The sequence below is a fragment of the Aquarana catesbeiana genome, linkage group LG05 (genome assembly GCF_042186555.1).
Source record: "Aquarana catesbeiana isolate 2022-GZ linkage group LG05, ASM4218655v1, whole genome shotgun sequence".
Classification (NCBI taxonomy): Eukaryota; Metazoa; Chordata; class Amphibia; order Anura; family Ranidae; genus Aquarana; species Aquarana catesbeiana.
Window position 1 is genome coordinate 84,024,872 of NC_133328.1, and position 259,253 is coordinate 84,284,124.

The 259,253-nt window shown below is 42.8% G+C and overlaps 1 protein-coding gene across 2 annotated transcripts; it reads left to right on the plus strand.

The window, feature by feature from the left end:
• Positions 1 to 11,432: 11,432 nt before the first annotated feature.
• On the plus strand, positions 11,433 to 231,593 carry ESYT2 (extended synaptotagmin 2). Of its 2 annotated transcripts, XM_073629929.1 has the most exons (23): positions 11,433 to 12,331; positions 107,658 to 107,699; positions 113,397 to 113,531; positions 119,201 to 119,277; positions 126,993 to 127,065; positions 130,466 to 130,555; positions 158,777 to 158,832; positions 172,093 to 172,213; positions 175,066 to 175,242; positions 175,873 to 175,955; positions 176,737 to 176,785; positions 177,631 to 177,720; positions 179,916 to 180,011; positions 185,560 to 185,622; positions 190,014 to 190,088; positions 200,054 to 200,140; positions 211,804 to 211,953; positions 214,532 to 214,908; positions 221,034 to 221,132; positions 224,363 to 224,494; positions 226,182 to 226,287; positions 227,092 to 227,141; positions 228,795 to 231,593. In XM_073629929.1, the coding sequence occupies exons 1-23, from the start codon at positions 12,008 to 12,010 to the stop codon at positions 228,838 to 228,840; spliced, it is 2,598 nt and encodes an 865-aa protein (XP_073486030.1). In that variant the 5' UTR covers positions 11,433 to 12,007; the 3' UTR covers positions 228,841 to 231,593. The 2 variants fall into 2 exon arrangements, with proteins under 2 accessions (XP_073486030.1, XP_073486031.1); XM_073629930.1 differs by lacking the exon at positions 185,560 to 185,622.
• The last annotated feature ends 27,660 nt before the right edge of the window (positions 231,594 to 259,253 follow it).

Consider the following 259,253-nt stretch of genomic DNA (forward strand, 5'->3'; position numbering starts at 1 on the left):
GTATCCTTCTATTAGTTAAGGTTCAATTTGGCCCGAGCCAAGTGATAAAAATCCTAAAATATGGCACCTTGACAGCCATACATTTCAATGGGAAATTCTGAATTAGGAACCAAGATATTCCTATATGAAAACCACTTTGGCTCACCCAAATTCCACTTGTTTTATACTCATTGGGCATCTTACCATATAGGAAAGTTCAATTTGGCCCGAGCCAAGTGATCTAAATCCTAAAATATGGCACCAAACGTGGCACCATGACAGCCATGCATTTCAATGGGAAATTCTGAATAAGAAGCCAAGCCCTGAATAAGAAGCCCTATAGAACGAAATAGTTTTCATGTGCATTCTTATGCCTGAAGAACTTCTCTACTCCTATAGAACTGCTCTCCTCCCCTTGACCATCTGAGGAAACAAACACCTGAAGTTTGATACCCATGCAAAAAAATTGTAAAAGGCATGAAAAAAAAGTTTCAAAAACACCAGAAATACACTCTGCTTAGGTGTGTAGAATGCAGGCCAAAGAAGATTGTACAATCAGATTGTATAGAGTATAGTCAGCTTAAGGTAGAACTACAGGCAAAACGTTTTTGGTGTCTTAATGGCAGCATACATGTGATAGTAGCCCCGCCTACTTCCACCCACAGGACCAGTGCATAGCTATAAAGTGTTAAAGGGGTTGTAAAGGTTCACGTTTTTTCACCTTAATGCATCTTATGCGGGGCCGACTGATACACTATAGCCGCCGGCTGTATACCAGGAGCGCGCCCGCAAGAACTAAACACCATGCGAGGGAGCTCGCATGAAGGTGTTTAGTTCTTGCGGGGAGGAGCTGAGACAGCCGCCGAGGGATCCCAGAAGACCAGGTTCGGGGCCACTCTGTGCAAAACAAGCTGCACAGTGGAGGTAAGTATAACATGTTTGTTATTTAAAAAAAAAAATACCTTTACAACCCCTTTAAAGCCCACACAACAGCCCATTCCCTTTTTTTGTTTTGTCCCATAGCCAAACAGGATGTGAGAGGAAAATCCTGCAAATTAAGGGAATTTTTTGGGGACTCCCAAGTCACTAGAACTAGTGTCCCCATTGGAATATTTCCCGTCTATTACTTTTCTGGGGACAACCCAAAATGTGCGATTTGTGGGGGGGTGAATCAGGGGCAGCACGGTGGTGTAGTGGTTAGCACTTTCACCTAGCATGAAAAAGGGTCGCTGGTTCAAATCCTGACCACGGCACCATCTGCCTGCAGTTTGCATGTTCTCCCTGTGCCTGTGTGGGTTTCCTCCGGGTACTCCAGTTTCCTCCCACACTCTAAAGACATGCTGGTAAGTTAATCAGATCCTGTCTAAATTGGCCCTAGTACTGTATGTGTGAATGTGTGTTAGGGACCTTAGATTGTAAGCTCCTTGAGGGTAGGGACTGATGTGAATGTACAATGTATATGTAAAGCGCTGTGTAAAATTGATGGCGCTATATAAGTACCTGAAATAAATAAAATGGGGACACAGACAGCTATACAAACTGACAAAACAGTTACATGTCAGGAATGCTGTCACATTTGCTTGTGCTCTCAACCAAACTATCAAGCCATCAAATGGCTGATGTCAAATCTATTCACATGTGTAGCACCATGGCAGTTGCAGATCAAATGGAGATGGAAGCTTCCATGATCATAAAGAATAGGAGGCTTTAGTTCCAATTAAAAAATTACATTTGCATGTTTTATTGTAAAGCAAGAAATGCTCCAATCATTTAAAAGGAAATTGGTAAGAGAAAAACCACGCTAAGTCAGAAAATAATATACATTGAAATATATGTGAAAATAATTGTGAAGTTCACATTACTGTAAACCAAAAAAACATAAATAAAAAATAGAGTCCAAAAAGCAGCAGCTCACAATGTGATAACACAAATAAACTGTATAAAGGGAAAAAAAGGCCGCGCTACAAATGGAAAGTCCATACAGTAGTTCTTGGATGGACGATAATAATTCAATCTAGTGCCGATCACCCAGGTGAATCAGAAATTAAATCAACTGTGCCACCACCTGAAGGAAAACCTGCTTACCAGCTGGCAGGTAAGTTGGGCAGTTGGCTTATACCCAGCCAGGGCCTTTCCTCATAGGGGAGATCCACTGACGGACCGGAGGTTGGATATAGGATGAAATGGATTGGATATTCAAACTCCTCCTGGCAGCACGAGACCTTATACAGACCACGAAAACCCAGCCACATATATATATATATATATATATATATATATATATAAATCAGAGCCGGCTGGCTGCAAACAAACTCCCGTCCTCCTAAGCCTCGGTTCACACCAGAGGCGGCACGACTTGCAGGTCGCCTCACTGAGGCGACCTGCACACGACTGCCCGGGCGACTTGCAAAACGACTTCTGTATAGAAGTCTATGCAAGTCGCCCCAAGTCGCCCCCAAAGTCGTACAGGAACCTTTTTCTAAGTCGGAGCGACTTGCGTCGCTCCCCTTAGAACGGTTCCATAGCACAGAACGGGAGGCGACTTGTCAGGCGACTAGGTCGCCTGACAAGTCGTCCCTGTGTGAACCGAGCCTAACGTAGGAGCGTGGTGACGTCAACACGTGTCCTACGTTAGGAGGACGGGAGTTTGTTTGCAGCCGGCCGGCTCTGATTTTATCTGTGATATTTTAACTTCATGTAAGTGCATTACTTTTTATTAAACTAGCAATTGTGACAGTATTAAGCTATGGATGGTCTTTGTTCCTCTATATGTGGCTGGGTTTTCGTGGTCTGTATAAGGTCTCGTGCTGCCAGGAGGAGTTTGAATATCCAATCCATTTCATCCTATATCCAACCTCTGGTCCGTCAGTGGATCTCCCCTATGAGGAAAAGCCCTGGCTGGGTATAAGCCAACTGCCCAACTTACCTGCCAGCTGGTAAGCAGGTTTTCCTTCAGGTGGTGGCACAGTTGATTTAATTTCTGATTCATCTGGGTGATCGGCACTAGATTGAATTATTATCGTCCATCCAAGAACTACTGTATGGATTTTCCATTTGTAGCGCGGCCTTTTTTTCCCTTTATACATTTAAAAGGAAAGTAAACCGCCACAAGAAATGGTTCCCAGGAGTTGTTTGCTATCTTGTGTTAGTAAACACCGCATATACTCATGTGACCAAATTGTGCTCCTATTACAGAGTCTGACGCATGATCCAGAGAACACTCCACTAGACATTGCACCTCGCCCTGGAGATAAGTGGAAGGAAATCTCTACAAAGTGTGTGGATTTTTCCTCTTAACCTCTTGCTGCCCACACTATAGCAAAAAGATGGCTACAGTGCGGGCCTAAATTGCCGGGAGGGCGTCCATGTACGTCCTCCCGTGCATGTGAAGCCTGAGCGCCCCGATCCTGGCCCCTTATTATGTGATTAGCTGTCAGCCAAATGACAGCTGATCACGTGAAGTAAACAGAGCCGGTAATAGTCTTTTTTTTTCCTCATGCTAGCAGCGCAAGGAGAAAAACAAAAAGCCGATTACTGTCTGGAGTAAATGGGACATCGGTCCTGCACACTCCAGAACCACTGCTGCTAAGCAGTGCCCACCAGTGCCACCTACCAGTGCCCACCTGTGCCACCTATAAATGCCTATCAATGCTGCCAATTATTGCCCATCAGTGCCTAATCATCAGTGCCACCTATCAGTGCTGCCTATCAGTGTCATATACCAGTATCTATCAGTGCCCATCAATGCCACCTATCAGTGCCCTTCAGTGCCGCCTTTCAGTGCCCATCAGTGCAGCCTCATCAGTGCCCACCAGTGCCGCCCACCTCATCGGTGCCCATAAGTGCAGCCTATCGGTGCCCATTGGTGCTGCCTCATCAGCGCACATCAACGAAGGAGAAAAATTACCTGTTTGCAAGATTTTACAACAAACTATGAAAAATGTTTTGGTTTTCTTTTCAAAATTTTCTGTCTTTTTTTGTTTGTTTAGCAAAAAATTAAAACCCCAGTAGTGATTAAATACCACTAAAAGAAAGCTCTATGTGTGCGAAAAAAATTATACAAATTTTATATGGTTACAGTGTAGCATGACCGCGCAATTGTCATTCAAAGAGTGACAGCGCTGAAAGCTGAAAATTGGCCTGGGCAGGAAGGGGGTGAAAGTACCCAGTAAGCAAGTGGTTAAAGTTTACCTATAGGCTTTTAGCTTTGGACAGAGGGCCCATTCACACCATTTGCAGTGAGATGTGCTGGGCAGCATTGTGCAGTGCAGTGCAGTGTGATACAATCCACCGCCTTGCACTACACTGTACTTCTGTCCATTATGCGCCGAGAGAGCGAGGCAGAATCTGACGATGCTGTACAGTGTCATCATTATTGTACTGCAATGATACTGTATGCTATATGATGGCACTGTATGGCATGTAATGGCACTGTACAGCATGTGATGACACTGTACGGCATGTGATGACACTGTACGGCATGTGATGTCACTGTACGGCATGCAATGACACTTTACACCATGTGATGACTCTGTACGGCATGTGATGACACTGTACTGCATCTGATGTCACTGTACGGCATGCAATGACACTTTACACCATGTGATGACACTGTACAGCATGTGATGACACTGTACAGCATGTGATGACACTGTACAGCATGTGATGGCACTTTATGGCATGCAATAAAACTTTACGGCATGCAATGACACTATACGGCATGTGATGGCACTGTACAGCATGTGATGGCACTTTACGGCATGCAATTACACTTTATGGCATGCAATTACACTATACGGCTTGCAATGACACTATATGGCATGTGATGGCTCTGTACAGCATGTGATGGTGCTGTACGGCATGCAATGGCACTTTACGGCATGCGATGACACTATACGGCATGCGATGACACTATACAGTATGTGATGGCTCTGTACCGCATGTGATGGCACAGAACACGGGCGAGGAGTATGTCTCCTCATAGTGTGCACATTGTATATTCTGCCCTCTCCCCCTGCAAAACTTCTTTCTTTATGTGTGAGGTCAATTGTCGCTTCAGTTCATTGGTCTCTGAGATTTTAAATCGGAGGTCCGCCCACCGCTGCAAAAATTAAAAGCCAGCAGCTACACATACTGCAGCTGCTGACTTTTAGTAATCGGACACTTACCTGTCCTGGAGCTCAGCCATGTCGGCCCTATGTGTGAGGCGTGAAGAAAAGCGCAATGTGATTTCACAGAGACACAAAATATAAATGTAAAATGAAGCTGAAGTTATCTTCTTATTCGGCCAGCTTCTTATTCAGGTTGGATCTTTATTCACAAAAGTGATTATTTACTAAACAATCATCTGCAATATTTAGAATAAAATCATGAACTTTAACAACAATTCTATCTCCCTAAATGCCATGTATTTAAAGGGGTAATTCTGAATAAATATCTGAAAACCATCTTGGCTCACCCAAATTTCACGTTTTATACTCACTGGGCATCCTACTATTAGTTAAAGTTCAATTTGGCCTGAGCCAAGTGATATATAAATCATAAAATATGGCACCAAACATGGCACCATGACAGCCATGCATTTCAATGGGAAATTCCGAATAAGAAGCCAAGCTATTCCTATATGAAATCCATCTTGACTCAACAAAATTCCACATGTTTTATACTCATTGGGCATCCTACTATATAGGAAAGTTCAATTTGGTCCGAGCCAAGTGATGGAAATCATAAAATATGGCACCAAACTTGTCACCCTGTCACCCATGCATTTCAATGGGAAATTCCGAATAAGAAGCCAAGCTATTCCTATATGAAAACCATTTTGGCTCACCCAAATTCCACTTGTTTTATACTCATTGGTATCCTTCTATTAGTTAAAGTTCAATTTGGCCCGAGCCAAGTGATAGAAATCCTAAAATATGGCATCTTGACAGCCATACATATCAATGGGAAATTGTGAATTAGGTACCAAGATATTCCTATATGAAAACCACTTTGGCTCATCCAAATTCCACTTGTTTTATACTCATTGGGCACCCTACTATATAGGAAAGATCAATTTGGCCCGAGCCAAGTGATAGAAATCCTAAAATATGGCACCAAACTTGTCAGTCTGTCACCCATGCATTTCAATGGGAAATTCCAAATAAGAAGTCAAGCTATTCCTATGTGAAATCCATCTTGGCGCACACAAATTCCACTTGTTTTATAATCATTGGGCACCCCACTATACAGGAAAGTTCAATTTGGCCTGAGTCAAGTGATCTAAATCCTAAAATATGGTACCAAACGTGGCACCATGACAGCCATGCATTTCAATGGGAAATTCTGAATAAGAAGCCAAGAAATCCGATATGAAAAACAACTTGGCTCACCCAAATTCCACTAGTTTTATTCTCATTGGGAATCCTACTATACAGGAAAGTCCAATTTGGCACTGTGATCCCAAATGCAAGGCTATCAGGGTGTCAGGTGTAGTTCATTATTTTGTTAGTAATGTTATTTGGCTACAGCCCAATTTAATTTTTCTATATAGTAGAATACCCAATGAGTATAAAACAAGTGGAATTTGGGTGAGCCATGGTGGATTTCATATAGGAATAGCTTGGCTTCTTATGCCCCGTACACACGGTCGGACTTTGTTCGGACATTCCGACAACAAAATCCTCGGATTTTTTCCGACGGATGTTGGCTCAAACTTGTTTTGCCTACACACCGTCGCACAAAGTTGTCGGAATTTCCGATCGCCAAGAACGCGGTGGCGTCAAGCACGTACGACGAGACTAGAAAAGGCCAGTTCAGAACCAAGCGCGGCACCCTTTGGGCTCCTTTTGCTAATCTCGTGTTAGTAAAAGTTTGGTGAGAGACGATTCGCGCTTTTTCAGACTCGTGGCTTTCAGATCGTTTTCTGACGTTCAGTTTGTGCTTGTGGGTTTGTATCTGCTCTTCAGTGCGTGCAGTCAGTTCGTATTGGAGTTTTCTGTGCGATCTTGCCCGCTCGTTGCTGTTTTTCAGGTCGCTCTTCACAGGCCTTGCTGTTCTTCAGTGCGTTCTGTTACTTCGTTCTGAGCAGCCGACCGTTTTGTAGCCATGTTTCGTATGCGTACTCCTCGTAGAGTTCGTGCTCTGCGGGGGCTTGGTGTTGGGGTCCTGACCTTGACACAAGTCCAGTCCATGAACAGGGTGGGGAGGAGTTCATGGACCAAGAATTGGTTGCTTCAGCGTGACCAGTTCTGTCATATGCCTTTGCTCTGTGAGATCCGTGAGAATAATCCTGATGATTTCAGGAACTTTCTCAGGATGACGGACCCCGTATTTCACCGTTTGTTGGCTTCGCTGACCCCCTATATCAGCAGGCTGGATACCTGCATGAGGCAAGCCATCACTCCGGAGCAGAGGCTGGTCGCTACCTTGCGGTATTTGGCCACAGGGAGAAGTCTGCAGGACTTGAAGTTCTCGACAGGCATCTCCCCCCAGGCTCTGGGGATCATTATCCCAGAGACCTGTTCTGCCATCATACAGGTCCTACAGAAGGAGTATATGAAGGTAAGATTTTTATCCTTTTATATCACATTTTATTGTATTGAATGTTTGATAATATATTGTATTTCTTCCCTCATTCCATAATTACCATGATTGTAATATGCTGTGAATGTCCCCTTTGTTCTCATGCATGCTGGATTTTTATGTAATTATTATTTTAGGTCCTTCATACATATTTGCCCTTCAATAACCTCCCCAGCATGGTGTCTCCTGCCCTATATTCACCTCATGTAGTCACTTAACAATGTATTTTAGCAGCTCCATAGTAGTGCTTTAACCCAAACACCCCCTAAAATGTTTTGAAATGTTATTTTTTATTTAAATTCAGGCAGAGTGGCAGAGGCTTTTTTTTGTGGTGTCCCCAAATTTTTTGTAACCCTCCCTCCCCCAACTGCTAAGTCAGCTGATCCCAATTCTCTATCTTCAATCATCTATCTGCTGACTTTGCCAAACCCATACACACTATACCCATCTCTTTAGTGCTCAGATTTATGGATGAATTCCCCAAAGCATGTAGTGCAAGGGCCTGCCTGTATACTTTCCAATGGTACTGTTTAAAGTTCTTGTATCCTATTATGATCTTGATAGGTAATAGCAGAATGTCCAAATGTGCTCAAATGTGTACAGTGTGTATTTATATCTTTGTATTATGACACTTCTTACCTGTCCAGTGGGCTGCCAATAGTGTAACTAAGGAGGGGCTGTTCCAAGTAATACCCTGTATTTAGGCATTCATCTCTCAATGAAGTGAAGAGGGTTACCTGTCCAAGAGTCCCCCCCCCCCCATAATGTTAGAAATGGCCCATGAGAGGGGGGGAGGGGGAATATGATAGGTGTACCTTATACTTTGTTGTTGTTAAATTCCCCTTAATAAATGCTATCTGGAGGTTGACCCATAATGTTTGTGTCTAATCTGCTTGCCAGGTTTCTGTGAAAAAATAGTAATGTTTATTGTTTTTTCCTCAACAGTTTCCTTCCACGCCACAGGAATGGCAGACTGTGGCCTCCCACTTTGCCCAGCGGTGGGACTTTCCTAACTGCGGAGGGGCAATTGATGGGAAACACGTCCACATCGTCCCACCACCCAACTCGGGGTCGTACTATTATAATTACAAGGGGTTTAATAGTATAGTGATGTTGGCGGTGGTGTCGGCTAATTACGACTTCTTGTATGTGGACGTGGGGAAGAATGGCCGGATGTCCGATGGTGGAGTCATCGCCCAGACGGAGTTCTACAGGCGTCTCCAGAATGGCAGCTTGGACTTGCCACCTCCAGAGGACAATGTTGAAGGTCTCCCATTTGTGTTCGTTGCTGATGAAGCATTTGCGCTGGGGGACCACCTGATGCGGCCATTCCCGATGAGGACCCTCACCCCGGAACAGAGGGTTTTTAATTACCGGCTGGCCAGAGCCCGAAGAGTGGTGGAGAACACATTTGGAATCCTGGCCAGCCGGTTCTGATTATTTATGACACCCATCCATATGGCGGAGTATAAACTGAACCATATAATACTTGCCTGCTGTGTTCTCCATAATTTTCTACAAAAACATTCAGCCAACTATGCTGGCTCAGTTGGGCCTGAGGCCGGAATCCCAAATACATCAACAATGACGGCACTTGAAAGCGGCCGTCCTGGCTTGCCCTCCCTGAATGCCCGTGATGTCCGGTTACGATACCTGGAGTTCTTTGCGGGTAGGGGGGCTATCAATATGCCAGACAATCTGTGACACCTTTTTCAAATAAAAAACAACCAAAAGAAATTCTTGGTGGACATTTACTGCTTGTGTTTGTTTTAGCTGACCCTGACAGAAATGTGTTGAGTGCAGAAAATGTCGTGATTGGGTAACCTTATAAAAAACAGTGTTGGCTGGTACTTCCTAAATGCAAAAACACATTTCACTACAAGTGCACTTGCAACTGCACTGAACCTGCACTTGTAGTGCAAAGAGGATTTGCCCTTAGGAAATAACCCCCATTTGTGCATAAAACAACAATTACATCACCCCAAAAGTGTGGTAGTGTTGAGAGAATAATCCACACATTCTTGAGTAAGGCACTTTTTTATAGCTGCACAATCACATGCGCATTTACCAAAGGTTTTTAAAACAAACCAACATGTTTGTTGTATAACAATGTTTGCAGTAGCATTATGAAAAATCAAAATATCCATTTCAGATAAAACAGGCCTGTGTAAAACCAACAAGAAAGCCAAAAAACTTGAACTTACAAAGTTCACATTAGGTAAAACCTGAAGGCTAGATCAGACATCAGTATTTAGGAACTGGGTTTGATCTAGCGTTCAGATGGGGGGAAATCACCCCTGGAAAAGCCAAATTTGGAAGATGCACACCAATTTACGAATGGCAACATGTGCTATCTGCCATCAGGGGGGATCAAGGGACGTGTTTTGGGGGAGAAAGCCCTTCCTCAATGCGACTTTATAATTGAGGAAGGTGTTGCACCCCCAAAACGCGTCCATTGATCTCCCGTGATGGCAGATAGCACATGTTGGCACACTGTGTGCATCCTCCAAATTTGGCTTTTCTAAACATTTTAAAAATTTTTTGAAGATTGGACCACATTAATAAAACAGGTGATTTTGTGGGGTTTAAATTCGCCCCAAAACATCAATGATGTTATTATTTTTTTTAATAACATCACTGATTTGGTTCTGGATGTTTTGCAATTGGAGATTACACCCCATGATCTCCCCGATAAGTATCTGGGCACTTTCTGAAGTAAAGCGTTCAGGATCCCTCACATCACGATCACCTAAAAAGAGATAAAGAACAAAAAAAAGGTCTCAAAAATCTGCCACCATCCATCTCTTTTACCTGAGCCTGTGGTCGCAGACACTCACCTGTTGTGGTGCCAATCTCCACCACGTCTTCTTCTTCCTCCTGCTCTTCTTCTTCGTTTGGGGGTATTTCACCTTCTTCCATAGGTGGGGGGTCTGTGGTCTCCTCGGATGAGGGGTGTCCTCCGAGTCTTTTCTCCCCTATGTAAAACAAAAATGGTATAATTAGCACACAGATATTTGAGGTCAGAACTATAAAGATGAAACATTGCTTGGAAGTGGGGTACAATTGTCTATTTTAGCAGAGTTCCAAGATGTATATTTTTTTTATTGCCCTTTGTCAAGCTGCAATACTTTACCTGTTTGGTACAAGCTTCACAGATGTAGCCCCCCCTATATAAATAAAAAAAACATAAAAAATATAAAACTGTCAGATGTGACAACTAATAACAATATATTGAGGGAATCCCACTAAAAAAACACAAATAAAAGTTTGTGAGAAGTGTGTGTGAATATGAGCAGCAAAACTACTTAATTCTTGTCACATTATAAAGAAGAAGAGAGTGCGCTGTATTAAACCATTTTTTACATTGCAGCGTGACGAAAGTGCTGTATCCATTGCGAACGCTAAGTTTACCAGAACGAGCTGTCCCGTCTTGGAATTTCTTCTGAGCATGCGTGGCACTTTGTGCGTCGGAATAGGCCACACACGGTCGGAATTGACGCGATCGGATTTTGTTGTCGGAAAATTTTATCTCCTGCTGTCCAACTTTGTGTGTCGGAAAATCCGATGGAAAATGTCCGATGGCGCCCACACACGGTCGGAATTTCCGACAACACGCTCCGATCGGACATTGTCCATCGGAAAATCCGACCGTGTGTACGGGGCATTATTCGGAATTTCCTATTGAAATGTATGGCTGTCAAGGTGCCATATTTTATGATTTCCATCACTTGGCTCGGGCCAAATTGAACTTTCCTATATAAAAGGATGCCCAATGAGTATAAAACATGGAATTTGGGTGAGCCAAGATGGTTTTCAGATATTTATTCAGAATTACCCCTTTAAATACATGGCATTTAGGGAGATAGAATTGTTGTTAAAGTTCATGATTTTATTCTAAACATTGCAGATGATTGTTTAGTAAATAATCACTTTTGTGAATAAAGATCCAACCTGAATAAGAAGCTGGCCGAATAAGAAGATAACTTCAGCTTCATAAATGTAAAAAGGACAGTTTCTGTTTGCAGTTTTGTGTGGTGAGCTCCACATGACATATACAGCTGTATGGATCGGATCTCGGATCTCGGATCTAGGATCGTAGAAGTGCTACTGCCAGGAACTAAGGTGTTGTCTACAAATAAAGCTGGTTGATGTGCAAAAAGAAAAAGAAAAAAAAAAAGCCTCGCCCATGCCTGCACATCCTGTCGCTGTGGCTGGCCGGTGGGCGGGGCGTAGCGCAGCGGGGGCGTCCTGTGAGTGGCTGGAGGTGTGTGGGGCGGGCTGTAGGGAGTGTGTGTGATGTGTATGGCAGTGTCAGGGGGTAGCTGAGCAGTGTGTGTACGGAGGAGGAGGACGGCAGTGGAGGGGCCCGGAGCGGACTGATGGTGGCGGTTCTCTGTGTTCTGTATTCTTCCTAGGAGAGCGGACTGTCTCCTGCCTTAGCCGGATCACTGAGCGGAGCGGGATGAGCCAATCAGACGGACAGGAGGGCTCTGAGAGCCCCGCGGCGGCCCCGGCGGCGCCCCCGGAGGAGCCCGGGATGATCAGTGTGGACTTCGGGGGACTCTTCTATCAGTTCGCTAAGACTTTGGTGCTGATCTTCCCGGTGTATGTCCTCGGCTACTTCGGGCTGAGCTTCAGCTGGCTGCTGGTGGCCCTTCTCTTCCTGAGCTGGTGGAAGAAGAATCGGGGCAGCAAGACTTCCAGGTGGCACCGGGCGCTGGCCTTCCTGGAGAACGAGGAGAAGACGGTCCAGCAGAAGATTGGCACCGCCGACCTACCTGCCTGGGTGAGTGACTACGATCTGCGCCAACGCAAAATCTGCGCCAGTGCAAAACCTGCGCCGCGTCCCAGGAAAGGCAACGCCATCAGGCTTCACTCATAATAAAGGCAATTCAATATAAAATAAGGAAAGATGTGCTGCTTCCAATATTGCACAGAGCGCTCCCTTATCGCCAATGGGAGGTGTTCTCCCAAGCGGGGCTGTGTGCATCCATAGACACACACAGCACCTTCAAGCCACGCCCCCCCACCGCTCCCTCTGCACCGGGTCTGCACATTCTGAAAAAGGACTGCTTGCATCGTTTTTTTCTGCGTTGCATTTTGCAGCCCATTCAAACAAATGAGATGTTAGAACCAGAATGTGCATGCTCCAGTGTGACCCAGTGCTGACAGCGGGGACCCTATGGCTCCTATTGCCTGCAGTGTCTCCTAAGAGGAGAGTGGTGCTGCACCCAGGAGAGGTGTCCGGCAGGGGAGCAGTTAGTGGGGTGGTTTGATACCCTTTTAAAAGAGAAGTTTGGGGTTTTTGCAGATTTATACTTCCCTAGGTGGATGCTGCATCTGTACCCTGGCACCTCTAACACTGAGAACTGAGCGACTGAACACTGCAGATTGCTCAGTTCTCAGGGCTCCCCGAGCAGAGAGCTGTTGACTATAATTTACAGCTCTCTGCTTCCCCCTCCCCCCACTGGAGCGCTGAGCTGTAGAGGGGGCGGGAGCAGCCAGCTCAGGCTCTCTGAGAGGCTGAGCCAGGTGTCAGTCCAGGCACGTGGGTGGATCACGACCCAAGTGTCAGTCCAGGCATGTGGGCGGATCACGACCCAAGTGTCAGTCCAGGCACGTGGGCGGATCACGACCCAAGTGTCAGTCCAGGCACGTGGGCGGATCACGACCCAAGTGTCAGTCCAGGCACGTGGGCGGATCACGACCCAAGTGTCAGTCCAGGCACGTGGGCGGATCACGACCCAAGTGTCAGTCCAGGCACGTGGGCGGATCACGACCCAAGTGTCAGTCCAGGCACGTGGGCGGATCACGACCCAAGTGTCAGTCCAGGCACGTGCACGTGGACCTGAAATGGTGAATGGAGACGCACCGGACCCCCCTGCTGTGAGCCGCTCCAAGCTCTAGTGTGAACCCAGCCTAGGAAGTTTCTGATGCAGGCAGGGTTCTTTTTATGTGACCAGCTGTCAGAGGTCAAATGATCGGAAAGCTTCCGATCGAAAGTAGAGATCAGGAGCTTTCCATTAGTGGCTGGTAACTGTCGATGAGCGCTCTCAGTACAGCTCTGTTTACATTCTGGAATGCATATATGCGGCCTCCCAACATTAAGGCCCACCCACCGAGAGGCCGCGTGTATGCATACCGCCGGCGTAAAGAGGTTAATGCTGGGAATCCATTAAAGTATGACTAAAGGCAAAGTTAGTTTTGGAGAGTGGAGAGGGATTAGACACTTGTCAGTTTTTATTGCGGTCTGTGTCCCTATTAAGGAGATTCACCCTCTATTTGTCCTGTTTATCGTTATCATTGAAAGTAAAAGAAAATCCCAAATTTTGGGTTGTCCCCAGAAAAGTAATAGAGGAGAAATCTTCCAATGGGGACACTAGTTCTGGTGACCAGGGGGTCCCCAAGGAATTCCCTGAATTTGAAGGATTTCCTCTCACTTCCTGTTTGGCTATGGGAAAGGAAGTGAAGGGAAATCTCCCCAATGGGACATAAATGACAAAATAAAATTTGACAGGGGTTATAACCCCCCTTGCGCTATCCAAAGTTTTGTCTATAGTTCTACTTTAAAGGGGTTGTAAACCCTCGGTGTTTGTTTTTAAAAAAAAAAAAAAAAAACATATCATACTTACCTCCACTGTGCAGTTTGTTTTGCACAGAGTGGTGCATCGGTAAACCCCCTAGGAGAAGCGCTGTCCCTGGGGGTTACCGTGCGGGCACGCTCCCGAGTCCAGCATTTGCAGCCATAGATGGGGGCGGTCAGTTTCAGAAGTTTTTTCACCTTAATGCATAGGATGCATTAAGTTAAAAAAAAAAGGTTTACAACCCCTTCAGGCTAGGTTCACACTGCTGCGAATTTTATTGCGAATTTGAGCCGCTGCGATCGCTCAAATTCACAAGTCATTTTAATAACATTGTTTTCCATGAGTGCTGTTCACATCAATGCGTTGCGAATTTAACCTGCGTAAAAAAAGGGTCCTGTCCGAGTTTGATCCGTGTGCAATGCGAATTCAGCTCCATAGATTGCAAAATTTGCAGTAGAATCGCAAGAACACACAAAGAATTCGCAATGCAAATTTGCAACGCAATCGGATCAAAATCGCGCTAAATTCGCACTGCAGCAGTGTGAACCTAGCCTTAAGGTAAGAAACATTTTGACTTTAGAACCACTTTAGTTCACACAGCTGGCTGGAGAGCGGTAAAAATGTGGTTGTTCATGTTTTTGCCGCCTCCATGACCACCTACCTCCAAATTTGCATGACAGCCAGAGGGGTGAGTTCACATTGGTGCAGCAATTTCAACGCGGTATGTCGAGTTTGTACCGGTATCGCTACCTATCATAGGGCCACACTGGCAGTTAAGGTGATTGGAATTCAATGTAAGATCTCTGTTGGTGTAGAACAAAAGAAACCAGCATTCAGGAGGTGACCGCATCACCTGCTGAAGTGTGATCTGCACAAAATACTTTTCAGAAGGCGGTTACATCTGTCATTTGTGTGCTAGAAGCTTTGTAGTCAGTGCTGACCTGTGTTTGAGATACATTCCAAACTTTCCTTAAAGGCCGGGGTCACCTTTTCCAGAAAATAGTCCTATGCAGTCAAGGATCCCAGTAGATATTAAAAAAAGCAACTGTGCAGCTTTGTAAAATGATCATTGATGTTATCATACTTATAGGCAGGGTGGATTTGATTTAAATCACTAGTAAAAAGGCTTGATTTACATCATAATTAAAGAGCAACTGTCATCTCTGTCCCGCAGTGGCTCTTCCACCTCCTCCTCTGACCCGCTGTTGACTCACCGACAGTCCCATTCACTTTAATGGGACGGCTGGTGATGCGGCAGTGACACGACAAGGTGAGGGACGTGGCGGCAGCAGGTGAGTGGATGCCCATTAACAGGCGCTGCCATGATGGATCTGAAATGACAGGTGCTCTTTAAATGTAAGGACTTGTTCTTGTTGGTAGTTAGAATCTTTAATATTTGTAAACAAAATGAAGGTTTCCTATTTAGAATAATAAACTGTCAGGTTAGTTAAACAGCGATATCCGAACAGATTCAATCATACAGTTTTGTAGTGTATATAGATTTGCCAAACAATGGGATAAAGGAATATTCCTGAACTTTGTTTTATCTCATGGCAATATATGCAAAACCAGCGGGTTTCGGGGTGTTTAGGCACTTTCACTTCATCAGGGATTGCTAGGAGGGCATTGTCCAAGTGGACTTGGAAAGCAGTGTCTTCTCTATATCAATATATATATGTGTGTGTATGTATGTATATACTTATTTTGTTACTACCTTTTTATTGTGTTGCCCTTTCACACCTCCCGCAGCTAATGTTGTTCGGCTCCGCTGCCTCCTGGGTTCCTCTACATTTTCGTAGGGGTTGCAAGATTTCACATGTGCTTAGATGTACCCGCAGGTCTTTAGTATATGGCAGAGACATCTACCATAGCGCAGGGTTTTTCTGTGCAGGTGCATACAGGTCGAAAAGCACCCACAAAGTTTGCTGGCAGAAACCATCGTTTAGTGTGTGCGCATGCACAGATGTACTGCAGCTCTCTAGAGACCTACTACACAACCGCGCATGCATCAATGAAAGAGAAACCAGGGAAGAACTATATCCCTGGGCGATGTTCTGCTTTATAGGTGGTGTGTTGATTGGCACAAATGGTGACGGGACCACATCTGGCTGTCATGACATTCTGGGACTTCTATTTCTACAACACCTGAGCAGCCATACTGCGTGTGGGTAGTGCCAACAAGTGAGGTGGCATGTTTTTCCTGCTGGTCTAGGAATGGGCTTTGTCATTGTCTTACCCATAAAAGAGAGAGCTGAAATTAAGTAGAGCAGGGGACTGGCACATGGAAATACAGGGCAGTTTTTAATGCTAACCAATAGGATGCTAGTTTTTATTTTGCAAAATTGATATCAGAATTGGATGCTTTGCTGTAGGTAACAGCACCTCTTTTCTTTCAGTTTAGTTTCTTATTTATAGAGCCCAGTGATTGACAGCTTTCGAAACGAGGTAGGAGTTGTCGTATTATTGTAGACGTGAGCGTCCATGGTAGCCCAAAATAACCCCTGCAGGCTAGCCTGGCCTTTATTTACAAGCTTGCTCTGCAGGTCTGTCCTTTTCGGAGGATTAGGGTTTGTCTGTGGCTGATCTCCTTCTAGCTGAGTATTGCGAGGGTTAAATTGCAGCATTCCTTGGTGATCCTATGATAGCATATGGGTTGTGTTGGAGGAGAGGGCACATAACTGCACTGCTGGGCTTGTAGGGGGTTGTGTACCCCCCATAGGAGGTTGTCATTAGTGTGAAATAGAGCATTCGGTTATATCACGTGATTACAACCCATGGGCAAGGAGACATTTACTTTATGAGGCCGATCAATATCTGAATGCAGACTCTGCTTCTGTTACAGTGCTGAGCTGTCTGTCCAGCCCCTTCCATTGTGGAAACGTCTCCTCTGATGGGGAGGAATGGAGGGAGTTGTGCTTCGGGATATCTCAAGAATTACTCACTCACTTGAAATTGTTTTGGATTCTTCCCAATTCTTTCCTTGCACACTTCTACACCAGGCTCTTCCTGTCAAATGTCTCCACCAGAGAATTGACTTCAATATCTGAAAAGCAAATAGAAAGTTTTGAAACAGGCCGTAAGAAATGATGATGGTCATTTGGAATTCAGTTTATTCATTTCTTATTACTACCATATGGTATAATGTGTATTGCGTCATTTGGCAGCTGGCGGGTATGTGATGGTAGTTGGTGAGTCGCGCAGCATGGGGGGGGGGGGGGGCAGGGGGGTTGTGGTTTGGGGTCCTCTTTAGATGGATGCTGTGCTGGTACGGTGCTCAGGGATTGTCAGCTAAATATCTAGATTGTAAGGCCTAATATACACGGGACGCCGAGGCAACCTCTTCCGAACGATTTCTTTGACAGCTTAGAACCGGTGTTTAAAAACGCCCGTTTAGTGGCGTTTTGCCACATTTGCGTCTAGGAGCGTTTATTTAAGATAACATCATAAGACCCTCCCAAAGCACAAAATACAGTATTATTTAACTATTTCAACCATTCTATAAGACCAGAGTGAGTAGCAGCAGCTGAGAGAGTAGCAGTGTACTTGTATCTACCTCAATTTTGGTGCATTTACTATGGATCCCATAATGAGCATATATGAGGAAATTAAAAAAGCCAGATATTAAATTTCATGCAACTACAGTGGAACCTCGGATTACGAGCAGGCGAGTTTTCCCATTGAAGTCAATGGAAACGAAAATAATTTTGTTCCGCATTGACTTCAATAGGATACAATACCGCATGCGGCCGGAGGCACGGGGGGGCGCCGGAGAGCCTCGTAAACGGCCAAAAAGGCCCAAGGACACTTTGGCGGACCTCGGCAAACCTCAGAAAGACTTCCTACCCGAGATTTGCCGAGGCCAGCCGAAGTGTCCTCGGGACTTTCCGTGCATGTTCCGGCTGTGATTCGGCTCCGGTGCCCCCCCACCTCAGGCCAAAAGTGGGACTGCACACCACTTTGTCCTGAATCATGCTCATTTTGCGAGACAACACTCGCAAACCGAGTTATGATTTTTAAAAATACAGTGCTCGTATTGCGAAACGCTTGTTAAGCGTGTTACTCGCAATCTGAGGTTCCACTGTATGTTTGATCAAGTCGCGGGTCAAGCTCAATGGTGGGGTCATCTGGGTCAAATTCCAATTCTACTTTGGCTAACAGCAATGCTAGTGGTGTATTGGATTGGATCATGGGCTCATTACAAGTATGTAAATGGACTATGAAGCATTGCAAGCAATTACAAGTTTTTAAAATATTTTTTTTTTAGTGCTTTTTTTCATCATTTGCTATAATTTTTAAGTTTTGGAATGTAAAAAAAATAGGGCACCTTTTAAAAACGCTTCTAAACGAAAACATGGCTAAACGCCGTTACCCGCGTTTACATGCGTTTGGTGTCGGAAACGTCGGCGCCTGAACTAATTTTTTTTTTGCCTTCAAAGAAAAACCTTTAAACGCAACTGCCTAAAAATGACATGTACACATAAGATAACACTGGATGAGTTGAGGGGCAGCTGAAAAAAGCATCCAACTGCCTCTGAACGTCCGTTTACCAGCAGCAATGTACATGAGAAGTTTCCGACGTTTCAAACACGGCAACTCGCATTTAGCCGCGTTTCGTTTACAGGCGTTTTTCATTTTTGGCTATTTTGAAAAAAAAAAAAATTGCTTCTAAACCTAAACGCGGCATGTTAATATGGCAAAACAGACGTTTAAAACGTGGGTTACTATCTGTCAAGTTAAATCGTTCAGGAGAGGTTAATGTTAATGTAAAACGTCCCGTATACATTAAGCCTAAGGGGTGTGACACTGCCACATTAGATGAGCTCATTGGAGACAGCGAGGTATTGGAGCCTGGCAGCTGCCAAGTAGAACGTGATATTCTGTAGTTTCACTTTTATCTGTGCCCCTGTACACCACACAGGACTTCTTTTAATCCATGATGTGGTGATGACATACTTTACAGACCGCACTTTGCAGAACGAACAAAACCTGCCCTTTAGCTTCAGGCTGGCTAACCTCCTGCAGTTACACCCACATACTTACCTTCTGGTATGCTATCAAACAGGAAGGAAGTCCACTCCAAAACCAAGACATCTCTCCGAGCACATACAGATGTTGCTGGGGTGGAAGTTAGATCCAAGACCCCTCACACATGCAATGCAGTATACTAGGGATATGCAATTAGCGGACCTCCAGCTGTTGCAAAACTACTACCTGCTGGCAAGTACAGACGTTAATCTACTGATTGATTTCTTTACACCCACCCTGCCAGATTTTCCCCACTTGATCGATGCAGCTGGTAGCACTGGTCAGGGAATTCTGACCAGAGAGCTCTCCCCACTGTCCTAATACAGAGATACAGTGAAGAGGATTCCCCCATCCACATCAAGTTTGTGGCTGGGGCAATAGTTTTTTTTTTTTTTTTTGTTTTTTTTTTTGCGTTCAACCCTCTGGTCGAATAATAAAAAAAAAAAAAAAAAAAAGAATCTTCTGTGCTCTGATTTAGACTGTAAGTTGTATTTTAATATACACTATATTACCAAAATTATTGGGACGCCTGCCTTTACAAGCACATGGACTTTAATGGCGTCTTAGTCCGTAGGGTTCAATATTGAGTTAGCCCACCCTTTGCAGCCATAACAGCTTCAACTCTTCTGGGAAGACTGTCCACAAGGTTTAGGAGTGTGTCTATGGGAATGTTTGACCATTCTTCCAGAAGAGTATTTGTGAGGTCAATCACTGATGTTGGACGAGAAGGCCTGGTGCCTTTCTGGTGCAATCAGCAAAATGGAGGAACTACAACCTAGTTTAACCCGTTAAAAGTAGAAAAACTCTTTAGCTTTATTTTATATACTATGAAAAGTAATATACATTGGTCTTCAGCATCCTTTATGGCTGATCGTCAGTCGGCTCCTCCATCGTCAGAAGCTGCCCGCAGAGCCTATGCTCCCCTGTCTTGGAGCAAAGCTTTTCCTCCATTCTGGATTTCCCATTTTTAATGAGATAAGAGGGACGGGGTCTCCTTCAAAATGAAGGAATGATGGTGTTGAGTGTTCTCAGCATTCTTCATCCTGTCATTTTTCTGAGAACAATGGTGGATAGTGTGCACTTCTAGGAGCAGTCTGTAGAAGCAGCTTTTCCTCCTTTATCTTTCACAACCAAGGAGATATTTACAGTTTTTGGCAGGCTTATTAGAATGTTTTGTCTTTTAATAGATAAAATAATTTTGAGTATGTCTATTTGGGTAAGGGGGGGGTGCGTAGGGCCTCTTGGATTGGAAGCTGATTTAACCTGCCCATGTGTTTTGTATAGTGGGAGAAAACTAGAAGACCAGGAGTAAACCCAAACACAGATAGTATCCTCTGAGGAAACCACACTGAGCATCTAGAGATGCAAGGCCACATAGTGTCTAAAGCTGGCTATAGATGGATAGTATTCAAGCAAAAATTCTTAGGAAAAAGCATATGAACGTTCTCAGAACCTTCTCAAAACATTTGTTTGTCATTTGAAAGATTTTGTTTGCTTTTTAACATTTGATTTTAGAATGACTGGACTTTACTGAACGTAAACCACATTCACTGTTTGAAATGTGTTCGATTGAGGAAAATATTCCATCCCGCTCCTTCAAATGTTCTTGTCAGTGCGGTGGAAAACTAACGTGGATTTGACCCAATCATGATTAGCAAAGCAAACAATTATAGAACCTTTTTTTTTCCATGAATTTTCGTTCAAAATTCTACCCATCTATGGCCAAATTTACTCATTTTGCTTCCACAGATTTAGGAACGTTTTAGAGTGTTGGCTTTACAAAGCAGAAAATAGACTGCAATGTGCTACTAAAATACCTAAAGTTCTTTCAGAGAATGGAAACATTCAGATGTTCCTTAATGACAAAATTTCCTTTCATGCATGAAGCCGAACTTCAATGATCCCATTTTATGTTCCGGGGACATTTCCCACATACTTCTGTAAAGAAATTAAGAGGAAAAATAAATGGTTCAGCATATTTCTTTAGAGCGGAGATCCACCCAGAAGTGGAACTTCTGCTTATCTGATTCCTCCACTCCCCCCCCCCCCCCAATCCCCCACCCCCGGTGCTACGTTTGGCACCTTTCAAGGGGAGCGGGTACCTGCTTTTGACAGGTACCCTGTCCCCACTTCCATCGGACCTTGGTGCGGCGAGGTACATCACAGGTTCGGCTCCTCCTCCCTTCTCCTTTCCCTGCTGCCGGACCAGTAAGAGAGCGCAGTGTGATTTGCGCATGCTCAGTAGGGACCCCGGGTGTGAAACCACAAGGCTTCACTGCTGGGTTTCCTTACTGGCAATGGTGGGGGCGGCATCTGACAGCCGATGGAAACATCGGTTTGGGTGCTGACATCACTGGATTCCAGGACAGGCAAGTGTCCTATTAAAAGTCAGCAGCTACAGTATATGTAGCTGTTGACTTTTAATTTTTAGAGAGAGGGGGGCGGAACACCGCTTTAACTTGTTGAATTGTCATAATTCTTATATGGCCAACTATGTTCTGCTTTGTCAACTCTGAACCGATGATTGTCACATGCTACAGACTGCTATTCCTGTTTTCCAGTCATCTGATTTTAAGATCATCTGGCAAGATGGAAAAGCAGCTTTTATTGTTGACTTGATTTTACAGGTGCAGGCTCCAGGGCCTTATGCTTGCTTTTCCAGCTTGGTGATTTATTCACCCGAAACAAGCATGTAAAACAGGTGTCTGGTTAAAAGCTCAAAACTCATGGGTAAGAGCTAGGTTTATTAGATTTTATTTGCAGTCTTTGACCACATTGGACAGATATCCCTGCACTTCCGATCATTCCATCGGGGAAGGAAGTGATGGAGAAAACCCCCAACAGGAACGCAGTCAGTAACAAAAACCCAGCAGAGCGTCTGACTTTTCTCTACTCTGTTCAAAAATTTAAATTCCAATTTAACCCCTTCCCAACCAGCCACCACAGTTATACTTCGGCAGGATGGCTCTCCTGGGCGAGCGTCGTAGCTGTACTTCGGCACTTTAAGACGCTCCAGCAGGCGCGTGCGCCCACAGCGTGTCCCCGCATACATTGTGTGTGCCTGGTGGGCGCGATGACCGCCGGGCACCCATGATCGCTCGTGACAGAGCGAAAACCGGGATCTGTGTGTGTAAACTGTCAGGGGAGAGGAGACAGATCGTGTGCTCCTAGTAGGAACAACGATCTGTCTCCTCCTCTAGTCAGCCGCATTCCCCTCACAGTTAGCACACATCTAGGGAACACATTTAACCCCTTGATCTCCCCCTAGTGTTAACCCCTTCCCTGCCAGTGACAAACAGTAATCAGTGGCTATTTTTAGCTCTGATCGCTGTATAATTGTCAATGGTCCCAAAAAATATCTGATCTGTCCGCTCCAATCAATGTACGCTTATTGCGATTTTTTTTTTTTTTTTTATACCAAAAATATGTAGAAGAAAACATATCGGCCTAAAGTGAGGATGAATTTTTTCTTTTTAATTTGAGGGATATTAATTATAGCAAAAAAAAAAAAAAAAAAAAAAAATATATATATATATATATATATATATATATATATATATATATATATATATATATATATATATATATATATATATATATATATATATATATATATATATATATATATATATATATATATTTTATTCAAAATTGTTGCTCTTTTTTGTTTTATAGTGCAAAAAAATAAAAATCGCAGAGATGATCAAATACCACCAAAAGAGAGTGCTATTTGTGGCAAAAAAACCCGTCAATTTTGTTTTTGTACAACGTAGCACGACCGCGCAATTGTCAGTTAAAACAAAGCAGTGCCGTATCGCAAAAAATGGCCAAATCTTCTGGGGTGGGAGTGGTTAAAGTGCATCTATGATAATTTAAATTGTTTGTAAAGTCTTGTGTTGTTTGTTATTTTTATATAAAAAAAAAAATTTATACTTACCTGCTCTGTGCAGTGATTTTGCAGAGAGCAGCCCAGATCCACCTCTTCTCGGGTCCCTTTTCGGCTCTCCTGGCCCCTGGCAGGCAGCTTGTTATGGGGGCACCCGAGCAGAGCTAGAGCTCTGTGCATCCATTCAGACAAGGAGCCACGGTTCAGCCTCACCCCCTCTTTCTCCTCATTGGCTAACTGACAGACAGCAGCGGGAGCAAATAGCGCCGCTGCTATGTCTCAGCCAGTCAGAAGGGAGATTCCCGGACGGCCGAGGCACTTGTGGGCATCGCTGGATCTAGATCTAGATCGGGCTCAGGTAAGTATTAATGGGGCTGCTGCATAGAATGCATTAAGATAAAAAAAAAAAAACCTTCTGCCTTTACAACCACTTTAAAGCCAATAAACCTAGTACAGGTTTACATTGTTTAAGCCTGTCAAGTCCTAATATGTAAACAATAACACTCTCGCTTTCTATTTGTGCCACTATTATACAGGTAGGCATTGCCCAGTGGGTAGGTGTAGGAAGCAGAGAGAATTGGGCTATGTACCCGCACTCTGTCCAGAACTGTGCTGCCCCTCACTCTCTCCTGAGGATGAGATCGGCAGAAGCTGGGAGGAAATGCCAGCACCTAAGTGGCGCGACCGCGGCGGCCAGGGTGGGACCGTTACCCAGGCCACGGTCTGCTATTTAGCGATCCCTGGACTAGAGGGTAGGCAAAGCAGGACCGTGTTCCCAATCTGCCTGCTGTCTGGTAGACAAGTAGATCGTGATTCATGGGTTGCCAACCCCTGGTGTATGTAAACAGAAAAATCAATTTTTCAGTATGTTTGGCATGTCTCGGCGCATATCATTTTTTGGGAATCGGTAGAGGAGCATTTTTAAAATGTTTTGCATGTGTATGCAAACTCATGTGTTTGTGGTTGGGCAAATGGAAAGTAGTATAATCGGTGATATAATATTTAGTCCTCTTCCAGTATCTTCTGCCTGGTATGAGGTGTAATGTTGTCATCTACTTTTAGGGCTCTTGATCTATGGCTATGATGCATGTTTCATGGCAGCAACTGCTGCATTCATAAAGATTGCGATGTGCCTGCACGCTTCTGTAAAATGCTTGCGTATTTACAGACGCTCCTATTGAAGTCTGTTTTAGAGCTGTGCGATTAATCGTTAAAAAATCGCTACCTCCATTCAACCCCCCCCCCCCTCCCCCCCCCCCCACTATCTTAATCTGGCATGTCCACTAATCTATGTAAACAGTGCAGAGCCGTTCTCTGCTAACCCACAGCTGTCAAAAAAAAAAAAAAGAGAGCCTCCAGCAAATGTTTATCAACATTTCTCAGTGCTAAGAGATGACTATAAACATTGTATCATTTTGGTTCTTTTAGATCAGTGGTTCTCAACCTGGGGGTCAAATGACGATTTGCCAGGGGTCACCCAATCCTGGGCTGTTCCTGAAGCCCGCGCTGCTCTACCAGCCTTTTAAAGCGGAGTTCCACCCAAATTTTGAACAATATCTGTATGTATTCTCTTCCTTGCCTAGATGCTGACATGCCGTTTAAAAAAATTTAAATCGCCGTAATTACCTTTTATTTTTCTATTCTTCTTTGCACTTCCTGGTTCTCCTCCCGTGGGAGTAGGCGTGTTTCTAGCCTCTCCCAGACTCCTGGGAGCTAGTCTCAGGCTTCCCAGGATGCCACTGAGCATGTCCGGGAACAAGCGGTGAATGCTGGGAGCACAGCATTCACCACATCCAGGAAATAAATGCTTGTGGGCTTCAAATGCCCACAATGAAGATGAAAACCGCCTGCAGTGAATAATAAGTTATTCTGTCTGACGAAATCTGACACAGGCGGACATATTACACACAATATGTGAGTATGTAATGCTGAGAAGAAAAGTTTGTGAATGAACTAAAAAAAAAAACGATAGACAGGTGGACCCCCGCTTTAAGCGGCCGCCCAGCTGGGATGTTCCTGGAGCCTGTGGCGCAGCACTCAGCCTCTCTGCAGCCGCCCATTCAGTTCACAGCGTAGCTGGGGAGCAGAGACTAGAGGTCAGCTGACTGGTGAGGAATGAAGTGAGTGGGGCTGGAGGAGACCCTATCTCCTGATTTCGGCATAGGTGTCACTGCTGCCACAAAGTCGGAGACACGGAGAGTAACACTACCTGTGATTATAGTTGCCATTAAAAGTCCCCACTACAGTTCTCAGATCAGCAGATGACCTTGATCAAGAGCACCTAAGTTGGCTGATCAGAACTCCCCCCAGCATTGCCACTGATCCCACCCCCTACCAGCACTGCCACTCATCCCAACTCCCCCCACCAAGGCGTAAGAGAGGGAATAAAAATAGAGAATACATGGAAGGGAGAGGAAAAGAGGGGGAGGAACAAAGAAAAAAGGGAGAGAAAGAATAAGAGAAATAACAAGACAGACAGCTAGAGAGAGGGATTGGGGGGGGGGGGGGGGGGGGGGGTCTGCAAATTAGGTCAGTTTAACCACTTGAAGACCAGGCCTTATTCTGACACTTTTTGCTTTACAAGGTACAATAACTATTTTTTGCTAGAAAATTACTTCGAACTCCCAAACATTATATTAATTTTTTTAGCAGAGACTCCAGAGAATAAAATGGTGGTTGTTGCATTATGTTTATGTCATACTGTATTTGCGCAGTGGTCTTTCAAATGCAATTTTTGGGGAAAAAATACACTTCAATGAATAAAAAAAAAAACGGCAAAGTTAGCCCAATTTTTTTGTATAATGTGAAAGATTTTACGCCCAGAATCGTGATCTTTATTCTAAGCAAAATAAATTGTGATTCTCATTTTTTCGTGAATCGTGTAGCTCTAGTCTGTATCTAAAAACAGTCAACAGTGTGCACTGCTCAAAAAACAAAAGCTGATTCACCTTTTTGAGATTCAAGCCACTGATTGTAGAGATGTGAACCACCATAGTAAAAAAAAGAAGAAATTTGATGTTTTTTTTTTTTTTTACAATATCTGAGCGTTTTGTGCATTTCCCTACAAAAACATGCAACAAAACGCTCAGATGTGAATGGGGGGCTAAGGCTGGCCATAGCCGAAGCGAATGTTATTTTCCAGCAGCTATGGGTTGCAAGAAAGACAATTGTTCTCCCATTAACATAGACAGTGTTGATTGGGGAATCCCTCCTGCAGAGCCGCTGTGTTAGCGGAACCTTCCACGGCGGGAGAGCACAGTGATAATTGCCAGCGGCTATAAGAGCTGCTAGTAATAATGGCATGTAAAATCCGACAGGCTGGTTGTACCCACGTTGATTTGATCAATTTCGGTACATTCAGCCTGCCCATACATAGTTTGAATCTCGCCCGGTCCAGCAGGAACCAGCTATTGCTGGCTTAAGCCAATTGGCAGCAGCATTGTCAGCCTGTTGTGTGTGTTTCTTCAGTCACTATGTTGCCTATTATGTCTATCAGGCAGCCCAATGGCCGACTGAAGGGTCATACATGGCAGGCTGACAATACTGCTACTAATTGAGAAGCAATGGCTTAGGCTTGGTTTACACTGCCGTGACTTGGGATTTGACTTGTGAGACCCCAAGTCGCATGACATGCGAAATCCCAAGTTAGTCAATGAGAGCTGTCTTGGCACTACTGAAATCTCTCCAACTTTAGAAAAGGTTCCTGTACTGCTTCAAGGTGACTTCTATCCAACTTGTGCCCATAGACTTTCATGGAAGTTGCCTCTAAGTCCTATCCTCATCTATGTCGATGTGATTTGGATCCGACATTACAAGAAGGTTACCCGGGCATTCCCTGAAAGTCACTTATAAAGTTTCGTCAAAGTAGTACTCGAGTCGCCAGCAAGTCACCAGTGTTTTTTCACCTTAATGCATAGGATGTATTAAGGTGAAAAAACACAAACCTTTACAACCCCTTTAAATAAACTTGAAATTCCTTGGAAGCTGTACATAAGGGAGTGGTGGCCAGGTTTTGGATTTTCAGATGATAGCCTTACTGCAGACAAAATATGTGGTGTATGCAAAAAAAAAATGAAGGAAATATATCTAGCAGCATTGGAGAGATCTCCATGGAAGTGTGATAAGACTTCTGTTGGTTTACAGTTTTATTAGCATCCCCCCCCTTAATTTTTAAACCGATCGCCATGAGCGAGGAGAGCGAAGTCATGCTGGACAGAGAAATAATAATAGGCTGCTGCAGAAATGACAGTGATTGGAAATAGAAGTGCCTGTGCTGAGCATTCTGCCTTTCTGCTTACAAAGCTCCTCTCCATCATAATGATGACCTGCTTATCTCCCGTGTGCTTCCTATGTTGTCCTAAATGAAGTCAATACATTTTTAATGACCGCCAAAATCCACTCCTTCAGCTTTTGTCTTTGGGTGTATTTTGGAGCAGGAATTAAGCTTCTTTAGTGCATATCAGACTCAGAGCTCCAAATGCGATGAATAGATGTTACAACACATCACTTCTAAAAATACTTTACAATAAATAGCAAGAATTCTCCAGATTCCACAATTCCACAATAACTGATGCACATTTGCTTGAAAACTGATTCTGTAAACATTCACAAAATGTATTCAAAAATTGCTTTATCAATACATTAAAGGAGAATTACAGCCAAAGCCTGGTTTGGCTGTACTTCTATGGATCACAGGAGTATAGTTCGTTTTGCACTCCTGTGACCCGTTTTCCGTTGACAGCGGGCTGAAGTCCGCTCTCTGTTGACATCAAGAAGTCGGTCCAGGCACCTCGCCATCTGGACACTGGGGTCGGGGTCTGCCAGGTGCCCGGACTGACACCCGGCTTAGCCTCTCAGTGAGCCGCTAAGAGTCTGAGTCAGCTGCTCTGCCCCCTCCACAGCTCAGCGCTCCAGTGAGCGAGGAGGGGGCAGAGCCGAGAGCTGTGACTGACAGTCTGCAGCTCTCTGCTCAGGGAGCTGTCAGAAGCGAGCGATCAGCAGTGTTTGATCACTCGGTTCTCAATGTAGAGGTGCCGGGGACAGATGCAGCATCCACCTAGCTAAGTATATTGGGGGGGGCTGAGAGTCCTTTTACTTCTCTTTTAATGGAAAGGTGTTGAACAATAATTACGTTTACTGTACTGCTAACAGGAAATTGGCTGCACAAAGGAAAATATCTCTCCATAGGAGTAGTACTGTATCCTCAGTGCTCCCGAGACTCAGATTTTCTAAATTGTTGGCAATCAGGGATGGAAGTATCGGCCCATCTGGTGCCCCAACCTTGTTGGGCAAGTCACAAGATGTCCACCATGGCCCTCCACACTGGTACAGACAATGCAAGCCTTGGACATTTAAATGCTTCTACACAATACATTTGTCTTAGTTAAAGTGATTATAAAGGTTCAACTTTTTTTTAAATTAAAATAGCTATACATACCTGCTCTGTGTAATTTGTTTTGCAAAGAGCAGCTCCGTTCCTCCTCTTCTCAGGTTCCCCACTGGCGCTCTTGGCTCCTAGAATGCAGTAAGGTGTTAAAAAAAAAAAAAAAAAAAAAAAAAGTACGGCTTTAGAACCATTTTACTGTAAGACTTCCTTCATGTTCATTTTATGGAAAATAAATATTTTATTATAGTCTCTATATGTATATATACAGTATCTCACAAAAGTGAGTACACCCATAAGTGAAAATGTCCAAATTAGGCCTAAAGTGTGTCAGTATTTTGTGTGGCTACCATTATTTTCCAGCACTGCCTTAACCCTCTTGGGCATGGAGTTCACCAGAGCTTTACAGGTTGCCACTGGAGTCCTCTTCCACTCCTCCATGATGACATCACAGAGCTGGTGGATGTTAGAGACCTTGCGCTCCTCCACCTTCCATTTGAGGATGCCCCACAAATGCTCAATAGGGTTTAGGTCTGGAGACATGCTCAGCCAGTCCATCACCTTTACCCTCAGCTTCTTTAGCAAGGCAGTGGTTGTCTTGGAGGTGTGCTTGGGGTTGTTATCATGTTGAAATACTGCCCTGCGTCCCAGTCTCCGAAGGGAGGGGATCATGTTCTGCTTCAGTATGTCACAGTACATGTTGGCATTCATGGTTCCCTCAATGAACTGTAGCTCCCCAGTGCAGGCAGCACTCATGCAGCCCCAGACCATGACACTCCCACCACCATGCTTGACTGTAGGCAAGACACACTTGTCTTTGTACTCCTTACCTGGTTGCCGCCACCCGCGCTTGACACCATCTGAACCAAGTAAGTTCATCTTAGTCTCATCAGACCACAGGACATGGTTCCAGTAATCCAAGTCCTTAGTCTGCTTGTCTTCAGCAAACTGTTTGCGGGCTTTCTTGTGCATCATCTTTAGAAGAGATTTCCTTCTGAGACAACAGCCATGCAGACCAATTTGATGCAGTGTGCGGCGTATGGTCTGGGCACTGACTGGCTAACCTCCCACCTGTTCAACCTCTGCAGAAATGCTGACAGCACTCGTACGTCTATTTCTCAAAGACAACATCTGGATGTAACGCGGAGCACGTGCACTTAGCTTCTTTGGTCGACCATGGCGAGGCCTGTTCTGAGTGGAACCTGTCCTGTTAAACAACTAACGAATCAAATCACTCCGGGGAGGGAAAATGGCTAATTGGGCCCAATTTGGACATTTTCACTTAGGGGTGTACTCACTTTTGTTGCCAGTGGTTTGGACATTAATGGCTGTGTGTTGAGTTATTTTGAGGGGACAGCAAATTTATACTGTTATACAAGCTGTACACTCACTACTTTACATTGTAGCAAAGTGTCATTTCTTCAGTGTTGTCACATGAAAAGATATAATAAAATATTTACACAAATGTGAGGGGTGTACTCACTTTTTTATTTTATTTATTTATTTTTTTTTGTATGTGTATATATAATATTATCATTTTAGTGTTCCTTTTGAAACATGTTGGCTAAAAGACCTTACCTTTTCCCTGAAGGGTTAAGCGTTATTTGTTTGTGACTGAAGGCTGAGCTATTTATACAGTCTCTATACTGTGACCTTACGTCTACTGTTACAGCATTTGAAAGGGCTCTGCATAGAAAGTCCATCCATTCATCAGTCCTGACCTTGAGACTATTGTTTTGGGCAATTTGTGCAACTTGAAGTAATGAAAGTTTTATCACATCCACAATATGCTGCTTTTATTATCCCCCTTCAAGTGAAGAGGTGGACTGAATGCATGGCTATGTTGGAAGCCATTGCTGTGTGGAAGTTCTGCTTCTAGTAGTCTTGTAGCATCATCATGTGTGCTTTGCATGCAACATTATAGAGTATACCCGTCATCCAGTACAACCGGGTGATGATGATTTCATGCAATGTTTTACAACTTGTTACCTGATTTCTTTGACAAAAGTCAATAAAAAAAAAATCAACTTTTGTCCAGCCTAATTATGTCGACTGGGCCACCCACAGCTTGAATTTCATCAGAATCGGCTGAAATTTGTGCCGTGTATGGCGAACTTAAAGAGGAGGTCCAGCCACCCCCCCCCCCCCCCCATTAAAAAAATAATTTGGCAGCTATAAATACTGTGGCTGCTAACTTTTAATATTACGTATCCCAGAATTATTATTATTTCAGGTACTTATATAGCGCTGTCAATTTACGCAGCATTTTACATATATATTGTACATTCACATCAGTCCCTACCCTGAAGGAGCTTACAATCTAAGGTCCCTAACTCACATTCATACATACTAGGGACAATTTAGACAGGATCCAGTTAACCTACCAGCATATCTTTGGAGTGTGGGAGGAAACCCACGCAGGCACAGGGAGAACATGCAAACTCCAGGCAGGTAGTGTTGTGGTTGGGATTCGAACCAGCAACCCTTCTTACTGCTAGGTGAGAGTTCTACACACTACACCACTGTGCCGCCCGGAATCCAGCGATGTCGGCACCCCAGCCGATGTGTCCAGTGGCTCTGGGGTGCCTGCACCGCCATAGCCTGCAAGAAAAACCAGCAGTGAAATCTTGCGGCTTCACAGCTGGTTCCCTACTGCACATGCACAAGGCGCGATGCCTTCGGTGAATGGCCCGGCGGTGGCAGGGGATGGAGGAGGGGGGCAGAACTTCTGTGGGATCTCGCTGCAGTCAGGTCTCCCGGAAGTGGGTACCCCCCCCCCCCCCCAAAAAAAAAGGTGCCAAATGAGGGGGGGAGGAAGCAGATAAGCAGAGCTTCCCCTTTTTGGGTGGTGCAGCTCCACTTTAAGTCTGCCCAGATACAATGACAACATCCCTCCGAATTTGCGATTCCGAATTTGCTGGCATTTTTTTTTTAATTATTTTATTTTTATGCCGACCACAGCTGCTATCTGGTTGTTAGAGAGCTGTGACATGAGAGAGAGCAAGGAAGAGTTTTCAACAATGTTATGCACAGGTACTAGTAGGATAGCAAAAGGAATAACATGGGCCACTTTATGTAGACATTGCTTTCAGCAACATCTGCATGTCAACATTATCAGTCAATCCAGAGATGAATATAATAGGCACAATCTTCACTATTCCTGTTGGTCTGTAAATCAGTCCATCGTTTTAAGGAACCAATTGGAAAGCTTGAAAGGCGGGGAGGCGGGTACAAGGTTGAATTTTGAAAGGCCTCATGCACATTGGACGTTTTTGGATGTTTTACAGCTGCTGTTTTTGGCTTCAGAATTTTTTTTTTTTTTTTTACAGTCAGTAAACTCCCCATTATGTTACCCTATGTGTCCATGCACACATAGTCTGTTAGCAACTGTTTTTGTCAGGGGCTTCTTTTGGCTGTTAAAAAAACAAAAAAAAACACAAAACTAGTAGGTTCTGAGAGGAGTTTCAGCTGTAAAAATGCTCTAAAGTCAAATGCAGATAAACGCTCAAATACACGGTTCACTGGCGGTTCTTAATTTTTTTAATACCATTGATTAAAAATAAAACGTAAAAACGCTATTGCAACACTGAAAGGTTGAAAAACTCACTGTAAAGCTACCAGCGTTTTTATAACATTATTATAACGTCCAGTGTGAATGAGGCCTAAAACTTGGAGCTTCTGCTCATTTGTCTCTTCTCACCCTCTGGTGCCATAATTGGCACCTTTTGGTGGAGAGGGTGCCAGGATAGGATACCTGTCTTTGACAGGTATCCTATTTCCACTTCTGGGAGTCCACGCCGTGGCCCATGACGTCACTGTGGGGCTCCCTCCTCCTCCTCCTCCTCCCCCCTGTCACCGGGCCAGTAGGAGAGAGGAGCTGGGCCTTGCACATGCGCAGTAGGGTTCCCGGCATGAAGCTGTAAGGCTACACTGCCGTGTTCCCTTACCCTCAATGGCGGTGACAGGGCCCGACAACTGATGGAAAAAATCAGCTGCGGTGCCGACATCGCTGGACTCCAGGACAGGTAAGTGTCCTATTGTTAAAAGCCAGCAGCTGCAGTATGTGTAGCTGCTGGCTTTTAAATTTTTTATCTGCTCTGCTTTTTTTTTTTCTGCTTTTCTGGGCTAGTATGCATCGCATACTAGCCCATTATATGTCACTTACCTGCAAACGAAGCCTGCAATGTCCCCGCTGGTGGCCGCACCCATCTTCGCTGCTCTTCCTTCCGGGGCCACGGACTCCGGCTCTGTGAGTGGCCGGAGCCGCATGACATCACTCGCGCGGGAGCTGTGAGTCACGGCACTTGCGTGTAGAAGAAACGGCACGGAGGCCCGTTTCTTCACCCCAAGGTAAATATCTCCTAAATGGTGCACATTTAGGAGATATTTCCACTACCTATAGGTAAGCCTTATTCTAGACTTCACTATGGGTAAAACTCAAAATCGGAGGTTTACAACCACTTTAAAGCGGAACTTCACTCTCTCTGTCAACACTGACTATTTTTAATCCTCATGTTTCTAGCATTAGTAAATTTAATAGGAAAGTATATCATATTTACGTTAAATCTTTTTACATTTCTACAGTTACTTCCTGGTTTCCAGGTCTAGGAAAATTATATCCTACATCCCAGCAGTCTTCAGGAGGGGTTTTCTCAGCTAGGCACACCCTCCTGGATACATGCCTGAGCTAAGGGCAGCCAAATCGGCGGCTATTGCCAGCAATGGCACCGCTGCACTGATTTCCAAAATTTGTGACTTTTGGTGACTTTGGGGTGTTTGAATAGACATCCGTGCATGAACCCAAAGTCGGACTGCATTGCCGGTTTGAAATCGTGCGAGTTCAGCTGAAGTCGTACGATTTCAAACCCGCATCAGTGTGAAGCTGGGCTCAAAGTGATTTCTCAAAAAAATAAAACATGGAGACATGGATGGATGGGGGAGTTTGCTTTGAATATTAAAAACCAATTTAAATAGTGTTTTTGGTTTGTGACACTCAGATGCCGTGAAGTTCTGTTTTAACTTCTTATACACCTTCATAATCTCTGTTTGCATTACCCAGGAACAGTTTTTTTCCCCTTAAAGATTTTTATTGAATTTTCAAAAGTAAAACGAGTATATTTCAGTTACATAATGAAACAGTGTTGTTACAGAAATACATATGATTTCAAAATAAAGAAGTGCTTTAAATACCCAGGAACATTTTAATCCATTACATTTGGGTTATTTATCTTTTAACTGCTATAGTAGAAATCCTTTCTAAACTGTTTTGGAATGGATAGAGAGATTTTATTGTGGAAGCTTTTCTGCCATGGAGCTTACTTCTGTTAAAGCAGAACTCTGGGATTTTCAAAAAATCCCCCATAAGTACACCCCCCACACAAAACACTAAACAGTTATTACATTTGTAAAAATGTCTTACCGTTTAAGAGAGATGTGTGATTTTAATTCTCAGGAAGTCAGCTTTGTGATTCAAAAAAGTAAAGGAAAGTAAGGAGAAGGAAAAGAAAAAAAAAAGGGAAAAGGGGTGGGGGGTGATGGGAAAACTTGAAAAACTCACCTATAAATTCCCAATCCTATTATCTCGGTGCAAATCAGTGCAAACCAGTGCAACGTGTCGGGGGCCACCAGTGCTGCATGTCGGGGGCCACCAGTGCTGCATGTCGGGGACCACCAGTGCTGCATGTCGGGGGCCACCAGTGCTGCATGTCGGGGGCCACCAGTGCTGCATGTCGGGGGCCACCAGTGCTGCATGTCGGGGGCCACCAGTGCTGCATGTCGGGGGCCACCAGTGCTGCATGTCGGGGGCCACCAGTTCTGCATGTCGGGGGCCACCAGTGCAGGTTATCAGTGCCCATCATTGCAGAGCTGGGATAGTTACAGATAATCCAAAGACAGAGCGGGTCTCGGGCTGATGGATCTGTATGTGAGAACACTGCTTGTGGTTCAGCCCCGCCTATGCAGAGAGGTGGGGCTGTACGACGAGCGGTGTTCCCACATACAGACCTATCAGCCCGAGACCCGCTCTGTCATCCTGATGATCTGTAACTCTCCCCGCATTGTGGAGAGATGGTGGGTGGTGGTGGCTGGGGGGAAGGGCGGTGCTCGTAGGGAGGAAGAGGGAGCAGAGGAGGAGGACACCACTTCTATGGGTGCCACAGATCGGGGGCTGTGATACCCCCTCCATCCACTACATGGAGCCAAGTACAGGTCCCTTCTCGCTTTCAGCGGACTACAGGGGGGCGTGTCAGACCGCTGGCTGAGGTTATTGGAGGACTAGCAGCCAGCGGTCTTGCAAACAGGAAATCACCAGGCAAAAAATGTTTTTTATGCAGGTTATTGCAGAGGAACTACAGAGCTCAGAAGAACATGGCTGACATAGTTGGTGAAGGTAGGAGATCAGCAACGAGAACATGGAAAGTTTTTGTCCAGAATACTGCTTTAAAGAAGAGCAGCGACTTCTCTGCCCGTTGTGTCCATGTTCTCCCCGACACTACGGTACTCCAGGATCAGGACTGTCTATAATGTTCTGGACAAGCTGTATCACTCCGTCCCTTTCCCCTTGTCAGTGTGGAGTTACCAAGACCTTCTGTTCCTGCTAAAATAGTATCTCATCCACTCTAACTAAACTCAATACAACTTACCAAAGGTAGTTTTCATTTTTATTTAAAAAGCAGGCCTTTTTTGTTTCCTGTTCAGCTACAAACATGGCGAATTGATAAATACATAATTAATTCTACAAGTGGAAACTTTATTGATAAATTATGTGTGTATATATATATATTTGTAAAGCAAAAGCTAAAGTCAAAAATGACAGGCTCACTGGTTCCCCTAGAACTGCCATTTTTGAATTGACCCTTGAGCCGGGTGGTGCGTGCACTTTTGCTCACAGCTCGAATTTTGAGTGATTCAGTAAAAATTGACCGTAGATCGAACCATCTATGACCAGCTTTACCAACCAGGTTCTGTGTAAAACAGAGACTCTGGCTATTTAGGCAGAGGAGGTGAGCAGAAAGATAAGATTAAGCCTAGGTTCATACTGATGTGATGCAGGAAATGCTGCGTTTCCCCGCATCGTACTGCATAACAATCACATTGCGTTTATGCGATCTGCTGGGTTTGTCAATAGTTAACGACACCCCAAACGCAGGTCGCAGAATGCAGTGCATTTGCATGAATCGGAACACCCATGCTATCCGATTCCAGTGTGCCTAAAAAAAAAAAAAAAAAAAAAAAAGGTCATGCACCTTTTTGTGCGATTGGAGCCATACAAAATTAATTTGTACCGCACAGACATATGTAATTTGCACAGGAATGCGGTGCAAATCACATGCAATGTGCCGCATCGCATTAGTGTGAACCCAAGCTCAATTTTGACTTTAGTTTTAAAGCAAACAAGCTAATTTATTTATATTTATATATATATATATATATATATATATAATATAGGACAGGCAGGGGAGAGAAGGGAGGGTTTGGGTGGCCACGTCGCTGGATTGTGGGACAGGTGAGTGTCTATTAAAAGTCAGAAGATGCACTTTTTTTGTAGCTGCTGACTTCTTTTTATATATTCCTCCTTCTCTTCTATGTGATAGTTACTGTTATTGTTAATATTGTTATTATTGCAAGCTCCTGTATTATTGTTCATGATCTCAATGCCCTAGAAATGAAGCAGATCCAGAATTTTGCTGACTAGTCCCCTATTAAATGGCTCCATAAAACAAGCAATGAGCTTGATTTTGAGCATTCCTTATATTTACTAGATCCTTGCTTTTCTCCTCAAGGCCTGAAATTCAGCGACTGAATCTCTTCCTATTAAACAATCCCCCCCCCCCCAGTTTAGCACCCCCAAAATTATGAAAAAAAAGTCTGCAGCACTTCTTTTGGAAGTGAAGAGCAAATCTTCTCTCTTGGACTGTGAGAGGGTCCTCACAATTTCCCAATGGAAATTTTCCATTGGGTTTGTCAGTGGGGTCCTCACAGGATCCTGAAGACTCCAGCGGTGGTGTGACCTGTGGATCAGTGGCCCTCACTTTGAAAGTGGTGCTTCGGAAAGGTCATGTGACAGTAAGGCTACTTTCTTACTGAAGGCCTTCCCACCCCAGTGTTAAATGCTTGAGTGCTTGCACACTGGGAAGGTGCACTTGTGGGACGTTACAAAAAGTGCTGCAAGCAGCATTTGTGGGGCGCTGTATACAGTGCTCCTAAACCGCCCCTGCCCATTGGAATGCATGGGCAGAGCTTCTGAAGCACCACAACACGGGCAGTTTTAACCCTTTTTTTGGCCGCTAGTGGGGTTTAAAGGCTCCGCACTAGCGGCCGAAAAGTGCCGCTAAAACTACTCGTTTTAGCGCTGCTCTAACGTGGCGTGGCCCCAGTGTGAAAGTAGCCTTAAAATGGCTTAGGAGAGGAAATCTTCCAATGGTGACCCTGGTGACACCCATTGATCCCCTCACTTTGGGGGGGGGGGGATTTCCTCCCAATTCCTGTTTTGGATCTGAGACGGGAAAAGAAGGGAAATCTCCCTAATAGGATACAGATGGCAAAAAAAGGTTCCTAACTATATCCAAAATGGGGAAAAAAATAGCTTTTATTTCTATTTTAAGCAAAAACGCATAAGGTTTTAATCTATCCCAAAGCTAAAGTGATGGTGAAATGGCTGCTAGTTTGTCAGACATACTATTCCTACTATGGCCTGTACACTATATTTGGTAATCTGTTTGGACATTCCTGAAGCTGTTTATAAACAAGGTTTTCCCTGTGATGACTGATGTGGTTAGAATGTTACAACTGTTACATAGTTCTATGACATTTTATGGATTTCATGTGTTTAAAATTTCTTCAATCTGCTGAACACCCAATGTTCATTGTTTGGTTATGGTTGCTTTGCAACAGTGTCCGATGCTAATTCGTTTCAACAATGGGAAATCTTCTGCTTTGATTTCAGCCTCTTTATTTTAAACATGGAAGTCACATAGACTACACTATGGATGGTTGTGACTAGCGGTGCGCATCTTCACTGGTCTCACGATTCGATTACGATTATCTGGTCAACGATTCGATTCCGAGATGCATCGCGATTAAGACGAGCTCCCACTTCCGCTTGGGCCGCCTAGGCGGCCCTTCCACCCTGCAATCTTCTGGGACACATCACAGTTCCCAAAAGATTGCCCGGCTATGCAGGACAGCGCAGTGAGACATGCGCACCCGGCTGTGAAGCTGCGAGCTGTCACAGCCGGATGCCCACCGTAGTATTGCCAGCGTTGTGGACAGGCAGGGGAGGGAAAGGGAGGGTTTGGGTGGCCACGTTGCTGGATTGTGGGACAGGTGAGTGTCTATTAAAAGTCAGAAGATGCACTTTTTTTGTAGCTGCTGACTTCTAATAAACTAATAAAGAAATTGACTGGAACTCCGCTTTGAATTAAAAATAACCTCACTCCCTTAAAAAGTGCACTAATCTGGTGCACTACAAGTTACAGAGATTCACACACACACGGCTGCTGGGAGGTCAGAAGGGATTACAATCCACAGATTACAAACAGCCCTGTGAAGTTCCCTGTACTGCCTCTGTGCTGACCAGTGGCAGCTGGTGCTCAAAATTTATTTTGGGGGGCGCAAACAAACTGAAAAATACTGAACCTCCCCCATCAAACGCAGCCACCTGTGCCCGTCAAACGCAGCCACCTGTGCCCGTCAAACGCAGCCACCTGTACCCATGCAGCCATTACTAACCCCCGCCCCACAATGACTTTCTTTTAATAAATGTTGTATTACAATGTCCCCGCTGTATGTGCTTTTTAAAAAACTTTGTCACTTCATACCGAATTTCGCCGTAGTACGATCCCGCTCATGTGGCTCCCGGCTCGTCCCGCCCCTCTCCGCTCTCCTCCTCTCCTCTGACGTGTCTCCTGAGTCCTGACATCAGCGGGGAATTCTCAGTCCCACCCGCTGACTATAGTTATCGCATCAGAAGAGAGGCGGGCGGGACTGAATTCCCCGCTGATGTCAGGACTCGGGAGACGGAAGAGGAGACCGGAGAGGGGCGGGACGGGCCGGGAGTCACATGAATCGTATCGTACTACAGCGAAATTCTGTATGAAGTGACAAAGTTTTTTAAAAAGCACATACAGCGGGGGCACAGCATCCATAGTAACACAACATTAATTAAAATAAAGTAATTTTAAAAATATGCTCGGAGCGCTTTCCCGGGAGGGGCGGGGCTAGTAGTAATGACATCACCCGACATCGATTTTCTGGTCCTTATGCATCGATGCTGCATCGGGGACACCCGAATCGCGATGCAACGATTTATTTCAGCACCCCTAGTTGTGACCCCAAAACTAATACCAGGCTCATGAAAGTTGAATTCAACATTGTTATTTTTACACTGAATTAAGCTGGCCATACACGCTTTGAACTTCCCGCAGGACAGAAGGAGAGAAATCCATTGATTGCCCCATCCACGCTAAGCAGGGCAGGTAGAAGAATGTCATTTGCCAGCTGGAGCAGAATACTGACTACCTAAACTGTGCTTGTGTCTTATTGGATGCCGGCATTGGTCGTCCTAGAACTTTTGGACTGGATCCTGGCAAAAGTTATTACCGTATTTTTCAGTGTATGATGACCTTTTATATTTAAAAATATTCCCCAAAAATTGGGGGTCGTCTTATACGCTGGTATTAAATGCTGCCCGCTGGATATCAGCCTGCTAGATGTACCGTAATGCTGTATGTAGCTTCGGCTACAAACACTATACCACGTTGAGCCAATCACGGCGAGCGATGTATTCTATTAATGAATACAAAGCCTGTTCGGATTGGCAGAGGTTGTAACATCAGCCCGCGCCTCTCTGACTCTCAAAGCCAATCCGAGCAGGCTTTGTATTCATTAATAGTAGAGCTGCACAATTCTGGCCAAAATGAGAATCACGATTTTTTTGCTTAGAATAAAAATATCACAAATCTCTCACGATTCTCGCGACGTAAAATCTTTCACATTATACAAAAAAATGGGCTAACTTTACTGTTTTTTTTTTTTTTTTTTTTTTATTCATTAAAGTAATTTTTTTAAATAAAAATTGCATTTGAAAGACCGCTGCGCAAATACAGTGTGACATAAAATATTGCAACAACCACCATTTTATTCTCTAGGGTGTCTAATAAAAAAATATATATAATGTTTGGGGGTTCTAAGTAATTTTCTAGCAAAAAAAAATGATTTTAACTTGAAACCAACAAATGTCAGAAAAAGGTTGTTTAAGTGGTTAAACTTTTTCACTTACACAGGAAGTCTATTCCATTGACAAATTGTTACAATGTTTATACTTAAGTTCAACTGATAAAGAATGTTTTGATTCTTGGCAGACTGCCCAGTTTTTCTCTTCCTTTCTTTTGAGGGCTGTGGCTTCAGAAGAGCAGAGAGAATTCTTTGCATAGAAAGAATTGTGAAACACTTTAGTCAAGATCAGGATAACGATTCTTGGCGATTAATTGTGCAGCTCTAATTAATAGAATACATTGCTCACCATGATCAGCTCAGCGCGGTATACTGTATACAGTATGTTACCGAATGCGCTGATCAGAACCATCTCATTTGGACAAAATCATGCCTGTTCCGGCTACCCCTTGGCTCCTCTTCTTTCCACGGCCATTTCGCTATCCACCAACGGAGCTTTGGTTTGAAGCACCTGACCCTCTATCTGGCGCTACAGACATTGGTTCCCCCCCTTCAGTGGATTTTGCCGGGCACATGAGGTATTTACAACCGCAGCATTGCTTCACAAAGCTGGTGATCAAGTTGCACAGGCTTATTATTGCTGTTTCAGTATGTTACCAAAGCTACTAGACAGACTAGTCGGAAGGGGGTCGTCTTATACGGCGAGTATATCCCAAAACCAGTGTTTTAGCTGGAAAATAAGGGGGTCGTCCTATACGCCCGGTCGCCTTATACGCCGACGAATACGGTACTGGCAAACGTTATTTAAAAAAACAAAGTAGTGCCTTCAGGGACAAGCATCAGTTGAAATTCGAGCAGTGTATGGACAGCTTTATAAGTTACTTTTAATCTGTTTTTATATCCAACTTTTACTGTTGGTCTCAAACAGGGTAGTTAGTGATTACATGTAGGAGATCTCTGCAATTAGCTGCTGGCAAAAGCCCCATTGAAAGCAATAGGAGGCGCGGCCTTTGCTCGTAATCGTTCATTAAGCGGTTACCTGCAATTGATCAGCTCTGGATGCAGACAAGCTGCATACAGGGCCAATCCTTTGCAGCTAATTGCTGATTGATTACAAGCAAGAGACCACACCACCCATTGCTTTCAATGGGGCTTCCAGCAGCTAATTGCCGTGAACCCTTGCTGGATCTCCTACACGTAATCCTGAATGGCATCATGTGTGATTGGGGCCTAAACACAGAAAGTTGGATCAGCTGGAATGCAGATGTTGCTCCATATACTTCCTTCTACCAAGAACCTTTCTCTTTTAAGCTAGCCATACATGGATTGAAATTTTGGCTGGTTCAGCAGGGACCAGCAGATATTCGATCAATGAAAGGGCTGGCTGATTGTACTTCCATCAATCAACTTGGGGACAACCAGCCTGTCGGATTTTTTTTACATAAGCTTACTGCTGGCACTACAGGAGGCACTTCCCATCAACTAATCGAATGATCTATGGGCTGCTTTAATCAAGACAATGAATTTGATGAAATTAGAAATAAATGAGAAATCCCCTTTTCAAAGAGGATCCGTGTGCTCACCTGCTCTAATCATTTTAGCAAGGGTGGCCTACTGTACATTACACCCTTTACAATGGATTCCTGAAATAAACTTGATTGAACTTGAGATAGCAAGGGTAATCCAGTTTATTAGAGGCACCTATAGTCTGTACTATACTGTACACACCAGCAGACTGGTGAAAGTTCATCCGTGCAGAGATCAACAACAGAGACTCGTGTTCCTAATACTGCATTCCTCCCGTTGACAAGAATGATAAAATACATTAAGGCCTCATGTACACTGCTGCTGCTAAACGGTCGTTTAGGAGCAGTTGGGCATTTTTTTCAACTGCTCCTGAACTCTCCTCTATGTTATCTTACCAGTACATGTACACAGGGTCATTTACAGTTGCTTCTAGGCAGTTGACTTTAGAGGCTTTTTTTGGAACGCAAAAAAATGAGTTCAGACACTGAATTTAGAGGCATTTCAAGTGCCAAACGCTTCTAAATGTGGTAACTCGTGTTTAGCCGAGTTTTTTCATTTTTGGCTATTTTGAAGAAAAAATTAATTTTCTTTAGAAAAAAAGAAAGGCTTAGAATCAGACTTTTTTATGAAGACCTTATGTTTGCTGAAAAGGAGGGAGGAGTGGGAATTGCCTTCCATGCATGACTTGCCTATAAAAGGCTTACCTATAGGTAGTGTAAATATCTCCTAAACGTCCACCGTATAGGAGATATTTACATTACATGTAGCTAGTGACATTACTGGCGCATGCGCTCTAAAGGGATGGCCACCCGTGCCGTTTCTTCAGAGCGCCGTGTCGTGCCTGGTAGCTCCCGCACGCAGGCTGGGGAGTAACCTCATCGCGGCTCCAGCCATTCACAGAGCTGGGGTCCGTGAACCCGGAAGCAAAATGGGTGAAGACGGAAGCGGCCTCCAGATCTGACATCTCCTTGCGGGAGGGCTTAGTTTTAAGGCAAGTTTGACATAATGTCCTATCTGTGCGATACATACTAGCACATTATGCCTTTACCTTGCAGGGTGAAAAAAAAAACGCTTTAAAGCTGAACTCCAAGTAAATTACAGATGAAATTCATATTAATTTTACATGCTGGAGGATTTGTATTTCTGGCCGTTTAGTTGTGATTTACTATACACAGCACAGCCTTGTCTCGCAGGACAGGAGACCTGATTTTTTTTCTTTTTTTTTTCCTATTGCACATATTTCTGGAAAAGGCTCTAGGATGCTGAGTGCTGCAGCAACCTCCAGCTGGAGACTGGATCTTGCATGACACTTTAAATATTTGCCAGCACACCACAGATATTTAAATTGAGTCCAAACTGCTTTATTGAAGTACGATCACATCACAAACAAGGAAAACCAGTGTTTCGGAGTCACAGGACTTCTTCATCAGTCATGCCACATACTTGCCTGCTCTGTGCAATGATATGTCACAGAGTGGTCCCTCACGTTCTCGCTCTCTTTCATTCCCCCATATAAAATGCTGACTTTACATATATGTGAGAAATGTTCTGGGCAGCAGGTGGTTTATTTTATTTTTTTCAGGTCTTTTCATAGCTCCATCAATTTACACAGCACTTTACATACAGTTAGGTCCATATATATTTGGACACAGGCACAAATTTAGTTTGTTTTTTCTGGTATTTTACAAAACATATTCAAGCTATAGTTATATAATGGATATGGACTAAAAGTGCACACTCTCAGGTTTAATTTGAGGGTATGTACATCCAAATCGGAGGAAGGGTTTGGGAATTGCAGCTCTTAAGAAAAGCCACCCCCCCTTTTTCAAGGGTCCAAAGTTAATTGGACAATTGAATCAAAAGCTGTTTCATGGCCAGGTGGGCTACTCCTTTTGGTTAAGCAGGTAAAAGGTCTGGAGTTGATTCTAAGTGTGGTATTTGCATTTGGAATCTATTGCTGTGAACCTACAGGTGTGCTCATAAGTTTACATACTCTGGCAGAATTTATGATTTCTTATGCCGCATACACACGGTCGGACTTTTCGGCTACAAAAGTCCGACGGCCCGTCCAACAGACTTTTGGCGGACTTGCGGCGGACTTTCTAACGAACGGACTTGCCTACATACGATCACACAAAAGTCCGACGGATTCGTACGTGATGACGTACATCGGACTAAAATAAGGAAGTTGATAGCCAGTAGCCAATAGCTGCCCTAGCGTGGGTTGGGTCCGTGGACACTAGCATACAGACGAGCGGATTTCTGGGTCCGGCGGAGTTACGATGTAAAGATTTGAAGCAAGTTCCAAATCTAAAGTCCGTCAGATTTGCGACTGGAAAAGTCTGCTGAAAGTCTGGGGAAGCCCACACATGATCGGATTGTCCGCCGGATTTGGTCCATCGGACTTTTGTAGCCAAAAAGTCTGACCGTGTGTACGCCCCATAAGCCATTTTTCAGAGAATTTGAATGATAACACAAACTTTTCTTTCACTCATGGTTAGTGTTTGACTGAAGCCATTTATTGTCAGTCAACTGTGTTTACTCTTTTTAAATCATAATCGCATCAAACTACCCAAATGACCCTGATCAAAAGTTTACATACCCCAGTTCTTAATAATGTGTATTGCCCCCTTTAACCACTTAAGGACCGCCTAACGCCGATTTACGTCGGCAAGGCGGCACGGGCAGGCAAAATCACGTACATGTACGTGATTTGCCTCCCGCGGGTGGGGGGTCCGATCGGACCCCCCCCCGGTGCCCGAGGCGGTCCCGTTTTGTCCCCCGGCGATCGGAGGTGAGGGGGAGGCCGTCCGTTCGTGGCCCCCCCCTCGCGATCGCCGCCGGCCAATCAGATTACTTCCTTTGCTGCTGTATGCTAAACAGCAGCAAAGGAAATGATGTCATCTCTCCTCGGCTCGGTATTCCGTTGCAGCGCCGAGGAGAGAAGACATCAATGTAAGTGCACCAACACTACACAACACAGTAGAACATGCCAGGCACACAAAACACCCCGATCCCCCCCCCGATCGCCCCCCGATCCCCCCCCCAATCACCCCCCCCCCCTGTCACAAACTGACACCAGCAGTTTTTTGTTTTGTTTTTTTTTTTTTTCTGATTACTGCATTGGTGTCAGTTTGTGACAGTTACAGTGTTGGGACAGTTAGTATTACCCCCCTTTAGGTCTAGGGTACCCCCCTAACCCCCCCTAATAAAGTTTTAACCCCTTGATCACCCCCTGTCACCAGTGTCACTAAGCGATCATTTTTCTGATTGCTGTATTAGTGTCGCTGGTGACGCTAGTTAGTGAGGTAAATATTTAGGTTCGCCGTCAGCGTTTTATAGCGACAGGGACCCCCATATACTATCTAATAAATGTTTTAACCCCTTGATTGCCCCCTAGTTAACCCTTTCACCACTGATCACCGTATAACTGTTACGGGTGACGCTGGTTAGTTTGTTTATTTTTTATAGTGTCAGGGCACCCGCCGTTTATTACCGAATAAAGGTTTAGCCCCCCGGTCGCCCGGCGGTGATATGCGTCGCCCCAGGCAGCGTCAGATTAGCGCCAGTACCGCTAACACCCACGCACGCAGCATACGCCTCCCTTAGTGGTATAGTATCTGTACAGATCAATATCTGATCCGATCAGATCTATACTAGCGTCCCCAGCAGTTTAGGGTTCCCAAAAACGCAGTGTTAGCGGGATCAGCCCAGATACCTGCTAGCACCTGGGTTGTGCCCCTCCGCCCGGCCCAGCCCAGCCCACCCAAGTGCAGTATCGATCGATCACTGTCACTTACAAGGCACTAAACGCATAACTGCAGCATTCGCAGAGTCAGGCCTGATCCCTGCGATCGCTAACAGTTTTTTTGGTAGCATTTTGGTGAACTAGCAAGCACCGTCCCCAGGCAGCGTCAGGTTAGCGCCAGTACCACTAACACCCACGCACGCAGCATACGCCTCCTTTAGTGGTATAGTATCTGAACGGATCAACATCTGATCCGATCAGATCTATACTAGCGTCCCCAGCAGTTTAGGGTTCCCAAAAACGCAGTGTTAGCGGGATTAGCCCAGATATTTGCTAGCACCTGCGTTTTGCCCTCCGCCCGGCCCAGCCCAGCCCACCCAAGTGCAGTATCGATCGATCACTGTCACTTACAAAACACTAAACGCATAACTGCAGCGTTTGCAGAGTCAGGCCTGATCCCTGCGATCGCTAACAGTTTTTTTGGAAGCTTTTTATTGAACTGGCAAGCACCAGCGGCCTAGTACACCCCGGTCGTAGTCAAACCAGCGCTGCAGTAACACTTGGTGATGTGGCGAGTCCCATAAGTGCAGTTCAAGCTGGTGAGGTGGCAAGCACAAGTAGTGTCCCGCTGCCACCAAGAAGACAAACACAGGCCCGTCGTGCCCATAGTGCCCTTCCTGCTGCATTCGCCAATCCTAATTGGGAACACACCGCTTCTGCAGCGCCCGTACTTCCCCCATTCACATCCCCAACCAAATGCAGTCAGCTGCATGAGAGGCATTTTCTTTATGTCCTCCCGGGTACCGCTACCCAACGAACCCCCCCAAAAAAGATGTTGTGTCTGCAGCAAGCGCGGATATAGGCGTGACACCCGGTATTATTGTCCCTCCTGTCCTGACAATCCTGGTCTTTGCATTGGTGAATGTTTTGAACGCTACCATGCACTAGTTGAGTATTAGCGTAGGGTACAGCATTCCACAGACTAGGCACACTTTCACAGGGTCTCCCAAGATGCCATCGCATTTTGAGAGACCCGAACCTGGAACCGTTACAGTTATAAAAGTTAGTTACAAAAAAAGTGTAAAAAAAAAATATATATATATATATAAAATAAAAAAAAATAGTTGTCGTTTTATTGTTCTCTCTCTCTATTCTCTCTCTCTATTGTTCTGCTCTTTTTTTACTGTATTCTATTCTGCAGTGTTTTATTGTTATTGTTATTATGTTTTATCATGTTTGTTTTTCAGGTATGTAATTATTTATACTTTACTGTTTACTGTGCTTTATTGTTAACCATTTTTTTGTCTTCAGGTACGCCATTCACAACTTTGAGTGGTTATACCAGAATGATGCCTGCAGGTTTAGGTATCATCTTGGTATCATTCTTTTCAGCCAGCGGTCGGCTTTCATGTAAAAGCAATCCTAGCGGCTAATTAGCCTCTAGACTGCCTTTACAAGCCGTGGGAGGGAATGCCCCCCCCCCCCCCCCACCGTCTTCCGTGTTTTTCTCTGGCTCTCCTGTCTCAACAGGGAACCTGAGAATGCAGCCGGTGATTCAGCCAGCTGACCATAGAGCTGATCAGAGACAAGAGTGGCTCCAAACATCTCTATGGCCTAAGAAACCGGAAGCTACGAGCATTTTATGACTTAGATTTCGCCGGATGTAAATAGCGCCATTGGGAAATTGGGGAAGCATTTTATCACACCGATCTTGGTGTGGTCAGATGCTTTGAGGGCAGAGGAGAGATCTAGGGTCTAATAGACCCCAATTTTTTCAAAAAAGAGTACCTGTCACTACCTATTGCTATCATAGGGGATATTTACATTCCCCGAGATAACAATAAAAATGATTTAAAAAAAAAAAAAAATGAAAGGAACAGTTTAAAAATAAGATAAAAAAGCAAAAAAATAATAAAGAAAAAAAAAAAAAAAAAAAGCACCCCTGTCGCCCCCTGCTCTTGCGCTAAGGCGAACGCAAGCGGCGGTCTGTCGTCAAACGTAAACAGCAATTGCACCATGCATGTGAGGTATCGCCGCGAAGGTCAGATCGAGGGCAGTAATTTTTGCAGTAGACCTCCTCTGCAAATCTAAAGTGGTAACCTGTAAAGGCTTTTAAAGGCTTTTAAAAATGTATTTATTTTGTTGCCACTGCACGTTTGTGCGCAATTGTAAAGCATGTCAAGTTTGGTATCCATGTACTCGGCCTAAGATCATCTTTTTTATTTCATCAAACATTTGGGCAATATAGTGTGTTTTAGTGCATTAAAATTTTAAAAAGTGTGTTTTTTCCCCAAAAAATGCGTTTGAAAAATCGCTGCGCAAATACTGTGTGGAAAAAAAAAATGAAACACCCACCATTTTAATCTGTAGGGCATTTGCTTTAAAAAAATATATAATGTTTGGGGGTTCAAAGTAATTTTCTTGCAAAAAAAAAAAACTTTTTCATGTAAAAAATAAGTGTCAGAAAGGGCTTTGTCTTCAAGTGGTTAGAAGAGTGGGTGATGTGTGACATAAGCTTCTAAATGTTGTGCATAAAATGCCAGGACAGTTCAAAACCCCCCCAAATGACCCCATTTTGGAAAGTAGACACCCCAAGCTATTTGCTGAGAGGCATGTCGAGTCCATGGAATATTTTATATTGCGACACAAGTTGCGGGAAAGAGACAAATTTTTTTTTTTTTTTTTTGCACAAAGTTGTCACTAAATGATATATTGCTCAAACATGCCATGGGAATATGTGAAATTACACCCCAAAATACATTCTGCTGCTTCTCCTGAGTACAGGGATACCACATGTGTGGGACTTTTTGGGAGCCTAGCCGCGTACGGGACCCCGAAAACCAAGCACCGCCTTCAGGCTTTCTAAGGGCGTGAATTTTTGATTTCACTCTTCACTGCCTATCACAGTTTCGGAGGCCATGGAATGCCCAGGTGGCACAAACCCCCCCAAATGACCCCATTTTGGAAAGTAGACACCCCAAGCTATTTGCTGAGAGGTATAGTGAGTATTTTGCAGACCTCACTTTTTGTCACAAAGTTTTGAAATTTGAAAAAAGAAAAAAAAAAAAAGTTTTTTCTTGTCTTTCTTCATTTTCAAAAACAAATGAGAGCTGCAAAATACTCACCATGCCTCTCAGCAAATAGCTTGGGGTGTCTACTTTCCAAAATGGGGTCATTTGGGGGGGTTTTGTGCCACCTGGGCATTCCATGGCCTCCGAAACGGTGATAGGCAGTGAAGAGTAAAATCAAAAATTCACGCCCTTAAAAACGCTGAAGGCGGTGATTGGTTTTCGGGGCCCCGTACGCGGCTAGGCTCCCAAAAAGTCCCACACATGTGGTATCCCCATACTCAGGAGAAGCAGCAGAATGTATTTTGGGGTGCAATTCCACATATGCCCATGGCCTGTGTGAGCAATATATCATTTAGTGACAACTTTGTGCAAAAAAAAAAAAAAAAAAAAAAAAAAAAAGTGTCACTTTCCCGCAACTTGTGTCAAAATATAAAATATTCCATGGACTCAATATGCCTCTCATCAAATAGCTTGGGGTGTCTACTTTCCAAAATGGGGTCATTTGGGGGGGGGTTGTGCCACCTGGGCATTCCATGGCCTCCGAAACTGTGATAGGCAGTGAAGAGTGAAATCAAAAAGTTACACCCTTAGAAATCCTGAAGGCGGTGATTGGTTTTCGGGGTCCCATATGCGGCTAGGCTCCCAAAAAGTCCCACACATGTGGTATCCCCGTACTCAGGAGAAGTAGCTGAATATATTTTGGGGTGCAATTCCACATAGGCCCATGGCCTGTGTGAGCAATATATCATTTAGTGACAACTTTTTGTAAATATTTTTTTTTTTTTTGTCATTATTCAATCACTTGGGACAAAAAAAATAAATATTCAATGGGTTCAACATGCCTATCAGCAATTTCCTTGGGGTGTCTACTTTCCAAAATGGGGTCATTTGGGGGGGTTTTGTACTGCCCTGCCATTTTAGCACCTCAAGAAATGACATAGGCAGTCATAAACTAAAAGCTGTGTAAATTCCAGAAAATGTACCCTAGTTTGTAGACGCTATAACTTTTGCGCAAACCAATAAATATACGCTTATTGACATTTTTTTTTACCAAAGACATGTGGCCGAATACATTTTGGCCTAAATGTATGACTAAAATTGAGTTTATTGGATTTTTTTTATAACAAAAAGTAGAAAATATCATTTTTTTTCAAAATTTTCGGTCTTTTTCCGTTTATAGCGCAAAAAATAAAAACTGCAGAGGTGATCAAATACCATCAAAAGAAAGCTCTATTTGTGGGAAGAAAAGGACGCAAATTTCGTTTGGGTACAGCATTGCATAACCGCGCAATTAGCAGTTAAAGCGACGCAGTGCCAAATTGGAAAAAGACCTCTGGTCCTTAGGCAGCATAATGGTCCGGGGCTCAAGTGGTTAATATCAATGACAGCTTGAAGTCTTTTGTGGTATTTGTAGATGAGGCTCTTTATCTTCTCAGATGGTAAAGCTGCCCATTCCTCTTGGCAAAAAGCCTCCAGTTCCTGTAAATTCCTTGGCTGTCTTGCATGAACTGCACGTTTGAGATTTCCCCAGAGTGGCTCAATGATATTGAGATCAGGAGACTGAAATGGCCACTCCAGAACCTTCACTTTATTTTGCTGTAGCCAGTGACAGGTCGACTTGGCCTTGGTTTTTTTTTTTTTTTTGGATCATTGTCATGTTGGAATGCCTAAGTATGTCCCATGCGCAGCTTCCTGGCTGATGAATGCAAATGTTCCTCCAGTATTTTTTGATAACATACTGCATTCATCTTGCCACCAATTTTGACCAAATTTCCTGTGCCTTTGTAGCTCACACATCCCAAAACATCAGTGATCCACCTCCGTGTTTCACAGTAGGAATGGTGTACCTTTCATCATAGGCCTTGTTGACTCCTCTCCAAATGTAGTGTTTATGGTTGTGGCAAAAAGCTCAATTTTGGTCTCATTACTCCAAATGACTTTGTGCCAGAAGGTTTGAGGCTTATCTCTGTGCTGTATGGCGTATTGTAAGCGGGATACTTTGTGGCATTTGCATAGCAATGGCTTTCTTCTGGCGACTCGACCATGCAGCCCATCTTTCTTCAAGTGCCTCCTTATTGTGCATTTTGAAACGGCCACACCACATGTTTGCAGAGAGTCCTGTATTGCACCTGAAGTTATTTGTGGGTTTTTCGTTGCATAGTACAGATGGACAATGATCCAAAACACACTGCAAAAGCAACCCAGGAGCTTTTGAAGTAAAAGAAGTGGCATATTCTGCAATGGCTGAGTCAATCACCTGATCTCAACCCAATTGAGCATGCATTTCACTTGCTGAAATCAAAACTAAAGGCAGTAAGACCCACAAACGGGGGAGGGGGGGGGGGCTGTGTATAAAAAGGGTTGCAGTTCCTAAAATTTGTACTCCTTGAATTAAAGCTGTTCATTCATTTGGATTGTTCTGTTTTAATTTTATTCTGGTGGCATACAGCGCTAAAAGTATGAAAATTGTGCCTGTATCCAAATATATATGGACCTAGCTGTATGTGTATTGTACATTTTACATCAGTCCCTGCCATTAAGGAGCTTGCAGTCTAAGGTCCCTAACTCATATATTAATACATACCCATACTAGGGCCAATTTAGATAGGAGCCAATTACCCTACCAGCATGTTTTTGGAGTGTGGGAGGAAACTGCTGATTAGGGGCTTTTGCGCATGGATGCCAAGTTTTTAGGTGCTCAGGTGTTTTGGGTATGGTGTGTGTGTTTTTATTATTTATTATTTTTTTTAATCAAGCAAAAAAACATTATTTAAGAGGTGATTACAAAAAAGCAGTATAAAATTCCAGAGCATTACAACAGCAACACAGCTAACACCCTTACAAAGAAAGGGGGGGGGTGTATATCTAAATAAACTGGGACTTTGAGGTGCAGTTTTTTTTTTATTTATTAAAATTATTTTTTTGTATTTTTTTTGTATAGATAACACCCATGCACACATCCCCCTCATGGAACTCAAATTCTACATTAAGCATCAAAGCCTAAATCAACAAATAAACAATGAAATCCAGTGTATAAAACCCACACAACGGATTACCATACCATTCTTACCATAGGCGGTCCATGATTAGATCTACCGGAGCTAAGCCAGGAACATTCAGCCATGGTGCCCAAATTTTTTCGAATTTTCTACCACTGCCCATGTGTTGTAGATACATTTTTCCAACCTAAAAGTGTCACCTATCTCATCAGTCCAGCTTATTACTTTTAATTGGCCTGCACACACTGGTGCAATAAATATCAGTAAACCAAAAAAAAAAATACTAACATCTGCGTTACTGATCAGTATTTAGCACAAATACACACAAGTAGAAGCATAAATCGCACCTTGACTTGAATAGTGGATTAAGGCTCTTGCACAACGGTGCCACAAACGCCACATTTTTAGGTATTTAGGCTCTGTGGTCTTTGCACAGTAACCTTCTATCAGTAAGATCCGGTGTTCATGCATCAGTACCGTGTACAAGGACCCTACTTGTGGTGGTTTTGTTTGAATGTGTCATGATATAAACGGGAACTCTCCTGTCACAAAGGGACACAAAGAGCCTTGCCCCAGGCCCGGAAGAAGCTAGCAAGTAATGGAGCTTAATGGCGAGGATGTAAAGCCTTGATATGAGACTGTAGTATCGTTTTTCAGGTTATCATTCAGGCTGATTTAAAAAGACTTTGGTCAGGTAAAAGTATTTAAAAGTGTATCTTATTCTAAAAAAAAAGCTGACATCTTCCCCACTAAAATGTGTTAATTAGAGTAAATTGTGTTGATTAAATCTTTCTACTTTAGTCTGGAGCTCTGCCAAAGCCCATTGATGTGAGTTGGCATACACTGAGAATACGAGTACTCATTCTGAATATTCAATTAGAGCAATTTTTAATAAAACTGAATTCCAGCCTTACCCCCAGTCTTGTACAGTTTTGCAGGCTCATCTTCTGTAATGAAATCACCTAGTCAGATAAAGCCCGCCCCACTTCCTGGCTGCGTGATGTCCGGTGTCATCTAACATGCGCTTCCCCATTTTGACTGTCCCTGGGTCACCCCCTTTCATTTATTGGATTTCAGCTCTTTCAATCATGAAGGCTCAGCATTACCTAGGGCAGTCTGCATGATAATGTAGCTTGACCAGGAATGCCCACTTCCGCCCATCAAGGCATTTTGTGATTTGCATAACTCCTCCTCTTGGGAGGGACCATTGCTTTCATCAGAACTGAGGGCTCTTGAGAAGAGTAGTGTGGCAGGATGCTGTGATGTTTTCAGGAAGCTATGTACAGCACCCTACCAGCCATGATCTGCCTGTATAATAAAGAAATTCCATATTTCCTTACTATTATGGCTCACCAATACAAAAGAGTGCATCCTAAACCTGGTTACCTTGGATTACTTCATTCTATAGGAATGTTCTTACGAACTGACCAAATAACAAGGCCCCTTCTGGAATGTGTACTATCTTCCTTAAAAGGTAATACTGTTTTTTCCAAGATTACGATTGGTTACTACTACCAATTGGTCCTGTATATACCACAGCCAAAATTGGATAGAGGTAGTCTCTGATCAGGGCTGCATTATGCATGCATCCGGTTTAAATAATCTTGCCAAACTTTAAAGATGGGGGTACTCCTTGGTGAAAGGCATTTATAGCTAAGTATATTGTTAAATTTCTCCAATATTATTACATTTGTACATCTGTCATTACTTAAATGTTATATCCAGTTTTTCACCTTCGAGTGTGCTCTCTTTGCACATCTCTTAAACAAAAAAAAAAAAAAAAAAAAATAAAATCATGGCCGGATAAAACACTGCGTTGCATAGAAAGGCACAGAGTCCCAGTGATAAAGTCACAGGGTCTGAAATAAGGTATGCAATGAAAAATGGAATATGATCTAAAAATGTGATTGCCATATTGATGAATGGGGGGGGGGGGAGAGAATGACCAGAGAATTCCAAACATAAGACCATTAATTTCAGCTTTAAAGTACAACTAACAATTCCTGTATGGCAGTTTATCCAGTTACTGATGCATAAGCTATAAAAAGTAAAAAAAAAAAAAAAAAAAAAAAAATCGAATAAACTAACCAGTTCCATCTGTGTCTCACGCATTCCTCCTTGTCGACACTGCAACTCCCAGTGGGGTTGCTGCCAATCCAGAAAGCAGTGGACAGGAGTGGGTGTGGCCAGATGATTGACAAGCTACATGAGCAGTGCAGCATCATTGCCACTCAGAAATCTACAATATAAAATCATTTTTGTATACCACACAGATTTAAGGTGTTCTGCAACTTTCATAACATTAAAGATTATCCTTGGTGATTATACATATTTACATAGTAGGTGAGGTTGAAAAGGGACACCAGTCCATCAAGTCCAACCTGCGTGATTATATTTTAGTATTACATTGTATATCCCTGTATGTTGCGGTCGTTCAGGTGCTTATCTAATAGTTTCTTGAAACTATCAATGCCCCCCACTGAGACTATCGCCTGTGGAAGGGAATTCCACATCCTTGCCGCTCTTACAGTAAAGAACCCTCTACGTAGTTTAAGGTTAAACCTCTTTTCTTCTAATTTTAATGAGTGGCCACGAGTCTTGTTAAACTCCCTTCTGTGAAAAAGTTTTTATTTCTATTGTGGGGTCACCAGTACGGTATTTGTATATTGAAATCATATCCCCTCTCAAGCGTCTCTTCTCCAGAGAGAATAAGTTCAGTGCTTGCAACCTTTCCTCATAACTAATATCCTCCAGACCCTTTATTAGCTTTGTTGCCCTTCTTTGTACTCGCTCCATTTCCAGTACATCCTTCCTGAGGACTGGTGCCCAGAACTGGACAGCATACTCTAGGTGCGGCCGGACCAGAGTCTTGTAGAGCGGGAGAATTATCGTTTTATCTCTGGAATGAATCCCCTTTTTAATGCATGCCAATATTCTGTTTGCTTTGTTAGCAGCAGCTTGGCATTGCAAGCCATTGCTGAACCTATCATCTACTAGGACACCCAGGTCCTTTTCCATCTTAGATTCCCCCAGAGGTTCTCCCCCCAGTGTATAGATTGCATTCATATTTTTTGCCACCCAAATGCATTATTTTATATTTTTCTATATTGAACCTCATTTGCCATGTAGTTGCCCACCCCATTAATTTGTTCATATCTTTTTGAAAGGTTTCCACATCCTGTGGAGAAGTTATTGCCCTGCTTAGCTTAGTATCGTTCGCAAATACAGAGATTGAACTGTTTATCCCATCCTCCAGGTCATTTATGAACAAATTAAATAGGATTGGTCCCAGAACAGAATCTTGGGGGGCTCCACTACCCACCCCTGACCATTCCGAGTACTCCCCATTTATCACCACCCTCTGAACTCGCCTTTTTGTAGCCAGTTTTCAATCCATGTACTCACCCTGTGGTCCATGCCAACGGACCTTATTTTGTACAGTAAACGTTTGAGGAACTGTGTAAAATGCTTTTGCAAAATCCAGATACACCACGTCTACGGGCCTTCCTTTATCTAAATGGCAACTCACCTCCTCATAGAAGGTTAATAGATTGGTTTGGCAAGAAGGATTCTTCATGAATCCATTCTGATTACTGCTAATGATACCGTTCTCATTACTAAAATCTTGTATATAGTCCCTTATGATCCCCTCCAAGAGTTTACATACTATTGATGTTAGGCTAACTGGTCTGTAATTCCCAGGGATGTATTTTGGGCCCTTTTAAATATTGGTGCTACATTGTCTTTTCTCCAAATTAGGAACAATGGTCTGGCAATTATGTCATCTTAAGAGTCCCACCCTTTCTTAGAAGTTCGCTTCTTTGACTCCTGAAGTGCGTTGGTTGTTTTTTTTTGTTTTTTTGTTTTCCTGCTGTTTTTTTTATCATTAAAGACTCTGGATGTTTGGTGCCTTCATTGTGTATTCTTAACTCTGGGCTACCCCCCCTCCAAGGGATGCCCTTGTTTTTTGTAGAGCAGCCAAATGGGAGCTATTGTGATTAGTGATGACTCAACTGACCTAATGCAAAACATGTATCAATGAGTTTTTTTTTTTTTTCTGTGTCTTTCTTTTTACTTTCCAATATGGCAGCTGGAAGTAGAGAGGTGACATAGGAAGCTGAATTGCTGACCTTGCAAAATGGCTGCCCTAATCTTTTTTTTAATAACAAATATGTTATACTTCCCTGCTCTGTGCTAGACTTTTGCACAGAGCGGCCCTGATCCTCCTTTTTTCTGGTGTCCCCCGGCAGCGCTCCTTCCCCTTCGAGTAGTCCCTACGAAGAGCTGCATTCCATGGGGGGGCACTGCTGCGTCCATTGACAGACAGCAGGACCCACCCCCCGTGTCATTGGATTTGATTGACAGCAGCGGGAGCCAATGTTCAATCTATCCAATGAGGACCCGAGACAGCGGCTGGAGCTGCTGTGCTCGTCCCCGTCTCTGGATTGATTGGGTTCAGGTAAGTAAAAGGGGGGACTCTGGGGGGGCTGCTGCAGCATAGGTTTTTCACCTTAATGCATAGAGACTTTACAACTCCTTTAAACCTAAACCAAAAATGTAATATATTGCAGCTTACCAATCATTAGATGTTTTGTTAATTAAATGAAATTAAATGTTTAAATATCAAATTAAACATTTGTTTATTTTTTTAGGCTTTCTTGCCTGTTGTTCACCTAGTGATCTGGCTAGTAACACGCCTTCTGTATTGTATGTAACGCCATGTGGCTCGTTGTAGCAAGATTAAAAAAAAAATAAGGGTCTGGGACTTCTTTCCCTGCGTTTCCTATGGGTAAAATGAATGGGCTGCCCTCTACCTGTGATGTGCACGAGCAAACACGATTGCATATATCTGAACGGAGCCTCGCTGCTTTCCTGGAATTCTTTAATTCATTTAATGTTTGCATTTTACATTGCACAAGCAGAACATTGACTACCAAATTTAGTACATTCCCAGGATAGCTGGACAGAAATATGAATGCCTAGACACACATTACATAAATACATTCAGGTTGACTAGAAACCAAAGGCCATTGATAATTTACTCTCTGGAGATCTTCGGTATTTTTACCACAAGGTTAGTGGGTCTGTGGTGGAAAGGGCACAGCTGGTATGTATGACGTTTCTGACATAGAACTGCCAGCCACAGCTCATTTTTTCCATCTTCAATGTCTACTATTCTCATCAGGACTATCTCTCAATGCTAAATACTCACTATACCTCTCAGCAAATAGCTTGGGGTGTCTACTTTCCAAAATGGGGTCATTTGGGGGGGGGGGGTTTGTGCCACCTGGGCATTCCATTGCCTCCGAAACTGTGATAGGCAGTGAAGAGTGAAATCAAAAATTTACGCCCTTAGAAAGCCTGAAGGCGGTGCTTGGTTTTCGGGGGGTCCTGTACGCGGCTAGGCTCCCAAAAAGTCTCACACGTGGTATCCCCGTACTCAGGAGAAGCAGCAGAATGTATTTTGGGGTGTAATTTCACATATTCCCATGGCATGTTTGAGCAATATATCATTTAGTGACAACTTTGTGCAAAAAAAACTAAAACATTTGTCTCTTTCCCGCAACTTGTGTCACAATATAAAATATTCCATGGACTCGACATGCCTCTCAGCAAATAGCTTGGGGTGTCTACTTTCCAAAATGGGGTCATTTGGGGGGGTTTTGAACTGTCCTGGCATTTTATGCACAACATTTAGAAGCTTATGTCACACATCACCAACTCTTCTAACCACTTGAAGACAAAGCCCTTTCTGACACTTTTTGTTTACATGAAAAAATTATTTTTTTTTGCAAGAAAACTACTTTGAACCCCCAAACATTATATATTTTTTTAAAGCAAATGCCCTACAGATTAAAATGGTGGGTGTTTCATTTTTTTTTTTTCACACAGTATTTGCGCAGCGATTTTTCAAACGCATTTTTTGGGGGAAAAACACACTTTTTTAAATTTTAATGCACTAAAACACACTATATTGCCCAAATGTTTGATGCAATAAAAAAGATGATCTTAGGCCGAGTACATGGATACCAAACATGACATGCTTTAAAATTGCGCACAAACGTGCAGTGGCAACAAAATACATTTTTAAAAGCCTTTAAAAGCCTTTACAGGTTACCACTATAGATTTACAGAGGAGGTCTACTGCTAAAATTACTGCCCTCGATCTGACCTTCGCGGTGATACCTCACAAGCATGGTGCAATTGCTGTTTACATTTGATGCCAAACCAACGCTTGCGTTCGCCTTAGCGCAAGAGCAGGGGGGGACAGGGGTGCTTATTATTTTTATTTTTTTATCCTATTTTTAAACTGTTCCTTTCATTTTTTTTTTTTTTTTTTTTTTAAATCATTTTTATTGTTATCTCAGGGAATGTAAATATCCCCTATGATAGCAATAGGTAGTGACAGGTACTGTCTTTTGAAAAAATTGGGGTCTATTAGACCTTAGATCTCTCCTCTGCCCTCAAAGCATCTGACCACACCAAGATCGGTGTGATAAAATGCTTTCCCAATTTCCCAATGGCGCTGTTTACATCCGGCGAAATCTAAGTAATGAAATGCTCGTAGCTTCCGGTTTCTTAGGCCATAGAGATGTTTGGAGCCACTCTGGTCTCTGATCAGCTCTATGGTCAGCTGGCTGAATCACCGGCTGCATGCTCAGGTTCCCTGTTGAGACAGGAGAGCCAGAGAAAAACACGGAAGACGGTGGGGGGGACATTCCCTCCCACTGCTTGTAAAAGCAGTCTAGAGGCTAATTAGCCGCTAGGACTGCTTTTACATGAAAGCCGACCGCTGGCTGAAAAGAATGATACCAAGATGATACCTAAACCTGCAGACATCATTCTGGTATAACCACTCAAAGTCGTGAATGGCGTACCTGAAGACAAAAAAATGGTTAACAATAAAACACAGTAAACGGTAACGTATAAAAAATTGCATACCTGAAAAGCAAACATGATAAAACATAATAACAATAAAACATTGCAGAATAGAATACAGTAAAAAAGAGCAGAACAATAGAGAGAGAACAATAAAACGACAAATATTTTTTTATATATATATATATATATATATATATATATATATATATATATATATATATATATATATATATATATATATATATATATAAAATATTTTTACACTTTTTTTTTGTAACTAACTTTTATAACTGTAACCCGTTCCAGGTTCGGGTCTCTCAAAATGCGATGGCATCTTGGGAGACCCTGTGAAAGTGTGCCTAGTCTGTGCAATGCTGTACCCTATGCTAATACTCAACTAGTAAATGGTAGCGTTCAAAACGTTCACCAATGCAAAGACCAGGATTGTCAGGACAGGAGGGACAATAATAGCGGGTGTCATGCCTATATCCGCGCTTGCTGCAGACACAACATCTTTTTTGGGGGGGGTTCGTTGGGTAGGGGTACTCGGGAGGACATAAAGAAAATGCCTCTCATGCAGCCAACTGCATTTGGTTGGGGATGTGAATGGGGGAAGTACGGGCGCTGCAGAAGTGGTGGGTTCCCAATTAGGATTGGCGAATGCAGCAGGAAGGGCACTATGGGCACAACGGGCCTGTTTGTCTTCTTCTTGGTGGCAGCGGGACACTACTTGTGCTTGCCACCTCACCAGCTTGAACTGCACATATGGGACTCGCCACGTCCCCAAGTGTTACTGCAGTGCTGGTTTGACTACGACCGGGGTGTACTAGGCCGCTGGTGCTTGCCAGTTCACCAAAACGCTACCAAAAAAACTGTTAGCGATCGCAGGGATCAGGCCTGACTCTGCGAACGCTGCAGTTATGTGTTTAGTGTTTTGTAAGTGACAGTAATCGATCGATACTGCACTTGGGTGGGCTGGGCCGGGCGAAGGGGCAAAACGCAGGTGCTAGCAGGTATCTGGGCTGATCCCCCTAACACTGCGTTTTTGGGAACCCTAAACTGCTGGGGATGTTAGTATAGATCTGATCGAATCAGATATTGATCCAATCAGATACTATACTACTAAGGGAGGTACGGTGCGTGTGTGGGTGTTATCGGTACTGGCACTAACCTGACGCTGCCTGGGGCTGGTGCTTGCCAGTTCACCAAAACGCTACCAGAAAAACTGTTAGCGATCGCAGGGATCAGGCCTGATTCTGCGAACGCTGCAGTTATGCGTTTAGTGTTTTGTAAGTGACAGAGTGATCGATCGATACTGCACTTGGGTGGGCTGGGATGGGCGGAGGGGCAAAACGCAGGTGCTAGGGGGTATCTGGGCTGATCCCGCTAACACTGCGTTTTTGGAAACCCTAAACTGCTGGGGACGCTAGTATAGATCTGATCAGATCAGATATTGATCCGTTCAGATACTATACCACTAAGGGAGGCGTATGCTGCGTGCGTGGGTGTTGGCGGTACTGGCGCTAATCTGACGCTGCCTGGGGCGACGCATATCACCGCTGGGCGATCAGGGGGCTAAACCTTTATTCGGTAATAAACGGCGGGTTCCCTGACACTATAAAAAAATAAACTAACCAGCGTCACCCGTAACAGTTATATGGTGATCAGTGGTGAAAGGGTTAACTAGGGGGCAATCAAGGGGTTAAAACATTTATTAGATAGTATATGGGGGTCCCTGTCGCTATAAAATGCTGACGGCGAACCTAAATATTTACCTCCCTAACTAGCGTCACCAGTGACACTAATACACTTAGCGACACTGGCGACGGGGGGTGATCAAGGGGTTAAAACTTTATTGGGGGGGGTCAAGGGGGTATCCTAGACCTAAAAGGGGGCTAACAGTAACTGCCCTACCACACTAACTGTCATAAACTGACACCAATGCAGTAATCAGAAAAAAAAACTGCTTGGTGTCAGTGTGACGGGGGGGAGGGTGATCGGGGGTGTAATGTATGCCTGGCATGTTCTACTGTGTGTGTGTTGTGCACTCACATTACAGTCTTCTCTCCTCAGTGCTGGAATGGAAAATGCTGAGCCGAGGAGAGATGACATCATTTCCTCTGCCTCTGTGTACAATACAGAGGCAGGGAAATGATCCCATTGGCTGGGGGCGATCGCGAGGGGGGGGCCACGAATGGATGGGCTCCCCATCACCTCCAATCGCTGGGGAAGATTTGCCGACCGCCGCAGGCACCGGGGGGGGGGGTCCCCCTCCCACGGGAGGGCAATGACGTACCTGTAAGTCCTTTTGCCCGCTCGTGCCATTCTGCCGATGTACATTGTCGTGCAGCGGTCGGCAACTGGTTAATGGGCCTCAACAACGGCTGATTTTCGTGCGGCAATCAAATTTGAGGAATCGGACATGTTGGAAATGTTTTGAAAAACGAACGATTTTCTAATCAATGATGGGAGAATCGTGCCAGAAATGTAATAAGAAAAGAAAATTTACAGAGAGAAAAGAAGTTTCCCGCCCACAAAAATTCTTTTCTGTAGCAACATGAGGTGAAATTGAAGGCTTGGTCGGCCGAATTTCAAAAATCAATGGTGGCATCATCGGATCACAAAAAAAACAAACTTTCTGATTTTGAAAAGAAAATTTGTTCGAAATTCGACAGTGTATGGCCTGCTTAACAGTCCTATGTTGTAAGTTAGAATACGGAGACCCCTTCCACACCTAAAAACTTCAGAGAGAATGGTACTCTGGGGGGGGGGGGTTTGTTGGTTAATGAATCCAATTAAATTTGAAGGTGCTTACATATTTATTTTTTGGTGGTTTAGTTGTTCGCACTTTTGCCTTGCAGCATTGGGGGTTCTCCATGTGAGAGCCGATTTACACCAGATGTGGTGGGACTGCGTTGGGCGGCTATTCCAGTGCAGGACCAGGCACAATACATTGTCTCCTATGTGCCCGGTTGTGTGTGGGCACAGTATGCTATGATCCACTGAGCTCAGCGCATCATCTCTGTGCTAAGCTCATCGAATTGCACTGCACACCAGTTTAGCAAAAAGTGAAAACCCTGCGCAATTGTCGTTCAAAATGTGACAGCACTGAAAGCTGAAAATTGTGGCCTGGGCAGGAAGAGGGTTTAAGAGCCCAGTTAGCAAATGGTTAATTCATTTTTACTTTGTGCTTTCATGTGCAACGCAAAGTGCTGAGTCTTGCCCTGCCATGGAGTATTCCTGAAATTGCAAGAGAATAAAGAACGCTCAAAGTGGAGTTCCTTTTCTTCCATATAGAATTTCTATTGTAAAGAGACCTTTCAAAGACAGCAACTACTGCTGTGTGTTTTCTTTGGATAACTTGGGATGCTCTACAAACCTAGTATCATGAGTGTACATTCAGGCCGGTTTATCTGTAAAATGATAGTTTCATATAAATAAAGTGTAAACAAATTTATGTTACAAATAACATGACAAAAAAACACAATTGTATGTGTTGGTGTAGAAATAAAGCGGGTGGTTTCTCAGTGGATATCATGTTGTGCTAGTTTATACAATAGGGGTTTTTCCATGATAAGTCTGTGTAAATCTCCTGCTTATCAGCTTCATGCAGTTGTTCATTCATCAGCCAGCTAGGACAACATAAGAACTCGCAGGATAGGGTTCCTTATAACACTGCTTAACCTACATGTGTCCCAAGTGATCGGAGTCCATAGAACAGAAGCCTATCTGCATCTATTACTTTGCAGGAGTTTTCTGGAATTGCAGAAAGTTCAGGTTGTGACCTGCAGGTGAAGGTCTGTCAGAACTCTGTAGCTAATAGTGTTTCACTTATAATTCCTATATAATAAGCTGGCTTATTTTACTGCTAGTAAATCATATAGGACAGATTGTATTGGTATATGATTTACTCATTTTGTTTGTTACCAAATACTGCGGTTTCCTGGTAATACATGCTATAATAATCACCATTTCAGTCTTTACTTCATAAGATTTCTGTTATTATTGGTTAAAGGCCTGAGCTCGTTTGGCTGTACTTCTGCGGGCTCCTTCCACAGCTCCCGGTACAGACAATTGGGACAGCCTCTGATTCTTCATCCCCCATTTTCCAGACGTATCATGATGCAAGTACTCAGAGGGATGATTAACTCTCTCCCTTTTCTCTTGTACACATCCTCCCCGTTGAGGGGTATAACCTTTGATCATACTGGTCTACTCATGTTTTGTTTTTTATAGAGTTGCATGCATCTGCCCCTGAAGAGTGGTATTGACGAAACGCGCCGGGCTTATAGGATGCATTCTCATGCCTACTGATAGGAACCTACTTAGACTCAATATCTACAACCAAATGATTATACTGTGTTTTTTACCATTGATTACACTGCATAATGCCATTTAGATGATATGTACACATATGAATTTGCAATTAATTCATTTTATCCATATTAAATCTCTTTTCAATTTTATATGTTTATATGACGTCCCTTTGATATGTATATGTAATGTATTCATGAGGTCAACACCGTGTGTGTGTGTATGTATGTATGTATGTATGTATGTATGTGTGTATATATATATATATATATATATATATATATATATATATATATATATATATATATATATATATATATGTATATGTGTGTGTGTGTATACTAGAGCTGCACGATTCTGGCCAAAATGAGAATCACAATTTTTTTTCTTAGAATAAAAAGATCACGATTCTTTCACGATTCTCGTGACATAAAATATTTCACATTATACAAAAAAAAAAGGCTAACTTTACTGGTTAGATTTTTTTTTTTAATTCATTAAAGTAATTTATTCCAAAAAAATTGCATTTGAAAGACCGCTGCGCAAATACAGTGTGACATAAAATATTGCAACAACCACCATTTTTATTCTGTAGGGTGTCTACTAAAAAAATATATATGTTTGGGGGTTCTAAGTAATTTTCTAGCAAAAAAAAAATTATTTTAACTTGAAACCAACAAATGTCAGGAAAAGGTTTAGTGTTTTAAGTGGTTAAACTTTTTTCACTTACACAGGAAGTCTATTCCATTGACAAACTGTTACAATGTTTATACTTAAGTTCAACTGATAAAGAATGTTTTGTTTCTTGGCAGACTGCCAGGTTTTTCTCTTCCTTTCTTTTGAGGGCTGTGGCTTCAGAAGAGCAGAGAGAATTCTTTGCATAGAAAGAATTGTGAAACACTTTAGTCAAGATCGTGATAACGATTATTGACGATTAATTGTGCAGCTCTAGTGTATACATATTAAACCTTTCTACTATGTGCATCATTGTTATGTATTGTCAGACTCAATATGCCAATTAAATATATTTTCTAATTATCTCACCCCCACAAATCAGCCTCATTTAAAGTCCCACCTTCCTGTTTCTTATGCGGGTCACAGGAGTGCAGTTTGTTCTGCACTCTTGTGACCCGTTTTCAGGTGATATCACAGAGCCGGTCCAGGATCAGGAAAGATCGCAGCCATATGGTTGGGATCCGCCCACATGCCTAGACCGACACCCGGCTCAGTAAGCCGCTGAGATCCTGAGCCAGCGCCCCTCCGCAGCCCAGCACTCCAGTGAGTTGGGGGGGGGGGGGGAGAGGGGCAGAGCAGAAACCGTTGACTGACAGCTCTCTGAGAACTGAGCGATCTGTGGTGTTTGATCGCTCGGTTCTCAGCCTAGACCTGGCGGGGGACAGATGCAGCATCCACCTAGGTAAGTATGATTCCAAAAAAAAAAAACTATCTCCATACTTCTCTTTTAAAGCTGTGTTCCCGGAATGGATATTTTTGCATAATTACATTGGCCCAGCTTGGAAGAATGTAAGTATGCATGTTCTATACCTAGGCTATCCTCGTGGAAGCTGGAAATCACTTTAGTAGATGCCTCACTGCTTAGTGAACACAGGAGGTTGCTCACTTGGCATTGACGCCATTCAGAAAACAATTGGTATGGCCTCAATTCCATGCAAAGCGTTCTCGGATTGGACCAGGTGAGGATTGCGACATCAGCACCCTACCTCTCCATCTCGTCCAATCAGAGAATGCTTTGCATTCACTGAGAAAACGCAGTGTGTTCCCTGAATGGCGTCTGTGGTGAGCAAGCAACTTCCTTTGGTTACTAAAAAGCAGGGCAGCCCCATGGACCCAGAAACTAGCTGCAGTCACTGTAGTAGTGGTGTCTACTACTGCAATTTCCATTTTACAAAAGTTGGATCAATAGCTACGCAAAAATATCTATACTTGGAATTCAAATTTAATAATCTTTGATTTGCTGGTTTTAAGAATTTCGTTTAGAGTGTTTTTTTTTTTTTTTTATCTAAGATCAGGCTCTCCTAAATTTTATATTGCTTTCAATTACCCAGTTTAATTGTCCATGTTATTACTGTGTGTAATTGAAACTGCATTTTTATACTATACCACTTGGCAGTAAGAACAGAGAGAAGGGTTGAAAAAAAAAAATCTTTATTCCATTCAAAATCCCAGACAAAGAAGTGAATGTAATTTGTAATATAAAATATGAAGAGGATGGGAGAGATGGGAGATGATTGTCCCGGAGTTGTCGGAGGAACTGTGGCAGGAGGTATTGGGCACATACTTGGTGTCTGTTATCTCCTCTACGGATAGAATGATTCAGTATCGATATCTACACCAACAGTATTATACACCAGCTAGAGGACTGCATCGCATGCACAGGAGGGATTCTGCTACTTGCCATAAATGTGGGAAAGAGGAGGGCACTTTTGTACATATGGTGTGGGAGTGCATAAAGGTGAGACCGCTATGGTCTCAGGTCACTGAATTTATATCAGATAAATTTGCTTTACCAAATATTTGCTCTCCCATACGTTGTTTGCTTGGGATTTTTGATCAGGAGGAGATGAATGCACACACTAAATTGTTCCTACGGATCCTGTATTTTGGAGTAAAAAAGCTCATTGCGAGAAGATGGATACATGAGGAACAACTGACGCTGGGGATGTGGATAAAAATAATAAATGCAGATTTGATGATGTATAAAATGACTTCTGAAGCTAGAGGGGCTACCAAAAAGTTTAGGAAGGTGCGGTTCCGGTGGGTAGACTATGAGAATACCTTGGATGAGGAAGGGCCCTGGTTTATTAGATGAGTGGGATCTAGTGCTATTGAAAAAACATGGCCGATAGATATTGCTTGCTCTGCTCCCTCTCTGATGGACAGGCCAGGTATTACCGTCTCATGATTGGGTTGTTTCTTTCTTTGCTGTTATGCACCAATATGTTATAACAAATTTCTAAATAAAATAAAAAAAATACACATGTCTATTCTAACATAGGGCAGGCTCGGTGATCGGAGCGCCATATTCTAGTTACAGATCTATTTGCACTATTGCTGCTGTGTATCTGGTGATATGTATGTTGATGTACTATATATACTATGTGGTATGTATATTTCTGCTGTGCACAATAAAAACTTAAAAAAAAAAAATATGAAGAGCATAACGTGAAAATGTGAGGCATGAACAGCTAACGTGCAGTTACTTTCTTCTATTCCAGATGCATACTGTATATCGGTTATTTCTTTACAGTACTGATGTAGAATACGTAAAGAGTAACTCCACTTTTGTGGGGAAAAAAAATAGCAAGTAAAGAAAAAACAATATAGCGTAAACAATTGTGACAAAAGTCATATTGTAATTGAATGTTATTAAAAATTACCTTTTCTTTTCAATCTGCAGCCACTGTAATATCCTGAATACAAAATGCCCCCCAGAAACATAATTTCCTGCTTGTGTGATTGGCTCACTGATTTTCCCAGAAATCTGCACTAAGATACAAGTCAGATTTTAGGCATCCCCTGCAACAAAAATCACAATTTTAGTGAGATACTTCCAATAGGAACACGTCTAAAGGGATGCTTTCCTCATTAGTGCTCTGCAGGTTCACAGCTGATTGATAATTATGAAACCACTCCCATTAGATCCACTTTCCCACTTGGGCACAAAGAAACACACAGGGATTTCTTCAGAATAACAAAAGGTAGGAATCTGCAACAAATTTTGTTAAAATCCTTGCAAGGTACATAGATCACCCAGAGGAGAATTTTTTTTTTTTTTCTCAACAAAAGTGGAGTTACGCTTTAAAGCTTTTAAAACTCACCTAAAGTTAACGTTTTGGTCAACTGAGCAACTTGGAAGCCATTAGGTTCCATAGCATGCAACATCTCTGCATTGTAGGTTCCGACATCAGTAGAACCTCCGGTCACTCTTATTGAAGATCGCAACTCCCCAGTGCACAATGGTCACTGCTTTTGGTCACATGACCAGGAACTGGTCTTAAGACCCTTGCTCCCTGCGTTTAAGTGTGTATTTTCGTAGATAATTATGAATTCAAATGTTGCATATGGAGGAAATATTGCCCTTTGCCCAATCAGACAACACCACATCATTTGTTACTGGAATCTTATAGATGTTATCTTCTCCTGAAGGTCTTTTGCATGACTCAGTTGTAATTACTGAAAAAAAGCCTGTCAAGGTATATAAAACTCCTTATAACCGCTGAAAGGATTTTAAAGAATTATTACAATACAGCTAAGCAAATTGTAAAATCCCTTGTTTACAGAAGGCAAGTCCTCCCAGCTCCAGCCGCTGTCTCTGTACTCGTTGGATAGATTGATAGCAGCGGGAGCCATTGGCTTCCGCTGCTGTCAATCAAATCCAGTGACACAAGAGCAGGGGGGTGGGGCCGAGTCCTGCTATCTGTATTAATGGATGCAGCAGCCGAACTCGGGAGTTTGCCCGCACAAGTGCCACCATGGATCACCCGATGAAGAGGAGGGGCCTGGAGCACCGCCGTGGCACCCCAGAAGAGGAAGATCATGGCTGCTCTGTGCAAAACCCTTGCACAGAGCAGGTAAGTATAATATGTAGCGCAAACCTTTATAAAACTACATAAAAATAATTAAAACTAAGCAAGCTGAACACCTGGGAATTTCTAATGCCGCGTACACAAGCAGACTTTTCGACCGGACTGGTCCGACGGACAATTCGACCGTGTGTGGGCTTCATTGGACCTGCAGCGGACTTATTGGGTCGAAAATCTGACGGACTTTAGATTTGGAACATGTTTCAAATCTTTCCGACGGACTTGAGTCCGGTTGAAAAGTCCGCTCATCTGTATGCTAGTCCGACGGACAAAAACCGACACTAGGGCAGCTAATGACTACTGGCTATCAACTTCCTTGTTTTAGTCCGGTGTACGTCATCACGTATGAATCCGCCGGACCTTGGTGTGATCGTGTGTAGGCAAGTCCGTTCGTTGGTAAAGTCCGTTGGAAGTCCGTCGGATAGACCGTTGGACCAGTCCGGTCGAAAAGTCCGCCCGCGTGTTCGCTGCATAAGGCCCCAGTAACAATGTATTAATAAATGGTGCAGCGCATAAACTACAGAATGTCCATATTGTGATGAAAGCGACAAATAAGAAGAAATAAAGACTCCTTTGTGCTAAGACTCCCAAGACAGACAGGACACACCAGATTGGGTGGGATTGGATGAAGATGGAAGGCGGTCGATTTTTATCTGCTCTCCCCATAGAGGAGAGCGTGACTCTGACAGGTCCGTCTCAGCACAGTGAGGGGAGACGGACCTCTCATCCGTCTCCTCTGCAGGGATCAGTGGACCGATCCCCCCCGCTGAGCAAGCGGATCCCACAGAACGGTGGCGCCCCTGTGAAAGTGGCCTAACTGTCAGCCCTAAAAACGGTGAAATGTAAGCCCTTAAAAGGGCGAGTTCTCTGCAGGTGGAGAACAGGAGCTGAAGCCGTCTTTTACCCATCTCATTCATATTTATGCAACAGGGAGTCGTTGTCTGTGTGCAGATGGTCACCATTTTGTATGAGTAATTGATGTCATATGGATTTCACTATCAGATACCAGCCAGGCTCGCAGCCCTGCACTTTCTTGAAGAATTTCACCAGAAGTAAGTATTGATTTAGTTAACAATACTTTAATTCTTGTCTACAAGAAGTGACCAGGAGGGAGGGACCCCTAGATCTTAGACTTTGTATGTTTCACAAAGTTTTTAGTATCTGCTGCTTGATTTTAGATGGAAAAACTGAATATACTCGGGCACACAGCATGACTCAGAGCAGACGAGCAGGATTTGGTTAGCCGTGGCTTTTTGTTGACTCGTGAGCATGATAAATTGAGAATTTGTGTTTCCAAATTAGGTTTCAGTAATTTGGATCGTTGGAGGCACGTGGTTCTCCTTGGATTGCGCTCTCTGAAATAGATCCTGGGTTTGTGTTGTAGACTGGAGGGCGAGTATTTATGGCACTTATACTGTACATCCTGTGATGGCAGCTGCTGCCAGTTAACCAGCTGTAATTGATTACTTAAAGCCACAGTCCATAATGTTATATTTGTTAGATAATATTGTCCTAGTTTACCAGCATTGTCAGGAATTAATATTACATAGTTACATAGTTGAAAAAAGACACAAGTCCATCAAGTCCAACCTATGTGTGTGATTATATGTCAGTATTACATTGTATATCCCTGTATGTTGTTGTCGTTCAGGTCAGTGGTCATCAACCCTGTCCTCAGGGCCCACTAACAGGCCAGGTTTGCAAGATAACTGAAATACATCACAGGTGATATCATTTGCTGATCAGTGATTGCAGTATTCTAGTCTGCATCTCCCCAAGGTAATACATAAAACCTGGCCTGTTAGTGGGCCCTGAGGACAGGGTTGATGACCATTGGTTTAGGTGCTTATCTAATAGTTTTTTGAAACTATCTATGCCCCCCGCAGAGACCACCGCCCGTGGAAGGGAATTCCTCATCCTTGCTGCTCATACAGTAAAGAACTCTCTACGTAGTATAAGGTTAAACCGCTTCTCTTCTAATTTTAATGAGTGGCCACATGTCTTATTAACCAGTTGCCGCACGCCGATATACGTCGGCACAATGGCAGCGGTGGGCAAATGGGCGTAACTGTACGTCCCCTTTAAGAGCCGGGGATAGCAATCGCGTGTGACCGTGTCACGGAGCCTCAGATCGGGGAAGTGCCTATGTATGTCATCGAGAGCAGTGATCGCTGTCATGTGACTTAAAGCCCATCCCCCCCCACAGTTAGAATAACTCCTTAGGACAAACTTAACCCCTTGATTGCCCCTAGTGGTTAACCCCTTCACTGCCAGGGTAATTTACACAATAATCAAGCACTGATCGCTGTATAAATGACAATGGTCCCAAAATAGTGTTAAAAATGTCCGATGTGTCCGCCGTAATGTCGCAGTCCCGATAAAAATCGCAGATCGCCGCCGTTACTAATAAAAAAAAAAAAATGTAAAATGCCATAAAACTATACCCTATTTTATAGACGCTATAACTTTTGCGCAAACCAATTAATATACGCTTATTGCAATTTTTTTTTGTTTTTTTTTTTTCCCAAAAATATGTAGAATACATAACGGCCTAAACTGAGGAAAAAATAGTTTTTTTTATATATATTTTTGGGGATATATATTATAGCAAAAAGTAAAAAATAATGCGTTTTTTTTTTCAAAACTCACTCTTTTGTTTATAGTGCAAAAAATAAAAAACGCAGAGGTGATCAAATACCACCAAAAGAAAGCTCTATTTGTGGGGAAAAAAAAGACATCAATTTTGTTTGGGTGCAATGTCGCACAACCACGCAATTTGTCAGTTAAAGCGATGCAGTGCCAAATTGCAAAAAGTGCTCTGGTCAGGAAGGGGATAAAATCTTCCGGGGCTGAAGCAGTTAAACTCCCTTCCGCAAAAAAGTTTTATCCCTATTGTGGGGTCACCAGTACGGTATTTGAAAATTTAAATCATATCCCCTCTCAAGTGTCTCTTCTCCAGAGAGAATAAGTTCAGTGCTCGCAACCTTTCCTCATGACTAATATCCTCCAGACCCTTTATTAGCTTTGTTGCCCTTCTTTGTACTCTCTCCGTTTCCAGTACATCCTTCCTGAGGACTGGTGAAATATGTATTTTGGAACCTTTAAAATAAAAATGGTATGCATTTTATTTTATTTTATTTTTTGCCATGAATATTAAGCTTTGTGATCATTTACGATTCTTCTGAGTCTTGGGCCCTGAAGGGATGGCGCTTGGTGAAACTGATGTGGCTTTTAGACCCCTTTCACACCAAGGTGCTTCAAAAACGCCCTAAAACGCCTTAGCGTTATGAACGTTTTTACAGCGTTTTAGGGGCGTTAGCGTTAAAATTAACGCAACGCTGCAGGTGTTTTAACAGCGTTTTTCAAGCGTTATTGAAGCATGTGTTATTGATGCTATCTTTCTGCTTGCATGTTTATCCTTTGTGATATCATGTAAAATAAGCAGTGTCTTGTAAAGTAACAAGCAGTGTCTTGTTTTACTTCAAATCTTCATTTTTCTGGGATTAATTCTTTTTTTTGGCACTTTAATTTTGTTTTTTTGGCACTTTGATGATCTGTTTAATCATTCTGACCTTCCCACAAGTTCAGTCCTGTTGTTGTAGATCTCTCTTTTCTGCTTGCAGGTTTACCTTTTTGTGAGATCATGTGAATTTTCTACAGCTCAGGGTGGATTATAGGCGTTATTCAGGCGTTTTTACAGCGTTTTCAATTCATTTCAATGGAGAGGGGCGTTTTTAAAGCGCTTTTTTTCAACGCCCAAAAGCTGCTCCAAAGATGCTGCTTGCAGGACTTTTCTCAACGCCCCGATAGTGCAACGCCTCAGTGTGAAAGGGTCCATTGAGATGCATGGGGAGCGTTTTATGAGCGTTTTATGAGCGTTATTTTTAGCGCTAAAATGCTGCAAAAACGCCTTGGTGTGAAAGGGGTCTAAGGTTTAGCGCTGCTTTACCGTCGTTTTTCGTCAAATTCGGCCGCTAGCGGTGCGGTTTTAACCCCCGCTGGTGGCCGTAAAACCGCTCGCATAGCATCGCTATAGCCACGCTGCCCCATTGATTTCAATGGGCAGGAGCGGTTTAGGAGCGGTGAATGCACCGCTCCAAAGATGCGGTTTGCAGGAGTTTTTTTTTTTTTCTCCTGCCAGCACACCGCTTCAGTGTGAAAGCCCTCAGGCTTTCACACTGGAGAAACAGTAGAGGCAGTTTTAGGTCGGTTTGCAATAACGCCTGCAAACCGCCCCAGTGTGAAAGGGCTCTAAGACAAACCTCTTATGCCGCGTACACACGGTCGGATTTTCCGACGGAAAATGTGTGATAGGATCTTGTTGTCGGAAATTCCGTGTGTAGGCTCCATCCCACATTTTCCATCGGAATTTCCGACACCCAAAGTTTGAGAGCTTGCTATAAAATTTTCCGACAACAAAATCCGTTGTCGGAAATTCCGATCGTGTGTACACAAATCCGACGCACAAAGTGCCACGCATGCTCAGAATAAATTAAGAGACGAAAGCTATTGGCTACTGCCCCGTTTATAGTCCCGACGTACGTGTTTTACGTCACTGCGTTCAGAATGATCGGATTTTCCGACAACTTTGTGTGACCGTGTGTATGCAAGACAAGTTTGAGCCAACATCCGTCGGAAAAAATCCATGGATTTTGTTGTTGGAATGTCTGATCCATGTCCGACCCGTGTGTACGGGGCATTAGAATTAGACCGGGAACACTGGGTTCTTACCAAGGTGTCCGTTTATTAAGCAGTGAAGAGCGGTGATCCCAAGGATCGCCGCTGATCACAGTCCATAAACGCTTTATGAAACAGAGATAATTGGAGGAGAAGCATTTGAACATGTTCTCCCGCCGATGATCTCCGCACACCGAGCATCCTCATTGACACAGAAACGGCCGGTTTATGAAGCTGCGATCTCAGCAATTCACTGGCGATCTGTATCAGAATTCACCCTCCCCGATTCACCAGATCAGAGGTGGAGAATCGGGGAGTGAAGAGGAAATCTCGGGGGATCTGAGTAGGAAAGGGGAAGATTTTTTAACTTCCTTATACCTCGTTCAGACCCCCCAACACTGTAACCATGTTTACCTGTCATATTTATGTGTATACATATAAATACTGTGTGTGTATATGTATGTATATGTGTGTGTATATAATATATTTATGCATATACATGTGTATATATAATGTGTGTGTGTGTGTGTGTGTGTGTGTGTGTGTGTGTGTGTGTGTGTATATATATATATATATATATATATATATATATATATATATATATATATATATATAATGTAGGGGGACTCGTTATTTTTTTAACATTAACCACGCCGTCTGTCTGTGTACTGAGCGTTAGACTGACATCTCTGTGTTTCGGTGAATTTCTGATACTGTAAAGTCTCACTAGATTCCAGTATCAGGGGCCGTTCTCCACTGTTGGAAGCGTTTGTAGATCACTTCACTCTTCCGAAGGTGAAGCGATCTACAAAGCTTCATAAACAGGCACAGTGGAGAAAGATCTCTGTGAATGCCGGAGAATGAAGCAGTGAATAGATTTCACTGCTTTATAAACGGACACCTAGGTACATTGTGAGATGCAATGCCAAATGCAAAGCAATGAGCAGATTCTAAGTTGGATGACTGAGTGTAGTCACTGTAGCCTGCTCTGCTGAATTGATGTAAGGATACGTCAAGTTCACATTTTTGTTTCCCATGTATCATTCCATTTTGCTGATGCAATACAACAACTTGTGCTAGTGAAAGATGGGACCTCTGTAAGAATTGTGAGCCCATGACTAGTTATCACCAGGGAATAAAAAAAGGCTGAAGGACACATGTCTGACTTTTGTGGAGGAACTCCGCTCAGAAGTGAGGATTTATGACCTGGATAAGAATTAGTGGTGGGCTCTTCTGTGAGTGTGTGAGAGGCCTATAGAATCTTAGTAGGAACAGACATAGTAAAGTTCTGTTGCTTGATGTGAGAATACAGAGATGGTTGGCATAGTCCATCATATATTTCTGTACATCTGTGCTACATTTCACATTTGCTGTTCATCCTTTGTAGATTAAATACCCAACAAGAAAAGCCCACTCTCCATGAGGATGCTGTGCAGAACTGGGAATTCAGATACAAAGGTCTGACCACTATAGACTCACCATAATATATTGGAAACCGTCACATCAGATGAGATTAAATAGTTTTTTTTTCATATCATGACAATGCAATTACCTGTTTATGTAAAACTTTAGACAAAACTTTTTTCATTTTGGCTAGAGTAAGGGAGGGTTTTTTTTTTTCGCAATCTGTGTTTCATTGCGGAGATTTCCCTTCACTTCCTGTCCCATAGCCAAACAGGAAATCCCTGCAAAATAAGGGAATTCCTTGGGCATCCTGAAATCAAGCACTAGTGTCCCCATTGTTAGATTCCCCTTTATTAGTTTTCTGGGGACAAACCAAAACAGGGGTTTTTCTTATTTCAACTTTCAGTGATAAAGGTAAACAGGAAAAAATGGAGAGAGTGAATCTCCTTAACAGGGGGCACAGACACAAAACTGACAAGTGTTCTAATCCCCCACCACTCTATTCAAAACTTAAAGGGGTTGTAAACCCTCGTGTTTTTTCCCCTTATTGTATCCTATGCATTAAGGTGAAAAAACTTCTGACAGTGAACCCCCCCCCCATATTTTACTCACCTGAGCCCGTTCGTTCCCTCGGTGGAGACGCGCTGTACCTCTCTGCCCGGGGTTCTCTGCTCCTGATTGGATAGATTGATAGCAGCGCAGCCATTGGCTCCCGCTGCTGTCAATTAAATCCAATGACGTGGGGGGCGGGGTCAAGTCTGGCATTCTGTGTCTATGCACGCAAATGCTGGACTCGAGAACGTGCCCACACGATAACCCCCAGAGAGATCGCTTCTCCTAGGGGGTTTACCGATGCGAGGAGGAGCTGCAAGCGCCATTGGGGGACCCCAGAAGACAAGGATTGGGGCCACACTGTGCAAAACGAACTGCACAGTGGAGGTGAGTACGATATGCTTGTTGTTTTAAAAAAAAACAAGGGTTTACGATTACTTTAAATGTTTTGCCTGTTAGTTATACTTTAAAATGAAGGATTATAAATAGGAACAGTTCACACTTTTGCATTGTTCTAAATTAATGGTGGGGGAAAAAACCCACCTTCCATCAACACAGGAGAAACAGTAGGCCAACACCAGTGTTCCAGCTTTCAGGAAATGACCAGAAAAGTGTATGTTAAAATGTGGCACAGCATGCCAATGCAGGTCAGCACACATGTTTCAGTGTAAATAGAACCTTTTAGAGGTTTTACTCGCCAACATCCACCAAAAGCTGAAATTTAAAGTGTTACCGGGGCGGGGCGGATCTGTTTTGGCGGACGTGATGGGCCTGCTCTGTAAGCTGCTTTATATTTTCAGCTGCAAATACCTCTCAATATCTTCTACAAATTTTAAATAAACTGACTTGGTGACAATATGTCTCATGACATGTACAACACACAATGTCATTGTTGGCACATTTTTTGGGGATTGAAAATTAAAATTTTTGAGTTCCTAAGTTTCAATTTCCGAAGTTCCTAATTCCGAAGTAGGAAGGTGTCACATAGGCTGGAGAAGTTGGATGAATTGGTGGTAAAGGAAAAAAGAAAGCTGCTTAATAAAGCATTTGACCAACTTAGAGAAGAATTTATTCGGACTTTTAAAGCGGAGTTTCACTCATTTGTGTGTTTATTGAGCCCAAGTTCACATTTAGGGCAGGATTGAAATCGTTCAGCTGAACTCGCATGATCTCAAACTAGCAATGCAGTCAGACTTCGGGGGCGATTTGACAGACATCTCTGTGGGTTCGTGCACAGATGTCCATTCAAATCGCCCCCCGAAGTCGCCAAAAGTAGTACAGGAACTGCTTTTGGGAATCTATCGGCGTTGCACTGATTTGGACGCTGTCATTGCTGGCAATAGCCGGCGATTTGACATGTCAAAGCGGTCCAGTGTGAACGTGGACACTTTTTGTAGCTGCTGACTTTTAATAAACACACACTCACCTGTCCCACAGGCCAGCGATGCGGCCGCCCGAACCGTCGCTTCTCTCCCTCGCACCTCTCTCTCTCGCCTCTCCACGGCGCCGGCATTGCAAGTGTGGGCACCCAACTGTGACAGCTTGTGGCTGCACTGCGCATGCGCAAGTAGCGCAGTGTCTCTCCATTGGTTGGGCAATCTTCTGGGACCTGTGACGTGTCCCAGAAGATTGCAAGGAGGGAGGGGGAGAGGAGACTGTCCGCTCGAGCTGCCTAGGCAAAACTAGGTACCTGCCCCCTCCACCCCAAAAATGACATGCCAAATGTGACATATTTGGGGGTGAAGAGTGGAAAGAAAATAAAGTAGATATGGCGCTGTTCTATATCTGTTTTTAAAACTAACTAAATAAATAAATTGGTTGGTGGTCCATGAGGTACAAAATACAAAGGAGACATTGCTGGAAGAAGTAGCAGAGGAGAGTGGAAACCATTAATACATTGGGGATTATCCATCCCCCAGAGTGCTGCACAGTGGTAGATACTGTGAATGCTCCATACCCCAAAAGGGGGGGGGGGGGGGGTTCTGGTGAGTGCAGCCACAATAAGAGCACGGATAAAACACGCATGCTATAATCACCTTTGCAAAGTGAAAATACCAACACAATTATTGTTTTCACCAGCACAGAAGCACTTTAATATTTTTTGGATATTTTTTGGATATTTAAAGTTGGGACTACACACATTAGGTTTTTAATTTTTAATGCTTAAAGTTTTTGCACAGAAGCACTTTAAAGCACTAATGGGAATATTCATATTTTAAACACATTTTTTGTGGAGGATTTATTGGTCTAGCACTTGGCATATTTGCACAGAGGTTATTTAACCAATTGGCACTGTATTTATATTTGTTTGATTATTATATTTTCCTTCTCTTTGTGAAAGGACACATGTAAAGCTATGTAGTGTATACGCTAGTTGCACCTTCACGTGTATATTCACCAACCAATTTATTTATTTAGTTAATTTTAAACACAGATATAGAACAGCGCCATATCTACTTTATTTTCTTTCCAATCACATACTCCACCTAGTGGTAGTAATTAGTAGGGGCAGCAGTTCTTTTATTTTTTTGTTTTGTTAGTATTCACTTCCTTTGCATGGAATCATTCACATTTCCTGCATTTTGGGGGTGAAGAGTGCATCGGCGGTGTGGTGTGTCAGTCTGACACACTCTCGGTAAAGAGCCTCCGATGGACGCGAGTAGAGGAGAGCTGATCGGCTGCTCTCCTGACAGGGGGGGTCTGTGCTGATTGTTTAGCAGCCCCCCCTCGGATCCCGCCCAGGACCACCAGGATGGCCATCCACACTGGACCACCAGGTATGCCCCCCCTAGACCACCAGGGAAATGCAAAACAGTGCCAAGGCAGCTGCCAATCAATGCCCAGGCAGCTGCCAGTTAGTGCCCACTCACAATGCCTACCACTGTCAGTGCCACCAGGGATGCCCATCAGTGCCGCCTATCAGTGCCACCCATAAGTACCCATCTTTGCAGCCTTTCAGTGCCCAGCAGTGTCGCCTATCAGTTCCACACATGAGTGCCCATCAGTGCCGCCTATCAATGCCCATCAGTGCTACATATCAGTGCCTGCTCATTGGTGCCGCCTTATCAGTGCCCATCAGTAAAGGAGAAAACTTATTTACAAAATTTTATAACCGAAACAAAAACAAAACTTTTTTTTTTTTTCGAAATTTTCCAAAAAATTTTTATTTGTTTAGCAAAAAATACAAAACCGCAGAGGTGATCAAATACCACCAAAAGAAAGCTCGCTCTATGGGAACAAAATTATAAAAATTCTGTTTGGGTACAGTGTAGCATGACTGCACAATTGTAATTTAAACAGCGACAGCGCTGAAAGCTGAAAATTGGCCTGGCCAGGAAGGGGGGTAAGTGCCTGGTATTGAAGTGGTTAAAGCGGAACTTCCCCTTTTGGATGGAGCTCCACTTTAAGTTTCCGGCATTGAAGAGTTACAATGTTTAATGCAGTTAGGGAAGGAAAGATGACGACTCCTGTCGAGTGGCACAATTTTTTTGGGCTCTAATCAAGTAAGAGGGAGATGAGATGTAATTTGTATTATTAAAACAATTGATGCCAAATGATGTAATAACATTGCTCCAGTGCCAATGGGTTGAGAATGCCTGATGCATTACTGTTTTAAATGACACTTAAGCAAAAACCCAGAACCAGCTGTACTGTATGCAGTTTGGATAAACGTGTGTTTTTCAGCACCCGTCTCTGCAGGGGCACATAGAAAACAATAGGTCAGCGCACTGACCTGTAAGAACAGTTTGCAAATGCTTTTCTTTAGAAATTACAGCAGTTCTGCAACAGATTTTCATAATTGTTCAAAGAGAACCTGTATAGACCTAAATATAGCATGTTCTTTTAAAAGTGGAGACTCCAAAGCTAGTTTTTAAATTATTTGTATCAATGCCTATCCTAGAGGAACTTGTAGTAATTTCCCGGCTGCAGTCATACAAACTGTAACACTATAGCTAGTTTATATTCTGGAGCAAATGTATGCAAAACAATGCAGCCTGTGGTCAGGACAGAACCTCAGAGAAAGCGGAGGTGCTAACCACTAGTTTACTGTGCTGCCAATTGGTTCATAAGTAAATACCAGTCCGTAGTCCAGTATGTCTGCAATGACTAAGGCCCCATTCACACCTTTGCATTTACCATGTGTATTGTAAAGCAAAACAAAGCATGCGTTATTCAAAGAGGCTGTTCATATTTTTGCAGTTTGGAAATTATTAAAACAAATAAAATCTATGCAGTTTGTTGCACTGGGGTTTGAAAAACGACGTATATCAATTTTCCATGCACTGTGATGCCCTAGAAAACAATCAAAATGCTTGTAAAAAGCAACAAAACATGTAAAAAAAATACATTCAAAACAAACAAAAGGGGACACTGATAGATGTCAGCCTGGTCTTCGTTCTTGACATGTCACAATATACAGCAACAGTTTAATTTTTCAAAACAGTTGTACCTTTTATCAGTAAAGGGGTTGTAAAGGCAGAAGGTTTTGTATCCTAATGCATTCTATGCATTAAGATAAAAAAAACCTTTGTGCAGCAGCCCCCCTAATGCTTACCTGAGTCCCCCCTCGATCCCGCAATGTCCACGACTGCCTCAGCCGCATAGGACTCCCCATTGGCTTCCACTGCTGTCAATCAAAGTCAGTCGGCCAATGAGGAGAGAGAGGGGATGGGACCGAACCGCAGCTCTGTGTCTGAATGGATACATGGAGCTGTGCCTCGGCTCAGGTGCACTCATAGTAAGCTGCGTGCTGTGGGGGCACTCGGAGCGGAGGGACCCGAGAAGGGGAGGACCCAGGCTGCTCTGTGCAAAACCAACTGCAAAGAGCAGTAAGTATGACATGCTTGTTATTTTTATTGAAATAAAAAAGAAAACTTTACAATCCCTTTTAAAAGCCGTCTTTAAGCTCCAGTCAAGTGAATTTTCTTATGCCAAGATGATGTCATCAGTCTGTTGCAAGCAAAAGTATGCATTTCCTCAGTCTCCCTTCCCCTAGTGATCAGACTGTAGCAGTTCTGAAGGTTATATAGAGACCAGCCATTCTCAACCCACAGTTCCATGAAACCCTAGGGTTCCTCCAAGCCTTCCTCTAAGCTTTCATGTACACATAGCCTACTTTAACCGATGGCCGTGGGAAAACGCGACAAAATTGTGCCACTATTCTATTTCAGTTTTGCCACGATTTGCGACTGGCGTCCAAAACTTTCCTATCCTGAACGCGATTCTTCCGCGTTCAGAAGAGGGAGGTTGAAGTTCCCCTAACCGCAGCAGCTCCTAAACGATCCGAAAAGCCTATGTGTACATGGGCTTTTGTGAAGTTGTTTAGGAGCTTTGGCAAAAAAAAAACGCCAAAAGCTCCTAAACTCAAGTTTAGAAGCTGTAGTGTACATCAAGCCTAATGCCGCGTACACACGATCGCACATTCCGACAACAAAATCCCATGTTTTTTTTCCAATGGATGTTGGCTCAAACTTGTCTTGCACACACAGTGTCACATAAATCTTGTCGGAAATACCGATCGCCAAGAACGCGGTGACGTACAACACGTACGACGAGCCGAGAAAAATGAAGTTCAATAGCCAGTGCGGCTCTTCTGCTTAATTCCGAGCATGCGTGGAGCTTTGTGCGTCGGAATTGTGTACACATGCTCGGAATTTACGACATTTACATTTACGACGGATTTTGTTGTCGGAAAATTTGAGATCCAGATCTCAAATTTTGTGCGACGGAAATTCTGATGGAAAATGTCCGATGGAGCCTACACACAGTCGCAATTTCGGATAACGAGCTCCCATCGAACATTTCCCGTTGGAAAATCCGACCGTGTATACGGGGCATAAGAGTGGCTAATGCTGCGTACTTCCGGCAGAAAAGGTCAGACGGAATCATTCCGTCGGACATTCCGATCGTGTGTGGGCTTTCATCTGACTTTTTCTTTCTAAAATTCTGACGGACCTAGAAATAGAACATGTTTCAAATCTTTCCGACAGAGTCAGTTCTTATCTGGAAAACCGTTCGTCTGTATGCTAGTCCGACAGACCAAAAACTACGCAAGGGCAGCTATTGGCTACTGGCTATTGAACTTCCTTTTTCTAGTCCCGTCGTACGTCATCGCGTTCTAAAGGATCGGACTTTGGTGTCCAATGTCATTTGACTGAGCCAGCGGCATGACTGCAAGTGTGTAATTCTGGCCACCCTTGTAAGGGGGGGGGGGGGGGCATTCTTCCCATTTGCCCATGTAAAGGCCATTATTCCAATGATCCCCTGATGGGCTAATCTTACCAGGGGTTCTCTGAGACCTGAAAGTGATTTCAAGGGTTCCTCTGGGGTAAAAAACACATTGAGAAAGGCTGCTATAGACTATAGCTGTGGGACATTTGTAAACCAAGAAGCTCTTACTCCAGGATTTACATGAAAGTGTCATTTCTGAGGAGGCATCTTGGTCCGGATAGACGCTAAGATCGCGTTCACACTGGTGTGCTGTGGTTTCAGTGCAGCATGATTTATCAGCGGTTTACATGCAATTTTAGGTGCGCTTCTATTGACTTTTGTTAGACTGTTCGTTTTCACGAAAGCGAGTCAAAGTCCTGCATGCTGTATCTTTGATACGCTTTTAGAAAACACAGTTTATTGAAGTCAATAGGAACTGAGTGTAAAATGCATATACAATCATGCTGCAGCAAAACCACAGCGCACTGGTGTGAACCCTGCCTAACTCTGGGTTCTGGGTTTTTGGATGATGCCTGGACAAAGCTGGCACCTTCATTCTGGAGAAATAATCAGATTAATGCATCATCAGAAGAGTACACTATGATCTTTTGGGATGTAATACATACATGGAAGTGTTACACATTCCTCAGTATGCTTGCTGTTTATATGAAAAATATATATTTGATGCTAGGTCCATTTTAACCAGCCAGATGACAACAAAAATATCAGGCAAAAAAAATCCTTTGAGAGTCTCTGGGCTTGTGCTGAAGATGCGTAGTACTTTATGTATTCATAGAGACCGGTAATGAGCATCTGCTGTGGGGCAGTCATTAACAATTCCACAAGGAGCTATGAATTGTGACAGTCATGAACAAAAATGCATGGCGCTGAAGGCCAAAACTGTCATAGAAACTAATACAAGGTGTTACTGAGCCATGGGCTGGGGACCACCGCTATAGAGCACTGCCTATGAAACACACAGCTACTTTTCCCACGAGTTTCATTATTTTCATTTTTCCTTCTGAAATAGTGACAGTGCTTTCACATAACAATTGAGAAAGAACATTGCGGAAATCGATCAGCTAGTTAGATACAACATTTGTCTGAGGAAAGGATTCGTCTTCTGCTGGGAACCGGGATAGCAGTTTCCAGAAAGCAGTCGGCCTGGCTGGGGAATCTGAGTGCGCAGTGCTGCAATGAATCTCCGGCTTCATACTCCATTTCCTTTTATAAGTGTTTAATGATTTATGATTGCAAACTACTTTGTGCTTAAGGGGAATTAATATACATAAAGATACCAGAAAGCCATGTAGTGATAATGTACAATGGGCAGTAACTCAGGGCAACAAATTAAAGTGGAACTTTATGCTAGGAAATAAAAATGGGTGGACAGGCAGGATTTTTAATGCAGAAGAGACATGCTTTGTCTCTTCTGCATTAAAGCTACTTACATGTCTGTCTGTCCCTGTACAGTGAGCTGCACAAATTCGACAATGCCAACACTGACGAAACTCCTGCCCATGCACGGCAGTGACATAATCTCAGCCCAGCCAATGACAGCGGCCGGCGCTAAAAACCCAGAAGCCCTCCACCTGAAAATATCAGTGGCCAGCGAGGAGTTCCGGGACAACACATCCCTGGATTGCAGGGAGTATACTTCAGCTTAAAATTTTTGATAAAAGTCTTCAGAGAAGTAACCTGTAAATTTTTAATGGCTTCCTAAAGTGCACCTTTAAAGGACCGATTGTATGAGTGCGTACACAGAGTGTAGGGTTCAGGAGTGCGCCACGCCCAGAGTGTAGGGTTCAGGAGTGCGCCACGCCCAGAGTGTAGGGTTCAGGAGTGCGCCACGCCCAGAGTGTAGGGTTCAGGAGTGCGCCACGCCCAGAGTGTAGGGTTCAGGAGTGCGCCACGCCCAGAGTGTAGGGTTCAGGAGTGCGCCATGCCCAGAGTGTAGGGTTCAGGAGTGCGCCACGCCCAGAGTGTAGGGTTCAGGAGTGCGCCACGCCCAGAGTGTAGGGTTCAGGAGTGCGCCACGCCCAGAGTGTAGGGTTCAGGAGTGCGCCACGCCCAGAGTGTAGGGTTCAGGAGTGCGCCACGCCCAGAGTGTAGGGTTCAGGAGTGCGCCACGCCCAGAGTGTAGGGTTCAGGAGTGCGCCACGCCCAGAGTGTAGGGTTCCGGAGTGCGCCACGCCCAGAGTGTAGGGTTCAGGAGTGCCCCACGCCCAGAGTGTAGGGTTCAGGAGTGCCCCACGCCCAGAGTGTAGGGTTCAGGAGTGCCCCACGCCCAGAGTGTAGGGTTCATGGGTGCACTATGTACAGAGTACATATTTCAGGAGTATGCTACGTACAGAGTGCAGGGCTTTGGTGGGGAATAATGTTTTACTTTCATTTTGTTAGCAATACTTGACATTGATAGTTTGCTTGTCAGTGCAAATTCCATTTTCTGCTTCATGCTCTCCTGCACCTCAAGATTCTAATGGCCTGTGTGAAGAGGCTTTGGGCTTGTGTTTTTGGCTTTAGTTTGGCATCAGTTTGTGTTGCTTCTGAGATCATTCAGAATTTATCGACTGTTCACTTTTACTATCAATTCCTATGGGCTTAAAAATGTTTCTACACCCAAAAATGTTGCACAATGAAAAATACGCTTTACTACAATACAGTGGTATGACCAGATTTCAAAGAAAGAATGTTTTCTTAAAAGTAAAAAATTATTTATTTTTTTTCTTGCAGAAAACCGAATAGATATAAACAGACTTTGACGTGCTGTTGTTCTACTTACTGCATTGTAGATTGCTCTGTAAAATGAGATGATGATGAAAGCGTTGCTGTGCTGGCATTCATTTTATGATAACAATTTAAATTGCACCAAGAGTGCTGCACATCTTCAGCAATCAGTGCTGCTCTATCTGATTTAAGAGTTCTGTATTCCAGATGATGAGTTAATATAGAAAAGTTAAGCACTTGTTCACGTAAATTGAAGGTATTGCCTTGAACTAATGGTCCATGAGATTGCATTCTATAAATTGATTTTTTTTTTAAATCTTTTTTGCTTTACTCATCCCCTAAGCCCTGAGGATCCAAGAAGAAAGACTGACCTTGTGATGGTGTTCTAATACTGTATACAGTATTTATAGTGCAAAGAAAAGGCATTTTGTCTATGTCCCATTGTGCGTCAGAAAAAAGATATGTTATTGCAAATGCATCTTCATACTTGGTGTTTTTGATGCTATTAAAGGATGAGTGGACTTTCATAAATAATGTACACACATCCTACCGATCTAGCCACCCTGATCAAAAATATCCCAACTCCACCTTTCATTCTGGCTGGATGATTCTTAAAATTTTCGATAAGTCTTCAGAGAAATAACCTGTAAATTTTTAATGGCTTCCTAAAGTGCACCTTTAAAGGACCGGTTGTATGAGTGCGCCACGTACAGAGTGTAGGGTTCAGGAGTACGCCACGTACAGAGTGTAGGGTTCAGGAGTGCGCCACGTACAGAGTGTAGGGTTCAGGAGTGCGCCACGTACAGAGTGTAGGGTTCAGGAGTGCGCCACGTACAGAGTGTAGGGTTCAGGAGTGCGCCACGTACAGAGTGTAGGGTTCAGGAGTGCGCCACGTACAGAGTGTAGGGTTCAGGAGTGCGCCACGTACAGAGTGTAGGGTTCAGGAGTACGCCACGTACAGAGTGTAGGGTTCAAGAGTACGCCACGTACAGAGTGTAGGGCCCATTGAAACATATGATGATCCACTTGGAGGCACAGCCAGTGATAAAAAAGATTGCAACCCTGCATCTGATTGGCTCATACTACTGTCCCCCCCCCCCCCCCTTCCTCTTCCTGTATCAGTGCTGCTCAGTAGTTGGCTATCAGGACAGCTGTATATGTAATCATGGATAAAATGGAAACCAGTAAAGCCAACCTCTTATGAGAATGCTAGTTGCCTGACTGTCATACTGATCCAATGGTTTCATTACTTGTATTGTCACTCATTTGAGCAGAGTATTCAGATCATGAGTTCTGAAGACTGATTAATCTGCAGGTTTGTTCCAGGTTAGTGATTTAAAAAGACAGGCAACTAGACTTCTTAGGACATGCTCCATAATTGAACCCCCCTCCCTCTTGTATCTCCTAACACAGGTGTAATACCTGGATGTGTCATTTGTAAAGCATGTGGATTCTTTTTCTGTGATGTTTGCATAGTTGCATCAAAAGAACAGGCCTTCCCATGAATAGGTGTGTGCTCATTTACAGCCTGAAATGGTATCTTGCTGAATTTTTTACCTATTTTTAGACCAGAAAGTTCCTTTTTGTGTTTAATACATTTCTTGCCATACTTTTTTCTTTTTAAACTCTGTATTAGGGATTGCACTCAAAATAACAATAACATATGGTGGCTATTTAACCATCCCACTATGTTCATGCTTGGACTTCTTACCAGAGTAACCAATCTGTCCAGTACTCACCATTAGACCTCTGATCCATCCTCGTCACGGCTTATGACACCTACACCTTCATGTGATCATTTCTTTTACATGAAACCTTTATCGATTCATACTGAGGTCATTTCTACCTCTGGTATTTGTTTTGTACTATTATGCATTTTATTGTGTTTATTTCGGTTGACATATATGATGTACTTGGATGTCTTGCTGATGACTTATGTATGTATATGTATATGTATATGTGTATATATATATATATATATATATATATATATATATATATATATATATATATATATATATATATATATGTATGTGTATATATATATATTTAATATTATGCTGAGCCGGCTGCAAGTCCAGTCTTCTGGGTGGATCTTGCCTATAAAGTCGGGATCTTCCCCCAGCCTAGACTGGCTGAGTGACGTCCGCTGACAGCGGGCATTAGCTAAAAATGGGTCACAGTAGTGCAGAATGAACTGTGATCCAGAAGTACAGCCAAAAAAGCTTTATCCCTGGTTCATCCTATTGCGAAGCGCGAACCAATGCGATTCCAGGGTTCCCGCATCGTATCTCCCTCGCAGGCAGTAAACACTGCACTCTGCTATCTGATGTGGGTATCAATACAAAGTTATTAACACCCCCATATCGGTTCGCAGATCGCAGTGCAAACTGTAAATTCAGACAGGAATTGGATCACATGTGATCCGATTCCAGTGCGGGATAAAAAAGGTTCCTGCAGCATTTTCGTGCAAATGGAATGCAAGTTCAGCCATATATTAATAATTGGAACACTATTTTACTCAGAAATATTAATGTTGATTTTTTTTTTGGGAGATTCTTGTGGATTTTAAGGCTAGGTTCACACTTGTGTGGGTATGTGAATCACAGCTTTCCCGCACTGTTCTTTTTATAGACGCATTCTAAATGGCACCCCCACAAATCTAAACACGCTGTGCGTTTTGTATGTGCAGGAAATCGCATGGTGCAAAAGCGGCTGTAGTTTTTTAGAAGGTGCAGGGATCTTTTTCGTGCATTTTATGCAGGTAGAGCAAACACGGGCCACACCACCTGCATATAGGTGTGAAGCAAGCCTTATGAGATCTACATTGTATCTAAGAAAAAGAGAAAAAAAACACAATTTTAGCGAATGCAGCACAAAACGCAGGATGTTTATTTAAGGAGTGAATCTAAACCTGGCCTTATGTATTGTACTTTGTAATGAGCCTACTCCTAGAACAAATATACTTCTTATTATTAGTGTTATAGATGAAATGTATTCCACAGGGCTGTACAGACGATGAATAAAAAAAAAAAAAAAAAAAAAAAAAAAGTGGGGGCGTTCTTTTTTAACCTTGATTTCATCTGCAATGTTCTATTACCTGGAAGCTCGATCCTTTTTGTTCAGACCTGTCTGTAAGAGCACATTATTATATTAAGGAGATAAACCAAGGGTGCCCTTATAAATGTGAAATTTGGTCATCACAAGTATAATCATAGAACATCTTTATTTTTTTATAATCAAAGTATTTTCATATGCAATTTGAATCATGTTTTGCATGCGTTTTGGCATGTTCTAAAAAGCATCCAAATGCTACAGGGAGAATTTGGCCCCTTTCACATGTGGTGGACTCCGCTTAGATCAGCGGGGGATCTGTCCGGTGATCAGAGCAGAGGGCGGATGACGGGTCCGCGTCTGCTTTGTTTATGCAGAGTGGACACAGACAGACCCCGCTCTGCTCTATGGGCTGCCGGGAGTAAATGGACTTCACTGTCTATTTATACCCAACTGCTCTCCGATCCGCCTAGACAGAAGAGAACAAATCCCCTTCTGTGCTTTTTTTTTTTTTTTTTTTTTTTTTTTATGCGGATTGGAGGTAAGCATGTATAAATGGACATTTACACCCACCAGTCCATAGGGCTGAATGAATTGTCTGATCTGTCATGTGAAAGAGGGCCTTAGAGTGTATGTCTGGGAAAAATAAAAAATAAGAATCACAATTGGCCATGATTTATCCTTTTAAAAACTCTGCAAGTACAAAATACCTGTTGAACGGCCAAAAAAATCCTACCTTATTATTTACAGTGCTCAAACGGTCTTGTCTGCTTTGTCCAGTACAGTACACATCCTGTTCCCTACTGCGCATGCGCAAAGCACACTGCACACTCTAGTTGGGCTGGCTGCGGGGGAAGGAGGAGAGGGGCTGAAATTTGGGCTGAGTTCGCTGCGGCAAACTCAGCCAGAAGTGGGAGCGGGTACCTGTCAAAACTAGGTGTCTGCTCCCCCCCCCCCCCCCCCAAAAGGTGCAAAATGTGGCAGCAGAGTTTCCCCTTTTGGGTGGAGCTCCGCTTTAATTGCTTAAGCTGTCAACATGAAGTTAGGAGCTCAATGAACATCTCACAGTATCCACATGTATTTTTCTTTACTTAGAGTGGTTATAAAGCTTTGTTTTGTAAAAAATAAAAATAACAAACATGCCTAAACTTACCTGCTCTGTGCAATGGTTTTGCACAGAGCAGCCCTGATCCTCCTCTTCTGGGGTCCCTCACCGGCGCTCCTGGCTCCTCCTCATCACCTGTGCGTGCTCGCTCCTGAGTCCTGCTGCTGCATCCATTGACACAGACAGCAGGACTTGGCCCCGCCCCCTGCTCCTGTGTCATCGGATTTGATTGTGAATAGTGAATGACTTTGTGCCAGTGAATTAAATGATCTACTAACTGAAGCTGCTCCCCAAATACTGTAGGTGACCTACTGTCCATAGTGAAAAGATATTATTATTATTAATATATATATATATATATATATATATATACACACACAAAATGTCTATTATAACATATAAGAGACACTTTTAAAATATATATATATATATATATATATATATATATATATATATATATATATATATATATATAATATAAATTTATTTCACAGCTCCCCCTACCACACACTTTTGAACTGGATTTGATTGACAGCAGTGGGAGCCAAATGCTTCCTCTGCTATCAATTTGTCCAGTGGGGAGTGACACTGCGGCAAGAGCCACTGCGCTTGTGCACATCACTGGATTGGATCAGGCTCAGGTAAGGAAAAATGGCGGGGTCAGGGGGGCAGCTGCAGCACATAAGGTCTTTCACCTCAATGCTTTAAAGTGAAAAAGCTTTAGAGCAACTCTGAGCTGGCCAGACATTGGTCACAATTTGTCCGGTTCAGCAGGGACCATCCGAATTTTGATCCATGTATGGACAGGCTGGTTGTATACAAGCTGATCTCTCAATCGGTGCTACCAGCTATAGCCAGCAGTGCTGATCAGTGCATTCTGACGGCAGGAAAGTCTCCCCTCTGCCATAGTACAAAGGCTCAGCATCAGGGATTCCCCCCGTCCACCTTGAATGTCTGGATGGGGGAACCAGATCCTTTTCTTTCATTCAACCTGCTGATTGAACAAAAAAGAAAACGATTTTTGCATGACCAGCTTTACAGTGTTTTTAACACGTGGGGAAATGTGCATGTATTGCAGAGATGTACTGAACATATCTCTCTTTATTTTCTGCCCACACATAGACTTTACAAAGCTTTGGAAAGCCCATGGCACTGGCTATTTGTGATGTTTGCTATAAATGAAATATATAGAAGTGATATGTAGAACAACTGCCCATTTTCTCCAGAGATTAATCTGTAGCATGCCCCAGTTATTATGTGAGTCTCATGTTTTTCAAATGATAAATGCCAGAGCCTGGGATTTGTGTGTTCAGGACACAGTTAATCCCTTGTCCTTGATTAAGGCTCTGTTCTCACACCTCTGGAGTGGCACGTTCAATCTGTTCTGCATCCTAGCAGGAGAACAGAAAACTAGTTTCCTTTTATATCTTTTTAGAAAAACAACATTCTGCAGCCAACATCTAGAATAAAACTGGTGTATGACTGAAGGCTATCTACTGAAAACAAAGCTTTGGTGTAATTAGGCTTAGCACTTAAAGTGGTTGTAAACCCCGTTACACCACTTTACCTACAGGTAAGACTAGAATGAGGCTTACCTGTAGGTACCGTGAGTTTCTACTAAACTTGCACACACAATGACGTCGGCACATGCGCACTGAAGAAACAGCCCGCTCGAGCCGTTTCTTCAGTAGCCGTGCCCTGACTGGCAGCTCCCGCGTGCATGCCCGGGAGTGATGTCATGGCGGTTCCAGCCAATCGCAGTGCCGGAGCCCGTGAACCTGGAAAAAAACTACGGAAGACATGTCGCCGGTCACAGCGGTGGTGGGCGGGGACCGCTGCAACAGCTTCGATCTAAGGTATTTCAGAATGACCTACAAACAAATAAAATTACATGGCACACTCTGGATAAGTGTCAGAGACCATGAAATTGGGCCGGGACAGAAGTACATTTAAATCACACTTGTTTAATAATAAAAGTAAAAAGAACAAACTTAGTCAAAACATAGCCAAAGTTCAGTAACCGGAACAGATAGTCAGCCAAGCCAGAAGTCAGGTATCAATGTAGTGGAACAGCAAGCAGGATCTGGAGCCAGAAGGGATGTCAGCAAAGCAAGTCTTGAACAGGATTACAGGACATGGTTTCTGTGATATAGACCAAGGTGAAGGCAGAGCTCCTCTGGACTGGACAGCTTAGGTAGGTAGGCAGGACTGACGAGCAGGATACCATCAACAGCTGAGTAACTGTGGAGCGATAGGAGCTGGCAATTAGCCGACAGCTGAGCGGCCAGCTCAGAGAAGGAAGGGCTGAGCCCAGCCCTCACAGTAAGGCTATGAAATGATATGGTTAAAGTTGTGACTAATGGCCCATACACACGATCCGAATATCGTACGACCGATTTTGCTTAATAGTCGCAAATAGAAATTGAATAGCTACATAAAGTCACGAAAATTCTCGTACGACAGAAAAAAAAATCGGAAGTGATGTCATGTGTTGTAATGTATTTGTATTGAATTTTCAGACAACAACTATACTGACTAACCGAAAAGCGTACGATCTGGAATCGTACGAGGAAAATTTTCGTGCATGCCCGACCGGATGAACGGTCGTGATCGGCTGTCGAAAGTAGTGTACACACAATCCGAAAATCGGACGATCCTTCCTCGGACGATCGTTTTCGTACGATATTCGGATCGTGTGTACAGGTCATAAGCCACTCAATAGGTCAATGTTATCAAGTCCATTATAATAAGTTCGTGTAAGGATGACAAAGAAGCTGTCCTTCGAGGCTGCCGGCTGAGAAAAACTAGAAGAGACTCTGAAACATGAAAGGAACAGGAAGCAGCGCCTTCTAAGTGTAGCAGTAATTACAATTTAATCTGTAAAAAAATCAATCTGGCCGCACTGGTGCTGGTGATGGTACTCAGCGATACACGTAGACACTCGGAGATGATGTCACTACCGGGAACAGGACCCTCATTCTGAGTGATGTCATTGCCTAGTGTCTCCGTGCATCGCTGAGTACCATCACCTGCACCAATGAGTACCATCAAGCCCTCTGGAAGTGCTGGGAACCACCAGTGTGGTCAGATTGTGGGCAGCTTCAGCAAGCCACTGACACCTGACACCAACCATCCTGGGACAGAGCGGATGCTCCACTATACAATGCTGCTTTTAATCGCACGTTTGTGAGTGTTCTATATATATTTTTACAGATTAAATTGTAATTACTGTTACACTTAGAAGGCACTGCTTCCTGTTCCTTTCAAGTATTTCATAATAAGCTAGTATGTGATGCATACTAGCTCATTATACTAGCTCATTATAACTTTTGTCTTGCAGGTTTTTTTTGTTTTTTTTGGGGGGGGGAGTTCGGAGTTTACAACCACTTTAAAGCCCAATTTTTAAAGCTTTATTTTTCATTACTTTAATGCAGTCAGGCTGTAGCAACAGTAATAAATTCAATCGTCTTTTTAAGATATTTTCTACTAAAGCACCTGTTGCAGCGAGAGTTAAAATACCCTCTGCTGGAGAGCGGGACCACAGAGCCGAAGCACAGCAATCCAGGCCCCAAGCCCTCCGACACTTCTCCTCCACATTCCAGTTGTTACTGAAATAGGTGTCTTAAACAAAGGATTTATCCCCCCCCCCCCCCCCGTTAAAGGACATCTTATTCTAATGATTCTAATGCCTAGTACCTACTATCAGAAGGAGTTTGCTGTACTAACTAATCCGATGTTAGTACAGTGATCTCGCTGAGCTATTTTATTCTGATAGGGTCGACTGCCAACGCTGATTGGATGCTGGTTTTCCAGTATTCCCATTCTACAGAAGCCGGCCAGGCTGCAGTACACAGGGGCCGAATGTTGGCTGGTTTCTATTGAACCGGCCGATATTAGCCCCAGGCTTGAAGTAATCGTAAAGTCTTGTGTTTAAAAAAAACAAAAAAAAAACAAACATTTTATACTTACCTCTTCTGTGCAGTTGTTTTGCACAGAGCAGCCCAGATCCTCCTCAGGTCCCTCTTTGCTGCTCCTGGCCCCTCCCTCTTATGGAGTGCCCCCACAGCCAGCAGCTTCCTATGGGGGCACTGGAGCCAAGTCACAGCTCCATGGTTCCATTCAGACACGAAGCCCTGGCCCAGCCCTGCCCCCTCTCTCCCCTGATTGGCTGACCGACTTTGACAGCCAATGGCGCCACTGCTGTGTCTCCGCCAATCAGGAGGAGTGTCTCGGACAGCTTAGACATCCATGGACATCACTGGAGAGAGAGGGGGCTAAGGTAAGTAATTGGGGGGTGCTGGGGTGGCTGCTACACGCACAAGGTTTTTTGTCTTAATGCATAGATTGCATTAAGATAAAAAACCTTCTGCTTTTACAACTCTTTTCAGACCTCGTTCATGGTAGCTTTGAGAGGTGGTGAGGAGGCGCCATATCGCCTTCCCACCGCTTGCTTTAACACCTTGAACCTCGCACTAGCACTCTGCAACCATATGCATTGCACGCGGTTGCAGAGCAGCTTCATTCACTTAAATTGGACACGTTCAGCGATCGGAAATGCCCACCGAAAGTGACGGGGTATAATTCCTGCTGTGGCCAGGGGGGAGAGGGGGCATTGTGTGTGAACCAGCCTTAAAATTGCTGATTTCCCATCCCTTTACCCTGATTGTCCCATAACATTACCAATCCTGCGTTATGAAATGCATACAAGTACTAAAAGAGCTATATGGACATTTACAGCATTTATAAGCCCTGATGATGGGGGAGTGTATGACCGCGCCCCCCCCCCCCCCCAAAAAAAAAACTCGTTGGCTGTTCCATGTTGTCTTATTAAGAGCAAACACTAATTTTGGACTCCTAGGTCTTTAGAAAAATTTACAGGCAGCCATAAAAACCTGGCAGAGGTTCAAATCCTTCTCAGCTCTATACAAAAAAAAAGTTTTGGCTACATCTAAACTTTAATACAAATAGAATATATCTCGATACAGGCCGGTTGCAAAAAATAGAACAGCCTGGGACTATCATCATTTTTCAGCAGTTAAAAATTGGATTATATGTACCATGGAATTAGTTTACAGAAGATTAGTAGATGCAACACATATTTATGTAATTGCTTTCAGGAAAAGATGATATTCCAGTCATACTAATTACTTCAAGAACATTACACTGACTTTTTTGAAACGGGAAACATCAAATGCTGTGTTTGAAGATAGAATTCTCACATTTGTTTTATTAATACCCCCTACCCTATGAATTTACTTTTTAATTTATTATTTATGGCATTGGCAGTTGGACATCTCCAAACCAACAACTTGTATTATGGCTAGAGATGGGCCGAACACCCCCTTGTTCGGTTCGCAGCAAAACTACCAAACGGGGGAAAAGTTCGGCCCCGGAACCACGAACTCCATTGAAATGTATGGGAGCCGAACTTGAGAAATCAAAAATCCCCATTTTGAAGGCTTATATCCAAGTAATTGGCAATAAAAAGGGTATGGGGGCCAGGATACTGCCCTGGGGGACATGTATCAATGCAAAAAAAAAAAAAAAAAAACACTTGCCGACCGCCTTCCGCATATATACTGCGGCAAGGCGGCCCGGCTGCACAAACCAACGTACCTGTGTCGTGAAGAGAGGCAGAACGGGGATCTGCCTATGTAAACGAGGTGGATCCCTGTTCTGACAGGGGAGGAGAGAGAGATCAGCTGTGATCCTAGTGATCAGGAACAGTGATCGCTCTCTACTCCCAGTCAGGTGACCCCCCCCCACAGTTAGAAACACCTCCCTAGGACACACTTACCCCCTTGATCGCCACCTAGTGTTAACCCCTCCTCTACCAGTGCCATTTATACAGTGATCCGTGCATTTTTATAGCACCGATCACTGTATTGGTGTCAATGGTCACCAAAAAGTGTCCCTTAGGGTCAGATTTGTCCCAGTCCCGCTAAAAATCACTGATCCCCGCCATTACTAGTAAATCTTTCCCCTATTTTGTAGACGCTATAACTTTTGCGCAAACCAATCAATATACGCTTATTGTGATTTTGGTAAAAAAAAAAAAAAAACAATATGTAGCAGAGTACATACTGGCCTAAACTGATGAATATATATATACATTTTTTTAATAAGTATTATTGCAGAAATAGTGAAGTCACTATAGTCTGGTCATTAAGGGGATAAATCCTTCCGGGGCTGAAGTGGTTAAAGGAACAGTGATTTTAATAATGCTTAAAGGTAAACAATGAAAAATTCCTTTAAATGTAGTGCCTGGGGGGTCCCATTAGTCTGCCTGTAAAGTGGTGAATCTTTAGCATGTATAGAACCTGCTGCAGCAAAAATTTCTAAATTAAGTCGCAGTTGCAATTGCCGGCGCCCGGCTATTTAAAAAAAAAACTAATAAAAAATGTTGGGTCTGGTATGGATTTTATGGGGAACCCCACGCCAAAATTTAAAAAAAAAACGGTGTGGGTTCCCCCTAAAATCTATACTAGACTCTTATCCGAGCACGCAGCCTGGCAGGCCAGGAAAGAGGAGGGATGAGCTAGCGCCCCCCCCCCCCCGAACCATACCAAGCTGCATGCCATCAACATGGGGGGGTGTATGCTTTGGGGTAGGGGGGACTCTGCTCCCCCCACCCCAAAGCACCTCATCTCCATGTTGATGGGGACAGTCTTCCCCACAACCCTGGGCTGTGGTTGTGGGGATTCGCGGGTGGGGGTTTATCGGAATCTGAAACCCCTAGATCCTGGCTCCTCCCCCCTGTGTGAATGAGTATGGGGTACATTGTACCCCTACCCATTAACCAAAAAAAGTGTCAAAAATAAACAAAAACAGTAGACTCCTACTGCAGGCTCCACTGTTTGACAGTTCTTATATAGGTAAGGGGCAGAGCCACCTAGTGACATCACTGGCCGGTGCATGCCAGAGTCTTACCAGTCAATATACGTTTTTTGGGATTTAAAAAAAAGAAAAAATTGTAGTAGCATACATTGTGGCCATAAATTTATAAAGAAATTAGATTGTTTTTTAGACTTGGTTCTTTTTTTCAGGTTTTAGGCCCCTTTCATACGATCAGACCGTTCAGGTCCGCCTGTCAGTTTTGACGGCGGACCTGAACGGGCACTCCATGTTAGCCTATGGAGCGACGGATGTCAGCGGAGACATGTCCGCTGACATCCGACCCGGTCCGATCCGATCCGCAAAGAGCAGACGGATGGCCCTATGTCCAGATCCGTCGCTATCGGATCGGGTGAGATCTGATGAAAACGGACATGCTGTCCGTTTCCATCCGATCCCTCCATAGGCGGCAGCGGCGCCTGACAAGCCCCTCCCCGCTCAGTGAGCAGAGAGGGACCTGTCATCCGCCGGACTGATCTCCCGCTGAGCCGGAAGACCGAGGCGGGCTCCGTGGAAACGGAGTCCGCCTCGTGTGAATGAGGGCTTATAGCAGAAAGTTAAAAAAAAAAAATAAATATATATATATATATTACAAACTTGTCTGCCTTTTTTGTTTATAGCGCAAAAAAAAAAAAAAAAACGCGTGCTCAAATACCACCAAAAGGAAGCTCTATTTGTGGAAAAAAATTACATAAATTGTATTTATGTACAGCGTTGTTACATGACTGCCCAATTGTGAGTTAAAGTAACACAGTGCTGTATCGCAAACCATGGCCTTGTCATGAAGGGGGGTAAATCTGGAGGTCAAGTTGTTAATGACACATATATTATGAGGTATATTCAGTAGCTCAGGCCACAAATCATCTTTAAAATGTGGTGATAAGGTTTTTACTATATGAACCACTTCTCTATGTGGTCACTGTTTACCAAATATTTCTGTGACTAATCACTGACATTTCATGGGTAGAAGTGACGATGGATAACCATGCGGTTCTGCAGCCCAACTCTGTTTTCTAGCAAGTCGCACACAATCCTGTTTTCTACAAAGCTTGTGATCCTGATAGGAAATGGCAGATCTTTATGGCACAGTAGCAGCGTAATACAATCTTCATTGAATTGGTATTGGTCTTGCAGAATGTGAAGAATTCCTTTAAGAATGTCAGGAGCTTTTGACTTTAGCTAGGAATGTAGAGAAGCTAGGTTTGTAGTTATCATAGCTTAGGCCCCTTTCACACTTGTGCGACTTTTCCTGCGATTTGGGACTACGAGTCAAGTCGTACCCCATGATTTCCAATGAGTACCATTCATATCTGCGTGACTTCAAAGTAGTCCCTGCACTACTTTTGGTTTGACTTTGATGCAACTAAAGATTACACAAGCATTGCTTCAAGTCGCGGCAAAATTGCGTGACTTTCAGGTCGCACACGTGTGAAAGGGGCCTTGGGCTACAAAATGATCGCTCAGGTGATTTCTTTATTATGGTGATAGACTACCTACTGTTCAGATGTAGGTAGTGGGGTGGATTTACTAAAGGCAAATAGACTGTGTACTTTGCAAGTGCAGTTACTCATTTTTCTCAGAGCTTAGTAAATGGGGTGGAGCGCTGCTGACTTCCATCATCCAGTTTTGCCACATTACGTTTACTAAGTAAATAAATATATGCAGCTGCACCTGCACCTGCAAAGTGCACAGTCTAATTGTACTTTTTAATTGGGCAGCACACTGGCTAAGTGGTTAGCACTTCCGCCTAACTGCACTAGGGTCGTCGGTTCAAATCCCAACCACGGCACTACCTATCTGAAGTTTGCATGTTCTCCCTGTGCTTGCGTGGGTTTCCTCCGAGTACTCCAGTTTCCTCCCGCACTCCAAAGACATGCTGTTAGGTTAATTGTTTTCTGTCTAAATTGGCCCTAGTATGTATATGTATGGATGTGAGTTAGGGACCTTAGATTGTAAGCTCCTTGAGGGCAGGGACTGATGTGAATGCATAATATATGTAAAGCGCTGCATAAATTGATGGTGCTATATAAATACTTTCAAAAATTTTTCCGAACACAGCACCATAACATGATGTAAATGGTCCTATTGTTGGCTCACTAACTATTACTATGGAGAAGGTTCTGACCACTGTCATTTCATGCCACCTTCTGAATGCCCATTTCACTTGATTGGCTTGCCCACTGAACTTGACAAGTGGTATACATTTTGCTACACCACAAAGCACCATGGCCGTGGCATGTGTACAACCCCATCCAGCTGCCTTACTTATACCCAGTGAAGTGACTGGCCTCAGGTGGTAACACAGAGATGAAACAATCCTCCCACACAAGTCGTACCTGTTTATCTGCAATCTTCTCTACATCCATTCAAAGTCCAGAATTTTTTAAAGCTTGTCTTGGAGGGAAGCGACACCCCCCCACCACCACCACCACCTTAACACAGGAACAGAGCTGAGACTGTCAATCAGCTGGAGGTCCCTCCCCTGTCACCTTGAGTCAGAAGTGACTATAGCAGAGGAATGAAGCAGCAGACGCAGATTACCCCTAGAGCTCTGGATTGAGACAAGTACACGCTCTACAGGGATATGCTTTGTTCATATTTCATGTCTGAGGTTTACAATCCCTTTAAGCTGTGTTGGGGATTGGGAACTGCAGCTGAATTTCCTTTTTTTACACCCCGCTGACTTCGAGTGTAAACAAGCCCTGAGTAAGGGAATTCTCTAAGACGGAAGGTGAGAAGGTCACAGAGGATTAGCACCTTGTCATAAATAGAGCTTTGTGAAGGATTCGCACTTCACAGCTCTTCATAAGCATTGATAAAACCATTTAGTACTGGCTACTGCTCTGATGTCATAGCTTCAAACTGTTCTTCATTTAAAAAGACCGTCTTTCTTTTGGATCGAATACCCCCTTTCCCCGTTTTGATCTGCTGTATAGGCCAGTGTAACAGAGAAGTGCACTATTTACACCAAACACCAATTTTTAAACTAAAGCTGGATACGCACTATACAATTTTCACTGCTGCAGTGACTAGAACTGTATAGAAATGGCACTGTACCAGTGGCGGCTGGTGCTCGATTTTCTTGGGGGAGGCGGCCCCCCAGCCTGCCAGCCATCCCCCGCCCACCCCCGGCGCTTGCTCAATCAATCTGCGCTCCCCTTCGCATTGCTCGCCAGGCCCCTTCCCCCCTGCATCTCCTCCTGAGTCCTGGCGGTCGGTTCTCCTCCTGGCCAATCAGGACTTAGGACTAGCGGCCTGATTGGCCGGAAGGAGAAACAGGTAGACATTAGCTAATATTAAAGCATTTGTTAACCCAAAAAATAAAGATTGTGTTCCCTTAAGGCATATTATACAGCGCAGTGCTTGTGCTATGTCGTTTGCCCCCCCCCCCACATATCACCTGAAATACCTGGCTGATCCTGCCTGGCTATACCCTCCCCTCTGCAAACTGACCACGATAATCGTGGCTGCTGAGCCCTGAGCCCGGGTTCACACCTATGCGAATTAGATGCGGCTTACACCGCATCTAATTCGCAGGACATTTTAAAATACATTCATATGAATGCATCTGGTTCACATATGTGCGTTGCATTCGCACTGCGCATTGCACAAAAAACGTGTGCGTTTTTTGGGCATTGCGGTGCGAACTACAAGCCTATTATCTCCTATGGGAACGCATCTGATTCGCAGATGCATTGCGTTCTGAACAAGGATTTTCTCTTTCTCCTCACTACACCTCCCCCTCTCCCCCCCCCCTCCCTCCCCCTCTCCCTGCTCTCTAATCCTGAGCAAAAACGCAATGAATCCGTTGAACAGGAGATTGTTATCTCCCCAGTGAAACCTGAGCTTCAATTCGCACCGCACATGTGTGAAACCAGGCTGACACCGTGATCAGTTTGTGTGATTCCGTCATCCGCAGCCCTATCTGTCTCCTGTGTCCTCCTACCCCCTCCCTACTCTGCCTGTCTCTGCTCGTACCAGTGACCACCCCCCTCCCCACGCTCCTGCTGCTCTCATATCTGCTATTAAATACTCCCATCCGCTCTGTACCATTATAATTGTCCCTGTGCCTGTGTTCTGTAAAAGATTTGCCCGATTGTACCTATATGAGTACGGCTCCTGGCGCTCAGCTCATTGTTGGCTCTCTCTCGGCTGAAGTCAGCGCAAGGGCTCGGCCCCGCCCACTTCAGCCGTGAGACGGGGGGAGAAGAGAGAGCCGACAGTCAGCGGAGCTCGTATAGGTACAATTGGGCAGATATTTTACAGAACACAGGAACAATTATTATAATGGTACAGAGTGGCGGCCCTCCAGCTGTTGTGTAACTACAAGTCCCATGACGCATTGCAAGGCTGACTGTTACAAGCATGACTCCCACAGGCAGAGGCATGATGGGACTTGTAGTTTTGCAACAGCTGTAGGGCTGCCAGTTTGAGACCCTTGATTTAATAGAATTGGGTTAACAACCACTTCAATCCGCTAATGTCACACAACTAGGTGAATTCCGGGTGCAGTGCTCTGCGCCTGGAGCTCACTCTTTTTGAAGCCAATTAGAGCCTCAGGCAATAATCTTACTTTGAAAAAAAAAAAAAACCTTATTGGAATCCGGCGCCCTGCATGTAGATTTTAGGGGCCAAACGCATGGATTGGGGGGAGGCGTGCATTTGCCACGCTTTTCTGGTGTTATCGGATCAATACATTGTCACGGCGTCTTCCAGCGCACGCCTGCAGCTGTGTGTTCAGCGCAGCTTGTCGGTGTAAACAAGCCGTTTATGAATTCCATGGAATGTCTTTATTAGATATTCCTTCTAGCAGCATAATTTGCAAAGCAGGTAATTCTATTATCCCACAATCAGTTGTCCTTCACACTTGTATGCAAAACGTGAGGTCACCGCTATTGCCTTCTCCTAGGTTACCACTATAGTATGTGCTGTGTATCTCCTTCCTGTGCTCTGTTTACAATAATGGTGTGCTAGGAGACCTGGGCTGGTGTAACTTGCCAGGCTGAAGTGTAGCAATGAGTATGAGTCACACTAAGGAAACTGGCTGTGCGGCCTGTCTGGGTGTGGCGGTTGGTTTTCACATAACTCTTCATGATTCACAGTGTTATGTCAGTGAGCTGCATCAATGTTACATCAGGCCTAAGGTTACCTGCAGAGAAACCAGCCGTATGCAGGCCGATGGATGTAAATTGGATGCAGGCCTGGGTTATAGGAGTGTTTGCATTATGACGGATTCTGTTTATTTTTAAAGTGGCCCTACGCATACCTATAAAACTGGTATGACTGAGGTGAGCATCACCTGCAATGATCAGGGCATGCAGTGGTTAAATTGCATGTCCGGGCAAACCGCTAATTGCAGTTGAAATGCATGTATGGTTTGGCGTTACCTTCTAAAATATTTAATTCTGGTCAGCCGGTCTTGTGATTTCCACCCCCTTGTACACTTCCCAGCCAGTGACAAGCTTATTTCCTGGTTCAGCCCGGACACTTCCTCTCCAGCTATCACTGGACAGTGAATCAGCAATATTATCTCTGTGCAGTGAGCAGAAAGCTGAAGTATTAAAGTAGAACTCAAACCACATTTTTTGTACATATTGGATCGTTTTTTGCATTTTGTTAAAGCCCAGCTATGGACTGGTAGAAAAAAAAAAAAACTGCAGTGGGGCCCCCTGCACTGGAAGGGTTAAATGCTTGTTAAAGTGTTCACCTTTTATAGAAAAAAAATGTAAAGGTGAACGGACACCAGAAACCCATCCTCCCGTCAATGTGATGGCGCTGACCAATCAGAATCCATTTGGTCCATCCTGGAAGTGCTGACAGAGAAGAGAGAGAACAATGGGGATTTCAGATCCTCGGACCACTGGCTACCCTGGAGGTAAGTACAGGTACAGTGGAGAACCGGGGGTGTTAAAGGGTGGGGAGAGTGCCCGGTGTTCATATTAAATATTTTCCATGAAGGTGGACTAACCCTTTAACCACTTAAATACAGGGCATGTTCACCCCCTTCCTGCCCAGGCCAATTTTTATTTTTCAGCACTGTGGCATTTTGAATGACAATTGCGCGGTCATGCAACACTGTACCCAAATTAAATTTTTATCATTTTTTTCCCACAAATAGAGCTTTCTTTTGGTGATATTTGATAATCTCTGCGGTTTTTATTTCTTGCGCTATAAACAAAAGAAGAGTGACAAGTTTGAAAAAAACACAATATTTTTTACTTTTTGCTATAATAAATATCCCAATTTAAAAAAAAAAAAAAAAATTCCTCAGTTTAGACCGATATGTATTCTTCTACATATTTTTGGTAAGAAAAATCGCAATAAATATTGATTGGTTTGCGCAGAAGTTATAGTGTTTACAAAATAGGGGGTAGATTTATGGCATTTTTATAATTAATATATTTTTTTTGTTATTAGTAATGGTGGCGATCTGCGATTTTTATCGTGACTGTGACATTGCGGTGGACGCATCTGACGCTTTTGACACTATTTCATGACCATTCACATTTATACAGCGATCAGTGCTATAAAAATGCACTGATTACTGTATAAATGTCACTGGCATTTAAGGGGTTAACACTAGGGAGCGATCAAGGGGTTAAATGTGTTACCTAGGGAGCCTTTCTTACTGTAGGGGAGGGGACTCACAAGGGGAGGAGACCGATCAGCGTTCCTCTGTACTGGGAACACATGATCGGTCTCCTCTCCCCTGACAGGACGTGGATCTGTGTGTTTACTCTGGCATGCGCACCGGCTCCCAAGTGACGTGACATGGCGGGCGTGCGCGCCCCCTAGACGGCCAGGAAGCCCAGGACGTCATATGACACCAGCCCAGGATGGGAGATCCCTCCTGCGGATGTCATTTGACAATAGTCGGGATGTAAAGTGGTTAAGTCTAGGGAGAAATGAAGAGGATGTATACTTACCTTACACCCTGCTCCGGCAATTGCAGCACGTTAGTGTGGCATTTTAAATTAGGCGGTGAGGAGGCAACATATTACCGTCTCTCAGTCTTCTCAATCCACTGCGGATCGCTCTTCAGAGGGGAGTACTCTGGTAAATGAGCCCTAAAAAGGTTGTGTGTTTAGATACACTTTAAAGGGTAACTAAAGGCAAAACTTTTTTCTATAACTTTGGAATGAGTAATGGAGGGTTAGAACCCCTAACCCTTTCATTTTTGCCATCTGTGTCCCATTGAGGAGATTTCCCTTCACTTCCTGTCCAATAGCCAAAACAGGAAGTGTGAGGGAATCCCAGCATGTCACCAGAACTAGTGTCCCCATTGGAAGATTTCCCCTCTATTGCTGTTCCGATGTCAACCCAAAATTTGGGTTTTCCTTTTGCTTTCACTTTCTTTTATAACAGTAAACAGGACAAATAGGCTTGGTTCATATACGCAAATCTAATGCATTTTTAACTGCATCCAATTTGCATAACATGTAAATCGAACCGGCTTTCAATGGAGCCAGTTCACGTGTCCGGGGGGGCCACGGTCCATTTCTGAAAAGGGTCCTGTGTGATTTTGGGTTTGGTTTATATGCCTATTCAAGTAAGAATTCACACCTGAATCGCACCTGAGCCTGTGAACAATACCGCACCGGACTGCAAACCGCAGCCAGACGTGAGAACCCAGCCATAGGATGAATCTCCCTAATGGGGGTACTGACAAATAAAACATGACAGGTGCCAGTATACTTATTTGATGCTTTGTATACACAAAAATCTTTCAATAAAAATGATCTGAGCTAAAAAAACAAAAAACTGTCAGTTCTAATCTCTCTTCATTCTATTCAAAACAATATAAAAAAAAGGTTTTGTCTTTAGTTACACTTTAATGCTAAACCATAAAGAAGCAGAGTGATGGGCCTGAATAGGAGAGATGTGTCATCAGAGATGTGTGGGCACAATAACTAATCCTTTGGCAGGTAGGACAGTAATGCAATGTATTTCATCCGGATATTTAGCTGTTTGGCATTCCATTTTAAAGCGGAGTTCCAACCTAAAAAAATTAAAAGTCAGCAGCTACAAATATTGTAGCTACTGACTTAATATTAGGACACTTTCTCTGTCCATGGATCCTGCGATGTCGGCACCCCAAGCCGATCTGTCCATCGGCTTTGTGTGCATGCCCCGGCATTGCAAGTAAGGGAAACCGGCACTGAAGCTTTCACAGCCAATTTCCTGCTGCGCATGTGCGAGTCGCATACAGGTCCCAGAAGGCAGCGGGGGGGAAGGAGGAGGGGCTAGACATGACACAGATTGCCGTGCGGCCATCTTACCAGGGAGTGGGAGCGGGTACCTGTTAGAGCTGCAGGATTAATTGTTAAAAAAAATCGCGACTTTGGATTTGATTAACAGCAACGGGAGCCAATGGCTGCACTGCTATCAATCTATCCAATCAGGACCTGAGAGACTGGCTGGAGCTGGTGTGCTCATCCCCTGAAGATCGGGTTCAGGTAAGTAAAAGGGGAGCTCTGAGGGGGTTGCTGCATCACAGCAGGTTTTTTACCTTAGTGCACTCTATGCATTAAGGTGAAAAACCTTGAGGGTTTACAACCTCTTTAAATGGTATAGGCACTTATTTTTAATTCTATATATACAGTAGATATATCTGCAGAAGGGGCAGCCAGAGATGATCTAGCAGCACTTAGACCTCTTTCACACTGAGATGCTTTACAGGCTCTATAGTGCTAAACATAGCGCCTGTAAAGCGCCTCTCCTGCCACTCCAATGTGAAGGCTCGAGTGCTTCCACACCTGCGCTGGCAGGTCATCAAAAAAAGTCCTGCTAGCAGCATCTTTTGAGGCGCTTTAGGAGTGCTGTATACACCGCTCCTAAAGCGCCCCTGCCCATTGAAATCAATGGGCAGCGTGGGCAAAGCACAGCGGCGCTTTGCGGGAGCTTTTAACCCTTTTTCGTCCGAAAAGCACAGCTAAAACGACACACGCACTGTGATTGGCCAGAGCTGCAATGACGTCACTCCTGCACATGTGTGTGGGAGCCGCCTATAGCGACACACTCACTGAAGCAAACGGCACGTACGTGCCATTGGTTCAGTGCGCATGTGCCGATTATGTTGGCACATGCTGATACAGGGGATATCTCCTAAACTATGCAAAAAGTGGAATGTAATGGTTTACAACCACTTTGAAAACTGGTTAAAATATTATCTTTAGCTAAAACACACACATGTAGAGAAGGTAAATATAGTTTTGAGACATTTTTGCCAGCCCTGTCTATGTCCCTGCACAGGGGGATTGTTTAGGCACAAAAATCAGCACAAGGGATTTAGTAAGATGAATTCCTTTTTCTGATTTTTAGAAGAAATTTTCGTCATTCCTAGCTGGTAGGGGTTAATACAACTGAGGGGCTGCCAGGAGCTCTGATCAAGAGAAGGTTGGTTATGCCCACCCTTTCTTTCCAGATTCGCCCTTCATGGAAGTCATACAACAACTTCTATGGATGACACAGGTTCCCCGAATGCAGGGGACGGAGCTATCCATTACCTGCCTGCCCTCAGTTCATAGATCCCGTCTCATTCATAGACGCAGTAGTACGGCTATCATGAATGGCAAAGTGGGATGGAAAGGGCAGGTATGGTTGAGCTATCTTGACAAGAGCTTAGTTACATTACCCCCATCTCATCAGAAGATTGCCGGGGCAGAGGTACGAAAGATGATTTCTCTTAATCCAAGAACCCACACAAAGGACCCATCGTCGTAAATGTAAGTTCTGTCCCTTGTGCTGATTTTTATATTTGTAATTTAGACTAAACTTCTTTAAAGCGCAAATAAACCCATTGATTTTGATTGTTTCAAAAACGTTATGTTCCTTGCACAGGGCAGGAATGTAACTGGGACATTGGTTGTGCTGTAAACCTAACCGCCAAACCATCAAATGGGTGATAACTAGGGATGCACCGAAATTTTGGCCGCCGAAACATATCGGCCGAAAATGGCCCTTTCGGCAAAAAGCCGAAAGAGAATTTTTGCTGATACCGAACGGGGCGGGTGCCGCCTATCAGGGGGGCCGCTGCCTGTTTGATTACAGCGCCGGGAACATCACAACTCCTCCCCCTATCAAAGTGCCCGGACAACGGGGAGGGGCTGTATGTGACTGCCCACAGCGGGGAACACACAGCTATTGAAATGAAAGCTGTGATGTTCCCGGCGCTGTAATAAAACAGGCGGAGGCTCTCTCCCTTCACTTGCTGCAATGGGGACACAGGCTGCACTACTGGGGACACAGGCTGCACTACTGGGGACACAGGCTGCACTACTGGGGACACAGGCTGCACTACTGGGGACACTGGCTGCACTACTGGGGACACTGGCTGCACTACTGGGGACACTGGCTGCACTACTGGGGACACTGGCTGCAATGGGGACACTGGCTGCACTACCGGGGACACAGACTGGCTGCATCTGACGGGCACTGGTGAGGCTGCAATGATCTCTTGTACCATGTCCTCAGTCTCTGACCATCTCCTGTACCATATCCTCAGTCTGACCATCTCCTGTACCATGTCCTCAGTCTCTGACCATCTCCTGTACCATGTCCTCAGTCTCTGACCATCTCCTGTACCATGTCCTCAATCTCTGACCATCTCTGAAGTCTCTGACCATCTCCTGTACCATGTCCTCAGTATCTGGCCATCTCCTGTACCATGTCTGCAGTCCCTGATCATCTCCTGTACCATGTCTGCAGTCCCTGATCATCTCCTGTACCATGTCTGCAGTCCCTGATCATCTCCTGTACCATGTCTGCAGTCCCTGATCATCTCCTGTACAATGTCCTCAGTCTCTGACCATCTCCTGTACCATGTCTGCAGTCCCTGATCATCTCCTGTACCATGTCTGCAGTCCCTGATCATCTCCTGTACCATGTCCTCAGTCTCTGACCATCTCCTGTACCATCTCTGCAGTCTCTGATCATCTCCTGTACCATCTCTGCAGTCGCTGACCATCTCCTGTATAAAAATATTTTTAAAAACAGTCACTTTCTGTATCGGTGTTGTTTCAGTTTCGGTTTTCGGGATCAAGGAAGCTTTATTTTCGGTATCGGTTTCGGCACCAAAAAACCCATTCGGTGCATCCCTACTGATAACATGTTGCAGCACCATGGCATGGCAGGTCAATTCGAGGCCAAGATGGCAGCTTCCTTGGCTAAAATGATTATTTTGTTTGCTTATCAACTGTATTGAGATATACACTGACAACTGTTTAATGAAATCTGTATACCAAGGTTAAACTGGCCATACATTATACAACTTCATTATACAACATCTTGTTCAATTTCCTTTAGATTTACCTTCAACTATGTAGTATAAGGGCCTGCCTGATTGCATACAAAGTGAAAGTGTTTAGGTTTAACTCATATATTTTATTTTTTTGGTAAATCTAAAGGAAAATTGTACAAGAAAATTGTATATTGTATGGCCAACCTTGGACTTGCCTGTCCTCAGTCCAGTGAGATATCATCCAGGAGGCCACAGAGCTGCTTGTGGAAATCATCTAAGCTTGTCCTGCACATGTGCAGTATACTCTATTCAATCCTATGGAGTGCAACCTCTCCATTTATTTTATTTATTTATTTCAGGTACTTGTATAGCGCCGTCAGTTTACGCAGCGCTTTACATATACATTGTACATTCACATCAGTCCCTACCCTCAAGGAGCTTACAATCTAATGTCCCTAACTCACATTCATACATACTAGGGACAATTTAGACAGGATCCAATTAACCTACCAGCATGTCTTTGGAGTGTGGGAGGAAACCGGAGTACCCGGAGGAAACCCAAGCAGGCAGAGGGAGAACATGCAAACTCCAGGCAGGTAGTGTCGTGGTTGGGATTCGAACCAGTGAGCCTTCTTACTGCTAGGCGAGTGTGCTACCCACTACACCACTGGGCCGCCCACCATAGGATTTTATGATGAATACACAGCCCAACATTCTGGACCTCTTCTTTATGCAATGCACATTCCCCTCTCAATCTTGGATCTGTTATCCTGTTCTCTGTCTCTCCATGCCATCGGTTTCACTCTCTCTTATCTTATCTCTTATCATTTTTTTATGCATTTCACTTTGTTGGCATTGTTTTTCGTTTATTTGTGGATTAAGGATAGTTTCACTTTGTGGGCCTCGGCTTTGAGAAGTAATAGGTTTATTGCATGCTATAAAGCAGACCTTGGTGGCGGCTTCATTTTAAGAGGATTACAGAACAAACTGCAAATTATAAATGTTTATTATTATCCTTAGACTAATTTGTCCTGTAATCTCATTAAACCTGATCACACTGATAAAACGACATCTGCTCTTCAAGTAACCAGCCTGTCCTGTGAATACTTCAGTGGTTTGTCTTGGTCCATGTCGCAGAAGTATCCCATCACCAGGTCACCAAACCAGTGCATGGTTTCTGTCACTGCATAGGTTCCCCATCCTATATGAGCACTAGATGAAGATAATATCACACATTCCAGATAGAGGTTGGGCACTTCTAAAAGGTAGTAGCCACCTCATTGAATTTTTGGCTGGGAAGGCAGGTGTATTAGTGGAAATTTTTTTTCTCAGCTAAGCACACCCTCCTGCATGCATGCCTGAGCTAAGGGCGGAAGGATTCCAGGAAGTAAATGCTACATGAATCATCTGCCCTTACTCAAGATGGCTATGGTCAAAAATGCTAAGGGGGTGTTTTTAAAGTGATTTCTCTGCACAATAAAACATGGAGACATGGATCGATGGGGGTGTTTGCTTTGAATATTAAACATGAATTAAATAGCATTTTCGGTTTATGGTGCTCAGATACAGTGTAGTTCCACTTTAAAGTGAAAAACCAGCAAAACATCGAAATACCTAGTCGAGATAAATATATGTGATCTGTTTTACCTGCCAAAAGATTTCTAATTCTACCCTGCCTTTAATCAAGGAAGTTTAGCCGGGTCAGTGACTCCATTTTTTTTTTACCTGCTGTTGAAGCGGAGTTCCACTTAAAAAAAAAAAATTAAAAGTCAGCAGCTACAAATACTGCAGCTGCTGACTTTTAATAATCGGACACTTACCTGTCCCAGGGCCCAGCGATGCGGGAAAACGAAGCCCCGCTCGTCTCCCCCGCCTCTCTGCGGCGCCGGCATTGTTACTGTGGGCTTTACAGCTGGGCACACACTGTGCATGCGCGAGCTGCGCCCTGACTGGCCGGGCAATCATCTGGGACCTGTGACATGTCCCAGATGATTGCCAGGAGAGAGGGGGGAGAGGCGATCTCCCTTCCGGTGCCGTGGTGCGCCGGGAGGAAGTGGGAGCTAGGACCCTCTAAAAAGAGGGTACCGGTCCCCCCCCCCCCAAAAAAAAAAATGACATGCCAAATGTGGCATGTCAGGGTGTCACCTTCCCTTAAAGCAGAAGTTCCATTTTTGGGTGGAACTGCGCTTTAAAGGATAGCTTGTTGCGGGGGGGGGTGTCATGACAAAGTGACCTGGTCTGTGTAAAGCCCAACTCAAATCTCGATATAATTATTTCCCCAGAAGCAATTGTTCTGCTGTTCCTTTCTATATCACAGCAAGGTACTGATTGTCGGATGGGGTCAGAGCTTAGAGGGAGTGGTGACATCATTTATTCTATCATGTGACCGTCCTCTTACCTACTGATTGTATGGTGGGAGGATGTCACCTGCGTCCTCATAGTTGGTGGTAGGGGCGGCCACAGAAGGAGGAGTGGTGGGGAGCATTGGAGACTATAAAGTGGTTGGGTGGTGAGCTTTCACTTTGCCCTGAATAGGCAAGGCGACGGTGTCACTTTAAGGCTCTTTTCACACTGCTGGGACCTGCGGTGCAACTTTGCCAGGTGACTTTGAGTACTACTCGATGTGACTTTGAAGAGACTTTTGGGATCCAAATCACATCAATATACTGTAGATGAGAATCTGACTTGGAGGTGACTTCCATTAAAGTCTATGGGCACAAGCCGAATAGAAGTCACCTTGAAGTAGCACAGGAACTTTTTCTAAAGTCAAAGTGACTTCAGTAGTGGTAATTAAGACTGTTTTCATTGACTAACATGGGGTTTCACATGTCGCGCAACTTGGACTTCCACAAGACGGCTCTCAAGTTGCGGCAGTGTGAACTGAGCCTAAAAGGAGCCTGTTGCTTTGTAACATGGGCAAAGCACTGGCTTGTTTTATCAGCCATGTTTTTGTACAGGTGGGCAAGCGTGAAAAGTAAATCGCACTTCTATGTATATATTATTAGTGCATGTGTTTGTTTTGACACACCTGTAACCTCTTTCTTGTCTTTTACAGGTCCATTTCCCAGATATTGAAAGGGCAGAATGGCTAAACAAGGTATGGTGTCTCCAGTTTTAACTATCATTCACATGTCAAGCATTGTACACAAGACATTGCAACATTCTGGCTGCAACACCCGAAATAGATGGTTTTTAACACCTGAAAACCAGTTTAGCCACATCAAATAGTAATGCAATAATAGCTACAAAAATGTGTTTACTAGAAATATTTTTCTCTTGTAAGTCTTCTGTCTGGTTTCTTGCAACGTGTGGTGATGCAAATATGTATTTGTTTAGTTTGCCACAGGAATAAGATCATCCAGATAAAGTATTTCCGTGAAGTTTTACATTCAGATTGCCTATCTCTGATTTATTGGCAGAATCCTTTCCTCATAAAATTAAAAAGGCTCCTTTTACATGGGCATGTCTGTGCGGTATATCCAGGCAGTGAAGGTGGATTTTTAACGTGCCTCAGCCACCTCTCAAAACCTAGCAATGGCCACAGGACAGCCATGTCTACACTGTTAGTGCTGTAAAGCCACGCTGCACAGCACGGCAAAAAAAAGTAGGACATTCCCCTTGGAAGTGAATGGGGCAGCGATGCAGCCACAACCAGTGGTCGCGATTGCGGTGCACTGAAGTGCTGGTCAGCTCCTGCTGCCAAAGCAATCCACTATGGATTGCAAGTGAGCAGTTATGCCCCTGTGAAGGGGGCCAGGGTCAAATACCTTTTAATACTTCCCTAAGGTGACTTGTACCCAATTCTGATGTACCTTCATATGGTCCTCAATAGGAAGGCTTTAGTTCTCCTCAACCTTAGGTTTTAGACTGATCTCCAGGATTTAAGTTCTTGTATAATCCCAAACTATTGACCATTCAAGTGTTAACCCCCCAAAAAATAAATACAGATCCTAGTCCCTTAAAGCAGATTACACAGCACAGTGCTTGTGCTTTGTAATCTGCCCCCCTCTAAACTGTAAAAAAAACCTCCCTGAATCTGCCACTTCCTGTATGCCCTCTCTGCGCGGATCATGAAAATCAGGGCTGCTGAGCCCTGACCACGGTGGTCAGAGTGTGTCTCTGCATCATATGCTACTGTCTCCTCTCTCCCCCTCAACCCCTCCTTCCTGCCTGTCAGCTCCCTCTCTGTGTCTGTCTCCGCCCAGATCCCCCCCCCCCCACCGCTATTTTTGTAAAAAAAAAAAAAAAAAAAAACTGTAAAATTGTCACTGCCAGCCCCTCTATTAGAGGCTAGCATAGCACAATAGCACACTATGTAAGTTGATTTAAAAACGAGCATTCTAAATATCGAATTTGAGCTGTCTTCAGACCGGTCACGTGACTCGCGGCCACTTTACAGCTACAAGACAGAGCTTCTGCGGGAGGAGACGAGCGGCCACGTGATCTCCCTGGCTGACGTCAGAGGAAGATCATGGCTCCTCCTGCAGAAGCCATCCATCTTAGCTGGAAAGTGCCTGCAAGTCACGTAACCAGCCTGAAGACATCTCAAATTCGGTATTTAGAATGCTCGTTTTTTAAAACAACTTACATAGTGTGCTATGCCAGCCTCTAATAGACAGACTGGCAGTGACTTATAAAAACGGGTTAACAAATACTTCAAGTTTGCACATTTGCTCCAGAAATGAGCAACAGCCGATAATGCACTGCTCAACTTTTGCTTTTGGTCAGCTGAATCACAAGTGCCAATATATGTGATCCGCTTAAAGTTGAACTGTGGCCAGGCTATGAACATTCAAATATTTACATATAATTGAAATGTAGTAAATAAGCCTTTTAACAAGCTCCTTGCTGACCAATGTAGCTGCAGGCATTGTGGCACAGTTCATCTTTAGTGTTTACATAAACACTTTCAACCTTTATGTGCACTCTGTAGCTTATTTGCGGCTGCTGCCCATTGCCTGTGTAACGACATATTCGGCGACCCATCGCAGTTTGCTATGGAAGTGACGTTCTGTCGTCGCCATCTTGCTACACCCCACACTCATCCACAGTAAGGATACACTAAGAAAGGGGAAAGTGGACATGTTGTTACACCCACCGGAGTTTTGCATTTTACATGTATTTATAACACTAAAGTGAGTTTTTATATAGTGAAATACAGTACTTGCAACTCCGTCTGACTACTTAGAGACTACTTACCCTGCTCATCTCACAGGTTTGCTAATCTGACAGAAGTTCGCTGCTTTTTAAAATTCAACATGTAAGCAGTCAGACGGAGTTCTAAGTACTGTATTTCACTATATAAACTCACTTTACTGTTATAAATACGTATACAATGAAAAACTCCGGTGGGTGTAACAACATGTCCACTTTCCCCCTTCTTAGTGTATCCTTACTGTGGACGAGTGTAGGGTGTAGCAAGATGGCGGCGACGGAACGTCACTTCTGTAGCAAACTGCGATGGGTCGCCGAATATGTCCTTAAACCTGCAGCTATGAATGTTGGTTAGGGATTGTTGTAAAGCTTCTTTTTCAGAGTATTTATAAAATTTGAATGTCCATAGTCTGGGCATTGTTTTGCTTTAATGTCAAAAACCATATTCGTGTTTTATGTCTTAAAAACGTTGTTTCTAGGTATGCCAAGTCTCTAAAGTGCAACTAAAGGCTTCTGTATGTCTGTGTAAACAAGTACCATATCTACATAGTTACTACGTGATGCACAAGCGTTATAAAGTAAAGAAAGTACATCCTTTACCTTCACTGAGCCAAATCCTCCTTTATTTGTGCCTCACATGCTCCCCCTCACTGCAGCTCACAGTGGGAGGGTTTCTCCAACAAAGGCAATGCTGACTGACAACCTACAGCAAGGATAGGCAACCTAGTGATTAGGAACAGCGATCTCTCTCCTCCAGTGAGTCCCATCCCCCCACAGTTAGAAACATCTCCCAGGGAACACATTTAACCCCTTGATAAATGCGAATGGTCCCAAAAATCTGTCAAGAGTGTCTGATGTGTCTGCCATAATGTTGCAGTCCCGATAAAAATCGCAGATCACTGGCATTACTAGTAAAAAAAAAAAAAAAATAATCATATAAATGCCATAAATCTTTCCCCTATTTTGTAGACACTATAACTTTTGCACAAACCAATTTACGTTTATTGTGATTTTTATTACCAAAAATGTGTAGAAGAATACATGTCGGCCTAAACTGAGAAAAAGTTAGCTTTTTTAAAAAACAATTGGGGATATTTATTATAGCAAAATTGTCGCTCTTTTTTTGTTTATAGCGCAAAAAATAAAAACCGCAAAGATGATCAAATACCACCAAATGAAAGCTCTATTTGTGGGGAAAAAAAAGGACGTCAATTTTGTTTGGGTACAATATCACACGATTGCGCAATTGTCAGTTAAAGCGCTGCAGTGCCGTATCGCAAAAAATGGCCTGGTCATTGAGCAGCCGAATCTTCCGGGGCTTAAGTGGTTAAACAGTTTACTATGCTTCATTTATGAATAGACACAGGAGTGATTGGTACCGATCACTGACTGTGTTCATTCAGGAAAGGAAGGGGCTGGAAAATATATTCTGGAAAATATATTCTTACCGGCCCCTTCATCTGCTCTCCATTCTGAAAGCAGCAGCTGGTGGGAGAGAAAAGGAGGGAAGCTGGCAATGCTGCAGGGGGATAGGGGAGCACACAGGAGGCCTGGGCAGCACAAATAAAAGTACCTGGACAGGAAGGGCGGGGGGGGGGGGCGGCATGTACAGTTACGATTTCCTGTATTTTGCTTATGTAGACGCTGAATGCTGGCGAGAAGGGAAAGGAGGAGAAGCCAGCTTTCAGCAGCTGCAGGAGGAAAATACAGGAAATTGGTTCCTTTTATATGCCACTCCTGCTGCCCCTCCTGTCCAAGTGTAAAACCAAATGTGACAGGCAGCACGGGTCAATGGAACATGGATAGGGCCACTATTGCCACCCCTGACATTACACCTGTTCCTCTGCTTGCACACTACAAGTCCCAGCATGTCCAGGACTCGCCCCCTTCCCAATGCTTGCTTCTGCCACTTACCCACATATGGGATGTCCTCAGTCCCCCTCAATGTGTAGAGAGGGGGGGAGGGGAGGTCTCAGTCCCCCTCAATGTGTAGAAGTCCCCCAGCCCTGTGTCCCAGACTGTAGAATGTTCTCAGCATCTTTCACATTTCGCTCCTCCCCCATGTTCTGCCCTCACCTCCTCTCTCTGGAGGTAGAGGTGAGGGGAGGCTACTAGAGAGGAGGAGTGCTGGACAAGCTCACAGAGGACCATGGGCAGGGAGGACATGGGGTTGGGAGGCAGAGGGGAGATGATTATCCCTGCTCGCTATTCTGCAGTAGTCGTGCATCATTGGTCCTCTACTGAGCAGCCCCGTCCCGACTGGCACCTGTGTGGCGGGGCGGGCCATGGTCTGTCCAATTACATTCCTCTCATGCTGACCCCTGCCCTACAGGCATGTGAACCAGTAGTGATATTGCTGATTGCTATGCCCCCTGCATTATTTTTGGATCCCACTGTACTGGAGAGTGGCTATTCCGCTCTGAGTTCAGGAGCAGTGCAGCATCGTTGTCACACCATCACAAGAAGCTGCATTCTGCGGATCTCACTGGCAGGACCAGCTTTGCATGTTACTAAAGCTGGCATACACTAGTAAACTTCATTTAAAATTTTATATATTTAGGAACATTTGTTCGATCTTCTAATCACTAGTGGGGTGAAAATGATGTTTGTTTTTGACAGCAGTGACAAGAAAATGCAAAGGAAGAGTATAAAAAATCCTTCTCAAATACATTTTTAACACTGTTTACATAGTTTCTGTTCAGGAAAATCCATTTATTCCAGGATCGAATGTTAAAAGCAAAAAAATTTTAAATAACATTGGTCAAGTCTTCAGATGTACTGATACTTTTCGTATTAATTTTTGTACAAACGTTTGTTTGAAAGTCTACTATTGTATGGCCAGCTTAGGAGAAAACTGTAATTGCAGATGCACTTTTATTTAATTACCGTAGCACATTTTTTTTGTTCTTTCAATGGGAAGTCATATTTCTGCTTTCGTTAAACCTGACCTGACTTTACAGTTTTTATCCAGGTGAGATGAAAAAGTGTAGAAATGGAAAACGGGGTAATAGAAATAACATAAAGAAGTGAAGGAATGTTCCCGGATTGTGTGTCCAGATTTTCCGCATATTAGAAAATAGCTCTTTGTTAGTCCACAGTACAATGCACCGTTCCCGGTCAGTTCATTGGTAGATTGCCCCAATCTAATACAGGTGCTGGTCCAGCTTGTGACTAAAGAGTACTAATAGAAGCAAATGGATGACTGCACACCACTGTCAGTAAAAAGGCAACTTCTGTATTGTACAAATTGAGACAACATCACAGTGATGTGAGAAAAAAGGACTTTCTAACACGCTTCACACACAAATACTAAGCGTCTTCGTGCTTGAAACGCATCGGCGGGTCCTTTTCTCTCATATCACTGTGATGTTTTCATTTGTACAATAAAGAAGTAGTTGGCTTTTTACTTACAATGGTGTGCAGTCATCCATTTGCTTCTATTAGTAGCTCCTTGTTCGTGCTGGTGGTACTCTCCTGGTCATCCTTAGCAGGGACTTGAAATACAACCCTCTTTTATAGTACCAATTTTAAGGACTAATGTGCAACTTTCATTTACTAACCTTTGATATAAACATAACAGTGGTTTTAGCCAGTGTTTCTAAGAACATTGTTTTTCCCCCTTTTTTTTTTTTTTCCACAGACAGTCAAGCACATGTGGCCGTACATCTGCCAGTTCATAGACAAGCTGTTCAGAGAGACCATAGAGCCAGCAGTGAGGGGTGCAAATGCCCATTTGAGTACCTTTAGCTTTACTAAAATTGATATGGGCTCTCAGGTAAGTGTCTGGGGGTAGGTGTGTTCTGTTACTTCTGTATAAGTGGATATAAATAATTGCTACTTCTAATACTGATATGGGGGTCTTTAAAATGGTTGTAAACCCTAGCAAAAAAAAAAACCTGCAAGACAAAGGCATAATGAGCTAGTATGCATAACATACTAGCTCATTATGTATTACTTACCTTAGATTGAAGCCCTTGCAGCGGTCCTCGTTCACCGCTCTGGCCAGTGACATCGCTCCCGGAGTTACTTGCATGCGGGAGCCGCCGGTAACGGCACATACGTACGTGCTGTTGCTTCAGTGCGCATGTGCCGATGACGTTGGCACGTGCAAATACAGGGATATCTCCTAAACCGTGCAGGTTTAGGAGATATCCAGGGTAGCTACAGGTAAGCCTTATTATAGGCCTACCTGTAGCAAAAAGTGTGTTGTAAGGGTTTACAACCACTTTAACTTTGTACAGTTTAAACATATTTTCTTTTTTTTGGCTAGATAAGCAAACAGTTTATCTGTTTCCTATTACATCACCAACACAAAGATATTTTTTTTTTTTACTTTATTGAAAAAACTTCATTAATAAAATGCCATCATTTGTCCAGTCATTATATTTACACCATTTATACACAAGGCCAAAACATTAGTAAGCAATAATATACTAATTTTTATTTATCCCCCCCCCTTTTTTCCCTTTCCCCCCTTCCCCCCCTAGTTCTCACCTCACTACCCCCCCCCCAACTCCCCACGCCCCTCCTCCACCCACACACACCCACCATCCATCCATCCCTCCCACTGCCACCAACATCCTACCCAACTTCCATTCTGGCCTCATCCAAATTCATCCATAACTTCCATATTTTTACAAATTTCTTGTAGTTGGCCCTCTTCTTATAAATATATTTCTCTCTACTAATCACCTCCCTTACTTCTTTCACCCATTCAGCTACTCTCGGGGGATCTTTTATCTGCCATTTCCGTGCAATAAATTTTTTACCTTGAAACAAACACCTAATTATTGCAGTCTGTGTATCCCTTAATATCCCTTTTTCCTCCATCAAGCCCATTAGACAAGTCCTGACCTCCATGCCCAGCGATGTCCCAAACACAGAGTTTATTTTGTCCACAATACCCCTCCAGTACCTATACAGCTTGGGGCATCGCCAGAACATATGTACCAAGTCCCCTCTCCCTTCCCCGCATCTTTGACACTTCGCATCAGGCTTCTTTCCAAACCTAAATCATTTCAGTGGTGTATAATATGTCCTGTATATCAAATACAGATGAGAGACAGTCTGTGAAGGAGAAAGGGAGATCCTGGGCCTAGTGCCAGAACATACTCCCATTGGCTATCCGTCAATGGCCCAACATCTCCTTCCCATTTAATCCTATTTTTATTTTCCACCGTTCCCTCCTGACCCGTCACATTCAGACTTCCATACAAATCAGAAATGAGTCCTTTTGTAGAGTTGGCATTAACCAGCTTCCTCAGTCATTTCACACCACACTGGTTCCTTCCCGCTGAATTGTGCTTCTAGGGCATGCCTAATTTGCAGGTACCTGTAGAATGATCGGTTAGGAAACATACTCTTCCACTAACTCCTGGAATGACTTTAATCACCCAGCCTTATATAGCTGCGCCAAACAATGAATACCCTGACGATCCCATTCTTCTATTATCCCCATTTTTAAAAATTCGTTTAGATTATTATTATCCCATAATGGGGAAAACTCCGAAAAGCCAGTATAGCCCAGTATTTTCTTGACATATACCCAACTTTTGACCATCATCTGAGTGGTAGGACACTTGGTACCAAAGGAGTCTGCCTCCATCGCCTCTACTATTGTGTCATGGCTGGTGTCATTCAATAATACATTACACCCTGCTTCCTTGTCCCCTGGTCTATTACTGCATCCCACATGTTGCATTTGGGATGCTAGGAAATAGCATCTTGGATCCGGCACTCCCATACCTCCCATCTCTCCCGGCCTCCGCAGCACCTGCAAGCTAATCCTTGCCACCCAGCTTTTCCAAATGAACTCTCTGAAGACGCTGTCCATTTTTTTAAATCGGTGCTTAGGAATCCACACTGGAGAGTTATGTATTCCATATAAGATTTGTGGCAACCAAACCATCTTAATTAAGTTGCAGTGCCCGGTGACCGAGAGAGGCAAACGGCCCCACACCCGGCATTTCTGTTTTAATTTTTTCATAAGTGGAACCAGGTTTCCAGTTATGTACTGCCCTGGATCTCTTGTTAGTGTAGTATAGTATAGTAATACCCAGATATTTCGTTTGACTTACTACTTTAATTTGGGATATTTGTTGTGGAAGTTGCTCTATGAGAGGGTCTATTGGCAAAATTACAGATTTTTCCCAGTTAATTGTTAGCCCAGAAAAATAACCAAATTCCTTAACTATACCCATAGCTATCTTCAAGGAAGCCTGTGTATCCCCCAAGAACAACAAGATATCATCCCCATACATAGCGACTTTCTCCTCCCCCCTCCTTCTTTTAAAACCATGTATCCCTTGGGCAGACCTCAAAGCGATAGCCAATGGCTCCATTGCCAGGGCAAAGAGCAGGGGCGACAAAGGACACCCCTGTCTCGTTCCCCTTTTTAATTGAACTTTGGCCCTTGGACTATCATATAGTAGGCTAAGCCAGTGGACAAAGTTAGGGCCAAATTGAAATTCAGCTAGTACCTTCCACATATAATGCCACTCCAGACAATCAAATGCTTTAGCTGCATCTAAAGAGAGGACGGCTCTCTTACCACTGTTCTCTATTGGTAATTGCATATTTAAATACACTCGCCTTATGTTCGTACTTGTAGATCTATCCGGGATGAACCCGGACAAAGATCATTTTAGTATTGTTATTTAAAGGGCTGTATGCTTCCAGGTTGCTCCCTTCTGTAACTGGAAGTATGTAGTGTTCACTGGGGCAATGATATAAGGCCTGGTGTGGCAGACATTCCATTGTAAAACTTTGTTGGAACATTAAGCTGACTATGCATACATTTTTTTTTTGTTCTCAGCCTGCACGCTGAACAAAAAAAAGCTAACGGATTCTTCCATCCATGCTAAACCGTGTGGATGGCCGAACCTCACAATGCAAGTATTGCATTCTGATAACAAAATCCAAAGACAGTGCCTGCATCTGGGTGCAGTTTTGTGTACACCAAATGCCTTAGCAAATCCAGATATTACCTTGTAAACAGAACTGTGGCGTTATCACTGTGCTGCAAATTGCTTTTTCATAGAACATATATGGGGGGGCGGCACCATCGGATATTTCCACTACAGGCTGCCTGTAGATAACCACATGGGGATACAAGACCAATCGTCCTCCAAAAGGGAGAGCTGCAGTGTCCAGTCTTTATAATGGGAAACTCGTGAACAGACACAAAGTGCAGGAGTTGTTTTCATGCTGGACTACTGCATAGCTCTGGAAGGAATATATAAAGGACAACAAGATTGACATTAGAATACACATGGTTCTTGTTTTTAGACATCATTCTGGTTAAGCCTGCATTTCAATTTTAAAGGCGGATTCCTGACAATGGTGATTATACCCAGTGTACCCCATTAGAGCACTTTAAATCAGACCTTTACAGTAAAGTTACAGTTTTCACCACTGTACCCCCCCCCCCCAAATCTGTACAGAACGCCTTCAGGTTGCCATATTTTATTGTATTTTACAGAAAATTACAGCGCTGCAGATTGAAAAGGAAAGGTCTTTTTTTAAAAACATTCAATTACAATATGACGTGTCACAAATGTACGAGGGGTATTCAGGTCAAACCCGGACTTTTAATTTTACAGGTATAAAAAGGGATGCTAGCATGGTGATACTACACGCAGTAGTAAGTAGCAAGTGTGTCCTATTACTGATAGGTGGCACACATGTTGTGGGCCAGTCCAGAGACCGTTAAGTTGTCCGACAACCGTGTTAGTGCGTGCATGAAACAGCGTGTGTGGTGATGAAGTTTCTTGTGAATGAAGGTATAAAATCCACAGATAGCTACAGAAGTCTTTAAAGCGGAGTTCCACTCAAAAGTGGAACTTCCGCTGACTTGTCCCCCCCCCCCAGGTGCCACATTTGGCACATTTCGGTGGGAGGAGGAAGCGGATACCTGTCTTTGTCCCTCCCCCTCCCCCTCCCCCTGCCGCCGGGCCAGTAGGAGAGAGGAGCGGAGCCTCGCGCATGCACAGTAGGGTTCCCAGCGTGAAGCCGTAAGGCTACACTGCCGAGTTCCATTACCCGCAATGGCGGCGGCATGCACCCGACAGCTGATGGAAACATCAGCTGCGGTGCCAACATCGCTGGACTCCAGGACAGGTGTCCTATTATTAAATGCCAGCAGCTGCAGTATGTGTAGCTGCTGGCTTTTCATTTTTGCAGCGGTGGGCGGAACACGGCTTTAAGCACAGTACAGTGATGACAAGCTCAGCTGTAGTAAGACATTTGAATGAGGTATGTTTTAAAGATGGCCATGCGTCTGTCAGTGATGATCCCAGCCACAGTTTTTGCGGCACCTTTCAGCCGCTATCTGGGTGGTATTAACTCCCACTAACGGCTGAAAAAGGGTTCAAAGCGGCGCTTTGCCAGCACTGCCCATTGATTTCAGTGGACAGGGGTGCTGTAGGAGTGGTGTATACACCGCTCTTACAGCGCCTCAAAGATGCTGCTTGCAGGACTTTTTTGAGCGTCCTGCCAGCGCACCGCTCCAGTGTGAAAGCAGAGGCGCTATTTTTAGCGCTATAGCGCCTGTAAAGCGACTCAGTGTGAAAGGGTCAAGGGGCGTCCTGTTTCTCCAGGACAACGCACAAGCTCATACTGCTCACCGCACTACATTTACATTAGAGCAACTCAGCTGGGAGGTATTGCCACTTCCCCCTTACACCCCGGACCTCGCTCCAAGTGATTTCCACCTGTTTGGACCCCTAAAAGATTTCCTCGGAGGTCAGCATTTCAGCACTGATGATGAAGTGAAGCAGGCTGTCCTAGGATGGTTCAGGCGTACTGACAAATCTTTCTATGCCGAAGCTTTCCAGGCATTAGTTAAACACTATATTGAAAAATAAATCCAGTTTCCACTACTTGAAATGTATTCTTTTATTATATAAACTCAAAAGTCCCAGTTTGACTTGAACGCCCCTCGCATATGCTAGATTTATTTTTTATTTGCAAATTTTTTTTTTCCCCACGTGCCGTTTTCCTTGTTTAGTGTTTTTTTCAGAGAATGGTTTTCCTATGCTTGGCACTTTATGGGCCCATATACAAGCTCCCCACTGTTAATAGAAATCCATGGAATTCCCCATGTACACCTTTAGTTGTTGTTTGGATGGACTCTCTTGTCCTTTTTATGTTCCCTGCACTAACGCAAAAAATCTCTTACGCCGAACATTGTTGGGTGACATGTTGAGAAAGTGTGATTACCTAATGTGTTCTCATATGTTGAAGAATCTCTACCACTTTATGTAGCAGAGTTCCTATATACGGTATTTGTCGCAGAGGTTACCTAGCAATTGAAAGATGTGCAGATTTTGAACAAAATCTGATCAATCGCTATAAAACATGGATTAAAAGTATATTCTAGGCAATTATGATTTATGTGAAATATTTATTCTAAATATGCTTTCTTTCTCGTCCTTCTTCCTGCAGCCATTAAGAGTGAATGGGGTTAAAGTGTATACAGAAAATGTGGATAAGAGACAGATCATCTTGGATCTTAAGATAAGGTAAACATTCCTAAAATCTGAATATTTCTCTCATTTGTCTAAATAAAGATCTTGGTTTGTTAAAAATTTTGAAATGACATGCTTTTCTTTGTTGTGGTGTTTTCATTGTGGGGCTGTTGAAGTCAGAATTGAAATGATGGCTAGCCATTAAAGGACAAGTTCACCTTTGGAACATGTTCCACCCATTTTTAGGGTGAAACATGTAACATGTCCCAGCATATGCAGCTCTCCCCCCACCTCCTCTCGATCCCTGGGACAGCAAGCAGGGAAACCTCTCCCCACACCCGCTGTCACAATTTGAAAACAGCGTGTCCATTTATTTTAATTTCTTTTAAAAGGTGAACTTATCTTTTAAACATCTTTTAAACATCTCTATACAGTACACAAGTATCTAGCCCAAATTGTAATAGTCTTCTAATTACTCCTTTTTCTTTAGTGGTAGCTTTTATGGAAAGTGCTATCTGCATTACTTAATGTGATAATGGAAGAAAATGGCACACAGGAAATATTTATTAGTTTCTGAATTCAGTAAAACATGTCACTTGACCACCTTCTAATTGGATAAAACCCCACAACAGTCTGCTTCTGTTGAATGAAATATAAGGCTCGGTAAACACCAGTGCTCTATGCGACCTTGCATGTGATTCGCACTGTACCGCAGTGCAAATCACATGCGATGTCTGTGTAATGCGAATTCAGCCATACAGATTGTATGGCTGAATTCGCATTACATTCAGACCAAAGTCGTGCAGGATTCTTTTTTTGGTCCGCACTAGAATTTGATCACCCATCCGATCCGATTCATGTCCAAACTGACAGTTCGCACTGCGATATGCGAACCCATCTGGGGGTGTCATTAACTTTGTATTCACACTGCCCTATGTGAACCGCTGCGGGTGTCAACTGCCTGCGAGTCAGGTGCAATGCGGTAACCCTTGCTGGATTCACACGAGTTCTTGAACCGAGCCTTAGCGCTTATCAGCTTTACTGCTATGTAATTTTCACATTCTTGATGAAAAATAGCAGTGTTTCCATTTAGCTTGGGTTTTTTATTTGCCCTTTAATAATCTGGCTTAACTGGGACATCAGTACCCGCACTGTGTGTTTACTAACACACATACCCTGATTTTATAAATCGATAACAATTTGACCCAGGGCTCCTGTCACATCCATGACAAGAGCTATTGCACTAAACTGTACATGACAGATCATAGCCCGTCAGAAGTCTGTGCAGCATGCTAGGAAATTATTACAGTGTTTGGAATATTAGGAAGAGGAAAAATGTATGTATTGGATTGATGGGCCCACGAGGCATCACATCCCTTTATAGCTTAAATGCTGGAAAAGTATGAACATTTGGTTTGGAACTTTCAAGGTGCCATTTTATTACATAGAGAAGTATGTACAGTGCCTTGAAAAAGTATTCATGCCCCTTGAAATTTTACACATTTTGTCATGTTACAACCAAAAAACGTAAATATATATTTTATTGGGATTTTATGTGATAGACCAACACAAAGTGGCACATAATTGTGATGTGGAAAGAAAATGATAAATGATTTTCAATTTTTTTTTACAAATATGTGAAAAGTGTGGCGTGCATTTGTATTCAGCCCCCTTTACTCTGCAACCTCTATCCAACATCTAGTGGAACCAATTACCTTCAGAAGTCACCTAATTTAGTAAATAGAGTGCACCTGTGTGTAATTTAGTCTCAGTATAAATACAGCTATTCTGTGAAACAATCAGAGGTTTGTTAGAGAACCTTAGTGGACAAACTGCATCATGAAGGCCAAGGAACACACCAGACAGGTCAGGGATAACGTTGTGGAGAAGTTTAAAGCAGGTTTGGGTTATAAAAAAAAATATCCTAAGCTTTGAACATTTCACGAAGCACTGTTCAACCCATCATCTGAAAATGAAAAGAGTATGGCACAACTGCAAACCTACCAAAACACGGCCATCCACCTAAACCAGGGATCCTCAAACTGCGGCCCTCCAGCTGTTGCAGAACTACACATCCCATGAGGCATTGTAAAACTCTGACATTCACAGACATGACTAGGCATGATGGGAATTGTAGTTCCTGAACACCTGGAGGGCCCAGTTTGAAGACCCCTGACCTAAACTGTCAGGCCGGGCAAGGAGAACATTAATCAGAGAAGCAGCCAAGACGCCCATGGTAACTCTGGAGGAGCTACAGAGATCCACAGCTCAGGTGGGAGAATCTGTCCACAGGACAACTATTAGTTGTGCATTCCACATATCTGGCCTTTATGGAAGAGTGGCAAGATGAAAGCCATTGTTGAAAGAAAGCCAAAAAAGTCCTGTTTGTAGTTTGTGAGAAGACACAGCAAACATGTGAAAGAAGGTGCTCTGGTCAGATGAGACCAAAATTTAACTTTTTGTCCTAAAAGCAAAACGCTATGTGTGGCAGAAAACTAACACTGTACATCACCCTGAACACACCATCCCCACCGTGAAACATGGTGGTGGCAGCATCATGTTGTGGGGATGCTTTTATTCAGTAGGAACAGGGGGGCTGTTCAGAATTGATGGGAAGATGTATGGAGCCAAATACAGGGCAATCTTAGAGCAAAATCTGTTATGCCGCGTACACACGGTCGGACTTTCCGGCATACTTGGTCCGGCGGACCAGAGTGTGCCGGACAATCCGCCCGTGTGTGGGCGGCGGCGGACTTTTCCGGCGGACTTCTTCCCAAAAGCCCGCCGGACCTAGATTTGAAGAAAGTTTCAAATCTTTCCGTCGGACTCAGTTTCGGGCGGAAAGTCCGCTCGTGTGTGTGCTGGTCCGACAGAAAGCCCGCTCGTGTGTAGGCTGGTCCGACGGACCAAATACGACACGAGGGGATGGTATTGCATCTCGCGCTCGCTGCAATAGGAAAAACAAATCTTCCTATTGCGGCGAGCGCGGGGCATACCAGGCCCTTAGGTCTGGTATGGATTATAAAGGGGAACCCCGCTACGCCGAAAAAACGGCGTGGGGCCCCCCCTAAAATCCATACCAGACCCCGATCCGAGCACGCAGCCTGGCCGGTCAGGAAAGGGGGTGGGGACGAGCGAGCGCCCCCCCCCCTCCTGAACCGTACCAGGCCGCATGCCCTCAACATGGGGGGTGGGTGCTTTGGGGGAGGGGGGCGCCCTGCGCCCCCCCCCCCCCCCCAAAGCACCTTGTCCCCATGTTGATGAGGACAAGGGCCTCTTCCCGACAACCCTGGCCGTTGGTTGTCGGGGTCTGCGGGCGGGGGCTTATCGGAATCTGGGAGCCCCCTTTAATAAGGGGGCCCCCAGATCCCGGCCCCCCACCCTATGTAAATGAGTATGGGGTACATGGTACCCCTACCCATTTACCTAGGAAAAAATTGTAAGTAATAAAACACACTACACAGGTTTTTAAAATATTTTATTAAACAGCTCCGGGGGGGGGGATCTTCCTCCGGCTTCGGGGGTCTTCTTCCGGCTTCGGGGGTCCCTCCGCTTCATCTTCTCCCGGCGTCCGGTTGGTTCTTCTCCGCTCTCCGGCCTCTTCTCCCGGTGTCGCAGGTCTTCGGCCGGCCCCTCCGCTCTCTTCATGTAGCTCTATTGCGAGCGGAGGTCCGGACTTCTGGGCTTCTTGGCTTCTTGGCTTCTTGGCTTCTTGGCTTGGCTTGGCTTCTCTTCTCTTCCCCCAGATGTTGACACGACGCTCTCTCCGGCTGGACTGGTTTCTGAGGGCTGCGTTGTGACTTATATAGGCGGAGACCCCGCCCCCATATGATGTCACAGTCCCTGGGCATGCTGGGACTGTGACGTTTTAGGGGGCGTGGTCGACCACGCCCCCTAAAACGTCACAGTCCCAGCATGCCCAGGGACTGTGACATCATATGGGGGCGGGGTCTCCGCCTATATAAGTCACAACGCAGCCCTCAGAAACCAGTCCAGCCGGAGAGAGCGTCGTGTCAACATCTGGGGGAAGAGAAGAGAAGCCAAGCCAAGCCAAGAAGCCAAGAAGCCCAGAAGTCCGGACCTCCGCTCGCAATAGAGCTACATGAAGAGAGCGGAGGGGCCGGCCGAAGACCTGCGACACCGGGAGAAGAGGCCGGAGAGCGGAGAAGAACCAACCGGACGCCGGGAGAAGATGAAGCGGAGGGACCCCCGAAGCCGGAAGAAGACCCCCGAAGCCGGAGGAAGATCCCCCCCCCGGAGCTGTTTAATAAAATATTTTAAAAACCTGTGTAGTGTGTTTTATTACTTACAATTTTTTCCTAGGTAAATGGGTAGGGGTACCATGTACCCCATACTCATTTACATAGGGTGGGGGGCCGGGATCTGGGGGCCCCCTTATTAAAGGGGGCTCCCAGATTCCGATAAGCCCCCGCCCGCAGACCCCGACAACCAACGGGCAGGGTTGTCGGGAAGAGGCCCTTGTCCTCATCAACATGGGGACAAGGTGCTTTGGGGGGGGGGCGCAGGGCGCCCCCCTCCCCCAAAGCACCCACCCCCCATGTTGAGGGCATGCGGCCTGGTACGGTTCAGGGGGGGGGGGGGCGCTCGCTCGTCCCCACCCCCTTTCCTGACCGGCCAGGCTGCGTGCTCGGATCGGGGTCTGGTATGGATTTTAGGGGGGGCCCCACGCCGTTTTTTCGGCGTAGCGGGGTTCCCCTTTATAATCCATACCAGACCTAAGGGCCTGGTATGCCCCGCGACGGGGCTCGCAAGATGTCAATCTAGCCGATAAAAGCGGCAAGATTGACATCCTTTTCTAGTCCCGTCGCACCTGAGTCACGTTCAAAATGAACGGACTTGTCCGTGTGTGGGCAAGTCCGTTCATTCTGAAAGTCCGCCGGAACTCCGGCGAAAGTCCGTCGGAAAGACGGGCGGACTTAGCCCGCCGGAAAATCCCGGCGTGTGTGGGCAAGTCCGTTCGTTTTAAAGTCCGGCGCACCTGGCGGACAAAGTCCGTCGGAAAGTGTGCCGGACCAAGTAGGATAGAAAGTCCGCTCGTGTGTACGCGGCATTAGAGTCTGCAAAAGACTTGGGGCTGAGGTTTACTTTCCAGCAGGACAACGACCCTAAACATACAGCCAGAGCTACAATGGTATGGTTTAGATCAAAGCATATTTATGTGTTAGAATAGCCCAAAGTCCAGACCTAAATCCAATTGAGAATCTGTGGCAAGACTTGAAAATTGCTGATCACAGACGCTCTCCATCCAATCTGACAGAGCTTGAGCTATTTTGCAGAAAAATGGGCAAAAAAATACAAATGCACGCCACACTTTTCAGATATTTATTTGTAAAAAATTTGAAATCCATTTATCATTTTCCTTCCACTTGACAATTATGTGCCACTTTGTGTTGGTCTATCCCATAAAATCCCAATAAAATATATTTATGTTTTTGGTTGTTACATGACAAAATGTGGAAAATTTCAAGGGGTATGAATATTTTTTCAGGGCACTGTAAAACCATATAATTGGTACAAAATATTTGGCTCAATACAGCATGATATACAGCATACGGGTTAAAATTCCCATGATACCTCTGTACCCATCCTAAGTGCCTGCTTAGCTTCAGATAGTAACTGTATCACAAACATGTATAAGAAACACCATTGACAAAGGTGGCAAATGATCTTTAGAAAGAGCTGATTCATGCAGAAGACAGGATTGACTTAACTCTATGCGTTTCTCAGATCTAATTATCAGCTTCGTCAGGAAAATATTTGGCTCAATACAGCATGACATACAGCATGTGGCAAATTCTTTGCAGGACCTCTCAAGCTCCAACAGGTTGGATGGGGAGCGTCGGTGCACAGACATTTTTAGATCTCTCCAGTGATGTTCAATCGGGTTCAAGTCTGGGCTATGGCTTGGCCACTTGGGGACATTCAGAGTTGTCCCATAGCCACGCCTTTGTTTTCTTGGCTGCGTGCTTAGGGTCGTTGTCCTGTTGGGAGATGAACCTTCGCCTCAGTTTAAGATCCAGAGTGCTCTGGAGCAGGTTTTCATCAAGGATGTCTCTGTACATTGCTGCATTCATGTTTCCCCCTATAAAGTTATAAAGGGATGTGATGCCTTGTGGGCCCATCAATCCAATACATCATTTTTCCTCTTCCTAATATTGCAAACACTGTAATAATTTCCTAGCATGCTGCACAGACTTCTGACGGGCTATGATCTGTCATGTACAGTTTAGTGCAATAGCTCTTGTCATGGATGTGACAGGAGCCCTGGGTCACAATGTTATCAATTATAAAATCAGGGTATGTGTGTTAGTAAACACACATTGCAGGTACTGATGTCCCAGTTAAGCCAGATTATTAAAGGGCAGAAAAAACACAAGCTAAATGGAAACACTGCTTTTTTTCATCCATAATGTGAAAATTACATACCAGTAAAGCTGATAAGCTCTTAGGCTCGGTTCAAGAACCCATGCAAATCCAGCACGGGTTACCGCATTGTACCTGACTCGCAGGCAGTTCACACTGCCCTATGCGAACCGCAAAGAATGAGCTAAGGTTCGTGCCAAACTCCAGTCTGCCCAAACCCTGTGTGTCTATGATGTCCCCGGCATACCTGCCCTTTTTTTACGTGTGGCTGTGGGATGCGGAATTCTATGGCTGCAGCTGATTGGGATGGCAGCTTCCTGTCATGTGACAGTTTCCTGCTGGTTAAGGCTGAATTTGGTTTGGTGTGAACCTCAGATCATTCTTCGAAAAAAAAAAAAAAAAAAGACACTCGGCCTGTTTTCTTAGGCTCCTCCAAGTGGAACTAAAGTCCCCTATATATCTATATTAGTGCTCCAACTGTGTATTAAGCCCTTTTCCTTTGTGATGCATGCAATGTGGAGCACCTTCAGAGTAGGTAAGTTTTTATGCTGGATAGTCCATGAGCTCATCAGCTTGGCAAGTGTATGTGTAGACTCCTCTCCATGTCTGACCTTAACACGGCTTTTTATATTTAAGGCTACTTTCACACTGAAGGCGTTTTTTCGGGCGTTTTAGCACTAAAAATAGCGCCTGTAAAGCACCTGAAAACCGCCTCCCATACCACCCCAGTGTGAAGGTCCGAGTGCTTTCACACTGGGTCAGTGCACTTGTGGGACGTTACAAAAAGTACTGCAAGCAGCATCTTTGGGTCATTGGGAGCACTGTATACATCACTCATAAACCGCCCCTGGCCATTGGAATACATTGGCAGCGCTTACGAAGCATCTGAAAAGTGCTTTGGAAATGCTGCAACACGGGCAGTTTTAACCCTCTCTTCGACCGCTAGCAGGGATTAAAAGCATCCCGCTAGCGGCTCAAAAGTGCTTCTAGAACTAAGGTAAATTGCCGCTGAAACGAGCGGGGATTTACCACTAATGCGGCGTCTCTACAGTGTGAAAGTAGCCTTAGAAGTAATGTTGATAATATAAATTCAGCATATAGGATGACCATAGAACATAGAATAGAACATGTTGAATACTAAAGCACATCAGCATATTTTTGTTTACAGGTATAAACACCATTACAAGGAGTAATACAACTTGAATCACTACAGAAAACAAAATAGTTTTGGCTTGTAAAGATTTTTTTTTTCCTAGCAAAACTAAAATATATACTAAAACCATTCATTTACTATTCAGTCTAGCAGCTAATTGATGTTGCATGTGAGTAATTATGTTTATGGTAAAATCAACTGAGCTAGTATGAATCGGTTCTTTGTTTCTCAGTTTTGTAGGAAACACGGAGATTGATTTGGAAATAAAGAGATATTTCTGCCGAGCTGGAATAAAGAGTATCCAGGTAAATATTCATTAAGAAATTAGGCTAGACTTGCATTGTGATGTAAAGACATGTTTAATTAAGAAATTTTTTTAAATTCATGGTTGATTTTAACAAGTTCCTGACCAGCTCACGTAGTTTTACTGCGGGTGCAGGGTTCCCTTTAAAAGCCGCTAAAGTGTGCACGACCCGGCGGTACGGCAGGGGGCGCGATGCGCGTGGCCGGCGGGCGCGATCGCGTGCACGAGAGCCAGCCCGGGGATTTGTGTGTGTGTGTCAGGGGAGAGGAGACATATCGTTTGTTCCTCCCCCAAAACGTTGTCTCCTCCCCCAGTCAGTATATCCCCTCACAGTTAACACATTTAGGGAACAGACATTTAACCCCTTGATCGCCCCCTAGTGTTAACCCCTTTTCTACCAGTGACATTTACACAATATTCAGTGCATATTTATAGCACTGATCGCTGTATAGATGTCAGTGGTCCCAAAAACATGTCAAGTGTCCAATCTGAATGTTGCAGTACCGCTAAAAATCACAGATCACTGCCATTACTAGTTAAAAAAAAAGAAAAAGTTATAAAAATGCTATAAATCTTTCCCATAGTTTGTAGACGCTATAACTTTTGCGCAAACCAATTAATATTCACTTATTGCGATTTTTTTTTTTTTTTTTTTTTTACCAAAAATATGTAGAATATATATTAGTCTAAACTGATGAAGAAAATTTTTTTTTTTTTTAAGTTGGGGATATTTATTAAAACAAAGAGTAAAAAAAATGTTTTTTTTCAAATTGTTGCTCTTTTTTTGTTTAAAGAGCAAAAAATAAAAACCACAGAGGTGATCAAATACCATCAAAAGAAAGCTCTATTTGTGGGAAGAAAAGGACGCAAATTTAGTTTGGGTACAACTTTGCATGACTGCGCAATTGACAGATAAAGTGACGCAGTGCCAAATTGTAAAAAGTGCTCTGGTCAGGAAGGGGGTAAAATCTTCTGGGGCTGAAGTGGTTAAAACTACTACTAGTTTAGTGAGGTAATCCAAAACTGATATTTCATGTACGCTTGGACACCAGAAGACCATTGGCTCTTTATAAATCCAGAGTCACTGGCTCTGCCCCCCACATGCCATAGATGGAGTGATTTTTGGTTGCAGGAAAGAAAATCACTTGATTCCCCCATCAACATAGTCAGTGTTAATGGGGAAATCCCTCAGGCAGAGCTATTGTGTGTGTGGGGGGGGGGGACACAGGGAACTGTCCCTTCTGGGAGAACACAGTGATTATTGCTAGTGGCTATAGCTGCTGGCAATAATTGCATGGAAAATCTGACATGCTGGTTGTACCAAAGCTGATTGATCTATCAACTTGGGTACAGTCAGCCTGTCCATACATGGGTTGAACGGTCTATGGCTGGCTTTACTTTTCCTGCTCCAATGTAATAAATAATCCATTCTTTTGAAACCACCTCATCTATTTTATGCAGGCTTATCCCAAAGTAGGACTACACTGTTCTGGACCGGACTATAGCTGGGTATACACAGACTGAAAATCGTCTGGTTCAGCAGGAACCGGGCAACTTTTGGTCCGTGTGTAGTGCTGTCTGTTCAATAGAAGCCGATATAGCGATTAGCTTCTGTCAATCGTTCATGCTGGAAAACCATCATTCAATCAGCTCTTGCAGCCATTGACTGGTGTATTCTGATGGGGGGGGGGGTAACCCCTGTCAGAATACAATAGCATGACAGGGGAGATCCCTGCTTTACACATCATATGTGTTGATGCAAGTATCCTTCTTTTTTTTACTGGTTGAATGAAAAATAATTGAACATATTATTATTATTATTATTATTATTATTATTATTGATATTTATTTTATTTTTTTTTAATTATTATTATATATTATTATACCCTGCTTAAGTCTAAAAGCCAAACTAAACTATAAAAAACAAAAAAACAAAACACTGACAGGTAGGATTTTTTTTTTTTTTTTTTTTTTTTTTTTAAATTCCTTTATTTTGACACTGAGCAAGTTCAGACAGTTACATATTCTGTTATAAAACAATGTAAGAGACAAGCAAGCGTGATACAGATGAAAGGTTGCAAACAGTAATGTCGAAAAACAACAAGGTTGACAGTTCTGGATATTTAAACAAGCACCACTTCTAAGGTTTGTGGGGATAGCTCCCCGATATATCAATACTGCCAGAAAATGAGACCTGGGAGGTGCTCTGGGATCTGAGTTGTTTGGCTTATTACTGACTTCCTTGTCTATTTATCGTTGTCACTCAGTAAAATGCAGTGTTTTCCAAATAATTGGTAAAATGGGGGTTTGAAAGACTGTATAACCCATATATGGGCCACATTTAACAGGTAGTGATTAACAAGATTTTCTTTATATCTGGACCATGAAGGAACCCAAGTATGAGGATCCATGTTATAAAGACTAGCGTCCCCCGGGGTATGAGGGGGGAAGGCGGGATAGGAGGGGGCGGAGAGGTACAGACGAAAGGGGGAACAGGAGGGGAAGCAGAAGTGAATAAGGGTGAAGTGGTACAGAGGAAAGGTAAAGACAGAATGCAAAAGTACAATATAACAAGGTAGAGGGGAATGCCCTCTGCCTGGGATATGATGCTAGTCCGTTGAGTTAGCTAGATTGTGCCATTTCCTGAACAGGTAGGATTTTTTGACAGAAGAGACCCTATTGATCATAAGCCCTTGTCACTGCCTGTCAGTATTTATTTACACTGAGCCACGCATACTCAGCTCGGGGTACATTTACGGCACCACTCTGTACTGTGATGATGGGATTCCTGTGTGCACAGGAGTGACCTCATAGCGGCCTGGCCAATCAAGCTTTGTTCACAACTTGGCTTTGCTGCATCATTGGCATCATACATTGGATTTGTCCTTGCCCCATACCCTTATATGACCCTTTTGATTCTGCATTTCTGGCTTTTTGTTTGCGATTATCTGGGAATTTGATTTCCACCACATATTTTTACATATGAATAATACAACTACCTAGCAGGTTTAACTGGGAGGAATTGTAATTCATGTAACAAGAATCGAACTAGACTTGCCTTGTGACTTTTAGTACTGATTACTGGAAATAAGCCAAGGAGGGGATGTTAGTAGAGTATGTTGAGCCCTAAGGATAGGGTGTCTTGCAGTGCATGTAGCCTCTTGGCATTCACCATGTATTGGGAGCAACAAGCCAGGAGAATACAGAAAAAGATAAAAATGTACAAAAAGTCTTCTAGAGTTTAACTTTTTTTTTTTCCTTTTAATAAACTGTATCAAAACATTTTCTTATTGCATTTGAGCAGGCTTTTTTTTTTTTTATAAAAGTACATAGCACGTCTTTTCATATGGGCCTGTTTAGGCCAGAAAGCACAAATGTAATGTTATTTGCTCATTTTTCAGCTTCATGGTACAATGAGAGTCATTCTGGAACCGTTGATTGGAGACATCCCAATAATTGGAGCATTGTCCATATTTTTCTTGAAGAAACCGGTGAGTCAGAAGTGGATTCTATTACATTACCATCCAGCTATTCCCTCTTGTTCCATAAAGGCTCCTCCAGACAGGAGATCACATATCATCGCACCTCCTCCTAGTGGTAGCTGACCTGTACTCTTATGTTCTGCACTTATAGATGCTAATGTCTTCACATGACTACAGTGCAGAAAACAGAAATTCACATTATTTTACTACAGGAAGTAAGCAGAGGATTTATACAAGTACCACCTTTTCTAATTCACTGAATCTCAGTATGATGCTTTGTGTTTTCTCTTACCTCATGCAACATACACTACATGTTTGCTTACCTTTTCATAGCTGCATTTCAATAGAGAGCGAGCAAATATTTCTCTCCGTAGCAAATTGTTACTACTCTGCTCTGCCCAAATTTGAAATGCAAATTTGGTGACAGAATGGTGTTTGTTTCTTCACTATTGAGCTGATGTAAGAACAATTTGCTGCCAACAGCAACCATCAACACCCAACTGTCATTTCTGCAGTGCAGGTTTTAAAGAAACAAGAAAAAAACATATTTCCTATGGAAGACTTTTCATATATCAGACCTATACATATGTATCCATATGTACAGTTGTGCTCATAAGTTTACATACCCTGGCAGAATTTTGATTTCTTGGCCATTTTCAGAGAATATGAATGATAACAAAAACTTTTCTTTCACTCATGGTTAGTGTTTGGCTGAAGCCATTTATTATCAATCAACTGTGTTTACTCTTTTTAAATCATAATGGCAACAGAAACTACCCAAATGACCCTGAAAAAAAGTTTACATACCCTGGTGATTTTGGCCTGATAACATGCACACAATTTGACACAAAGGGATTTGAATGGCTATTATAGGTAACCATCCTCACCTGTCATCTGTTTGCTTGTAATTAGTGTGTATAAAAGGTCAATGTGTTTCTGGACCTCTGACAGACCCTTGCATCTTTCATCCAGTGCTGCACTGATGTTTCTGGATTCTGAGTCCTGGGGAAATCAAAAGAATTGTCAAAGGATCTGCGGGAAAAGGTAGTTGAACTGTATAAAACAGGAAATGGATATGAAAGGATATCCAAGGAATTGAGAATGCCAATCAGCAGTGTTCAAACTCTAATCAAGAAGTGGAAAATTGAGGGGTTCTGTTGAAACCAAACCACGGTCAGGTAGACCAACTAAAATTTCAGTCACAACTGCCATGAAAATTGTTTGGGATGCAAAGAAAAACCCACAAATAACTTCAGGTGAAATACAGGACTCTCTGAAAACGTGATGTGGCTGTTTCAAGATGCACAATAAGCAGGCACTTGAAGAAAGATGGGCTGCATGGTCGAGTCGCCAGAAGAAAGCCATTACTACGCAAATGCCACAAAGTATCCCGCTTACAATACGCCAAACAGCACAGAGACTTGCCTCAAACCTTCTGGCACAAAGTCATTTAGAGTGATGAGACCAAAATTGAGCTTTTTGGCCACAACCATAAATGCTACATTTGGAGAGGAGTCAACAAGGCCTATGATGAAAGGTATGGAGGTTGATCGCTGATGTTTTGGGGATGTGTGAGCTACAAAGGCACAGGAAATTTGGTCAAAATTGTTGGCAAGATGAATGCATAATGTTATCAAAAAATACTGGAGGAACATTTGTATTCATCAGCCAGAAAGCTGCGCATGGAACGTACTTGGACATTCCAACATGACAATGATCCAAAACACAAGGCCAAGTCGACCTGTCATTGGCTACAGCAGAATAAAGTGAAGGTTCTGGAGTTGCCATCTCAGTCTCCTGACCTCAATATCAATGAGCCACTCTGAGGAGATCTCAAACATGCAGTTCATGCAAGACAATCCAAGAATTTACAGGAACTGGAGGCTTTTTGCCAAGAGGAATGGGCAGCTTTACCATCTGAGAAGATAAAGAGCCTCATCCACAAATACCACAAAAGACTTCAAGCTGTCATTGATGTTAAAGGGGGCAATACACAGTATTAAGAACTGGGGTATGTAAACTTTTGATCAGAGTCATTTGGGTAGTTTCTGTTGCCATGATGTTTTAAAAAGAGTAAGACCCCTTTCACACTGAGCCTCCCCGGGCGTCGGCGGTAAATCGGTGCTATTTTAGGGCCGCTTTACCGTCGCTTTAGCGGTGCTATTCAGCCGCTAGTGGGGCAGTTTTAACCCCCACTAGTGGCCGAAGAAGGGTTAAATCTGCCCACAAAACGCCGCTGCAGCGGCGCTTTGCCGGCAGTATGGCGGCGCTGCCCCATTGTTTTAAATGGCCAGGAGCGGTGTATTCACCGCTCCTCCACTGCTGCAAAGAAGCTGCTGGCAGGACTTTTTGTGACGCCCTGCCAGCGCAGCGCATCGGTGTGAAAGCACTCGGGCTTTCACACTGGGTTTACAGCTGAGGCTTTTTTCAGGCGCTATGCAGGCACTATTTTTAGCGCTGTAACGCCTGAAAAACATCTCCAGTGTGAAAGGGGTCTAAACACAGTTGATTGATAATAAATGGCTTTAGCCAAACACCAACCATGAGTGAAAAAAGTTTTTGTTATCATTCATATTCTCTGAAAATGGCCAAGAAATCATAAATTCTGCCAGGGTATGTGTATGGATTTCCTGGCTTTCATATACGCAAGTGTGTATGTGATAGATGTTTTTTAGCTCCTAAAGGTATTTTCCAATCACAGTTGAAAATCAAGTCTTAAAATGCAGGCAACAGAACGTACCTGCTCCTTGATTTTTGCCCCTATCATGAATGTAATGCAGCATTTCTTTTGTTAGATCTGATGATCAGGAACCATTTTTGTTTACGTGTTTGTAATACAGGATGAGTGTAATTAAATGCACCCACCATAGTCTTTATGCTAGTTCTCATTGAGGCCTAATCTAACAATGTTCTAGTAATAAGATGTTTCTCATAGCCGTCAGTCACATTGAGAGATGCTTTTGAAATCTGAAGTAGATTGCTGATACAACAAGCAGAGAGATTGAAAGGTAATTGCCTAGTACAGAATTCAGAAAGAAGTCCCATACCTATCATGCAAGACACAGAGCAGTGTCAGCAGCTCTCAACTCTGCAGTGCTTTCTGCTACAGATATTTAAAGGAAACTTCACTTGGAATAATTTGTCCTTTGTGGATACCCCTCTGCAACCTTGCGTTAAAATTGTTTAGCAAGCTGTTAAATACTGCTTTTTTTTCTTTTAGATTTTAGAGTAAGGGAAGGTTTTAAAACCTCTCAGTTTTTTGCAATATGTGTCCCATTGGGGAGATTTCCCTTCACTTCCTGTCCCATAGCCAAAGCAGGAAGTGGGAAGAAATCCCTCCAGTGAGGCAATCACTGGTTGTCCCCAAGGTCATGAAACCTATTGTCCCCATTGGAAGATTTCCCCTCTATTCCTATTTTGGTAACAATCCAAGATGTGGGATTTTCTTTCAATTTCATACTTGGTGATAATTATAAACAGATCAAATAGAGAGGGTGGATCTCCCTAAACAGGGCACAGACAGCAACAAAAACCCGAAAGGTGTTCTAGTCTCTCTCCACTCTATCCAAAACTGAAGAAAAAAATGTTTGCCTTTAGTTATACTTTAAAACATATCTAAACCCAAAAACAAAATGTTATTTATTGTAGCTTACCAGTCCTCAGATGTGGTGGCTACATTTGTTTTCTTTCTTTGGGCTTTTGCGTTGCAGGAAAGGAATTTGCACGATTCCCTCATCAACACCGACAGTGCTAATGGGAATCAGTCATTGTCTTCTCCCAGCGGAGGAAGCCGGTCCCACAGGGAGATGACGGTGATTACTGCTATAGCAGCCGCTTGCATTCATCGGAAGCAAATCTGGCAGGCTGGTTATACCAAAGTTAATCAACTTGGTACATTCAGCCTGCCCATTAACAGTCTCTCGAATCTCGGCCGGTTCCTGCTGAACCGGGCCGAGACTCGAACGGTGTATGACCGGCCTTAAGCTCACTTAATCTTAGTATCAAGGTAACAGAAACAAGATAGGACCACAGAACCCCACCCTCTCCTTTTTTTTCTCTTTCAGTCTTTATATTTTATTTTACTAGAAATAGTTACAATACAAAAAGTGCATAAACAGATACCCATCGAATGTGCAAAAATTGTGGGTTAGAAGTAACAATAGTTCATTATACAGACTATGTGTTAGTATTCAGTTAGTGATAGCAATTGTAGAGAGGACTCCGCAAGATGTTGAGGAATGTACCTACAATATATTACCAAAAGTATCGGGACGCCTGCCTTTACTGAACTTTAATAGCATCCCAGTCTTAGTCTGTAGGGTATATTATTGACTTGGCCCACCCTTTGCAGCTATAACAGCTTCAACTCTTCTGGGAAGGTTGTTCACAAGGTTTAGGAGTGTGTCTATGGGAATGTTTGACCATTCTTCCAGAAGCGCATTTGTGAGATCAGGCACTGATGTGGACGAGAAGGCCTGGCTCTCGCAGTCCCTGCTCTAATTTATCCCAAAGGTGTTCTATCGGTTTGAGTTCAGGACTCTGCGCAGGCCAGTCCAGTTCCTCCACCCCAAACTCTCTCATCCATGTCTTTGGCCCCTTTCACACTGGGGTGGTGAGGGCGTCGGCGGTAAAACGTTTTAGCGGCGGTATTCGGCCGCTAGCGGTGTGGTTTTAACCCCCGCTGGCGGCCGAAAAAGGGTTAAAACTGCTCACATAGCGCCGCTACAGCGGCGGTATAGCCGCGGTATTGCCGCGCTGCCCCATTGATTTCAATGGGCAGGAGCGGTTTAAGAGCGGTGAATACACCGCTCCAAAGATGCTGTTCGCAGGAGTTTTTTTCTCTCATGTCAGTGCACCGCTTCAGTGTGAAACCCCCCGGGCTTTCACACTGGGGAAACAGCAGCGGCAGTTTTAGGTCAGTTTGCAGGCGCTATTTTTAGCACAATAACTCCTGCAAACCGCCCCAGTGTGAAAGGGGCCTTTAAGTACCTTGCTTTGTGCACTGGTCAAAATCATTTGGTGGAGGGGGGATTATGGTGTGGGGTTGTTTTTTCAGGGGTTGGGTTTGGCCCCTTAGTTCCTGTGAAGGGAACACTTAAGGCGTCAGCATACCAAGACATTTTGGACAAATTCATGGTAACAACTTTGCAGGAACAGTTTGGGGATGGCCCCTTCCTCTCCTAACATGACTGCACACCAGTGCACAAAGCAAGGTCCATAAAGACATGCATGAGCGAGTTTGAAGTTTAGATGAATTGAAGCTGTTATAGCTGCAAAGGGTGGGCCAACTCAATATTGAACCCTATGGACTAAGACTGGGATGACATTTAAGTTCATGTGTCGTGTACTAGACCCCCCCCCCCTTATGTCACTATAAAGATTACGTGTCACCTGCACAACACTATCACATGGGAGGTTTTCAGCACATTGCACAATTTTAGTGTATGTTTTGGCAAACTAAATAAAAATTTTAAAAATGTATAGCGCATCTCCTCCCCTCCCTCACCTCTACAGCATAGAAGGAATGTGTTCTGTAGTCTAGGAGGTAGTATTGGACAGGCTAACTACACTTCTTGGGATTTTGATGCTGCAAACGAACTGTTGTAAGCTCCTTGGGAGCTCACTGATTTCTGCCATGTTAAGCATTTTTTAGAAACCGAAAATGTGCATGTATGTCAGAAGTCCTTTATTTATTTATTTTGCTCAGATATACATTTTGAAATTATTTTTTTTGTCTGGTAAAACTACCAATAACATTTCACATAAATGCAATGCCTGGAAAGCCTGTTAGGCCATAAATTTTAAACAGGATTAAAATATAAAGCTTGTCCTTTCTTGTGCACGGCAGTGGAATCCTCTGGCTTCACGGATAGGATGGGATTTTTGTCCTTCTCATATTTTCCAGAGCAGAATAATTGGCAGTCGTCCTACTTGTTGTCCCTGGAGTGTTTGCAGGACCACTCCAGCCATTTAAGGCAATGTTGACTAATTTAATAATTATGTACATTCTTATCAAATGCGTCTGAGTAAGCCCAGTGACTTGGTGTTTAGAAGTATCGTAGTGACCGTTAAGAGTCATTTGGCATCTGGTTGCATTGTGTAGCGCTGTACTGGGAGAGAGGAGAGATATTAGTTACTAGTGTAGATTAAAAGCTTAATTTCTTAGGAAAGCATGGCTTTGTATGGAGATGGGTTTGTGCTCCTTAGCAGAAGAGGGTTACAGCCAGTTCATTCAGGAGATTTGAGTTGCAGTGAAAATTTGAGTAACTCTTACAAAACTTAGAGGAATCAATAGGGATATTCAGTACATGTTTCTGGTACATATAGAAAGCGCTGATCTTTTAATGGTAACGAAAGCAAGAAAAAGAAAACAGTAATGCAGTAAAGAATTTATTAACAATTTCATGTATGTAGCACCCTCCTAGGTAGGTGCTAGAAGAGTGTAGTTTTTGGTCTTTCTGCTTACCGGGAAGATGGTCAGGTAAAGAGTGCTCTCTGCCTACCAGGGAGCAGGATCTAATGGTTAGGTCTGCTCATTGTACTCAGGTGCAGCTCAGCTTGTTTGACTGTCCCTCACTGGTCAATTAAGGCTGGATTCACACCTGTGCATTTTTAGTGCTTTTTGCATTTTGCAGATTTGCACTACAGAACGTGTTCCATAGGAAACCATGGTAAATGGACTGCAGTGCAAATCTGCAAAATGCAAAAAGCACTAAAAATGCATAGGTGTGAATCCAGCCTAAGGAGGCATATTGAACAGTGGGAGGGGACCTGACAGGTGGGTGCACAGGCTTTGTTACCGTCCTGTCAATTGGCAGAGGAAAAGTGCTGCATTGCATGTTGGGATACTGTATAAAAGCCCAGGGTACATGTGCTCAGAGTTGGTTGAGTCAGGGAACAGAGTCCATGAGGGAGGGGGCAGCTGCCCTCTCCTCCGTGGAGGTGGTCGTGCGGCCTTGGGTTGTCAACCCAAGGGCCAAGAGAGAGAGAGAGAAGCTGAACCCAAAGGTCCTGCTGAGCTGACTGGAAGTGAGACACCAGGAGGGATCTGATTCTGCCTACAGTGAGTACAGATCTGTGTCTCTGGGACCTGTCGAGTGAGGGCCACCCCCTTTAGCTAGAAGAGTCAGTGGACGGGTGTCAGTAAAGGGGATGCTAGAGAGTATCCTGAAGATAATGTAGTGCATCAAGTCTGCTGCTAATGAGAGCAAGAAGACTTATTTCCTCCATACATGTGGCTATATATTTAAAGTAGTGTGATTGCTTCCACAAATAATCTGGTGAGGCCAAGTGAGAGTTGTCCTTATCCACTGTGAATAGTTCAAGTTGGAGTATCCCATTAATTCCTTCTCCCATCCAACTTTCAAATAAAATACAAAAACATAAAATACCCTGGACTGGTCATTGAGTAACAAGCAAGCGGGAGTAAGGGTGGGACAAATGGAAACGCCTAGCAACCAAATGGAAACCCTTAGCAACCAGCTGTAGGTAACCAAGAAGAGGCCTATGAAGTCAACACTCCGCAAGCCCTATGGGGACAGTGTTACATGTATTTTTAAATACTTCTTCAGTCTTGATTTTTGCAATGCCTTCTGTAAAACCCCATATACCAGCGTTCAGCTTTGGAAAGGAGGGGCAGCGCTATCTTTGTCATTGGAAGGGAGAGCCCAGAAATTACCTCAGTATTCAGTAGCTGCTCTTTCACTATCCAATCATAGCTTGAATAAACTATACTACTCTGATGCAAGTGGAGAAACTAATTAAATGTCCTGGACCTGGCTAAAATGTCTTTCAGGGTTGTCTGAATTTAAAAAAAGCTGGCTTAATGGCTTAATAATCTTTTAGAGTGTTAGGCCAATTTTACACGTGCGGACCGTTTGTTTGATCAGATAAGCAAGTTTTTTTTAAAGAAAAAAACGGATGAAGTTTTCATTAGTTCTTCATCAGTTTATCATACGTTTACCATCAGTTTTTCATCAGTTTTTACATCAGTTTTTTACATCCACTGCCAATGCAAAAACGGACCATTTGCCAGTTTACATCCGTTTTTCAACCGTTCAGTTTTTTTTAACAGAACAAAATACAGCTTTGATCCTTTTCAAAAAAAGGATGTTGACGGATGCAGGTGTAAATGAATGATCATCTGTTTACATCCATTTTTCCATAGAGATGCATTGATGTCAGTTTTTCAACCATCAATGGATGGATGAAAAACGGACAAACGGTCCGCATGTGTGAAAGGGGCTTATGGCAGTTCATAAACATGCTTTTCACTTGTGTATTATGCTTTGAAGTACAGCTGTACTTTTGGACTAAAGCTACATGCAGGTCCTCTGACTATGTATAATACCTAAACAGCCTTTGGACTGTGACCTGAGACATCGTACAGCTGTCTTCTGCAGTGTTTAGGTCTGTTGTCTCCCTGAGAACCTATTCTGCAGTGCCAGCGTGTGCCTACAATCCCTGTAAAGATGAAAAAAAGAGCTCAACAAAGCAAGTGTGTACCTCTGTCATGTAGATACAGAATATTTATACATATATATGCACATTTATTTTAGTTCTCATTCATCCAAGTCATGGTATAGCTAAAAGAAGTTAGTCAAATTCAATAATGGGGCATGTTCTGCAATGATGCTTTTTCATGCCACTTCTTAGTCCGGCCATACATGGTTCAAACAGTTAATGGGCAGGCTGAATGTGTCAAGTCAATTGCTCAACCAACTTGAGTACAACCAGCCTGCCAGATTTTTTTTTTTAATTAGTTTTTATTGAGAAAAGAGACATACAGCACAAAATGCAACAAATAACAACCGATATATATTGCAGGAAAAAGTTGAATACACGGATCGTATAGGTTGAAAAAATAAAGGCATAATAACCTTTGATAACTTATGTATCCCTAAATATCAAAGAGTGAAGAAAGAGTAAAGATAGAAGTGAGATAGGAGAAGGGGGGGTGGAGGGGTTGGGGGGGGGGGGGGATTTGTGGATCTGCCTCGATCCGACCACATCTATGCGATATTCTTAACCATAAGCCTATTACATAGGTTGAGACATAATTTCTGCATACGCCTTAGTGTATTTAAAGGCAAACCAGCAGGACCATATCTTTTTTGCAAGATCAGATTTATTTCTAAGAGAGAGAGTCAGGTCCTCCATATGGTAAGTGTCATCTACTTTCAGTAGCCATTGACGTAGTGACAGAATGTTCTGCTTTTTCCAATATTGGGGTATAAGTGTTTTCGCTGCGTTTAGAAGGTGTGGTGTTATGGATTTTTTGTATGATCCTACTGGTTTACCTGAACAATGAAACAAGACGAACCACGGGTCATTGGGAACCTCCCATCCCTGGATCTCCCTGATCCAATGTAAGATAGTCAGCCAGAATGGGCGTATCCGTGGGCAATACCACCAAATATGCACGTGTGTTGCTCTTTCCCCGCAATCTCCAGCACAAGAGAGATATCTGAGGGAAGGTTTTATGTAGTACTACAGGTGTATAATGCCATCTTGACAACAATTTGTAGTTTACTTCCGCCAGTTTGGATGCCCCAGAGGAGGTGTTGGCCAATGTGAGAATTGTCGATTTTTTGGGTTGGTGACAGTTCTGTTTGTAAGTCTCGTTCCCAATTATGAATGAAGGAAGGAGTTCCAGTGGAGGCCAGTGTTAGTAGAATGTGATAAAAGTGGGAAATGGGTTTCTCCACCGGTTGATCCTCGGAAAATGCAGCTTCCAATGGGGTTAGGTCTGAGAAAGATCTCAAAGGTTTCAGAAGTGAATGTACAAAAGCTGCTAATTGACGATATTTCCACTGGTCCATGATTGAAACGTGTACGTTGGGTAATAATGTAGTCAGAGGCATTATACCTGAGGGGTTGGTCACTTGATGAAGTAGGGCATTGGCGCCCAGGTGCCAGGTTTGGGTTCCAGGATCAACGTTTCTAGGGGGGAAATAGTTATGTCCAGCAAGAGGCAGTAAAGGAGAGTTATGTAGCCAGTTGTATGTCTTACAAAGAGAGTCCCATGTCATAAGTGATGAGCGTGTCAATGGTGAAGTGGTAGGGGACAAATTTCTGCATCTCCGAGGTATCCATATTTGTGTAGACAGATCTGTGCCACTGAGTTCCATTTCCAAGGCTACCCACAACTTGGTAGTTCTGTGGTATTTCCAGTCAGATATTCTGTTCAGTATGATTGATCTGAAGTATGTCCTAAAGTCTGGAAGGGCTAGGCCTCCTTCTCTCTTGGGTCTGATAAGAAGGGATCGGGGAAGTCTAGGTCTTTTTCTATGCCATACATATTTACCAATTAGAGAGCTTAAGATTGTAAAAAAGCCGGTATGCCATATGGTATCATTTGCAATAAAAACAGCACCCTGGGCAGTATATTCATCTTAACGACTCCAATCCTTCCCAACCATGAGTGAGCCAGTTGAGACCATTTGTGTAGGTCAGATCTTATTGTGTTTAAGAGTGGCATAAAGTTCGTGCGAAATAATGAGGCTGGGTTGGGTGTAAGGAAAATGCCTAGATATTTCATTTTTCTCGCCTGCCAGCTAAAAGGAAAGGTTTGTTTTAAATGTGCCGCGTTGGAAGTGGGGACAGTCAGGTTCAGTATTTCAGATTTTGTCATGTTGATTTTGAAATTAGAAATGGTGCTGTATATTGAAAGTTCTGACATGAGGTTAGGGAGAGTTATCAGGGGTTGTTGTACATAAAACAAGATGTCATCTGCATAAGCAGCGTATTTGTGTTCAGATTTACCTACTACTATCCCGTGGATACTTGGGTTATGTCTAACTATAGAAAGGAACGGTTCTAAAGATAAGGCAAATAAAATTGGTGACAGAGGGCAGCCCTGACGTGTTCCGTTGTGTAGGGTAAAGGGGCCACTTAGCGTGCCATTGATACGTAGTTGCGCCGTAGGGTGGTGGTATAACGCGGAGATTTGGGATATGAGAGAAGTGCCAATGCCTAGATGGGCCAAGGTTGCCATGAGAAACTCCCAGTCCACCCTATCAAATGCCTTTTCAGCATCGGTCAAAAGCAGTAGGGTGGGCTGGGAGGTTCCGCGGACGTGCGACATCAGAGAAAGTGTGCGGAGGGAGTTGTCCCTTGCTTCTCTACCCGGGATGAAGCCTGTTTGATCTTTTGAAATCCATTGCGGAATCAGAGGGAGGAGTCTATTTGCAATAGCTTTGGCGTATATTTTAGTGTCAATATTCAGTAGCGAAATAGGTTGGTAGCTACCGCAGTCACTGGGATCCTTACTGGGTTTGGGAATGATTGTAATAGGAGCATGAGTAGTCTCAGGTCGGAGGTAGCTACCCCTAGAGGTCACATTGGCATAGTCGGTCAGTCTGGGTAGCAATATATCTGCAAAGGAACGGTAATATGCCACCGTGAAACCGTCTGGTCCTGGTGCTTTACCCTTAGCCATGGCCTTTAAGGCAATGCGTAACTCCGCAGTGGTAAAGTCTTCCTCCAGCGAGGCTAGGGTGTCAGGTGATAGTCTGGGTAAGTTTGCTCGTTCTAGATAGTCATTAATGAGTTTTGCCTTTACCCCTTGATCCTTAATTGAATGTTGGACATGATATAAGCGTTGATAAAATTCCCTAAATTCCTTGGCTATACTAGGTGTGTCGTGTACCACACTAGCTGATGAGTTTTTAATTTTTACTATGAAAGAAGCAGTCTTCTTCTGCTGAAGGGAGAGGGCAAGCAGTCTACTGGGCTTTTTACCTCCTTCATAGTAGCTTTGGGCTACTATTCGGAACTGCTGTTTGGTAGCTATGTGTAGGAGGGATTTCAGTTCTTCTCTCTTCTCTGTCAGGGTGTGGAATGTTGCCTGTAACTGGTTAGCTTTATGTTGGCGCTCGAGCAGTTTAATTTCATCAAGTAATTTATGTTGATGAAACATAAGTTCTCTTTTTTTTCCTAGCTCTCAATTCTATTAATTTGCCTTGAATATGGGCCTTGTGTGCTTCCCATAATATCCCTGGTGAAATATCAGGCTGTGAGTTCTCTTTGAAATAAAGAGACAATTCTTCCATCAATTGCTTCCTATCAATTTCATCAGTGATAAGTTCCTCATTCAGTTTCCAGTTGGTGGATTTAAGGGGCAAGGACGGGATTTTAACAATAATCAAGACCGGTGCATGGTCCGATATATGAGAGGTTTCAATAACAGATTTCTCTAATAGTGGAAGGTGGTGATGGTCGATAAGAAATAGCTCAATTCTACAGTAGGAATGGTGAACCTGAGAATAATAGGTGAAATCTCTCTCCCGTGGGAGCATAATCCTCCAAGCATCCACTAACTGGGATTCGTGCAGTTGTTTTCGAATGTACCTTAAGTGCTTATGAGACAGACTAGAGCGCCCCTTGGATGTGTCTAAAACAGGTTCCAGGGATGTGTTAAAATCACCTGCAAGGAGAATGCACCCACGGGAGAAGTCCCTCAATTTTGAAAGCGTGCGGGCTATAAATCCTGCCTGGTCACGGTTGGGAGAATAGAGTGTCGCCAAAGTACAGGGCATACTACCCAGGGTGCCCCTCAAAAACAAAAATCGACCAGACGGGTCACTTAACATTGACTCTAGTGTAAACGCGGTCCCCCTGCGGAACCCAATGGCCACACCCTTTGCTTTGTGAACATCAGACAAACTATAGTACCACGTGGGGTATTGTTGGGAGTAAAGTTTTACTGAAGTAGTGTGTGTGAGGTGGGTCTCTTGCAGAAAAACCACGTCACTCCGCAAGCGACCCAGCTCTCTATACAGACTGTGTCTTTTACCAGGGGCATAAAGACCCCGTACAGTAAATGAGAGTAAAGTTAACGTAGCCATGGGGGCCAGCAGAGGAGGTCCGCAAACATCATTTTGCTGATGAGACAGAACCGAGGCAGAGGGGGAAGGGTCAACAGGAGGGGGGGGGATTAAGATGAAGAACAGGGAGTAGAGAAAGGTAGAAAAAACAAAGTAGAGAGAGAGCAGATTAGCACAATTCAATAAAAGCAGCATAGAACACATGGGGGGTGCAGCTGCAAGTGCACGCATATAACTGCGGTGCAGAAACAGGATGCTGATGAGATCCAGCACACCCACATCCACAGCTCAAAGAGGGGCAGGAACATGAGAGCACCGGATCCCAGAGCTCCCGCTAGAGGGGGGGTGAAGGACCCTGGGGATCCAGACACGGACTCCAAGAGGGAATATACACAGTGTCCCGAAGCCCCGGCACCGGCACATACATATAGGAACAAAAATTTCAAATTTTAGTGAACTAAACCAAACATGAAACATAGACCATGATACCTGATGGCATTACCGAATGACTACCTATATATAACAAGTAACAGAGAGCAGTAAACCTTGGATTTAATCCATTAACTGGAACCAGTCTAGAACACACTCATGGTAGATTCAGTTAAAGAAGGAACGTCATGCATACCTGATCTAATAGAGTAAATGACTGGGAACGGCATTAAATCTGGTATACTTGCTTAAAGAAATGTTCCACCACTGTCCGGCGGTGGGTGGGCAGGTTGGGTGGCAGGTACTCCGGCTCGTGGTTCAGCTTGGCTGAGGCGGTGTTCCAATTACAGGGGAGCGATGTTTGCGGTCCACCTTCTGCCATTTCGGATCAGCATTATCCAGTAAGGGCGGGATGACATCCTGCCACCCTGGAAGCTCCGGTGGGAATATGCTCATGTCCATGCAGAATTTCTCCAGGTCCTCTGGGAACCGAAGAACAGCCGTTTTGCCATCTCTATTTGCTATTAAGGCCGCAGGGAAGCCCCACCTGTAGTTGGCAGAGCGTAGTTTTTCTGTGAGAGGACGTAGAGCCCTACGTCTGTCCAGCGTCTCCCTTGCCAGGTCTGGGAAAAAGGAAAGGGTAGCCCCATCAAAGTCCAGTGAAGTTGATTCCCTGGCCTTTTTCATGATAAGCTCCTTTTCAGGGTAATGATGCACCCTGCAAATAACATCCCGTGGAGTGTCAGAGGTGAGGTTGCGGGGGCGAAGGGCCCTGTGGACTCTATCAATTTTTAAGGGGTTGTCTGCGGCTAGCCCCAAAAGGCCATTGAAAATACCTCGGATAGAGGGGAGGAGGTCATCATCTCTCGTAGCCTCCGGGAGGCCTCTAATCCTGATGCTATTACGCCTGTTGCAATTTTCCTGATCCTCCATTCTGTATAGAGCCATCCTGTGGGCTATGGCAAGTTGGCGTGTGGAGGATTGCAGGGTCCTAATGGCGGCCGCGTGGCGATCTAAGCGCTGTTCAGATTCCTCCACTCGTTCCAGGACATGGGATAGATCCGAGCGTACCGCTGATACCTCTTTCTTAATGACCCGTTCGAGATTCAGCAACATAGAGGCTATGTCTGACTTGGTGTGGAGGTCGTTTACTAGAGCCGTGACTCCCGAGTGTCTGAGCATGCTCTCCTCACCTTCCGATCCGGCCGAGGAATCCGGAGAGTGGCGCCTGAGATCTGGCCTGTTGCGGGAGGCGAAGCTTGTCCCAGAATGTACGCCATGCGGTGATCGGCCTAGGCCATCAGTGTCTTCCATATCCTCAGGTTCTGTGGATAGGAACCGCTTTATCGAGCCTGCTGAGGTGCCTTTTTTAGGCAGGGGCTTGCCTGACCTTTTCCTCATCGCTGTCTGGGGTAGTTGCTGCGATAATGTGTCGGTATAGGCTGATTTTCTTGTGCCGGCGCCGGAGCTCAGAGAGAACACGTCCGCTCTACAGCATGCCTAAGCCACGCCCCCCAGCCTGCCAGATTTTCTTGTGATTATCGCTAGTGGCTGCTAGCAACAATCACAGTCTTCTCCCGGTGTCCCCCCCCCCCCCCCCCCCCTGTGTTGATGGGGAATCTTGCGTATTTCTTTCCTGCAACCTTTGCAGTAAAGAAATCTGCACCATGTATGGGATGCCTTACGTTCTAATGGGTGTCAGGAACATACCACAGAATTTATATCCACACGGGTAGTACAGTCACCCTAATGCAGCCCCCATGAAATGTGTCAAGGCAGATGTTGATTGTCCAAAATAGGATGGAAGTTATGAAACCATTCTACTTTAGTTACATAATCCCATCCATGACATCAGAAAGTCTGCATAGGTGGTAAGTCTGCATGTCGTGAACTCTTGTTGCATATAACACTTCTATATAGATAGGTCGCCCTTAGTTGGCAACACAGCATACCATATTCAAAACTCTAAAAATTTTGACAACGAGGTACATGAATTGACATTTGAGCCAGAACATACAGTGGTATCCAGTGATCTGAAATTCCTTTTCACTTGTATACAGACTGCTGTGGCTATTGAAACTGTAAGGAAACATCTGAAATGCAATAAGACTCTTGACAAATGGAATTTAAAGTATAACTAAAAGCAAAACTTTTTAGTTTTGGATAGTGCAAGGGGATTAAAACACCTGTTAATTTTTATTGCTTTCTGTGCCCCCTGTTAGGTAGATTCACCCTCTCTATTTGTCCTGTTTATCATCAAAAGTGAAAGTAGGTGAAAATCCCAAATTTTGGTTTGTCCCCTGAAAAGTAATAGAGGGGAAATCTTCCAATGGGAACACTAGTTCTGGTGACCCGGAGGTCCCCAAGGAATCTCCTTAATTTGCAGCGATTTCCTCTCACTTTCTATTTTGGCTATGGGACAGGAAGTGAAGGGAAATCTCCACAGTGGGACACAGATCTGACAGAGGCTATAACCCTTCCTTACTCTATCCAAAATAAAATAAAAAGTTTTGCCTATAGTTTTACTTTAAGCCAGACCAAAGTATGTTAATTTCTGGACCGTTATCTCAACACTACCCATTTCATAATGGCTGTGCTATGGAATCACCAGTATCTCCTGTTGTAGATAACCTGTACATGGAGAATTATAGAAATGAGTCTTGATCCCTTTTAGGAACTCAGCGGTGAGGACATGTCCTGGATCCACGGGAAGCCAGGATTTTGGGGACACTTCCATGGTATCCAGGACAGTTAGGGCTAGGTATGTATCCCCAATATAGGCAGTGAGTGCAAATTGAACCTCATCCCCCTTGGGGCCCATGTGCACCACATGCATGATACACCGCCAATTCACCATCGGCAACTGGGCTGCAGATGTCTAGTCAATGTAACTTCAGCCAACGTACAAGGAAAGGGTACTGGGCAAATGACCGGAGAACCCATTGTTTGCTGCTTTATAATTAAGCCCGTAAAGCAGACCATACACATTAGAATCTCATTGTACAGTCTTGTGTACACTGTCTGTGTAAGTGCAAAAGCCATAGCTGAATGGATACCGATTGAACTAGTTAGCTTGCCTCTCTCCCTATTTAGCAGTTAGACATTTTAGCCTTCCAGCTCATATATTAACGTGAGGGAATCCTCAACACGACCTCAGTCTGTGCCCCCGATATATCATGTATTAAAGTACATTTCTAGCTTGCTGTAGAGTCTAAAACTGTGTATGTAGACTGCCAGCCCTTTGTAGATTTATCAACAGGAAAACATGACAGTTAGTGAGGGTGGCAGTGTGCCATGAAAGGGTTTCAGGCCACAGCATGCTGTACACAAACCTACAAGAGCGTTATCAGTGATAGTCGCGTGCTGGTCTTGTTGGTAGAACGGATGTGACTTCTCTTATATGACCACAGATGTTTCTTATTATATGAATGAGTTGGCATATGAAAGATTAGGGTGTGTGCTGACACATCGAAGTATCTTGCAGGACTTAATTCTCATAAAAGGACATGATGTAGAACAAGCTCCGATCGAAGCTAGTTTATGTTTTACATTTCTAAGAAAGGATTGACTTATACTTCCTGATGAAATGGTCTTCCAGTATCTGGGGAATTTCTGAATGTTTCATTTTGCTCAAAATTATTGTCCCATAAAGTAAACACGGCTTAAAAAAATGTTTTCTGTGAAAGAAAGCTCTTACTGTTGTACACATGTGGAAGAATGAAAACAACAATAGGTCCTCTATAGTTATTCCTCCCCAGCATGTTATAGGCATCAAACATTAACCAATCGAATTTTCATGTGTCAGCCATGATGATGTATTGGGCCCTTTCAGACGGGGTGGATCAGTGGGATATCGCTCCGTTGATCTCCGCTGAGCCGGCGGATGACAGGTTCGTCTCTGCTCACTGAGCGGGAAGGAACCTGTCAAAGCCCCACTGATCTCTATGGGGAGATCAGACAAAAGCGGACAGCATGTGCGTTTTTATAAGATCTCATCCGGTCCACCAAGAAGGATGGCAGACGTATCGCCATACGTCTGTCTTGAGCGGTTCAGATGGAGGACACATCTCTGCTGACATCTGCCTGCCCATAGGAGTCAATGGATGGCCCCCTCGGAATCTGCCTGAAAAACGGACAGGATGATCCGACTTATCATGTGAAGGGACCTTAAGGTCCGAAAAAGACTCAACATGTCCTTCAATAACCTCAAAGCAAGTTCAGTGCAAACAAGGGTTTAACGCCACAATCCCTGCGTTCATTGTGCAGTTCCGCATGTGAGTTTACGCGCTTTTGTAATTTGTTTCCAGTACATTTTTAGGCCTTATTTTTTTATTTTGTTTTTTAATTGCATTTACATGCTTTTGCGGTGCGTTCTGGTATGTATACATGTGTAAAAAATGCACCATGTGCTACATTTTTAAAATGCACAGGAAAGCACCACAATGGTGTAAACTTAGCTCATTGAAGTGCATTCATGTTTTTTGCATAGGCATTCACACTGCATTTACAAATGGGGTTAAACCAGCCCTTAAGCCTTTCTAAGCCCACCTAATAAGCCTGCAAATAACACACTTCCCACCCCTTGATATATTGATTTCTCCACTGTATCTCTAGAAGGAGCCATGATTATCACACATGCTGGATTTCAAGCATTTCTTCCTTTGTTCTTCATTACATTAAAAGGAGAAAAGGTTGTGGGACTTTTTCTCCTTTTAATACATTACCAGGGATGGAGGCAGACGAACTTACCCACTCATTGCCTGTGGTGGGCGCTTCACTCAGAGGCAGAACTGGGATCTAAACAAGGTTCTGACGGGAGGAGAGAGAGATCGGCTGTTCCTAGTGATCAGGAACAGTCATCTCTCTCTCTACTCCCTGTTGGTCCACTCCCCCCCCCACAGTTAGAAACACCTTCTCCCCCCTTCTTCATTACATGATGGATTGATGGGACTAGTAGTTTACATGAGAAAGATCAGGAGGTTTGTGCTTTCTTTAAAGGTTCTCGGGAAATGATGAGGACACTATTTCTGGCAAGATCAACTGGTATTCCACCCCCCCCCCCCCCCCCCCCCCCCCCACAGTTAGAAGCACCTCCCTAGGGAACACTTGACCCTTTGATCGCCCCCTAGTGTTAATCCCTTTCCTACCAGTGTCATTTATACAGTGATCAGTGCATTTTTATAGCACTGGTCACCTGGACTTAGGGTCAGATTTCTCCACCGCAATGTCAGTCCCGCTAAAAATTGTAGAAGTCCCTAAATCGATCCCCTTTGGCGCAAACCAATCAATATACGTTTATTGGGATTTTTTACCGAATACATATTGGCCTAAACTGATGAATAAATTTGTTTTTTACACTTTTGTTTGGTATATGTATTATAGCAAAAAGTAAAAAATTATGTGTTTTTTTTTCAAAATTGTCACTCTTTTTTTGTTTATAGCGCAAAAAATAAAAACCGCTGAGGTGATCAAATACCACCAAAAGAAGGCTCTATGGGGGGGAAAAAAAAGGACGTCAATTTTATTTGGGTACAGCGTCGCATGGCCGCGCAATTGTCAGTTAAAGCGACGCAGTGCCATATCGCAAAAAATGGCCTGGTCATTAAGGGGGTAAAACCTTCCGGGGCTGAAGTGATTAAATATGCTGTATTCAGGGGATTTTGGTTTAGAGACTAATGAGCGTTGAATCTTTTATTAGAAACTCTTGACTGTTATTGATCTGTTTAGATCTCTGTTCTTTAGTTGAATGAAACCTTTCCTAATAGAAACAGTAATGCTTGATAGGTTTACTTCTCATTCTGCAAATGCTGACCATCCTGCTTTCCCTTATGGTTACTCATGCAATACTTTGTCACTTATCTGGAACAAGAATGCATATAAGGTTGCCTGGCTTTAGATATGTATATACTGCATGTTTCAGGTCAGTGACTCAAACCTTACTGAACCCAGCCGGTCATTGTACTAGACAGACAATTTGCATCTGGAAAAGGCAGCCCCAATGTGTCAATCTTGTCATTTTTTTTAAATTGTACTAAAACATGTTTTGTATATTTAACTTTTTACGACTGGCCAACCAATGAGTGCAGTGGCAAAAGGGTGGGCTTTAATGCCCACGCTCCACCTATATGCGTCACTGGGCGGCTGATGTTTGTGCTGAGAGCATGCTTGCTGCGTACACCGAACACAAAGACTGAGCTGTCAAAGACCACTCTGGGTCTAGACTAAAGTTCGGTAGCCAGCGAGATCAATGATTCTTCCCGCCCCTAGGTGTACACAACTATTTAAAGGTGCTCTGGGGATGGTGGGAAGGGTTAAAGAGATTTTATGCTGGCAGTATATCAGTGTCATATACTAAAACTGTAATCTATATACCTCAGTAATGCAGTACTTAGTTACTTGAACCCCTAAGTACCATGAAAATGTAACAAAAAACACAAGAAAAATCTACACTCACCGGCCACTTTATTAGGTACACCTTGCTAGTACCGGGTTGGACCCCCTTCTGCCTTCAGAACTGCCTTAATTCTTCATGGAATGGATTCAACAAGGTGTTGGAAACATTCCTCAGAGATTTTGGTCCATATTGACATGATAGCATCACACAGTTGCTGCAGATTTGTCATCTGCACATTCATGATGCGAATCTCCCATTCTACCACATCCCAAAGGTGCTCTATTGTATTGAGATCTGGTTACTATGGAGGCCACTGGAGTACAGTGACCTCATTGTCATGTTCAAGAAACCAGTTTGAGATGATTTGAGCTTTGTGATATGGTGCATTATCCTGCTGGAAGTAGCCATCAGAAGATGTGTACATTGTAGTCATAAAGGGATGGACATGGTCAGCAACAATACTCAGGTAGGCCGTGGCGTTTAAACAATGCTCAATTGGTACTAATGGGCCCAAAGTGTGCCAAGAAAATATCCCCCACACCATTACATCACCACCAGCCTGAACTGTTGATACAAGGCAGGATGGATCTATGCTTTCATGTTGTTTATGCCAAATTCTGACCCTATCATCTGAATGTTGCAGCTGAAATCAAGACTCCTCAGACCAGGGACTGTTTTTCCAATCTTCTATTGTACAATTTTGGTGAGCCTGTGCGAGTTGTAGCCTCAGTTTCCTGTTCTTAGCTGGCAACAGTGGCCCCCGGTGTGGACTCCTGCTGCTGTAGCCCATCTTCTTCAAGGTTCGATGTGTTGTGCATTCAGAGATAGTATTCTGCATACCTTGGTTGTAACGAGTGGTTATTTGAGTTACTGTTGCCTTTCTATCATCTCAAAACAGTCTGCCCAATCTCCTCTGACATCAACAAGACATTTTTATCCACACAACTGCCGCTCACTGGATATTTTCTCTTTTTCGGACCATTCTCTGTAAACCCCAGAGATGGTTGTGTGTGAAAATCCCAATAGATCAGTAGTTTGTGAAATACTCAGACCAGCCAGTCTGGCACCAACAACCATGCCACGTTCAAAGTCACTTAAATCCCCTTTCTTCCATGTGAGTTTCTGCCATGTGATTGACAGATTAGCAATTTTTATTACCAAGCAATTGAACAGGTATACCTAATAAAGTGGCCGATGAGTGTACAGTGCCTTAAAGTATTCATACCCCTTGAAATTTTCCACATTGTGTCATGTTACAACCAAAAACCTAAATGTATTTTATTGGGATTTTATGTGATAGACCAACACAAAGTGGCACATAATTGTGAAGTGGAAGATGATAAATAGTTTTCAAAATATTTTACAAATAAATATCTGAAAAATTTGTATTCTGTCCCCCTGAGTCAATACTTTGTAGAACCACCTTTCGCTGCAATTACAGCTGCAAGTCTTTTTTGGAATGTCTCTACCAGCTTTGCACATCTAGAGAGTGACATTTTTGCCCATTCTTCTTTGCAAAATAGCTCAAGCTCTATCAGATTGAATGGAGAGGGTCTGTGAACAGCAATTTTCAAGTCTTGCCACAGATTCTTAATTGGATTTAGGTCTGGACTTTGACTGGGCCATTCTAACACATGAATATGCTTTGATCTAAACCATTCCATTGTAGCTCTGGCTTTATGTCTAGGGTTGTTGGCCTGCTGGAAGGTGAACCTCCACCCCAGTCTTCTAAGATTTTTTTTTTCTAAGATTGCCCTGTATTTGACTCTATGTTCCAATAACCCTGACCAGCTTCTCTGTCCCTGCTTAAGAAAAGTATCCCCGCAACATGATGTTGCCACCACCATGTTTCACGGTGGGGGTGGTGTGTTCAGAGTGATGTGCAGTGTTAGTTTTCCCCCACACATAGCGTTTTGCTTTTATGCCAAAAAGTTCAATTTTGGTCTCATCTGACCAGAGCACCTTCTTCCACATGGGATAAAGAGAATAATACCATGCTGATGCCCCAAAGTAATGGTGTAGCAGCCAGCACAACAATAAACAAATTGTGAGTATAGTGGAAAAAATAAGTGTAGCGCTGATAAGTGAAAAATACCTATGAACTCAAAGTGCTAATATGCAATGCACCTGGTTAATGCTAACCAGGTGGTCATAACTCCTAATGACATAAATGTGATATTGCTGAATCAATAAAAATGATAATTATACAGTGGGGATGGAAAGTAATCAGACCCCCTTAAATTTTTCACTCTTTGTTATATTGCAGCCATTTGCTAAAATCATTTAAGTTCATTTTTTTCCTCATTAATGTACACACAGCACCCCACATTGACAGAAAAACACAGAATTGTTGACATTTTTGCAGATTTATTAAAAAAGAAAAACTGAAATATCACATGGTCCTAAGTATTCAGACCCTTTGCTGTGACACTCATATATTTAATTCAGGTGCTGTCCATTTCTTCTGATCATCCTTGAGATGGTTCTACACCTTCATTTGAGTCCATCTGTGTTTGATTATACTGCTTGGACTTGATTAGGAAAGCCCCACACCTGTCTATATAAGACCTTACAGCTCACAGTGCATGTCAGAGCAAATGAGAATCATGAGGTCAAAGGAACTGCCTGAAGAGCTCAGAGACAGAATTGTGGCAAGGCACAGATCTGGCCAAGGTTACAAAAAAATTCTGCTGCACTTAAGGTTCCTAAGAGCACAGTGGCCTCCATAATCCTTAAATGGAAGACGTTTGGGACGACCAGAACCATTTCTAGAGCTGGCCGTCCGGCCAAACTGAGCTGTCGGGGGAGAAGAGCCTTGGTGAGAGAGGTAAAGAAGAACCCAAAGATCACTGTGGCTGAGCTCCAGAGATGCAGTCTGGGAGATGGGAGAAAGTTGTAGAAAGTCAACCATCACTGCAGCCCTCCACCCATTGGGGCTTTATGGCAGAGTGGCCCGACAGAAGCCTCTCCTCAGTGCAGGACACATGAAGGCCTGCATGGAGTTTGCTAAAAAAAACACCTGAAGGACTCCAAGATGGTGATAAATAAGATTCTAAGCGGTATGTGTGGAGAAAACCAGGCACTGCTCATCACCTGTCCAATACAGTCCCAACAGTGAAGCATGGTGGTGGCAGCATCATGCTGTGGGGGTGTTTTTCAGCTGCAGGGACAGGATAACTGGTTGCAATCGAGGGAAAGATGAATGCGGCCAAGTACAGGGATATTCTGGACGAAAACCTTCTCCAGAGTGCTCAGGACCTCAGACTGGGCCGAAGGTTTACCTTCCAACAAGACAATGACACTAAGCACACAGCTAAAATAACGAAGGAGTGGCTTCACAACAACTCCGTGACTGTTCTTGAATATTCCAGCCAGAGCCCTGACTTAAACCCAATTGAGCATCTTTGGAGAGACCTAAAAATGGCTGTTCACCAACGCTTACCATCCAACCTGACAGAACTGGAGAGGATCTGCAAAGAGGAATGGCAGAGGATCCCCAAATCCAGGTCTGAAAAACTTGTTGCATCTTTCCCAAAAAGACTCATGGCTGTATTAGATCAAAAGGGTGCTTCTACTAAATACTGCGCAAAGGGTCTGAATACTTAGGACCATGTGATATTTCAGTTTTTCTTTTTTAACAAATCTGCAAAAATGTCAACAATTCTGTGTTTTTCTGTCAATATGGGGTGCTGTGTGTACATTAATGAGGAAAAAATGAACTTAAATGATATTAACAAATGGCTGCAATATAACAAAGAGTGAAAGGAAGAAGAAAGGAAAACGGTGGGTCAAAAAATCGTGAAATGAAAAATTAGTATGAATAGTTCATATAGTGATCCAAGGAAAGAAAAGTGAGATCCCAATGCCAGCAAGGATGGTCACATGAAGTGGGAAGATATCCACCACTGATTAGGCGAAGGCATACCAGAGCATGTGGACTCAACAAGGCATATGCCCAATGAGCCAATCGAGCTGGAGGTGTACCCACACCAATGAAGAGAGCTTCCACGCCACTCTGTAGGGGCCACGATAGAAGGTGGTCCCTCAAGTCGCATGGCGGCTGGATCTTGATAGGTCAGCAACGGTGGACCACCATCTGTTTTTGGCTGTTCTCAGCTGGCGGAGGGGAAGCAGCAGCACACTGAGTTTCCCAGTGAATGGCTGTGCAGCGGGGGCGTGTCAGGACAAGTCTGATCATTGGAGGAGAGCACACTGACCACGTTGTGCACTCCTGTGTGGTTGGTTTTTAATAGGAAAGCAGAGGGACTGGCAGGAACACCAGGGATTTCACATAAAGGAAGCAATACAAAGAGAACAAGAGTCTTTCTCATACTAGTACCTGGTACAGCAGACGCATATCAGGAATATGAAGTGTTGGGGTAACAAGGTATATTAGTTTAATTTACACTGAGTGTTAACATTAGATGTGGCAGCTAATTGTGAGGGTTTTTTGAACGGTAATTAACTATTCTCCACAGGTGGCAGTAATCTTAGGCACAGAGTGAGGAGAGAAATAATTAGTGGAACTGTAATCTGTTATTGCCTGCCTGGGTTTGGTGGTCAATGCTTGTGAAGGCATCTGGTGGCCTCTGACAAGCTTTTGCGTGGGGTGGGGAAGGTGTAGGGTGTTTTTTCAGCTTTTTCAGAAAAAATAAAAAAAGTGAACTATCAGACAAATGATCCTCCCATTTTTTTTTTGCATGCTAGTCTCCATATTGAAAATGAAGAGGTTACTAAAGTACGAAAATTCTCGTACGATAGAATAAAAATTTGGAAGTGATATAATATTGTAATTGTATTGTATTTTCGGATGAAAACTGTACTGATTAAATAAAATCATACGATCTGGTATCGTACAAGAAAAATTCTTGTGTTTGTCCCTTTGGATAATTTCGGATGAAAGCTGTGTACCAACGATCAGGTATTTGTATGATGGCTTCGACATCTGTATGTTTTGTATGATTTTCTGATCGTGTGTGCGTGCCTTAAGGAACACCAAGAGTAAAATAAACAGGCTGCTGCTTCTGACCTCTTTTTTTAAAATGCTAGTAGCCTTTGGTACTTCTTGAGTCTTGAGCCGCTTACCTGGAACAGACATGAAGCAAGTCATTTTGGCTTCTCCCTTTACCTTTAAGCCTATTTTTGACACTTGTTGCTTTCAAGTTAAAATCAGTATTGTTTGCTAGAAAATTACTTAGGACCCCCAAACATATATATATATATATATATATATATATATATATATATATATACATACATATTTTTTAGCAAAGACCCTAGAGAATAACATGGTGGTCGTTGCAATATTTTGTCACACGGTATTTGTGCAGCGGTCTTTCAAACGCAGGTTTTTTGTTTTTTTTTTAAAATACACTTTTTTGAATAAAAAAATAAGAAAACCGTAAAGTTAGCCCAATTGTTTTGCATATGAAAAGATGATGTTACATCGAGTAAATAAATACCTAACATGTTACGCTTTAAAATTGCACGCACTCATGATATGGTGACAAACTACAGTACTTCAAAATCTTCAAAGGCGACGTTAAAAATCTTTAACGGTTACCTGTTTAGGCCTCATATACACTGCTGCTGCTAAACGGATATTTAGGAGCAGTTGGGCATTTTTTTTCAACTGCTCCTGAACTCTCCTCTGCAGTCGTTTCTAGGCAGTTGAGTTTAGAGGCTTTTTTTGGAACGCAAAAAAATGGGTTCAGAAGCTGAGTTTAGAGGCATTTCAAGTGCCAAACGCTTCTAAATGCGGTAACTCATGTTTAGCCGCATTTCGTTTACAGGCGTTTTAAATTTTTGGCTATTTAAAAAAAAAAAATGATTCTAAATGCAAATGCGGCAAAACGGACGGTTTAAATGTGGGTTACTATCTGTCAAGTTAAATCGTTCAGGAGAGGTTGTAAAAACGTCCCGTGTACATGAAGCCTTATGCCCTGTACACACGGTCGGATTTTCCGACGGAAAATGTGTGATAGGACCTTGTTGTCGGAAATTCCGACCGTGTGTGGGCTCCATCACACATTTTCTATCGGAATTTCCGATGCACAAAATTTGAGAGCTTGCTATAAAATTTTCCGACAACAAAATCCGTTGTCAGAAATTCTGATCGTGTGTACACAAATCCGACGCACAAAGTGCCACGCATGCTCAGAATAAATTAAGAGAGGAAAGCTATTGGCTACTGCCCCGTTTATAGTCCCGACGTACGTGTTTTACCTTACTGCGTTTAGAACGATCGGATTTTCCGACAACTTTGTGTGACCGTGTGTATGCAAGACAAGTTTGAGCCAACATCCGTCGGAAAAAATCCATGGATTTTGTTGTCGGAATGTCCGATCAATGTCCGACCGTGTGTACAGGGCATTACAGAGGAGGTCTTTTGCTAGAATTTTTGCTCTCGCTCTAACATTCGTGGCGATACCTTACACGTGTGATTTGAACACAGTTTACATTTGCGGGCGCGACTTACATAAGCGGTGTCTTTGGTGCATGAGCTCACGGGGACAGAGGTGCTTTAAATTTTTTTTTTTTTTTAATTCTCTGATTTATTTTCTTTTTTTATTTAACAAAAAAAAATCTGATCACTTTTATTGCTGCAGGAAGGAATGTAGACATCCCTTGTGACAGTAATAAGCAGTGACAGGTACTCTTTATGGATAGATCGGGGGTCTAATATTGTGTGCAAATAGTGAACGTGATGTCCACAGAAAAAGAAGAGATCAAACATGTGAATGAGTCCAAGTCCATAGATGGATTGTCATGGCATCATTATGACATCAAAGAGTAAAAATAGATATATAGAAAAGTTGCAAGTAGATAATCCACCACCAATTGGATGAAGGCTTACCGGAGGGCTTGGACTCAAACGGGCATATGCCTCAACAGAGCTTGTGGTAAAGTACCCCAAGAAATATGGGCATCCGTGTAGACGACCTCTGGCGGGAAGTCTGGTATCCCTATGGTCTTGCCGATAACTCTCCAGGTTGGTAACCCACAGAATGGTTAAATGAGGAGCAAGATGGATACACTCTCCCGTGTGGTATGGTTAAGAAGGAAAAAAATAGAGGGCCATGTAGTGTAATTTCATTAAGAAAAAGAGGTAATTATTGAATAAAAAGGAACACTCACATTTTGTGAAGATAAAAAATGCTTTAGTAAAATTAATGCAATGGCATCAGCAGAGCCTGTTTTGTCTGAGACACCCAATAATCGCCCCAGATGTCTCATTAGACAAAACGCGCCGGGACGGGCTCTGCTGATGCCATTGCATCAATTTTACTAAAGCACTTTTTATCTTCACAATGTGAGTGTTCATTTTTATTCAACAAATACCCCTTTTTCTTAACGGAATCACACTGTGGCCCTCTATTTTTTTCCTTCTTAACCATACCACACAGGAGAGTGTATCCATCTTTCTCCATGTTTAACCGTTCTGTGGGTTACCAACCTGGAGCGTTATCGGCAAGACCATAGGAATACCTGACTCCCAGCCAGAGGTCGTCTACACGGATGCCCATATTTCTTGGGGTACTTCACCACAAGCTCTGTTGACTCATCAGGCATATGCCCGTTTGAGTCCAAGCCCTCCAGTAAGCCTTCATCCAATTGGTGGTGGATTATCTACTTGCAACTTTTCTATATGATGCCATGACAATCCATCTGTGGACATCACGTTCACTTTTTGCACACAATATTTTTGTATTGTTGATTTACTTGTTAGGTGTTAAGTTCCTTCATGGGATCTATTACACACATTTGTTGTTTGTTTGATTTTATGACCAAAGTTTTTTCTCACATGCTGATTATACGTTTATCACTTAATCACTATTTAATTTTAGTTCATTCTGAAATTGTTTATTAACGCTGCACTTTTATTTGTTTCTACCAGTGATTTCACTGGCTGCATGTACAGTAAATATCTCCTAAACAGTGCAAGTTTAGGAGATATTTACACTACCTATGGGTAAGCTTTATTATAGGCTTGCCTATTAAATGTCAGAGATGAAAGTTTACTTCAACTTTAATGTTCCATCTATGTACATTTTTGTTTTTGGATATTAAGGTTAAATTGTGTTTGAGTGCAAAAAAATGCATATTATTTACTTAACCTATGGTCTTCATGAAGATATGCTGAGGTTTTCCATTTCTCAGCTCTCCACTTCCAACGCCCAGCTACTCTTTCATCCCACCCACCTACAAAAAATTTCTAGGGAGAACACTGCGCATCCATCCATGTCCACCTTTGCTCAGTGGCTCTAACAGAGCATGATTTTCAAGAATGGGGTAGAAATGAATGCCCTTCACCTTGTGCCAGTGCTCTGACCTACAGAGACAGTTGCCAAGTCCAAAAACTGGGTGTTGGGCAGTAAAATCACCTACCCAGGTAAGCGCCAACAATGTACTTACCCAGAATGGACTCCTACAATATTGATGGGTATACCTTGCTGTTGTCATAGGCTATTAGTAGAAACTGTTACTTTACCCTGATTGGGCAAGTGACAATGTATTTTTAAGTGAAGTCCATGGCTGTTTAGTCTGCAGAGAATTTTAAGTATCTACTTGTCTTTTCAGCTCCTGGACATCAACTGGACAGGACTAACAAATCTTTTGGACATTCCTGGATTGAAGTGAGTACAAACTTAAAAGTGTTTTTTCACCCTCACCTAAAATCTTTTTTATTGACCTTAACCACCTCCCGCTCTATTGTAATAACAATACATCATATGACATCCTCCCAGTTGCGTACCTCGTGTGTGCCCTAGGGGCTATGCAATAGCACGATCTGCTACCCACTGTGTCTTCTGGACACAGTGGAACATAGATCATTTTACTAGGTCGCTGTGAAACAATTCCTTATACGTACAGTGATCATCGCTGTAATAAGCAATAATAGTGAAAAAAAAATTAAATCCTATTCACCTCTCCCAGAGAAGTACACTTTGGTGATACTGTACTGCTCTGGTGACAGTATGTAAAATAAAAAAAAAAAAAGGTTAAACATTTTAAAAAAAAAATGTATAATGTGGATTCAGTGTCCCTGATCACCACTACACCAGTCATATGGTGTTGCTGTACTGCTCTTGTGACAATATGTTAGAAAAAAAAAAAAAAATTGTGAAAAAAAAAAATATCCATTTCCAAAAACATTGTGACAAAAAAATTGCAACTTCAAAAAAACTTCCCATGTATCTTACTAAACACACTGGGGGTCTACTTTCCAAAAAGGAGTTATTTTGGGAATATTTGTATCATGGCATTTTAGGGCCTCAAGATAGGCCATCAGTACAACAGGATTGATCAGTTTTCAAATGCATATACCATAGATTGTAGGCTCTCTAACTTGTACACAGAGTAAATAATATACACTGATTTGGATTATTTTTACCAAAGAAATGTAGCAGAATATGTTTTGGCCTAAATTTATGAAGAAGGATTGTTTATTTGCAAAATTATAAGAAAAACATTTTATTTTTTATTTTTTTCTTATTTATATTTTAAATTTAAAAAACAATTTAAAAACCCAGCAGTGATTAAATACCATGAAAAGAGCCCCACTATGGCATAACCCCCAGCTTAAGGAAATAGCTAAAGTGCCGGATGGAGTGTGCTGGGCAGCATATGGGGTTAAGTATGCACATCAGCTGTTCAGAGATGGATTCTTTAGATCATTTACAGATCTGAAAGCTGAGTACGCCATCCCCAACACTTTCTTCTTCCGATACCTCCAACTACGTCATGCCGTAATGGCTCAATATAGTAGGGGTAAAATAACGCTCTCCCCTCTACAATGAAAAAAATGATTGTTGAAGAAGATCATGTAAAAATGTTCTCTAGAGATTACTCGGCTCTGCTGTCATCCTCTACCCCTAGGGTGGAGAGGGTGGCGGCACAGTGGAGGTTGGATATACCATCCCTTGGGGAGGAGACCTGGCTGGAGGTGTTGGATACAATGGTGACCTCAATGATCTCGGCTAGAGATAAACTGCTTCAGTTCAATTATTTACACAGAATTTACTATACACCAGAACGATTACACAAAATGGGTAGGAGGGAATCCCCGGAATGTCCCCGTTGCAATGCAGAGGTGGGGAGTTTCTTTCATATGGTGTGGCAGTGCCCTCGGGTAGTGTCATACTGGAGGACAATCCTCACTTATATGGAGGAGAGGCTTGAGCTTCCAAACATATATTCCCTGGCCAGGTGTCTCCTTGGGGATCTGGAGGAGGAAGAATTGCCCACATCACAGAAGACCCTTCTGAGAATAGTATTTTGTTATGCTAAGAAAGCACTGGCTTTAAAATGGAAAAACTCAGACCCTCCCTCCTTACAAGACTGGTTAAAATTGGTTAATAATGCCATACCAATGTATAAGCTTACATATCAAGCCAGAGGTAGCACTAAAAAGTTTGACAAAGTCTGGGGAAAATGTATTAAAAATATTTCTGGAGATATTGAAGTGTAAAAGCCTTATTATAATTGACAATGACAGGATGACAAAAGTGACAATTACATAGGAGGTGACTGAACAAATGCCGTATGTGAAACAGGGATAGGATGCGCAAAACTGGGGAATAAGAAAGAAACATGGTTATTTTTTAGGATAAAAATGGTTTACATGTATATTAGCAGTTCTATGATCTAAATAAATGTTAATAGTCTGTAATGTAACTTCATGTTATTGTATGAAAAACTGTAATGTGATATGGACATGTAACACTTTGTGAATTTCAATAAATTTACCCTTTAAAAAAAAAAATGCCATGAAAAGAGAGCTCTATCTGTCTAAAAAAAAAAAAAAAAAAAAAAATATATATATATATATATATATATATATATATATATTATATAATATAAAAATTTCATTTGGGTGCAGTGTCCCGTTTTGAAGTGATTAAACACAAGAACATCAGAAGGGAGGCATAAAGTCTCCAGAATGTGCAAGGAAAATATTTGCTCAGTTGCCTGTGGTGTAAGAAGTGAGCTGAAATCCAGCATTAACAGGGTTAATAAGGCAGTTTAGCGCATATAAATCATATGTATGTTTAGTAATCCCTATCAGCCAGATTTCATCACCTTTCATCAGTTTATAGCAGCCAAAATGGTGAAAGATGATTGTTGATTGTTTGCTATGGATTACTGCACACTGCTTTTTCCAGTGTTATGGTGTCTTAGCAACATAAAGATCAGTAAATGAAGAAAATGCAACCATTATTTAGGGAAAACATGGAGGCTACATTTTGTGATAATCTGGTCTAAGTAATTTGAGTCACTGACCCAGATCAAGTATGCAGATAAGGAACTTTTTCCGACTTTCCTGTTTCGCATATTTGTTTTGGGTCAGTGACTCAAAGTATTGAAGCCAGAGGGTCAGAAAAATAACCAGGCAGCTAGTTTTTTCAGAAGCAGGTCAGCATTGTTAGACAGATTTACTTTAAAGTGGGTAATAATCTCTGCAAAGTAAAGCGAAATCTTATCTTCGGCTCTTTCCAGACAAGCGTTCTGATCTGATCTGTCAGTTTATTTTTTTTGCAGATCTGAACTAAAGCTCCATGTTTGTCTATGGGCAGGTGGATATAAATGGCAGTACATCTGTTTACATCCACCTACCACAGACTGATTTATTATTATTATTATTATTATTATTATTATTATTATTATTATACAGGATTTATATAGTGCCGACAGTTTACGCAGCGCTTTACAACATTAGGGCAGACAGTACAAGTACAATACAATTCAATACAGGAGGAATCAGAGAGCCCTGCTCGTTAGAGCTTACAATCTAGGAGGGAGGGTCAAGTTATACAAAAGGGTAATAGCTGTGGGGGATGAGCTAATGGAGAAAATAGTGCAGTTGTTAGATGGAGGCAGGATAGGCTTCTCTGAAGAGGAAAGTTTTCAGGGAAGTGGATAAATTTGGAGACAGTCTGACAGATTGGGGTAGGGAATTCCAGAGGATGGGCGAGGCTCGGGAGAAGTCCTGGAGGTGGATATGGGAGGAGGTGATGAGGGAGCTAGAGAGCAGGAGGTCTTGGGAGGAACGGAGATGGCGATTAGGTTGGTATTTTGAGACTAGGTTAGTGATGTAGCCGGGGGCAGAGTTGTGGATGGCTTTGTAACTTATTGTTAGTATTTTGAATTTAATTTGTTGGGCGAGTGGTAGCCAGTGGAGGGATTGGCAGAGAGGGGTAGCAGACACTGAGCGATTTGTAAGGTCGATGAGTCTGGCAGCAGCATTCATGATGGACTGAATGGGGGATAGTCTGTTTAAAGGTAAGCCAATGAGGAGTGAGTTGCAGTAGTCAAGGCGAGAGATAACCAGGGAGTGAATCAGGAGCTTTGTGGTTTCACTGGTTAGAAAGGGACGTAGTTTAGAGATGTTGCGGAGGTTGAGGCGGCAAGCTTTGGAAAGTGATTGGATGTGGGGCTGAAAGGAGAGTTCAGAATCCAGGATAACACCTAGTACCCTGACATGTGGGGATGGGTGGATGGTTTTCCCATTGCTCTTGACAGAGAAGTCAGGGGAAGAGGCACGTGGGGGAGGAAATATTATAAGCTCAGTTTTGGACAAGTTGAGTTGAGGAAGTGGTGTGACATCCATACAGATATGTCGGTTAGTAAGTTAGTGATGAGTGAGGAGACTGATGAAGTGAGTTGAGGGGTGGAGAGATAGATTTGTGTGTCATCAGCATAGAAATGATATTGAAAGCCATGAGAGGCTATCAACTGACCCAGGGAAGAGGTGTAGATTGAAAATAAAAGAGGTCCAAGAACAGAACCTTGGGGGACCCCGACAGACAAGGGCAGAGGAGTGGAGGAAGTAGAATTGTAAGTGACACTGAAGGTGCTTTGGGATAGGTAGGATGAGAGCCACTGAAGAGCACAGTCACGGAGACCGAGGAAGTAAAAGTTTTTGAGGAGGAAGGGGTGGTCAACCGTGTCAAAAGCAGCTGAAAGATCCAGAAGTAGGAGTACAGAATAATGTCCGTTGGTTTTTGCAGTTATTAGGTCATTTGTGAGTTTTAAAAGCAGTTTCTGTGGAGTGTTGAGGGCGAAATCCAGATTGAAGGGGATCAAGAAGGTTGTTCTTAATGAGGTGGTCACTCAGTTGGTTGTAAACCAGGCGTTCAAGGAGTTTAGAGGAAAAGGGGAGCAAGGAGATAGGGCGTAGGTTGTTAAGATTGGTAGGGTCCAAGAACGGCTTTTTGAGTATGGGGATGACCAGTGCATGTTTTAGAGCATCGGGGAAGATGCCAGAGGTGAGGGAGAGATTGAAGATGTGGGTTAGAGAGTGTAGGATGGGGTCAGAGGGTGACCGTAGCATTTGAGAGGGAATAGGGTCCAGGGGACAGGTGGTTAGGTGGGCGATAGAAAGGAGTTTAGCAACTTCGTCTGTAGTAGCAGATTTGAATAGGGGGAGTGTCAGTTGTACCTGTTGACATGGGGTCTTAGCTGGGGGAGATACCTGTAGAATGGAGATTTCATCACGGATTGTATCAATCTTGTTTTTGAAGTGATTAGCGATTTCCTGGGCAGTGAGTAAGTCAGTGGGTGGAGGACAAAGTAGAGAGTTGAAGGTAGAGAAGAGTTTACGGGGATTGGATGAGAAGGTGTTAATGAGAGTTGTAAAATAGGTTTGCTTGGCAGTGTGGAGGAAAGAATAGTATTTTTGGAGGGCAGATTTGTATTGGTTGAAGTCTTTGCCACAGACGCTCAAGAACGCGACTACGTTTTTTGAGAATTTTAGTGTCAGCTGTTTGCCAGGGTTGTAGGGGTTGAGGCCTGATTCTGCGTGTAGTGAGGGGAGCGAGCTTGTCCAGGGTGGAGGACAGAGATTTATTGTAGATGGACGTGGCTTGGTTGGGGCAGGACAGGGGAGAAATTTTGTCATAGAGGTGGTCAGTAGCAGAATAGAGGAGAGAGGAGTTGAAGTTGCGAAAGTTTCTACGGGTGATGGTTAGGCGATTGGAGGGAAAGGTGGTGGAAGACAGGGGGAGAGAGAAACTAATAAGGTGGTGGTCGGAGAGAGGAAAAGGATTGTTTGAGAAGTTGCATGGAGTGCATAGGTAGGAGAATACAAGGTCAAGCGTGTTGCCATCAGAGTAGAAGCCTGTACCCATTGCTTCAGGTCAAATGAAGAGGTTAGACTAAGAAGTTTAGAAGTAGCAGGAGTGTTTGTATTAGCAGGGATGTTGAAATCACTGAGAAGGATTGTAGGAATATCCGAAGAGAGAAAGTAGGGTAGCCAGGCAGAAAACTCATCAAGGAAAGTCGATAATGGTCCAGGGGGCCAGTAGATCACAGCAATTCTTAGGAAAGTAGGAGAGAATAGACGTATACAGTGGGCTTCGAATGATGAGAGGGAAAAAGAGGGAGGAGGGTGAATAACCTGGAAGGTGCTCTGGGGGGATAGGAGGAATCCCACTCCACCTCCTTTGCGTCCATTAGGCCTAGGGGAGTGAGTTCAGTGAAGGCCACCCTGGGAGAGGGAAGCAGGAGAAGGGGTGTCATGTTCATGGAGCCAGGTTTCGGTGAGAGCAAGTAGATTAAAGGAATTAGTGACAAAGAGGTCATGAACAGCAGTGAGTTTGTTGCAGACAGAGCGGGCGTTCCAGAGGGCGCAGGAGAGAGGGAGGCTGGTGTTGGGAAGAAAAGGAATGGAGACTAAATTGTGTAGATTGTGACTACTGCCAGAGGGTGTAGGGTGATGGTGATGGGTGTGTTGGGCACAGTTAAATAAGGGGGGCCCAGGGTTTGGGGAAATATCTCCAGCAATTAGGAGAAGCAGAAGAGTAAGGGAGGTAATATGAGAATATGATTTGTATGAGGGGACATGCTTCAGTATCCTGGGGGGTTTGTTAGCAAGTGGGCTTAGAGTTAGAAAGAGGTGATGAGTGCAGTAATAGGGGGAGGGGAGAAGTGAGGGTGATATGTACAGATTGTGGGGTGGAGCAGAGGGATGATGAAAAGAGAGTTTGAGGAGAGAGGCAGCAATCGTGAAAAAGAGGAGAGGTAAAGAGTGCATGTTTCAGACCGGAAGATGATAAAATTTGGAAATGGTGTCACCTGCAGTCTGTTATGGTTAGCTTTGTGCAAATTGCTGAAGTGCAAGAGCAGAAGTGACACTTATTTAAAGAACCCCACTTCTTTGGAAGAACCCCCTGTATGCGCAGCCCCCTGTATGTGCTCCCCCCGTAAAGAAGGCCTTGTTTTTATACTGTGTGTTGGGTGTGGGTTGAATCTGGCAATTAATCAATTAGGAGGGGATATTAGGAACACAGCTAGCAGGGCATAACTTTCACACCACAATCAAACTGCAAGGGGACTAAAAGGCCAAAATTGTAAAGATAAGGCAACCCATAATTTAGGTAAGACTTAATGGCTAAATAAACATTGAACTAATGTGAGCATAGCTACAGATGGAGTTGAAACAGTGGTAACAAACAGGTTTACCAAATATGCATTTGTGCAGTCAGTCAATATTCAGTTTTAAGGTATGTGGAGGTATAAACGATTTCTGACCTAAATATAAATGTGAATAAATTACTGCGCCACAAATGTGAAGATAAGCTGCTAACACAACAATAAGACTAATTGTATGCAAAATGTGAGTGAAAAATGTGTAGCGCTAAAAGCATATAAGCCCTAGAAATGAGCCTAGGGAAAAGTGCACATACACCTCTGATTGTGTAAAATAAAATACAAATCTGAACCAAACAACGTAGGTAGGATATTACTATAACCACTGACTCAACTGAATGCAGGCATATATGGTAATATCTAAAGTGCACATATATACACATCAACATTCAAATGAACAACAAAAAATGTGATGAAGTGATAAGTCCAAAAAGATGGGTTTTTAGGGAACAATCCGCAACGGGAATCTTTAGTAGAGTGGAAGATGTTAATATATCCCAAAATGTTGCAGATGATGATATTCAAATATTCAGAATCAGACGGCACCCAGGACCTTGCTTCCACCACCAAGGGGAGGGTTAGGTACTCTTACCATGAGTTGTGGACCCATACACCAGCAGTGGTGAGTCATGCAGGCAAGGATGCAAACATAGAGTGCAGATTATGATCTCCTTGGATGGTTGAGATGAAGACACACTCCAGCACGTTCTTTGTTCATTTGAACATTGATGTGACTTTTCCCTAGGCTTATTTCTAGGGCTTATATGCTTTTAGTGCTACACATTTTTCAATCACATTTTGACCTAAATATAGCAGATCGAAGGTAGAAAGATGTCAACAGATGCACGTCTGTTTACATCCATCTGCCCATAGATCTTTTATGGGTTTCAGTGCTGGATTTAGATCTTGGGGGCCCAGGGCACTTCAAGTTCCAGAGCCCCCCAACATAAAAATTAAAGTACCGTATATACTCTAGTATAGGCCGACCCGAATATAAGCCGAGGAACCCAATTTTACCACAAAAAAACTGGAAAACTTATTGACTCGAGTATAAGCCTAGGGTGGGAAATGCAGCTACCGGTAAATTGCCCATCATACACAGCCCATCATTGCTGATCAGTGCCCATGAAATACAGCCTGCAAGTGCGCATCAGTGCCCATGAAATACAGCCTGCCAGTGCCCATGAAATACAGCCTGCCAGTGCACATCGGTCCTCATGAAATACAGCCTGCTAAGTGCGCGTCAGTGCCCATGAAATGCAGCCTGCCAGTGCACATCAGTGCCCATGAAATGCAGCCTGCCAGTGCGCATCAGTGCCCATGAAATGCAGCCTGCCAGTGCGCATCAGTGCCCATGAAATACAGCCTGCCAGTGCCCATGAAATACAACCTGCCAGTGCGCATCAGTGCCCATGAAATACAGCCTGCCAGTGCACATCAGTGCCCATGAAATACAGCCTGCCAGTGCCCATGAAATACAACCTGCCAGTGCGCATCAGTGCCCATGAAATACAGCCAGCCAGTGCGCATCAGTGCCCATGAAATACTGCCAGTGCCCATCATATACAGACTTACAAGTTCCTGGTAGATGTCATGATGTCCCACTGTATCACCATGCAGCCGCGGTAACGATGTCCCGCCTATCACAAGAGGCGGTCTAAGAGGCGGGACATCGTTATGTGACTGGACACACAACATGGGAGGGAGGGTAAACTGACAGGGGCACCTGGCCGATTCATGAGCGGCACCCAGCGGGACGGCCCCGTCCCTTTTTTGCCTCCGTTGCGGGACTTTTTTTTCTAAACTTGATATTCACTCGAGTATAAGCCGGGGCAGGGTTTTTCAGCCTAAAAAATGGGCTGAAAAACTCGGCTTATACTCGAGTATATACGGCATATGACAAATAAAAAAAATAACTGAAATGATAAATCGCATTTGTTCTAAAAAAAAATATGTTGGGCTCCGAAGAAGACACTTGTGCCATATTTTTCTCACTGAGGACTGAGAAAACAACATTAATATATTCTAACCTACGTAGTCACGTTTACACGTTTGCTAGTCTGCAAAGAGAGAAAGTTAGCAATATACAGTATTCCTGAGACGAGAGAGTGAGCATCATGAAGAATCAATACCTTTTTCACTGAGTTCTCTGTAAATCTTTCCAAGCATTATGGCAAGTCCCCTCTCTTTTTTTCTGAGTGGACGGCATTGGCAGGCTGGAGCACAGGAGGTGGCATGTACGGATCCACAGGCTGAAAGGATGGAAAAACAGAAAATGACTTGTGGGAAGTCTGGTTGAAGGATTGAGAACATGGAAAATACCCACCGATTAGGAGTTGACTTCACTACTACACTTGGTGCAAGACACGTAAGGAAGGAAGGTCCTCTACTCTCTGCTAATTTCATCCAACACTCTCGTAATTATGGGTAAAACTTGCTAAAAAATGTTTTGCACTATTTGAGATTGTGGCATGTCAGATTTACATATTGACCCAAACGGGGCAGTGAGCTTCTCTCTCATGTTTCTCCCTGTGATAAACTGATGCTGGTTATTACCTTCACTCCCACACAATTTTGTCGGGGCTGTTGCCTGTCACTTTCCAACAATTTTCAAACTTTTTTCTTGTCCCACCCAGTTGTCTCTTGTAAACCAGGCAATAGATTCTGTGACGCAGTCACCTGAAAACAAACATTTCCAATACTAAAATAATAGAGAAGTTGAAATGTAAAACATCTGCCAGGAGTCCTCATCCCTTTGTTTGCCTCTGAAGACTAAAACATGTAACATGTCCCTACTGCTGCATTCGCTCCCTGCTGCTCTCTCTGTGACAGCAGTACGGGTAGAAGTTTAGCTGTCACTTTATGAAAACAGAGCGGCCATACAGGGCTCTGCCCACACCGTCATGTCATTCATTCACAGAGCTCAGTGTATGAATGAACTACAAGTCCTGACATTCTTTATGGCTGTCGGCTTGTAGTTTCCAATGAACTACCTCAGCACTGTTGAGCACTTCAGTCTTCTTGTCAGTGTGAAACTGCCTATCTGTATGATGTACGGGCAGATAGCTTACATTGGCAGTCTGCAGGAGACCTGCATGGTAGAGCTGCACGATTCTGGCTAAAATAAGAATCGTTTTTTTTTGCTTAGAATAAAGATCACGATTCTCGCGTTGTAACATCATCTTTCACATTATACAAAAAAAATTGGGCTAACTTTACTGCTTAGTTTTTTTTTTCTTTTTAATTCATTAAAGTGTATTTTTTCCAAAAATATTGCGTTCGAAAGACCGATGCGCAAATACAGTGTGACATAAAATATTGCAACAACTGCAATTTTATTCTCTGGGGTCTCTGCTAAAAAAAAAGGTATTTTTGGGTTTTTTTGACAGGTGTCACAAGTGAGCGGAGACCTCTGCACTAAATCGAGGAAATGCTGTGTTAAGATGGGGGGGGGGGGGGGGGGTAGAATCAAAATCTTGATTCTTTAACGATTAATCATGCAGCTGTACTGCATGGCATCAGCGATCTACAAATCACTAGTGTAATGCTTTCCCGGCTCCCTAAAAAAAAAAAAAAATAGTAAATGCACAATTTTTGCAGTTTGCATTTTTTAAAATTTCTTTTTAAAAGTTAACTTATCCTTTAACTGTTCTGTATCCTGACACCCACACACACTTTGTCAATTTTTTAAATAATAAAACTCATTTTATAATTATTACTTTCTTTTTTTATAAACAAAGTCTGGGGGCCCCCTCTTGCAGAGGGGGCCTGGGCAGTTGCTCCTTTTGTCCCCTTATATATCCGGCACTGGGTCCGTTACAAGATGCAAGAAAAAACTGAACGGAAACTGATGTAAAAAAAAGTGACTTCCATTCTGCTCAGATGCAGCAGCAGGTTCATTGATCCCCTGATAATTGGAATGGATGCCACTCCTCTGAAAAGACCCTTCCTTAGATCATTGGCACTTGTACAGGTGTCTCCAATGGATGATATCCCCTTATCTCATGTTCTGTGACAACTCTAAAGCTGTCTATCTCCTTACTTTCTGTCTCGGACACACTGATCGCCAGGATAAATGGAGAGGGTGAACTGTCCCAGGAAGGATACAAACAGTCACAAAACCTGACAGAGGGCTTAGGACTTCCTTACGATCCAAATATAAAAAAAGAGAAAAGTTTAGGCTTTACATATTGTTATATACAATTTAAGGTATATTGTGTGGCTATTAGTGAAGCAACATTTTACAGTCGCATGTATTGTTTTTTTTTTTTCCTAGTACATTCGAATCTTAGTAAAGCTTTTCACGTGCAATAGAAATGAGTCATCAAAAAGTGTCAGAGACCACATCAGTTTTAACATGCTCTATAGTTAATAATGTATTTCAACACCAGAATACAGGTGAAAAGAACATCAAGGTGACATCTGCTGTATTAATAAATAATGACACTTTTTAGTAAACAGCCTCTCTGTAGTCTCAGTACTTAGTGAAATTTCGCAGTAGGTGAGCATGTCACACTTACAATCTCGTTTAGGAACTCTGCTTCCACCTAGTGGATAGGTTACATATTACACCAGTTATGAATGAACAGTGCCCACACTGTCTTCCTACTAAACACATGAACAGTGCTGTGAATTTTGGGGAATATCAATAAGTTGGTGCTTCTACACTTCAGGGGGGACATTGATGTATTTTTCATGGTTGTCAAAAGGCACTTTTTTTGTCTAATGCACAAGGTTAAGTACAGTTTCTTTACAATTAAACATTTATCCTTGCCCCAGCCCTCTTCATAGGCATAAAAATATAAAAAAATCATGCTGGGCATGCTTTGTATATCTAAGGGTCTGTGTTTTTTTTTCTCTTTCTTATATTATTGCAAAATCAAGGGCTAGCTGGCATCTTTAATTTTTATTCCAGAAAATTATTTATTCTCTAAACCTTAACTCAAAGCAGATATAGAAGAAACAACTAATGCAGCTCTGTAATCATAAATACTAGGCGCCAACCTATTATTGGTGGCTGATATTCACTTTTTTTGAAGAATTGGCAACAAACGTACCTATATTACTGATGTTGCTTCAAGTGGTTGTACCGCGGTGATGCATGCAGCTGCATGCAGAGAGGACGGTCGGCTTTTTTGTAAGAACAACCAATGTGGCTAAGGAGCTGCTCGGCTGTTATAACAAGCAGTGGGAGGGGACGTGTCGTGTCCCCCCCCCCCGGCCACTCCACCCAGGTCTCCTGTCCCACTTGGAGACCCGAGCGACCAGCCGGAACGTCCGCTGGCGGGCCGAAGACGCGAACAAAGCCGATTGCTGTGTTCGGGTCTCGGATCTAGTAACCTGGAAGCGATGTCATGACATCACTTCCACATTACTGGCATCCTAACGGCGCCCGTTTTAAAAAATAGAAAGTATTCAAAAACGCAGATCTTGAGGCTTTGAATACTTTTAAGTGCAGTGGAGGGGTTTGGAGTCTTAAAGACCCCCAATCCCTACATAAAGAGTACCTGTCACTGCCTGTTACTGTCACAAGAGATGTTTACATTCCTTGTGACAGCAATAAAAGTGATAAAAAAAAAATTAAAAGGACAGTGTAAAAATAAAAACTTTAAATTTACAGAATATCAGCACCTGATATCGGCTATTAGCCTTAAAGGCAGTCGAAAAATCGGTATCAGCCCTGATAAAACAGTATCGGTCGATCCCTAATAAATACATCCATAAAGAGACCTGGTCATCAAAAATTGTAAATAAAAATACAGAAAAATCAAGTATTGTAAAATTCGAACTAGTATTCACTTGCAAGGTGTCTTTGAACATGCTAACACAGCCCCTTTCCTCCCTCCCTGTCATATCCTTCTCCATTTTTGATTGTGTCTAATTCCTGTCAGTGCTGGCCCAGCTCCTCTGCCCCTCCTTTAACACATTTCTTTATGTGTTATCTGGGTGAGGTTCAAAAGAAAAAACAATACATAAAATATGTTACATGCACATATAAGTTCTTTTAAAGTACATGTTCAATCAGCACTGTCCACACAGAGGGTCAGGGGTGTTGCAGCCTTCCAGGACATTCAGAGTAGAATGAAAACTCCTCCTACATGCTTTAACCAGACATTGATAAATGTCATAAGACTGCTATATACTGCTAATGATAAAAGGTATTTAGCAGTTTATTTTTTACTAAAACTCTTGCATTTCCATGTTCTGTGTACTGTGGGAGACCAGATATAGTGAATGCAGGATCCTGGGTTTAGCAACACTTTAAATAGGCTGTTGCTGCCATTCGAGTTGCATTTAACATCTACTGAACCCCAAATTCATTTTTACCATTTGTAGTCAGCAGTTAATCTGTAGGCAAAACATAATTTTTACATTAGTGGTATTATTAGGCATTCATAATATACTATTATGTGTTTACTAATTTTACTAATTTATTAACCTTAATCAAAATGTTCCTTCTTTGGCAGTGGTGTATCTGATACCATAATATTGGATATTATTTCCAACTATCTGGTTCTTCCCAATCGTATTACTGTTCCTCTAGTGAGTGACATCCAGCTTTCACAGCTACGCTTCCCAATACCTAAGGTGAGTCATTTCAAAGTCAGATGTGGAATGTTTTTGTCCTACAGGAGATTCCTGTGCATTATTACATCAGTCAAATGCATTGACGAAGGGATGAGGAAAGGCCACATATGTTTTACTTTAACTACTTCAGCCCCGGAAGGATTTACCCACTTCTTGACCAGGCCATTTTTTGCAATACGGCACTGCGTCGCTTTAACTGACAATTGTGCGGTCGTGCAACTTTGTACCCAAACAAAGTTGACGTCCTTTTTTCCCCACAAATAGAGCTTTCTTTTTGGTGGTATTAGATCACTTCTTCGGTTTTTATAAACAAAAAATGCCGACAATTTTGGAAAAAAACATTTTTTACTTTTTGCTATAATAAATATCCTAAAAAAATGTAAAAAAACTAATTTCTTCATCAGTTTAGGCCAATATGTATTCTTTTACATATTTTTTGGGTAAAAGAAAAACGCAATAAGGGTATATTGATTGGTTTGCGCAAAAGTTTCTAGCGTCTACAAATTAGGGGATAGATTTATGGCATTTTTATTTATTTTTTAACAAGTAATGGCGGTGATCAGCAATTTTTAGCGGGACTGCAGAGGACAGATTGGACACTCTTGACACTTTTTTTGGGACCGGTGACATTTATACAGCGATCAGTGCTATAAAAATGATGCATTGATTACTGTATAAATTACACTGGCAGGGAAGGGGTTAACACTAGGGGCAATCAAGGGGTTAAGTGTGTCCTCGGGAGGTGTTTCTAACTGTGTGGGGGCTGTGCTCACTGGGAGTAGAGAGAGATCACTGTTCCTAATCACTTGGAACAGACGATCACACTGTACTTCACTGTCAAACGGGGATCTGCTTTGTTTACATTGGCAGATTCACGTTCTGCCTCTCTGTGGAGCGATTGCGGGTGGCCGGCGCACATTGCGCATCGGCTCTGGCGCGCATGCCCTCGCTTTATCTATTACACGAAGCACCATACCGGTACAGCGATTCTCGTAATAGAGCTGCCCTGCCGCAGTATAATGCATGAGCGGGCCATTTCTTCAGTGCGCATGAGCCAATGACGTCAGCAGCAGCGTATATAGTGAATATCTTCTAAACTTCAAGTTTATGAGATATTTACAGTACCTACAGGTAATCCTTATTATAGACTTACCTGTAGGTACAAGTGGTATAAACTTTCAAACTTCAAAAACCACAATAAACTAGTATATACAGTGGTAGTTACTGCTTGCTACCAGTCACTGCTTACTTCCAGATGCTTGGCAGTGTTTGCTCTGCAGAAGCCAGCAGGACCCACAGGTCAGCGGCCAGCAGGACCCACAGGTCAGCGGCCAGCTTGTGGGTCCTGCTGGGAGTTGCCTGAAGACCATGGCCAGCAGGACCCACAGGTCACTGGACAGGGGCCAGCAGGATCCCACAGGTTAGTAGCCAGCAGGACCCCACAGGTTAGCGGCCATCAGGACCCCACAGGTTAGCGGCCATCAGGACCCCACAGGTTAGCGGCCATCAGGACCCCACAGGTTAGCGGCCATCAGGACCCCACAGGTTAGCGGCCATCAGGACCCCACAGGTTAGCGGCCATCAGGACCCCACAGGTTAGCGGCCATCAGGACCCCACAGGTTAGCGGCCATCAGGACCCCACAGGTTAGCGGCCATCAGGACCCCACAGGTTAGCGGCCATCAGGACCCCACAGGTTAGCGGCCATCAGGACCCCACAGGTTAGCGGCCATCAGGACCCCACAGGTTAGCGGCCATCAGGACCCCACAGGTTAGCGGCCATCAGGACCCCACAGGTTAGCGGCCATCAGCACCCCACAGGTTAGCGGCCATCAGGACCCCACAGGTCAGCGGCCAGCAGAACCCACAGGTTGCTTGGCGGTGTTGCCAGATGCTTGGAAGTGTTTGCTCTGCAGAAGCCAACAGGACCCACAGGTCAGCAGCCAGCAGGACCTACAGGTCCGCAGCCAGCTCCCAGCAGGATCCACAGGCCATGGGCACTTGGGCAGCTCCCAGTGTTGAGGGCTATTTTGAGGTTACTGGATGGGCACTGGGGCAGGGTAAATGAGGTGTATAGGGGGGAGATAGATGGGGTGATCATGTGGGGGGCAGCGGGGGATGTGAGGGTCTCTCACCGTGACCTCAGTGATGGACCGATGGCAGCTGCCAGCTCAGGCTCAGCAGGACAGGTCCTCCTCCTTGTACGCCAAGCCAGTGAGTCAGACTAAGCCACGATGGTGTCCAAGAAGATCCTACTGGGAGTTGTAGTTTGTCTCCTCTCCCTAGGCTGGCTGTGCTCGCTGCTCTCCAGACTCCACCCACCGGGTGCAGGGAGCTTGAGCTCACAGCCATGGACTACAACTCCCAAGCAACAGCAACGGATGTCACGTGACGTCACTGACGTCAGCTAGCCCCGACTTTTTCCGAGTCCACCAGGAAGAAAAAAAAAAACATCGTAAGCAGGCGGCCGTTATATAAGTTATACCTGCGCGACTTACCAGGAAATGTATCAGTATCCTGGCCGGTACTTTGAGACCCGGTACACGAGCTGCATATTTGCTCAATGGTTCAAACAGCTTTCAAGCCAGAGGATCAGGATGACAGCCAGGCATCTAGCATTTTCAGAAGTGATGGTGACCACCTTTGTGTTTCACTCGGCATTCATTTGTGGGCATATGAGAAGAAAAAGATTTTTGCCCAGAAAAATATCATTTAGAATAAAGAATTACTTTGCATGTGGATTGGAAATTAGGGAGGCTATAGTGATGGAGATACGTCTGCATTCGGATTTGTTTTGTCAGACATTTGAAATGAATGTGCTCAACACTGGATGTTTCTTTCCTCTTTAAACAGGGAGTGCTTAGGATCTATTTTATAGAAGCGCAGGATCTGATGTGGAAAGACACATACATGAAAGGACTGATCAAAGGAAAGTCTGACCCATATGGCATTATAAGGATTGGCAATCAGGTTTTCCAGAGCAAAGTCATTAAGGAGAACCTGAACCCCAAATGGAATGAAGTGTATGAGGTAATGAAAATTCTTTTTATTTCTCTTAAATAACTTATAGAGTACATGTTCACAATTTATACGTGCAAATGCCCGTGTGCTAAAAATATGGAACACAATTGATAGAATATAAACAATTGTGATGCTGCGCCCAATGGGGAAAAAAACATTTAATTAGCATCATGCAGCTACTTAAACACTCATCACACATAAAATAAACCAAAAGCAAGCAGCACTTCCATATACTAAAAGTCCATTAACCACTTCAGCTCTGGAAGTTTTACCCCCTTTCCAAAAAAAATGCATGTATTTTCTGTAACAGCACATTACAATGCACCTCATTGCACAATGAAACCATATGGCTCCAATGTTCCTGTTACTGCAGCACAGTGGTGTGAAGTGGATCTCAGAAACTTACCTGCCACTGTAGGAAACTAATTAGTGAACATTTTAAATTGTACCTTCACTACAGGCATTGCTGCAACTCACATTTCATTAAATAGAGAATCCACATAAAATGACACACTGGCTGTAGCTGTTTTTTTGTTTTGTTTTTTCGCACAAGCTAACTGTACATGGTTAAACGCTCATATTATTTCCATAGCATGACACCTGTAATATATTTCTCCAATGTCTGCTATTTGTGCACAGGCATTAATATATGAACATCCTGGCGAAATGTTGGAGATTGAGCTCTTTGATGAAGACACGGACAAGGATGATTTCCTGGGCAGGTAATACTCTGTTGATTACAGCTACTATATTTTGCTATTGCAGTCTCCTCTCTATACCTGTGCTTGTTGATTGTCCTAGTCATCAGCATTAGAGTGCTCAGGGTGCTTCTCATATTTTGCCTTACTTCTTACCCAGATAGACATACACAGTGCTATATTGCAGTAAAATCTGCAGGATCGCTATTGTCTTGGCAACAGTCATTCTTTAATGATGGATTAAAATCAGCGGGGGGGGGGGGGGTGTATATGCAAAATCAAGCTGTACTAAGCTCAGGGTATACACAGAACCTCAACTTTTCTCCAAGTCAGAATTAATCCCTATTCCCTCCTGGCACTAAACTTAGTCACCAACATTCTATTGTCAAGTGCCAGGGCCTCAGTTTGCAGCAGAGTCTGGCGCTCCATAGTTAAATGACAGTACTTATACTTTAGATCCACGAGGTGGGAAGCAGAACCTTAACTTTGAATGAAGTTTAGGCCCTGTGTACAGAATGGGATTCATTGGGCTCCACAGGGATCAATGTAAATACTAACTTGCAGGCCTGTACTCAGCACTGCTTTTAGAGTAGGAACATTTTTGGACAGGTTGACTTTAAAAGCTCAATTACCAATATAAACATTCTATCGTATATAGAGCAACATTTTACTAGAAATAAAAAATAAAAGTCCAGATCCACAATAAAGACATGTGGGGGTAATGATTTGTTAGAAAATGTTATATTGTGATGAAAGTTTTCAAATATTTCCATGTAGTAATTCTATGCTTTTTGATTTCTTTTAGTCTGATGATTGACTTGGAGGAAGTGGAAAAGGAGAGAGTAGTAGATGAGGTAGGTCATATCTATCATTGTGTATTGTTTATCTTCTTAATTTTGTCTGTTTAGAGCAAAGTGACTGCACATAGCCCAGCCCACTTCAGCTTACAGTAGTACCTTGGATTATGAGCATAATCTGTTCCAGAAGCATACTTGTAATCCAAAGTACTCGTATATGAAAGCCAGTTTCCCCATAGGAATCAGTGGGAACTCAGGTAATTTGTTCCACAGTGACTCCTGGTGTATGCAGTACAGTATGTGGCCAGAGGTGCAATGGCGCCGTTGTATGCAGTACTGCATGTGGCCAGAGGTGCGGGGGCTCCGGAGACACTCGGCAAACGGAGTGTCTCCTAGCGTCACCGGCGCCCCCCCCCCCACCTCTGGCCAAATGCGGTACTGCACACCCCAGCAGATTGAATCCTGCTGATCTTGCGAGACAACGCTCGCAAATCGAGTCACAATTTAAAAAACTAGCTCGTATTGCGAAACTCTTGTAAACCGCATTACTCGCAATCCGAGGTTTCGCTGTATATGCTTATCCAGACATGCTCCTCGACTGCCTCTCTGCACTGCTGGAGTCCTTGTGAATGGGTATGGGAGAGCACATGACTTATCCTAGATGACAGTGTGTAGACGTAAGCAAGAAATCTCCAGATCCAAATGGGGGGGGGGGTGTGCATCTCTAGTGGATATCCACTTTTTAAATGGACAAAGCGTACCTTAAAGCTAGGTTTTTGCTCTCGCTCTGCAATGTTTGCAGCAAGGAGTTGGATGGTTGCTGAGTCGGTCACTATTGCCAAAGCCACCTGGGAGAGCCCTGCTTGAAAACTATATAATATAAATGTGATATATTCTTTTAGTGGTTCGGTCTGGATGAAGCTACATCTGGGAAACTTCACCTAAAACTCGAGTGGCTTTCCCTAAAGTCCTCCACAGAGAACCTGGACAAGGTATGTACCCACTGATGTATGAAATAGCAAAACATATGTATACATATCTATAATACACACAAGTGCATGGTTCTACAGTTATCTCTGATTTGTTGATTCTTCTTTAACAAAAAGGAACTTTTTTGAAAGTTAGTCTGCCTGTCACATGATCATATACTTTAGGTTCTTTTTAATCATTATTATTTTGATGCAGATTATGATCTTTTTTTTTTTTTTTTTATACCGTTTACCACAAAATAGCTATTTTTAGAGTTTATTCATTCTATACCTTTTGGTATTCATTTTAGAATAAAGCCTAGTACACACTAGTAGTTTTTTGTTTTTTTCAACCCAGCGGGCTGAACGGAAAAAACTGAAGGGCTTGTGCGGAGCCGCAATACTAACTGTGCAATGTTAATACAGCGATCTCCCCCCACTGAGCTATTGTGTTCCAATATGGGGAAGGCCCCCCTCCACCCACTAGAACACACACACCGGTTCTGTCGGACCAGCTGCCACAAATGGGCCAAATGTTGCCCATTGTCTATTAAACCCGCCAATGCCACCCGATATTCGGCCCCTGTGTACAGCTCTTCCATACCTCCATTGTGAAATATTGCTCCGTCTAATTACATTTGTGCTTAATAGCTTAGCCACTTCCTCTCTGCCATAAACATTTAAGTTGAACTTAAGGCAAGCCGTTGAAGTACAATATATGTGAACTATTTTACCTGCCAGACTACACAGGTGAGCTAACTTTCTCTACTGCAGTTGGGAAGTATAGTCTGGTTACCTCACTGTCCCTAGTTTGTAAAAAGAAAAAGCTCAAAAAATATATTTATTGGTCAAAAGGTCCAACTCTAGCCAAAACTTTTTGTTTGTAAAACCTCTGTCAGGTTTTTATTGCCATCTGTTTCTCTGTAGGATAGTTAAAGAGTTAGACACCACCACGCTACTATGCCTAAACCACAAGTGAATTACATTACATTATATTCTCAAGTGTAGGTAGCTGCCAGGCTCTGATATGTGTTTCCACACCAAAAGCTTATTCAAACCAAGAAAGTGCGGCACTACCTTGTATTCTCAAGGTCAATCAGTGTCATCAAATGTACAGCCGTGGCCAAATGTTTTGAGATTGACACAATCATTAATTTTCACAAGTCTGCTGTCTCAGTTTTTATCATGGCAATTTGCATATACTCCTGAATGTTATGAAGAGTGATCGGATGAAATGCAATTAATTGCAAAGTCCCTCTTTGCCATGAAAATAAACGTAATCCCATAAAAAAAACATTTCCACTGCATTTGTGAAGAAGGCTTCAGGGCACCCAAGAAAGTCCAGCAAGTGCCAGGATCGTCTCCTACAGTTGATTCAGCTGTGGGATGGGGGCACCACCAGTGCAGAGCTTGCTCAGGAATGGCTGCAGGCAGGTGTGAGTACATCTGCACGCACAGTGGGACGAATACTTTTGGAGGATGGCCTGGTGTCAAGAAGGGCAGCAAAGAAGCCACTTCTCTCCAGGGAAAATATCAGGGACAGACTGATATTCTCCAAAAGGTACAGAGATTGGACTGCTGAGGACTGGGGTAAAGTCATTTTCTCTGATGAACCCCTTTCCGATTGTTTGGGGCATCCAGAAAAAACCTTGTCCGGAGAAGAAAAGGTGAGTGCTACCATCAGTCCTGTGTCATGTCAACAGTAAAGCATCCTGAGACCATTCATTGGGGTTGCTTCTCAGCCAAGGGAGTGGCTAACTCACAATTTTGCCTAAGAACACAGCCATGAATAAAGATGGTACAAAAACATCCTCCGAGAGTAACTTCTTCCAACCATCCAAGAACAGTTTGTTGATGAACAATGCCTTTTCCAGCATGATGGAGCACCTTGCTGTAATGCAAAAGTGATACCTAAGTGGCTTGGGGGAACTAAACTTCAACATTTTGGGTCCATGACTAGGAAACTCCCCAGACCTTAATCCCTTTGAGAACTTGTGGTCAACATCTGACAAAAAGATCTAAAAACACTGAAGCAGCAGACATTCTCAAAACTTTTGGCCACGGCTGTAGTGCTATTGCAATAGTGTTTGATGTATGTTCATGGTGTAGACTCTAGTATAATTTTGTCATTTCAAATCTTAGTTGTTGTGGTTTACAGATATCAAACAAGAGTCTACATTTGTGTAACCAAGGCTCTCCCATTTCTGTATTTTCTGCAGGTTCTGGCAAGCATTAAGGCCGATAAGGATCAAGCAGATGATGGTCTCTCTGCTGCTCTGCTCATCCTGTACCTGGATTCTGCTAGAAATCTGCCTGTAAGTGACTTGGATTGCTATTGGCCTTAGCAATGGTATTCTCTTCTCCCCAGTGACATATCTCTCAACTCGCTTAAGGCACATGTTTTACTGTCTGATCTTTTTAAGGAATTTAACAGACTGTTCTCAGAGACCACATTTACTATTCTTGAGATGTATATAAATTTGTTATATTCATTGTTCACTAAACTGTCAGTGCCATTTTACTAAGCGGCTCATCTTAGTGTCTCTCTTCTAAATAGTCCCCATACTCTGTTGATGACAATTTGTCTGGAATCATGTACAGAGAAGGCTGTCAGAGTAATAGTTGAATCTGGTTTTAAGGACTGGGGACATGTAGAGAGTCTCCTAGTATTGCATATTTGTAAATAAGCCTCGTCAAAGTTAAAAAAAAAAACATGGTTTGGTAAATGCCATTTATTCCAAAAGCATAGAGTATAATTCATGTAAGCATCACACAACATTTGTAGAACAAGAACACTAACCCATGAAGAGTTATGTTTTAGCCTACTGAGGTTCTGGTAATCTTAATGTATGCCACAGAAGTGACTTCATTGAAGTAATAAATACAGTTAGGGAGACTTTTAACCACTTTAACCACTTCAAGATTTAGGCCTCATGCACACAGGATGTTTTGCAAACTCCTTTTGTTTAAAAGTTTAAATCTGTATTTTTTGCTAGAAAATTACTTTAGAATCCCCAAACAGTCTTTATTTTATTTTTTATCGTCTTTCAAATACATTTTTTTTTAAAGTACACTTTAATGAATTGTGTTTATAAAAGTGTTTAAAGATTCCATAGAAAATAAATATATTTTGCAAAACAGGATGATTACCAAAAAAAAAATACATATTGCTTTCTTATCATAAGTAATGACAAAAGAAAAAAACAGGCCCATAGTGGAGGATTCATGCAGACACGTATGAGTTTAGCAGAGCTGTTTTTGAAATGCAAGCAAATAATTCTCTTTAAATGGCAAAGAGGGTTCTGGGTAAAAGTGGGTGGGGCTTGCACTAACACAGCTGCTGGATAAAAATGGCATTTACCCAGAAGTCTCTTCACCTTTCAAAAAGGGTTCTTTAATTTTTGATGAAGGTAGAATAGTTTTTGTAAGATGAATACACAAGCCTATGGATAGTTGCTTTGCATGCTGCTCACAGGTAGCCTCAAGGCCTCACATATTACAGTATCTGTGAAGCATGAGGTGGAAAAACAGATTACCATCATTTTTGTTTGATTTTCAACTGATCTTCTATTTCCTCTGCATTATGCATCATTGGCTGTCATTCATGTTTGATTCATTTTCCTTTACTTATTTTTCATTTATTACGCTCACAAATTTTTCACTTGAGAACAATCTATTTTTCCAGAGCTTTACATTATATCATTTGTTCCTGGTCTGCTAAATTCATTGTTATTGTCAGAATTTCCACGTTACATGTATTGTATGTTTGCTCACATGCTTATTTTATAATTTATCATTTTCTTTTGTCATTTTGTTTTTACTTTGCTTTGGTCATTCTTTGCTTCATTGCTTCATTCTTGCCTTCCAAGAGTATCTACGAGGGGAACTTGGGTTGTGGCTACTTAAAAGAGCGGAGAGCTTCTGGACTGATCTTTTGTGAAAACACTTCTTCTCTGTATAGAACTTTATTTGTGAGTTTCTGGGTGACGGCTGCTGAGTGCTGCAATAGACATGCATGTGTGGCTACAGTGCATGTTTTTCAGCATGTCATCAACACTAGTTCCAACACCATTTAGAAATGACTGTGAATCAAACAATGGTAATCCCAGTAAATAGCAGCTTGTAATATAAAGCCACGTCAGCCTTAGACTTCGTTCTCCAGCCTACAGTATGTTGGTAACAATTGTCCTGCAGGTTAAAGTGCATTCACAGCTAATATAAAAGAAGTCCATCAATTTGACATGCATTTTTTTTTTTCTTTTTCAAGTGTATCTGAAACCAAGAACAATGATGTAATATATCGTGGCTTACCATCCTTCGATATGGTGGCTGCATTTGTTTTCTGTTTTTAAGGCTAATTGCTTTTTTGCAAGTACAAAAAAATACTTGTTGATCCTGCCAGAAACCCAATGTGCATGTAAGTTCCTGTGCACTGAACTGAAATTTTTATGTTATCCGCTTTCCCAGTTCTTTTCTGTGACCTACAAAACACTCCTCTCTGTTTTGCAGTGGAGGATGTGTTTGTATTCCAAAGCAGGGGAGCAGCTTAAAGCGGAGTTCCACCCAAAAGTGGAACTTCTGCTTTAAGCACTCCTCGCCCCCTGACATTCCACATTTGGCATGCCATTTTTTTGCGGGGGAGTGGGTACCTAGCTTAGAGTGGGACTTCCTGTTCTTCTTCCTGCTCTTGGCCGCCTGGGCGGCGGCTCCTCTCTCCCCCTAGCTGGCCGCTCCCTCTCTGCAATCTTCTGGGACACATCACAGGTCCCAGAAGATTGCCTGGCCACTAGCAGAGCGCAGCGTGACTCACGCAGGCGCAGTGCTCGCCCGGATGTGAAGCCAAAAGCTGTCAGGGCCGGGTGCCCACAGTTGCTATGATGGCGACCGGTTGAGAGGAGCGAGGACCAAGGGACAGGTGAGTTTCTGTTTATTAAAAGTCAGCAGCTACACTTTTTGTAGCTGCTGACATTTAATAAAATAAAAAATGTGTGGAACTCCGCTTTAAGGTCACAGCTGCTTTCGCAAAAAAAAAAAACAGTAAGATGACGGAGCATTGTTACCCTCGGACAGGAAGTGTGTTACCGGCATGATCGCTGGTTGAAAAAATTGAACAAAAAAGAAAACAAATGCATCTACCACATCTAAATACTGATAAGCTGCAGCTTATTAAATTTTTGTTTTGTGAGCTAAGATGTGATTAATTTTCAGTGGAGCCCATTCTGATACTTCATTCTTTTTTGGATGCCAATGGTGGGCTGACTTGGCACTTCAACTAGGTCAGCTGGTCAAATTTCTCAGCTGGCCTCTGATTTGCCAGCTTTGTGCTAGAACTTCTGCAATAAAAAAATGATCTTCCATTTTGTAGTGGTTTAGAAAGAGTTTGAAGGAGAAAGCTGCCTTGCAAACGCTTTAATTGGGATCCTCTATGCTTCAGCGCCTTTTTTCCTCTACCTCTAAAGGGGCGTCAGGTCCCTTTAAATCCAACCCTCCATCCAACAGGCTGCCTTTATCCTCCGTTCCTCCAGGTTATGCTGTTAGAACAAAGACAAATTCTATATAGTGCTTAGCCTTATGAAAAATCTTTTTTTTTTTTAAAACCCACTCTTTATACATTTCACTCACAGTTAAAGTGTATTAATGTACTAGTAAATGACCGCTCAAAGACAGCTGCCGGTGTTCCTGACCAGCTATTCAAACACCATGCTCCCAGGTTTTGTACCCTGTGTGCTGATGTCACCCAAAGGCTCTGGCCTCATCACCCAGGGTAAAGTTGTGTCCTGGTGACGAAATGCGTTAGGAGTGGAGCCTTTGAATGACATCAGCATGCAGTGTGCAGAATCCGGAAGTGTGGCATCTGAATAGCCAATTGAAACGCCAGGAGTTGTCTTTGAGCTGCCATTTAGTAGTGTGTTAACGGACTTTTAAATGCGAGTGCAATGTATGAAGAATGGGTTTAAATAAAAGGGTTCTTTATAAGGTTAAGCACTTTTGTAGCTTTTTATCTTTGTTCTAACATCATAACCGGAAGGAACGGAAGATAAAGACAGCCTGTTGGATGATATAGGATTGGATTTAAAGGGACCTGACACCCCTCACAGTGGGGGATGAATGAAGGTGCTGAGGATTGCATTTAAAGAGGGGACACACTATTTATGACCTGACATTATATGTGGGGGTCATAAATGCAAGGTGAGAGCACAACTTGTGTTGGTGTTTCACAGTGAGACTTTGTCCAGAGTTTTTGGTGTACATGGACAGTTTTATTTATAAAAAAAAATAACGTTTTTGAAAACATTAGCACTACTCTAATTTTTGTGCAAACATTCAGCATTAGCTCTTTGCCATTAGGCCCCTTTCACACGATCGGACCGTTCAGGTCCGCCTGTCAGTTTTGACGGCGGACCTGAACGGGCGATCCATGTTAGCCTATGGAGCGTCGGATGTTAGCAGAGACATGTCCGCTGACATCCGACCCCGTCCGATCCGCTAAAAGCAGACGGATGGCTCTACGTCCAGATCCGTCGCTGGCGGATCGGGTGAGATCTGACGAAAACGGACACGCTGTCCGTTTTCGTCCGATCCCTCCATAGGCGGCAGCGGCGCCTGACAAGCCCCTCCCCGCTCAGTGAGCAGAGAAGGACCTGTCATCCGCCGGCTCAGCGGAGATCAACGGACAGATCTCCCGCTGAGCCGGCGGACCGAGGCGGACTCCGTAGAAACGGAGTCCGCCTCATGTGAAAGGGGCCTTAGAGTGTTTTTACATAGTATACTTGCATTGACAGAAATTCCATGTGTTTATAACTCTTAACAAATTTACCCATCATACTTATCTGATTGCACCATGCAGAAAAAGTACTGCTTGGACTACTTTTTCAGAATACACTGCAGCAAACCACATGGTACTGTGGTACCATGTGTTTTGTTGCTTGCAGGTGCACTGTGTTTGCGATCTGCCTTTTGGGTACCATTGTCAATACATTGGCACCCCCATGTAGATCGAAGGGGCAGCTTGTTCATCTGCAGTGCGGGAAACTCACACATAACGTGCCTTTCCCAGACTGCATTCTGGTGTGAACCGGCACTCCAAAGTGAATCTGTGGACAGGATATGGACTTTCAAGTAATCAAATAATCCTAATAAGCAGTAAATGCATTTTAAATGGAAACTCTCATGGACCTTTGTAGCAGTAGGCACTGTGGGCATCCTCATATTGCACATTAGAAGCCATTCTTTGTAACTCCCCCTGCTCCCCCCTCCCACAGTGATTTGCAGCCTTCTGACTTTCGAAGGTGTAATATAAACAGAACAGTTGCTGTGGGAGTGGGAGCAGGGTGAGCTGAGCTGCTGAGGGACCCAACTTGCATAACTTCAGTGCCTCTGCTATGAGCTTGAGGGATGAATTGCTTCTTAGTACCTGAAGCTAGTAGGTCAGTGAGGGCTTGTTTTAAACTCATTTGCTGCTTCCTAAGAATATGTTATTTGAATGTCCATAGCCTGGTCCACAGGTTTACTATAGGGCTTCTCTCCATCCAATTCACGTTCTACATTAGTTTAGATATACTTAATAACTTTCGAGTTACATATATGGCACTTACCTTGTACATATGCCCTTGTAACATGGCAATGTGTCACTAATTTCTAATTTCTTTTTTTTTAAGATTATTTTTTCCTCTGTTGCACATTACAGTGATGTCCTCTTCTCTCTTTAATTTGCATTTGTTGGACACCATCTCTCCTGCTGTCTTTGTTGTGTCTCGTGGTGTTATACCTGTTGTTCTTGTCCCTTCCTGTGGTTAACCTGCAAGAGCACCCTCATAGCATGGTTTATTAACCCTACGTGTGTTCATTTTTCCCCATTATAAGAATAATCCATTAGAAATTAACCAGGATGGTATGAAGAAGTCTACCGTTGACAAAGCTAAAAAGGTAACCATCACAGTTTAATCTATCAGAGTCTAAACCTGGAATCCAACAGCTTATGTATGACAGAAATAAAAGAACGCACAAGATTGGCTTGGCTTGTACAGACTGCCTCAACATGACAGTTTATATTTTAAAGTGTGCCAGTCACCTGCATGCAGGGAAGCAGCCAATATGCACAATACAGTACAGGTACTTCTCACTTAACAACCAGGTTCCGTTTCAACGACCAGGTCATTGAACAAATTGGTTATTAAACGAGGAGCCACAAGTAATCAATATTTTAAGCATTCTTAACTACTGTACTGTACTGTATTGTGAAAAAAAAGGTCTAAACACAAATCTCCAGCTCAATAACATTGTTTTAATTTGCATAAGTACAGAACACAAATGGAAATTCTGTACTGTACTGTACAATACAATGATGTATAGCTGGTCGTTCGGGTGGGGAGAGCTGGTCGTAAGTCCGAGTGGTCGTTAAACAGGCAAGTCGTTAAACGAGGATTATCTGTATATCGATTTATGTGCATTGAAACATAATGTACTTTGGCCCGTGTTGATCAGTGAAGAATGTCATTATTTTCCCTTTTTGCGTGTTCACTGCAATATGGCATTGTGTAAGAAAATTGCTACAGAGACCAGTGCTTCCTTCACAACTGTATGCCGCAGTGTTGTCATTTTGTCCAGGATTAGTGGACAGATACACAGATTATTTCTTATATCTGCACAACGGTCTTGTATACTACATTTTCCTGAGAGCTGCACTTTGGACATGAAAAGCAGCCCTATTAAAGTAGGCATGAGGTTATAGAGTAAAAGGGTGAGAATGGTAGATCTGTCCTTGTTTGTTCTGGTTATGAATATTTAATCTATGTGGGAAATATGGCGTTTCAGCCTTATTTGAGTCTTGATCACCTCTGTTTGTACGTCACAATGGCATGGTTAGGAGGTCAGATCCTGCGGAAGATTTCTTTCATAATTCCCTTCAAAGAGATGTAACTAGAGATCTCGCAATGGCCCCTCCACCAAATCCACACTATGTAGTTGATTTACTAAAGGCAAATAGACTGTGCAATTTGCATAGTGCATTTGCCCTCTACAAGTGCTGTTGTTTCAGAGCTTAGTAAATGAGGTAAAACCTCACTTTGCAAAGAGTACCCAATCATGTGCAAGGGAAATAAATTTTTTTTTTTTAAAAAAACATAATTTTTTGTTTGCACATGATTGGATAATGGAAGTCAGCAGAGCCTCTGCTCATTTACTATGCCCTGGAGCAACTGCATTTGCAGAGTGCACTGTCTTTTACCCTGTAGTAAATCAACCCCTATATATCACGTAAGTTGCAGCCATTTCACTTTTTTAATTTTTTTATTTTATATATTTTTTTTGTTAGAAATCGACTTTAGAATATACAAAAATACAAATAGATTAACAATAACACTTGGATAAGGAAAGTGAAAGTGAACATCCCATTTGAATATGAAGATTGAAAGGCTAAGTTTACCTTCTTTTTTTTTTTTTGCTAAATTCCTGCTCCCCTATGTACCAATATAGAATTAATGTACTTATTTTGCAAAAATAAAAATGGCTTTCCATTAATTCTACACCTGCTTACCTAACTCTCTTCATAGTGGTTTAAAAACACTGCTTGATTACTTCTGCCTTATTTCCTGGTCAGACTTTAGGTCATGACACAGGAAGGAGTTGACCGGCTGACCTCATTAGCACACACCTTGCATCATCCACCCTCGGCTGGTCAACTCCTTCCTGTGTCATGACCTAAAGTCTGACCAGGAAGTAAGGCAGAAGTAATCGAGCCGTGTTTGTAAACAGCTACAAAGAGAGTGAGGTAAACCTGTGTAGAATTAATGGAAAGCTGTTTTATTTTTGCAAAATAAGTACATTGATGCTATATTGGTACATAGGTGAGCCAGGATTCAGAAAAATAAAAATAAAAAGGTGAACAAAGGTAAACTTAGCCCACATTAATTAGAACAAAAGCTGCCATAACTACATGCATTTCACGTTGTGTGTTTTCTGTGGTTGAAAACTGTGCTTTTTTTTAAATCAAAATTTAATAACAGTCAAAATAAACTGCCAACCATGCATACCGCTGACCGTCACGCACATTTTGTTATTGATTTTATTTTTAAATGTGATATTACATTTCCCGTCTCTGCTGATCCATTGGCGTCTATCTATACTTGCTGCCCTGCACACTTGAGTGACAACAGTGTGACTGACGCCAAGCCTTCCTTTAAAATAAACCTCCTGGCACTGCCATTGTTGCATACAAATTGAATGGACAGGGCTGAACACCACGCTTCCAAAGCACTTTGGTCCTCTTGTGTAAAGTGTTTAACTGAAGAATAATATCTATTTCTTCCCTAGCAACCAGCCTTCTTGTCTTTTACCTGTTGGTAGAACAGAATGCTTAGGAGAGAGACTGATTATTTGGCACAATTTAAAAATGTAGATCATTCTATAGCTATATACTTCATACATGAGGACCACTCTAAGCTTCATCAGTAAAAACCTCAAAAGGCCGCACCTACCTTTCTACTAGTCTCCTTTGCTTTATAGCAACAAATATCAAATGCACATTAAAGAAGTCCTCTCGCTTCTTTTTTTTAAGTGTTGTGTTCACCAGGGAGCAAAGTATATGCAGTACTTTGTCCTATCTTCTTATGTGCTGTCTAAGGCTAACTGTGAGGTTGGACAGGGCACCCCTACACCCTCCATGGCTGTCCGACAATGCAGCTAGCAAGGAGATGACTGTTTTGATAGACATTACTTTTCTCCATCTCTAAGCACTTACCCACTTGCCTGCAACATTTTAGCTGACAAGTCACCCTGCATTCCTCGTGAGATGCTTATCATGGGTAAGTGCTTGAAGATGGTGAAAAGTGCCATCAGTCAAAGCTGCCGTGTCCTTTGCTAGCTGCGTTTTTGGACGACTGCGGAGGTAGGAGGGGTGGCCTGTCCAACTACACAGCTAGCTTTAGCCAGCACATAGGAAGAAAGGACAAAGTACTACATGCACTTTTTCCCTTGGGGAACACATTAAGAAAACTGAAACTTTTTTTAATAATCGAGCAGTCAGGTAACTACAAAGACAAAGAAAATATTGGCTCTGTGCAAAAATTTTACTATTATCGCTGCATATATAACAGGGCAAGACAATAGGGTTTATTTGCTAAAGGCGTAGAAACGATTTGCTTTGCATAGTAAATGTCCGCAGACCCTAATGAACCTGTGTTCACAGATGTTTAACCACCCAATCATGCTTTAGTAAAAATCCTATAAAAATCTCTTTCACACATGATTGGGTATTCAAAGTCAACACGGGTTCACCTTAATTACTAGCAGTAATTGCCACTGCTTCTTTAGTAAATTAACCTCAACAGAACACAGTCTAGTCTAGATCTGGTTTTGTATCTTTTTCAGTTGCTCTCACTTGTGAAATGAGGCTCTTGGTGCCCTTTGACTTCGATAGTTAAATTTCCCAGTTGTGTGTTTTTAACACTGATCTAGCCCCCCCGATCACAGTCGCTGTAGAATGTGCTCTTAAAAATAGACAGTCCTGTAGAGGATAACGTGACTTAGCTTCTTTAGGCCCCTTTCACACGATAGGCCCGCTTGGATCCGCTTGTCCGTGTTTCAGGCGGATCCGAGCGGGCCACCCATTGACTTGTATGAGCAGGCGGATGTCAGCGGATATGTGTCCCCTGACACCCGCCTACCATCTGATAAGATCCACTCAAAACAGACGTATGGCAATACGTTCGCCATGTGTCCATCGGATCGGATGAAAGCGGACAGGCGGATCCGTTTTCGTCTGACCTCCCATAGAGGAGAGCGGGGCTCTGACAGGTCCGTCCCTGCACAGTGAGCAGAGATGGACCTGTCATCCGTCGGCTCAGCGGGGATCAACGGAACGATCTTCCGCTGAGCTGGCAAAGTCCGCTGAGCGGATCCGCCCCATGTGAAAGTAGCTTTACAGTGAGACAGTGTCACTTAAAACAGGAACTTCCCTAATCTTTTTTTTTTTTTCTCCGCCTTATTTACTTCCATATTTTCTTTTCATGAAATGTACAATTTTGCCCCTTTATGCTCTGTACATTTTAATTTCTGCATCATATAATATTTTTCCCAGTGTTAACATGCATGAGCTTGCTAATGTTTAATTTACTTTAATTTGTTGTGTTCCTATGGCGAACAGTAATATGTTTAATTTTATGCTCCCAAGAAGCACTCTGTAGTGTTCCTCACTTAATAATGTGGGAAGATTTTATTTTATTTTGGTACGTGTGCTGTTGATTTTGTAACAAGTGTCAGTAAAAAAAATATTGTGGACCAAATATGTTTTACTATATGCTGTTCGGTTCTGTCCACAGTCAGGAAAGAAGATTGGCAGCACGCCTAATCCCTTTGTGCTGTTTTCTCTGGGCCACAATGTACAGGAGAGTAAGGTGAGTAAGTGATGCTCAGATGTTGTATTACTGTTATGTGTTCTGCAGCAATTTACAGAGAACGCACACAATCGCATGCACTGGGGTTGTTCTAATCTGATTTCGGGTTATGTCATTAGAAACCTGTGTCAGACAACACTTACCTAAAAAGGTTCTCCTCTCACCTACTGACCTAAAATCAAGATGGCTTCATCACCTAGTATGTAACAAGGTGCATAAAAAACCTATAAACCATGCGCTTACTCCAAAAAACTCATAGATGTAAGCAGCTAACACAACAAATAGAAAATTTGTAATAAATCATATATAACCAAGTGTAGCGCTAAAAAATGAGAAAGAAAATATTGCTATACCACATATAATAGCAAAATGAATTGTGAAAAGATAGTGTTTTGTATACTTTGTGAACATTCATACATATAGAACACTTATGTTATAAAGCCTTAGGGTCACCAAAAGTGATAACAGGATGTAAAAATGGCAATAAAGTCCAAAACTGAATATGCAGATACGGTGAACATAAATTTCGCAATGGTGATAAATTCCAAAACATATACTCGTGAGAGATTTCTGTATGTAATCCAACATGTGCTGACAGACCCTTGTGCGAAACCGCCACCTAGGATGACTGGAGGCTTACCAGAAAGTTGGGACCCACCTAGCATACGCTATATGGGTCAAACAGGCTTGGATTGCTCACTGGCAATGAAGGTAGGGAACCAAGGGCTGGTGAATGGTGAAGTTGTAACGTTGCTATCCCAAAGAGGTCTTCTTCATATGGAAGCTCGGACACCAACGGACATTACCCACATGTAATGAAGAAGGGGCTCATAGCGTAATTCCGTAAACCATAAAAAATTTATTAAAAGGAAAAACACTTACATTTCAGAATAAAAAGCGCTTGCAAGTAAAATGGCGGCAGTGGAGTCCTCCCGACGCGTTTCGTCATACAAGACTTCGTCTGGGCAGACGAAGTCTTGTATGACGAAATGCGTCGGGAGGACGAAGTCTTGTATGACGAAACGCATCGGGAGGACTCCACTGCCGCCATTTTACTTGCAAGCGCTTTTTATTCTGAAATGTAAGTGTTTTTCCTTTTAATGAATTTTTTATGGTTTACGGAATTACGCTATGAGCCCCTTCTTCATTACATGTGGGTAATGTCCGTTGGTGTCCGAGCTTCCATATGAAGAAGACCTCTTTGGGATAGCAACGTTACAACTTCACCATTCACCAGCCCTTGGTTCCCTACCTTCATTGCCAGTGAGCAATCCAAGCCTGTTTGACCCATATAGCGTATGCTAGGTGGGTCCCAACTTTCTGGTAAGCCTCCAGTCATCCTAGGTGGCGGTTTCGCACAAGGGTCTGTCAGCACATGTTGGATTACATACAGAAATCTCTCACGAGTATATGTTTTGGAATTTATCACCATTGCGAAATTTATGTTCACCGTATCTGCACATTCAGTTTTGGACTTTATTGCCATTTTTACATCCTGTTATCACTTTTGGTGACCCTAAGGCTTTATAACATAAGTGTTCTATATGTATGAATGTTCACAAAGTATACAAAACACTATCTTTTCACAATTCATTTTGCTATTATATGTGGTATAGCAATATTTTCTTTCTCATTTTTTAGCACTACACTTGGTTATATAAGATAGTATGTAACAAGGACACTGGTGTAGGGAATCGACTGCAGCCAAAATATATTTTTAGTTTTGCATAGAGTGGACAAGTATTCTCACCTAGGCTAGTAGATATAGGTCTCTCTGGGAGAACTAACCAACAAGCACTGAACCACAATATGGAGAGAGAACGGGCAGATGGTCCTGGAAAAACGCTTCAACAACACTCCAAAAATATGGAAGCAACTCTCTCTGGTAAGGACAAAACACAAACTGAAGGTGCTTCTAAGTGCAGTAGCATCAGGATATTTATTGCCTCAAACAGATTAACCACTTCAGCCCTGGGAGGTTTTACCCGCTTAATGACCAGGCCCTTTTTTTGCGATACGGCACTGCATTACTTTAGCTGACAATTGTGCGGTCATGCGACGCTGTAACCAAATTACATTGATGTCCTTTGTTTCCCACAAATAGAGCTTTCTTCTGGTGGTATTTGTGGTTTTTATTTTTTGCGCTATAAACAAAAATAAAACGTACATTTTGAAAAATAACAATATTTTTTATTTTCTGCTATAAAACATACCCAATAAATAATGTAAATCTAATTTCTTCATCAATTTAGGCCAAAGGTTATTCTACATATTTTTGGTAAAAAAAAAACAATAGGTGTATATTGATTGGTTTGTGCAAAAGTTATAGGGTCTGCAAAAAAGGGGATAGATTTATGTCCTTTTTATTTATTTTAAAAAATTTTACTGATAATGGTGGCGATCCAGTGATTTTTAGTGGGACTGCGACATTGCGATGGGCAGATCAGACATCTAATTTACATTTCTGGAACTTTTTTTGGGGAACCAGTAACATTATTACAGTGATCAGTGCTAAAAATATGCACTGACATTGTACTAGTGAAACTGCTAGGGAAGGGGTTAACATCAGAGGCGATCAAAGGGTTAACTGTGTTCCCTGGGTGTGTTTACTAACTGTATGAGTGATGGGCTGCCTGGGATAACACAGAGATCCGTCTTCTTGCATAGCAGGAAGACAAGATCTTAGTGTAGTCCCCTGTCAGAACGGAGACCTGCCTTGTTTATTTCGACAGATCCCTGTTCTGTCTCTGCGTGGAATGATCATGGGCGGCCGGCGGATATCGAGTCCGCGGGACCCGCTGATTGACTCAGCCACTGGCCAATCAGGGGGCGTGTGAGCGCGCCCACAGAAGTTAGTGCACGAATACCCTTAGCGGTATGGCGATTCGCACAGCCAAGCCACCTTGCCACAGTATAACTGCAGCGGGTGGTTGGCAAGTGGTTAAAAACACTTACTAGAAACAAAAGATATTCCACATCTGTGCCCAGCGGGCTCTATCCCAGAAGGGTGTCACATGGTTCTCCAATGCTGGCTGGTTGGGATCCCCCATTCAGCGCTGCCGCCCATGTTGCGAAACCCTTCTGGACCCCTTCTGTGGGACAGCCCCACAAAAGATGGATAAGGGATCCTGCAGGATGTCCACACCTGTCACAGCAGGGGTTATCACTCAGACCAATAGTATTTCAAAACTTGAAGGTTCTGTATACCCTGTGCCAGGATGAATATCTGAGTCAATCTGTGAGAGGGAGACCTGTTGAAGAGACCGCAAAATCTCATCTAGCAGCTTTTTATTGCCATCATTGTCTACATCATTCTGCCCCATTTAAAAGAACAGGAATTTGGGGAAAAACATCCACTTCCTGTCTATTAGGTGTCAGAGCAATTTTGTAAACCTTCCTCACTCTATCTAAAGCTATTTTTTTTCACTGGAGTTGGGCTCTAAAGGAGAAGATGCCTAGCAAGAAATGGTAATGTTCCTAGTCTGTGAAGTGTGTGTGACTGAGGGTGTGGTTGCCATCATCCTTAATCATACATGATATACACATTTTGAACTCTGAGGTGGGATTTTAAAAGCAACCATACAAATAAATAAAAGTTAAAACATTACTTTTTTATTTCTCATCATTTAAAAAGCATTCATGAATATTTTTTTGATAAAATAATTTCAGACTAATCCAAAACATTCAAAGGCAATATAAACAATGTAAATGAATGAGTTTACACGATTAGATATTCAACCATGTTCATTATACATTGTGGTATTCCTAGTTGCTGGTTTTCAAAACCACACAATTGTATTCCTCTGACTGCAGGGTTTTTAGCCTCAGGGTACTCAACGCGTTTCGAGCTTTATCCAAAACAATCTCTTCCTCGGGCATATAATACCACCCTGCAGGATACAAAATATTGATTTACAATCATGTCCGTAAAACTATTTTGTTACTAGTAACCAATAACAATGCAAGAAAAAGGAGTAGACACAAAAGCCATAAATATTTACATGTAATACATTGCAACTTTGAGACAGACGCCGCCCAAGCTTGTCGCCAGATATGTCACCCCCAGCATCAGGGAACCTCAAAGTTTGTGCAAAGACTACCAGGCCAATATTCAAATTATCGCTAAACATTCCAATATACTGGGATAATCTTTGGAGGTCTAGTATAAGCATTAGATAAATAATGAAGAAACTCCTGCGCTTTCAGAAATACCTATGCTAAGGGGCACTGCTGCCACACCTAAATATCTGATCCAAACAGACAAAAGTGGTATTAATAAAGTGAGTGGTGATTGCGCTGTGATAAAAAGGGGAAGGGGGGAAGAGGAAGAGGAAGGGGAAGGGGCTAGCTCAAATGTAAGAGAGGTGAGTAAAAATAAAAAAAAATTATTTAAAAAAGTATAATAAGCATTAGGGCTAGTATCATACTAGCACATGAAAAATATTGTAAATACTGAAACAAAAGAAAAAGTTCTCAGTGCAAAAGGGCTAGTATCATACTAGCACATATGTGGTAACTCAGCAAATACTTATTAGAAGAAAAATCTCAGTGCAAAAGGGCTAGTATCATACTAGCACATATGTGGTAACTCAGCTAATACTTATTGGTGAAAATAAATAAATGGTGAACAATCCCACTACCTAGTAGTACAAAGTGCTCAAACAATGAGTCATCAGTTCCAAAAAGGCAAAATGAAAAAATTATACAAAATATAACAGTATAATGAAATGTAATAAAGTGCAGTCTCATGGGCACTAAATCCGAATAGACTGAGGAAACAAAATTGCCTACAATGTATAAAAAGCCATAAAATGAGTGACAAATACAGTGTGGGTACAAAAAAAAATATATATATATTGAACCAAAATAAAAATATATAAATCAAAAAAAGTCCATGTGCATGAGGGCTAGTATCATACTAGCACATAAAAAATATTGTAAATACTGAAACGAAAAAAAAAAAAAAACCTCAGTGCAAAAGGGCTAGTATCATACTAGCACATATGTGGTAACTCAGCAAATTCTTATTAGTGACTCCAAGTAAATAAATAAATGGTGAACAGTCCCACCACCTTGTAGTACAAAGTGCTCAAACAATGAGTCGTCAGTTCCAAGAAGGCAAGTCCACAAGCCACAGGAAAGGGAAAAAAAGTCTTCAGTGGGGACACCTCTTTGCTCGCAAGCAGCTCACCTTACTGCTGCAAGACAACAGCTTGTAATCCAGTAACAAATCACCAGCAGGCAAGGGTCCCATCCAGTAGTTCAGGCGATTCGGGTGGTGGGTGTGCAAGATGGTATATAAAAAACATAAGCAGACAGTATATAGTATAACTCCGTGGCGGCCAGAGTGGAAAAAGGGACAGGACACAGAATGAGTGTGGGCGTCAATCCAACGAATGCCGAGTTCGTCGTATACCTCAAAAGGGTGTCTTCAAACCGTCCCCATTTCCTCAATGCTCGTCACAATGGGATGAATTATCGGAGTTTCCATTGACTCCTGTGGGGAAACTCGCTTTGATATGAGTGCTTTAGATTACAAGCATTCTTCTGGAACTTATTATGCTCGTAATCCAAGGTACTACTGTAATTCAAAGAAAGCATGCAATTGCAAAAAGACCAGACTGTAGCAAAGTAAATGAGTATTTTACGAAGGATTCTTAAGTCAACAAAGAGAAAGGAATGCAGATACCTTTCAATCTCAAAACTTTAATCCAACTTTAGATATGGGTGAGCGAGTTTGGGGAGGAGGAACTGGACTGCCAGCCAGGCCTTCTTGTCCACATCAGTGCTTGACCTTACATATGTGCTTCTGGAAGAATGGTCAAACATTCCCATAGGTACACTAAACCTTGTGGACAACCTTCCCAGAAGAGTTGAAGCTGTTATAGCTGCAAAGAGTGGCCCAACTCAATATTAAACCCTACAGACTAAGACTGGGATGCCAATAAAGTTCATGTGCTTGTAAATCCAGGTGTCCGAATACTTTTGGTAATATAGTGTAGATTGTGAAATTATTTTATCAAAAATAAATGTTCATGAATTCTAAATAATGAGAAATGTTCCTAGTCTTCTCTGTATGTTATAGGTAAACCCTCTGAAAACCACCACACAATCAAACAAGCTTTTCTTGAGCTGGCCACACACATGGGAATTTACTAAAACTAGATTAGACAGAATCTAGTGCAGCTGTGCATGGTAACTAATCAGCTTTTCTCATCAGCTTGTTCAGTTAAGCTTTGAAAATGAAAGGTGGAACTGTATGGTTGCCATGCATGGCTGCTCCAGATTTTGTCTGATCCAGTATTGGTAAAAATTCCCATCGTTCTATTCTCTGCATTGCACAATCTCTGCAGATCAGCTGTATTAGGCTTTATCAGTTTGGGAGGAATATTGTTCTCAAGTCAGACACAAAAGTTTACAAGAATATCACAAAGTTTATTGCTCCCTAAAATAATAATAGTGTTTGAATTACGATAATTGTGAAGTTCTGTGAGATGTTGTGGGGCTATAGCTTAGATTCTTAATTAGATGATCAGATATCTCCAATTGTCCAAAATGTTCATCTTAAAATTAATTTGCAATGACCATGTGGAAACTAATTTTATATATATATATATATATATATATATATATATATATATATATATATATATATACACACTATTTAAATGTCTCGACCTGTTACCAGGAAATAGTAGTCACAGGCCTCACTCTCAGGTTCTGTCCATCTCAGCAGGGGCTAATTGATTGCAATTCTCCCAAGGAAGAGACCCTAACAGGCTGGGTATGAGCTCCTCATGTATGCTGCTAAGATCAATGACTCAGAAGCCACTGTGTTATAATTTTCTGCAGGATCGCCCCAAATGTGGAAACGCACCCTGAGCTACATGGTCAGAGCAGCCACTGCTAATTTAATTTCTTTGTATTAGTCAAGACTGTTGCTCTGGGAATTCTATTCCTAGGCTTAGTGCAATTCAAGCTAATGACAGAGATTAAATATAAATCAAGCATTACAGGTGTCTTCTAAAATAAAAGACAACTTCAAGCTGATGCTCTACTAAAAGAGTTTATTTTAGAGGCAGTACTTCTCACTGTATCCTTTGTGTCTACAATAAACATTTTAGGTAGAGCAACTTGTTATCCTGTCTACAGGTAAGTAAGGAACAAACCAGCTGTTTGCCTTCACCCACCACATCCTCTTGTGTATTTGAGAGGCCAGGATCTTACAGTCACTTGGGACTTGGATTTTGTTTATACAGTCTCAATCCTTTTTTGTTTGATGCAATTTTATTGCATCAATTGATTGGAAACCACACACATTTTATTTTATTTCAGGTACTTATATAGCGCCATCAATTTACGCAGAGCTTTACATATACATTGTACATTCAGATCAGTCCCTACCCTCAAGGAGCTTACAATCTAAGGTCCCTAACTCACATACATACATACACATACTAAGGCCAATTTAGACAGGATCTGATTAGTCTACCAACACGTCTTTGGAGTGTGGGAGGAAACCGGAGTACCCGGAGGAAACCCACGTAGAACATGCAAACTCCAGGCAGGTAGTGTCGTGGTTGGGATTCGGATCAGCGATACTTTTGCTGCTAGGTGAACGTGCTGTCCACTACACCACTGTGCTGTCCACACACATTAAGATTTGTGTAAAATTACACCTTGACCTGGCAGATTGTACGATGTGATTGTAACAGGGGGTACATTTTAGGATCACAGGCTGTTGTACATGGTCTTTCAAGCAGTATACCGTATGTGTGGCATGGGGGGAAAAAAGGAGAAACCTACATGCCTGCTGTAATACAAGTGAATGGTTCAATGGGAGAAATCCCAAGAATACACAAGGTGGCAGCAGAGTATTTTTTGAGTAAAACAAATGAGGATGTTATTAGACATTAAAGCAGAGGTCCGCCCACTGCTGCATAGCATAAAAACCAGCAGCTAGACATACTGCAGCTGCTGGCTTTTAATAATAGGACACTTACCTGTCCTGGAGTCCAGCAATGGGAATTTAAATACTGTGAACTTGTTATGCATTAACTCCTGAGTGTTTTGTTTGCCACAGTCTGTGGCTTTTTTGGTATTTTCTATCTTTTTACCTAAAAAATGTGAAATGTAATAGTAAAAAGCAAAGCATATTACAATATATGTTTTAGTGGATGACTCAAAAGTCACCTTTGTCTACATTGGGGGACACAGAAAGTGTATACCTGTTGGGTTAGGCTGCTGCCTACAGGATAATTGGACACTAGCAAACAAAAAACTATAGGCTTGCCTAGAATTGCCCCTCCTATTTCAGTTTCTTGTCTGTGTCATAGGACGATAAACATAATTTCCACAACTCTGCTTTTTTTTTCATCAGTCAAGACTCTTTGCTACATCACTGTTGGAACTTTTTTTCTATGATTGTAACTTTTTGTTGCAGTCGTCCTTCTCCTGGCTTTTTGTGTACCACGCCCAAACCCTGCTGGGCTGGAAGTGTGGGTATATCCTAGAAGTGACCTTTGCACACTGGGTTCCACGTACGGTGCATTCCAGACTATTCTGTTTAAAAGGCTGTTGTGCACTTTTCAGGTCTAGAACCACTGGCATCGCCTCATCGCTTGCCTTTCTCTGAAGCCTCCTTTTCGCTTAGCGAGTAGGCCAATCGGGCCGAGCATTGGGCGCTACCTCAGTTTGCAGGATGCCTTTATGCTGTGCAACTGGGCATTGATGTCATCTGCTTGGTGCAGGACAATTATCTGCATTATTTCCCTGCTATACAACATCAAGGAAGCATCTCCCTACTGCTATTCCTGCATGAAAAGCATCACATGGAACTTCAATCAATTCCTGCTGTCCACATAAAGCGACTGTTTCTCAGATTTGCAAGGCTTCTGTTTACATGTTCTTTAAGGCTTCCCATAAACATTACAAACTCTGTACAATCAACTATAGATCTACCAAAACTATGTAATAATTTTCTTTGTAGCTCTAATGGAGATTGTACAATCAGATTGTAACATTTGTGGTGAACTTAATTTCTAGCGGGTGGATGTTACGGCCTTATCTGATGCCAGCTTCAGGTGTAACATCCCTCAAGTGGCTCTTTGCACTGCAGGTAGTTTAAAGTTCTTTGTTGCTTGCTGTGTTATCCACCTCTCAGTTGAACTGATAATATTTTTAAACACTTGCTGACGTAATCACTTACTGAGTATGTAGCTTCTCTATCTTTAAATCCTTGCCTATGTTTCTTATTAAGCAAGTACTATAATCGCTCCCCCATTTCTCCTGTTTCAGGGTGGCTCCTTTTCTCACAGCACCCTATGAAGCCACCCTTGCATGCATGGACTAGCGTTTTATCTCCCTACACTTTGTGCGTCAGTAGAAACAGCGAGGGATGTCAAGGCACTCCCTCTGCTCCTCCCTCTCCCACCCCCACTTCTCCAAGCTATCAGGCTGACTCAAGACTGCCCTGTCCTCTGTTAACTTTTTCCTGTGAGAAAGCAGGAGCCAGCAGCATTGAATGTTGTAAACTGCAAGAGCTGGGGTAAGAAATGTAGCAAATGGTTTACTGGGGAATCTTTATTTTATTGTGTTTGTGTTAAGCTAAAAAAATGCTAAGGGTTAATACTACTTTGCTGTGTCCCTCATTGGATGAGAAAATAATCAGGATTTTTGCACTCACCATAAAATCCTTTTATTGGAGTCCAATGGGGGGGGGGGGGGGGCACAGGTCCACCCATCTGTACTGCTTTGCTACAAAACGGAGGTGCGTTGATAATAGGAGGGACTGTCCTGGGCTGACCTACAGTTTTTTTTTTTTGCCAGTGCTCAATCCTCCTGTAGGTGGCAAAATAACCTAAAGGTAATATATGACCTGTGTCTCTCAGTCAACTCCTAGAAAACAATTATACGGTGAAATAAAAAAAGTCAATTTTTTAAAAAACTTGTTTTTTTTTCAACAGGTCAAATACAAGACTGTCGAGCCAGTATGGGAACAGACATTCACTTTCTTTGTCCACAATCCTAAAAGACAAGACCTAGACATTGAGGTAAAGCTGCTTTTTGTATAATTTTTTTTATAGTTGGCCATGTATGTTACAGTGCAGATCACTCACTCTCCCCATAAGGTAGTTATGCAATTTAGTAATAGTTGAAGTTTGTAGCACAATCTACTGGACCAGAATGATTAATGGTTATGTTTGAGTTAAACACTTTATTTCAGAGCATATGGACAGAAATTAGAAAATATTACCTGTGAATTTAAAGTAGGTGTAAACCCTTACTGAATTACCTTTTAGCTCGTTAAAACATTGTGTCTTGTATATAATTTGTGTAACTTTTTCTCTCTTTGCTTCATTTATCTCCAATCAGATTGAAATTTTCAGGCATGTTTGAGTCTGATTGGTGACTATGAGAATGTTGTAGTAATGACACTGAGACATCAGATTTTCAGTAATTTAGAGACAACAAGCAACATACAGTAAAGGCGTTTGGGAATACCACTCCTGTATTTATTTATTTCAGGTACTTGTATAGCGCCGTCAATTTACGCAGCGCTTTACATATACATTGTACATTCACATCAGTCCCTGCCCTCAAGGAGCTTACAATCTAAGGTCCCTAACACACATTCATACATATACTAGGGCCAATTTAGACAGGCGCCAATTAACTTACCAGCATGTCTTTAGCGTGTGGGAGGAAATCTGAGTACCCGGAGGAAACCCACGCAGGCACAGGGAGAACATGCAAACTCCAAGCAGATGGTGTCGTGTTTGGGATTTGAACCAGCGACCCTTTTTGCTGCTAGGTGAAAGTGCTAACCACTACACCACTGTGTATTTCAATCGGATATGCAAAAGGTAACTGACAGATGGGAGTGGAGTGGTGTTGTACTCTGCAATTATGTCTCATTAAAAAGAATTGAAGGAGCAATTATAATGACCATGTCCTGTTCCACATTGTGTCTGTGTGGAGTTGGCCATCTTCATAGAGGGAGGGTTTGCGTTCTAATATCAGTACTGTCTCCCTAATGAACGGTGGTCAAAAAAAAAAAAAAAAATGGATTCCTAAGTAGGGGGGTGGAGAAATATTCCCATTGTGCTTTTGTGTTCTGACAGCGAGAACTCCTCTGCTGTCAGAGTACGCTGATCAGTGCTTCAGCCAATTGGGCGCTGATCGATTGAAAGTTTTCCATCAGTCCCGTTTGAGAGAAGGCAATCATTAGATTGACTTCTGATGAGTCGAAATGGACTCGGACAGATAGAAATTTGGCTAATCCCAGCTGAGCTGGCCGAATTTCTATACGTCTATGGCCAGCTCAAGAAGCTGCAGAGAGATGGAAGCAACACAAATGCACAGAATAGATAAAGCAGAAGCAGCGTGATTATTGCAGTTTCGGTCCTTATTTACTGCTTTCTCTCCAGCAAGGAGAACAGTGAGCTGGACATTGTTGACATCACCATATCGCACCCAAAATCTCATGAGACTCGCAGCAGACATCAGTACTTGGGATAATTTCATACTGCAGCTGTACAGCTATGAGGCTACAGAACAGGAGTGACTTGGCACCTTTTTGAATATAGATCCATTTTAAATCCATCGATTTTGACCATACAATTTCTCATTCAGAAAGAGAACATTTTGCTCATTTACTTTGTAATTTCTGCAGTTTCTGGATTTCTGGAGATCACTTGTGCAGGCGCACTGATCTGCTAATTGTCGTGTTGTGTTTCCAGAAGCAGATGATATATAAACAAGAGTGGGCTGTTCCCCCTCTTTCGATATGGCATTTTGTTGGTGCCAGTTGTCTGTTTTTCAGCAGCCTACTTTCTATTGGTATTGCTCATTTGTATGCCTGTGCTAGCCTGTGTTTTGGTGCCTTTAACAGATTTTAATACGAGGCCAGCTGTTTACTGCCTGATTTTTAGAGGCAAGGACACAGCTCTGAACCTAGCTAAATGTAACATTTAGGGTTAAGTGGAAACTATAATGTAAGCTCACAGTTTGAGGAGGAATTGTAAAATTCACCTAAAAAATCTTTTTTTAGGCTTAGTTCACACTGGCATTAAGAGCAGGCGTTTGACAGGCGTTAGAAATGCCCCACAAACGCCTATGCACAAGATATAATAGACAGCACGTTGTGCTGTTCACACTAAGTGTTCGCGTTGCTTCGCTTCAAAATTGAAGCCTCATGTCGAGTCAGGAGGTGTTTGAAGCCTTTCAACGCCTCCCATTGAAGTCTATGGTAACGGTCTGCAAACGCTCTGGCAGGTGTTTTCGGAGGGTTATTAGTGTGGTTGCGGCGCATTAAAATGAGTCACTTTGCATTGTGGAGCAGTTTTAACGCTCATCAGACGCTACTAAACCGTGGCATAGGGCGTTTAGGGAGAGTTTAACGCTTGTAAAACACCCCATTCTAAAGCTCATTGACGCCTGTCTGACACCCATACTAACGCCATACAAACGCTATTGGAGCGTTTGTTGAGCGTCAGTAATTTAGTCAAGTGTTAACAAGCCCTTAGGGCTCTTTCACACAGGATGGATCCATGATGATCCGCCCCGTAAACATCCGCTTGCTCAGCAGGGATCGCTCCGCCGATCCCCGCTGAGCAGGCAGATGACAGGTCCGACGGACCTGTCAGAGCGCCGCTCTCCCCTATGGGGGATCGGATGATGACGGACCGCAGAGTCCGTCGTCACCCGATCCGATCTGAAAATGGATGGAAAAGTAGGTTTTTCCTCCGTTACACTTTTTCGGATCGGAGCGGGTCGAATGTCAGCGGACGTCACCGCTGACATCCGACGCTCCATAGAGGTCTATGGAAGGTCCGTTCAGGTCCGCCTAAAAAACTGACCTGAATGGATCGTCTGTGTGAAAGAGGCCTTAATGAGGATTTCACGTTTTTAAATGCTCCGAATGTTCCATAATTTGATTGGCTCTATATATATAAAATGCTGCAATGTAAAGGGGCTTCTGTATATCAGGGCACACGATTGATATCCCTATTATTGGGAAACGTACAGTGAGAGAATATGAAGGCTTCCATTACTTCAGAGGAACGGACCTAGAACAAGTATGCAGATCAGCTCCTGGCTTCAGTTGCAAGCTTATTCCAGATTATTTGACTATTAAATCTTCAGACAGCCAGGCAATTAGCATTCTTAGGAGAAGGTCACCAATCGCATCCCCTGTATTTCTCCCATTACAAGGTGAGCAAATATGGCCCCCCCCCATGTACATATAATTTATAAACTATAAAACTAAACAAAGAAACAAGTTTTTTTTTTGTTTTTTTTAAAGAAACACTTCAGTTATAAATGAAATCATTTCTACTGAAATGACCCAGTCACCACTGTAAAAAAAAATTAAACCGCACCCTGTAAAAGAAGCAACTTAAAGAGGACCTTCAGACTCCCCCCCAAAAAATCAGCAGTTACAAATACTGTAGCTACTGACTTTTAATATAAGGACACTTACCTGTTTAAGGGTCCAGCATTGTTCTCACCCAAGCCAGTTCTTCACTGGGCTTTGGGTTGCTACTGCCAGCATCTTAGTTAAGATAATGCTGTACTTTGTGAATGGTCCCACAGTCTTCTGGGACCTGCAATGTGTCTCAGAAGTGTGCAAGCAAATAAGGGGGTGAAGGCGATCTGGGTGAAAGTGGGAGCAGGTACCTGGCAAAACTAAGTGCCAAATGTTAAAGAGGGCGGGGGGTCAAAGAAGCTGAACTTCCCCTTCCTGAAATTCCACTTTAAGAGCTCATGCATATAGGCAATGCAGTAAGCTGCATTCAGATCCATAATTTATATGCATCTGAACACAGTAGAAATATGAGCCAATTCACACTGCTCTGTTTTTGTCCATAGCCTTTAGCTGCATAAAACCGCATAGAAAAATTAGCATTTGGGGTCCTATTTTGAACATATTTTAAGTGTGTACGAGATACTGTACTTCTTGTACAGGGTGCTGCTGATTTTTTTTTTCTTTTATTATGACTTTAGGATTCTTTTTTTATTGTGACTTTAGGATTCTTTAAAGCCCAACTCCGGCTGTTACATTTTTTTTTTTTTTAAATTGTAGCTTAAAGCAGAGTTCCACCCAAAAGTGGAACTTCTGCTTAATTGCTTCCTCCCCCTCTCCGGTGTCACATTTGGCACCTTTCGCAGGGGGAGGGGGGAACGGAGACCTGTTTGTTATAGGTCCACTTCCCCAGGTCCGAGAGACCGGGCCACAGCCTGATCTCTCAGAAGTTCGGCCCCCTCCTCCGCCGCCGGGCCAATCAGAAAGCTCAGCGCGCTTTGAACATGCGCAGTAGGAAACCGGGCTTGAAGCCGGAAGGCTTCACTGCCGGGTTCCCTTAACTGGAATCCAAAGATCGGCTGGAGTGCTGACATCTCGAGTTCCCAGGACAGGTAAGTGTCCATATAATAAAAGTCAGCAGCTACAGTATTTAATTTTTTTTGCCCAAGGCGGAACTCTGCTTTAAAACAATCACTTTGTAAAACAACCCATTCAGGTTAAAATAGAAATTAAAGGCAAAACATTTGTGCATATATATAAAAAACCATTATAAATACCTTTTTTTTCCCTTTTTAAAAAGTGATCACATTCCCTCTGTTCTCGGTTGCATAAGGAGAAGCTGCAGCACACTGATCTTCCTAGTGATCTTCCTAGTGAAAAGCTATGCAGGGTGGGTGTGTGTCAGGACAAGTCTGATCATTGGAGGAGCAGGATCAGTTCCCAGCAAAACTAGAGAACTGACCACAGTGTGTTCTCCTGCTTGGTGTGGTCAGTTTTTAATAGGAAAGCAGAGGGACTGACAGGAACACCGGAGAACACAAAGGGAACAGGATACTTTTTCATACAAGTACATGGTACAGCAGGTACTTATCAGGAATATGAAATGTTGGGTTTACATAATCCTTAATTGTAGGATTTCAGTCTTTCTGCTGCTTGTGTTCCCCTTGGGGAGATACATACACCACACTCCCTCCTATCTGAGCTCCTGTTACTGGGACAGGATAGGATAAAAAAATCTCTCCAGTCTCTCACTTTTAGAATAGTAGAGAAAGGTTGGAACCTCTGTCAGATTTTTATTGCTGCCTATGTTTCCTTTCCTGGTCACCCCCCTACACATACCTGTAAGGGGAAATCTTCCCAAGGATGTCACAGAAGTAAAAACATGACAAAAACTTCTAGTTGTAGTTGAAAGAATAATCAGTCAAGGGGGTGCCACCATCTAAGTGTAAGTTATTTATTAAAAGAAAGGATAGATAAAAACGTAGGTGTGCACAGCCTATTGCATTAGGGCGCAAAGCTCAAACGTGTGTGTGTGTGTATATACTGACTGTGTCAGTAGAGCAGTGGGCGGTTTCAGTAGGGCAGAGATTGGTGTCAGTAGGTTCAATTTGCATTCGTTTTTTTTTTACAATTTTTCTTTTTCTTTAGGAGCCCTGTTAGGGGGCTTTGGTGAAATATCAGGGGTTTAACCACTTCAATACCAGGCACTTAGACACCTTCCCACCCAGTCCAATTTTCAGATTTCAGCGCTGTTGCACTTTGAATGACAATTGCGCGGTCATGCTACACTGTACCCAAACAAATTTTTTATCATTTTGTTCCCACAAATAGAGCTTTCTTTTGGTGGTATTTGATCACCTCTGCAGTTTTTATTTTTTGCGCAACAAATAAAAAAAGACCGAAAATTTTGAAAAAAAAACAAGTTTTTCTTTGTTTCTGTTAAAACTTTTTGTAAATAAGTACGTTTTCTTCTTCAATGACGGGCACTGATATGGCTGCACTGACGGGCACTGATACGGTGGCACTGATGGGCACCGTTGAGGTGGCACCGGTGAGGTGGCACTGATGAGGGGGCACTGATGATGGGCACTGATAGGCGGCACTGATGGGCACTGATAGGTGGCACTGGTATGCGGCACTGATGGGCACTCATAGGTGGCACGGATGGGCACTTATAGGCGGCACTGATGGGCACTCATAGGTGGCATTGATGGGCACTCGTAGGTGGCATTGATGGTTACTTAGGGGTGGCACTGATAGTTGGCACGGATGGGCACTGATAGATGGGCACTGATGGGCACGGATGGGCACTGACAGGTGGCATGAATGGACACTGATGGGTGGCACTGATGGCATTGCTTGTTTGCAGTGATGCCCCTAAGGGTGGCATTGCTGGGCATTACTGCAACATAATTGTGCCAATCAGTGCCCATTTGTGGGCACTGATTGGCACAGATTTGGCATACTGGGCACATGTGGATGGCCATGGGGTACATACCTGGCCATCCACATGTTGCCCCTCTCCCTGGTGGTCCTAGTGGCGATCCCTGGTGGTCCAGTGTGGTGATCTGTGGGGGGGCTGCGCTGATAAACAATCAGCGCAGACCCCCCCTGCCAGGAGAGCCGCCGATCGGCTCTCCTCTACTCGCGTCTGTCAGACGCGAGTGAGGAAGAGCCGATCAACGGCTCTTCCTATTGACAGCGTGATCAGCCGTGATTGGACACGGCTGATCACGTGGTAAAGAGCCTCCGCCGGAGGCTTTTTACCAAGTCAGACTGACACACCGCTCCACCGATCGCCGCGATGCGCGCCCCCGGGGGCGCGCTGCGGCATGTTATCCTGCTGGACGTCATATGACGTCCAGTCAGGATAACACAACCACTTCCCGGACGTCAATCCGCTATAGGGCGGGCGGGAAGTGGTTAAACAGGAGGAATCTGCGCCACACAAGGTGATTAGGGCATGCCCAGGCACACCCTGTTTGCCCACCTATGGATAAAAACAATATGCACTCACTTGGATAAAAGCAAAATTAGGCACACCAGTTAGTCCTGCGGGCATCTGCAGAATACGCCAGGGAAGCTGCCGAATAAGATGGATGAAAGTTAGCAGAGTTCGCCATGGAAGTGTTGCCAGGCAATGCAGTGTGTGTCGCAGAAAGATGCCAGTAAAACCAGCTTGGCGCATGCCAAGGTAGTGGCTGCTCGTTTCAGAGCCTCAGAGCACTCCTTTCTCAAGCTTTTTATTGGACTCCCATTTTCCTCAGCTGTTGGGCCATACAACTGCTATATTTTGTCTCTGCAGTTGATTTTTTGATTTTTTTTTCTTTTACAAGCAAGACAAGTAATAATCAATAAAAATATCTAAAAAAATTACCATTGTAAGTACAGGTGGTCAGGCAATTCCACTACACATATAATGTGCTGCACCGCACTGTGTGAGCGATCATCAGTATATTGTTATAAGTCTGTAAATTGCATATCAAGTTTCATAAACATATTCACAGTATTTCACGCTGATGACCTTCTATAATGGAAGTTTTCAGCTGGTCACCACGCCTTCTTTTCCCTTATCCTTCCAAGTCCCCATTCTTTCTACTATTTCACATTCTCCAGCTTCGAGTCTACCTGCCTGGAGTTTGCATGTTCTCCCCGTGCCTGCATGGGTTTCCTCCCACACTCCAAAGACCTGCTGGTAGGTTTATTGGCTCCTGTCCAAAATTGGGCATGGTATATGGGTGTGAGTTGGGGACCTTGGATTGTGGGCTCCTTGAGGGTAGGGACCGATGTGAGTGTGTGATGTACAGTATCTCACAAAAGTGAGTACACCGCTCACATTTTTGTAAATATTTTATTAAATCTTTTCATGTGACAACACTGAAGAAAGTACACTTTGCTACAATGTAAAGTAGTGAGTGTACAGCTTGTATAACAGTGTAAATTTGCTGTCCCCTCAAAATAACTCAACACACAGCCATTAATGTCTAAACAGCTGGCAACAAATGTGAGTACACCCCTAAGTGAAAATGTCCAAATTGTGCCCAATTAGCCATTTTCCCTCCCCGGTGTCTTGCGACCCGTTAGTGTTACAAGGTCTCAGGTGTGAATGGGGAGCAGGTGTGTTAAATTTGGTGTTATCACTCTCACTCTCTCATACTGGTCACTGGAAGTTCAGCATGGCACCGCATGGCAAAGAACTTTCTGAGCAGCACAGTGGCCAAGATCACACAGCAGTTTAACAGAACAGGTTCCACTTAGAACAGGCCTCACCATGGTCGACCAAAGAAGTTGAGTGTATGTGCTCAGCGTCATATCCAGAGGTTGTCTTTGGGAAATAGACATATGAGTGCTGTCAACATTTCTGCAGAGGTTGAAGGGGTGGGGGGTCAGCCTGTCAGTGCTCAGACCATACGCCACACACTGCATCAAATTGGTCTGCATGGCTGTCGTCCCAGAAGAAAGCCTCTTCTAAAGATGATGCACAAAAAAGCCTGCAAACAGTTTGCTGAAGACAAGCATTTTAAGGACATGGATTACTGGAACCATGTCCTGTGGTCTGATAAGACCAAGATAAACTTATTTGGTTCAGATGGTGTCAAGCATGTGTGGCAGCAACCAGGTGAGGAGTACAATGACAAGTGTGTCTTGCCTACAGTCAAGCATGGTGGTGGGAGGGTCATGGTCTGAGGTTGCATGAGTACTGCTGGCACTGGGGAGCTACAGTTCATTGAGGGAACCAGGAATGCCAACATGTACTGTGACATACTGAAGCGGAGCATGATCCCCTCCGGCTCAGTCTCCGAAGGACTGAGCCGCAGGGCAGTATTCCAACATAACGACCCCAAACACACCTCCAGGCTGACCACTGCCTTACTAAAGAAGCTGATGGACTGGCCAAGCATGTCTCCAGACCTAAACCCTATTGAGCATTTGTGGTGCATCCTCAAATGGAAGGTGGAGGAGCGCAAGGTCTCTAACATCCACCAGCTCTGTGATGTCATCATGGAGGAGTGGAAGAGGACTCCAGTGGCAACCTGTGAAGCTCTGGTGAACTCCATGCCCAAGAGGGTTAAGGCAGTGCTGGAAAATAATGGTGGCCACACAAAATATTGACACTTTGGGCCCAATTTGGACATTTTCCCTTAGGGGTGTACTCACTTTTGTTGCCAGCAGTTTAGACATTAATGGCTGTGTGTTGAGTTATTTTGTGGGGACAGAAAATTTACACTGTTATACAAGCTGTACACTCACTACTTTACATTGTAGCAAAGTGTCATTTCTTCAGTGTTGTCACATGAAAAGATAGAATAAAATAATTACACAAATGTGAGGGGTGTACTCACTTTTGTGAGATACTGTATGTGTGGAGTGCTGTGTAAATTGACGGTGCTATATGGCTACCTTGAATTAAAAAAAAAAACATTAATAGATGAGCATCTTAATGATACACAATGTACAGGGATAGGGACAATTGTAGACACGCACCCACACTCACTCAGGTTGAACTGGTTGAACTGAGCTGTAGTAAATTTCCCTCCCAACAATCCTAATTAGAGGCTCCCCTTCATGCATTGCATTCCACCCCGTTTTCTACATTGAATTGGTTCTATGTATTCCTCTCTTGCGCCCACCCAGCCAATGCTCATAATCATGTTTTACCTGCTGGAATTTGTTTCCTGCACTTCTGCCTACTTTTTCCTATTGTATTTTACATTTTGTTATATAGTGAGTGTGTTTGATTGCTGCCATAGTACCTGAATAGTTTCTTTAAAAAAAATAAATGCATGTGAAAGATAGCAATAGAAGAAAAAAAATATATTCACAGTATGTGAGTACCTTTAGGAGTATTCAAGGCAACACAGGGCATGCTAAACTCAGGCTGTGAGGCTGAACTATAAGAGAAATTGGCCGCACTCCAATGTAGATGAAATCAATATGCTTCTTTACTGTAGCCAGCGCATAGTACCCATTCGGGAAGTCTTGCTGAGTTAATGCAACATTTTTGCCGTGCACTGCTGAATAGTACATCGTCTTGTAAGAAGCATTCTTTTTATCTACAGCAAACTGTTACTTTATTGTGATTGTATGAAAACAACATGCCCCCTGGCCACAGGACAGAGTCACTGAAAATTCAGCTACACATTGATCTTAAAGAAAACAAGTAGATTTTTGTTATCTTTTTTTTTTCTGTATGGACGAATTAAAGTAGATATAAACCATAACTGAATGAATGACATTTAGTCTCATTTTTGTTTTTCTTAAAGTGGTAGTAAACCGCTGCACATAAAAAAAAAAAAAAAAAAAAAAAACCTTTCCCCTGTAAGACAAATGCATGATGTGCTAGTATGCAGCGCATACTAGCACATTATGTGAGACTTACCTTAGAATGAAGCCCGACGGCGGCATGCTGTCACCGTTGACAGGGGTTCCATCTTCTCGCGGTCTTCCATCGGGGTTTGTGGCTTCTGGCTACATGAGTGACCGGGGCCGTGATGACATCACTCCGTGCGGGAGCCCTCGGCTATGGCACGGGCTCCGAAGGTCCACCATGGGATGCCGGACCTTCGGAGCGCATGCGCCAGTGACATCATTGGCTGCATGCAGTGTGAATATCTCCTAAACTGTGCAAGTTTAGGAGATATTCACTGTACCTAGAGGTAAGCCTTATTATAGGCTTATTATAGGCTTACCTCTAGGTACAAGTTGAAAGAGTGGGTTTACTACCACTTTAATGAAGATTGTTTTTCATCCTTTGTGGCCTCTTAGTGCTGCTGATCTCCTGCAGCCACTTCCAGGCTACAGGCATACACTCCAGCATCGAGTGCATGGCATTTCTCAGGGTGGGTTTGTAGATGGTGAAAACAGTGGACCATGCCTGCTTATTGTATGTTACAATGGCCACTTGTGGTTTCCTTCAGACACTCGTGTAACAGGGTGGCATCGCAAGAACTCAATTGGGAAGCAGAACAGGGCTGTGTCACCCAGTGTCTGAAAGACAACCTTCATGGCTGGGTCAACAAGTATTATTTTAATGAAAGCTGAAGGTTTAAACAAGGATCATTAATTTGAAATTACATTACATAATTACATAGTTGGTAAGGTTGAATGAATGCATGAAAACTCCAGTCCATCTAGTTCAACCTGAGTGGATGTGTGTCTACGTCAATACAATTTCCCATATCCCCGCATATATTGCGTTCACTAAGACGACATTAAAATGTTTTAGTGATGGGGTTTACATATACTTTAAAGAGGTACAGCCAAAGCTCATTCTCCACTCCTGTGACCCATTTTCAGCAGACAGTGGGCTGAAGTCTGCTGACATTACAAAGCCAGTTCAAGGCTCAGGAAAGATTACCGTACTTCTCTTTGAGGTAGATTGAAAAAGATATACTGTAGTATAGTATAAAAAAATTGTTTTTTACTTACGATCATATCTTTTTTGGCACAGTAAAATCACAGTTATTGTTATAAAATCACCTTGTAATAAATGTAATGTATGCACTATAACAAGCTGACAATAGGAGATTTAGGGTGGCTTCATACTGCCCCACTGCGCTTTTGCCAAACGGCAGCCAATCTGCAGTTTTCGTGCAGGTTAGCTGCACTTTCCCATAGACTTCTATGAGGTCTTGCGATTTTGGTGCAGTTTCAGAAAACTCATCAAATCTCCAGCATGCTGAATCTTTGGTGCGCTTTCTGAAACCACTTTAAAACCGCAAGATATCGATATAGAAAAAGTCTATGGAAGAGCACAGAAACTGCGGGTTAGCTGCCCCAAACGCAGTGGGACCACGCCGGGTCAGTGTGAAGCCACCCTAAAAATCTTTGACACAGAACAGTCCAGGAAAATGTGATCATCATCTTTCTTGGTTAGTGTTTTGATACTGGCTTTGTTTACCCTTGCAGGTGAAGGATGAATACCATCAAAGTTCTATGGGAAATCTAAAGATTCCACTGAGCCAGCTGTTGACCAGTGAGAACATGACAATTAATCAGAGGTTTCAGCTAAACAACTCTGGTCCAAATAGCACGCTAAAGATGAAGATTGCACTCAGGGTATACATAACTATTCATTTTGTTTGTTTTTTTATCAATTTTATGTCAGAATTAGCATAGAGTTCACGATGGCTGAACAAACCAGCAAAAACTCGTGGAAATGGCCTATATCTATTTTATTGTATCCATGCAATACAGAATTTCACCAGCAGGTAGCATTGCATGAAATATCTTAAATTAAAACTCTGTTCATAAGACAGTGGGTGCAGGAGAAGTTTGTTTTAAACAGAGGCTCATCAAGTCACCTGGGGCCTTCTAGGCCCCTTAACTATTGCTTTCCCTTATACCTGTATAGGATCTTTACGGCTCTTTTGGTACCCAGCTGGAAATGCATGATTCTATATTTTTTTCGCATTTGGAATCCTAGGCAAATGGAATTCTGTGACATTCAGAGCTTCAGAGTGCCTTGAAATTTTGAGTGATAGACCAAGTTCAGAGTGCCTTGGGATTTTGAGTGATAGACCAACACAACGTGGCACATAATTGGGAAGTGGAAGGAAAATTAATAAATGGTTTTCAAAATTTTTTACAAATAAATACCTGAAAAGTGTGGTGTGCATTTGTGTTTGGCCCCCCTTTACTCTGATACCCCTAACTAAAATCGCCAAACCAATTGCTTTCAGAAGTCACCTAATTAGTAAATAAGAGTCCACCTGTGTGTAATTCAATCTTAGTATAAATACAGCATTTCTGTGAAGCCTTCAGAGGTTTGTTAGAGAACCTTAGTAAACAAGCAGCATCATGAAGGCCAAGGAACACACCAGACAGGTCAAGAATAAAGCTGTGGAGCAGTTTAAAGCAGGGTTAGGTTATAAAAAAAATATCCCAAGCTTTGAATATCTCATGGAGCACTGTTCAATCCATCATCCATTTCCGAAAATGGAAAGAGTATGGCACAACCGCAAACCTACCAAGACATGGCAGTCCACCTAAACTGACAGGCCGGGCAAGGAGAGCATTAATCGGAGAAGCAGCCAAGAGGTATCTCTAGAGGAGCTGCAGAGATCCACAGCTCAGGTTGTCCACAGAACAACTATTAGTCGTGCACTCCACAAACCTGGCCTTTATGGAAGAGTGGCAAGAAGAAAGCCATTGTTCAAAGAAAGCCATAAGAAGTCCTGTTTGCAGTTTGCGAGAAGCCATGTGGAAGAAGGTGCTCTGGTCAGATGAGACCAAAATTGAACTTTTTGGCCTAAAAGCAAAACGCTATGTGTGGCAGAAAACTAACACTGTACATCACCCTGAACACACCACCCCCATCGTGAAACATGGTGGTGGCAGCATTATGTTGTGGGGATGCTTTTCATCAGCAGGGACAGGAAAGCCTGTCAGAGTTGATGGGAAGATGGCTGGAGCCAAATATAGGCAATCTTAGAAGAAAACCTGTTAGAGTGCAAAAGACTTGAGACTGGGGCAGAAGTTCAACTTTAAGCATGACAATGACCTTAAACATACAGCTAGAGCTACAATGGAATGTTTTAGATCAAAGTATATTCATGTCTTAGAATGGCCCAGTCAAAGTCCAGAGCTAAATCCAATTGAGAATCTATGACAAGACTTGAAAATTGCTGTTCATAGACGCATGCCATCCAATCTGACAGAGCTTGAGCTATTTTGCAAAGAAGAATGGGCAAAAATTTCACTCTCTAGATGTGCAAAGCTGGTAGAGACATACCCAAAACGAATTGCAGCTGTAATTGCAGCGAAAGGTAGTTCTACAAAGTATTGACTCGGGGCTGAATATAAATGCACACCACACTTTTCACATATTTATTTGTAAAAAATGTTGAAAACCATTCATAATTTTCCTTCCACTTCACAATTATGTGCCACTTTGTGTTGGTCTATCACATAAAATCCCAATAAAATACATTTATGTTTTTGGTTGTAACATGACAAAATGTGGAAAATTTCAAGGCACTGTATATAGCTGGTTGGGATAGAAATGGACTATTTTCATTCTATTTATCCTATGTGCCACTTTGGGGAATTTTTTTTTTTTTTTATTAATTCAGAGAGAGGCAAACATCCTTCTAAACCATGTGGCAATTTGACATACATAGACTGTTGTGCCTACAGTTCTCCCACAGCAGTTACCCAAATAGGGTCACTGGGAGAAGGGGGCAAACTGTTGCAGGTATGAAATTCAAACACCTAGAGGTACAAATACATTTAATAGCTTCCCAAACCTTCCTGTCACTTCTGAATCCCAATCTTCTGATAATAGTGCCAAAGCTTTCTGACCTTTTACTACTCTTTGTTGGTCAGTGAAGATGCCTAACAAACTGATGGACCAGTATCAATGTGTGGAGGGTGGACTTTTGGGCAAATTTACATTGCCCAAAAGCGTTGGAGCATTGCCTGGCATTCAGACATGACAGTAAATTGTAGGAGTGACATTCCTGCTGCATGTATGTCACCTCTAGGATTTTAAGCTTCCTACCTGCATTGGTTTGCCACCTTCCACCACAGTGACCACCCCTTTTTAGTTATCATGAAACCTCTCCTACCTTTGGTTCTTGAAAGCAGAACTACTCACCTTGTCTTGTAACCTTTCATTAATATTTTGCTCCCATAGATTCTTTATGTGGACAAACCTGTGCGGTCTCCTGATGAACAGTATACATCCCAAGTAAAGAGGCCGTCTATTTTCAAAGGAAAGAATCCACCAACTCCAGCTCCATCCCCTTCAGCAGCAGATGCACAGAAGCCTCCCCCTACACCCAAAATGGATGCCAATAAAAAGGCAGAAAATGGTGTAAAAGAAAGCCCCCCAAGTGCTAGCCCCCAGAGACCAACAGAACTAAACAAAAGCTCTTCCAGCCTCTCAGGTTCCAGCTTTACATATTCTCCGTCTCACATGTCCACAAAGGAGCCCACTCCCAGCATCGCCTCGGACATCTCCTTACCCATAGCCACTCAGGAGCTTCGCCAGCGATTGCGGCAACTTCAAAAGTAAGTGCTCCTCTTCTTACTTTGGATGTTAGCTGGTGTCAGAACTTCCCTAAAGTTTATCCAAAGCCAAAAATGTTTTATATTCTGATTAACCGCTTCAGCCCCGGAAGATTTGGCTGCTCAATGACGAGGCCATTTTTTTGCGATTCGACACTGCGTTGCTTTAACTGACAATTGCGCGGTCGTGCGACGCTGTACAAATAGAGCTTTCTTTTGGTGGTATTTGATTGCCTCTGCGGTTTTTATTTTTTGCGCTATAAACAAAAGAGCGACAATTTTGAAAAAACACTATCTTTTACTTTTTGCTATAATAAATATCCCACATTTTTTATCAAAAAAACAAATTTTTTCCTCAGTTTAGGCCGATATGTATTCTTCTTCTACATATTTTTGGTAAAAAAAAAAATCGCAATAAGCGTATATTGATTGGTTTGCGCAAAAGTTATAGCGTCTACAAAATAGGGGATAGATTTATGGCATTTTTATTAGTATTATTTTTTTTACTTTTGATGGCGGTGATCTGCAACTTTTATCGGGACTGCGACATTATGGCGGACACATCGGACACTTTTGACACATTTTGTAAACCATTGACAATTATACAACAATCAGTGCTATAAAAATGCACTGATTACTGTGTAAATGTCACTGGCAGGGAAGGGGTTAACACTAGGGAGCGATCAAGGGGTTAATTGTGTTCCCTAGTGTGTGTTCTAACTGTGGGGGGCGTGGGACTGACTAAGAGGAGACAGAGATCGGTATTCATACATAGTATGAACACACAATCTTTCTCCTCTCTCCTGAAAGAACCAGGATCTGTGTGTTTACACACACAGATCCTGGTTCTGGCTCTGCCACGAGCAATCGCATGAGCCTGGCCGTCATCGCGCCCGCCGGGCACTCTCATAGGGGTCGGGCACGCACCCCTAGTGGCCAAAAGGCGAAGAGACGTAACATAACTTTGTTTTGTCAAGCCATGCTATTCTGCCGCAGTAAAACTGAGGCGGCTAGTCGGCAGGCAGTTAAAGTAAAGAATGATTAAAAGCCCTTGCAGGTTTTTTGTTGCTGCCTGTATCTCTTTAGTGATTTTAGTTAGTCATACAGTAAAGAATACTGGATCTTTAGTTTCTAACCATAGGTTATATATACCTACCTTCAGGTGACTGGAAAGCTCCAGGGAAATCCTCTGTATAACCCTCCTCGCAACTAGTGCTCAATTTTTTTGCAGTCCTTAGGTGATGGACCTCTTTTCTCTGAGAGAAGCTTAAGCTTTTTTGTGAAGGTTTTTTTTTATGCTTGCGCCTGTTTTTTAAAGGTTCTTGCAGTAAAACCAAGGAAACTTAGACCTCTGTGGTATATCAATGTGCTTTTACTAAACAAAAATGCTTTACATACAAAACTATTACAATATTAGGATTATAATACAAGACTGACAGATATACAATGCTGTGAAAAGTAATTTCCCCCTAAACCTAATGGGGTCTGATCCCTTACATCCTTTCTTATCTGACCTTACTTGCAAGATGGTCTTTCTCATTGCAATCAGCTCTGCATGGATGATCTCTTTTCTCCGTAAGGTAGTTTCCTCCTTCCCCTTAAACATGATGTTCTCTTTTGCTCCTTTTGCTGCTCTGAAACATCCCAATTTAGTCTCTCTCCACTGTCTAGACATGGAATGAACCGTGAGAGAGTTTACCTCTCAGCTATAGCCCTGTATAGGCAATAGAAATCCCTCTTTGGGCATCATGAGGATTCCTGCAGGGCTCTTTGCTTCTCATTCTGCCTTTCTGCCTTTGCTATGTGGATAAGAAAAGTCATAATTTAAGCCTATTGGGAGGAGGATGGTGGTTGTGGTGCACCGGATCGGGGATGGGATATTCACAAAGTCTGTCAGCCACCTTCACATCACAATCCACCTTTTACAGCACAGTTCCCCCTTTATATCTGTGTCCAGAGTCCCCCTTTACATCACAGTTCCCCCTTTAAAGTAGTCCCACAGTGTCCTCAGTTTCCTTCAAATCACAACCCCCCTTTACATTACAGTGCCTCTTTACATCACAGTTTCCTTTACATTAATGTAACTGGGATTGCTCTGTACAGTGGCCACTGTAATGTAAAGGGGACTGCACTGTAAAGGGGGGCTGTGATATAAAGGGGACCTTTACAGTGTGGTCGCCTTTATATTACAGTGCCCCTTTACATCTCAGCCCCCCTTTACATTACAGTGCCCCATTTAAAGTGCAGTCCCCTTATTATCATAGTGCCCTCCTTATATCAGAGCCCCCCTTTACATTACCATGCCCCTGCAATCTGCCCCCTCCCCTCCTTTCCTCCCTAACATCAATCTCTGCCTCCCCTGCTCAGGATTCTTACCTTCAGGGCAGAGGCTGTAAACAGTGCGTGTGTCCTCTCCCAGCTCCTCCACCCGCCAGCCTGGTCAACAATGTCTTCCTATCTCCTCCTGCCCGCTGATAAGCAGACATCGATGGTCCCTCTGATAAATCGTCAGACACATTTTCCAAAAAATTGTGCGAGATGGCCTCAGTACCCTTAGATACCACTGAGGCATCATCTAGTAAGTTCTCATTCAGTCTCCAAGACCATGCCCTAGGTGACCTGCCGGTAATTGTATCGTCATGGTGCTGCGGGGCCATTTGGGACCATTGTCATTTATAAAGAGATCAGTGCTAAAAAATGCACTGATTACTGTGTAAATGACACTGGCAGGGAAGGAGTTAAACACTGGGGGCCGATCAAGGGGTTAAGTGTGTCCTAGGGAGGTGTTCTAACTGTGGGGGGGATGGGCTACCACTGACATGACAACGATCACTGCTCCCGATGACAGGGAGCAGTAGATCCCTGTCATGTCACTAGGCAGAACGGGGAAATGCCTTGTTTAAGTAGGCATCTCCCCGTTCTACCTCTCCACACCGCAATTGCGGGCCGCCGGCAAAAATTGAGTTCCCGGGACCCACAGGCACGCACCCGATAAGCGGCAAATTTAAAGGGACGTACGGGTACGCCCATTTGCCTGCCTGTGCCATTCTGCCGACATACATGTGTGTGCGGCGGTTGGCAAGTGGTTAAAACTGAAAGAAAACAAACTCTGGCTTTTTAGGTATTTTACTGGAAGAACACACACAGTTTTTTTCACATGTGCTTTAGCTAAATGAGTCATTTCTTCTCTCCTCTGCTTGGACACATCTCATTGGCAGATGCAGTCCTATTACTAACAGAATCCCCTCTCCTTTCTCTTGTATATTAGCAAACCTTTCCAAACACAGTAGTATAATTTAAAGTGGAACTAAACCCATTTAGGGCTTTGTTTGCCTGCATTTTTATGTGCATTTTTTAAACACATGTCACGTTTTGGCTGCTTTTTTTTTCCTGTGAGTTTTCTGACCATTTCCTGTGTCGTCATTTCCTTTTCACAAGAAAATACAATATAATCTTTATTAACGGACACAAACACAAGCGCAGGCAGCCTATGTTACACTATTGGGATAGAGCAACTGTGCTAACACAGCCGCAGGTCCTAATTTGACAGGTGTGTGAATACAGACAGTATGAATTTGGAGCCACTCATCTGCACACCTGTGAAATTAGGACCTGTGGCTTTGTTCCCACGGTCGCTACATCCCCATGGAGTAACAGTTATTATTTTTTTACATTTTTACATTTTTTTTTTATTTGTTGCAATTTATTTTTTTATGTGTTACATTTTTTTTTTTCAGAATGCTTTTGGGGGAGCAGTGGGTGGTGTCAGTCAGTAGGGCAGTGGACAGTGTCAGCCAGTAGGGCAGTAAATGGTGTCCCTCTAGTTTTTTTCTTTTTATTTTTGTATTCTTGTTTACAATTTTTTTAACTGCCCTGTTGGGGAGCTTTGGTGAAATATCAAGGGTCTAAACAGACTCCTGAAGTATCACTTTTGAGACAGAGAAAGGGACATGAGGGAACACATTCCCTAGTCCATTTCTCTGTAGTCTCAGCTGCACTACAGATGGATGGACAGGAGACAGAGACTCCTGTTCATTCATAAACTGAAACATAGTAAACACAGTTTACTATGCTTCTGTTATGCATGAACACAGTGAGTGATTGGTGCCAGTGGGAATCAGACAGTGGACAGGAGAGGGGGTGATCAGAGGGTTTTTTTGGGTAGGGGGAATTGGAGGAAGCGATCCTCTCTCTGTACAGCAGCTGAAAGCAGCAGAAGGGAGAGGAGACTAAGCTGGCTTTCAGCTGCTGTACAGGGAGCAATACAGGGGTTCACTTCCTCTAGTTGCCATCAAACGGCTGGTGTCATAACTGATCACATGTCCAGCACCATGGCAACTACAGGTCAAACAGAGGCTAAGATGGAAGCTTCCCTGACTGTAAAGTATATTTAGGTTTTGTTCTGCTAAACAAAAAAAAAAATAGAAAAACGATGGAAGCACAGAAAGAAAGATGGTGTGAAAGGAATAAACCAAACCTTTACCAACTAGAAGCCAGTCAAAAGAGCATTTTTCTTTCACTGGCTTCAGTAAACACCAAAACACAGAATACTGACTGCAAGAGTCCTGAGGGCCTCGATATACTGTAAGCGCCAAAAGGCCGCAGGTGGGGCACTGAGGTCTACAAGATGTGCACAGTACATAGAGAAAAAAGATCAGCAGTGAAGGTGGAAAACTGTAGTTTGCAACAAAACAATGAATAGAATTTCTTGTGCTCTACATAAGTAGGTATTCTCAGATTTATTGACTTATATTTGTACAAGAGAGCACTCTTGTTGGCTCAATACACAGGTTCCTTCCTAGAGTTCCTACTTAGTAGCATCTCAACAGGACTGTGTGGTGTAGTCCCTCGCGCTAAATGAGTAACGTACTGAGTCAATATATGATGACTTGAAATAGAAAATGATACAAATGGTGAAAAACGTATGGATGGTGATGATGTCTCTGTGGACTGCAGCAAAATCTAAAGTGTTCACTTACACTCAGCAAAATAAAAATGGTAAAGTGATTTCGCGCTTCAAATCTATCACACCCAAAAATAAATATGTATACATCTATATAAATAAATAATATTATACAGGCATAAATAGCAGTGCAAAAATTGTAAAGTGCTCAGTATAATAAGGTGATTATCCAAAGTGCTGATGTGCTTAAATCAATCCAAAGTTTATAAAGTGCTTCATCCACTGGGACCATATAGTGGAGGGAAGGGGTGATGGTGATGTTATAGATTGAAGGGATCCGGTGGGACCGGGCTCTCTAAACTCTCACCTTAAATAAGGTAAATAAAGGCATCAAACAGGTTCTTAGTTGGGTGTTGTATGGTGCCATTCAGGTGGGACTTCTCTGGTGGTGCAAAGGTATTCCCGATATAAAGCACCAGTAACTAAAGGGTTACTAACAACGGAGATGTCTTTATCAGCACTCTTCACAGCAGAGTCTGCACACCCCTCACAGGCTCTCTGTACACAGGTGGTAGTCTCAGCCAGGAGATGAGCTTGCTCTCCACTGCCCTCTACAGCACCTGCTGTAGAGGGCAGTGGAGAGCAAGCTCATCTCCTGGCTGAGACTACCACCTGTGTACAGAGAGCCTGTGAGGGGTGTGCAGACTCTGCTGTGAAGAGTGCTGATAAAGACATCTCCGCTGTTAGTAACCCTTTAGTTACTGGTGCTATATATCGGGAATACCTTTGCACCACCAGAGAAGTCCCACCTGAATGGCACCATACAACACCCAACTAAGAACCTGTTTGATGCCTTTATTTACCTTATTTAAGGTGAGAGTTTAGAGAGCCCGGTCCCACCGGATCCCTTCAATCTATAACATCACCATCACCCCTTCCCTCCACTATATGGTCCCAGTGGATGAAGCACTTTATAAACTTTGGATTGATTTAAGCACATCAGCACTTTGGATAATCACCTTATTATACTGAGCACTTTACAATTTTTGCACTGCTATTTATGCCTGTATAATATTATTTATTTATATAGATGTATACATATTTATTTTTGGGTGTGAAAGATTTGAAGCGTGAAATCACTTTACCATTTTTATCTCAACAGGACTGTAAATAATATAGCACTTGCTCCAGCTGCTAATATACTAAACACACTTTCTCTTTCCAGTGGCACATCCTTGGGTCAGTCCCCTCTAGGACAAATCCAATTGACCTTGCGGTATACCTCTCACAGAAACAAGCTTGTGATCGTGGTACATTCCTGCCGGTAAGTCCATATGTATAGAGCCATATAAAATGGAAAATGTTCTGTAGAGCCTGTTTTAAAAATTGTAATACAACAAAAAATAAGGAAACATTTGAACACTGCAGTGCAGTGTGAAATTAAAAAAAAGTAATAATTCAAACGCAAATCGTAGTTTTCCTTTCTTTGGAGTATAGGGGGGAAAAAAAAAATCTGTCCCATCCTTGTGACTGCTGTTAAGGCATTATTACATAGTGCAAGATTTATGTTGCTGGAGGTAGCAGATAGAGTAGGTGTTAAATGTGGGCTACTTCTTTTTAACACAGCTAAGGGGACAGTAGAACAATTTGCAGAAAAGTAAAGGTTCTTGCAAGGGACAACAAGGTACATGTACTTACAGACTCAACTTTTTACCCTTGAAAAGGTTAACTTTAAACAAAATCTGTTAACAAAAATCAGTGTAGTAAGCGGGGCTTTTTTTCAGCGGGAACATGGGGAAATGCAGTTCCGGCACCTCCAGCACTGAATGTATGTAATAGTGTGGGGTGTGCTGGAGGGTCTATTGATGTTGGCTGCTGGAGAATCTATTGTCACTGGTGGGGATCTGATTTTGTGTGAGGGTCCATTGTTGCTGATGGGGAATCTATTGTTGCTGGGGGGGTCTTATGTTGCTGGAAGGGCTCTATTGGGAGGGAGAGGTCTATTTTTACTGGCTGCTGGAGGATCTATTGATGCTGGCTGCTGGGAGATCTGTTGTTGCTGCTGGGGGTGATCTAATGTTGCTTGGGTGGATATTTTGTTACTGGGTGTGATATTTTGTTGTGGGTAGTTCACTGTTGCTGCAGGGAATCTATTGTTGGGGTGGAGTCCATTGTTGCTGGGGGAGTCTATTATTGTGTGGGGATCTATTGCTGGGATTCTATTGTTCCTGGCTGCAGGGGATCTATTTTACTGCTCTTCTTTTTATCATTAACCGCTTCAGCCCTGGAAGAATTTACCCCGTTCCTGACCAGAGCACTTTTTTTGATTCGGCACTGCATCGCTTTAACTGACACTTGTGCGGTCGTGCGACGTGGCTCTCAAGCAAAATTGACGTCCTTTTTTCCCCCTTTCTTTTGGTGGTATTTGATCACCTCTGCAATTTTTATTTTTTGCGCTATAAACAAAATAAGAGCGACAATTTTGAAAAAAACGCATTATTTTTTACATTTTGCTATAATAAATATCCCCCAAAATTATATAAAAAAACAACATTTTTTTTCCTAAGTTTAGGCCGATATATATTCTTCTACATATTTTTGTTAAAAAAAAATTGCAATAAGCGTTTGGTTTGCGCAAAAGTTATAGCGTTTACAAAATAGGGGGTAGTTTTATGGCATTTTTATTAATATTTTTTTTTTTTACTAGTAATGGCAGCGATCAGCGATTTTTATTGTGACTGCGACATTATGGCGGACATGTCGGACATTTTTTACACATTTTTTTGGACCATTGTCATTTATACAGCGATCAGTGCTATGAAAATGCACTAATTCCTGTGTAAATGACACTGGCAGTGAAGGGGTTAACCACTAGGGGGTGGGGAGAGGTTAAGTCAGTACTAGGGAGTGATTACTAACTGTAGGGGGATGGGCTGGCTGTGACACTACACTGATCTCTGCTCCTGATGACAGGGAGCAGAGATCAGTGACACTTGTCACTAGGCAGAACAGGGAGATGCTGTTTACATCAGCATCTCCCCGTTCGTCCTCTCTGTGAGGCAATCGCGGGTATCCCCACGGTGATAGAGTCCGCGAGACCCGCGACCCGACTCACGGAGCTCCCGGCGCGTGCGTGCGCCGCAGGCAGCGCGCACGCAATGGCACGGCGGGGAATTCAAATGGATGTACCTGTAAGCCCATTTGCCCAGCTGTGCCATTCTGCCGACGTACATCGGAGTGCGCCGGTCGGGAAGGGGTTAACATGTTCCATACAAATTATTTAGCACCACAAAATGATACTTGGTTCTGCATTCTCTAAAAGGGGCAGTACTTGTAGATGGGTATGGGGTGGAATCAAGGTACGGTGGTCAGAGGTGGGTAGGGGGCAGAGACAAGGGGTGACTCAGATGGGGGGGGAGTTCCTGCACCTATTCTCCGAGGAAAAAAAGCCCTGGTAGTAAGTTAATATAGTTTTCTTCTAGTGAACATCTAAAAAAGGCAGCATTTGTGCTTATATACTAATGTACCTTAAAAAAAAAAAAAATGATGCTCCAGGTGCCCACCAAAACTGGTCACATGGCCTAAAGCCTAGAACACATGGGTCAAGTGTCGGTTCAGTGGAAACCCGTGTGGACATTCGGCCCGTGTGTATGGCAGCTGGTCCGAGAGAAGCTGGCATATAACCGAAAAAGGTCAGCCGATCAGCGCTGACCGGAGTGTTCTGGCATGGGGGCTGTCCCCCTGTCAGAACACAATAGCACAGCAGGGGAGATTGCTGTACTAACTTTGGATTGTTAGTACAGTGGTGCCGACCTGAGCTGTCAGTTTTTTTTAGGTCAACCCGCTGGGTTGAATGAAAAAGAAACCTAGTGATGTGTACCAGGCTTTAAAACAGGCAGGACTGCTTCATCTGAACTCAGTTTTACAACCCCTGGCAAAAAGTATGGAATCACCACTCTTGGAAAATGTTCATTCAATGGTTTAATTGTGTGAAAAAAAATAATAATAATTACAGACATGCCTCAAAACTATTCTCATTTAACATTCCAACCTTCTGGCTTTTAAGAAGCACATCAAAAAAGAAAGAAAACTGTAGTCAGTTGCAACTGTTTTTGCAGATCAATCAGAGAAAAAAAAATAAAAGTGGTATTCGGTGATAAATCACCTTCTGCTTGATCTGCAAAAACAGTTGCAACTGACTACAGTTTTCCTCTTTTTTTTTTTTTTATTAACTGTTTCTTAAAGCCAGAAGATTGGAATGTTAAATGAAAATAGTTTTGAGGCATGTCTGTGATTAGTTTTTTTTTCTACACAATTAAACAAACATTTTCAAGAGTGGTGATTCCATACTTTTGCCAGGGGTTGTATTGTTACGTGGTAAACACTAAAGGGAGTCTGGAGTATCATTTTCTTTAGGAAAAGCTAGTATTTTTGCTCTTTTGCAACTTTTTAATATTATACATAGGTCTACTATAGTATATGTTGTACTAATTTGTATCTGTATGTAGAGAAAGTCAAAAATATTTAGACAGCTTTCTTTTGTTTCCCTTGTAGTAACTTGATAGCCTTCTCTGAAGATGGCTCCGATCCATATGTAAGATTGTATTTATTACCAGACAAGCGGAGGTCGGGAAGAAGAAAAACCCACGTGCTTAAGAAGACATTAAATCCTGTATATGATCTAAAGTATGTCATGTTCTTCATTTTCGCCAGTGCATTATTTATGTATTTTTTAGGACTTGGCAGGAGAAATGAAAAATAATTTAACCTACTCTTCTTATGACATCTTAAATTTATGAATTTAATGAAATTGCAAAAATGCTCCACAAGCAGGAGAATGGGAAACTGTTAGCCATGCAAAGGGTGGTAAAGCCATGTACTCCTGTAAACTTATCTCACTAAAGTGTGAATGTACAGCACAGAAATGGGGTACCCCTTTGTATAGCAGAGACACACTTTACTATGTTTGCTGACTCAGAGAGGGATTAGAAATGGTGTCAATGACCATTTCTGCAGTTAGTTTATTTTTCTAATGCAATACACAGATGAATGATTCATCAGACAGTGTGCAAACTGATATATAAAGGCAAGCATAGCGGGTGATAGTTAGCCCCATATAGTACAATAACAAATCTTAAACTTTTCTCTATTCTGTTGTATTTATTTTATTGCATTTATGTTGCATTGACCTTTACATTTATTTTATAGCACTTTATAAAGTATATATCTACACTCATATAAGTCCACTCATACCTGTCTTGAGCCTAGAGGGCATGAATAGGCACAGGGCACAAGATTGTAGACTTGCCTAAAACTGGTTCATTGTAGCTAAAATAATAGCACGGTCAGTGAAAGTAGGGAACACCAATGGCCCCTAGAGAAGGAGATTTATTGGACCCTGAGATATATATATATATATATATAGAAGTGTACATTGCAGCAGGACAAGTATATAGGAAGATACGTCACCAACCCACTGTAAATCCATTAAAAATAGTCCCAAGTACTTGTCGATATGATCGTAACAGTGTCAGTGCAACATTTCAAGGCCATGTAGGACCACTTTGTTAGGACGAAGAAAGAACCATCATTCAAAGTACTCTGCCATGGATCCTTATCTAACTGTGCATATCCTGTGGTGTCTACAAGGATGTGAGCATGCTCAAAGATAAACTTGTGAAATCTGGCAACGGGACAGACAGTCCTTTTGATAGAGGTTTGGACTCAACATCAGGGATATCTCTAGATGAAAGGTTGATTACTGGGGTCGTCCCATTACCGTTTACTGCAGATGGACTTAATTCAGTGTCTAAGTGTTCTCAGTCAGACATCTTCTGTCTGATGACATCTAGTTTCTCCTCTGGGATTGCAAACATGACAAAGAGGTCCGGCATGGCCTCCAAACATTGCATCAATGGTATATCTGATGTGACCACTTCAATATATACTTTGACTATTGTTTATGTATCCAGGGTGTGCTGGCAGCATATGTTCTTTCTTATGTGTTGGTACCAGCTGACCTGCTGGTAGGTACAGCACAGTCCTATATTAAGGTTTGCTCAGAAATGTGTGCGCTGGGAAAATATTAAGCAAGGTAGGTAGGAAGAGTATACATGTTGAGAAACTGCCTCTGAGGAAATGAACAACCACATGTGGCTCCAGAGCCACGTCTTGGAGGACCTCTGATTTAGACGCAAATTTTATTCTTGCAAGTTTTGCTATTCAGCGACAATTCTAATGCCCTTCAGTTCCCATTTTACCTATAGTATGGTTAAAAGAAAAATGCCATTGAATCTAGACTCCATTTGTTACTAATTTGTCCACAAAATTACAACATACACTTACAGACCATGTGTTTGTGCTTTTTTTGCAGATTTGAGTTCAGCGTGGCACTGCCAGATCTCCATAGGAGAACACTAGATGTCGCTGTAAAAAATAGTGGAGGATTCTTATCTAGGGATAAAGGTTTGCTTGGAAAGGTAAGGCTTTATGTAATGTAGTTCATGTCATCTGGTAAAGAAGATTTTTGGTTAACTTAGGCCAAACTACGGACAAATATTAAAAACATCTTTGAATCCAGTCATTTACAGTACTCATAAAAAGCAACCCCCCTTCCCATAGAAGAAAAGCGGTCATGTGACTTAAAAAAAAAAGGATTAAAAAAACGTGTTTTATCACCTTATGTTTAAAGCGTTTGCTGTGTACATTGATTGCAGGTGGTATGTCCTATCCTTAAAATTGGGAAAATATCTGGCTTTAAAACCACTTTAACTAAAACTGCTGCTTTGCCATGGGTTTTTTTGAATTTAATGGAGTTTTAAGTGCAAAAAACTGCTGCAGTTTGCCAATTACCATAACAACTATACAATATAGTTACGTGTATAGAGAAAAAAAGGTTATAAAAAAGCAGGCACCCTAAGTTTACAGGATCCCACGGGGCTGTAACCAGTGTTTCTGGTGGCATTTAGGATTTGAGCATCTAGGGTTCTGAAGAGTGCAATGCCTGCATAGCTATAGAGCCTGTTTTGAATCTGTATGGTACTGGCAGGTGTACTTTAGGGCACAGAACTATTACAAGGAGTGGGAGAGCTGCATTCAGCCCTGAAAAAAACAGATTGACATTCCTGCCTTACAGATTGTGTCCCCATTTCTCAATCGGCCACACTGTGACTTCCTTTGAATCTTGGCCTCAGTCACTGCACAGATTGTGTTGGAACTGAATACGCCTGAGAGCAATAGCATCAAGAAGTGGTGTGAATGATTTATTTTTATTCATTTTACAGTTATTGCTGGAGCTAAACTCAGAAGAAATTGCCAAAGGATGGACGCAGTGGTAAGAAGGAAATATTTATCTTCTAATAAAACACACAGATATATACAAATGGCTTACACACAGAAAAAAAATGATCTGTTCAAAAGCAGGGGGTGGTTTCTGATGAATCATTGTATATTTTGTTGCCACTCTTTCTATGTAGAGGTATTAGACTGCGACAGTCAGATACATACAGACACAACAGCTCCTTCCCCATCATAAAGCTTTACATCCTAATGCTGAACAAAGCAGAGGTTTTCAATTAACATCAACACCCCCCCCCCCCCCCCCCCCCCCCCGAAAATTGAGAAGACAATGTGAAATTTTGGATGATATCTTTAGGCAGTCAGAGAACTTGTTGAACTGATTTATGAAAGTAAAGAAGACCTAACCAAAACTGGTAGCTATTCCCAAGAGCAGCCAGTCAGATTTCTTGTTTCTTTGTTATGAGAAACTAAAATCTGGTCCCTGTTAGCAACAAGTCTGTTAAAGAGCATGTATAGCCAAAACTTTATTTTTTTTTCTGTTTGTGTCCTGCTTGAGAAATTTACTTTTACTTCCTTTCCCAGAGACACAGCAAAAAGTGATAAGAAATCAGACTTTGACCGTTGTCACTTGAATATTTGTCCCCATTGAAGAATTTCTCCTGCGTTCTTGCTCTCATAAGAGCTCCAAAATTTGGGATTTCCTAAGACTTTGTCATAGTGAGGATAGTAACACGAACAAATAGAGGGATGAATCTCCCCAATGTAGAGACCGACCTCAATAAAACCCTGACAGGAGTTCTAACCATTCCCTACTCTGTTGAAAACTAAAAAAAATGTTTTGCCTTTACATACACATTAATTGGCTAATGCAAAGGTTACATATAAGGCCCCTTTCACATTGTTGAAATGTTTGGGTCCGCCTGACAGTTTTTCCAATTGGACCATCCATTACACTGTGTGGAGCGGTGGGTGTCAATGGACATGTGTCTGTTGACATCTGGCGACATCCGATCATATCCTGTCCGCTAAAAATAGATGGATGGGGATCCGTTGCCCATCAGCCTAGCGGATCAGATCAGATGGCCATCCGGCTTTGTCTGTGTCTGCTCTGCAAAGCAGAGCGCACACAGACAATCCATCCTCCTCCGGCTCCCATGTGAAAGGGACCTAAGGGTGATGTCATTGTGACATTCCCCAGGCAGTACTTTTTCTGCCTAAGCTTAATATCAAAGATGATTATCTGCTACATCCTCAAAATTTAGATACTGCAAGAACAACACTTTCACTCTTGATCTTGCCAGATATGCAGTGTCCTACTGTGATCTGAACTGGAAGCGTAAAACAAAGTTCATTTTGTTACCTACCAATCCCCCCCAATGTCAGAGGTAAAGAGATGGAGGTGTGTTGAAGTCCAGCCTGGATGACAACCATGACTGTCTCTGAGGGATACAATGGATGAGTGTTCAAAGCCACTCTAGAAAAGGAAGTGTGCTTTGCACAGGATTAGCAGATGAAAATAAAGATGAGGTGCAATATATTACATTTTTGTTTTTTGAGTAAGATATGCATTACCAAATTTCTGCATGAAGAAAGCAATAACATCTAAGTGAATAAAGCCTAGGCCAGGTATTAACTTAATTATTTATAATAATAAAGCAAACTTTTAAACAAAACATTTTCTCTACAGGTATGATTTAACTGAAGATGGATCAAGGACTTCAGTTTCCAACTAACCTGCCTACCTGTCTCAAGGCTCCTTTTACCTGCAGCATCAGAGAATAAGTGCACCGCACTCACAGGATTTTCCAATATATATATTTTTTTATAGTTCCATTTATTTCATGAGTCTTCTGCACACTTCTTTTTCTCCCCTTTAGGTGTTTTGCAGACGTTTGTCATATACTGTCATGAAGCTTACTTAGCCGTGCAGCTTTGTTCTCATTCTAATAATGTGCAATAGGGTGTTTTAACTGCATTAAAAAATCAAGGTATTCTTTTATAAAGCCGGGAATATGATGTGTGCTTACAGCAGGTGGAGTTTTGTATTTACCACCATGTAAATATGTACTATTATATTTTGTATTTTTTTTTTTTTTTTGTGCAGTATTGATTTGGATTACAGTTATAATGACATTCAGTTCTAGAGGGCCAGACAATGCCAAGTTCTTGAGCGGATGGATTAGTGTAAACTCTACATTGCTGATCCTTTTAGCTGTGTGGATTACAGAGGCAATTCGTTGTTTGCTGTTCAATGTTACTGTAATGGATGCTGCCTTTACTGAGGATCTCATTTTAATCAGATGTTCATACAGTGGCCATAAGCAGCTTCTAAAATAATGGCTGATTTTTAATATGACTATGCTCAGGACCTGCAGGAGATAATGATTATCCTGGGTAGTTGGTATGCTGAGATTATTGTGAATATTTTTACTTTAAATTAGTCAGCTATATTGTACTATAGTACATCTGTTAAATTTAATTTTAAAAGAACCGTTTTAATTCCATTACTGAAAGAATCGGGCAAAAATGTTGCATTCTGAAGTTAGTCTGGTTTGAAAGGACCCTATTGCCCGATGACCAGATGGTCTTCCTGCTGTGTATTTAGTTCTTTAAATTGTGGCTCACCCAAGTGAGCCATGCTACCTGAATAAAGAGCACCTTTTTATTGGATCATTAGAGGTCAAATAGTAGTGCCACAAAATTGTGGCTTAGATGACAGGAGGGAGGGGGGGGGGGGGGGCGTGAGCATAGGTTCTCGAGTCATGGAACCAGAAGTAGGTCTTTTTTTTTTTTTTTTAAAGCCCCCTGGAAATTACAGATGCTCAGGCTGTTTAAAGTAGATCTAAACTCAATCAGGTTTAAGTCTTTCACTGCCAGAGCAGGTTTTCCTTTTTTTTTGTTTATTGTAAGTTAAAATCCCCAAACTGTATATATTTTCGGAAATCATGGACCCTAGAGAATAAAATGGTTGTCGTTGCAGTTTTTTTATGTCACACATTATTAGTGCAACTGTTTATTAAATGCATATTTCCAGTAAACAAAAATCAATAATATATTATCCAATTTGTGGCTAAAATGGAAGGTTTCTTCAAGTAAATATTGTAGATACACAACATTTCAAGACTTAAAACTGTGCACACCTGTAAAATGGCAACAAACCTTGGTATTTAAAAATTGTTCATAGGCAATGATTAAAAAGTCTTTACTGGTCATCAGTTTAGAGATTGCCATAAAAGCCCTGTCACATGCACTCTTGCTGGAGACTATATACAGCTGTGCCAACATATTTTGTACAGGCGTGCTTCATTTGTGTCACTATGCGAAAGCCAGTCCAGAGCAATTATGTGCTGCAGTTCTGTAAGAAGTTGCTAAAAAAAAAAGCTGAAGATCACCAACAGTATTTTATGGGGAAACGTGTTGCAGCTGTTTATTAAACACTGTGCTTTATCAAATAAATTGCAATCCAGTTAGGGTTTAGATCTACTTTATATCGAAAACAGACTTGACATTACGATAAGCTGACAGTGCGGGATTTGTAAGTTACAGTTTTTAAGAAAATAAACTTGTCTAGCTGTGCAATGAGTAGCACCATATTTGGACTTCGTCAACAACAAGATTTACCGTGGTGGCAATTGTTCATTACAATGCAATATACTTATGTATAACTGCATTGAGTGTGTGCACATTACACTTTCAGCGTCAGAGATATCACAAAATAGACTGATAAAGTTAGTAGGCTTTCTGTACTGTATATTGAAGACATCCTTGTCTCCTGCAAAAGGTGGTAATGAACACAGCTTCCTAAGCTGGGAGGAGAACTAATTCACAGATTAAAATGGAGTAGTGGCCACACTTCTCCTTCCTTGACAGAGCTAAAACCTTCCTTATTTGTAACTCAAATGCTCCCCCCCAGACACTGCAGCCCACAGTGGAAGGGTTTCAGCAACTTTGGCAGTGCTGTCAACCCAGGAAGCAGTGGGCAGGACAAGGTGTTGCTAACTAGGTGCAGATTGATTGAGCTACAGGCTTGTGAATCAGCAGTGACAGTGCTAATAGCTATGTCCCTGCAAAGTCTTCTCATCCCACTGTAGTGCAAGCAGACACAGCCTACATGAGAGTGGCAACTTTGCTCTGAGTTTAGAAGCAGTGCGGCATCATTGTCACACCATCACAGGAAGGTTCATTAGGTTAATTTTATGTGGCAGGCTCAACAGGACTTGTGGGACTTGGAGGGGTACTTGGAGAAAACTTACAATCAGAATTATTGGCACCCCCTCTGCTAAAGAGCAGCGAGCTTCTGTGCGTGTCAGGAAAGCACGTGATATTGCATGTGTTCCCGGCATGCACTGATGTGAGTCAAGCCTTAGTAAAACACACAAATATATTTAGCCTTGTTTATCTGCATCTATAAAGAGAGAGCGTTTTTTCTTTCTATGAAATTGCATCATGGTTTTATTACCAAATATAAAGTTACTTTTTCATCCTTTCCCTGTCAGAGCCGTTTTTTGCGGTGGGGGGGGGGGGGGGGGGGTTTGTTTACATGATTAAAAAAATCATTTCAGACCTGAAGTTTTTATAAAACCCCCAACACATTTTATACTTTCTGAAAGCAGGCACCCTAGAGAATAAAATAGTGGTAGTTAAAATATAACAGATGAGGATAAACTGAGTAAATAGATACCTGAAAACTGTTCACCCATGAACCGCAACAAACCTCAATAGCCTATATTTTTCATAGGTGACACTTTTAAAGCCTTTACAGGTCACAGTTTAAAGTTAATCATGAATAATGGGCCCAGCACTTTAGCTTGCTCTTTCATGCATAGGCACCCCTCACGTGTATTTATGTTCATATATGCATGTATGGGGGGGACTATGTCCAGGGCAGTAACAGAAAGGGGAGATAAGCGAATAGACGTTTGCTTGTCTCCCTCCCCTCTCCTCTCCTAAGTGGCTTATGTCATGCTTGTCCTGTGCCCACCAATGGATGCATGGAACCAGGGAAACTTGTCGACTGGGGGGGGGGGGTCAGGTGGGACCGGAGTAATGGGGATGTGTGGAAGCAGCCGCTGGATCCCTTCCATAGCGGTTGCACAGCCACTGGATCACTTCCATTTGGCAGTTGGATTGTCAGATCTACCCACACTCCTGGCAGCTGCAGCATGTGTTGAACACACCAAAGTGGTTTCTATATCTGTGTCAGTAAAAGGGTTGAAGTCCAAGCTATCTCTGGTTTGAAGCTTATCTTAAACAATGACACATATGAGTTTTGATTAGGGAGATTCTCTGTGCAAGATAAATAGTCCACTGTACATTATTACAGCCCTGTAAACATCCACTTTGTGTTCCTAAATTGCATAATCCCATATAACCATGGTACAGTGGGAATCTTTTATAATGTAAAGGCAAAACAGCTTATGTCTACATTTTATAAGTTTTACATGGCATGCTATATTTTTAATAATGTAGTCTTTTTTTCATTTTTTTTTTTTTTTTTTTTATGGGCACCTCCACATGTTTATTGCCATAAGAAACCATTTTGAAAAAAAATAATACAAAAGGGAAAACCTACATCCATTACAGGAGGTTCATTACATAGCACCTTGTGTGTTCGTAGTTTGTTCTATTTTTGTTATGCTTTTCAAGATTACATACCTCTTGTTAAAAACCTATGAAGCCAGAGACGGAGGGGGCTTAGCACAGCTGAGCAATATACAAATTCCTCTATCACTATACGGCATGTTTATACAAATTTCCCACTGTGCTTATTGTATTTTGATAGCCAGCCCTGCCAGCTATAAAAATACCCAAGCAGTGGTTGCATCTGATTGGATGTAGCTGCTTTTTGGCCAACAATTTTCCGCTTAACTCCTTTTAGTATTTTTTTTAATCAGGGGTTTTCAAGCGGGGGGGCAGACACTTAGCGAATTTCAGCTGGTACCTTTGGAATTCTTACCGTGTGTGGCCAGCTTAAGTAGAAAGTTTTCATTCCAATGGTTTTGTTTTCCTTTGAATTTTAATCATGCTGTTTTAATGATTATTAAATGAAGCAGAATATGCCGTAGTGCCATGTTCATACCATTCTTTAGTTCCCTTTTTTTGTGCAAAAGTCAGTAAAAAGCAGTGAATAAGAGTTTCAATACCAGATAGTGGGTTAAGTTAATCATTTAAAATTAACTACAGAAGGTCTAAGTCTGCCATTAACAGTCCACAATTTTCTTTAGTTTTTTATTTTTCTAAAGAAGCAAAAACACCTGTGTTCATTTGTGCAAAGTTTCTCCACTGTTCCTTGCTCAAGATGCCAATTTGTTTGGAGAAATTTTTTTTGGACATATCGGGTATTGTAGCTTTTACACACAGGCTAAAACCTGCCACCCAGAATGAATGGACATCTTTGGTTAGAAGTCTAATTTGAAAACAGAAGCATAAATCTGTTGAATAAAAATTATTTGTAGACATTTAGATTTTTTGAGTATTTATCAGATCCATATTTTACCTATCAGCTCTAGCTGCCCAAAATTATTGACAGGTTTTAGAGTATTTACATTATCTTATGTATATTGATGGAGGATGAACCAAGGATAAACTGTGCCTTTTTTTTACCAGTTGTTGAATTAAAGTCTCAAATTGCTGTAGCTGTTTGGCAGTACAAGCTGAGACTTTAGGTATATAGATGGATATCAATTAAATGTAAACAATATTTTCAATATATATTGGACATTGTTGTAGTCCTTTTGATCTTCATACCAATGATAATTTAAAGAAATAGACTATCAGCAGTAATGATTGGTCAATGTGATCTAACATACCTAGGCTGGGAGCTAGGGAACATACTGTATGTTTTATTTATAACAAAGAGGTACTTTATGTAAAAAAAAAAAAAATGTAATGTGGTAATGCTTTGAATAACATATTTTTAAAAAAACACAGTGCTCCCCCCCAGGATATACCCTAGTGCTACTTAAATTTTAAATTAAACAATCTTATGAATACTAATAAGTATGGAACAATCAAAAATGCTTTTAGTATTTAATATGCACCGTGCAAACACAAGTGCCACAAAGAAAAACATATAATTGGTTGTATAATTGAAATTTATACTAAAATGGCCGATACAGTCGTGGTTCATCGAGTGGTAACCAAAAGCAACCCTTCACATCCAATATGTGCAATCTCTCACAGGGTGCTGATATCCTTGAAAGATGATGAAATCCATAAACACCTGTGTGCTCCTCCCTACTTCATACTGACTCACTTGAAAGATGTAATCTCATAAAATAAAAGGGTAATTGTCACTTTTATAAGCAGTGTCAGATCCTAGATGGTCCTTTCTTATGTCCTCAGACTCTTAGCCCATAAGTAGCAAGCTTGAAATATAAGAAACAGAGGGATCCAGCCCTTATTTATTAAAAACCCCAGAATAATTTTAAAAAAGTGCAGATACCAGCACAAATGCAACACCTTTCAGCTCTGTTCACAATCTCTGGTCCTCATAGCAAATGTATGGAGAATAACGTCATTAAGTCAGTAGGATGCATTGTGTGCAGCTAGGTGGGCTTTAGTAGGATTGTCCAATGCACCCCAGGACCAGGGTGAGTTTAGAAGTGTGAGGGAATAGGGGTTAAATTTGCCCCAAGTTTAGCCATTTTTTAATTTTTTTAATGCCAAAATGGAAGAATTGTATTTTTAATTACCGGTATTTATGACCAAATTTGGTTCTGTGGAAGTGTTTTATTGAGGGAGAGTTTTTAATATGGAGGGGGGGGGGGGGCATGGATTAATTAGAGAAATATTTAGAACACATTAATATGAGTGTGAGTATGGAATTAAATTATCTAGCCACATAGAAATTCATTTTTGGGATTTTATTATTTTTAAGTATGGGAGGAATATTTCTATGAGAACCTTCTTCAAAACAACAAATCGAAATGTTTGTACCCCCACAAATAGCTGCCACCCCCTAAGTGGATATCCAACATCCCTAAAGGCTGACTAATAAAATTAGATAGAACTGTACCCGAGATAGTAATTATAGGGTAAAAGATCTAAGATTCTTTTGCATAGGTTTGAGGAGAACGCATATAGTTGGAAGGAATTGGAGGGCACATGTATAAAAGGTAGGAAATATAAAGATGTAGAATATACTGGAAGAGAGGAGAAGGGTGGAAGAGGTTGCTTTGATTACTGATTTTAACGTACAGTACAGGGATTTTAACCACTTCAGCCCCGGAAAGTTTTACCCCCTTCCTGACCAGAGCACTTTTTACAATTTGTCACTGCGTCGCTTTAGCTGGTAATTGCACGGTCATGCAATGCTGTACCCAAACAAAATTTGCGTACTTTTTTTTCCACAAATAGAGCTTTCTTTTGGTGCTATTTGATCACCTATGTAGTTTTTATTTTTTGCGCTATAAACAAAAAAGCGACAATTTTGAAAAAAAATGTTTTTTACTTTTTGCTATAATAAATATCTCCAAAAATGTTTTTAAAAAACAAATTTCTTCATCAGTTTGGGCAATATATATTCTTCTACATATTTTTGGTAAAAAATCGCAATAAGCATATATTGATTGGTTTGCGCCAAAGTTATAGTGTCTACCAACTATGGGAAAGATTTATGGCATTTTTATTATTATTATTATTATTTTTTTTTACTAGTAATGGTGGTTAGCTGCAAATTTTTTATTTTTTTTTAGCGGTATTCCGACACTTTTGACACATTTTTGGGACAATTGACATTTATACAGCGATCAGTGCTATAAAAATGCACAGATTACTGTGTAAATGTCATTGGTAGGGAAGGGGTTAACACTAGGGGACGATCAAGGGGTTAAATGTGTGTTCCCGCAGTGTGTTCTAACTGTATGGGGATAGGACTGAGTAGGAGAGGAGACATATCGTTGTTCCTACTTTCTAGGAACAAACGACATGCCTCCTCTCCACATACAAATGCCCGTGCAGCGGGCACGCGCAACCTCTGGCAGCTCTTAAAGGAAACCCCTTATGGGGTTTCGTGCACGGGTGCCATTCTGCCCCCGTAAATAGACGTGAGTCTGGAACCAGTTAAAAAAATATTGGCCTATTGTGAACAAAAAGATAATGTACTAGGATGACCATTGCTGCCCAAATGGCCCAGAGTAGTAATACCATAAAGCACCCACATTTAGGGACTGTTTAGTCCAAAATGTTTAGGATCCCCCAAGATAAGTCAAAGATCACTATCTGTATAGTATTGTTTTTTTTATTCTATGTCAGAGATGTGTCTCCTGTAAGATTGCGTTGAATGATAGAGGAAGAAGGTGAATGGTTTTATTTCTAATGCCAATAGAAGGAATTTTGTATTAAGGGACTTTATTTCCTGTAACACCATGCATGTGACGCATGTTTTGGAATGTCCTTATGGACTACAGTACTGATGTTTAAAGTGAAGAATAGGAGAATATTTCACTAGCATCTAAAAAGGCTCCAAACACTTAAGGGACCACCACAGTAGGGACTCTACTAGTCTATTGAAGTCTAATGTGATGGTTGGTGGGAAAATGGAGGGTTCCAAATTAAAAAGGGAGATCTTGAGAAATGAGACCTAGTAAATGCAACCAAGTGATCTTAGTGTGGAAGTTTCGTTTTTTGTTGGTTTTTTTTGCACATGTGTTTACAGTGTATTGACAGCTGAAGGGAAATATTGAAAGCATTTGTGATTGTTTCACATATTTATTATTTATGAGATTGATTAATTTAAGAATTTAAGTAGCACACTGCTGATTCATGTGAAAGATGATGACATTTGTTTTTTTAAGGTAACAGTAATTTGTCAGCCACATGTATCAACAGGGTTGAAGAGAATGTGTTTTGTAAACTAACAGCAACAAATTACAATTCAGCTGTTCCTTTTCCAGGACAATTTAAAACTGTTGACCAGTTGCTATTGGTAATAAAAATACAGGACCTTAACAAACAAGTGGTAGCACTCTCGCCTAGCAGTAAGAAGGGTCTCTGGTTCGAATCCCAACCACGACACTACCTGCTTGGAGTTTGCATGTTCTCCCTGTGCCTGCGTGGGTTTCCTCCGGGTACTCCGGTTTCCTCCCACACTCCAAAGACATGCTGGTAGGTTAATTGGATTCTGTCTAAATTGTCCCTAGTATGTATGAATGTGAGTTAGGGACCTTAGATTGTAAGCTCCTTGAGGGTTAGGGACTGATGTGAATGTACAATGTATATGTAAAGCGCTGCGTAAATTGACGGCGCTATATAAGTACCTGAAATAAATAAATAAATAAATCTGCTGGGAAATCCCTCCTTAATGCTGTGTATCTGCAGACTGATTTTGGCAAAATTTATTTTGCCACTAAATTACCTCTAATTTTGAATGCTATGCTGCTTTGATAAAATGTACTAAAAAAAAAACTACCTTGCCCTTAAGCCACCCCTTTCAACAATGTATGAATGGAAACCCCCTTTCTATATAAACAAATCAGTCCTACATGAAAAAAATGTGAGGCTAATTTTGACAAAATTTGTAATTTCCCCAAAATCTATTTTAATAAATTCAGTCCTGTCATTCCTACACATTGCCCATACCAACATATGACACTCTCCCTATCATTCCATATTATACTGAGAGCCTGAAAGGGAGAATCTTTTTGGACACTGAGAGCAGGTGTCCCTCTATTTTGGCAGGTTAAGCTTTCTATAGATAATTTCTATCTTCTAATAAAGACCCTCGATCAAGGTTTTTCTATAGGAAGTAATAAGCCCTGCTCTCTGCTCTTCTAGTTTCTCTGTTGTACAAGGGAGTTTACTACCGCTAAAAATTGTGTTGCTGTTTGTATTATTTTGCGCTAGAATGCTAAACGCATAATTCCTCTGTAGCAGGATAATGCGAATTATGAGAATGGCTGGCTTGGTGCGTCATGATTTGTCATTCTATATTTATATTGTGCCTTAAATAACTACATGTAAATGTATCTTCAATATGGAAAAATGTTTACTGTATGGAAACAGTTATATTTTTGTTTCTGGATAAAAAAAAATGTATATAAATGCGTATAGGCGATGAGCAGAATAGCTATATAAAGAGTATGAAATCCAGATATGAATCAGTGTATCACTTTGGATTTGGATTAAAGAATTACAGTTTGTATGAGTCAATTTGTGTGATGTTTACAAAATAGATATCCTCGAAAGTGAAGAGCCTCTGAAATCACTATAACAACTAATTAACAAGTTTACCATTTCCAGATAATAGCAGAGAAGCTGATATGAGGGCCATAGTCTGACACCCTGAAAAATACTGTGTTCCACTAGATCATATTAACCAATTGCTCACCACACTATACCAGTTTTACTGCTACAGGGCGGCCGCTGTGCACAGGATCACGTGTGTATATGTATATATAGAGAGAAAAAGAAAAAGTATAGCAATTTCTTCTTTACAGGGCTAGATAGGTTAGTCTTAGAACGTGGCTACAGGTATATTTTTAGTTGGTTCATTTTAAGCTGAACTACTACTTTAAGGTTGTGCAATCCCCAGCTCCTAAGAAAAGTGATGCAAAGAAGAGAAGCTAAAATCAAGATGGAACCAGGTTCTTAATGTTAGTTTTGTATTAAATATATTTGATGATTAATGAATGCATAACTTAGAAGGTGTTAAAATAGTTGCCTGAAGTTCCTGCTTTAGCTACTATAATTCAGGACTCAATTATCAACTTTACTCCCTTTCTCCTGTAATTGGTTCATTTCCTCTCTCCATAAATTATCCACAGTCTGAGGTCAACTTGCATGCAGCTTGTTGTATGAAATATAGCACACATTGAGATTGATTTACTAAAGGCCATTTATTTAAGGTCATCTTTCACATGAGCTGGACTTGTATCAGGGAATTTACTTCCACTTACCTTGACTGCTAAGCTTAAACATAGAGCATTATTATTTTTTTTGTAAAAGTCAGCAGCTACAAGTACTGTAGCTGCTTTTAATACGGACGGTTACCTGTCCAGGGAGCCCACGATATCGGCCCCCTAAGGCTGCTCCGTCTATCGGATTGGGTGCCGGCCCCGCCATTGCAGCTAAGGGAAACTGGCAGTGGAGCCTTCAGGCTTCACAGCCGGTTTCCTACTGCGCATGTGCAAGTCACGCTGCGCTTTCTGAATGGCCCTGTTGTCTTCTGGGACACACACAGGTCCCAGAAGGCAGCAGGGGGCAGGAGGAAATGAAGCACTGGGCCGTGGCCAAGCTAGGACGGAAGTATATTGGGTACTTCAGAAAAGGTAGGAAAGGAAAAAAAAATTTTATCCAAAAACGAGGGGTGGAGGGGTGGTCTTTCCTTTAAGACCAAGTTGTAAAAGTGGGTGGAACTCCACTTTAAGTGCAGTTGCTTTAGATTTGAGGGGCTGATTTCTATCATCCAATCGTGTACAAGCAAAAATGCAGATTTTTTTATTTTCCTTGCATGTGATTGGGTATTCTTTGCAAAGTGAAGCTTTACCTCATTTACCAAGCTCTGGAGCAACAGCACTTGTACTGCACAGTATAATTTTCCTTTAGTAAATCAACCCCATTTTATCTCCTTTTGTTCACCACACCTTTTAAATAAGCGGTCTTTCAGAATCTACAAATCAATGTATACATTTGTATAGTAAAAAAAAAAAAAAAGCATACAAGACAACAGTTTAAAATGTAAAAATCCACACAGAAAAGTGCATCAAAACATACTAAATTAAGAGTATGAACTTAAAATGTCCATGGTATTAAAAAAAACAGTCCCAATATAGTGCTTAGTACAAATAAATCCAAAGGTGAAAAAAAGTGTGCTACACTAAAGAAATTCGTGCTCTTCCTCTTCACCCAGCAATTGTGCAGCGCACTCACCGGGGAATTATTGACCACTTTTACTCAAAGTCACAAAACGTCAAAACATTTTTACACCCCAACTGGCAATCTCACACACCAGGCTGTACACTTGTTGGGTGAAGAGGAACAGCATGACTTTCTTGGAGTTGCATACTTTTTTCACCTTTTGGATTTATTTGCACTAAACACTATACTATTAATAGCATGGATATTTTAAGTTCATACTCCTAATTTAGTGTGTTTTGATGCACTTTTCTGTCAGGATATACAAATGTATAAATGAATATAGGTGTCTCTAATGATACCTGGCTAGCTCTGGTTTCAGTGTTTTCACAGGTCACTAACCTGGAAAAAAAAATCACATAAATCAGTAACGCTTTACTGATTTATGTGATTTTTTTTCCAGGTTAGTGACCTGTGAAAATACTGAAACCAGAGATAGCCAGGTATCATTGTCCAAGGGAGGTCAGCAATTGCAGCTCCTATGTTCCCTTTATTGCACTGGTCTGGGAAAGGCATAATTCAAATCCAGACACAAGGGTCCTTATCCTCTTGTCAGATCTGTGCAGTTTTCCAGTGTAAAACATTGTCGGAGAGCTCCCGGGATGAGGCAAAACATCTGACCCTGCAGAGGGCTATATCTGCGTTCCCCAGAGGACGTCCGTGATCAGACCAAACGTACGTCGGGAGGTTGACGCTCTGACGTCATCGCACGCAACTACGAACGGGCGCTGGCTTGCCGGCTGGCGAATGCTCTTTTATATACTCCAAATTTGTAAGTGTTTTACCTTATTTTAATAAAAGTTCCTATCAGATTCACGCTATGGCTGCCTTTCTTCTACCCCTATGTGATTGATTCGGGTTGTTGTCTGATTGGATCCATGTTGTACGGAGGGCTACTGCTGATAAGATATTGTGGCTTATTCTACGCGCCCATCATCCCTAGCGGTATCTGGAGTAGTGGTTACGTCAAGTTTCCTGACTGGGATACAGCCTTGTGATGTGCCTTATAATGCTTCCCATTCGGTAAGCGCAAATGTGTGACGGTGAAGGATCACTTTGCTGGGTGTACCTAATTTTCACTTTCCCACTTGCTGTTCACGGAGAACTATTGAAGGATTCCTCCAGATTTTTTCACGCCTATGGACTTTGTTATATAATAAGCTTTTTCTATTATTTCACTAATGACCTGATTTCATTGGATGTTTGTGGGTTTTCAGTGTTCACATTGATTTATTGCATTATTGATTTTTGTGCAATTTCACTTCGTAGCGCAGTTTTTTTCTTTTATTTTTCTGATATCTGCAAGCGCATATGACCTCGCTCAAAAAAGAGGTCCACGGTTTCTGGTAAGAGTTCCCACTCAGAGTAGCTATGACATGAAAATTCTGATTCTCTTGGTGGTGGTGGATTACCTTGGAATATTTATCCTGTTGGATCTTTTTTCTACACTGTGAGAAGTCCCCTGTGGATTCAAGACTTCACTTTTAGAGACACTTATATTCATTTATATATTTGTATATTGTTTTATATACTGTGTGTATATGTGTGTGTGTGTGTATATATATATATATATATATATATATATATATATATATATTTTTTCATTTGTTTACTCACGAATGGGATTACCTTTGGTAATTAGTTGAAGTTCACTTTGAACAAGGCTGACTGTGGTATATACATACACATATACGTGGCCTCTCGGTGTGTGGGCCTTAAAGCCAAGCAGCTGCATATTTGCGTAACTGAATGTAAATAGAGCTGTACCCAGAGCACTCTCCCGACACAGTTACCTGTGGCTAATGAAAAGCTACAATCTCTACTTGCAAACTGGAGATTTCTGATCATGTGACCAATGTGTCAATCACGTCACATGATCAGAAGCCCTGCCTCCCAGCACCAGAAACCTCTTAAAGGGCCTTGGAGGCGCCAGCGTTAAGGGGTTACCTAGAGACATTCACATCAAACGTAGCCCCTTTCAGGCATGATCTTGCTCAGATGGAGTAGTCTGCTATGGGATGAGTCACTTCCTTGACCCATCCGATTTATGTGCATATATTTCCTTCGCCTACTGATCTTTGTGAACAACATGCATTTTACAACAAATTTTAAAAAAAAGGGCAGCCAAAAAAATACACAAGAACAACCGATGTGGACTGATTTATATGGAATATTTTTTAGTTCTACGGGACGCAGGATCTTTTGTATTTAACCTCTTCTCGCCGACAGTATGCATAAACAGTATGTGGCTTGGTAGAAGTAGGTCTTTATTCGTGAGGCCATATATATATATATATATATGCGTACCTGTCTTTGTGTCACTGTGTGGCGAGCTCTCAGCACAGAGATGGGGCTTTCACTAAGAGCCCTGGGTCTTGTACTAACGATCAGGACCCAGGACTCCTGTTCCTAGTCACCTGATCGCCTTGATAGCCTCTGATTGGCTATCAAAGTAATCAGTCACTGTGCAGCCTGCCATGAGTGTTTTCTTTCTCTTCTGAATGGAGAGAACGTGCATTTCATCTTTCTGTCCTTGCAGGGGAGATAGATGTAATCAAAAGTGTAAAAAGATTAAAAGTAAAGAAAGATTTGCTCTAGGTCAGTGTATTTTGGGTAAGATTTAAAAAAACTTTTTTTAAATTTAGTATCCGTGTCAGTGTGCTTTAGGTAGGATAACGAAAAAGCAAAACGCACATTATTGTTACTGGGCTTTACTACAGGTAAAACTACTACTAACATACACATATGTGGTATCAATGCGATAATCAGAAGGAGCATTTATTTTGAGTTGTTCTTTGGTGTTAAGTTATGGTAACGGCAAGATATATACAGCTACATTTTTTTAAAAGCCTTTTTTACTACTTTGGGACAGTTTTCCTTTGATAAAAAAAAAATCTGAAGATGTGTTACCATTTAAAACCAAATGAAAGCCTAATTTGTCATGAAAAAAACAAGGTATACTCTTCCTGGATGCACAAAGTAGTTGATTGTAGAAAAAAAAAAAAAAGCTACAGGTCCATCCCCTTTATACCAAAAACCAAGTAAATACGATTAGCGCAACCTCCCTCTGTGCTTAAAAAACAAAACAAATTGCTGATCCCACAACAAGAGTGATTCCGCCACACTACAGACAGCTATAAAACACAACTATACACTGTAGCGCAACCTCAAATAATAAAATCAATGAATCAAAACACGATTTAAAGTAAACCCAAATGTAGCAACTTTGCTAAGTGATGTCGATTAAAACATATAATTAATGAAGTGCACAAATGTCCATATAAAGTGATTATATCAATTGCACTGTGATGTAAAACCAATACTCCATAAAAAAAATCATAAATGATCCACCACCATGCAAAAAAATCCTGCAGTCTCAACCACCACTCATGCTTCACTAACCGCTCACCTTAATGCTTTGGACAAACAAAGAAAAAAATCTTGCGAGCCACAACAGTCCCATGCCAATAAAGTGGCAAGTGATAATACCCAGCTGCAGGCGCAGATCATGTTTCATAACCGTGCAAACTAACGTAGAGAGATATTATGCGCTGCGCTAGAGTGAACCAAATCAATATGTAAACTCCTGTGTGTAAGTTAGAAACAAATACTGGGTCAATCAAAAATAAAAAACTCATGTATAAAAACTATTCATACAAAACAGCATTAAAGTGCAAGGTGCATATAGAATATCAACAAATATAAAGTGCATACATAGCTATAAAGTGCCCAGTGCTCCACACTGATATCAAATAGTCCTGTTAAACAATCCTATGTGATAAGTGAAAAAAAGTCCTAAAAATCAATATCAAAATAAGTGCATAAAGCAGTGTCCATATATGGTGTCATCCAACATGCTCTTCAGATCCTAGGTGCTGCAAACCATGCTCTGGTGCACTTCAGTGATCCTCCCAGGTTGTTGCACTCACCTCAGAGCGTGTGACCCAGCTACTAACTGTGTCAAAACACGCCTTGGAGCCACCCCCGGGCTCTATACTGATTTTCAGGTGCCGATCTCCAGCCTGGTTCAATGCAGCGGAGTAAGAGGACTCAAATGGGCATATGCTCAGTGAGTTAACAAGACATATGGTGTAAACACCAAAGTGTGGGACCTCCACGTCTGGGCTCCAGATGGAAGATAGTCCAATTGGTCAAGAGATGTCACAGAGAAGCAGTCCTCAGAAGCTGAGTTGTTGTATTGAGTTAATGTTATACTGTTACTGTGTTTATTGTTAACCATTGCTGTTTGCTATGCAGGAACGCCAATCAGCTACAGCACTGATCTGTTTATTCTGACAGCAGCAGTGTGCTGCTTTCAGAATACATACCTCAGTGCCTGCAGCGCTGCAGGAGGAGCTTTCTCATTCGCAGTTTAAAAAATAGAACGTATAAGCCTGTCAGGGCAATTAAGTGCTGGTATCCTGTGAGATGGGCGTGACCAGAAATTTGTGGACTTGCACAGAGAACACCAAGCACAAGTATGGTATAAAAAAATGTGCTTTATTAAAGATAAAGTGAATAAAACAATATCAATACACATCTAGTATACTAAAACCAGTGAATCTAATGAATGACAGCGCTAACAACTACCTAAGGCAACCAAATAACTATGTACAGGAGAAGGATATGGCTGAGAAGCATAGTCAGTATCAGGGAAGGAGCAGGGAGCAAGCCAGGGCAAGGGGGAGGGTACACGGAAGCAGGAACAGGCAGGTGGGTAAAATGGCAAAAATGGAGTAGCAGAGGGAGAACTAAATATGCTCCCAGCAGTCAGGGTCAGATGATGGCTAATTGCTAGGAACTACTGGCTGCTGAGAGACACCCGCTGGTGGACACTGCAACTACAACCTGTAGGTCTGGGAGCCACAGCTCCAACCCCTCTTAGGAGCAGCATAGCTGAATGAGTCCATAAAAGATACCTAGCTCCTAAATAAGTCAAGAGGGAAAGTCTCTCATGGGCCAAAGAAGTGCCGGGTTCCATATAAGACACCCTGCTGCCTGGATCCAATAATAAGCTAGGTGTTCCACTGCCTGGGTCTGGTGACTGACTGGGTACTGCACCGCTGGGGTTAGGCAACTGGCTAGGTATCTTGTTGGCCAGATTCTCAGAGGTAGAACATTTGATCCCTCAAGACAGCAGGTACGCCATTGGTTAACCACAAACTTAGCCTTGAGGTCATGTGACAACACTGGAACTCTGACACCGAAATGTCTTGTTATAACCATGTAGCTTGCCTGGTTTCCAGGACTTGTTTCACACATCATTGGCCAATCAGCTTTCCCCAAGGCACTGGTTACATGACCCGGGTCACATAGTACACCTGGAGTTGTGATAATCGCATCCTGGCAATGGCAAGGCATAAATGGTACTCTGCCACTCCCCTGGAGCGCACCACTACCAAGGTCATGAAGATGTCTGGATCACCAGGCTTTGGTGTCCTTGGAGCAACATACTGCAAACGGAACACAAACGAGCCAACTGTAAAAAGAATCTCAGGCCAAACGGGTAACCCATACAAGGCACATGAAGAATTAAAGGTGTCAGACCCAACAACAGGCGGTACCTTTGCATGATAATCCAGCTTAGCAGCAGGCATAAAATCAATGGAAACTAGCTGGGCAGTAAGCGCAGAGTCAGAACCTGGCTGGGTGGTAGGTGGAGTGTAATTAAGATCAGGCTGGTCATCGGTCAGAGGATCATCAGAGACAGGGCACTGGGTCATTAGAGGCAGGGGAAGGCTGGTCATTGGATAGCGGACCATCATAGGCAGGCAGGTAATTGGTTACAGCACCATCATAGGCAGGCAGGTCATTGGGTACAGCACCATCAGAGGTAAGCAAGTCATTGGGCACAGAACTGTCACAGTCAGGTGGGTCATCAGGCAAAGGACCTTCAGAGGCAGGCAGGTCATCGGGCACAGGACCCTCCGGCTGGGCATCAGGTACAGGATCATCGGGCTCGGGGCCATCAGGCTGGGCAGTTGGCAGAGGATAAGCGGCATCAGACTGGATATGGGTAGCAGGTCGAAGCTCAGTAGAGTCAGGCTGGGAGGTTGGAACATGAGCTTGATGCATAGTAGCTTTGGGAAATGGTTGACCCCACTAGGCCTGAATGAGTTAGTCTGTCCCAATAATGGATAGAGCTTCTCAGACAGGTTTGAGCAGATGCTAATGCTGTGGAATGTGGCCTGGCCACTGAGAGTCCCCAATATGGAAAGGCAGAAGGCGGATCAGAGGAGGAATCAGGAGTAGACCGACCTATAGTTGAGGCAGTGGCAGGTAGTTCTAGAATAAAAGGTTCAATTTGGTATGGGCTTGGCCAGAATAACTAGTATGGAGGCAGGCTGGACCAGATTGGCTGGTGTGAAGACAGACATGTCAAATCACATGCCAAATCGCCGACTATTGCTGGCAATGGCACCGTCTGAATTGGTGCAAAGCTGTCTTTGCGGGGCCACACCAATTCCCAAAAGTAGTTTCTGTACTACTTTTGGTGACTTTGGGATGCGATTTGTATAGACGTCTGTGCAGGAACCCACACAGATGTCTCTGAAATCACTCCCGAAGTCGGATATGTGTTTTGTCTGAATCTTTTGTTTTTCTTGTAAAGTGCAAAGGAACTGTTCAATAAACGTCCGTTTACATACTGCACTATGAAGTTTCTCCCTTCTTAATATTCCCTTGTGCTGGAGAGCACTCAGCAGGATAATCGGTGAAGCGGGGAATATATTGGAACTATTCCCATATCCAGGCGAAGCTACCAGTACTACCAGGTCTCTTGGCGGAGTGGAATATCGCAGCTGGTCTTAATTAAACTGAGCATGTTTGCTCCCTATAACCTGGGATCCATCCTTTCTGCTAAGAGGCTTTGTTTGTCATCAATTGTGAAAGAACATATTGCACAAAAGCTTGGATATTCAGGATTCTACACTAAGGCACCTATGGACACATTTTTTGAAATTTTTAATCACTAAAATGGACATTTTTATAATGCTAATTTGTTGGGTTTTTTTTTGTCTAATAATTTATCATATTATTAGGATTGCGCACTCATTTGTATACAAATACTTTGAGGTGTCTACTTTTCAAAAAGGGGTAATTTAGGAGGTTTGTACTGCCCTGGCATTTTAGCACCTCATGAAATGTGATAGGCAGTCTGAAAGTAAACGCTGCGTAAATTCCAGTATATATACCATAGTTTGTAGACGCTTTAACATTCACACAAACCAATTAAACTGATGGGTTTTACTTCCTTCCTTTGCCCTTGCAAAGTAAAAGCATAATGTGCTAGTATGCATCGCATACTAGCACATTATGTGACACTTACTTGCAAACGAAGCCCCCACCGTCCACGCTGCAGGCCGCATCCATGTTCGCCCGTCTTCCTTCCGGGGCCGCAGACTCCGGCTCTGTAGCTGGCCGGAGCCGCGTGACGTCAATCCCGATCATGTGCACGGGAGCCGCCAGTTACGGCACTCGCTTGTGAAGAAATGGCACAGTTTCTTCACAGCGCAAGAGCCGATGACATCATCGGAGCAAAACACAGTAAATATCTCGTAAACGGCGCATGTTTAGGAGATATTTACAGTACCTATAGGTAAGCCTTATTCTAGGCATACCTTTAGGTACAACTTTCACAGAGAGGTTTACAACCCCATTAATGTACACTTATTGGGATTTTTTTTTTTTTACCAAAGACATGTAGCAGAATACATTTGACCTAAATGTATGACGAAATTAGATTTTATTGGATATTTTTTCAAACAGAAAGTAGAAAATATTGTGAGATTTTTTTTTTTTTTTTTTTTTTTTTTAATTTTTGGTAATTTTCCTTTTATAGCGCAAAAAATTGCAAACCCAGTGGTGATCAAATACCACCAAAAGAAAGCTCTATTTGTGTGAAAAAAATATATAAATTTAATTTGTGTACATAGAGTACATCGTTGCATGACCGAGTATTTGCCAGTTAAAGTAGAGCGCAGTGCTGAATAGCAAAAACTGCTCTGGTCATTAAGAAGGTAAATTCTTCAGCGTTCAAGTGGTTAACCTCCTGGGATATGTACCATTTGTAAATATTAAAAAGACCGTTTTTTTTTTGTTTTTTTTTCAAACTAGGAATTAAGATATTGTATAAACTTTCATGTGCCCTTGTTTCCCCCTGCAGTCCCACAGGGGAGATTTTTAGACCTGCACTGAGAGTCACAAATTCCATGGTATGTACAGTAGAATAGATTTACTCTATATGGTGATGATGTTATGAGGAATGACATACCTAATGTACATATACTAATTTTCATTATATATTTTAGATACATATTCACGCTTCAAAGCTATTATTTGCTGATTACTCCATACAGCTACAAGAGTTTTTCAACAATTGAAATATATGTTCCTACAAGGATTTATATATATATATAGTAAGCAAAGCATATAGATTATTGGTAAAGACACATGGATATGTATACATGGCTAAAATGGGATATAACTCTTGATTAATTTTTAAAGATATATGTGTATTCGCTAAAAATGTATGGCTTCCAAGATAAAGTACAGTTCACGTTTGTGAATTTTTTGATCAGCTCATGTAAAGACTTATGCACCTCTAAAAATCCTTCTTTATTGATTGGCTTTTCTAAAGCCCTCCTCCTTTTTGTATATACTGTTTTTTGAAAGATCTTTTGTAGAAAGATCTTTTACAATTCTAGAAAGCACTGTCTTATGTGTAGTCGAAGTTCTAGGACTGTATGCATGCACTAGATGGCACTGTTTCCCAACATCTGCAGGTAGCTTCTACATCTTTGATAGAAGCATGTAATATAATATATTTGCATGGTAATTACCCCCCTTTCCAACGGCCTTCTGATTAGGGTTTTTCATATAACTTTTATTGAGATATACAAATTTTATTGAGATAAACAAAGACAATCAAACATTGTAGGTTCCAGATAAAACATTCTCATATACAATCAGACATGTCTCCACAATCCACCTTTACGAACAAAAATGTTTGTACAATTATTGCTTTTCTTGCCCTGTTCCCCCCGACTTACACCCAGCTCCTTTAGATAGGACTAGTATAACAATCCAAAACCCAACAGTTATGCAGCATTAGTAGAGTTAACCTCTGTGTTAGAGAACCAGTCTGTCCAGTACCAAATCGACTAGTAAAAGGCCAGGAGTATCTAACCATGGAGACCATAGAGCACTGAACTTTCCCGGGCGACCCCGATGCTGAAAAATGTACTTTTCCAGCCGCAGGGTGTCCCCCATTTGTGTAGTCCATTCTCGTAGGGTAGGAGGCTCTCTCGCCTTCCAATGCCTGAGAATAAGCTTGTGTGCCCTGGCCATGGCTTGTTTAGGGTTGTCTTCAATTGGAATGTCATCTAGAATTACCAATATACAGGGCTTAGGGTCCATTGGGATATTGACCTGAAATACCCTATTAATGGAGGCAACAACTCCCGACCAGTAGAGATGTAGCTTGGGGCAACGCCACAGCAGGTGGATAAGTTCTCCATGGTCCCTAGAGCACCTAGTATACTCAGAGCTTTTTTTTTTAATTCATGCCATGCTATATAATCTTGCATGGGTAAGGTTCACCCGCAAGACAATATACAATTGGGACAGACGTTACACCACATTGAGAGAGCACAGCTGAATCGCTTGCAGAGCCTCCTCCCACTGCTACTCCTCAAATGCGACCACATCACTCTCCCATTTAGGCACCGCTCTGGATGGGAAGCCTTTCAACTACACAGAGTGAGCCACTAAGAGCCTGAGCCGGCCGCTCCCGCCTCCTTCACAGCAAAGAGCTCTAGTGAGCGCAGGGGTGCAGAGTGGAGAGCTGCGAGAATCGAGCAATCTGCAGTGTTCAATCGCTTATTTCTGAGTGTTAGATGCGCCGGGAGACAGATGCAGCATTGGACTCATGCTGCATCCACCTAGTTAAGTATGATACTAAAAAAAAACAACAAAAAAAAAACTATACATCTCTTTTAACCACTTGCCATCCACCATATAGCAGAATGACGGCGGCAAAGTGGTTTCAATATCCTGACTGGGCGTCATATGACGTCCTCAGGACATTAAGCTGCTGCGCGCCCCCGGGGCGATCGTTGTTGCGGTGTGTTATTCTGACACACCGCAACTCCGATCTAGGTAAAGAGTCTCTGACGGAAACTTTTTACCACGTGATCAGCCATGTCCAATCACGGCTGATCACGATGTAAATAGGAAGAGCCGGTGATCGGCTTTTCCTCACTCGCGTCTGACAGACGCGAGTAGAGGAGAGCCAAAAGGCTGCTCTCCTGACAGGGAGGGTCTGTGCTGATTGTTTATCAGCACAGCCCCACCTCGGATCCCACCCAGGACCACCATCATGCCACCCAGAACCACCAGGATGGCCATCCACACTGGACCACCAGGTATGCCCCCCTAGACCCCCAGGGAAATACTAATTTGTGCCCAGGCAGCTGCAAATCAATGCACAGGCAGCTGCCAATCAGTGCCCACTCACAATGCCTACCACTGCCAGTGCCACCAGGGATGCCTATCAGTGCCTCATATCAGTGCCACGTATCAGTGCCCAGCAGTGCCGCCTATCAGTGCCACCCATAAGAACCCATCTTTGCAGCCTTTCAGTGCCCATCAGTGTGGCCTATCGGTGCCCATCAGTGCCCACCAGTGCCACCCATGAGTGCCCATCAGTGCCGCCTATCAATGCCCATCAGTGCTACATATCAGTGCCGCCTACCAGTGCCCATCATCTGTGCCCGCTCATTGGTGCCACCTCATCGCTGCCGCCTTATCAGTGAAAGAGAAAACTTATTTACAAAATTTTATAACAGAAACCAAAGCAAAACTTTTATTTTTTCAAAAATTTCGGTCTTTTTTTATTTAGCAAAAAATAAAAACCGCAGAGGTGATCAAATACCAACAAAAGAAAGCTCTATTTGTGGGAACAAAATGATAAAAACTTAGTTTGGGTACAGTGATGGATGACCGCGCAATTGTCATTCAAAGTGCGACAGTGCTGAAAGCTGAAAACTGGTCTGGGCCGGAAGGTATATAAGTGCCCTGTATTGAAGTGGTTAAGGGTTCTTTAACCACTTCAGCCTTGGAAGAATTTACCCCCTTCCTGACCAGAGCACTTTTTGCGATTCGGCACTGCGTCGCTTTAACTGACAATTGCGCGGTCGTGCAACATGGCTCCCAAACAAAATTGACGTCCTTTTTTTCCCACAAACAAAGCTTTCTTTTGGTGGTATTTGATCACCTCTGCGGTTTTTATTTTTTGCGCTATAAACAAAAAAAAGCGACAATTTAGAAAAAAACGCATTATTTTTTACTATAATAAATATCCCCAAAAAATATATAAAAAAAAAACATTTTTTTCCTCAGTTTAGGCAGATACGTATTCTTCTACATATTTTTGGTTAAAAAAAATCACAATAAGCGTTTATTGATTGGTTTGCGCAAAAGTTATAGCGTCTACAAATTAGGGGATAGTTTTATGGCATTTTTATTGCTAATTTTTTTTTTTTCACTAGTAATGGCGATGATCAGCGATTTTTATCGTGACTGCGACATTAAGGCGGACACACCGGACAATTTTGACACATTTTTGGGACCATTGGCATTAATACAGCGATCAATGCTAAAAAATTGCATTGATTACTGTAAAAATGTCACTGGCAGTGAAGGGGTTAACCACTAGGTGGCGCTGTAGAGGTTAAGTGTGTTCTAGGGAGTGTTTCTAACTGTGGGGGGGAGGGGCTGTGTGTGACACTACACTGATCGCCGCTTCCGATCACAGGGAGCAGAGATCAGTGACAGTGTCACTAGGCAGAACGGGAAGATGCTTGTTTACATTAGACAATCGCGGGTATCGGAGCTCCCGGCGGCGTGCCCGCAAGCCGCCTCTTAAAGGGCAACATACAGGTACGTTAATCTGCCGCAGTATATCTGCGTGAGGTGGTCGGGAAGCGGTTAAATGGGGCATCTCTATACAGCTCACCAGAATGAAGGAATAGCTAATATAGTGTAGTAAGTTTGCAACCAAACCTAAAAGCACCAGATAGCAGCTTCCAATTAACTACTCACATTTATTTTTACTTCCTGATGAAGTCACGTGAATGGGTGGCGTAACGTATGAAGGGGGAACCTGGCGACGTGAGTGTGATGGTGGAGGCAGTCTGATTACATGCCTATGTGAATTGGAGGTTGTATGCCTGTTTTTATTCAAATAAATGTAAATAGTTAATTGGAAGCTTTTATGTTTGGTTGCAGACTTACTAGACTATATTAGCTATTCCCCCTTTCTGGTGAGCTGTATAGAGATGCCCCATTTAAAGAACCCTTAAACTGGTATCTAGAGCTGGATTATAACCTGCGATTTTAGAGCAAGTGGAAGATTAACCCTTTAATGCGTTATTGACTTGCTGATGCAGGTCAACTAAGAAGGTGGGCATGCACTTCACCAGGGGGTGAAGCACTGTGTGGTTTGCGGTGAATCACAGTGGTGATTTTTTTGAAGATTTAAAGGAGAAGACGCACTCATTTTGCACATTATACAGACTTCTGTGACTTGTACTAAATAGACTTTCATGTTGGTGGATGGGAGTATATTAATTAAATCAGCGGTGATCAAACTGATCAACTAAAGAAGATGATGCACTATTTATTGCACTTTATATGAATTTCTGTGACCTGTTGTATCATATGGACATTCTTTGTTGGTGGATGGGATTATATGTTTAAGAGATACTATATGCACACATTCCATTTTGAATATGAAATTTCATTCGTAAACAGTTTTGTTCTAATTAGATAAGAGGATCTCACTATGTATTCACATAATTATTTATTATTTATATATATATATATATATATATATATATATATACATTTTTTAAATTTTTTTTTTTTACACAATTCCTTTATTTATTTTTTGGAGCAGCGCAACAATATATCATATATTTAATAACTTCTAAAAATGAAACATACAAATATGTGTAAACAGACAATGTAATTTCATATATCAATATAAAATACAATATTTATTATTACACTCACATGTTGTTCACGGTGAAAGTACCTATACAACGCCAATCAAATTAAAAACCAGCAATGGAATCCATCATACCAACAGGGAGACGGCACATCCCGTAGGCCCAAAAGGAGAGATTGAACCAAGGACCACCAGAGGCACAGCAGTGACAGCCACAAGGAGCACTTGCAGACCTGGTGAGGGGGGGGGGGGTGATTATTTATATATATATATATATATATATATATATATATATATATATATATATATATACACGGTATCTCACAAAAGTGAGTACACCCTTCACATTTTTGTAAATATTTTGTTATATTTTTTCATGTGACAACATTGAATATATGACACTTTGCTACAATGTACAAAGTAGTGAGTGTACAGCTTGTATAACAGTGTCAATTTGCTATCCCCTTAAAATAACTCAACACAGCCATTAATGTCTAAACCACTGGCAACAAAACTGAGTACATCCCAAAGTGAAAATGTCCAAATGGGACCCAATTAGCCATTTTCTCTCCCTGGTGTCTTTTGACTCGTTAGTGTTATAAGGTCTCAGGTGTGAATGGGGAGCAGGTGTGAATTGTTGCTCTACATAAAGATGGCCTAAACTATAAGAAGATTGTCAAGACCCTGAAACTAAGCTGCAGCACGGTGGCCAAGACCATACAGTGGTTTAACAGGACAGGTTCCATTTAGAACAGGCTTTGCCATGGTCAACCAAAGAATTTGAATGCACGTGCTCAGCGCCATATCCAGAGGTCGTCTTTGGGAAATAGACGTATGAGTGCTGCCAGCATTGCTCCAGAGGTTGAAGGGGTGGGGGGGTCAACCTGTCAGTGCTCAGACCATACACTGCACACTGCATCAAATTGGCCTGCATGGCTGTTGTCCCAGAAGGAAGCCTCTTCTAAAGATGATGCACAAGAAAGCCCGCAAACAGTTTGCTGAGGACAAGCAGATTAAGGACATGGATTACTGGAACCATGTCCTGTGGTCTGATGAGACCAAGTTAAACATATTTGGTTCAGATGGTGTCAAGCGTGTGTGGTGGCAACCAGGTGAGGAGTACAAAGACAAGTGTGTCTTGCATACAGTCAAGCATGGTGGTGGGAGTGTCATGGTCTGGGGCTGCATGAGTGCTGCTGACACTGGGGAGCTACAGTTCATTGAGGGAACCATGAATGCCAACATGTACTGTGACATACTGAAGCAGAGCATGATCCGCATCCCTTCAGAGACTTGATAACGACCCCAAACTCACCTCCAAGACGGCCACTGCCTTGCTAAAGAAACAGAGGGTAAAGGTGATGGACTAGCCAAGCATGTCTCCATACCTAAACCCTATTGAGAATCTGTGAGGCATCCTCAAATGGAAGATACAGATACAAGATCTCTAACATCCACCAGCTCTGTGATGTCATCATGGAGGAGTGGAAGAGGACTCCAGTGGCAACCTGTGAAGCTCTGGTGAACTCCATGCCCAAGAAGGTTTAGCAGTGCTGGAAAATAATGGTGGCCACACAAAATATTGACACTTTGGGCCCAATTTGGACATTTTTCACTTAGGGGTGTACTCACTTTTGTTGCCAGCAGTTTAGACATTAATGGCTGCGTGTTGAGTTATTTTGAGGGGACAGCAAATTTACACTGTTTTATATATATATATATATATATATATATGTATATATATATATATATATATATATATAACATATATTTCTTCAGTATTGTCACATGAGAAGATATAATAAAATATTTACAAAAATGTGAGGGGTGTACTCACTTTTGTGAGATACTGTATATAGATATATACATATATACAGTATCTCACAAAAGTGAGTACACCCCTCACATTTTTGTAAAAAGGTTATCATATCTTTTCATGTGACAACACTGAAGAAATGACACTTTGCTACAATGTAAAGTAGTGAAAGTACAGCTTGTATAACAGTGTAAATTTGCTGTCCCCTCAAAATAACTCAACACACAGCCATTAATGTCTAAACCACTGGCAACAAAAGTGAGTACACCCCCAGGTCCTTTTCCACCCTAGATTCCCCCAGAGGTTCCACCCCTAGTGTTTAAATTGCATTCATATTTTTGCCACCCAAATGCATTTGTTTACATTTTTCTACATTAAACCTCATTTGCCATGTAGTTGCCCACTCCATTAATTTGTTCAGATCTTCTTGCAAGGTTTCCACATCCTGCAGAGAAGTTATTGCCCTGCTTAGCTTAGTATAGTCTGCAAATACAGAGATTGAACTATTTACCCCATCCTCCAGGTTGTTTATGAATAAATTAAATAGGATTGGTCCCAGCACAGAATCACACCACATCTACGGGCCTTCCTCTATCTAGCTGGCAACTCACTTCCTCATAGAAGGTTAATAGATTGGTTTGTACTGTGGCTACGCCCATATAAGTCCATTCCTGGGCGGCCTAGTGTCCTTGTTTGGTTGTCTCCTGCACTATGCACCCCTTGGAGTATGTTTTCATATCCTATGAGGTAACCATTTTGGATTTTCACTTGCCAACGATCTTTGTTTGTCACTTTTCCTTTGGTTTATTTATAGGCACCCCAACACTTCATTCACTAGTTCCCTACTTTACCCACTTTATTGTCTATGTGCGTCCCGCCTCACTTGTATAATTGCTACTTCTCAATTTTACTCTGGTACATTATGTACCATGGTAGTTATATTATTATTTACTAATTTTCACAGAAGCCACTGAGAGATGGTTATTGCCAACACCCCTGAGCCCCAGAAGATCCAACACCTTGGATGCTTGTCCGCCTTCGGTGGTGCTCGAGGTTGGGTTGCAGTCATGGATTACATGTCCACAGCTCCTGTGAACGGTGTTCCTGGTGGGCTCCCAGCTCTTTGCAATGCACCTCCAGCACACAGCCATACTGTTTGTAAGTAACCTCATGGGCCTTGTTCCTAGGTGATTTATTGCAGTTTCCCCCTGATGTGTTATGGTCCTTATGGGAACGTTTGTACTATATTTCAGATCACGTGCTTGCTCCTGAAGAGTGGTAATTACCCAGCCACGAAACACGTTGAGCTAACTATAAGCCGTGTTTAACCTTTCATGTATATACATGTCAGAAACCATGAATTAGACCAAGACAGAAGTACAGCCCCAGAGTCGATCAGAGCCTGTATCTCGATGGACAACTTAGCCCAAAAAAGGGTAACTGAAACCAGGGGCTTATCCTTCTGGATAACTGGGGACGAAACAACGCCACCTAAGGTCTGTCCGTGACAGGACCTCAAGGTTCGGGCGTTCCCTGGACGGGTAGGACGAGACTTCAAAAAGTGACCTGCCTGGCCACAATAAAGGTACAATCTCTCCCTCCTCCTAAGGGTTCTCTCATCCACAGAGAGACGCGTGAAGTCCAAGTGCATGGGTTCACCTTGATGGTATACGAGAGACCATGAGATAAAGCAGCCACGAGGGCCTCATTGTTCCAATCAACCTCTGCTGCCAGAGTAAGGAATTCAATGGCGTAATCGGCAACAGTTCTCGTACTCTGTTTGTTGGACATGAGGCACTTGGCAGCAGAAGCAGAGCGTGTGGGAATGTCAAATACCCTTTTAAAAGGAGCCACAAACTCAGGGTAACTCAAAACAACAGGTTTTTGCTTCTCCCATAGAGGGTTTGCCCAGGTCAAGGCTCTCTCAGAAAGCAAAGATATCACAAAACCTACTTTGCTTCTGTCCATGGGAAATGCCTGGGGCAGCATCTCAAAGTATAACTCACCCTGGTTGAGAAAGCCTCTGCATTGGACTGGATCCCTCCCAAATCACTGGAGAAGAGGAGCGGAACCAGACATACCTCTTATAGAGGTAATACCCGAGGCAGGTGCCTGCACAGAGACTGGAGCAGCAGCAGGGACAGCCTGCAACACAGGTTGTAACGGAGCAGCGACAGTGGGAGATTCCAGGTGAGCCGTGTGACTCAGGAGCATTTGTAATGCCATGGCAAACTGATCCATACGGTGATCCTGCGCATTAAATCTGGAAAAAATATTACCAACAAGTGGATTGACTGCATCTTCTGAATTCATGGCTTTCGCCTACTGTCAGAAACCGTGAATCAGCGTAGTGGCACAGCAAGCAGGATCTGGAGCCAGAAGGAATGTCAACCAAGCAAGTCTTTAACAGGAACACAGGAGTCTCTGTGATGTTAACCAAGGCGAAGGCAGAGATCATCTGGGCTGGACAGCTTAAGTAGGCAGGACTGACGAGCAGGATATCATCAGCAGGTGAGTCACTGTAGAGAGTTAGGAGCTGAGCGGCCAGCTCAGAGGAAGGAAGGGCTGAACCCATCCCTGACAATACATCAGTTATGTCCATATTGATTTTACTATCATGTGGTATTAGGATCTACATGTAACATACTATGGGGTTTTATTCCATTGCAATCTATGTGGAGGAGCTAATCTGAAGGTTATACATATTTAACCATTTTGTAATTGCACTGTACCATCCCATATGTGCATATGTTATATATACATGAATTATAACAAGATATTTATCCCTACTATGAATTTTTGTTTATTATCCTGTTTCCTACAGATCTTTATGCAGACATCCCAACCTGCAAAAACTAATTTCAGCCAGGTGGTGCCGCGCAGCAGTACGCGCAACCCCCCCCCCCCCCCCCCCACCATCAGGGTCTGAAGAGTTCCCCTTTACATCAGGGCAGCGGAAACAGCAAATGGGCTCAGCCAACCTCCTAACAGACATTGGGGAAGGTCAGTGTGATCTGAATACAGAGAAATGGGGAAATCACCTGAAATTTGTACTCCGCTTTGATCAGTGTCCCCCTGTCCCCAGACAAGGTCACCTGGGAGAATAATTGACCAGTCAGGATTTCCCACCAAATTATTTAACCTGCCTCCCAGGTACCAGCATGCCTCTATAACTCCCACCATGTGTGTACACCACCCAGGGGCTGCCTGCACGGTCACCAGGCTTTGTGTGGCAGCACACAGAGAACCAGCCAGGAACACAGTGCTGCCAGAGAAGACATTGCAGTGTATAACACTCACCAGCTCTCTCTCACTCGCTTCCTGGACTCACTCCTCCCTCTGAATCCATACAAGCTCCCTCCACACAGCTGCTGCTCACCTCCATTGGCTGTTCTGGCTTCCTAACTCTCTCTAAACTGAACTGGCAGAGGGCGGGGCGCTCAGTGATTGGGGAGCTGGAGGGTTACGAGAGGAGGGCAGAGTAACAGTCTGGGACACATAGGAAGTCCCGTGCTGCACCTGCTTTGGTACAGCTGATCCCCATAGCGATGCCACTGCCTCCCCTGGTTGGGAGAAGGGGGTGGCTTGGGCTGCTGCCGCTGACAGCCAGGAGATGATGCCACACTCGGGGGTGTCTGTGAGCCTGCCGTCAAATGTGGGAGACTTGGGGATGTCTGTTCATGAACCTTAAAGAGTTACTAAAAACAAGGAGAAGGGGCGCCACTGAGTATAATATCAAATACATTTATAATAAAAAGCAATATCCACTCACATGTAGGACTGAAGTGTAGAATTCAGATACATTTCTCACAGGAGGAAGAGCGGAGGACTACAGGTGGCAGCAAGGTCCGGATTACTAACATCACATCTGATATACTGAGATGAGCTGCAGTAGGCCAACATAGTAGTCCAGAGGCACACACCAAATAGAGGATAGCAGGGGTGTGGGTTCCAGGAGGAGGGAGATGGGGGCGTCAGAGCTGGTCTACATCTGTGTAGCGGTATGCAGCAGAACCTCGTCCGGCGTCCGTGGTGGAAGATAGATACGGCGTGTATTCGGAGCTGAAGCGAGGCTTGGATCGCAAACACAGTGACGCCGAGCTGTGACGTCACTCTAGTGCTCTCTAGTGTCCAATCACGGCTGATCACGATGTAAACAGGAAGAGCTGTTGATCGGCTTTTCCTCAGCTCGCATCTGAACAGACGCGAGTAGAGGAGAGCCGATCTACTGCTTCTCCTGACAGGGGGGTCTGTGCTGATTGTTTATCAGTGCCAGCCCCCCTCGGATCCTGCCCAGGACCACCATCATGCCACCCAGGACCACCAGGATGGCCATCCACACTGGACCACCAGGTATGCCCCCCTAGACCACCAGGGAAATGCAAATCGGAGCCAAGGCAGCTGCCCAATCAATGCCAGGCAGCTGCCAATCATTGCCCACTCACAATGCCTACCACTGCCAGTGC

Excerpts from the sequence above, each read along its gene's own strand:
- ESYT2 (XM_073629929.1), top strand. The coding sequence starts at position 12,008 with ATGAGCCAATCAGACGGACAGGAGGGCTCTGAGAGCCCCGCGGCGGCC. Across the intron at positions 158,833-172,092 it reads TTGGACATTCCTGGATTGAA|TGGTGTATCTGATACCATAA; the intron begins GTGAGTACAAAC and ends CTTCTTTGGCAG. Across the intron at positions 175,956-176,736 it reads AAGGATGATTTCCTGGGCAG|TCTGATGATTGACTTGGAGG; the intron begins GTAATACTCTGT and ends GATTTCTTTTAG.